At 36.6% G+C, this 279,182-nt stretch overlaps 3 protein-coding genes and 1 non-coding gene across 16 annotated transcripts; 1 reads left to right on the top strand and 3 right to left on the bottom strand.

Annotated features, from left to right (window-relative positions):
* Positions 1 to 8,293: 8,293 nt before the first annotated feature.
* Positions 8,294 to 59,592, top strand: Reep5 (receptor accessory protein 5). The gene is made up of 5 exons (XM_047556730.1): positions 8,294 to 8,506; positions 9,268 to 9,361; positions 29,878 to 30,016; positions 51,046 to 51,214; positions 58,867 to 59,592. The coding sequence occupies exons 1-5, from the start codon at positions 8,389 to 8,391 to the stop codon at positions 58,914 to 58,916; spliced, it is 570 nt and encodes a 189-aa protein (XP_047412686.1). The 5' UTR covers positions 8,294 to 8,388; the 3' UTR covers positions 58,917 to 59,592.
* Positions 59,593 to 90,827: 31,235 nt separating this feature from the next.
* Positions 90,828 to 97,321, bottom strand: Srp19 (signal recognition particle 19). Of its 2 annotated transcripts, none has more exons than XM_047555978.1 (5): positions 97,221 to 97,321; positions 96,580 to 96,655; positions 93,519 to 93,590; positions 93,320 to 93,431; positions 90,828 to 91,377 (listed from the first exon to the last, which is right to left on the bottom strand). In XM_047555978.1, the coding sequence occupies exons 1-5, from the start codon at positions 97,259 to 97,261 to the stop codon at positions 91,244 to 91,246; spliced, it is 435 nt and encodes a 144-aa protein (XP_047411934.1). In that variant the 5' UTR covers positions 97,262 to 97,321; the 3' UTR covers positions 90,828 to 91,243. The 2 variants fall into 2 exon arrangements, with proteins under 2 accessions (XP_047411934.1, XP_047411935.1); XM_047555979.1 differs by lacking the exon at positions 90,828 to 91,377 and adding an exon at positions 91,867 to 93,146.
* A 4,992-nt stretch (positions 97,322 to 102,313) lies between these two features.
* On the bottom strand, positions 102,314 to 240,092 carry Apc (APC regulator of WNT signaling pathway). Of its 12 annotated transcripts, none has more exons than XM_047555012.1 (17): positions 239,749 to 239,882; positions 180,271 to 180,423; positions 166,846 to 166,930; positions 165,717 to 165,918; positions 158,548 to 158,656; positions 155,987 to 156,100; positions 146,118 to 146,201; positions 141,345 to 141,449; positions 132,293 to 132,391; positions 129,218 to 129,596; positions 126,798 to 126,893; positions 125,465 to 125,518; positions 121,807 to 121,946; positions 121,155 to 121,232; positions 120,388 to 120,504; positions 114,499 to 114,713; positions 102,314 to 112,676 (listed from the first exon to the last, which is right to left on the bottom strand). In XM_047555012.1, exons 2-17 carry the CDS (start codon positions 180,403 to 180,405, stop codon positions 106,100 to 106,102), a joined length of 8,589 nt encoding a protein of 2,862 aa, XP_047410968.1. In that variant the 5' UTR covers positions 180,406 to 180,423; positions 239,749 to 239,882; the 3' UTR covers positions 102,314 to 106,099. The 12 variants fall into 12 exon arrangements, with proteins under 12 accessions (XP_047410968.1, XP_047410975.1, XP_047410969.1 ...); XM_047555019.1 differs by having other exon boundaries at positions 129,218 to 129,293; XM_047555013.1 differs by lacking the exon at positions 239,749 to 239,882 and adding an exon at positions 198,198 to 198,342.
* On the bottom strand, positions 222,830 to 222,962 carry LOC124987749 (small nucleolar RNA SNORA2/SNORA34 family). The gene has a single exon (XR_007109264.1). It is a non-coding gene; the product is annotated as a small nucleolar RNA SNORA2/SNORA34 family (small nucleolar RNA).
* Positions 240,093 to 279,182: the final 39,090 nt, after the last annotated feature.

Genomic DNA, 279,182 nt, shown 5'->3' with positions numbered 1-279,182 from the left:
AAAAATCTACCCATGTTCATTTGTATTCTGTTGAAAGGTCATGTCTGGACTGTCTACGCCAGCTAATTATTGGCTTTTTTTTTTTTTTTAACTAGTAAAATCCTTAAAGAATGGCTTAAACTTCCACTTTTCTCTGTCAGTGTAGATGTAATCTAAGGCAAATGCAGTCATACTATATAAACTGATGGTGGTCTTCAGCCTAAGGTGACTTTTAAAAAATATTTCTCTGAATTATTACACATTGAATAATGATTTTTCTTATAATTTATTTTAAAACTATTATTCTGAAATTGAGCCAATATTAGTTTCTGTTTTATCAGGATAACTGCTATTCACCACTTCAATTTACACCTAAGTCTTTAGTGGTTTATTTAGGATATTTGCATCTAACCCAATTGATGGCATTAATATTAAATAAAAGCTGTGAACTTGATATCAAATAATCTAAGTATAAAGATCTTCTTACACATCAAAGATACAAATTATATGTAATCACATCCTCAAAGAATTCAGAAACAGAGACCCACTCCCCCCACCATTGATCTATTATTCTGTATTCCAGTATATTGGGTTATAAACATACCAAATATTTATATGTGATATAGACTGGGTATATTGTATTAAATGTCAATTCAGTGACTACTGTATACAAATTAGAAGTTGCAATTATACTTATTGATGTTTCCAATTCCAAATTATTTGTATAAGAATGATCAATCAAAAGTATCAAATTGGCAGGGCAAAGTGGTGTATCTCAGCAACTTGGGAGGCTGAGACCGGAGGATCACAAGTTCCAGCCCAGTCTGGGCAATTTAGCAAGATCCTGTCTCAAAATGAAAAAAAATACAAAGGGGCAGGGGATGTAGTTTAGTGGTAGAGTGCCTTGGGTTCAGTCTTCAGGTACAGCACACACACTTGTGCAAACACACACACAAAAGGATCAAATTAGAGACCCACTTATGACTCAGTAAATTTTACAAAGTTTGTTAAGATAATACACACTATAGTTGGTGTTGTTTAGAGACAGTATACATCATTATTTTTTTGGATTAATGAATTCTCACTATAGCAAGGTATTTTTGTTATGGTGGCAAACAGATAAAAGTTGTTAGGAAAAAAGATGTGGGAAAAAAAAAAAAAAAAAAAAAAAAAAACAAGCCTGTCTCTTCAAATCTATTCCAAAACCCCAATACTAACTACAAATCTCCGTCAGTACTTATTTTAGAGAGACCAATCTTAGTAAAAAGCAAAAAAACTTACGTGGTCAGGTCATTCTTACCTAACTGCATGGCAGAGCTCATCCTAGGTCAAAAGTTATTTAAGTAATCAAAAGAAAAATCATGACCTTGAGTCAACCAGTGTGGTCATAGGATGATCAATGTCCAAGAGCTGAAGAGTGTGAGCCACAATGTCTCCAAAAAAGGATGAAAGTCAGAGACCAAGGAGAGACTGCTTTGGAGACTGCTGATAGTGATAGAGCTGCATCAGTCAACTTGCTGCATGGCAGAGAACAGCTTGACTTTGCTCTGACATGTTTTTAGGTCAGTTCCTTGATCACATCTGTGATAAGCCTGGATGGTCCATTTCTCTTGCCCACAGGCTAGTCCAAGAAACTAAACAACTTTGTTTCTCTTCTTTGTATCTTGGGAAAGCCTACTGCTTTAGTCCTCAGGCACCTGCCACTCCCTGTCCCATCAAAATATGCTCTTCAAGTTCTTCATACATATAAACTGAACAAGATAGCTGATTAGTATTTTCATTTTCCTCTTTCATTACTGTGGTCACAATAATGATGAAAATGTACTCTTACTTCTCCTAGAAAGAGTATTGTGATTTTCACAGATACCAAATAATGAATCAAAGTAACCAAACAGGATGTTGAAATTTTAGGCATCAACTCTTGTGATTGTCTACTTTATGTATTTATAAGTCCTTCAGATTAGCTAATGCTTTTTCAGTACTCCATGAAGCGAGGCCCACTGTAAAGTACCTTATATTGAGTATCTTATTTATTCCAACAACCTGTGAGGTAGACACTAACATTATCCTCATTTTATAGGCTGAGAAAAGTGGTGCTCTTGGAAGTTGAGATTTTCCTATGAGCACAAGCCAGTAAGTAATGGAGCTAAGGGATCTGCCCTAGGGCCTGGGCCTTAGTCTTGTGCCATGTTCTGGGTTGGCCCTTGATGTGAATGAACGGACTTCACTAGCTGTCTGATGTCAACGTATTTATTCTTTCTAGGAACCTGAGGCTAAATATGGGTCTTCCACATAAGGCCATTGTGGTAAGTAAAATAACACATCTCTCCCCAAAGTGTCCATATCCTAATATCCAGAATCTATGAATATGCTATTTTACATGTTAGTAACATGTTAGTACATGTTAGTAATATGCTATTTTACATGTTAGTTTTACATGTTTTTTTACATGTTAGTCAGCTTTCCATTACTATAGAAAACACTGGAGATAAATCATCTTAAAAAGAAGGAAGGTTTATTTTGGTTTAGTTTTGGAGGCTTCAGCCTATGATCAATTAGTCCCTTTGATTTGGGGCCTGTGGTGAGGCAGCACATGGTGATAGGGAACTGCTCACTTTATGGTGACCAGAAAGAGAGAATATGAGACTGAGGTCCCACCATCCCCTTCAAAGACCTGCTCCACAGTGACTTAAAACATCCTATGAGGCTCCACCTCTTAAAGTTTCCATCACCTCCCAATAGAACTCAGCTGGGGACCACATTTTTAACATGGGCCTTTGGGGGACATTTCAGATCCAAGGTAGCACATGGCAAAAATACTTGGCATGTGTGGTTAAGGTTACAGACCTTAAAAAGGGAGAGGGGTGTTATCCTGGATTATCTACGTGGGTCCAATCTAATCACAAGTCCTTAAAAAGTAGAAGTGGAAAGTAGATGTGTCAGAGAGATGAGAGAAGAAAAAGGAAGAGAGATTTGAAGTATGAGAGGGATTCAACCCACTGCTGCTGACTTTGAAAGTGAGGAAGGAAATGGGGATCTCAGTCTTATAACCACAAGGAACTGAATTTTGCCAGCCACCGCAATGAGCAAAGAAACAGATCTTTTCCTAAGCCTCCAGAAAAGAACAATATCACCTTGACTACAACCCAATGAGATTCGTGTCTGCCTTTCAACATAGAGAAATCTAGAAGATAAACTTATGTTATTTTAAACCACCAAGTTTGTGCTAATTTAGTACAGTAGCAATAGAAACTGATACAAGTTAACTATTCAAGTTAACTAAATTTTCCTGATGTCTTGTTATGAAGGGCCATGCACAAATTTTTCTAATTTCTTTTGGTTTTCTTACAAGGAAGGAAAAGCAAAATTGTAAGCTGCCTTGTAGGCTGTGAGGCAAATTCAGATCATTCTCTGTGGTTGGAGCCTTAACCCAGGGCCAGTGAACACAGTACCACCCTGGTATGAAATCAAAACTACAGGGTTTGTCTAGAACTGGACTAACTAGTTGTGGACATAGAGAAACAACCTGCCAATGACTTATTTTCTACTGTTTGTCCCTGTGCAGTGCCATTAGAGAAATGAAAGGATGAAATAGAGGACATTTTTATGTCTGCAGAAAATCTCTAGATTTATGTGCAGTAGTAATTACAGATGGTATTTCATTTCAGGATAAAAATACTTTTGCTAAACTAAAGAATATTCCTAGGTTGGTTTATTCTCAATTGTGAGCAGTAATTTTCTAAAATTCAACTTCATATTTGATAAATGAATAAAATAAACTACTTTGTCCATATTTTCAGTATGAAACGTTTAAAAATAAAGCAATGAAGCAAACAAGATGTAATTAAATGTATTCAATGAAACATGATAATTTTCACATTTTACTACTTTTAATTTTGTTTCTGAAATTATATTCAGCCTCTAAATTTTCCTTCCACAGTCTGGCAAGTCTGTGTCTCAGGTTTTATTTATTATGCCTTTTTCCCTTTATATAAATGACATGGCATCTTAAGCCTTCTCTGGCAGATGGAGGGGGCATGTGCCTACTCAGTTGTGTTTGTGGGGCTGTGGGTCTTCTGATGGAGAAGGTTGGCTGCCTCATTGATGCCATGCACCAATAAAAGCTATGTCACCCTACAGATGTGCCAGTCGGGGAGAGTGATGAAGATATTATCCACCCAACAAATAACACTCTACTTCTTCCTAACAAAGAGAAAACAAAAGTCTGTTAAAGGAGGGTGCAGGGGCACACCTGTAATCCTAGTGACTTGGGAGGTTAAGGCAGAAGGACCACAAGCTCGAGACCAGTCTCAGTAATTTAATGAGATCCTCAGCAATTTAGCAAGACCCTGTCTCAAAATAAAAAGGTCTGGGGATGTAGCTCAGTGGTAAAGTGCCCCTGGTTCAATACCCAGTACCTGTCCCCACCCCCCAAAAAATTGTTATGACTAATTTTATCCTAAACAAATAGCTTATACAGAACCAAAGTGACCTGATCACAGTTCTTCACCACAATCTTCTTCTCTAGCTCATGGAATATATAGTAATAGCATTTTGCATCATCCCAAAATGGTCTGACTTCCCTCTTAGGAACTGCCAAAGTCAACTTGCCCCAGCTCCAGGTCAGCCTGCTCCATGGCTTCCCAGAAAGAAATCTGGTCTGTCTGGTTCCCAGGTCTAACAGTATCTGGCACATAGGATATACTTATAAAGACGAGTGCATGAGTTGTCTGAAACCTAAAGCAGGATTCTTATCTTCTGTGTCTCTTTTCTCATCTATGAAAAAGTCTAAGATTATAGTAATGACTGCATTGATTCAATTGACATTCCTCCAATCTGATTGCAATTTCCTAAAGGCAAGAATTATGTAATATTTCTCTATCTCGATGTTAGTGCCCAGCTGTGATTTTTCTTTCTGAAATTATTTAACACATACTTTGCATCACACCCTTTTCTAAAAACTTTATAATCAGTCAGGCGAGGTGGTGCACACTTGTAATCCCAGCTATTTGGCAGGCCGAGGCAGGAGGGTCACACTCTCAAGGCCAGCCTGGGAAATTTAGTAAGAGGCTGTCTCAAAATAAAAAGGGCAGGAGATGTACAGCACCCCTGGTTTCACACCCCAGTAACTCAAAAACAAAACAAAACAAAACAAATCAAAACAAAACAAACAAACAAAAAAATGACAGTACTTTACACACTGTGCCTTACTGTAGTGCCTCACCTAACCAATGTTTGGTTGAACAATGGAGGTAAGAGGAAATTTGGCATCTAAGGAGAAAATTGGGAAGAGAGAGTATTTATATAAAAGAAATCCAAATGACTATTATTTTCCCAGATATCCCATGCATAGTTGATATAGGACAAGTGTTGTCACTATATAAAATGTAGTGATAAAACCTAGGCTAATTTGAATTTTTGAAGAGGATTTTACTTCTTGGCTAAAAATAATAAATAAAACTATCAAATTGGTGACTCACTTTAAGTACTCAAATAAAATCTCAATTTCCATATGTGACTTAAGTCCTCAGCAGGAAATTATACAAACTCACAACTTGTTAGAAGCTCAAAATTAGCTAGGTGGGGTGGTACTCACCGGTAATGCCACCTACTTATGAATCTGAGGCAGGAGGATTGCAAGTTTGAGACCAGTCTTAGCAACTTAGCAAAGACCCTGTCTCAAAAAAAAAAAAAATAAATAAATAAAAAAATAAAAAGCACTGGGGGGCTGGGATTGTAGCTCAGTGGTAGAATGCTTGCCTCACATGCATGGGGCACTGGGTTCCATCCTCAGCACCACATAAAGAAATAAAATAAAGACATTGTGTCCATCTACAATTAAACGAATTAAAAAAAAAAGTGCTGGGGATATAACTCAGTGATACAGCATTCCTGGATTCAGTCCCTTCCCAGAACCAAAAAAAAAGTTTAAAAATCAGTTATTTGTTGAGACAGTTAAGCTTGGGGGAAGGTAAGATTCTGGGTCTGAATTCTAGCTCTTTTTTTATTAACTGTGAGACCTTGCTATTCTTATTTCCTTCCTTTAAATGAGGATAAGATAGGTAGAATCTTCCTCATGCTGTTATGAGAATTAAAGAAATTAGTCCAGGTAACACTTAGAATTCTGGATGATAAAATACATGTGAAATGTTCATTCATTTAAAAAATAGTTATCAAATATCTACTCCATGTTCCAGACATTGTTTGAGCTGTTTGAAATACAGAAGCAAAGAAAATGGATAAAAATATCTACCTTCATGGAGCTTATAAACTGGTGGGGAAAGAAAGACAATTAAAAAGTGAGAACACATAGAATATCAGCCAATGGAAGTGCTGTGGAGAAAAATTCAGCAAGATAGGGCCTAGAGACCATTGAGGGATGCAGTCTGGGATTAGGGGTACATTTGAGCAAAAACCTCATAATGGGAGGAGACAAGTAGTTTTCTGTGGAAGGTTTTTTTTTGTTTTGTTTTGTTTTTGTTTTCGTTTTTGTTTTTGTTTTTGATAGGGGAGGGTTTCTGTACCTCAGCACTCTTGACGTTTGGGCCTGGATAATTCTGTTGTGGGGCTGTCCTGTGCATTGTAGACTATTTAACAGTATCCTTAGTCTCTACACACTAGAGCTAGCAGCCCTCCTCTCTGCATCTTCCTGCTCTGACAGTCTGATCATCGAAATGTCTCTGGATATCACCACATATCCTCTAGGGGGCAAATTATTCCTGGTTGAGAACCAGTAAGAGAAGAAAAGTGAAAGCCCAGATATTGGAGCTTGTTGGAGGCAAAGCAAGGAGGCAGGCAGTGGGGGATGAGGGTGGATCAGAAAGGTGAGGGATGAAGAACATCACCTATGACCTGGAGACCACTATTTAGACAGATTGGAAACCACTTGGGGATTACAAGCAAAAAGCACAACAGTGACAGGTATTTAAAAAAAAACCCTCTGACTGCCTGATTGAGAATTTACTATAGGCGAAAAGACAGAAACGGACAGCAGGATTGGAAAATTATAATAATGCCATTGATTTTTCTCCATAGTTTAATTTGTTCATTGATTTGCCTGGTTGTTGATGGGAGCAGCTAAGAAAGCTGAGCTAAGATGCTCTGGGGAAGAAAAGGCAGTATGGTAATTAAGTCAATTTGAAAGCAAAGGGTTGTGTAAGACAAAGAGGGAATAAGTTGCAGGGTTCTGTGGTGCACACCTTAATCCCAGGGGCTCCGGAGGCTGAGGCAGGAGGATTGCAAGTTCAAAGCCAGCTTCAGGAAGAGCAGGCGCTAAACAACTCAGTGAGATCCTGTCTCTAAATAAAATACAGAAAATAGGGCTGGGGATGTGTCTTGGTAGTTGAGTGCCCCTGAATTCAATCCTCTGCACACACCCCCCCCCCATACACACACCGAAGAAACAAAAAGGGACTATGTTGGGGGGCCAGTTTGTGCCACAGAGCCAGGAATACTGAGAAATTAGAATTCTAGTCTGTCAGTAACAGGGAGTCATGTGCAACAGGAAAACTCGGCATCAGTATGCAGAATAGGAGTCAGAGTAATTTCAAAAGGTATGTCCCGAAATAGCATAGGTGAGAGACCACAAGAATTGAGCTGTGAGGTGTAGGTAGAGGAAGAGTATGGGTACCATATTATGAAGGAAGCAAAGGGAGGTCCTGCCCTAAGGTTTGGACCTTACAATCTTCTTCTTCTGCAGGGTAATTTTGTTCGTAGGGAAGTACAGACTTTTGTTTCCACTGGGAGGACTTGGAAACATTTCCAGGATATCCTATATCAAGCCAAGCAAACCCACCAAGAGGTTTCAGAAATGCAGTACTTGGGAAAGGGGTGCCTTAGAGGAGAGCCTGTTAGCTTTCTCCGACGGTCTTTTCAAGCTGTATGTGAGAAAAACTGTGCCGAATCCTGGCACAGGAAGGAAAGCAGGCCTACATCCAGAGTTCTTTCAGGATGGTCATACGTTTCCATTTTTAAACTAAAAACGCCTTAGCAGGTTTAGCAGGACGATGTAGGTACACCAAAGCAGTCCCACTAAATCACAGCGGGGACGCCTGCCTTCTTTTTGTGTTTTTGTACTAACTGGATTTAAGAAATGAGCCCACAAAATACGCCTCCTCTCCCTCACTCTTTTTATGGCCCATTGGTTTGAGGCTGTTAACAGCTGGGTTCCTCCCGGCACCGGGGAGAGATGCTGGCCCGGCTGCGTCCAGGGCGTGGCGCTTGCAGCCGAGCGCGGGGCGGGGGAGGGTAAGGGGGCCGCGCCGGCCGGGCGGGGCGAGCAGGGCGCGCGCCCGGAGACGCGTAAACGCGCAGCGGTCCCCGCCCGCCGCCGCCCCCGCCCCAGCCTGCCTCGTTCTGCGTCCACCTGGCACTCGGAGCAACCCCGGCGGCTGCTAGACAGTCCCCGCCATGTCTGCAGCCATGAGGGAGAGGTTCGACCGGTTCTTGCACGAGAAGAATTGCATGACTGACCTCCTGGCCAAGCTGGAGGCTAAGACCGGCGTGAACCGGAGCTTCATAGCGCTCGGTGGGTGGTCTCGGTCTGCCGAGGGTCGCGGCCTCTGGCCTGGCCTCGGAAATCGCCCTGCACCAGCTGCTGGTTTAGGACGCGGGGCGAGACTCCGCAAAGGCAGTGTCGGTGACAGACGGGCGAGCAGCATTCCTGGGGAACGAGCTGGTCTTGAAAGCCCAGGGCAGCCCGGCCTGCGGGGTCGTGGGCCTTTGCCCGCGGGCCAGGTAGCGGGGCAGGGAGGGCGGCGTTCGCCTCCGGGGAGCGGGAAAGGGCCAGCACTGACGTGTCTGACCCATGGCTGGGCGAGTGTCTCCGCGCGGGGTTCGCGCCCAGCGCCCGGGCCCCTGCGAGCAGGCTTGGTATAGGAAGTATCTGGTGGTGTGCAGACCTTAACCAGAGCTCCGCGGTCGAGGCAGTCTCCGCTTTGGAGGGCGGGACCGCGAGCAGGTGAGGGAATCCCAGTCTCTCCAGACCCTCCGCAGAGCGGGGGGCTCTTGCGGGACGACTTGCGGGGGTGCCGGGGTGCGTACGCGGAGCGGCGGGAGCACCCTGAGGGAGGAAGAAAAGCACAGGGGTCGGGGTTGCCCGGTGTCCCTAGAACCGAGGCAGCGCCCCGCGGAGGCGCAGGCCCAACCTTCGTGTGGTTTGTTTTTCTCCTTTAATCGAGTCTGGAGCCAAACGTCTAGAATAGGCCAAGTCTTGTTTGGGCGGGAGCTGCACCGCTTGAGCTCCTCTATTGCCACCCGACCCACTTTTCTCATCGTGTCTCTCTCAAGGTGTCATCGGGCTAGTGGCCTTGTACCTGGTGTTCGGTTATGGAGCCTCTCTCCTCTGCAATCTGATAGGATTTGGCTACCCAGCTTACATCTCGTAAGTGGTTCACCCTGCTACCATCCCTTCCTGTCCGCTCCCTTCTCCCCATTTAAGACTGCTGTATAGAATACATACCTAAATATCTGTATGTCTTTCTGTCTGTCCATACCCATTTTCCGAGGGAGCAGTAAAAAAGTGACACAGGTAGTACTGACTGCTTAAGGTTACACATTTTTGAGCCTTAACTTGGTTCCTGATCTGGCCACTCCTAGGAAAGATATTTTTCATCAGATTATACTGTTGGGGTGTATGCCCTCTTAAAGATGCACAAGTGGGTGTTAGATAGAGCTCAGTCATCCTTCTTTTTCTAATGGGGAGATCTCTGCAGGTATAGGGAGCTGATTGCTTTTCCCCAGCAATTATTATCATGGATATTTCACCACATGTCTAAATACATAGACTGCAAAACCCATCCAGTGGGACTTCCTTAATTGAGAATTGTTAATTTAGACAAGAGGGAGAATTTTAACTTTTTGATTTTATGAAAGGCCAATTATTACCAGCAAACTTAGGAAATGTTCATTCTTACAAACCTTATAAAATGCATCTATAATGTACCTCGATTGTATAATGACTCATTTTTATGATTGAACTATATTAAAAAGAAATCTTATAAGATTGAGAACTAATGAGATTTTTATTTTATAATGTGTTATTTTGAAAATATTCTACGCTCTATTTCCATTTTTTCAAGTAGGAATTATTCCTCTCCACAAATGTATTTTGTTTTATTCTTTAAGAAAACTGGTGGGTTTTATCTTCATTCAGTTGATTTCTGGAATTTTCCCTATCTGTAGGGATAAAAATAAAGAAAAAATTTTCAGCTGAGAAACTAAGACATAGATAAGACATTATTACACATTGTGTCTATAATTAGTCAGGCTAGAGTTTAATACATGACTAGAAGGGAGGAAACATTTTAGAAATAGGTCTGATTTGAACAATTAAACTGCAGTTGCATAAGTAGTTGTTAGTGTATTAGACTGGTATAGCCAATTGTTTACTTCCAGGACACTACCTGCTGGTAAAACTAGAGATCCTTAATTTTCAAGTTGAGAGTAGCTTTTATCCTCCTCAGCATTACCTCCTAATGCACAAACCAGGTTATCTATACCAAGAGTTCCTGAAGTCAGATCAGGAAAACTGGTTTGGCTTTTAATCAGGTAAAAGATACAATAATATCAATTTTCCTTAAAGTTGAATCTACTGTTAGATGGTATACTGGAAGTGTGTGGGCAACCCTGATTCAAAATGACTTGCACATTGCTATGTCAGTGTAACAGACAAAATAATCCTGTAATATACTCCTTTGATTTCCTCTTTTAGTTTGTGTTTTCACTTGCAGTTCTTCTTCTGATTCTTTTTTTTTTTTCTTACTAGAATTGAACCCAGTGGTACTCTAGCACAGAGCTACTACATCCGTAGTCCTTTTTATTTTGAGACAGGGTCTCACTAAGTTGCTTAGGGCCTCGCTAATTTGCTGAGGCTGTCCTCAAATTTTATCCTCCTGCTTCAGCCTCCTGAGTTTCTGGAATTACAGGCATGTGCCATCAAGTCCGATTTCTACTTCAAAATCTTTTTTAAAAGATTTTGTCAGGTATGTGCTTTAGATGTTATGGATCACATGTGGAACAAATCTTGAATGGCAGTTTAGTAACTGCCTTGTTGTTTACTATTAAACGAGCAAACAGGGGCTGGGGAGATAGCTCAGTCGGTAGAGTGCTTGCCTTGCAAGCACAAGGCCCTGGGTTCGATCCCCAGCACCGCGAAAAAAAAAAAAAAAAAAAATACAAAGGGGACTCAGTCCCCAAAATAGTAAAATAGTAAATAGTAAAATAGTAAACGAGCAAACAATGTGAACTTTTAAAAATACCAAATAACATAAACTTTTTCCCCCTACATCAGTGGCATTTGGTACCTAATCATGTAAGAAAAATAACATTCTCTTTAGGTGTGATTACTTTATCTGTGTGAACTGTAGAAAGTTAAAAATCTCTTTCTAGATGGGACATATGAATCTGTGAATGCGTGAAAGTGGGTGTGACTGAAGATGTGGACAGAACTAGAACATGTTTTTCCTTGACTGGAAGTGAATTAATTCTAGCAGGGGCCATTTTCAATCATATTTCAAAGTGTTTTCAAGTTAGCCAATTTCTGCTTCATCATTTGTAGTCATTTCTTCATTAATTTTCTACAGAATTAATTGCATATTGTTGGCTCTTTTTGCTTACAAGAAGCTAAATATTTTGTCTTTTGCTAGAAATTTGTGAAACAGTAGAGCTAATCTTATTTCTGAGTAATGCAGAAAGGTGAATTTTGCATATTTTAGAATTCTACTCACCTAGTATATACACTTTATTTTCTTTTAAATTGGAGTATTCTGAGACAAAATGGTGTTTCTAATACACCTTAATAGGAATTGGAAAAATACTAAAAATCTAGCTGAGTGCAGTATCACAGACCCATAATCCCAAGAATTTGGGAGGCTGAGGCAGGATGATTGCAAGTTTTAGGCCAGCCTCAGCAACTTAGTGAGACCTTGTCTCAAAATTTAAAGAAAGTGTTGTAGGGCTGGGGAGATAGCTCAGTTGGTAGAGTGCTCGCCTCACAAGCACTAAGGCCCTGAGTTCAATCCCCAGCACTGCAAAAAAAAAAAAGAAAGTGTTGTGGTTGTCATTCAGTGAAAAAGTGCTCCTGGGTTCAGTCCTCAGTATTGGGGGAAAAAAAAAGTGATAAAGGGAATGTAGTGATTTAAGCAAATTCAGGAAATTATATTTAATGAGTATTTCTAGATTGTTATTTATTCATGAATGCCTGAATCATAATCCCTATTGTATCATTGGTCTGGGCTATGTCCTAAGTTTGGGGGATTTTAAAGGTTCCTCAAGCTTTTATAATTTTTAAAGGATTCTAATATGCAGTCAGTGTGGTGTACAGTGGTAGTAATAATCTGTGCTTTTGGCATTTGAAGACTGGGTGAGAGGGAGCTTACCGAATGAGAAGAATGACTTACTGACCCTGGGAATAGTCCAGAAGCCTACCTGGGGTTCTTTTGTGCAGCAGAGTCAAGGAAAACTTGGATTGTATGCCCAAAAAAGCATATAGAGTCCTAATTAGTAAAATTTCAGGCAGTTAGAATCATTAGTCTAGGCAACTCTATTCATTGCTTAACCAGTGTGATTGTATAATTGTCCAGAAGAAAGTCCTTGAAAATGACGGTTTCTAGTCCTTGAAAATGGTGTTTTTTAAATTTTAATTTTAATTTTTTTTTTGGTGCTAGGAATTGATCCCAGGAGTGCTTTACCACTGAGCTACATCCCCAGTCCTTTTTATTTTATTATTTTTAGACAGGGTCTTTCTAAATTGCTGAGGCTGTCCTTGAACTTGTGATCTTCCTGTGTTGCTTGGATTACAGGTGTGTGCCACTGCACCCAGTTATTTTTAAAAATACAGGTTTATTTATTTAACAAATATCAACACCTGTATGGTAGTAGTAGCACTTTAGATTGTTTTTTTTGTTGTTGTTGGGTTGGGGATTGAACTTGGATTTTCGCATATGCTATGCAAGTGTTTTACCACTGAACTACTTGTTCCCAGCCTCTGTCTTGAATAATCTGCCTGGGTAAATAGGCAAGAAATAGGTAAATAGTGACAATGTGGTAAGCCCTTCAAAGAAAATGAATCGGAAGTTCTGTGGTAGAGGATGATAGGAAGACTCTGAATATTTATCTGAAGTACTCTTTGAGTTGTGAAGAGGCCAGCCAAGGGGAGAGCCAGGCAGAGGAAATGAAGTGGACCAGGCCCTGAAGCAGCAGGTCTGTGACTGGTAAGAGTGGAGAGGGAGGTATCTCGAGGTACAGGTGTGCCAGTTGGCCGGGCTGGGACAGAGAACCAAGTGTAGCACATTTCATTCCAGATGGTTGTAGGGAGTGTGCATTTTTCTTGATTGCCTCAAATGGGTATTAAATAGGAGGTAATGTGACCTGATTTACATTTTAGGTTAGGTAAAATGTAAATGACTGTTTTAATATCTGGAAGGAGTTGGCAATCCTGTCAAACATTCTCTTTTTCTTTTATTTGCAGTGCAAGGGATTGAACTAGGGCTTCATGCACACTAGGCATGTTAGGGGTGTATTGCTGAGCTACACCCCCAGCCCCATCCTTTTAAACTTTTGCCAGAAGTATATTTCCTTCTTTACTCACTTTTCATCTTTCGTTCTTGCTGTTTCCTCTCTTTGGATTATCGTAGGTAGCGGCACCACAGATTGTATGTAATGGTTGGTACTGGGCTCAGAGCCTGCTGGGTACAGAAATGAAATTCAGAAAAGCTGATTTGACTTTCTAGCTTCTCATCACTCACCCTCATGGGAAATGCAGGTGAGGCTCAAGTGTGCCCAGCTCCAGGATAGGCTTTAATGAATATTGGAGCAGATAGACAGCTAAAGTCTTGACCAGTGATCATTGGGGACAACTAGTGCCTTATTTATTTATTTGTTTATTTACTTACTTATTTATTGGTTCTGGGGATTGAATCCAGGAACACTTTACCACTGGGCTACATTCTCAGTCCTTTTTATTTTTTATTTTGAGATAGGGTCTCCCTAAGTTGCTGAGGGTCTCTCTAAATTGCTGTGGCTGGCTTGAACTTGAACTGAGTTGCCAGAATTATAGGCATGTGCTACTGTACCTGGCCAACCAGGGCCTTATTGTGCAATGTCCTTCCTACATGTTATTCTTATTTTCCATGTACATAATTTCTCTTTGAGCTCCTTGAAAATAGGGCCTTGAATCCCCAACCTGTGTTTCCACACTTTTTGTCCATCCTGTATAAGCAATTTGAAATCTAATTCCATCCTTCTTGTTATCAAGAACTGTTGACAGAAATTATTTCTACTTACTTACTGATAAGAGAAGGCAGACTACTGGAATAACAATAGGAACCTTTATTATAAAGATAGACCTGCCCCTTCCCCTATTGCTGAGATATAATTTACATACTACCCTTTTAATTTATTTTTTTAATAATATAAGGCCTTATTTATTTATTTATTTATTTATTTATTTTTTATGGTGCTAAGGGCCTCACACATACCAGGCAAGCATTCTACCACTGAGCCACAACCCCAACCCCTGTACAACCCTTTTAAAGTATACAGTTCATTGGCCAGTATGTTTACAAAGTTGTACAAACATCACCACTATTTAATTCTAAAACATTTTCATCGCCCCAAAAGAAAGCCATCAGCAGTCATTCCCATTCCTCCTATCCCAGATCCTGGAAACCACTAATTCCTGCCTCTATGGATCTGCCTATTTTGGACATGTCACATAAAAGGAATGATACACTTTGTGTATAGCCTTTTGTATCTGATGCAGCCCTATTTTTAATGGCATTGCTTAAGTAAGTGTCTTCCTCTGAGATCTCTAGGGAATATACTGAACCTACATATACAAAGTCTATTGCCTAAGACAAAGATAACACTGTGTTAGTCATCTTTCTGTTGCCGTGACAAAATACCTGAGAAAACTAGTTTGAAAGTGGAAGGATTTATTTTTCTCAGGGTTTCAGAGGTTTCAGTCTGTGGTCACTTGACACTGTTGTTTCTGGGGCTATGGTGAGCAGAACATCATGGCAGGGAGGGTATGGCAGAATGCAGCTACTCACTTCATGGTGACCAGGAAGCAGAGAGAGAGAGAGAGAGAGAGAGAGAGAAAAGAAAAAGGGTCCAGGACAAGATGTAGCCTTCAAGGACATACCCCCAGGGACCTGCTTCCTCCAGGTAGGCCCTGTCTCCTAAAGTTTCTATCTCACATTTTTCTTGTGAATCAGGTTGCTGCCTTCCTGGGCCTTACAGTTCAGATGTGTAGTTTGGTTCCTTTGGTTTTGATTTTTTATGCTGTGCTGGAGATTAAACCCAGGTTCTTGGACATGCCAGGCAAGTGCTCTACCATTGAGCTACACCCCTAGCCCCCTTTAGTTTTGGTATGACAGTCCTGGGACAGAGAGGTGAAGTGTGTTTCCCAAGGTCACTCAAAGGCCAGACTTGGTCTGGAGGCCTCAGTAACTACACAGGAATGTAAAAGTACATTTCAGCATGTTTTATTGCCCATCTTGGAAAGATCAAATTTGTTTAGAGTTCAATACTGTAGAATCTATATTAATTTAATGTTTGGAAACACTTGAAATTTCATACCCACTTCAGTGATGTGTTATTTTCTGTGTGCCGTCATCAGCCCATTTTGAACCTAGCCACCAGTACAAAGGATTTTATTGCTTTTAACCTTTTACATGACTGCTGGACACGTATGCAGCATTTTATTTAATAAACACATGTGTTCTGTCTAAGGGCTTTACAAATGTAGCTCATTTAGTGTTTGTATCAACCCTATTATGTAAGTGCTATGATTATTCCCGTTTTTACAGACAGGGAAACAAGTAATTTGATCAAGATCTCTCAGTTGATGTTGAAACTTGTTTTTGGACCCAAGGAGCCTGGCTCCAAAGTCTTTTTTATTTTTATTTTTTTGGTACTGGAGATTGAATCCAGGGGCATCATATACATGAGCTATGTCCCCAGCCTCCTCCATTTTATTTTGAGATAGGGTGTCACTAAATTGCTGAGTGTGGCCTCAAACCTGTATCCTCCTGCCTAATTTCCCAAGTCACTGGGATTACAGGGATATGCCAGCATGCGGATTCCAGAGTCAATATTTTTGATTTTTTTTACACTATTTCCCATGTGGCTCTTTGAGTGTTCTCCAGATATATGCTGTGACCTTTCATAGAGGAGAAAATTAAACTGTTGGTGTTAACTTTTTCTTTTGTCAAGTTGACTGTCAACACATTACCTTCCTGCAGCGTATTTTTCTCTCTCAAATGAGGTGCAGCTCTTCCAAATTTCATACCTGCCTACAAAAACATATGCAGTGTTTTGTGAACATTAGCAGTGTTAGTAATTCACTTCTCTTGTTATATGTTATGTAGCTCTGATTTATGATGGCAGCAATATGTATAGTTGTTTGCAGAGACTTGCTCTGATTTACTAGTTCACTCCTATCTGGAATGAAAATGGCACATAGAGTTGGATTTCTTAAAAGGATGCAACCTTGCCTTTAGTTTTTTGTCAAGAGGCCACAGATGTCAATGGGAGATCCTTGGTCAGATCAGAAGGGGGATTTGAGGGGTAATTTAAAAAAAAAACAAGACACTGTCAGAATATTTACAAGAGTTTTAATACAGGAACCTTAAGTAAAAGGTGCATCACCTTTTTAACTAGTGATGCATAGCAGTTAAAGTGAGAATGCAAAAAAAAAAAAAATGCAAAAAAAAAAAAGTGAGAATGCATTTTAGGGAACATAGGTTAAAGAGAGTGGCAGTCTTCTTGTTTAAGGTTTGCAATGACAGTCCTCTAGAGGTTCATTACCCAGAGGAGTGTTTGAGATGGCAGCACAGTGGTATGACTGACAGTTGTGAACCAGATACTTTCTGTTTGCAGCTGGTCTTCTGAAGCAGAACTAAGCCTTCTTCCTGGTATTGGAGGGTGTGCATTTGTAGCTTTTTTCTTGGAGTCATTAGTAAGGGGTGTGTTTGTTTTCTTGTGTTTTCTGAGAACCTGTAATTATCTTACGTTTTCTTCATTTTCTCTCTTGAGAACTTGGGATCAAATATATTTTCTACTAAGTTGCTTATGTTCCTTTTACACTCTCCTTTTCTCTCCGTAGTCTTTTGTTAAAGTGCTTAAGAGCGGAGCAAAGCATGTCCATACTTTGTCTTCTCTGCCCATTACGAAGCACAAGCAAATGTGGCCTTCTGCTGACTGTTCACTTTGATCAAAAATTGATTTTTGGCATTCTGCAAATTGTACCCTTAATACTGAAATTCTAAACATTTCACTTTTGCCATTTTGCTACTGGCTGTGTTTTCACTTGGTATTACTGCTAATATTGCTGAACTATTTTAGGATAAAGGTGGTATGGAGAAAACTTAAAATATAATAAAATGTTCCTATAATAATTTGTGACTTTTTTTTGATTAATTGTAGTCAGTAATTATGGGCTTTTTTTCTTCCTGTGTCATAAAGAAAAGGAAGTTTGAGAAGCAAGTAAAATGAATGACTTCAATTATTTATTCATGATCTGAGTTTCTGGGTTCCAAAGAAGGTGTGGAAGGGATCCCATTTTTTGTATATGTTCTAGAATGTTCCCTATGAACATTTAAAAAAAATTTTTTTTTTTTAGTTGTTGATGGATCTTTATTTTATTTACTTTTATGTGGTGCTGAGAATCAAACCCAGTGTCTCACACATGCTAGGCAAGTGCTCTACCACTGAGCTACAACCCCAGCCCCCCTATGAACTTCTATGAACTCTTCCTGCCTCTTGATGAAGGACCTGGGAATTTGGTTTATTTTGTCCGCCTTTCCATCTTCTCATTTCTCCTCTGCCCTGAAGATGTCTTTCTCAGGACTGACTTTGTTTGAGAATTCAGTTTTCAGCTTAGTCTCATCATATAGTATTTAAAACAAGTATAAGTACAAATATGATCTTAAGGTATTTAGAGATTATAACAGAAATTTAAAAACAATTTCAAAATTGCTAATGAAATCAATTTTTGTAGCAGTTAAAAAATAGAAACCTGCCCTGAGTTCATTCTATCACTAGGTCATTCTTCTGATTCCTGGATGTAGAGCTTATCATCATCCTTCTCAGTCACATGGCTGCTATATATATATCCTGCAGCTTCTGATAGTTAGGCTGGGTGATCTGGTTAAGGGATCACTTACATATTAGAGGTAACTCTAGGCTGCCTCTTGATGTGGCCCTCTCATCTAGGAAAGGGTGGAGTGGGTTGTTTCCTATCTAAGTTGTAAGATACTTAAATAAGTTAAACTTTATGATACCATACTTAACATAGATAATATATTTATAGAGTAATTAACTTTATTGACACAGGGTTGTTCTAGTGGAATTCTACTAACTAGGTTGTCTTAGTAGAATTTGCCTGTGAATTTAACTTATTGTGTAGTATGCTCGTTATTACATTGGTCATTTGATACTATAGGAAAATACTATATTAAAAAGCAAAGGAGAGGGTGGTAGAGTGCTTGCCTAGCATGTGTGAGGCACTGGGTTCAATTCTCAGCACCACAAATAAATAAATAAATAAGCAAATAAATAAATAAATATCCATTGACAACTAAAAAAAAATTAAAAAATTAAAAAGTGAAGGAGGGGCTGGGGCTGTAACTCTGTGGCAGAGCACTTGCCTAGCATGTGTGAGGCACTGGGTTCAATCCTTCACACTCCGTAAAAATAAACAAATAAAATAAAGGCATGCTGTCCATCTATAACTACAAAAAAAAAGCAAAGGAACATGGTATATGCTCCTTGTGTTTGTATAGTCATCTTAGAAGATATTTTCTATTTATTGTTTTTTGTTTTTTTTTTACTAGGAATTAAACCCAGGGATGCTTAACCACTGAGCTATATCCCCAGTCCATTTTTAAATTTTTAAATTTTGAGACAGGATCTTGCTAAATTTGTGGAGACTGGTCCTGAACTTGTGATCTTGCTTCAGCCTCCCAAGTTGCTGGGGTTACAAGTGTTCATCACTGTCTGGCTATTATTTTCTAGATAGTGAAAAATCATTTTGACCTCTAGATATCTCATGGGTTTAGTTTTGTTTGGTGTGGGAGCCCATAGTGTAAACAGTAAATAAGCATTGTTTAAGTATTATACGATTCCTATTCTTTCCCTTTTTTTTTTTTTTTTTTTTCTTGTGGTACTGGGGATTGAACCCAGGTCCTTGTGCAAGCAAAGCAAGCACTCTACCGACTGAGCTATATCCCCAACCATCCTGTTCTTTCCTTAGTCTCTCTTGCTCTTTTGGTCTTCTCTGTTGCTTTGAAAGCACACATACTTTACAGTGAAAAAAATACATGTAACTTTCTGATTACCCATAATTTTCTGCCTTTGTTTTCTATGAAGAAGAAATTTATTGGCACAGAAACGAACTAGCATTTATGTCTTAAAATGTGTGATTCCCCCTCTTGTTATGTAAAGCACTGATAATAGGAAAACCATTTTTAATTATCAAGCATTCCTACATCATTCTCTGAAATTAAGGCAAAAACAGTCCTGTACATGGTGGGCGGCATGAGTGGTTGTGTTACATATCTGCTATAACAAAAGGATAATAAACATGATCCACATACTTCAAAGACTCTACCTTGAACTCTGGAGTATTTGTAATTTAAACATTACTTATCACATTAAAATAAAACAAAGCAGATGGACGGGAAGTAGATTTCTTTCTGTTCTCTACCAACAGCACATACTTATCTTTTTCTTCTTCTTTTTTTTTTTTTTTTTTAATGAACTGCTCTTTTGGAAATACTGTCATTCTCTGGTAATATAATTGACTTGTTAAAATTAAAATCTGAGGTTGGGGTTGTGACTCAGTGCTAGAATGCTTGCCTAGTATGTGTGAGGCACTGGGTTCAATGCTCAATACCATATATAAATAAATAAAATAAAGGTATGTGTCCACCTACAAACAAATATATTTTAAAAAATTAAAGTCCTTATTGATGGATACTTTTGGTTTTAATAATAAAGTCAGTGCTTTGAAGACAAATTACTTAGTTTTATGTGAATTACAGGAACTGAGTTGTTGATGAACCACATACAGTACATGTAGTATGTATCTAACTATCTTGGGTTTGAGTGTTCAGAAGCATATTTATATGGAGCTGATAATTACTAGTTTTTCACCCCTTGAGCAAATAGCTTTTATAAAACTTCATTTCTCATATATTATAGCAGGGAGGATAGCATGCTTAACCACACAAAATCAGGTGTTCTCTAAGCTTAATTAAGTGTAGTTATTTTCATTAATGGATGAAGGAAAATGAACATAATCATAGTTATGATTGTTTAACTTTATGTAATTGAGCTTTTAAAGGACATAAAGAAAAATTTCCCCAAACAGTATTTTTTTAAATTTATTTTTAGTTTGTAGGTGGACAAGCTGCCTTTATTTTGTTTATTTAATTTTTAATTTTTTTTTTTTGTAGTTGTAGGTGGACAGTGTGCCTTTATTTTATTTGTTAATTTTATGTGGTGCTAGGATGGAACCCAGGGCCTCACACATGCTAGGCAAGTGCTCTGCCACTGAGCTCCAGCTCCAGCCCTGTTTATTTTCATGTGGTGCAGAGGATTGAACTCAGGGCCTCACACATGCCAGGAAAATGCTCCACTACTGAGCCACAACCCCAGCCCCAAAGGAGATTTTATTTATTTATTTATTTTTGTGGTGCTGGGGATTGAACCCAGGGTCTAGTGCGTTTGAGGCAAGCACTCTACAAACTGAGCTATATCCCTAACCCTCAGTATTTTCTTTAATTTATTTTCCTCTCACTCTTTTTTGTTGTTGTTGTTCCTTGTCCGATTGGTTTTTTCTGTATTAAAATCAGTAGCTTAAAGCATTATTATTCAAAGAACAATAAAACAACAAAGTTTTATTCTTCAAAGTTGCAAGATTGTCGTTCGGTTAGTGGATTTCTTGTTTTTGTACAACAGAGTACATGTTCCTAAGCAATGGGTATAATTTAGACTAATGATTTTTTAATATTGAATCCTTTTTTAAAATTTTTTACTTAGTTTTGTTTTCTTGAAGGTTTGTAGTTTTCTTAACTCTGTTAACTCTTCTTTGTAGGGCTCCATCCCCAAGCACTCAGGTGCTGGTGAGTTAGGAGTGAAACTTTTTTTTTTTTTAAACTAGATTTTAGGTCCTTGAGTGCCATTTAGGTCCTTGGACCCATGGGTTAAGTATAGTGTCAGGGGTGCTGTAAATGCTGGATACGTACCAGTACTGATGTTTTGTGGTGAATCACCCAGACAGAGCTCCTGTTTCTTTCTGGAAAAGAATCTTGAGGAACTACCTTTCAAGTGTATCATTTGGAATACAGAATGTAGGAATGAATATTTATAAAACTTCTAAAATGAATTTTTTGGAAGGATCTTCAATGTGATCACCTTTCATTGTGTATAACATGTGTGTATATATATATATATATATATATATATATATACATATATAAAATGTAGGAAATTGACATTTTCAAATTTAATGACATAAAGGAAGTTGTTGAAATGTCTACTAAGCAGGAGTGACCTTTTGAGTCTGAGTTAATACAGTGTTGGAAATGCTTAATTTATAGCTATGTATAAGTAAGACAATGTCATGTCTGTCCCCAAAATGCAATTTAATTGAATCATCATTGTTGGAAGAAGAAAATCTCAGTTGAAACTAGACAGAAATAGCTTAAAGACAATTCAGTTTTTCTGGGCACAGCGGCGCACACCTGTAATTCCGGGGTCTGGGAAGCTGAGGCAGGAGGATTGAGAGTTCAAAGCCAGCCTCAGCAAAAGTAAGGCCCTAAGCAACTCTGAGACCCTGTCTCTAACTAATAAACAAAATAGGGCTGGGGATGTGGCTCAGTGGTCGAGTGTCCCTGAGTTCAATTCCCTGTACCAAAAAAAAAAAAAAAAAAAAAAGATGAGATTTTTTTCTCCCACATCTGCTTTTCCTATTTGCTAGTTTTCATTTTTCAATGCTGTAATAATAGAATACTTAGAGTAATCAATATAAAAGTTGAGTAGTATATTATTTATCATACTTTCTAAATTACTTAAACAACTTCGTTTTTTCTTTTTGCTGTGCTGGAGATGGAACCCAGGGCTTTGTGCATGCTAGGGAATTGCTGTACTCTACATCTTCAGCCCCTGCTTAAACTATTGAATGCTGTTGTTACACTTTAGAAAGAGAGACTCTGTCCTAAAAAAAGATAAGAACTCAGCACAGAAATTCAAATAGGTTGTACAGTACATGTATGGAAAGCATTTTTATCTATATTTCTTACCAAGAACAAAGTAGATCTGCATTAAGAGCATGTAGAAATGCATAGTTTCTCAGATGGATCTGTTGTGTCTGAAATAATCTTTGAAATATGAAGGGTTGTTGTCTTTCTGGTTCCCCACGTGAGCAATAGTTGTAAACACCCAGATATTTTTAACTGGTAGGTGAAGCCTTAGCAATAGAAGAGCTGTTCTGAGAAGAAGCTATAGCAAGAAGCAACAGCTTGGTTTAGAAAGCCTTTGGGGACACTGCACACCATTCATAACAGGAGTCATTAAGAGTGGCCTAAGTAGTAATGACCTTGAATTGTCTAGTGTAGGAAGTCTGGAGGTTGGTGTTATAGGACTGGTGCAGCAGAGATCCAGGCTCTTTTCCAGCAGCTGTGGAGTGCTTGCTTTTCTCATTCTGTTGCCTCAGTGCTCAGCATGGTCTGTGACTGTGTAGCTCTGTCTTTGTACTTTTTTTTTTTTTCCTGGTACTAAGGATTGAGCCCAACAATACTTAACCACTGAGCCACATACCCAGCCCTTTTTATTTATTTATTTGTTTATTTATTTTTTTGTGTGTGTGTGTTGCTGGGGATCGAACCCAGGGCCTTATGCTTGCAAGGCAAGCACTCTACCAACTGAGCTATCTCCCCAGCCCCCTTTTTATTTTTTATTTTGAGACAGAGTTTCTTTAAGTTGCTTAGGGCCTTGCTAAGTTGCTGAGGCTGACTTTGAACTTGCAGTCCTCCTGCCTCAGCCTCCTGAACAGCTAGGATTACAGGTGTGCACCACCATGCCTGGTGCTCCAAGGCTTTGGGGAGCTGGAAGCTGGAAGATCAAGAACAAAACAAACAAAACAAGAAAAACATTTACAAAATATTTTACTTGTAAGGTTCTTTAATTTTATCACAGAAGAAAAATATATACCAAAGTGTTCCTGCCTATTTCCATCTGTGTTTCATTGGAGAACTTTATTGCATGGACATCCTTAATAGCAGAGGTCTATAAAAGTTAGTATTAGGCAAAGACATTAGGATTACCATGACAGGTTTAGATGAACCTTAGTTCATTGCCTGAGGCAGGAGCCTAGCTTCTCTGAGTCAAGGCATCACCACTAGGTACATACACACATAATCAGAGCCCTGAGAGTAAGAAGAGGAAGGAATGACTGATAGTGAACAGTGTCCACTACATGTATGAAGTGAGCCTTCATTGGGCAATGATAGTGACTCACTGCTTTATTAGTATTCCCGAAGCAGCAATGTTACTGCAAAAATCAGATGAGGAAGGGGATTGTCATTTATCAGTGAATACTTAACTGAGCACCTGTGTGCTAAGGAGAGTTTGAGCTGCAGAAACAAATTTGGAAGTTGTTAGTATATAAATAGTGTCTAGGTTAATGGGAAGAGTTATACTCTGTTCCTATCAAAACAACCGGGCACAATGATAATATAAGAATTTAAAAAATCTGGTCTTATAGGATGCCTAATTGGTAAGTAAAGTTTTTTTTTTGTTTGTTTGTTTGTTTGTTTTTTTTTTTTTTGGTGGTGCTGGGGATTGAACCCAGGGCCTTATGCATGCAAGGCAAGCACTCTACCAACTGAGCTATATCCCCAGCAGTAAAGTGTTTTTTAAAGTAGATTATTATTTAAAGCAATTTTAGATTCACAGCAAAATTGAGTAGAAGGTACAAAGATTTTTTTGTATGCCCCTTGCCCACCCTTGCATGGCCTGTCCTATTACCATCCCTACCAGAGTGGTATTTGTTCAGTTGATGAACTTGCATATCACCTAAAGTCCTTAGGTGAATATTGGTAGCCCAGGGCATCTCTGCTCAACCTGTTTTCTTCATGTATGTTCAGTGCTATCCTTTGGCCATCGTTGGTTCTTGCCTCTGTTGGAAAATAGCAGCCAAGATGTGAACAAGCAGATGAGTCAACAAAAGCAGAGTCAGCTGGTACCAATTACTGGGGTCCAGTGACTGGAAGAGGGTTGGCTAGTGAGTCATGGGTATATCAGTAACAATTCAGTACCAAAGAAAAGACTTCTTGCCAGTACATCTTTTAGGGTGGGCCCCAAAAATGTTTTCACCAGTATCCAGATTTTTTTCCTATTAACCTGCATGGAGGACTTTTTTGGATTTTGGCTCTTACTATTGTAGCATTTGGGATTTGAAACATCTGAGATTTAGGGTATAGTTAAAATTCATGGCTACTGCTCTAATCCCTTTTTAGTCGTATTAACTGATAATGAAGCCTATACCAGCTCTGCTTAGCAGACAAACTAGAGTCTTTTTCCTCTTTTCTTTTTAATCTCTTACCTTCCTTTAATAATAAATTGTTACCATACTATAATTATGACCTATTAATAAAATATTTACCAAGTGCTTACTCTATGCCATTCAGTGTTTCTAAGTGCTTTACATGTATTAACTACTTTAATCTTCATATAAGCACAATGAGTTTTATAATCCTACTTGACAGATGAGCAAGCTAAGGCCTAGAGAGATTGAATAACTTACCCAATATTATTTATTTATTTTTCTTTTTTTAAATTTAAAAAAGAATTTTAATTATTTACTTATTTTTGTGTGGTTCTGGGGATTGAACCCAGGGGTACTCTACCACTGAGCTACATCCCAGCCCTTTTTATTTTTTATTTTGTTGTAGGGTCTGGCTAAATGCCCAGACTGGTCTCAAACTTGCAATTCTCATGCCTCAGGTTCCTGAACATGTGGAGTTTATAGGTACATGCCACTGCATCTGGCTCTTGAAAGCTCCCTGCTCCCTGCAGTACTTGGGATTGAACCCAGGGCCTCGCATATGCTAGGCAGGTGTTCTACCATTGAGCCATATGCCCAACCCTTAATAATTTTTTTTTCCTTTTCTTTTCTTTTTTTAACTGGTAATTAAACCTAGGGGTGCTTGCTTTACCACCAAGTTACATCTCCAGCCCCTTTTTATTTTTTAATTTTTATTTAAAAAAAATTTTTTTAGTTGTAGATAGACACGATACCTTTATTTTATTTATTTATTTTATGTGGTGCTGAAGATTGAACCCAATGCCTCCCATGTGCTGGGCAAGTGCTCTACCACTGAACTACAACCCCAGCACCCCCTTTTTATTTTTCAAGACAGGTCTTTCTAAGTTGCTGAGGCTGACCTTGAACCTGGATCTTCTTGCCTCAGCCTTTTACTGGGATTACAGGTATCTGTCACAGTGCCCAGCCTTTGAAAACCTTTGAAACTCTGAAACACAACCGATTCTTTCTGACTATTGTTAGAGAAGTTTGTTTGTAAGAAAATCACTAGTTTCCTCAAGAGAGAAATTAAATGCAATTGTCTGATGTTCATTTAGTGTTTAACAAAGCCCTAAAGAGAGCTAGTCTCATAGGAGGAAGTAGTTATAGAAAGTTTAGTGCCCTTTTTTTCTTTCTAAATATAAATCTCCCCTGTTCTTTCATTATTGAAAAATAGTACATGCTCAATGCCAAGACCTTAAAAAACTTCCATCATCCTAGTATCCAGGATTAACTTTGAAATATATCTTCTGAATACAATTCTTGATCTTTCTACACAAACACATCTGCCTCTTTTTTCTCTTTAACACAAAATTAGAATCTACCTTTCTTTTAAAAAATTTAATTCATTTTAGTTATACATAATAGTGGGATTCATTTTGACATATTCATAAATGCATATAATGTAGTTTTCTCCATTTCATTGCCCAGTACTACCCACTTCCCTCTCCTCTTTCTTCCCCCTCCCCTGATCCTCTTCCTCTACTGTCTTGGTCTTCCTTCTATTTATTTACTTTTTTTTTTTTTTTTTTTTTTTTTGCGGTACTGGGGATCGAACTCAGGGCCTTGTGCTTGCGAGGCAAGCACTCTACCAGCTGAGCTATCTCCCCAGCCCTATTTATTTACTTTTTAATTGATGCATTATGGTTATATATAAAATTGGAATGCATTATGGCAGAGTCATACATGCTCCTGGTATAACTTGGTCAACTTTATTTCTTAGTATTTTTCCCTTTCCCTCCCCCACTCCTTTCCTCTTGGTCCCCTGCTTCTGCTTATCTGATCTTCCTTCTATTTTCACAAGATTCCCCCTTTTTCCCTTTTTTTCTCTCTAGTTTCTGCATATGAAAAACATTTGACTCTGACTTTCTCAGTCTGGCTTTTTTCACTCAGTGTGATGTTCCCCAGTTCCATCCATTTATCAGCAAATGCCATAATTTCATTCTTCTTTATGACTGAATAGAACTTCATTGTGTATAAGAATCTGTTACACTCAACACTATATTTTGGTTATCTTTCCCTGTTATCACTTTGAAAAGCTTCAGAATATTTAAATAGTATATTGCCTTTGAAATGTATAAATATATGACCTCTATAATCTTGTAGTTTGATGAATTAGAATTTGACACCACTTTCTTTGAACTGGTTCATCTCTGCAATATCTCCAACTCAGCTTTCTGTGATTCCTGATTCTGCTCCATGAAATTTTAGAACTGACCATCTCTATAGAGAAGTGAAGCCCTGGTAGGTGGCTCAGGAAAGAGAGCAAGGAAACATTGCCTAGGTGGTCAGGCTTTGGGTCAGTGGTGAATATATAGCAGTAAGGGTCTGTGGAGAAAAATGGACTTGTAAACCATGGTGTTTGTCCAGAGAAGCAGTATGTGGATGTGTACCCCTGGAGTTCAGAGCTAAGGATCAGTGCCTGCCACTTGAGGAGGAGATGGTACTAGAGGGAGAGGAGCCCATATCATAGTAGTCCATGCCTGAGGACTGGAGAGGTCGATGTTCAGCAACACAACTCTAGGTCTTTTAGGTGCAGTTCTTGACAAAAACAACAAATTTGTTTAAATGTTTTATCTTGGGCTGGGGTTGTAGCTCAGTGGTAGTGTACTTGCAAGGCGTGAGGCACTGGGTTCAATCCTCAGCACCACATAAATAATAAAATAAAGGTATTGTGTCCATCTACAATTTAAAAAGACCCCAGAATTTTAAAAAAGTGTTTTTATTCTGAATGTTCACGTGAATGTTCTAGGTCATATTGACTTATTCTAATTGTAGTAGAGAGTTGACTTATTCTATTTGTAGTAGAGACATCATTCAGTTTGCTCTGTACACATAACTTTTCTCTCCCCACCTCTCACTCATTATTGGAAAGGGTTAGCCGGTCTCCTGACTGCAGCCCATTGAACCCATATGGGTCATTTAGATTTTTTTTCCTAGTAATGAGTAGGGTTGGTGCTGCTAAGACTGAAATTTGAGCTGATGGTTCTCAAGTTTGGTTCTGCATTAGGATCACCTGTACAACTTTCTAAGAGCACATGCCTGTTGGAGAACTTGGATCATTTGCATCCACCTAGGAAAGTTAGTAAAAAATATATGATTCTGTATATGTACCAGGCAGTAGAATGTATTGTTGGAGAATCACTTCTGTCCATTCATGTGGACAGGGAAATCTGTTCAGAATCCAGTTAAGTAAATAGCATTTGGGTAACTCCATTTTTAAGCTCTCTAGTTCTTTCACCTGACTGTGTTGGAGCACCTTATCGTCTTGTGTGTGTGTGGTGAGGTGAGATGAGGTGATGTGATGTGATTATTGAATCCAGGGATTCAAACATGCTAGGCAAGGCCCCCCTAGCCCAGCACCTCCCCTTTCTGCATCTCAGGTTTCCAAATGGCTAGACTATCTCTTAGTGTCTTTCTTGTTTTAAGTGGCTTATGATGTTAGGAGACCGGAGATATATTTTAAAAACATTTTGTACTGTCTTGTTTAAAACAATAATTAAATGCTTCAATAGTATGAAGTTCTGTGAAAATTTTTTAGCTTAGTAAGACTCTTTTTTTCTTTTCCTCAGTTTTTTCATGTTTCGACAAAGTTATGATCAATGTGTGTTCAATTTTGAGGTATTTTATTTCCATTCTGTGGTATTCCTATATAATCTTTCAATGTACTCACACAGAAACTTTTGAATTCATTTTGTTGATAGTTTAATCATGGAATAGCTTAAAATCTTAAGTGAAATATAATTATCCCCTCTGCCCAGGATGAATATGTAAGAAACAAATTTTTATTATAGTAATGACTTTAAAATCCACCTAAATATAAATAGATAAGCCAAACAAAACCAAATAAAACACAAAGGAAAAAAAATCTTACGTATATTCATTCTTTGGTTAACCTGCTTGCCTACACTTTTCCTTTCTGTTATATTAGCTAGGTTCTGTCTGTGGACTAAAACAGACTTAGTTCACATGTTAGAAGTCATTCTATAAGCAGCTTTCTTAAATTCATTTTATATGATTCTTCTGCTTAAAGTGGATAAAGTGAAAATCTCTTTTGGTACCAGGGATTGAACTCAGGGGTTCTTAACCACTGATCTACATCCCCAGTCCTTTTTTATTTTTTATTTTTGAGACAGGTCTCGCTAATTTGTTGAGGCTGGTCTTGTTGAAGCTCCCTTAGCCTCCTGAAGTGCTGGGATTATAGGCATGCACCAGTAGGTCGGGCTTTTGCACAGTCTTGAAGTTCAAAGCAGCACTTACTTCATTGCTTCTGCCTCTTCATCTTTTCCATATCATTAGCAATCATCTTGCTTAGCTATAACCTTTCCCCTTTTTTAAAACACAACCATGTGCACACACACAACTGCTCCTGATTAACTTCACCAGGGCTTTCTTAGTGGATGACTCAGCATGATTCAGCAGCCTGTCTTTGGGGAGCTGAATTTTGCAGCATAACCAGTATACTTTTAGTAATTAATCTCTCTTAAAGGCTAAACGGAATTCAGATTTCTTTCAATTTATGGTTTTAGTCCAGCTCAGTTATGATAAATGTACAGGTATATGTTAGGATAGGATAAGATGTTCTGGAACTTCAGGTTTAGAGTACAGAGACTCCTAAACTGAAGGGAATTCCTGTGATACAGAAGTAAAAGAAGATTATTATTTTTTAAATTTTCCCATCCATTTGCTGAATTTTGTCTAAGTAGTAGTTAGGACTGGAAATGTTATTAACTGACAAGGGGAGGAGCCACAGCCTGGGGATCACCCAAGGACAGTCTGAACTAAATGGACACTGCAATGGTGGTTTTCACCTATTTGTTATGGTCTGTGCTGTGGACGTGGAACAGTACCTAACACGTGTTCCATGAGTTTCTTTATGAGAAACTCCTACTACCTGTGATGTACTTCAGCAATTTAAAGTGCTTAAGAACTTAGTTTCCATGAGAGAATTCTTCCTGATTTATCTCTGGTGGCAGAAACCAACCTGGGAGTGGGTGTTGCTTTAGTAGCCAATCACTGGCAGTACCTCCCAGGGCCTGGGTGGTAGCTCTAGCAGACTGGATATGTGTGGGCAGTAACAGCTCATGCTGATTTCTCCAGTGACCAGAAGACTGGGAACAAGTGGTGATAACAGTTTGTTCTCATGTCTTCACATTGTCTTTATAGTGTACTCTTGCAGTTGGTGCCACAGTGCATATACATACATTTGCCTGAGTTTCTCAGTGTTGGAGAGCAGGCTCTAAAAAGTGTAATATTTGTGTTTCTTTGAGATCTTACTAAATGTTGCTTTCTCTTGTATTGTCTTGCAGAATGAAAGCCATAGAGAGTCCTAACAAGGATGATGATACCCAGTGGCTGACCTACTGGGTAGTGTATGGTGTGTTCAGCATTGCTGAATTCTTCTCCGACCTCTTCCTGTCATGGTTCCCCTTCTACTACATGCTTAAGGTATGCTGGCTTCTAGACCTCTCTGTTTTCCTTCCACTAAAGCTTTAGCCCAGTACCTGTAAATGAAATATAGGAACAAATGCTTTAATGTTGGATATCTGTGGCTGTGTCTCAGATTATAAATAAGAAGACAAGATTGAACTTGTGACTTCCTTTGTCTTGGAAACAGCCAGAGCAGTAATGACAAAGGATAGAAATACTATAACTTAGCACAAGTATTGCTGTTGATTTGCTAAGATCCTGTCTTCATGCAGTATTGTTGACATTCAATGTGGAAGTGTTGCAAATTTTAGCAGGTCATCAATTATTTACGTTGGCAAGCAGGAGTCATTTTTTTCTTGAAGGAAAAAATGCTTATTTTAGGTTTGGAGAAGAAGATGTGCAGTTGGCTTTCTGAGAAAGTCACTTTAATGATGTGGGCAAGTGCAGTACTCAGGAGTCAGCTCTGCCAAACCTTGTATGGGGCATAGGTTTGGGGAAAAGAGGTTGGATGTTGTAACTTATTCCTGTAAGACTTCTATGAACTCCTGACTTGCACTAGAGGTAGGTGAAAATTAAAAACTTCACACTTTTAATAAGTAGAGTGGTTCTTTTTCACTGAAAGGGACAGTTTGTCTTCAGATGATTCTTCAGGTGTCTTCCACAAGAAGAGGCCCTGTTTCCAGCTTGTGGATGTGATATAAGCACTGCCTCCAATCCTCAGAGCCAGACTCACAAACTGAACAAGCAGGAGAGGTAGTGTGTTGAACCCATAAGATTTCTGGGTTGTCTTCTTTTTATTAGTATTCATTTTAATAAAAGCTACACATGACATACTTAAAGGTTCAAATAGTTCTGTAAGATTTTGAAGAAAAACACCAGTTCTCCACCTTCCATAAAAGCAGTCACTGTTACTTCACTTGTGGCAATTTGTCATTTACCTCTGTGTTTTTAAAGAATATGCTTGGTTTAGTTACCTTTTACTGTTTTATATATTAGCTTTTTAGTGCTAATGCTTTAGCTCTGAGCTATAACCCCATACCTTTTTATTTTTTTATTTTGAGACAGGGTCTTGTCAAGTTAGAGACTGGCCTGAAACTTGTGACTCCTGCCTCAGTTTCCCGAGTGGCTGAGTTTATAGGCATGTGCCACCACACCCAATTTTTAGTCTCATTCTATAATCTCCCTCCCTATTGCATTGACATTATCTTGATTTTTAATTCTTGGTAGGGGCGTGTGCGCGCGCGCATGTGTGTGTGTGTGTGTGTGTGTGTGTCTGTGTGTGTTTTAAATCTGTTTGTGCTTTCCTTCTTCCTGGGAGATTTCTCAATCTGTCCTTGCAATTTTCACATTTATTCCATGGTTATACTAAAACCATTCTCCAATTGATACCACATATTGTGATTTTTGTTTCAACTACTATATTTTTCAAACCTATTTTTTTTTTATGGACACAATTACCTTTATTTTATTCATTTATTTTATGTGGTACTGAGGATCGAGCCCAGAACATCAAACATGTGAAGCAAGTGCCCTACCACTGAGCCACAACCCCAGCCCCAAACCTAATATTTTCACTTGGCTCTTTTCAGTGTTTTTTTGTTCTTACTTTATGTTGTTAATATTTTCTTTTGTTTCATTTACTATAGTTAGAAATCTATTTTAAAATTCTTGGTTCATTGTTGTATTTTGCTCCTGACAGAATCTGTAGTTGATTATGTTGTTTTTCTTTTGAAATGGTTGTATTCATCAAAATACCATATTATCTTGGATTGCAAACTCATTTTCCTCCTGGGCTTTCAGATACTCTGTCAGGCATTGGAGGAAGGCCATACCCAGTCATTGCTGGTCTTAGTCAGCTCTGGGTAAGGGGTGGATGAGTCCTGGGATTGGGACCCCAGGCAACAGAAGAACCAGTTAATGACTCTTTACTCACAGGGCAGCTCCTCAGCCTAGGCTTCACCCTCCCCCTGCCATCCTGCAGTAGCATTAGAGATAGTCCTGAGTGGTAATTCACAGGTCCAGGCACTGGAGCAGGAGGGGTGGTGCAGCTGCTGCCCTTGGTTAGTCTCTACCTGTTTTCCTTAGCACCTCACAGGTCATCTATTCTAAAACCTTGGAGTTATAAAAAAGTAAAGGATATTATTATTATTTTTTTAAAGGTATGGAATCTAGATAAAATGCAAAGATCACAAAGAAAAAGATTGACAAATTTGACTAAAATTTTTAAAAATTAAATTTCTTTATGAAATGGCCAGCATAAACAAAGTTAAAATAATGATAGGTTAGGAGGATGTATTCACAACATTTACACCAAGTAAGAAACTCTTATACCCAGAGTATATAAAAATTTCTACAAGTAAAAAGAAGAATGGACAAAGTTTCTATATAGATATTTTTATAAAGAAAAAATAAGATTTGCCAAGGGAATGTGTAACTAGTGATGTAGGAAGTGTGACTTACATTAGGGAAATCCCATATTTTGTTATTAAATTGGCAGATATTTTAAAGATTGAAAATACCTGGTATTGACGAGTGTATAGGGAAATGGACATGGTTGTGCTATTCTGAACAGTCCAATTTTCTTTTGCTGCCTGAGAGAGCCAATAACATGAGAGACAATGGAGGGAGAAGAGGTTTTAGCAACAAGCTGGCATGCTGGAAGATGACCAGCTAGCTGCTGGGTTCTTATCTAGCACCAAGACAAAGTTTATGTAGCTCTTTTTGTGGGAATGTTACCTCAGTTTCAGACAGGTGGGTGCCAGGGTAGTTCACTAGTCTTGAGAAATGAGGCAGCTCTGGAATGTGTGTTGTGAGTGATTCATATGGTTTTGAGGTCACCGAGTCGTCTTGGACCTGTGACTCTAAGGCGTAAGGTTGTTTTGAGGTTTGCTACTTGAAGGTCTGTATACCTGCTCTCTGTCACAGCCAGTCTGCTCTGCCTTGTACAACTACCTTTTAATTGGAACCATTACTGTAACCTGGGAAGGGGGAGCGCGCGTGAGAGGGTTACTCTTTTTACTAACTCTACAGTTAGTCTTTAAGATGTGGAGCAGGATGCAGGGTGAAAGCTGTCATGCTTGAAAAGAAGGAAGAGAGGAAAAACACTTTTAATCAGGGTGCAGCTTCAGTAATAGTGGTTCTGGTTAATGGGTAGTGGTATAAATTAGAATAGGTTTTTTTGTGGTTTTGTTTGTACTGGGGACTGAACCCTGGGGCACTTTATCATAGAGGTACATCTCCAACATTCTTTAGCCTTTTTTTCAATTTTTTTCAATTTTTTTTTTTGTGGTGCTGGGGATTGAACTTGTGACCTTGTACATGTGAGGCAAACACTCTACCAACTGAGCTATATTCACAGCCCCCCTTTTTTTAAAAATTTTGAGACAGGGTCTCACTCAGTTGCTGAGGGTCTTGCTAAATTGTTTGCGATCCTCCTTTCTCAGTCTCCCAAGTAGCTGGCATCATAGGTGTTGGTACCACAGCTGACTTAGAATGACCGTTTTATGGAACCACTTGACAGTTTTTTGTTGAATTAAAAAATGATACTCTAACCATTCAATCCTAAGGAAATATTCATAGTGCATAAGGACTGCACATAGATATTAATTGTAGCAACTTTTGTTATAATTAAAAATTGTGAACTGTCAAGTTCATCAATAGGTAAATGATTAATAGAATATCTATACAGTTAAGTGATTAATGTAGACTGAAATAGATCCATATGTGTAAATATAGAAAGTTCTACATAATTCATTCTTAATGAAAAATTATAATATATAGTACAACACTGGTTAAAAAAGACAAGGTGGTAAATAAAGTTTAAAAGATTAAATGAAAATGTATCTATATAGATTGTTTTCATTTAAATGATGTCACCATAAAATACCTTATAAGACAAAGAATTTCCTCTCAAAAGAAACAAGAAAATTAGGACTGGGGAGATAGCTCAGTTGGTAGAGTGCTTGCCTTGCAAGCACAAGGCCCTGGGTTCAATCCCCAGCACCGGAAAAAAAAAAAAAAATTGCTTGGAAACAAGAAAATTGGTCTGTGGAAAGATTGAAGATTTCAAAGATTGCTGGATTTTTGTGTGTTTTTTTGTTATTCGAAGATACTTAGCATTTATAAAAATATTTTCATAAACCTGATGTGGTGGCACACATTTGTAATCCCAGCAGCTTTGGAGGCTGAGGCAGGAGGATTGCAAATTCAAAGCCAGTCTCAGCAACTTAGGGACTTAGAGAAACCCTGTTTCAAACAATAAAGAAAAAAGACTGGGGATGTGGCTCATGGTTAAGTGCCTCTGAGTTTAATCCCTGGTACCAAAAAAAAAAAAATGTGAGTATATATTTATAATCTTTAATTTACACATGGCATATTTTAAACTTTGGATAATTTTGAAGCCTTTAATAAGATCCATCTCATGGCATTGGAAAGAAACTTTTTCTGACGGCCTACCTACTTGCTGCAACAAATAGGATCCTGTCTGCAGAACCACCTCCAGCAGCATCTGACCTCAAGCTTCCAAAACACAAACAAGTCTTACTTCTAACCTGCTCCTCATCACCTCTGCTAATGGAAACCACAGAGATAGGGACAGAGTCCAGAATAAGATAGTCACTAGAGCACTGTAGCTCAGTAGCTCAGTAGCAGAGTGCTTGCCTAGCATGCACAAGGCCCTGGGTTCAATCCTTAGCACTTCCATCCAACCCCCCTAAAAAAGAGACAATCATTGAGTTATTTATATTTGGTTTTGAAGTACATTTAAAAAGTTGCTCTGTAGCAAATTTTCTTCCCTAATAGTAAAATGAATGTGCATCCATTAGTCTCCAGCTGCCTAGCATTATGGTGTCAATGAGAGTGAATTTACTGCATGTTCCAAATAGATAATATAGTTGAGATGATTAAAAATTGATGCAGGCAATAAAAATGCTTTCTTCCTGTATTAATGGCATATTCTGAGTAGCTTCAGTGAACAGATTGAGAAAAAAATGGGCCTGAATTGCAAAGTCTATAGAAGTTTTTGGACAATTTCACATTTTAAGGACTAGCATATATCTTACTATGCCATGCAACAATTACCACATGAGAAAGAGACCTTCAAATGAGGATGTTTAATATTTTATCTTTTGCAGAATTAATATTGTTGGCTTTTTTCATTTTTATAAAGCAGCCTTTTATAAGATTGGATGAAAATAGGAGGAATCAAATACTAGGCATAAAAGCTTGTTTGTTTGAAGAAATAATATATAATGTATATAGTTAGAAACTAGATCATGCATGTCCCAAGCTTTGCTGTGAGATTTGTCCTTGAGCAGGAGTGTTGAAAATACACACACACGTGCGCGCGCACACTTTGATGGTGCTGGAGATTGAACCCAGGGGTGTTCTACTACTGAGCTACATCTTCAGCCCTTTTTATTTTTTATTTTGAGACAAGGCCTTGAACTTGCAATCTTCCTGCCTCGGCCTCCTGAGTTGCTGGGATTACAGGGGTGTGCCACCATGCCCAGTGAAAAATAAATTTAAAGTTCTCTTTTCTCTGATTAGGAAATTTGTGTGTGCTTATTCTTTTATTCAGCAGATATTTATTTAGAACCTCTATGTGCCAGAGTCTGTGCTAAGTCTAGGGGACACTTGGTGACTAAAACAAAGTCCTTGCTGCCATATTATTTCATTGAGCAGGGGCATGTTTTAGGGAAGAAAATAACGTAATCTTATCACTATTAATGTCTTAGGATAGTCTTCCTATTTTTTTTAGTGTACATGTATATTGATCTGGATATGTAAGTTTATACTCAGAAACATATTTGTCTTAACCATGCACATATGATTGAGACCACATATGATATATGATTCTGCATCTCTCATTTTTCAATTGATGCAATATTGAGTTTTTTCATGTTATTCAATATTCTTTGACATAGCTGTGTAATTTATTATAGATAATTTACACATTTCCTTAATGAGAAACATTTAGGACATTTATCTTGCCATTATAAATAATGTTGCAATGAATATCCTTGTGCCTCATGTTTACCCATTTAAATCATTTCTAGATTTATTTCTAGAAACAAGATTGAGTAATATGTTAGTCAGCTTTATGTGCTGTGACCAAAATACCCAACAAGAACAACTTAGAGGAGGAAAACTTTATTTGGGGCTCACAGTTTCAGATGTCTGGGTCCATAAATGACTGACTCCATTGCTGTGGGCCCAAGGTAAGGCAGCACATCATGGTGGAAATGTCCAACAGCGGGGAAACTCCTCAGCTCATCGCAGGGTCAGGAAGCCAAGAGAGGGAGGGTGGAGCCAGGGGGAAGAACAGCACTTCTAAGGCATACCACCAGTGACCCATCTCCTCCAGCCATACCCACCTGCCCACAGTCACCACTTACTCAGTCTGTTCAAATTAGGGTGGACCAATTAGGTCACAGCTCTCACAATCCAATCACTTTACCTCTGAACATTGCTGCATTAACACAGGAGCTTTGGGGGAATACCTCATATCCAAGTAAACTCAGGCAGGTTTAGTCCTAATTAAGTCCTAATCCAGATAGTCGCCTTTGCTGTTCCTCCCACTGACTCTCTTTTTAGTCTTTGTGAGAGACCATAAAGGGAAAACTTCCCCTTCCCTTTAACATTTTCTTGTTTTGCTTTTATTTATGCAGCTGAGCAATTATTCTCCTCTCGAGATGGGGTTTTGCTATGTTGCCCAGGCTACCTGGAACTCTTATTATCTATATCTATATCTATAACATCAAGAACTAAAAATATATATGTATTTTTATGTTTTTATATTTATATATTATATATGTAATATATATATATATTATATTTATATATTTTAATCCAGTGCCTCAAACATGCTAGGCAAGCACTCTACCATTGAGCTACAAACCCTGGACTAGAACTCTTGAGCTCAATTGGTTTTCCTACCTTAGCATCCTGATTAGCTGGGATTATAGAAATGCAGCTCCTCTCTCACCTTGAGCAATTGCTTTTAAATTTAGCCTGTTACTATTCTGGTTGACAACATTGCAGAGGCTTTCTAAGATTCAGGTTTCTGATCTAGTCATTGCAAAATATTAGGAAATAAATGTTGTGATATATTTTTTCTGACATGAACTCTCAGTTCTAACCAGGATATTCCCAGTGTGTGATAAGTATATCTCTACCTTGGAAATATTTCTTCTGGAGGAAAACTGGATGGTGATAGCATTGGAATCACAGACATAATTGTCTGGCTTGTACTTTATGAGTGCATTGTGTCAGTGTTGATAATCAGAAGGGTCCAGTTAAAATCACATGTGCTTTTTGTCTGAGCTGCAAGCAAGAGTGGGCTGGTGCTCTGGGGAAGCTTGGTGAAAAGAACAGCCAGATCTGCAATCTGTGTGAGCGATTTTAATAAACTCAGGGTGTTCCTGGGCTGTAGAAGAGTCATATAGATTAAGAAAAAGGAGTCATAAAAACTGGCCTCTGAGTATCACTTTGAGAGTTTTCTGGTAATTAACTTTATTTTTAATATGATTTCATTTGAGAACTGGATAATGTTAAGGATGTAGGTAGAGAGCAGTAATTATTTTACTATCTCTAGAGGATAGCTAGAGGGAACCAGAAAGTACTAAATTAAATCTGGACTGTAACCTACAAAGTAATTACATTGAAGAGGTACAACAATGCAGAAACTTAACGCTGGTAGTCTTGCTTTATTTTACCCAGGAAAGATAGTCAGCCTGGCTGGATTGCTGAAGCATTGGCCTCTGCTGCGTAGGATAGTGTTTCAGAGATATTCAACCATAGTAAGAGCTTTACGACTTGGAAATACTACTCCTATCTAATATGCTTTCTTCAAGTGCATCAGTTTGTGACTTTCCTAAAACCCTACAGAAGAGAAATTTGACCAAAAAATAAAAACGAAAAACAAAAAAAAACCTTGCTCCTCCTGATTCTTAAACCAGGAAGTCATTTTCACTTCACCCTGAAGCCGTGGTTCTGATGTGGGCATGATTCATTCCTGAAAATCAGACATTCTGTGTAGGAATGCCAGCCAGAAGCCTATTTTCTTTTCTTTTTTGACGTGTGGTCTTGCCGTGTTGCCCATGCTGGCATCACACTCCTGGGCTCAAGCAATCCTCTTGCCTCAGCCTCTGGAGTAGCTGGGACCACAGGCTAACATCACTCAACTTGATTTCATTATTTTAATTGAGAAATATTTAAACGTATTACATGTCATCTAAAACTCTCAACCAATTTCCAGCCTATTAAAGTAGCAAAATATCTACCTACAAGTAGCAGGTATCATATTACAATATTAGATGCCAAAAATACTTTCTGTTTTTCAAATAGTTAATATAGTTGGTAAGAAACAATTGCTTGGTGTACTAATACTGTGTAGCACATCCCCTTTGGTACCTGTATGCTCTTTAAAATGTTCACAAGAAATTCTAACATTCTGTCAAACACGCAGCTCAGGACTTACATTGTACACCATTTTGTTTAGAATATTGTATTGAGTTTTGCTTATGTATGTACTAGGGTTTTCTATATAAGCACACAATAATGTCATATGAAGCTTGGACATTGAAAATCTAAAGGCCTCTACAGGGAAATGTTATCTGGAGAGATGGTCTTCAAGGTGTGCTGTGATTAACCTAGCACTAAGCCGAGGAAATGAAACCTATAGCCAGGGAAAAATGCAGTTACTTGCCTGGTGCAACAGTGCCTGCCCCTGATTCCAGCTGTTCGGGAGACTGAGACAGAAGGATTGCAAGTTCAAGGCCAGTAAGACTCTGTCTTTTAAAAAAAAAAAAAAAAAAGCTGGGGGCGTAGGCCAGTGGTGGAGTGCTCGCCTGGCATGTGTGAGGCCCTGAGGGGCGGAGTGGTGGGGAAGTAGTCACTTAGTTCTCCATTTTGGCTTAATGCAAATGTGTATTTCATAAAAACAGGGGTTTTTTTTCCTGGCAGAATTCTTATAATTCTCTGAGATCTGCTGCTGGCCAAGCCCAGGGCTGCTGGAGCAGAGTTGCTAGAAAAAGCAGTGAATGTGGAACTACCCATGGCGTCATGGGAGTGCTGAACCTTTAACAACAGGTCATTGAGTATGAGGGCAAATTGGCATTTTTTTCCATATTTTTTATTGGTGCTTCATAATTATGCTTAATGGGATTTGTTGTCACATATTTGTACATGTCCTAGATATAATATCATTTGGTCAGTAGCATTCCCAAATTATCCCCTTTCCCTTTGCTCCTCCCACTCCCTGGTTCCTGTCCTCTCCTCTACTGATCTCCCTTCTGTTTTCATGGGATTCCCCCTTTCACACTATTTTCTCCCCCTTTTGCTCTCTAGCTTCCACATATGAGAAAAAACATACAACCTTGACTTTCTGAGTTTGGCTTATTTTTCTTAGGATGTTCTCCAGTTCCATCCGTTTACCAGAAAATGACATTTTATTCTTCTTTATGGCTGAATAAAGCTCCAATGTTTATTAAAAAGGACATTTTCTTTTTTTAAATTTTATTTGTTCTCTTTAGATATACATGACAGTAGAGTATATTTTGACATATTTATACAAACATGGAGTATATCTTATTCTAATTAGGATCCCAGTCTTGTGGTTGTATATGATGTGGAAATTCCCTGTAGTGTATTTGTATATGTACATAGGAAAGTTGTGTCATATTCATTCCACTGTCTTTCCTATTCCTATCCCCCCTCTCTTCCCTTCATTCCCCTTCATCTAATCCACTGAGCTTCTATCCCTGCCCACACACACTTGTGTGTTAGCATCCACATATCAGAGAAAACATTCACCCACTGGTTTTTTGGGTTTCTCTTATTTCACTTAGCACAATAGTCTCTAGATCCATCCATTTACTGGCAAATGTCAGTATACAACCGCAAGACTTAGGATAATTACCAAGGAGTAATATAACTGGGTTGTGTGGCAGTTCCATTCCTAGTCTTTTGAGGAACCTTCATATTGAGTTCCATAGTGGTTGTACTAATTTACAATCCCACCAATGATGTGAAAGTGTTCCTGTTTCCCCCACATCCTTGCCATTACTTATTGTTATTTGTATTGCTGATGGTTGCCATTCTTACTGGAATGAGATAAAAGCTGTGTAGTTTTGATTTGCATTTCCCTAATTGCTAAAGGTATAGAACAGTTTTTCATATATTTGTTGGCTATTTCTATTTCTTCTTTTGTGGTAACAAGGACTGAACTCAGGGGCACTTAACCACTGGGCCATATCTCCAGCCCTTCTTTTTATTTTTTGTTTTGAGATAGGGCCTCTCTAAGTTGCTGAGGCCGGCCTTGAACCTGTGATCCTCCTGCCTGGACCTCCTGAGTCTCTGGGATTATAGGCATGTGCCACCATGCCTGGTTCTATTTCTTCTTTTGAGAACTCTTGGTTTAGTTCATTTGCCCATTTACTGATTGTGTTATTTGGTTTTTGTGGTAAGTTCTTTGAGAGTTCTTTTTGTGTTTTGGATATTAATCCTCTGTCAGAAGAGTAGCTAGCAAGGATTTTCTCCTATTCTGTAGGTTCTCTCTTCACACTCTTGTTTCCTTTGCTGTGCAGAAGCTTTCTAATTTGATCACATCTCATTTATTAATTCTTGGTATTATTTCCTGAGGATTAGGGAATTGAGGAAGTCATTGCCTGTGCTTATATGTTGAAGTGTTGGCCCTATGTTTTCTTAGGTCTTTGATCCATTTTGAGTTAACGTTTGTGCAGAGTGATCAATAGGGATCTAGTTTCATTCTTCTACATATGGATAACCAGTTTTCCTAGAACCATTTGTTAAAAAGGCTGTCTTCTCCAATGTGTATTTTTGACACCTTTGTTAAGGATCAAATGACTGAATCTGTGTGGGTTTGTCTGAGTCTCCTATTTTGTACTATTGGTCTATATATGTTTTTATGACAGTACCATGCAGTTTGTGTTATATAGCTCTGTAATATAATTTGAAGTGAGGTATTATGATAACTCTAACATTATTTTTTTGGCTTAGAAGTGCCTTGAGTATTCTGGGTCTTTTATTTTTCCAAATGGATTTTAGAACTGTTTTCTAGTTCTATGAAGAATGTCATTGGTATTTTGATGGGAAGTACATTGAATCTGTAATTTGCTTTTGATAATTTGGTCATTTTAACATTAATTTTACCTATGCATGAACATGGGAGGCCTTTCCATCTTCTAATATCTTCTTCAATTTCTTTCTTCAGTGTTCTGTAATTTTCATTGTAGAGGTCTTTCACCTCCTTAGTAAGATTTATTCCTAGGCATTTTATTTTGGGGGGCTATTGTGAATAAAATTATTTTCCTGATTTCTTTTTCAGCAAATTTGTTATTGGTGTATAGGAAACGATTGATTTTTGTATGTTAATTTTATATCCTGACATCACCAGGTTTTTTTTTTTTTTCAGTACCAGGGATTGAACCAGGGTGCTTACAACTAAGTTACATCCCCAGCCCTTTATTTTTTTCTTTTGAGACAGCGTCATGCTAAGTAATTTAGGATCTTGCTAAGTTGCTGAGCCTGGCCTCAAACTTACAATCCTCCTGCCTCTCCCTTCCAAGTTCTAGGATTACAGGCATGCACCAGCACACCTAATCTGACACCACTGGTTTTTTTTTTATCAATCCCTTGTGACTCAGTTGCCCTGTCAGTCAGCTCTATGTCCTTCTTTTCCCCTCCTTTCCCTTTGCTTTCTTCCTTTCCTTTTATGCATTTATTGTTTCTTTCTTCCATGCCCTTCCTTTCAAATGGAATTATTTTCCTGAGTTCTTTCCTTAGCAGATTTGTTATTGGTGTATAGGAAAGCTATTAATTTTTATATGTCAATTTTTTATCCTGCTACTTTGTTGAATTTATTAACTCTAGCAGTCTTCTAGTGGAGCTTTTTTGGTCTTCTAATATAGGATTATATCATCTGTAAAAAGTGATGATTTGACTTCTTCCTTTTCTATTTTTATCCCTCTTACTTCTTTCTCTTGCCTAATTGCTTTGGCTAGAATTTCTAGTACTATATTGAATAAAAGTGGTAAGAATGGACATCCTTGTCTTGTTCCAGATTTTAAGGGAAATGTTTTCAGTCTTTCCTCATTTACTATAATGTTGGCTTTAGGTCATACATAACCTTTATGATGTTGTGCTAAGTCCCATTTGTCCCTAGTTTCTTCAGTATTTTCATCATGAATGGGTACTGAATTTTGCTTAAGACTTCCTCTGCATCTATTGAAATGACTTGTGATTTTTGTCTTTAATTCTATATATGTGGTGAATTACATTAATTGATTTGCATACGTTAAACCATCCTTGCATCCCTGGGATGAAGCCAACTTAGTCATGATGTAAAATCTTAATATGTTGTAGAATAAGATTTATAATATTTTATTGAAGAGTTTCCATCAATGTTCATGAAGGATATTGGTCTGTAGTTTTCTTTCCTTGATTTATCCTTGTCTGGTTTTGGTATGAGAGTGATAATGACTTCATAGAATGAATTATGAAGTGTTCCACCCCTTTCTATTTCATGGAATAATATGAGGAGCATTGGCATTAGTTCTAGTTTAAGGGTCTTAGAATTCAGCTGAGAATCCATCTGGTCCCACAATTTTCTTTTTTGGAAGAATTTTTCTTACTGCTTCAGTCTCATTGCCTGTTCTTTGTTTAGGTTTTTCTGTATCCTCTTGGTTCAATTTTGGCAGGTCATATGTGTCTAGAAATATGTATCCATTTCTTCTAGATTTTCCAATTTAGTGGAGTATAAGTTTTCAAAATACTCCATAATTATCCTCTGGAATTTCTGTAATGTCTGTGGTGATATCTCCTTTTTCATCTCTAATTGTATTGAGTTGGATCTTCTTTTTCTTTTGGTTAAGTTGACTGTAGGTTTATTAATTTTGTTTATCTTTTCAAAAGAATCAGCTCTTCATTTCATTGATCCTTTGTATTTTTTAATTATCTTATTAATTTTGGCTCTAATGTCATTTATTTCCTTCCTTCTACTGGTTTTGGAATTGGTTTGTTCTTGTTTTTCTATGATGCACCTCCAGATGCATCTTTAGGTTATTGGGGGGGGAACGTGTCTTTCTGATTTTCTTATATAGGCGCTCATAGCTATAAACTTTCTTCTTAGAACTATTTTCATAGTGTCCAGAGGTTCTGGTATGTTGTATCACTATTCTTTTTTGATTTGAAGAATTAAAAAAATTTTTTCCCTAATTTTTTTCTATCACTCATTCATCATTCAAAATTATATTGTTCAATCTCCATATGTTTATATAGTTCCTGTAGTATTTCTTGGTGTTGATTTTTAATTTTATTCCATTGGGATCTGATAATATACAAGAAATTTTTTTTTTTTTTTTTAATTTGCTGAGAGTTGCTTTGTGGCCTAAGATGTGTGTTTTGGAGAAGGTTTTATGAACACCTGAGAAGAAAGTAAACCTGGCTGTTGTTGGATGAAATACTCTATAGGTGTTTGTTTAGTCCTTTTGATTTGTATTATTTTTTAGGTCTGAAGAGACATTACTACATCTAGATAACCTATCTGTTGGTGAGAAAGATGTGTCACAATTACCCAGGATTATTGTACCGGGATCTGTCTGAGTCTTTGAGTAGTGTCTGTTTTATTAACTAGGTGTAACAATGTTTGGGGCATAAATACTATCATTGTGTCTTCTTGTTGAACTCTTCCTTTTATCAGTAGGATGTGACCTTCTTTGTCTCTTATTAATTTTGGCTTGAAATTTTCTTTGTTGGATATGAGAGTAACTAATCCTGCTTGTTTTGGGGACTCCATTTACATAGACTATCATTTTGGAAAAATTTGCTTTTGGTCTATGGCTCTTTGTGAGTCTCTTGCAAATAAAGTAGTTGAATCTTTTTCAATCCATTCTGCCAGCCTATGCCTTTTAATTGAAGAGTTAAGACTACTTACATTCAGCATTTTTATAGAGGTTTATTAATATCTGCCATTTTGACTTATTTCTAATGTTTAATTTGGTCCTTTTTCTCATTTGATTAGCTAATCTGTAAATGAGATTTAAGCTCTGGCATTTGTTTTTTATTTCTTCTGTATGTAGTATTACCTTAAGTATTTTCTGTAGGCTAGCTTAATAGTCATGTGGTCTTTCAGTTTCTGCCTATCTCGGAAGGTTTTTATTTCCTTGATTCTGAGGGATAGCTTTGCTTAACATAACAATCTTGGTTAATAGTTATTTTCCTTCAGGGTTTGGAACAAATCATTCTAAGCCCTCCTTAGTTTGTGCTGAGAAATCAAAAGTAATTCTGATTGTCTTGCCTCTAAATGTGACCCAGTGTTTTTCTCTTGAGACTTTTTAAATACTGTCCTTGTTCTGTATGTTAGATATTTTCATTATATTGTGTCACAGAGAGATTCTTTTTGATCTTGTCTATTTGGGGTTCTGAATGCCTCTTGTATCTGGATTTCCACCTTATTCTCAAGGCTTAGAAATTTTTCTCTTATTATTTCCCTGAAGAGTTTATGCATGCCATTAACCTGTATTTATCTCACAACCTTCTTCAATTCCAATGATTCTTAAATTTGGTCTCTTAATGTTGTCTTGGAGTTCTTGCATATTCTGATTGTGGTTGCTTCTTTTTCTTTAATACTGAATTTTTAAGGCCAGCCACTTTTTCTTCTAGTTCTGAGATTCCTTCTGAATGGTCTACTCTCTATCAGACTTTTATTTGAACTTTTTGATTTATTGTGTCTTTCATTTCCAAGATTTGTTTGGTTCTTTTTCAATATCTCTATCTCCTTATTGAATTTCTCCTTCATATCCTATACTCACTGATTTAATTCATTCCATTGTTTTTCTGTGTTCTCTTGGAATTCATTGATCATTTACATAATCATTATTTTTGAATTCTTTATTTGGTATTTCATTCACTTCAGTATCTATGTAGTCAGTTGTTAGTGAATTATGAACTTCAGGAGGTATCATATTACCTTATTTTCTTCATATTTTCTGTATTCCTGTGTTGAATTTCTTTTCCACTCCTATGTGTGGACCATTTTAGAGTATAGCCTTCTCTTATAATAGGTAGATTTTTAAAATTTCAATACTTGCTTTATACAGGAAAAAGCAGACTTGAGCAATTAAGTAACTTGCACAAGGTTTGTCAGGCACGTAAGTGGTACAACCAGGATTAGAACTCACTTTCTCTGAGCCTATCCTCTTATCCACTGGATACTACACAACTTGTAGAATCCCTATTGACACAGTACCTTGACACAGTGCTATCTGTGTGTGCCTGTAGACCTAGCTCCTTGGGAAACCGAGGCAGGAAGATTGCTTGAGCCAGGTTTGCTTGACCTGCCTGGGTAACATAGCAAGACCCCACCTCTTAAACAAAAATCTGTTAGTTGAAGGGATCTGGATGTATCTTTAGATAAGATTTAAATTTTGTGTTCTTCTGTATTCTTACCAATTTCTAGTCTGTTTGATATACCAATTGTTTTGTTGTTGGTGTTACTGAATATTAAACCCAAGGGCACTTTACCACTGAGCTTCATCCTCAATCTTTATTTTTTGTGACAAGTTCTCACTAAGTTGCCAAGGCTGACCTGAAATTTGTAGTCCTCCTGCCTCAGCCTCCTGAGTTGCTGGATTAGAGGTGTGTGCAACCACACCTGGCTGACATCTCAATTTCTTTTCTTTTTTTAATAGGGAAATTTTTTAAAAATGTTTTTATACATGTAATAATGTCCATCTCATTTTACCGTCCTTTCCATCCCCACAGCCATGCCGTACCCCTCACTCCCCTCTGCAAATCCAAAGTTTCTTCATTCTTCCCTACCCATCCCCCACTACAGATCAGCATCTGCTTATCAGAGAAAACATTTGGCCTTTGGTTTTTTTACGATTGGCTTAATTTACTTAGCATGATATTCCCTAGTTCCATCCATTTATCTGCAAATGCCATAGTTTCATTCTTATTTAAGGCTGAGTAATATTCCATTGTGTATATGTTCCACATTTTCTTTATCCATTCATCTATTGAAGGGCATCTAGGTTGATTCCATAGTTCAGCTATTGTGACTTGAGCTGCTATAAACATTGATGTGGCTATGTCACTGTAATATGCTGATTTTAAGTCCTTAGGTTCTAAATTGAGGACTGAGATAACTGAGTCAAATGGTGGTTCCATTCCATGTTTTCTAAGAAATCTCCATTCTGCTTTCCATAGTGGTTGTACCAGTCTGCAGTCCCACCAACAATATGTGAGTGTACCTTTCCCCCACATCCTCAACAACACTTATTATTGCTTGTATTCTAGATAATTGCCATTCTGACTGGAGTGAGATGAAATCTTAGAATAGTTTTGATTTGCATTTCTCTAATTGCTAGAGATGATGAACATTTTTTCATATGTTTATTGATCGATTATATTTCTTCTGCAAAGTGTCCATTCAGTTCCTTAGCCCATTTATTGATTGGATTATTTGGGTGTTTTTGTGTTAAATTTTTTGAGTTCTTTATATATCCTGGAAATTAGTGCTCTATCTGAGATGCGCGTGGTAAATATTCTCTCCCATTCTGCAAGCTCTCTCTTCACATTATTCTTTCCTTTGCTGAGGAGAAGCTTTTTAGTTTGAAAACACCCCATTTATTGATTCTTAATTTTATATCGTGTGCTTTAGGAGTCTTGTTAAGGAAATCAGGTCCTAAATGAATATGATGAAGATTTGGGCCTACTTTTTCTTCTGTTAGGTGTAGGGTCTCTGTTTTAGTGCCTAAGCCTTTGATCCACTCTGAGTTGATTTTTGTGTAGGGGGAGAGATAGAGGTTTAATTTCATTTCATTACATATGGATTTTTTGAACAGGCTATCTTTGCTCCAAGGTATATTCTTGGCATCTTTGTCTAGTATGAGATAACTGTATTTTTGTGGGTTTGTCTCTGTGTCTTCTACTTTATACCATTGGTCTACATGTCTGTTTTGGTGCCAATACCGTGCTGTTTTTGTTACTATGGCTCTGTAGTGTAGTTTAAGGTCTGGTAGTGTGATGCCTCCTGCTTCACTCTTCTTGCTAAGGATTGTCTTGGCTATTCTGGGTCTCATTTTTCCAAATGAATTTCATGATTGGTTTTTCAGTTTCTATGAAGAATGTCATTGGGATTTTAATAGGTATTGCATTGAATCTGTGTAACACTTTTGTAGTATGGCCATTTTGACAGTATTAATTCTGCCCATCCAAGAGCATGGGAGATCTTTCCATTTTCTAACGTCTTCAACTTCTCTTTAGTGTCCTGTAGTTTCCATTGTAGAGGTCTTTCACCTCTTTTGTTAGATTGATTCCCAAGTTTTTTTTTTTTTTTTATTGTTGTTGTTGTTGAGTCTACTGTGAATGGGGTAGTTTTCCTAATTTCTTTTGCAGTGGATTCATCACTTATGTATAGAGATGCATTTGATTTATGGGTATTGATTTCATAACCTGCTACTTTGCTGAATTCATTTATGAGTTCTAGAAGTTTTTGGTGGAATTTTTTGGATTTTCTAAATATAGAATCATGTTGCCAGCCAATAGTGATCATTTGAGTTCCTTTCCTATTGGTATCCCTTCAATTTCTTTCATCTGTCTGGCAAGAGTTTCAAAGACTGTGTTGAATAGAAGTGGTGAAAGAGGGCATCTCTGTCTTGTTCCAGTTCTTAGAGGGAATGCTTTCAATTTTTCTCTATTTAGAATGATGTTAACTTTGGGCTTAGCTTTTACAATGTTGAGGTATGTTCCTACTATCCCTAGTTTCTCTAGTGTTTTGAACATGAAGAGGTGCTGTATTTTCTCAATGCATCTATTGAGAAAATCATATGATCTTGCCTTTAAGTCTGTTAATGTGATGTACTATGTTTATTGATTTCCATATGTTGAACCAACCTTGCATCCCAGAGATGAACCCCACTTGGTTGTGGTGAACTATCTTTTTAATGTTTTTATATACAGTTTGCCAGAGTTTTATTGAGAATTTTTGCATCTATGTTCATGAGGAATATTGGTCTGAAGTTTTCTTTCCTTGATGTGTCTTTGTCTGGTTTTGGTATCAGGATGATACTAGCCTCATAGAATGAATTTGGAAGGGTCCCAGCCTTTTCTGTTCCATGGAATAATTTGAGGAGTCTTGGTGTTCATTCTTGTTTGAAGGTCTTGTAGAACTCGACTGAGAATCCATGTGGTCCTTGGCTTTTCTTGGTTGGTAGGCTTTTGATGGCATCTTCTACCTCATTGCTTGAAATTGATTGGTTTAAATTGTGTATGTCCTCCTGAATCAGTTTGGGTAGATCATATGCCTCTGGAAATTTGTCAGTGTCTTCAAGTTGTTCTATTTCAAAGAACCAACTTTTTGTTTTGTCAATTTTTTCAGTTGTTTCTTTTGTTTCAGTTTTATTGATTTCAGCTCTGATTTTAATCATTTCCTGTCTTCTGCTGCTTTGGGTATTGATTTGTTCTTCTTTTTGACATCTCAATTTCTGATGGAGGTATTAATATCTATGCTGACTTAGTCTATTTATATATAATTCTAACTTTAATTTGTTTTAAGAATAATTTGAAAGATACATAATCATAAAATATGAATTATAAAGATAATTATAAAATTATAAGTATATATAAAATTATAACATATTTCAGATAAATTTATAAATTCAGGAATTCTAATCTTCTTGAATTGTTTTCCTTATTCTATTTACTTATTTTGCCCTAAGTTCATGTTTATTAATATTAGTATCGAACAATTTTGGGCATTATTTGATTTTGCGTGTGTGTGTGTGTGTGTGTGTGTGTGTGTGTGTGTGTAGCACTAGGGATCAAACTCAGAGCCTTTCACATGCTAGGCAAGTGCTCTGCCACTCAGCTACGTCCCCAGCCCTTTTTATTTTGAGACAAGGGTACCCAGGCTGGCTTCATACTTGCAGTCTTCCTGCCCCAGCCTCTTGAGTAGCTGGCATTACAGCACCCCACTCTTGGATACATGTTTTCTCTTACCTTTATTTTCATTGTTTCTGATTGTTTTTGTTTATTACAAGAAGTGTATAGTTATTTTGTATATATATGTTTTTAAAATTCAACCTCTTTTTTTTTTTTTTCATATAAGGGAGTTTATTAAGCAAACAAAGTGTCTCCCTGCAGGGTAAGAGAGAAAATGAGAGGAAAAAAAAGGGAATGAAAAAGGGCACATGCTAGAGAGAGTGGAAAAGTGAAGAGGATAGAGAAAGTAAGTAGGAGAGAGAGAAGCATGAGAAGAGATGGCGGGGTACCTATTGTGAAGCAGTTGAATTCTGCCGGGCTAACAGGGGACCAATAACTGAGAAGGATACATGCAAGCTGACTGATGAACCAATAGCTAGTTAGGATGTTCACAGACTGACAAGTGTCAACCTCTATCTTCTAAAAGCTCTTGTGTATCTATAACAAATATTAATTAATGAGTATTAGTTTTCCAGAGTCTTACAGTTGAGAAAATCCAGAGATTAATCTGTTGAAAACCTGAAGATATATATATATATATATATATATTTTTTTTTTTTAGACCAAGTCTCACTACGTTACCTAGGCTGGTCTCTAACTCCTGAGCTATCCTCCACCACTTCAGCCTCCAAATAGCTGGCAGTCCAGGTGCCCCCATTGTGCCCAGGTTTTGTTTCATATTTTGAGTGTGATACAACTTAAAGATGTAATAGAAATTTTTCAGAGCCAACCTGTTGCTAATGGAGTGAGCTGTTTGTACATCTGAGCTCAAGCTCTCTGTTCTCATTGTGAGCTGCCAGTTCTTCATTTCTAGAGCAAATTTAAAACACTATTTTAGAAAGGCATTGCAACTTCTTGATTGTTTGAATGCATTCACTGGTTTGGAATAATGATGATTAAGCCCATAGATTCTGATTTAAAGCGTATGAAGTTGAGAGGTTTTTACTTTAAGAAAACTGATAAAAATACAGATTTTGGAACCCCTGGAAGTGATTTCTGTTTTATGATGAGTCACCTGGACTATGTGGAATATAATATGGCCAGAATCTTTTAACTAAAATAACCAGTATGTTGTTTGTTAAACTTTCTAGGAAAATTAGCAAATCTGAATATTTCTGAATATTTCCTTTTTTTTGCTCACTCTTATAGAGGGATGATAAATAGCTTGAATGTCTTGAAGTGCCCAGCTGGTATTTACTTAAATAAATGGTAAACATTTTTTTTTAAGTTCTTAGGGTAAATTCTTGTCTACTTTTATCTCAGTAGAGCCTAAAGAAACAGGAATAATGATGAACAACTGACTACAGAGATCCTTGAAGCCTAAAGTTCTACCAAAAACAGAGGTTTTGGGCTAGGTGTGACTCAGTGGTAGCGCGCTTGCCTAGCATGTGTGAGGCACTGGGCTCAATTCTCAGCATCCCATAAAAATAAATAAAATAAAGGTCCATTGACAGCTAAAACTAAGATTATCCAGAGTATGCATTCTGTGGGTAGAATAGATTAATGTAACAAACTTAGCAAGACAAGCCTAGGGAGAACAAACTTCATGGATATTAAGTTTATCTATACAGGGCTTGACACATGCAGATAAATGCTACATTTTCTTACATTGATTTTTAAGAGTTACATAATAGGACTGGGGTTGTAGCTCAGTGGTAGAGCGTTTGCCTTGCACGTGTGAGGCACTGGGTTCGATTCTCAGCACCACATAGAAATAAGTAAATAAAATAAAGGTATGTGTCCATCTACAACTAAAAAATATTAAAAAAAAAAGAGTTACATAATAAATTATCTTATAGCTATAAACTAAAAAGCTCCCAAATCTGGTGTGTTTTACCCTTCTTTTTCAGTCTCAGCTTTCCTTACTAGCTCATTACTCGTCATGTTTTTCCATCTAAAAAGAGCCTACCATTAGCTTGCAGAAAATACTGGGAATACCACTGGCAAAAATGTCAGGCAGCACACACCTCGGGGGTGGTGGGGGGAGTGTGTTCTCAGAATGCCCACCCTCCTCTTACCGTGCTGCTTCTCATTCTGCGCAGTGTGGCTTCCTTTTGTGGTGCATGGCCCCGAGTCCTTCTAATGGGGCTGAACTGCTCTACAAGCGCATCATTCGTCCATTCTTCCTGAAGCACCAGTCTCAGGTAGACAGTGTGGTGAAGGACCTGAAGGACAAAGCCAAAGAGACTGCAGATGCCATCACTAAAGAAGGTAAGAGTCAGGGACAACTTGGTTCCACACAGGGAGGAGATGTGATACACTGGGTCAAATAATGGGCTTAATGGCCTTGTCCTCCCAGCTTTCCTTAGCCAAATGCAAAGACCACTAAATGGATTTCCTTATGAAGAGTTTGCCTATTTTATTTTTGGACCAGGGGTTGAACCCAGGGATGCTTAACCATTGAGCCACATCCCCAGCCTGTTTTTTTTTTTTTTTTAATTGTAAACAAATGGGATACATTTCTCTGTTTGTACATGGCATAAAGACATACCATTTGTGTAATCATAAATTTACATAGGGTAATGTTTGATTCATTCTGTTATTTTTTCCCTTCCCCCCACCCCTCCCACCCCTCTTTTCCCTCTATACAGTCCTTCCTCCATTCTTGCCCCCCTCCCTAACCCTAACTCTAACCCTAACACTTACCCCTCCCACCCCCCATTATGTGTCATCATCCACTTATTACCAATATCATTCGTCCTTTGGTTTTTTGAGATTGGCTTGTCTCACTTAGCATGATATTCTCCAATTTCATCCATTTGCCTGCAAATGCCATAATTTTTTCATTCTTTATGGCGGAGTAATATTCCATTGTATGTATATATATACCACAGTTTCTTTATCCATTCATCAATTGAAGGACATCTAGGTTGGTTCCACAATCTGGCTATTGTGAACTGAGCAGCTATGAACATTGATGTGGCTGTATCTCTGTAATATGCTGATTTTAAGTCCTTTGGGTATAGGCCAAGGAGTGGGATAGCTGGGTCAAATGGTGGTTCCATTCCAAGTTTTCTAAGGAGTCTCCACACTGCTTTCCAAAGTGGCTGCACTAATTTGCAGCCCCACCAGCAATGTATGAGTGTACCTTTCTCCCCACATCCTCTCCAACACCTGTTGTTGCTTGTATTCTTGATAATCGCCATTCTAATTGGGGTGAGATGGAATCTTAGGGTGGTTTTGATTTGCATTTCTCTTATTACTAGAGATGTTGAACATTTTTCCATGTGTTTGTTGATTGCTTGTAGATCTTCTTCTGTGAAGTGTCTATTCATTTCCTTAGCCCATTTGTCGATTGGATTATTTGCATTCTTGGTGTAGAGTTTTTTGAGTTCTTTATAGATTCTGGAGATTAGTGCTCTATCTGAAGTATGATTGGCAAAGATTTTCTCCCACTCTGTAGGCTCTTTCTTCGCATTGCTGATAGTTTCCTTTGCTGAGAGAAAGCTTTTTAGTTTGAATCTATCCCAGTTATTAATTCTTGCTTTTATTTGTTGTGCTATTGGAGTCCTGTTGAGGAAGTCTGGTCCTAAGCTGACATGTTGAAGCTCTGGACCTACTTTTTCTTCTATAAGATGCAAGGTCTCTGGTCTGATTCCGAGGTCCTTAATCCATTTTGAGTTTAGTTTCGTGCATGGTGAGAGATATGGGTTTAGTTTCATTCTGTTGCATATGGATTTCCAATTCTCCCAGCACCATTTGTTGAAGAGGCTATCTTTTCTCCATTGCATATTTTTGGCCCCTTTGTCTAGTATGAGAACATTGTATTTATTTGGGTTTGTGTCCGTGTCCTCTATTCTGTACCATTGATCTACCTTTCTATTTTGGTACCAGTACCATGCTGTTTTTGTTACTATTGCTTTGTAGTAGAGTTGAAGATCTGGTATTGCGATACCCCCTGCTTCACTCTTTCTGCTAAGGATTGCTTTAGCTATTCTGGGTTTATTCTTCCAGATGAATTTCATAATTGCTTGCTCTATTTCTGTAAGGTACATCATTGGGATTTTAATTGGAATTGCATTGAATCTGTATAGCACTTTTGGTAGTATGGCCATTTTGACAATATTAATTCTTCCTATCCAAGAATATGGGAGATCTTTCCATCTTCTAAGGTTTTCTTTAATTTCTTTCTTTAGTGTTCTGTAGTTCTCATTGTAGAGGTCTTTCACCTCTTTTGTGAGATTGATTCCCAAGTATTTTATTTTTTTCGATGCTTTTGTGAATGGGGTAGTTTTCCTAATTTCTCTTTCTGAAGATTCATCACTTATGAATAAAAATGCATTAGATTTATGTGCATTGATCTTATATCCTGCTACTTTACTGAATTCACTTATGAGATCTAAAAGTTTTCTGGTGGAATTTCCTGATTCCTCTAAGTATTTAATCATATCATCAGCAAATAGGGATAGTTTGAGTTCTTCTTTTCCTACTCGTATCCCTTTAATTTCTTTGGTCTGTCTAATTGCTCTGGCTAGAGTTTCAAGGACGATATTGAATAGAAGTGGTGAAGGAGGGCATCCCTGCCTTGTTCCAGTTTTTAGGGGGAATGCTTTCAGTTTTTCACCATTTAGAATGATATTAGCCATGGACTTAGCATAGATCACCTTTACAATGTTAAGGAATGTTCCCACTATCCCAATTTTTTCTAGTGTTTTGAGCATGAAGGGGTCCCAGCCTGTTTTGAGACAGGTTTTCCCTGTCCCACCCTGTTGAGGGTGGCCTCCAATTTGCAGTCTTCCTGCCTCAACCTCCTGAGTTGCTGGTATTACAGACATGTACCACTATTCCTGGGCTTCCCTTTACTTTTCCCAGGATTCCTCTTGACACATTCAATGCAGCATTCAGTCAGCCTACAATAGGCAGAGATTTTAGATTCATTTATATATAGTCTCTTTAATTCAGTTCTTGTTGACCTGTTAAGTGTGCTGTTCAAATCGTTTTTGTTCTAGGTCCCAGAGAATGCCTTTTCTCAGCTCCCCTGATTGATTTATTCAAATGCTTATTTATTGAGATGTTTAGTAGTGCCAAGCATGTCCATAGCACTAGCAATGAACCAGTGAACCAGAGACCATACTCCTTGAATCTTACAGTCTGGTTGAAAGAGACAATGAAATTAAAAGGTTAGCCAGGCACAGTGGTGCACGCCTATAATCCCAGCGGCTCAGGAGGCTGAGGCAAGAGGATCACAGGTTCAAAGTGGTGAGTTCAACAATGACGAGGTGCTAAGTAACTCAGGGAGACCCTGTCTCTAAATAAAATACAACATAGAGCTGGGAATGTGGCTCAGTGGTCGAGTGCCCCCCAAGTTCAATCCCTGTTACTCACCTCCGCCCCCCAATTTAAAAGGTTATATGATAATGTAGAAAAAAATTAAGCAGCTAGAAAGATAGGGAGTGCCAGGGACTGGAGGGATGGTTACAATTTTAAGTAGGAAAGTCCGGAAACCTTTACCAAGAGGGCCACATGGGTCAGACTTGAAGATAGTAAAGGAGGGAACCATGGGAACAAGTGCTCCAGAAGGAGCTGTAGGAAAGGAAGTGACCTCGAGGGTAGCAGGAGGAGATAAGGTCAGCACGATCATCGTGGAGACAGATCACATAATGGCTCATAGGTCAGTGGGAAGGCTTTGGTTTTTACTCCATGTAAGATAAGGTACTGTCGGAAAATTTTGAGCAGAGGAGCAACGTGATCTGGCCTGTGCATTAACAAGATGACTGGCGACTGCATTAAGAATGGACTGGAGGGAGACAAGGAAGGAAAGTGGGAGACTAGTTAAAAGGTCACTGCAGTGACCTGTTTAGAGATGAGGGTAGCACCTTGGTTTGTACAAGGAGCAGTAGCAGGTAAGAAGTAACTCACTTCTAAGCTAGAGCCAGCAGGATTTGCTTAAAGATCAGGCATGGAGTCAGAAGTGAAGGACAAACATTTCAGCCTGCTCAGGTGGAAGGAGAGGATTGCCACTGAGCTGGGAAAGACTGGCTAGTACAGATTTAGGTGGGGGAAGTAAGGATTCTGTTCTGGAGCTGTGTTTGTTAGATACCTATATGGAGTAGTCAGTCAGCCAGTTGGATGTAGATGTTGAGAGTTCAGAAGACAAGTGAGGATTGTGGGTAGAAGGGAGCTGAGAAGCAATCAGCTAAATAGACTCACAGGGAAAGGGAAGATGAGGTGGGGTCCTTGGGGCAAAGTAAAAACAATGTTTCAGAGGAGGAAGTGATCCATTGTCATGTGCTGTAGACAAGTTAAATAAGATGAGAGGAACCATTGTACTTAGCAATGAGGAAGACACTAGTGATCTTGAGAAAACAGATTTTGCAGCATGCTGATTGAAAGAGAAGGGGAAAAGGCATGAAGAATGTGGACAATTCCTCAGACAGTTCCTGCACCCAGGAGGAGCATGGGGCTGTAACTGGAATAAGGAACGAGGGTCCTGAGAATGTTAGAACTTGGTAAGGTAGGAGAAATTAAGCATGTTTGAAAATTAATGGGAATGATGCAGTAGAGAGCAATTGCTGTCCTTGACTGGACCAGAAATAGGATTGAGTGTACAAATGGAGGCACTGGGCAGAGAGCTGGAACATTGTATAATAACAGAAATCAAGGTTTTGGTAGAGGTGCTAGTAGGGGTGGGTATGTGTGACTGAGAGCTTCGAGAAGTGGTTTTCTGATTACTTCAACTTCCGCAGTAAAGAGGAAGAAAGAAGGCCAACTGAGAGATGTTGGGGAAGATGATGGAAAGAGGAGAGGTGTGAATGGTTATGTAGGATAGGGTCAACAGACTTTCTGTAAAGGGCTAGATAATAAACATTTCAGGTTTTATGGGCCATCAGGTCTGTGTTGCAGTACTCAGCTCTGCCATTGTAATGTGACAGCAGCCCAAGACAGTACTTTGGAGTGTGGCTGCAGTTTGATGGCCCCTCTAGGACAGTGGTAGAGTAAATGGACACTGTCATGTGGTTCCAGGCAGTGTCAAAGGCTCACCCGAGATTTGTGTTTATGAATTGAAAGTGAGAGCAGTTCATGTTTGCTTTTCTATAGCCATGCTCATCTGCAGAGTTGGTGGAGAGGTGTGATTTTAGAAAAAAATTTAGAGCTGGACACAATACTTTTATTTATTTTTATGCAGTGCTAAGGATCAAACCCAGTGCCTTCCACATAGGCAAGTGCTCTTATCACAGAGCTACAATCCAGCCCAAGAGGCATGATTTTAAGCAAGAGTTGTGAGTCAGAGTGGGACTGTGGCTAAGTTGGTTGCTGACAGTTAAACTGAGTAAAGAGGGAAATGGTGGGAGAGGGACTCTGAGTGAGGACAGTAGAGGGAGTGAGCTGCAGAGGTGAGAGGTGATGGAGTGGGCTGGGGTTGTAGCTCAGTGGTAGAGCATGTGTGAGGCACTGGGTTTGATTCTTAGCACCACAAATAAGTAAATAAAGGTCCATCAACAACTAAAAAATATATACATATATGTATAAAACTTTTTTTAAAAAGGCGATGGAGAGTGGGATCTTGGCATAAGATCATGGAGGGAGGGCTGGGGCTGTGGCTCACTGGTAGAGTGCTTGCCTAGCATGTATAAGGCACTGGGTTCGAGCCTCAGCACCACATAAAAAACAAATAAGTTTAAATTCTTAAAAGGATCATGAAAGACCTGCAGTTATTGGTAGTGACAAGGATCATGGGTGTGAGTGCCGTAGGATGGAACATAAAAGTTACTGGAGGGGAGAAATTTAAGATATTAGGATATTAGAAGGATTTCTGCATGAATTACATTAAAATCACTAAAATGGGAGAGTGCCATGAGGTTAGGAGCTAAAATCTTCAAGAACTGAGGCAGGGTGGCCCAAGAGTCAGAGACAACTGGGAAAAGAAAGTTAGTGGGCGATGTAATCTGAAGGCACAAGATTCTGAAAGTGGCAATGAAGAACAAAGACAAAAGCTACCAGGTCTCCAGACGCAGTGGTACCAGGGTCATGGAAGAAAAATCAGCCACCACTTAAAAAAACAGGTCTAAGACAGGAAGGTAGAGGAAGCACTTGGAGAAAAGGAGGGGAAGAGAGATTTTATTGATGAGTCTTAAGTGCCAAAGCAAGAGTTTTAGAAATGGAGGAAGCGGGGCTGGGGGATTGTTCGGTGGTAGAGCTCTTGCCTAGCACGTTCAAGGCCCTGGGTTCCATCCCAGCATCCCCTCCAGAGAAACTGGAGAAAGGTGGACAGTGGGTGTTGTCTAAGGGAGTCGTTCCAGAGCTCTCTGGCAGACTGGGAGATGAGGTGGCCTGACCACTGGGGAGTCGGATATCACCCAGACAGCGCTCATGCCCCAGAGATGGTGTACCCCATTTCTCCCTCCCAGACCTCTCTCTTTGGTTTCCTATTTCTGAGCATACAACTACACCCTACTTCAATACATTTTTCTGTGATTTTAAGTATGTTCTAACTTGCAGCCTTGATGTCCCCTTACTTGCAGATTGCCAATTTTTACTTTTTTTCAGTACTGGGGGTTGAAAAATCCCTGGGGTGCTCTACCACTGAACTATCCCCTCAGCCCTATTTTTTTAATTTTTTTATTTTTGGCAGTTGTAAATGGACAGAATGCCTTTATTTTTATGTGGTGCTAAGGATCGAACCCAGTGCCTTATACATGCTAGGCAAGTGCTCTACCAGTGAGCCCCAGCCCCAGCCCAGCCCTTTTTATTTCTATTTTTTTAAATTTTGAGAGGTCTTGCTCAGTTGCTAAGACTGGCCTCAAACTTGTGATCCACCCACTTCAGCCTCCTGAGTAGCTGGGATTACAGGAGTGCCTCATGGAGTCTGGCATCAGTTTTTTAAGAGCTTTCTTTTCTGTTCTTCCTTGCCCATAGCTAGTTGGCAACCTGTGGTAATATCATTTCTGCCTAGTTCACCCGATTTTATTGCCTCTTGGCTCATACAGTATATCAGTACTCCAAAATTCAATTTAATTTGATATGACACATTGCAAATCAGGGGCATAAGAATTATTAATTATATGTTTGATACCTTTTAGGTGTTTCAGATTTTGAATTCACTACTACTTTTTACACAGGGCTACTGAGAAAGAGGCTGTAGTTTCTTAACTTTGTTTAGCAATTTGAGTAAATGGAGAGCAGCAGTCAGGCAGTTAAGAGGAACTCTGGGCTCCATCTAAAACAGCTGCAGTTTAGAATCTCACTGGAGGCTTCAGACAAGCCTCCCCCACCTCCATCTCACATACCACACTGGTTCCTATAGGCCACTTCCCATTATGGGGGGGGGGAGTGGCACAGTTAGTATAATTATTTGTAGTACTGGAATGAAGATGTTCTAGTTTTTGTCATCATGAGATAACACAACTTATTTTTTTTTTAATGTGTATTTTTTAGTTGTATGTGGACACAATACTTTTAGTTCATTTATCTTTATGTGGTGCTGAGGGTCGAACCCAGGGCCTCACACGTGCTAGGCAGGTGCTCTACCATTGAGCCCCAGCCCCAGCCCACAACTTCGTTCTTATCAGATTGATGACTAGTGAAATCTTACAGGCAAGAACCAAATGCAAATGAGAATTTGAATATACAAAGAACACTACTAAGGAATCTCTGCTTCTTTAGATGCAGAAAGGAGGACAGAGGACAGTGTGGGTGACACTGTCACACAAAAAGAGGCAAGGCTAGATGGACTTCAAGTATTTTGCTTACATCTTCAGGATTTGTGCTCAGAAGAGGGCCTTGTCTGTTTCATGGAAACCCCCAGTCCTGACCACAAACCTCAGTGTGCATAGGAGTCATCTGAGTTTGGTTATCTAGTAGCTCCTGAGGCACAGAGCTTTATTACAAAAAGTTTTAATAAAATTTTCTTACCATTTTAACAGCCAAGAAAGCTACGGTGAATTTACTGGGTGAAGAAAAGAAGAGTACCTAAACCCTGGAATGAATGGAACTTTTCTGCCCCGCCTCCTGTACCTTCCTCTTAGAGCTTGACTTTATTTTAGGGACTGTGGTATAATCATTTTAATAATGTTGCCTTGGAAACATTTTTGATATATTAAAAAAATGGAATGTGTTATAAGATTTTTTTTGCTTACTTTTATTGTCTGTATACATTACATAGGGAGCATTTTAATTTAAATTTAATGTAGTGGCAGTATCTAAATTTTTAAAAATATATTTTGCCTCTAGGTAGGAAAAGACTTGTATGTTACTATCCTGCAGGAAATGTAAACTAAAAATAAAATTTATATATCCCACAGGCTCTGTACTTTACTGGGCTCACTCTGCATGCATTTTCTCTAAACATTTAGGAAATCATCGTGGTTCTACTTCATGTAACTGTTTTTAGTGTATTTACATGTATATATAGACAGAAGCATTACTGACTATGACATGCATAGTGCTTATGGGGAAGGGGTCAAGAGAAGGTTGTACATGCTGTTTATAATTTCTGTACAGTAAGACCACCTGCCACAAGCTGGATCTGTTAAACATACTTTAGAAAATGAGGGACTGGGGAGATAGCTCAGCTGGTAGAGTGCTTGCCTCACAAGCACAAGGCCCTGAGTTTGATCCCCAGTACCAAAAAAAAAAAAAAAAAAAGAAAATGAATACACATCAGTTATATTTTTTAAAAACAGTGAGAAATGAGGTTGAATGGAGGTCAGCCTGGTTATTTTCCTAATATTGTAGCCCTGAATACCACCAGGAGTTTTGCAGAGCAGTCAGTCACTGGTGATAGTACATTAGTAAACCGTAACGCCCAGTTTTCTGTAGAAATAGTAATACTGTCTTATCTGCCTAATAACTTTAGATTTGTCTGTTTTTAAGATGCTTAAGTGAAAACTATTCCTGGTTTTACCTTCAGAGGTGAGTAACAGTTGGTCTAGTCTTTTCTTTCCCCCAGTTACTATGTTCTTGTTTATATCATGAGCAGCAATGTACCAGCGATGACACTTAGCTCTAAGAGCAGTTCTGTGGAAGGAAGTATGCAACCTGTAATCTGGTTGGCAGTGCTTAAATTTAACTGCCTTTAACTTTTTCTCTGGCCTTGGAGGTCCAACTTAAGAGTCCTCTTTAGTTGACAAGTCAGAATTATTTGTTGTCCATTTAAATTCCTTCATGATAAATGACTTATGACTACATAGTTTAAGTATAGAATAAAAAAGTTTAAATGAATGCTTCCAACTTGAATGGCCAAACAGCTTATAGAGCTCTGGAGCAGAAAATCTGAACTTCACATCATTCTGTTAGGATGCTTCTGAATTAAGACTAAGCTAGACTTAAACACATGTATAACAAAATAAGATTAAATTTGCAGCCAGTAAACTTTTTTTTTTTTTTTTTTTTGAACTGGAGCACTTCACAGCTGAGCTACATCCTCAGCCCTTTTTATTTTGAGACAGTCTTATTAAGTTGCTGAGGCTGACCTTGAATATGCAGTCCTCCTGCTTCAGCCTCCCTAGTCACCAGATTACAGGTGTGCATCAGTGTGCCTGGCCCACTAACTATTTTTTAAAGCAAATAAATATGAATAACTCTCATCATGATATATTATGATATAAAAATTATCACCCTAATCATATAGATCAGAGCATTTATTTTTCCTGGGAAAAATATTGATTATTAGGCATCTTATTACTTAAATTTAAAGAAAAAAATGAACTTTCTAGAAAACAAGCAAAATTGTTATTATGAGAAAAATCAAGCCTCCATTAATAAGAAATTTCAGAGTATTTAAACCATTTCCCATAAATAAAGGAACACTTTCCCTGGTGACAGAGGAATGAAAACTAGCAACTTCTACCACATAGAATATATAATCGGATTGTTAGTGTACAAAATATATTATCAGACAAGATGGGGAAATATTGCTCATAATTACAGATTATGTAAGAATATCAATGTAAAAACTATTAAAGTATATTCTAAATGCAATTTTTTTGTTGTCTTGATACTATACCTTTCTCTACAATGTACTCTGCAAGAAATTTGTTTTGGGCAGTTGAAATGTGTATTAATGGCAGAAGTTATAAGTCAAACAATTCTGTCTTCCCAAATAAAATATTGCCATGACTAGAGTGTTTGAAAAACTAATTAAGCCTATCTCTGGCTAGAAGACAAAGCATTTATTTGTACATGAATGGCGTTTCAGGAGCATATAAAGTAACAGAATTCCTAATAAACATTTGAAATTCTTCAAGATGAAGAAAATAATTCATTCTGTAATTCTTCCCTTACTGGAAAGCTTCAAGCATTCAGATCAACAAAATAACTGCTATTCTGGGAAGAATCTTCTACCCACAGCCTACAGAAAATGAACATAGCTTGCTGGATGTTGTGGCACACATCTGTAATCCCAGCAACTCAGGAGGCTGCAGTAGGAAAATCATAAGTTCAAGGTCAGCCTGGGAAACTTAGCAAGACCCTGTCTCAAAATAAAAAATAAGGGCTGGGAATTTAACTCAGTGGCAAAGTACCCCTGGATTCAATCCTTGGTACCAAAAAATAAATAAAAATAAACAACAACAAAACCACCCTTTTTGTAAGTTATCATCTATCCTGAAGATGCACACAGAATAGAAAGGGATGTACAATACTCCCCCACTTTTTTGTGTGTGGGGTGCTGGGAATTGAACCCAGGGTTTTGTGCTTGCAAGGCAGGCACTCTACCAACTGAGCTATCTCTCCAGCCCTAATATTCCCCACTCTTATCTAAGAGGGATATGTTTCCAAGACCCCAAGTGGATATCTGAAAACTCAAATAGTACTGAACCCTTTATATACATACCTATGACAAAAGGTATGTATTTACCTATAAGGTAAAGTAATAAAATAGGACAATTATACTGTAATAAAAGTTATGTGAATGTGGTATCAAAATATTTTGCTGTACTGTGTTTTTAGACTGGTTGATCTTGAGTAATAAACTGAGGGAACCATGGATAAGGGGGGGAACTGCTGTATATAATGTTCATTTATCGGTGTTAAATTTTTGCTCAAGTTGGGTTAGAGGTGAAAAGCCACACAAAATAAAATGAAATACAATAGTTAAATGAGAACTGAATTTTATTAACCTCATTCCTCACTTACCTTTCAATTGTCCACTGGTGGTTACTGACCATCAAGGAAGACTTTCTCCAAAGACATGATACCAGCCAAAAAAGTTTACACCTATAATTAGCACTAGATCTAAAGGAAACCCAAGCCACTGCTTTCTCCCTGCATATAGCACTTCTAATATGTACCTCCAAATCATTCCGTATCTTTTAAGATAAAGAGACCAAGTTGGGAAGGGACTTAAAATGTTATTTAAAAGACCTGCTGGGCTGGGGGTGTAGCTCTGTAGTAGAGCATGTGCTTAGCATGTGTGAGGCCCTGGGTTTAATCCCTAGCACCTCAAACACAGCCTACTTCTGGAGGCTATGCTTTGGTCAGTGGTCTTCTACATCTGTTGTCGTAGTTCATGATTTTATACTGTAATCATGGCATTTAGGATAACAGGTGCAATTCAAATCTTTAGCCATCAAATTTTATAGCTCTATATAGTATCACAGGAAAATAAATACATTTGAAAATTAAAGTTTTTCTGGTTCCTGACTATAATATTAACTCAAAATCTTGTAGCACTCCACTAACAGCAGAGAACCAGATGACTGAATAGGTTTAGCACTCACCTCTTCCCCAAAGAAAAACCAAATTAACAGATACATAGTTGCATTTTGAAATGAGTGACCATGGGAGAACCCTGAAAATCAGCAAGAGAGAGACCGGGCCAACAGCACAGAAAAAAAATTCCACAGCATCTGCTACCTCGGTTCCACTGCTGAGGGAGAGTAAATACAGGCAAGAACTGATCCAGCAATCCTGCATACTGGAAAGTTTCACAATCCTCACAGACTTGAAACCCACTTAGATAAGTAACTTGCAATCTGCATGGTAGCCTGGCTTTGGGAAAGGACTGTGCATCTAGCAAACCCCAAAGGTGCTGTAGCCAGGAACCATCTTGAAAAGGGAGATAGTATCTAAATTTAAACTGCCCTAGGGGCCAGGAAGAAGCTGCCTCATGATGCCAATTTGGTGCATCAGAGTGACTGTGACCCAAGGCCACTGGGTGATCTGCAGTGTTGGAGAAAGGTTGTTGTAGAAGAACAGAGGACACAGCCCTAAAGAATCAGGAGACCAGGGAACTTGCCCTCTGAGACAAAGGGTGTGACCAGTCCTATGTGAACTCAGCCCAGTGCCAGGACTAAGGGCAGGGACCCACGGATTCCTCCTTCCTTTCTGCTCCCAGCTTAGGACCCTATAAAAGGGAAGAAAGGGAACACTGGTTCCCATTACTGCCTAAGGGCAAGGAGAGGACCCTGAGCAACTAACTCGGTGCCTTCACAGGCGCAGTTAGGGGGCGCCAAGAGAACTTTACTTGGTTCTGGCTGAGGTCCTGTTCCAGGTCAAGCACTGCCATCCAAGCAGCAGAGATAAATGCTGCTGCCACTCCACCTACGTGGCTCCCACCACAGGCCCACCTATACACCTTGTCCTGAGGTGTCAGGATGGGTGTCAGTGTCACTGAAGGGGTGCCGAAGTAACCAATACTGCCTCTCCCTTTGCAGCATTTGGGCCCATACTGTGGTAACGGCCCTCCCAGAATACAGGGCTCTCTTAAGATAAAGGACAAGGCAAGGTGGCACATGTGCATATTTGTAACTTGCAACTTTGTTGCAACTCTGTAGCCTAATTAAACTATGTTACTATAAGGGAGACAAAGGGGCTAACATGTAGAAGTAACTAACAAAGGGTATATAAGGCAATGCCCCAGCTGTGCTCCGGCTCAGCCTTTGGATGCAAATCTGCTGAGCCAGTGCGCGCACTAATAAATGCTGCTTCCTGCTAAGAGCTTTGGTGGTGGTGTTGTTTGTGCGAGAATCCTGCAACATTTCTTGAGGGCTCAGTCTGGGATTCCGAGATGGTGATTTCACCTCCCTTGTTGCCAGGGTTTGGGCACTAGGATGCTAGAAGTGACCTCATTTGGCATCAGTAGATCCATAGGGGACTAGCTCTCCTGGCATGCTGGGGCAAGGACCCCAGGACACAAAAGAACCTGATGGGGTTCAGGGACCAGTGCAGGGAGTACCGACTGCCCTTTGGACAGGTAGAAACCTGGGTTCAAGAGGTAGACCTGCCCCTAAGTGGCAGAAGGGGAGCCTGATGGCTTCCCAGAGTTGCCCCAAGTAGTCTTGACTGCATAAGATGAAACCGAGACTCTAAAGGTACTAGGTGGGCTGGAGATGCAGTTTAAATGTGAGTGAATGGTGACTGAAAGAGACTGACTGAGCCTGAAGTGAATGCAGAGTCCACGGGTCCATGGTGATCCTCCTATGGCTTAGGGCAGCCCCAGGCTTTCCTCCAGGTCTATGAACCTGGTCCAGGTCTGGGGTTTATACCCACCTGCAATGCTGAGGCGTCTGAATATCATCAGGAGAGCGGCTGCAGACAAAGGAATTGCTTACTCTTCCCTTTTCCCTTCTCCTTCCTGTGATTGTTGTCTTTTAGGGGGAGGAATTGGGTGGCAAACAGAATAAACTTACCCCCTCCCGTAAGAGTGTATGTTAATTTTTTTTTTTTCAAAAGGAATATTCTGGAGATTATGGAGTTAAGTTGACTCCCAGAAAACCTGGACCTCCTGTGAAATAGATTGGTTTTCATTCAGAGTAGCTTGGCCCTCCATGAGGTCATTAGATAAAGAGCTACATAAATGAGTGCCCAAATTAGTTTGAGACCAGAGAAGAAAAGTGTCATTTTTAAATCCAAACTGCTATGGGACAAAAACGATTTTTTTATCTGCTCTTGTACTCTGGGATTCTGCTAAGTGCCTCCCTAACGCTAGAAAACAGGAAAGACAGATAGAGGGGATCTGGAAAGGCCAGCCCGACCAGGTCCTGGACCTTTTAAGGATGCTTAAGAGGTCTGCATGGTACCTTGGGACAATACAGGCTATGCCCCAAGCTGTAGGCGTCAGCTCGGCAATTTTCTGCAAATGCCTAATAAGAAAGTGATGGACCTGGGAATACCAGGGGACACCCTACTTTCTGCGATTTTCCTCTTTTCTCCATAAGGGGGGAGGGAGGGAAAATGGAAAGATTCCATAAGTACAAGTTTTCTTTTTCTTAAAAACCTTTTTCTGAGGACTTCACAGGCTCCCACATTCTTTAAATATCTGGGATGACTCTAATATGATCCAAAAGTACACTCTGGTCCACTAAAGTGTTTCTATGCACTCCTTTTGTAGAATAATTAAGACCATGTCATTTTTTTTTCAGTTTTTGTCTTTTTGAGCTCAAGTTTTTTTTTTTTTAATGATAAATTCACCTTTGCTTCTGTACCAATTAGTCTTGCTTTATCTAACCGAAGTTTATTGCCCTCTTTTTCTTTCTGCTGTCTTTATTCAGAGTCCATTTGTTTAGGGTTAACTCTAAAATATACTAGAAAAAGAAAGTTCTTCTCCTTTGAGGAGTCCTAAGCAGGGAAAAATAAACAGTGATGGTGGGAGTAAATTTGCTCCATGAAGGATGACTGGAACCCTTGATTTCAGGGTCCACCATGGCTGGCAGACTCTATTTCTAATGTTCCCAACTGCACAGGCCTCTTTTATATCTGGGTCATACTTTAAAAATCTGTGATAGGCTTTATTTTAATTTCTAAAGTGTTAAATCTAATAGAGACTTTAATAAACACTTATAGCTCTTTTCTCCTACCTATGGAGATCTGGTACCTACTAAAAAGCTACAGTATCTTTGTTTCCTGTTTTATGTATGTATGCACACCTGTGTATTGTATGTCATACATCTATATACATGCTTGTGTTTATATCATGTGCATGGTATCAAAACTGGCTTATAGCGGATAATGACACATAATGGGGGGTGAGAGGGGTTAGTGTTAGGGTTAGGGTTAGGTTTAGGGTTAGGGTTAAGGAGGGTGGCAAGAATAGAGGAAGGAAGGACTGTATAGAGGGAAAAGAGGGGTGGGAGGGGTGGGGAAGAAGGAAAAAATAACAGAATGAATCAAACAACATTACCCTATGTAAATTTATGATTACACAAATGGTATGCCTTTACTCCATGTACAAACAGAGAAACAACATGTATCCCATTTGTTTACAATTAAAAAAAACTGGCTTATAGATAAAGGGGTACTCATAAATTTAATAAATGGATCCAACTACCTTTTCATTCATGTGACTTAAACAGGTAAGAAAAAGTTTAAATTGGTTGAACAGATAAAATTAAAGATGTCTTTAAAATTTGTAACCCACGTTTTTCTAGGCAATCAGGCAATCAATTGAGTGTTAGTTTCTATAAAATGTTTAAAGTGTAACATCCATTGTTTCTCGAATTTTTCTTTAGCAGGAATGAATGGCTTATACTTTCACTACACTTGTCTAATACCTTGTTTTTTTATGGGTAACCTAAAGTTAATGGTTAAAAATGAGTAAATTAGATTGAACATAAATGGGATTAGTCTTTATAAATGTGTTTGTTAGAGCAGATATTTGATTAATTTACAAAGTTAAAATACAAAAACACCAACTGCTAAATACAAATTCAAGTACTCCTGACTTCTTGAATTCTTAAGGTAAATATATATTTGAGTATTAAATGTGTTTTTATAAATTATTAAATGGAAAGAGGAGTTTAAGATTGCTTTGTTTCTGGGTCTTCACTAAAACAAGGTTACTAAAAGTTAAGATTCTAACAGGTATAAAATTTATATGCAAAGAATACAAAGGTTTTAGCTGTGTTAAATTAAAATGGAGTAATTTGTCTAATTTCAGATTTCCAAGGATTGTTTAAAAAATATAAATTTAAGGGCTAGAGTTGTAGATCAGTGGCAGAGTGCTTGCCTAGCATGTGTGAGGCACTGGGTTCAAATCTCAGCACCACATATAAATAAATAAAGGTCCATTGACAACTAAAAAGAATAAAAAAAAAGAATAATAAGGATTTCTTCAAACATTGATCTTATCTATTGTTATGGTTTAGATATGGTGTCCCCCAAAAGCTCATGTGTGAGACAATGTGAGAGGGTTCAGGGGAAAATGATTAGGTTATGACAGCCTTAAACTAATGAGTGAATTAATCCCTGGTGGGATTAACTGAGTGGTAACTAAAGTGGTAGGGTGTGACTGGAAGAGGTAGAAATTGGAGCATGGCTTTGGGGTATCTATTTGTATCTGGCAAGTAGAGACCTCTTTCTGCTTCCTGATCACCATGATGTGAGTTGCTTCCCTCTGTCACACTCTCCTACCATGCTGTTCAGCCTCAACTCAAGCCCTGAGGAATGCGGCCAGCCTTCTATAGACTAAGACCTCTGAAACCATGAGCCCCCAAGTAAACTTTTCTCCTTAACTATTGTGCGGGTTGGATCCTTTAGTCACAGCAGCAAAAAAACTGACTAAAACATCTCTCAAGATAATTTCTTGCCTGTTAGTTTTTGTTATTTACCAGAGTAATCTTAAAGGAATTAGGGTTTGTACAACTCTGGTTAAACAAATAAATTTTAGGCTATTCCACTACACTATGGATTCTAAATTTTTCTTTAAAAGTCAAACTTGGTTAATATAAGGACATAAGTGTAATTGTGATTCTGTTACTGGCTTCTTTGTGTATTAGATGTATTCATGTCTTCCAAATATACAAGTGTTTTTAGAGCACTTTACTAAGCTGGTGGTTCTCCAAACTAAAGTCATCTGTAGCAGTAGTCTCTTTCAGACTTATATATAATTTTGTGTTACTCTTTACACTGGAATAGGAATTTAAATGCAGTTTTGGAAGGAAATAAGGAGAGCCTGGTTTGCTTAAAAGTCGACAATGTGGAACATAAAAGCATTTTACCATTTTGCCACAAAAGCAAAAGCTCTCTTAGCTTTTGTTTGATTCATGTTTCCAATGAAATGGTGTAGTGTGTTGATATTCATATAGACTCAGAAAACAACATATGAGAACTTTGTAAAATAATATTCAAGAGGCAAAGATCGGGGCTGGGGTTGTGGCTCAGCAGTGGTGTGCTTGCTTTGCACCTGGGAGGCACTGGGTTTGAACCTCAGCACCACATAAAATAAATAAAAGTATTGTGTTCATTAAAAATAAAGGTATGCTGGGGGTGTGGCTCAGTAGTAGAGCACTTGCCTAGCATGTGTGAGGCACTGAGTTCAATTCTCAGTACTGCAAGTACATAAGTGAATAAAATAAGGTCCATCAACATCTAAAAAAAAAAATTAAAAAATAAAAAAAAAGAGGCAAAGGTCCGTTTCAGAAATAAAATACTTTACCTAAGAGTTGTCAAGAGGCAACCTCACCCAAGTCAAAACTCTGCCTCTCACCTTATTCCGTGATGGATGACTCCAAAGTAGGTTAGACTGAAGTTCACTTAAAGTTCAAAATATAGATTTTTGTTGTGAAGATTACTGTGATCTCAAAATAAATAGGGGATATAATATCTAACTAAATAAAGGTTTAGAATTATAGAAATTATGTTTCTTGGTTCATATATTATACAAACTGAATATGGTTTTTCTCTTATTAATTCCATTTTGAATTTTCCTTTTAAACTTTATAACTGCTGTCTATTAGTGGTTTGAAGAACTACAACTTCCAATATAACAACCTGAATTAATTTGAGATGATAAGCCTTCATCTATAAGATAGATGAAGCCAACCTCAGCAACTTAGCGAGGCCCTAAGCAACTCAGCAAGACCTGTCTCTAAATAAAATATATGAAAGGCCTGGGGATGTGGCTCAGTGGTTAAGTGCACCTGGGTTCAAAAACAAAAGATAGGATATAATGCTGACTTTCAGAACTACTCTAACCCCAATTAAATGAAAGTGTTAAGTAACTGAAAAATTACAGACAATAAAGTTCAAACCCCATATTCCTGCTCCAAGACTGGTGAAATTGGCCTGCTGGATATTTAAACCCAAAACTTGGAGACTAAAACTGAGGAAGTAAAAGTATTAAGGAAAAAACAGCCAATATTTTGGCACTTTTCCTTTAAGGTCAGTCAGAACCCAGGGAATTTGGGCACCTTTCTATGGGCCTTGCACCTCTGATGAGTCACTCTGAACTCCTACTCATGGGAATCAAGAAGACTCTAGAGAACAGAAAGCCAACCAATGAACATGCTGCAGAGAGGAAGGTCACTGGAGAGGGAAGCCACAAATGATCAGGAGACTGACCCATCCAGACAGATGGCACAACTGGTAGAAGAAGCTAGAGGAGCTAAGAGGCTTCTCACTAATCCCTTAGAGTAACCCCCTGAGGAATCTCAGCTGACACTTCACAGTAGATAGGAACAAGGTCAAATCTGACCAACTTGGTCTTAAACACCTAGCAGGAGAGTTGTAACAAAAGCACAGTCATACATGGGCCAGCGTTCATGGCTGAGGTTGTGCAATTGGTGACCAAAGGGGTTGAAGATCACCTGGAAGTTATACTAAGTAAACTGTCAGGAAATCCACAGACACTGGGACCAAGTACCGCCAACTGCTTTGTTAAGGACTGGGTCTAACTCTACCAAACAGACAGGGTTCTCCCCTTAAGAGATTCTTTATGGATGCTCTACTCCCATTATAAGGGATATACGAAGAGATCTAAATGAATTGGGAAACATTATTCTGGGACGACAGATGCAGGCTCTTGGCGTGACCCTGACCACTATACACTACAGGGTTAGGGAACAACTGGCTACCTATGAGCCTGACTACAGATGCTCACCCTTTAAACCAGGAGATGCTATTTTGGTAAAGGACTGGAATGTCCAACCCTTAAGACCTCTTTGGAGGAGTCTATTCACTGTCATTTTATCAACTCCTACTGTAGTGAAGGTGGCCGAGGTAGTCCCCCAAATTCACAACAGCAGAGTGAAACTAGCTTCTCATGACTGGGAGTGTGTTCCTGAAACAGGTGCACCATGCAGGCTGACTATCTGAAACCAGTGAATTATACCCCAAGAGACTGAGGACAACAGCCTTGCTTTCGTCATTCTGAGAGCTGATTAAGCTACACATGGCAGAAGCTTGAGGAATTGACCACCTGCCAAGATAAATGGACTTACTGTTTCCTATACTGGCCTCCTTACTGTAATGCCTTGGCACTGTTGCCCCTTACCCCTCTCTATTGTTGAAATCAGCCTTAATTTTTGCCATAAGAATTTGCTTCAACTGACTGGCACTAGGTTAAAAACTTCTATTGGCAGTCTTTACCTCCTTTTGACAGGATGCTTCATAATTATTGGTTGTGCTTGATCTGGCTCCCGTTTGTGGACTTGAGCTCCTCACCTTGTAGCCCGTGTCTTCATATGACTCAATCGGGACAAGGTATCACCACAACCCTACTTGATTATACCCATTTCTCCTACCAGGGAATAGTCTCAGGAAACTATAGCTTGGATAAAAAGGTCACCCATTTCTGACCTGGAAAGATTGAACCCTGAGGAATTAGAGGATGGTTTTCAACTTTTTGGGAATTCAAAACTCTTATAGGTGTTGTGGGCTTTCTTTCTTTCTTTCTTTCTTTTTTTGACTCTATTCATTTATATTTTTATGTGGTGCTGAGGATTGAACTCAGTGCCTTATGGGCTAGGCAAGAGCTTTACCACCGAGTCACAGCTTAGCCCAGGTGTTGTGGTTTTAATGCTAAGGCCTTGCTTACTCCTACCTTGCCTGTTACCCTTGGTTGTAAGACAGTCTCATGAAGGCTATAGTTTAAAAAAAAAAAGATGGCCACACATGTCATGATGTTATGGAAATATAAGCCATTAAATCAGGATGATGCTCTTTGATCCTGAGAAGATCTGACCATCAAAGGGGGAATGTGGCAACAGCCCCCAGAATAAAGGGTGCACCGAAAACAAAGGACAAGGCAACCATATTCAGTATCTATGTGTGCATGTGTAACTCTGTCACAACTTGTTGCAAATCTGTAGCCTAGGATACCTAATCAAACTGTATACTACATAAATGGGAGACAAAGGGGCTAACATGTAAAAGAAACTAACAAGGGTAGATAAGGCAGTGCCCCAGCTGTGCTCAGGACTTGGCCTTTGAATGCAAATTCCCTGAGTCAGTGTGGGCACTAATAAATGCTGCTTCCTGCTAAAAGCCTTGGTATCCCCTCTCTGCAGCAGTACCACTGATCAAAGGATGAGAGCTTTAGCACTTGTGGGCTTGTCAGTGCTGGAAGAACTTGCTAGCAGCTGAACTAACATTAACAGTGTCTGAGGAAAACTGTGTCTTCTAACAGGGGCTCTGCCATTCCCGTGGTAGAAGGAGTCACGCTGCAAGTGTATCACGGTTACTGTTATCTACCACACCTGCCTGAGTTTCTAGTTTCCTCACCCTTGTGTGGCCCAAAGATAGAGCAGGTCTGAGTGCCACAGTTTGCACTGTGCCCAACATCATTAAAGCCAAAGAGGCTATAGGCAGACTACACTACCGTGCCCAGCTAGAATCAAAGCCAACACTGTATAACAAAACAATATTCTAAGCTCATCTTCAGGAGAAAGCTGCCTTCTAAGAAAGCCACCCCATAAAAGTGGTAGAGATATCTGACACAATAAATATGTAACTCAACATAGTAGCCCAAGGAATATGAAATAAATAAGGTCACATGACACTTGAAAAGGACATAATAACTCTATAGCAACATGATCAAAGAAAGGGAAATGGATGAAATGTTTGATACAAAATTTAAAAGAATGAAGCTGGGTACAGTGGCACAGTCCTATAATCCCAGCTTACTCTGGAGGCTGAGGCAGGAAGATAGTGAGTTCAAAGTCAGTCTGGGCAACATAGTGAGACCCTGTCTTTTTTTAAAAAAAGGAATTTAAAGAGTGATTATTTACAAATAAATGAAATTCAAGATAATACAGATAAACAGTTAAATGAAATTAGGAAGATAATATAGGATGTGAATGAGAAATTCAGCAAGGACATAGGGACTTGGAAAACAATAAAACAAATCTTGGAAATGAAAAGTTCAAGTCAAATAAAATATAATGCAAATATAATATAATTCAAGGACCAGGGTGATAGCTCAGTGGTAGAGCTCTTGTCTATTATGTGTAAGGTCTAGGGTTTGATCCCAAGTACTTTAAACAACAACAAAATACAGATGACAGCCTAAACAACAAGAATAGATCAAGCAAAGAAAGAATATCTGAACTTGAAGACCAGTCTTCTGAAATATCCCAGGAAAGAAACAAAGAAGTGGGGAGAAAGGAAGGGAAGAAAAAGACAGAAAGAGAAGAGAGCATTCAAGTCCTTTGGGATGCCATTTAATTAACAAACATCCACATTTTCAGAATACCTGAAGGTGAGGAGAAAATTACTAAGGGCACAGAAAACCTATTCAATGAAACAATAGCAGAAAACTTCCCTAATCTTGGGAAAGATATGGCAACACATGCATAAAAGGCTTGTATATGTCCCAAATAAACCTGACCAGAAAAGATCTTCACCACAGCTGTCGAAAGTATAAAACAGTTTGGGTATGGTACCACATGCCTGTTATCCTCTGAGGTAGGAGGATCACAAGTTCAAGGCCAGCTTCAGCAACTTAGCAAGACCTGTCTCAAAATAAAAATAAATAAATAAATAAATAAATAAATAAATAAATAAATAAATAAATAAATAAAAAGGGCTGGGGATGTAGCTCAGTGGTAGAGCATGTGACCAGCATACATGAAGCCCTGGGCCCAACCCCTAGCACAGAAACAAAAGATACAGACTGGCTAGGCATGCTGGCACGACGTTAATCCCAGCACTCGGGAGGTTGAGTCAGGAGGATTGCAAGTACAAGGTCAGCCTGGGCAACTTGGTGAGACCTTGGATCAACAAAGAAACAAACCCCCAAACAAACAAAAAAGGTTCGTGGATATAAGATCAATGGTAGAGCACCCCTGGGTTCAATCCACAGTACCGAAAAGAAAAAAAAATTAAATAAACTAAAAATATACCTTAAGGACTTAGAAAAGCAAGAACAAACCAAACCCAAGATTATTAAAAGAAAATAACAAAAATCAGAGCAAAAACAAATGAAATTGAGACTAGAAAAAGAAAAACACAAAAGATCAATGAAACTAAGTTGCTTTTTTGTGAAGATGAATAAAATTGACAGATCTTTAGACCGACAAAGAAAGGAGAGAGAGAGAGAGAGAGAGAGAAAGAGAGAGACAGAGACAGAGGCAGAGAACCAAATAAATAAAATTAGAGATAAAAGGGCTGGAAGTGTAGATCAGTGTTGAGTGCTTGTCTAGCATGTGCGAGGCCTTGGGTTCAATCTAAAAAAAAAAAAGGGTGGGGGGAGAGAGAGAGAGAGAGATATGAAATAATACCACCAGAAACTGATGCCACCAAAAATACAGAGGATCATTAAAGATTATGATGAAAAAATATATGCTAACAAATTGGAAAATCTAGAAGAAAGGGACAAATTTCTGAACACATATGACCAATCAAAATTGAAGTATGAGGACATACTAAACCTAAATACCAATAACAAGTAATGAAGCTAAATTAGTAATAAAATACTCCCAGTGAAGACAAGCCCAGGTCTAGATGGCTTCACTGGTGAATTTTACCAAAATTTTAAAGAAAGAACTAATGCCAATTCTTCTCAAACTATTCCCAAATAATGAAAAAGGAAGGATACCTTCCAAATTCTTCCTGGGAGGCCAGCATTACCCTGTTAACAAAACCAATGACTCAACCAAAAAAGAAAGCATATATTAATGTCCCCAATGAACATAAAAGCAAAAACTCTCAACAAAATATGAGCAAATTGAATTCAAAAGCACATTCAAAAGACCATTCATTATGATCAAGTTGGTTTCATCCCAGGGACTCAAGGAGGGTTCAACTTGTGCAAATCAATAAACGCAACAATGGATTGAAGGGTATTGAGATTTTCTTAGGATTTTTATGTGTAGAAAGAACATTTAATAAAATTTAACATCCCTTCAAGATAAGACTCCCTACACAAATTAGGTATAGAAAGATCATACTTCAAATTAATAAGGCCTATATAAGGCAAGCCCACAGTCAACACATGGAATGGGGAAAAGCTGAAAGATTTCTTCTAACATCAGGAATAAGACAAGCGGGTCCACTTTCACTGCTTTTAATCAATGTAGTATCAGAAAATTTATCCAGAATAATTAGGCAAGAGAAGGAAAATAAAAGGCATACAAATAGGAAGGAAGGAAATCAAATGGTATCTGTTTGCAGATAGTACAACTCTCTCTATAGGAAAACATGAAGACTCCACCAAGCAACTATTAGAACTGATAAACAAATTTAGAAAAGTCGCAGCATACAAAATCAACATATAAAAATCACCAGTGTTGACAGGGCACAGTGGCATAGTCCTGTAATCCCAACGATTTGGGAGGTTGAAGCAGGAGGATTGCGAATTCAAAGCCTGCCTCAGCAGTTTAATGAGATCCTAGGTAACTTAGTGAGATCCTATCTCAGAATTAAAAGGCCTGGGGATGTGACTCAATGGTAAAGCACCCCTGGGTTCAATCCCCAGTAATACCCGCCCCCAAACCCCACCAACTTTACCAAGTTCAGTTGCAAAAAGAAAAACAAAAAAACAAAACCATAACACCCTAGCAACTTTTCTATACACCAATAATGAATTTGCTGAGGAAGAAATCATGAAAGCAAGGAGATCATTCTCAATAGCTACAATAAAAAATGAATACAAAACAACCCTAGAAATAAACTTAAACAAGGAAGTAAAAGACCCCTATGATGAAAATGATGAAACAGATAAAAGAAACTAAAGACAGAAAATGTAAAGACCTCCCATGTTCATGGATTTAAATGATTAATGTTGTTAAATACCCATACTATCCAAAGTGATCTACAGATTCAATGCAGTTCCCATCAAAATACCAAGGACATTCTTCACAGAACTAGAAAAAACAACCCTAAAGTTCATATGGAAACACAAAAAGCCCCAAATAGCTAAATCAGTCTTGAACAAAAAAAAGCTGCAGGCATCACAATATCTAATTTCTAAACATTGTACAGAGCTATAGTAACTCAGACAACATTGTATCACATAAAAACAGACACAGACCAGTGGAACAGAAGAGAGGTTCTAGAAATAAACCCCATACATCTATAACTGATTATCAAAAAAGGCACCAAAAACAAACTAGAGAAAGGACAGCCTCTTCAATAAGTGAGAAATTTGGATATCCATATAGAGAAGCCTGAAACTTGACCATTATCTGTCACCCTGTATAAAACATCAACTCAGAGTGGACCAAAAACCTACAGGTAAGAACTGAAACTCTAAGCTGGATGTGGTGATGCATGCCTGTAATTCCAGTGATTTAGGAGGCTGAGGCAAAAAAAATAGGAAGTTCAAAGCCAACCTCAACAAGAACCTGTCTCAAAATAAAAAATAAAAAGGGCTAGGGATGTGGCTCAGTGGTTAGATGTTCCTGGATTCAATCCCTGGTACAAAACAAAAACAAAAACAAAAACTGAAACTACTAAAAGAAAATGAGGGAAACTTCAAAACTTCAAGACATTGGTCCAGGCAATGATTTTCTGGGTACAATCTCCAAAGCACAGGAAACGAGCAAAAATTGACAAATGAGATTACATCAAACTGAAGAGCTTCTGCATAGCAATGCAGAAAATCAAGAGTGAAGAGAAAATATTTACCAACTGTTTGACAGAGGGTTAATATCCAGATTATATTAGAATCCAAAACACTTAACAAGGAAACCAATCCAATTAAAATATGTTCAGGGACTGGTGTTGTAGCTCAGTGGTAAAGTGCTTGCCGAATGTGTGAGGGACTGGGTTTGATCCTCAGCACCACACACACAAAAAATAAAGATGTTGTGTCCACCTACAATTAAAAAAAATTTTTTTTAAATATGTGCAAATGATCTCAATAGATACATCTCAAGGACCGTAGACATAAATCAGTGGCAAAGTGCTTGCCTAGAATGTAAGAGGCCCCAGTACTGGGGTGGGGTTGGGGTTGAGGGGCAGATATGGAAAAAGAAGAAATACAGATGGCCAACAAGTGTATGAAGAAATGTGCAACCATAAGAAAAATGCAAATCAAAACTACAAAGAGGACTGGGGCTATAACTCAGTGGTAGAGCACTTGCCTAGCAGGTGTGAGGCACTGGGTTCAATTCTCAGCACTACATATAAAATAAATAAATAAATAAATAAAGGTTCATTAACGACTAAAAAAAATTTTAAAAAAACTACAAAGAGATACCATCTCTCCCAGTTAGAATTGTTGTTATAAAAAAGTGAAAAAACAAAAATCACATATGCTGCCAAGGATATGGAGAAAAAGGAACTCATAAACTGTTGGTGGGAATGTAAATTAGTACAGCCATTATAGAGAAAAGTATGGAGTTTTCTCAAAAAACAAAAAAATAGACCTACTATATGATCTAGCTATCTGGTCATATATCCAAAGGACATGAGTCAGCATACCAAAGCAATACCTGCATGCCCATATTATTGCTACGCTATTCACAATAGTTAAGATACGAAATGAACCTAGGTGCCCATCAATAGATGAATGGATAAAGAAAATGCAGCCATAAAGAAGAATTGTTATTTACAGTAAAATCGTTGGAAATGGAGGATTCTGTGTCAAATGAAATAAACCTTACATGGAAAGATTCCTTACATATGTGGAAGATTAAAAAAAAAAAAAAACAACCTGAAAGTAGAATAGTGATTAATAGGGATTAGTAAGGAAGAGTGGTGAGTGTGGGTGGAAAAAGGGTGGGTTGGATTTGATCAGTGCATGCTGTATGTATGTATGCAAATATCACACTGAACCCATTACTATGTACAATTTATATGTGCTAATAAAACAAATTAAGAGCAATAAGAAGTTTATTTGATTGGATCAGTAGTTCTCAAACTTAGTGTGCAACACATTTCAAGGCAGGGGATTGTTGTTAAAACAGATGGCTGGACCCTATGGCCAGTTTCTGATTCAGTAGTCTGGTGTGGGGCCCAAAATGTTTTTTAATTCCAATGTCTGAGGCAATGTGCATAGCCCAGGAACTGTGCTGACATAAAAACACTAGGTTAGGTAAATGCTATCTTTACACTTTGTACAGAGGTTTTCAGACCTGGATGAATATTAGAATCAACTGAGGTGCTAGGTGAGGCAGTGGTGCATGCCTGTAATCCCAGTGGCTCAGGAGGCCAAGGCAGGAGGATCACAAGTTGAAAGCCAGCCTCAGCAAGAACAAGGTGCTAAGCAACTCAGTGAGACCCTGTCTCTAAATAAAAATACAAAACAGGGCTGGGGATGTGGCTCAGTGACCGAGTCCCCCAGGGTTCAATCCCCAGTATAAAAAAAAAAAAAAATCACCTGCGACCTGAGGAGCCAGGGGTTAGGCATGCTTGTAGTCCCAACTACTTGGGAAGCTAAAGTGGGAGGCTTGCCTTAGCCTAGGAGTTAAGAGATCAGCCTGGGTAACAAAACAAGACCCACCATCATCATCACCTAATCTTTCAAAAAATACTAGTATTTGCCTTCACTAACAGTAATTCACATTTAATTAATCTACAATGGTACTCAAGTACTAGTATGCTTTAAAAACTACCTGTGTTGGCTGGGTGTGGGCAGTGCACACCTGTAACCCTAGAGAATTGGGAGGCTGAGGCAGGAGGATTTCAAGTTTAAAGCCAGTGTCAACAACTTAGCAAGACACTTCTCAAAAATAAAATAAAGATAAAAATAAAAAAGGTCGGGGCTGGGGAGATAGCTCAGTCGGTAGAGTGCTTGCCTTGTAAGCACAAGGCCCTGAGTTCGATTCCCCAGCACCCAAAAAAATAAATAAAAATAAAAAAAATAATAAATAAAAAAGGTCTGGATATGTGGATCAGTGATTAAACGCCCCTGGATTCAATCCAGGATAAAATATATAAATATATCCATAAAAATAAAAACTAACTGTGTTGAGAATCACTAACAGAAATCACTGAAAAAGGGGGATATAGCTCAGTTGGTAGAGTGTTTGCTTCACAAGCACAAGGCCCTGGGTTCAATCCCCAACACCTGAAATTGCCAAGAATTCCAAGTTAGAGTTCGTCCCAGTTAGTTAGTTCACCTGGTTTATCAGTTGCTTATTGCTGCTGTAACAAAACACCACACATTAGTGGCTTAAAATCACACATATTTATAACCTTACAGTTCTGGAGGTCCAAAGTAGGTTGACTAGGCTGTATTCCTCCTGGAGACTGCAGAGGAGTTTTTTTTTGTTTTTTAAATTTTTTTTTTTTTTTTTTTTTTTTTTTAATATTTGTAGGTGGACACAATACCTTTATTTTACTTTTACGTGGTGCTGAGGATCGAACCCAGGGTCCCACACATGCTAGGTGAGCTCTCTATCATGAGTACAACCCCAGCCCCTGCATTTCCTTTTTCCAGGTTCTAGGTGTTGCCTGAATTCCTTGGCTTGTGGATCTCTCTTATTGTGACCTCTGCTTCTAACATCGCTGCTGCTTTTCGGTGGGTGCGTGGGGTGGTGCACTGGAGAGTTAACCCACGAGAGCTTTACCATTGAGCTACATCTCCAGTCCCCCTTCCTCCTCTTTAAAAAATATTTATTTGAAACAGCATTTGAGTTGCTGAAGCTGGCTTTGAAATTGTGATCCTCCTACCTGCCTCAGCCTCGTGTCGCTAGAATTACAGGCATGCACTGGGTTTCACTGCTACTTCTAAACTGACATTCCTGCCTCCCTCTATAAGAACCCTTATTACATTGGGTCCACCTGGATACTCCAGGATAATCTCTTCAGGATTCTTAATTTAAATCACATTTGCAAAGCCTGTTTTGCCAGCCTATTTACAGGTTGTGGGGATTAGGGTGTTAATATTTTGGGGAGAGGCAGTAGTCTGCCTACCATACCTGGTCTCGGGACATAGAGTCACCCCAAATACCAGAAAATAACTGCCCAGGGATTACCAGGTAGGGGTGGCAGTTGTGCTGGCCGGAGGAGGGCGCAGGGAGGTCGGTTTGCTGACTGCACACCACAGCTGCAGCCTCATCTCAGCCATGCACTGGTCGCCATCCTCGTTGACCTATACTGACCTGCATAGGGCTGGCAAATCAGAGCTGGAGGGCCAAAGAGTTGCCCCGCACCTTCCACACAGCGCTGCAGGAATTCCTGGTGTGCCCACGCTGCAAGAAGCTGCTCAGATGTGAAGCCTCAACAGACGAATTGATTAAGGAAGAGTTGAATATTCTAGTACAATCTCTGATGAGATTCCTAATATGATACTACAGGCAGCTAGGACAACACATCAACATCAACTAATAATTTTAAAAAATAACAAATTTTAATACTACCTTTTTAAGCAGGCAGTTTGTAAACGGGGAAGAATGTTTCTGTCTCTGCCTACGTTAACTATTTGGATTCCACCTTTTTTGGGAGACGGGGAGGTACCAGGGATTTAACCCAGGGGTGCTTTACCACTGAGCCACAACCCCAACCCTTAATTTGTGATCCTCCTACCTCAGTCTCTGGAGTCGCTGCGGCTACACGTATGTGCCATTATGTCTGGCTGCACTACTGTTTTTAGCAGGACTGTTCTACTCCGGCTCTGTGGGAGAAACTTCCCTCAAGGCTGCACTAGTACAGCTAGCCTTTGCTTTTACAATATGCTCTTGCTGAAAACCACACTCATGCAAGTGTTCTTTTACCTTTCATTTGAAGTAGGTGTTAAACTCTTCAGACATAATGCAATGACAGCTAAGAAGGTAAACATATTCATAATGATAGGTCTTTAGGTATCTCTGAAAGCTCAACTAGATGAAAATACTTGAGACTCATTTAGCTTGCAGGCAAGTTGCTTTACCTTGCATCTCTTGGGTTTAGGACTATGGCAGGTTTAAGCTGCATAAGCTTCTTTATGTTTTTGTTCTGCCCTTCTTTCTTTGAAGATTCTGACTTGATGGAGATCAACATCCCTAATTATCTGAGGACCATTTCTTATTCCATTCATTTAGAAGTTTAGCCATTTGGAACTTTTTGTTATTGTTGTTTAGCTTCAAGGTCAATGGTAAAGCCACACTGTTAGGGATGACTCAAAAAATTCCAAAGCAGCTTAATTAGAATAGTTGTAGAGAAAGTCATTTGAACTAGTGTGAACTGTATAGTAAAGTGGAAATTTCATGTACTTGAAAAAAACATAACCGGGTAGATCCAAGATGGCAAACTAGAAGAAGCCTGCATTCCTTATCACTCTGTGACTCGGGATTGAAGCAGAGGAAATAGTTTCTCTGCAAGGCAACTGTCTCTGCCCACTAATCCCCTGCATTTACTCCCATCCATTCACAGTGATCCCCGGCCCTTTGAGCGCAATTACTCGCTGACCACAGCCTATCATCTGCCATTTGCCTGCCCGTCACCCACTGCCCAATGTCCACCAGCTGTTAAACTGCAGATTGCCTGCAGACTGCCAGTAGATCACCTACTGCCCACTGCCCGCTGTTGCCAGGAAGTCCATAGTCACAATATCAGCAGGTTTGGTTACGTGCAGCTGCCACCATCTTGGGACAACAGTCAGGGCCTGCAGGTTTGCTGCTGCCATCTCAGGGCATGGCCACCATGGTCTGGAGATATACTGGGGTACCTGCAGATCTAGCTGTACCTGAGGTTCTTCTGCTCCATGTGGTAGTGGTTGCCTTCTGGCTGTCTTTTTGCAGGGTTGCTCCTTTATGTGATGGTCTCTGCAAGTTGAAAGGGCATTGAGATCTTGGGACTGCAGCAAGGCAGAATTTGGGGAAACAGAAGACAGGTCCATCAGATTGCAGCTGGGTTTGCATGGGCCAGTGCAAACAACTGGCAAGACAGTGGAAAGCTGGAGAATAGGGGAAGTTCCCTGTAAGGAGCACAAGTTGAAGAAACTGGAGAAAACTGGGCTCCCTCCAGCTCAGTGAGTCCTGAAGTGTGCAGGGATGGAAGGGGCCAGCTACAACGAGTGGGAAGACTGTAAGGGAGTGTGAAGGCACCTTGCCATCCTCTCACCCACCCAACCTGTCCAGCACCCAATGGACTGGAGCTAACATCAAACTTCAGACAATCCCACCAATTGGTGGAGAAGGGAAGCTGAGAAAATTTTGAAAGCCAATGGAAACAATCATTCAATTTTCCATTGTGACTTTCCTTCTTTTTTTTTTTTTTTGCCCTGTCTTACACCTCTACCATCTTTGAATCCAAATTTTTTTATGCATCAATTTATTGAAATGGGATGTTTAAATAGTATATTAGTTTTGTTGTATATTCTTATATTTTTGTTTTAAAAAAAATCTGTACATATTTTTTCTCTTACCTACCTGTCTTCCTCGATTCTCTTTCTCACTTCTCTCATACTAACAAGCCAACCTCTATTAATTCCTCCCTCACTCTTACTATAAATTTTTACCTCTATCTTCTCTCCCTCTCCCTCACAAACATCACATCTTACACTACTTCTGTTCCTTCATTGTCCATCATTTGAAATGGTAAGCCCTTTTAGCAAACTTACTGTTTATATTTTAGTCAAAAATTGAGCACTTCATTTCTGTCTATTGTGACAAAACTGTAAATGCCTTACTAGGAGTCATTTGGTTTAAGGTGGTATATCATTTGCATTGGGTGCTGTTAATACTGGTCACCCTCTTAAAGGTGAGGTACTGGAAGCCTTCAGGGACACTATAAGACTACAGGGTAGAATCTGTACTGCCTAAGCTCCATACTGCTAGATGAGAAGACACACAAACAACATGAAAAAACAAGGGAACTGAGTGTCTCAAACAGACCAAGATGTTCCAACAATAGAATCCATAGCCAACACAGTAGAAGATATGTCAGAGATGGAGTTTAGAAAATACACAGATTGATCTTTGAAATAAAAGATGGTTTTGGAAAGAAAATACAGGAAGTGAAAATCACTTCAATAAAGAGGCAGAGATTATAAAGAATCAAGTAGAAATCATCAAAATGAAGGAAACAATAAACCAAATTAAAAATTCAATGGAAAGTATCATCAACAGACTAGACTACTTGGAGGACAGAATCTCAGACAATGAAGACAAAATATACAATCTTGAAAATAAAGGTGACCTCATAGAGAAGGTGGCAAGAAAACATGAATAGAACTTCCAAGAAATATGGGATAATATGAAAAGACCACATTTAAGATTTATCAGAATAGACAAAGGCATGGAGATACAAACCAAAGGAAAGCACAGTCTTTTCAATGATGTAATATCAGAAAACTTCCCAAATCTAAAGAATGAAATGGAAAATCAACTACAAGAGGCTTACAGGACCCCAAATGTACGAAATTACATCAAACCCACACCAAGGCACATTATATGAGAATGACTAACCTACAAAATAAGGATAGAATGTTAGAGACTGTGAGAGAAAAAAGTCAAATTACATATGGGGGAAACCAATTTGATCTTAGCTGATTTTTCAACCCAGACCCTCAATGCCAGGAGGAATAACTATAACAAGCTCTAAAAGAAAATGGATGCCAACCAATAATTTTATATCCAGAAAAATTAAGCTTCAGCTTTGAAGATGAAATAAAAACCTTCCATGATAAACAAAAGTTAAAAGAATTCACAACTAGAAAGACTGCACTACAGAACATTCTCAGCAAAATATTCCATGAGGAAATGAAAAAAACAAAACAAAACAAAACTGAAAACCAGTAAAGGAATGAACTACACTGAAGGAAAGGTTAATCAAAGAAGAAACTAAGTTAAAAGCCAGAAATAAAACAAAATGACCAGGAATACAAGTCCTATCTCCATTATAACCCTGAATGGTAATGGCCTAAACTCATCAATCAGAAGAAACAGACTGGCAGATTGGATTTAAAAAAAAAAAAAAAAACCCTAATAATATGCTGTCTTCAAGAGACTCACTAGGAAAAGACATCCATAGACTGAAGGTGAAAGGTTGGGAAAAAAAATGTCTCTCACATGGACTATGTAAACAAGAAGGGGTTTCCATCCTCACATCAGACAAAGTGGACTTCAAACCAAAGTTAGTCAGAAGGGATAAAGAAAGTCATTTCATACTGCTTAAGGGAATCATACATCAACAAGACATAACAATCATAAATATATATGCCCCAAACAATGGGACATCTATGTACATTAAACCAATCCTTCTCAATTTTAAGAATTAAATAGACCACAACACAATAATACTGTGTGACTTTAACACACCTCTGTCACTACTGGATAAATCTTTCAAACAAAAACTAAATAAAGAAACTATAGAACTAAATAATATAATCAGTGTTTTAGACTTAACAGACATATAGAGTATTTCATCCATCATGAGCATTTCATCCATCATCGAGCATATTAAACTTTCTTCTCAATAGTACATGAATCCTTCTCTAAAACAGACCATATGTTATGCCACAAAGCAAGTCTCAGCAAATAAAAAATAGAAATCTTACCCTACATTCTATCAGACCATAATGGAATGAAAGTAGAAACCAACAATAAAATAAAATAAATAGAAGATACTCCAGTACCTGGAGAATAAAAGCATGCTACTGAATGATGAATGGATAGCACAAGAAATCAGGGAGGAAATTAAAAAATACTTACAGGTAAATGAGAACACTGATACAACATATCAAAATCTCTGGAACACTGTGAAGTGTAGTGCTAAGAGGAATGTTCATTGCATTGATCTCATACATTAAAAGAATAAAAAGTCAACAAATAAATGACCTAACATTACATTTCAAAACCCCAGAAAAAGAACAAATCAACACCCAAAGAATTAGAAGACAGAAAATAATTAAAATCAGAGCTGAAATCAATAAAATTGAAACAAAAGAAACAACTGAAAAAATTGACAAAACAAAAAGCTGATTCTTTGAAAAAATAAACAAAATTGATAAGCCCTTAGTCACACTAACAAAGAGAAAGAAAGCTCAAATTACTAAAATTTGTGATGAAAAAGGAAATATCAAGACACACTACTGAAAGACGATAATTAGAAACTATTTTGAAAAGTTATACTCAAATAAAATGGAAACACTTGAAGACATTGACAAATTTCTAGAGACATATGATCTACCCAAACTGATTCAGGAGGACATACACAATTTAAACCGATCAATTTCAAGCAATGAAGTAGAAGAGCCATCAAAAGCCTACCAACCAAGAAAAGCCCAGGACCAGAAGAATTCTCAGTCGAGTTCTACAAGACCTTCAAACAAGAATGAACACCAAGACTCCTCAAATTATTCCATGGAACAGAAAAGGCTGGGACCCTTCCAAATTCATTCTATGAGGCTAGTATCATCCTGATACCAAAACCAGACAAAGACACATCAAGGAAAGAAAACTTCAGACCAATATTCCTCATGAACATAGATGCAAAAATTCTCAATAAAACTCTGGCAAACTGTATATAAAAACATATTAAAAAGATAGTTCACCACAACCAAGTGGGGTTCATCTCTGGGATGCAAGGTTGGTTCAACATATGGAAATCAATAAACATAGTACATCACATTAACAGACTTAAAGGCAAGATTCATGTGATTTTCTCAATAGATGCATTTGACAAAATACAGCACCTCTTCATGTTCAAAACACTAGAGAAACTAGGGATAGTAGGAAGATACCTCAACATTGTAAAAGCTATCTATGCTAAGCCCAAAGTTAACATCATTCTAAATAGAGAAAAATTGAAAGCATTCCCTCTAAGAACTGGAACAAGACAGAGATGCCCTCTTTCACCACTTCTATTCAACATAGTCTTTGAAACTCCTGCCAGACAGATGAAAGAAATTGAAGGGATACCAATAGGAAAGGAACTCAAATGATCACTATTGGCTGGCAACATGATTCTATATTTAGAAGATCCAAAAAATTCCATCAAAAAATTCTAGAACTCATAAATGAATTCAGCAAAGTAGCAGGTTATGAAATCAATACCCATAAATCAAATGCATCTCTATACATAAGTGATGAATCCACTGCAAAAGAAATTAGGAAAACTACCCCATTCACAGTAGACTCAACAACAACAATAAAAAAAAAAAAAAAAAAAAAAAATCTTGGGAATCGATCTAACAAAAGAGGTGAAAGACCTCTACAATGGAAACTACAGGACACTAAAGAGAAGTTGAAGACCTTAGAAGATGGAAAGATCTCCCATGCTCTTGGATGGGCAGAATTAATACTGTCAAAATGGCCATACTACAAAAGTGTTATACAGATTCAATGCAATACCTATTAAAATCCCAATGACATTCTTCATAGAAACTGAAAAATCAATCATGAAATTCATTTGGAAAAATGAGACCCAGAATAGCCAAGACAATCCTTAGCAAGAAGAGTGAAGCAGGAGGCATCACACTACCAGACCTTAAACTACACTACAGAGCCATAGTAACAAAAACAGCACGGTATTGGCACCAAAACAGACATGTAGACCAATGGTATAAAGTAGAAGACACAGAGACAAACCCACAAAAATACAGTTATCTCATACTAGACAAAGACGCCAAGAATATACCTTGGAGCAAAGATAGCCTGTTCAAAAAATCCATATGTAATGAAATGAAATTAAAACTCTATCTCTCCCCCTACACAAAAATCAACTCAGAGTGGATCAAAGGCTTAGGCACTAAAACAGAGACCCTACACCTAACAGAAGAAAAAGTAGGCCCAAATCTTCATCATATTCATTTAGGACCTGATTTCCTTAACAAGACTCCTAAAGCACACGATATAAAATTAAGAATCAATAAATGGGGTGTTTTCAAACTAAAAAGCTTCTTCTCAGCAAAAGAAAGAATAATGTGAAGAGAGAGCCTGCAGAGTGGGAGAGAATATTTACCATACGCATCTCAGATAGAGCACTAATTTCCAGGATATATAAAGAACTCAAAAAACTTAACACGAACCCAAATAATCCAATCAATAAATGGGCTAAGGAACTGAACGGACACTTTGCAGAAGAAATATAATCGATCAATAAACATATGAAAAAATGTTCATCATCTCTAGCAATTAGAGAAATGCAAATCAAAACTATTCTAAGATTTCATCTCACTCCAGTCAGAATGGCAATTATCTAGAATACAAGCAATAATAAGTGTTGGTGAGGATGTGGGGGAAAACTTGGAATGGAACCACCATTTGACTAAGCTATTCCACTCATTGGTCTATACCCAAAGGACTTAAAATCAGCATACTACAGTGACAGCCACATCAATGTTTATAGCAGCTTAAGTCACAATAGCTAAACTATGGAACCAACCTAGATGCCCTTCAATAGATGAATGGATAAAGAAAATGTGGTACATATACATAGTGGAATATTGCTCAGCCTTAAAGAAGAATGAAACTATGGCATTTGCAAGTAAATGGATGGAACTAGGGAATATCATGCTAAGTAAATTAAGCCAATCGTAAAAAAACCAAAGGCCAAATGTTTTCTCTGATAAGCAGTTGGTAATCCATAGTGGGGGGTGGGTAGGGAAGAATGAAGGAACTTTGGATTGTGCAGAGGGAAGTGAGGGGGTGGGGCGGTGGAATGGGAAAAATGAGATGGACATAATTACCCTATATATAGGTATGATTACACTGCTGGTGTGGCTCTGCATCTGTATAACCAGAGGAATGAGAAGTTATGCTCCATTTGTGCACAATGTGTCAAAAGTGCATTCTACTGTCATGTATAACTAATTAGAACAAATAAAAAACTAACTGCCCAAAGTAATCTTAAGAGGGAGCTAAAATAAGGAGGATTGGTGAAACTCTACCCTTTCCCCATCTAGGTAAAAGAATGGAGGTTTATCCTCTGGAGACCATAAGAATGGGAGAGACACAGGCAGAGCTGAGGGAGGGCTATTGTATTAAATGAATGGTTAAATGCTGAGACTGACTTTCCCTCCCCAGCTTTTTCTTTCACTAGGCTCCAAGAAGACCTTTATCTTAATGAAATACTTTAATACTCCTTTCTGAGAAAGTCAATTACGATCTCTGATACTGGAAATTCTTCCAATAGCAAAGGAGCAAGATATCGCCTTAGTGAAGCTCATAGGCTGCAAAACTGCATATGTGTTCAGAACTTCTTTTTTTTCTCCTCGTCATTTTTTTGCTGAACTGGGGATAGAACTCAGGGCCTCACACGTAAGTTTTCTACCACTGAGCTACATCCCTACCTTTTTGAGACATGGTCTCACTAAGTTGCCCAGGCTGGCCTCAAATCTGCAATCTTACTGCTTCAGTCTTCCAAATGGTCTTTCACTCTTAAAATAACCTCAGCAATCCAAGAAAAAAGTCACTTAATATGAAAGGGATCAAAATAAAAACAACAAAAAAAGGAATTTCATAAGGGTATAAATTATACCATGAGAAATAAGAATTACATATATAAGAATAGAATGTAGAAAAAGGAAACTTGCAGATGCCAAAAGAGCTTAGAGAAATTGAAAAGATAAATGAAAAATTCAATAAGAAAGGTTGAAAGATATAGCTGAGAAGATATAGGTAGTAGAACTTAAAAGCAAAGAAAGTGAAGAGGAAAAAAGGAAAATTTGAGGACTAGTCCAGCAGGCCTAATGTTTCAAATAAGTTCCAAAGAAAGAGTAAAAAATGAGAGAAAAATCATCAGCAAAATTTGCAAGAAAATTTCCCAGAACTGAAGAACCCAAGTTTCCAAATTCAAAGGGTTGGCTAGCTAACTCAGAACAACGGACAAAAAAACAACCCAAAGCACCCTGTCGTTTCAGAATACTGAGATCCAGATGAGTTTCGTGGGTCACAAAAGATCATGAACTAGAATGGCTTGAACTTCCCTTTACCTACAACAGAGGTCAGAAGACCATAAAGAAATTCTCTTGACTTTCTGAAATAAAATGACTAGCTTGGATGTTATTTCCATACATGCAAGGTCTAGGAACAGTTATCTCCCTTGCATTTTTCCCCCTCAGGAAGATCATGAAGATAAGCTACACACAAACACAATAATAGAAGAAAGAGGAATACAAGGAATATACTAACTTCCAAAACACAGTGACATGAGTCATATTCCAGAAGATGGCAGAGAGCGAACCCTGAGAGCAGCTGTGCACTAGGTCAGAAAGGTAAGAGATCAGAGCCAGGCAAAGGGCTCCTGAAGCTTTAAAAGGATGAAATTAATAAACTACCTGATGTGAACAAATTTTTTGAAAGGACATTTTTATAATTGACAATTTGTAATTAGTGACAAAATATTTTTAAAACTAAGCAAATGAAAGAACAAACCAATAACTAGTTCAAAAGAAAAAGTAAGTCCAGGAAACAAACCTAGCATACTTCTTCTGCTTAATGTGCCTAAGGATCACCTGGGGTCCCTCTACATATATCTGAATTGTGGGCTGGCCCAGAGATTGCATTTTTTACAAGTATCCAAGGGAGCCCAGTTCTGCTGGACCTGTGACCATCTCTTTTTTTCTTTTTTTTTGATGGTGTTGGGAATCAAACCTGAGTCTTTATGAATGCTAGGCAAGTGCTCTACCACTCACTGAGTTACATCCCCAGTCCTTAACATACTTTTGAGTAGCATAAATATGGCTATTAATGAAATGTATGATAAGAATGTAAACTATGACTAGTAACTAAAATTATGAAATATATAGGTAAGATGGGAAACATGTGTGATGGGAGAAAAAGAGAGAAAGGAAAACTAAACCCCCCCTTTTTGTACAGATGGAAGTTAGTGCCTAAAACTGAAAACTAGCTAGCTCTTCAAATTCTGTACAATTTTCATAATGAAATCCTTAAGAAGTGGGCAAAGGATAATAACAGTGAAATAAATACAAATAGCATCTCAACATATGAGCAAATGCTCAACCTTGCTCATTGGAAAAAAGATTCCAATTTTTAACTTACTATTGGCAAATGAGAAAAGTTCCTTTCTGTGCCAATTGCATAAGAAAACAGCAATATATTGCTACAGAAGTAGTTCTAAAACTTGGAAATATTATTACTCCACAAGTTTAGATTCCAGTCATCTTTCTGTGAGACAATTTTCAAGTTTGCTGCTTCAGTATCCATCAACTACTTTCTTCCTTAGATGCCTCTACTAATAGGGTTGAAAAAACTATATATTCACTTTCCCAGCCTTCCTTGAAGCTAGAGATAGACACGTGCCACAGCTCTTGAGACTTAAGACTTCTGGGAAGGACTTTAAATATTTTTTTGCTTTCTTTCCTTTTATTTGATACTGGGGGTTGAACCCAGGGGTGCTTCACCACTGAGCTATATCTGCAGCACCCCCACATTTTTTAAAAACATTTTGAGACGGTGTGAATAAGTCAATGAAACTGGCCTTGAAATTGCCATCCTCCTGACTCATCTTCCTGAGTTGCTGATGTGCCACTGCACCTGATTCTATTTATTATTTATTTATGGTACTGAGAATTGAACCCAGGAGAGTTTTACTACTGACCTACATCCCCAACCCTTTTTATTTCTTGAGCCAGGGTCTTGCTAACTTGCTGTTCTCCTGCCTCAGGCTCCCACATCACTGGGATTACAGGTGTACCATTGTTCCTGACTTGCCTTCTTTTTAAAGGGATCCAGAAGTTGCTAGCATAGCTTTTTCGTTCCTTACACTCTCATGTAAAAGTTTGGTGCCATGTCAGCCCTTTCATAAACTTAAAATGACAAGCATAAGAATGTCAGAAACATGCCATTGACAGTGAAGTAGAAAGACACAAAGGGCATCACCAAGAGCTGAACCAACAACTATAATAACCTCCTTTGGGTTTATGTTATCCAAAAAACAGTAAAATAGCAGCTGGGTGTGGTGGTGCAAGCCTGCAACCCCAGCAACCTAGGAGGTGGAGGCAGGATGGCAAACCTGAGGCCATCCTCAGAAACTTAGTGAGATTCTGTCTCAAAATCAGAAATAAAAAGGGCTGGGGATGTAGCTCAGTGGTTGCGCCTCCCTCCTCCGGCTGCCACCTCCTCCCAAAAAAGTGCTGCTTATATTCCTCATCGACTCATTGTTTTCTACTTCGCAGCCAATCATATTCCTAAGAGATCTACCTTTCCACAGAGGGAAGCCCCGAATCATGTTTTACATATACCCCCCAACTCCAGTACTTATATATTTATGTAATCTGCTACATTATCTTCACTATAACTTTTTAAGGAGCAAAATATTAAACAAATGAAAACACTCTTTTTTGTTGTTTTTTTTTTAGACAGAATCTTGCTATATAGCCCAGGTTCAGGATTCTGAGCAACTGGAATCTTGGGGTTTGCTTGTTTCAGAATCAGTTGGGATTGTTTGATCACAAGTAATAAAAATTACAGAAAATGGACGTGCTGGAAGTTGATGAAGTAGCTCATAGAATTCAAGGAAGAGCTCCTTCTCCCTCAGGAAGAACAGGAACTGGTATAGCTTAAAATCATCACTTTTAGAAAAGTACTCTGAAATTCTGAAGGACCTTTCCAATTCAGTTACTTCAAGATAATTTTTAGGACTCCAGTGTAAACATTTTTAAACCTAAAAAAATCAGCAAATTTAAAGCTTAGGGACTTTCCATATGACAAACTCCAGCAATTGAACAATTTGATTACTGTAACTTATTCAAAGAATACGATCTCCAAACTCTTATAAGAAGAGTTACCATTTTCTTCTCTTGTAGGTTCACACTGTTCAAGTTTACACTACCTATTTTACTCTCCTTTAATGCCTCATCTACTGGTATTAATTGTTTCATAAGCAAAAGTTACAAAAGTCATTTTGAAAATTTTATTTCATTGACTTAAAAGGTGAACAAAATGTGTATTTCAAATCTTATTAAACATTTATCCGACACAATACATTTACATAGAGGACAAACAGGATTTCAAGTAACTTAGGAGACAGTCCACTGTTCATTTAAAAATATTCTTTCTTCCATAAAACCTCTTCATTGAAAGATAAAACAAAACCTCTAAAGCAACAAAAAATCTTGTCTTTTATACTGCATAAATGCTAGATGCAAACTTCTGATTTATTTATTTCATTGTCAACTCTGATGATGAAGATGGAAGGCATAAATGTTCCCAGTTCAGTCAAATGATGCAAACAAAAAGCTGTTTCCCTCAGATACAAAGAAGTCTCCATTCACGTCTCGTACAGTAGGACCATATACTTGCTGCTCGTACCAGATCACTTCTTCTTCTTTCCTTTCCCTTTTTTACTTCCCTCTCCTTGTTGAAGACTTGGGTCACCACCTCCTGTTTTTTGTGTCCTTGTTTTTAGTTTAGGTATCATTTCTGCTGCATACAACATTACTGATTTACCTAGGAACCAGAAGTTAGGTTTAGTGTACAAACTAAGAAATAAGACATAAAAGATCATTAACTTGAGTATCATAAAGTCCAAGAAAATGGGAAGTAATTTTAAATAATCAAATGATTATAAAGTTAGTAAGTTGCTCAAATCAGTGCTTCTGCTAGAGAAAATGTACTGAGAACAAGAAAAATAATTAAGTGAACAAAATGAAAATATAAAACATTAAGTTTGAAACAAAAATTCTGTTTTGCTGGGTGCAGTAATACATACCTATAATCCCAGCAACCTGAGAGGCTGATGAGGCAGGAGGATCACTAGTTTGAGACCAGCCTCAGAAACTTAGTGAGACTCTTTCTCAAATAAGACCCTTTCTTATTTTACTTTATAAAAATATAAAATTAAAAGGACTGGGGATGTAACTCAGCGGTAAAGCACCCCTGGGTTCAACCCCACAACCAAAAAAAAAAAACAAAAAAACAAAAACAAAAACCCAACAAACAAAAAAATTATGGTCTTGGTTCTAGTAATTGGCTGAAAGATCAATGAAGAATATATGTAAATATAACAAACTGGAGACAAGAGTCAGACTACCATTGTAACCTAAGCTTCTAAAGACACAGGGTCTCTCAGCCTTTTAACAAAAAACCAAATGTTATTAAGCTGAACAGATCTTCCTCACATGCCCAGACGATGTATGCATAAATGCACCACTGCTATGCCCACTCCAACCAGGTACTTTCCCTACTCCAAAAAACCAAGCTCCTCAGTTTTGCTCTTTTTAGTGACTTACTATTTTCTAATTAGAAACCACAAGCAACCTTTTTCTCAATCACAACTTTTACCTCCATTTTCAAATCAAAAACTATTTTTGCTTTTGGTCTTTTGAGACAGTATAAGAAAATGTCACAGAGAAGAAAATAATACATCAGAATGTATTATCTGTCACATTTGAGTCAGAATCTTAAATATGTAGCAATACCTACCAATCTTGACAGAATTTGGTTTATGAGAACTAATCTATCTGAATTTGACTAAAAACAATCACACTGTCAATTTGCCTGCCAAAGTGTATTTAGTTGAATTAAACAGTTTAATTAAACTGAAGGAAAAAAAAATAAACAGCTGTTTCTTCAAATTAAAATGTATGTTTTAAAACTAAAAAAATTTCAAAAAAATAAATAACATATAAACACTTACCTTACCAATACCTAGAACTAATATTTTGTTATACTGGTGTCTAGTTTGTTTTGTTTTGTTTTTCAAAAAATAAAGTATTGGACATGATGCTAATAGTCCCTTGAGGTCTCCACTCCCGACTCCCACTGCTCACAGTTTTAAACGTGGGCTCTTTCCAGTACATTTTTTAATACATTTTTTTAGCTGTCAATGGACCTTTATTTGTTTATTTATTTTTATGTGGTGCTGAGAATTGAATCTAGTGCCTCACACATGCCAGGCAAGCACTCTACCTTTGAGCCACAACCCAGTCCCTCCAGTGTATTGTAAAAACATTTCTACAAGCAACATACATATTCATCTTCAATAAACTGCAATATTTTATCTTTAAATTTACCTGAGTGATGCCATACTATGAATATCTCTTTGTTCACTCAATCTTGCTCTTTAGATTTATTAATGAGAGAAATAAGATCTGGAATAACTACTAACATTATCCATTTATTAACTTTTATACTTTTAACCTGGGAGCAGTGATGGTCTTTCAGAAGTTTATAAAATGCTCAGAAAAAGTTTCATCACATTCTCAGAGGTTTTTAACCTAAAAGAAATTAAAACTACTGTTATACCTCTTTCCATCAGTGGCAGTCTTTCTCTAAATTAATTTGTAGAATATAAATTCATTTATACCTTTCAAAAGGTCAGTTTTAGAACCTCTGTTGTATCATAGACAAAAAACACATTCCTAAAGTTAATTCATTAAAAAAAGCTTACGTGATGGGAACTGTACAAGACAGAGGCTGCCGTCTTCCTGTCTGAGCTGGACCCGGACTCTGCCTCTGTATTGAGCATCACGATTCCATTCTCTAGAGTACATTTTATTTTTCTAATGTAAATAAAACAAAAACAGGCTTTTAAGAAAGTTATCATATAAATGAATACAGAAAATAGTGAAGGAAGAATCACATCATACCTCAACAAACACATTAAGTCCAACTGCTGAGCATACATCTTGAATCTCTGTAGCTGTAGGATTTTCAACAGCCTGAACAGATAAAAACAAAAACACGAAATAGTTTTAGCTTTAAGAGAATACTGCTATACAATTGTGTAAATCACTTTAAATACTATGATCAAAACATGTACCTAAACCCTATCTTTTCTTAGTAGGTACAACATTTTCAATTTTTTTTCTCAAATAATTTTTTAGTTGTTAATGGAACTTTATTTATATATTTATTTACATGTGATGCTGAGAATCAAGTCAAACCAGTGCTTCACACATGCTAGGCAAGTGGTCTACCACTGAGCTACAACCCCAGCCCTCAATTCTTTTCAATTTGTTTTAATTGGTTATTCATGACAGTAGAATCCATTTTGACACACTGTACACAAATGGAGCATAACTTCTCATTCCTCTGGCTATACAGGTGCTGAGTCACACCAGTAATCATACTTGTATACAGGGTAATAATGTCTGTCTCATTCTACCACCCTTCCCATCCCTACCACCCCAACCACTCCTCACTCTCCTCTGCACAATCCCAAGTTCCTTTATTCTTCCCTACCCCACACGTCCCCACTATGGATCAGCATCTGCTTATCAGAGCAAACATTTGGTCTTTGGTTTTTTGGGATTGGCTTATTCCACTTAGCATGATATTCTCTAGTTCCATCCTTTTACTTTCAAATGCCATAATTTCATTCTTTAAGGCTGAGCAATATTCCACTGTGTATATGTACCATATTTTCTTTATTCATTCATCTGTTGAAGGGCATCTAGGTTGATTCCACAGGTTAGCTACTATGCATTCAGCTGCTATAAACACTGATGTCTGGCCCTTCAATTTTAATTTTAAAAATTCCTGGGAATTACACTGATTCATACTTATGTGTCTTTCTTTCAAAAGACAGACTTTGGCAATGCTTGGAGATAACTGTGGGAGAGTCATCTAGTAGGTAGAAGCCAGGGATGCTGCTAAACATTAAAAAATGCACAGGACACACTGCTATAAAAAGAATTATCAGGCTCAAAGTGTCGATGATGCTGCTGTTGTGAAACTGCTATAGAGCAATGGGAATTAAACTACACACAAAGGTTTAGGAGTTAGCTCAATGAGAGAACACATGCTTAAGCATGCCCAAGGCCCTGGGTTCAATCACCAGCAATAAAACATCAAAAGGCAACACTCAAAAATGTGGACCAATCTTATAAGCTTAAAGTTCAGTGATAAAAAGACATAAAAGTACACAGTGAATAATCCTATTTACATAAAATTCAAGAACAAACAAGTATAATCTACGGTGCTAGAAATCAGGATAGTGGTTATCCTTATATAAGTGAACATATGTGGAGGGGACAGTGAGTGAGAAGGGATATAAAGAATCTTCCTATAAGCTGATAATGTTTTTAAAGTTTGTGGACTGGATACCCTCCCATTGTGAAAATTAATTGAACTATTATGTTTATATGTTATATATAAAGCTTAAAAGAATTCAGTCATTCTTCAGAGAGAATCTGTCACAGTGGCTTGACGTCTGGCATTATTCTGAACAAGTGCCAAAGTATCTTTCTTTTCACCTGAGGCAGCAAAGCAGACTTTACATATTGAAGCAACAGCAAAATGAGAGATATTAAATAATATAAAAATATTTAATTCATTGCTTCAGATCAAGTTGCCTTAAACTTGTCATTAGATTATAAAATGTAAATGACTCTTTAAATGTAGAATATGGCTGGGCGTAGCAGCACATGACTGTAATACGAGCGGCTAGGGGTGTGGGGGGGGGGGGCTGAGGCAGGAGGATCGTGAGTTCAAAGCCAGCCTCAGCAAGAGTAAAGTGCTAAGTAACTTGGTGAGACTCGATATCTCTAAATAAAATAAAAAATAGGGCTGGAGATGTGGCTCAGTGGTCGAGTGCCCCTTAGTTCAATCCAAGGTACCCCCCCACCAATAAATAAATAAATATAGAATATGACACACTGGGCATGGTGGTGCAGGCCTGTAATCTCAGCAACGGGGGAGGCTGAGGCAGGAAGATCCCACGTTTGAGACCAGCCTCAGAAACTTAGTGAGACCCTGTCTCAAAATTAAAAATAATTTTTTTAAAAATAATTTTTACCAGTGGTAAAGCACCCCTAGGTTCAATATCCGTTACAAACAACATAACAAAACAAAAAAAGAACATGTCTTTCATTTGGGATTAGGCACTTTCCAAACTTAAGCCAACAGACCACCTGAAAACTTGAGTTCCCTATTCAAAAAGTATGAAGACTTCATAACTCCCTCCTTTCCTTTATTCCCCCCTGTTGCAAGCACTCTACTACTAAGCTACAACCCCAGTACCTGCTTCTTACCTTTAAAAAGTATTAATTTTAAAGTGAATTTACCCCTTTAAATGAAAAAAGATAATGAAGACTACACTCAATAAGGCTGCATTTTCTGCAAGCCTTTATTCACATATTTAAAGAAACTCAACTGTAGAGCTGATTGTAGTGGCACAAGCCTGTAATCGCAGCCACTAGGGAGGCTGAGGCAGGAGGATCAAAGGTTCAAAGCCAGCCTCAGCAACTGAGGGAGGCCCTAAGCAACTTAGATCCTGTCTCAAAAAATAAAAATAGGGCTGGGATGTGGCTCAGTGGCTAAGAAACCCTGGGTTCAATCCCTGAGGCCAAAATAGAACAAAAAAACACCAACTCAACTGCAAAGGCATTTTATTGTACAATGAAGTAATTTTGATTTTCTTTATTAAGGAGAATGGAGAATGTTGTCATAATTATGGTTAAAAAAAAGTGTAAATGCTCCAGACACCCCCCACGCCACTTTCTTTACAAACATAGCTTCATTATGAACCATTTCAAAAACCCCTTCAACCTATGCAATAGCGTCTCTCTGGTTTCACCAGTATTAAGGAAAGCACTCAAATTTTGGCTGCTGTTCTCCTCAGGCCTTTAAGAAACGCAACGAAATAGAAGACGACTTTGTGGCCTGTTAGGACAACCTCCCCCATCCTAGGTACCAGCCACCGCTCACCTTACTTATGGGGATCCTCCTTCCCTCCGCGATGGTCTTCTTGTTATTTAAGTAAGCAGGATATATACAAATAAACCTGACACACAGAAAGCAAAGCTGTTATAACTAGAGCAGTGTTTCAAAACATGCATCCAGCCATCATCTTCGTGGCAGGTACATCTATACTATTACTTAATAATAACAGTATAAACTGCCTTTTACTTAATTCACCTAAAGAGAAAACTATTGGTTACCTTACGGAAAAACAAAATATAATTGGTTTGGGAAGGTTAAAAACAACAACGAAAACAAAAAGGATGCGGTAACTGTTACGTTAGGCACAGAGGCCTGTCAGAAGTTCCTGAGGGTGGAGCCCACTCATTGCACGAAAGCACGGCGTCGGAGGTACTAAAAACGTTGTTATCTCATGTTTTCGTAGCACCCTAAATCCTTTTTTTCAGATACAAAGATTGAGCTAAGCTCGGGATTTCAGCGAAAAGCTTGGGACTGCAGACTTCCCGGCCGGGGAGAGGCGCGGAGTCTGAGGCTCACGCCGAGCTCAAAGGGCGAAGCGGCTCTTTAGGTCTAACGGTGGGGAATGGCGGCACAGCATCTGCGGTATCGCAAGCACCCCCCACCTTTCTACCCGCCTCATAACTCACCTGTCTTGGTCTGCCGGAGACCGTGCAGCGGCGCAAGCCATTTCCACTCGAGTTCACACACAGCGCGAACCCCGCCCACAGAAAACCAGCCGGAAGTTACGAAACCAACCGCTCTTCCGGCGGAACTCCTGCCCCCCAAAGTGGCCCCGCGCCGGCAGTCTTTCAACGCCGGTTTGTTCCAGCACCTGTCGCTCGGAGCCGTGATGTTTAGACTCTGACGTGGCTTGTTAACCTTTATTCTCGCGAGAAGACTACGAACGGTTCTTTTCCACTTTTCTCACATTGGAGCGCTTTAGGAGCGTGCACCGTCTTTTAATTAATTAATTAATTAACGTTTCCTTGTTCCCCCTTTCACACCAAAGTTGGGTGGTACTGTTTACGCTCGCCCGCGGGTGAAGGTTGTATGCTGAGGGGCGTCAGTGTAGTTTGAAGCGGAAATACAGGTTAGAGCAGGCAAGGAAATGTCCTTATGTTTTAATTTTGTATCCATTCCTGGCTCCTGCAGCTTGTTCTCTTTTCTTTTTTTTTATGATTATAAAAAGGGGATTTATTAGGTTGGCTTACACAATCAGGATAGTCCACAATGGCCATCTGCAGGCTAGAGAGCTGGAGGAACCAGTAGCAGCACAATCAGAACAAGAGAGATCAGCGATGCCACCCTAGTCCGAAACCAAAGGCTTCTGGACAGCTTGTTTTCAATTTGGCAAGATTGAACTTTTTAAAGTGATGGAATTAGGAGAATTTTTGGCAGTTGTGTTTCAGTGTACTGCATGTTAGAAACTTGACTACCCACCTTTAAAAACGTCTGAAGGACACCTTATAATATAAAATTAATCATGATTTTACATGCTTCGTTGATGTTTAGGAAGAGGAAAACTTCCTCCTCCATTTTCTTAGGTTTCCAGCTGGGTCCTAGAATTAAAGTGACATAAAGATAGATTAACAGGAGAAATGGATAGTACAAATGTGGTACTGGAAACTAACAGGGAAATAAGGACCTAAAGAAGCAGGGCCATTTACTTATATACTGGATTAGACAAATAATACTTGTGAAGAAGTAACTAAATCATTTGGGTAGGCTTAAAAGATGAGTTATCAAGATTTGTATGGAATTCTCTTGGTTTCAACTTCTCATCCTTGAGGATAAGGACAGTGTCTTTCACATGAGAATTCTATCTTTTAAGAAATAGGTGAAAGTGATCGTTTTGAACATGCTATTTTTCAAGTATCTAGCTTAGTATGTCAGAATAGCATATTTTAACCTCTTCAGTTGCAAAGCATTACTTCCCAGCATTTCTGTTCAACTAAACATACCTTCATTCCTATATTAGCAGTGGCTGTTTAATCCATATCCATAATGGAGCTTTTCAAAGAAACAGGCAAAGTAAGACATTAACGTTTTTAAAAAATATTTTTTAGTTGTTGATGGACCTTTATTTATTTATATGTGGTACTGAGAATCGAACCCAGTGCTTCACACATGTTAGGCAAGTGCTCTGCCACTGAGCCACAACCCAGCCCCAAGACATTCACTTTTATAGATGAAAAAAAACCAAAAAAACAAAAACAAAAACAAAAACAAAAAACAAAAAAACCCTGAAAAACCAACTAAATAGAAATCTCCCCAAAAGCGGAGTCTCAGTGAGGTTGAATAATTTGCCCATTTGCACTAATAATGGCTGAAGGTATCATCAGTCTCTTTCCCTATCTGTATATCTTTATATCTATCTGTATACTGATATAGCTATATAGAGCTCTCTTGTTCTCTCTCTATATACATATATATGTGTGTGTATATATATATACACGTGTGTGTATGATTTATATATATATGGTCTGAGATTTGGTGCAGAGCCTTATTACCATGGAGTTGTTTTCTTAGAGCCATGTAAATAATTGGGGACAAAAGAGAAATATTGGTGGTTACATTGTCTGGTTTATACACATTAAGGGTATTAATCACAGAGGTGATGGAGCTAATATTATTTAGTGCCAATTCTATGCCAGATCCGCTCTCCTATTTAACCCTACACTATTGCTGAAATATTTTTTTTTCTTTTTTCTTTTTTTTTTTTTTGGGTGCTGGGGATGGAACTCGGGGCCTTGTGCTTACAAGGCAAGCACTCTACCGACTGAGCTATCTCCCCAGCCCCTATTGCTGAAATATTGTACAAGGAGAGAGGCTTGATTTGTGAGAGAAAGAAAGTGATGGAGGGGCAGCCATAATAAAAGAAATAACATAAAACTTTTGCTGAAGATTTAAAAGTATTTACTATTAAAAGACAGGATTGTGGGAAAAACAACCTCAAACAGCTAGACTTAGGAAAATTTATTTTTTATAAGGATTAAGAACAAAACCCTATAAACATACAAATAGGAAACAAGTTTATATATAATTTAAAAACCCAGACCAAGGTTGAAACTTTTCAGCAATAGTAAACATCAGAAGCCAAGAGTTCTGCAGAAAAGGAATTGTGACCAAAATTATACGTAGTGTGGAGGCAAAAGAAATTTTAAACCAAGAATAGAAAGTATATCCCCAATTTAGCTTTTCTGAAAAAATAACAGGAAACACTTCAGCCAAGCTAAATTAACAAACTAAAGAAAATCAAAGATATGAAATATAAACAGTGTATGTGATTAACTTGGTACCGTTCCTCAACTTTATGCTTTGATTAACTCTCCCTGAATTCCCCTTTGTTCTTTAGTATCTTATTTGAGTATCTTTAATGATTTACTAGCTAATAGATGGAGATATTGACTTCTTAATATACATATATATATTTTTTTTTTTTTTAGTCATAGGTGGACCTTTATTTTTATGCAGTGCTGAGGATGGAACCCAGGGCCTCCCGTGTGCTAGACAAGCATGCTACCACTGAGTCACAACCCCAGCCCAAGAAATCCATTTCTTTTTAACTTTGGGGTTACCACTAAATTAAAAAAAAATAAATTCGTATTTTTCCAAGTTAAAAATAACATAGTGTCTATTGACATTTCTTATTTAGTATGTTTTCACAACTTCCCTACCTTCTAACTTGTTTCCTTATTTGTGTTGGAATAATTTTGAAGTTAAGATTAAAATTATTAAGCATTTAATTTTGTTTTAGTTGGACATTTACAGTGCGATTCATTATCAGACTGACCACAATTGTTTACACTTTTTTTCAAGTTTAGAAATTTTATTGCTCAGTTTCCTTAATACCTTTACATTTATTTTTAATTGCTGGGGCAGCTGAGATAGTGGGACAGAAATATGTCTTGGTTTCTGGTTGCCCAGTGCCTTTGCCCCTTGAAGATTTGGGGAATTGATGTTTTATGAATCCAGTCTCCTTAACGGAGAAACCAAATCAAAACTCAAAAACCAATAATAGGCTTTCTCAGACTACAGAGGGATGTAATGTATCCTTTACCAATCATGCCAAACCAAGTAAGACTTCACTTTAGAAGCAAGCAGTATGAGGACAGAACTGCCTCATGTAACCTTTATTTATTTTTTTTGTGGTGCTGGTGATTGAACCCAGGGCCTTGTGCTTGCAAGGCAAGCACTCTACCAACTGAGCTATATCCCCAGCCCACCTCATGTAATCTTATTGAAATGATGTCAAGGGGGTACCAGAGTTTAGGAGCAGCAAGTGGGTTTTTACTGAAGCAGTCTCACAGTATGGATATTGTTTCCCATGTAGTTTTCAAGATTACCTAGCCCTCAGACAGATCCCGAGAGCTACCTAATATTTTTTTATAAAAATTTTTTTAGTTGTATATGAACATAATACCTTTATTTTTTATTTCTTTTTATGTGGTGCTGAGGATTGAACCCAGTACCTCACACGTGCTAGGCAAGCACTCTACCTCTGAGCTACAACTCCAGCCCCTACCTAATATTCTTTAAATAAGTGTCCTGTCATTTAGAGATCTTCCTCCCCATCCCCAACAACTTTAGGAATCCTAAATGAAAAAAGTACTTCATTTCAATGAAATGTTTGGCTTGCCTCAGAATTCTTAGGTAGACTTTGTTTGTTTCTGAATGCTGCATATGTTGTTTCACTGTTTTGTGGTGCTTCTTTGCCATTTGGTGTTGCAGAAATCTGATTTTTTTTTTTTGAAAGACAACCTATTTCTTTTCACTAATATTTTTACATTTTTCTCTAGCTGGGCATAGTGGTACATAACTGTAATCTCTGTGACTCGGGAAGCTGAGGCAGGAGGACTGCAAGTTTGAGGCCAGCCTCAGCAACTTTAATGAGGCAGTAAGTTATTTAGTAAGACCCTTTCTCATTCCCCCACCCCAGAAAAAATAAATTAAAAGGGCAAAAGGGCATGGGATGTAGTTCAGTGATCCCTGAGTTCAATCCTTGGTGCCAAAACAACCCCCCAAAGTAAACAAAACAAAAAAATAGTTTTCCTCTATCTTGAAACCTAAGACTCACTAAGATGCATCTAAATGAGGTTTTCTATTAAGTTTCAGGTTAGTCCAGGAACAAATTGGGCTTTTTTGTTTGTGTATGTGTTTGTTGTGTCTCGTGCTGGGGATTGAACCCAGGGTCTTTTGTGTACATGAGGCACACACACTACCAACTGAGCTATATCCTGAGCCTGACAAATGCCAACTGGGGAAAAGTAGAACTAGGTCTCAGAAATGGCAGGGACTGAGGTGGCTCAGTGCTCTTTCTCTCCTGAATGTGTTCCTATATCCTCTTTTTCTACTGGCTGCTTCCTGTTATATTAAGCTCCATGATGCCAATCGTAGTAATCATCCTTGAGTCTACATGAACTTCCAACTCCCCCAGCCAGAAATTTTCTTTGTGACAACTTATTTCAAAGTGACTAGCCAAGGGTTTTTTTGTTTTGTTTTGTTTTTGATTTTTAAAGCCAGGCCTTAAAAGTCTTTGGATTCTAATAGGTAGTGTAAGTAGGGTGGGAAATGTCTGGCATTTCTTTCAATAGTCATTCCTCACTAGTGTTGCTTTATATTCAGTGGTTACCTTTCTGTATTATACATCGAACATTTTTAATAAAATAAAGTAACAATCAGATAACTTCAAGAAAGTAAGTGAATAGTTGTAAATGTAGAGAAAAAATTACCCTGAATATCAGAGAAAAGAAAGTATATTTAGCACCAAGAACAGTATTATACATATAGAACATACAGGTTAAAAGAAGCATCAATGGCCTAACAAAAAGCAGAATATACTTATAGACCACAGAATTCATAACAGTAGGAAAATAACCTGGGGTTTACAGGAGCCACAGTTCATAAGCTTCAACATTACAAAGTAGTATTTTAAACTCAGCATAATTATTAGGGAAATATGCTTAGTAGAAAAGAAAAAAAATTATACTCTCTAGTTCAGCCACTGTGACTTAAAAAATCATTTTTGTTTGGTAAATTTTACCCATCTTACTACTCGAATCTTTCTTCAGCTCTGGGCAATTTACTTTTGCATTCTGGCACTCCATTCTTTTCCTTTCTTAGATGAAAAGAAACCCAGTGTGATTATATAAATTCAGATATAGTGCAACTGGCTCCCATCAGCAATGGACTCATCCTTTCATTTAATTAACTTTGCAGTAACATGATCCATATTTTACATAATCAAGAAAAAATTTGACTGTACTATTTGTTCCTTACAGAATTTATTTTTCATTATGTCCCTCATAAACTTCCAGTGCCCCAGTAATATGTAAAGTTTATCCTCAATTATCAGACTGATTTGACCACTGATTATACCACATTCATAGTATGTTGATATTTCAATCTGAAACCAATTTTCCCTCATCTCAAAGTTCCCATTTTCAATCTTTTCTAATATTACTGCCATTTCAAATCAGATATTTTGGCTTTTACAATAACTGTTTCAAAGGAAATATTATTAGCTGATCCTTCAGAAGTAGTAGTGTTCAAAATTACTTGTTCATTCATGTCTGGTATTCCTTATCAGATTGAACAGCTCAATATTCAATCAAGTCTTAGGTCTAGAGAAAGAATTTGTTGGTAGATTAAAGGTCCAGTTGTTGAATTTCTGGAGCCCAAGGCAATCATCAGAGAGCTTCAATGTGGTAACTGAGGACAGTAATTCTCTTAAGTATTGACCTCTGGACCAGCAGCACCAGCAGCAACTTTGAATTTAAGATGCAAATTCTTGGGGCCCACTCCAAACCTACTCATTCCAATTATGGGGGTGTGGCCCAACTGTATCATAATTAAGCACTGAGATTCAAATGCACCCTTGTTTGAAAAACCATTGTCTTAGGATTTGTTTCAGTCCACAGCTAAATAGGGCACTGACAATCCCCCACCCCTGCCTTTTAATAGCCATCACAATTACTGACAAATCTCCAACATTGGTCTTAGTAGGCCAATTTTAGTAAGTATAAACTGGGAGTATTTGGCTTGCTCTCAGTTTTGGTAGCATCCTAATGCCAGTGTCTCAAAGTAGAAGTGATTTGTCCCTTTACTGATTCAGAGCCATTATCTCTTAACTAGAGTTTCTCATCCGGTGACCTTTTTTTCAAGGGAAAATATAGACTGGTTCTCCTCCCAGTAGTGTTGCCCACAGGAATTCCAGAGTATTTTTGCATATAGAAGGGACTCTTGTTTCATTCCCAACATGATGATACTTTTTTTTTTAAACTTGAATTAAAAGGCAACTTTATTCTAATTAACTAATACTCCATCTCTTCCCACAAAAATATTTGAAGAGGTTTATAAAAACTGGCATGCAATAATAATTCAGACAAAAACAGATATGACCTAGACACATTGTATCCCTGTTGTTTATGGCAGTTTTGAGAACAATATAGAATATTATTCATAAACAATTTCAGATAAGTTTTGACAAAAATTTAAATAGATTCCAAAGATAAATAAATTGAGGTGTTTACAAAGTGGAGCAGTGGAAAGATTATGGGCTTTGGAGTAAAATGCTTTAGTTCAAATCATGGTACTTATCTGGCACTTTAGTTTTTTAAAAAAAGTCTCATTACCTGTAAGTTATAAATACAGGTAAGAGGTTGATAATTAAATGATATGATTTCAAGGGCACCAGGTAGGTATGCATACTCCCGACCCCATCACCTCCTCTTCCCAATGCCCCACCATGCCTAAAAATCCTTTATCTTCTCCAAATGTAGAGTGCATGAATTTTATCATTAAAATAAACCTTTCATTTATTCAATAAATATGAGAATTTATCATCATAGTCACCTTTGATCTTTTAGAACTCAGGGAAGATATATTAAGGACTATCTTTGCTATCAGTATAGAAACTTCATGAAATAGGGCTCCCCCTGAGGTCAGTATGAGGAAGTGGGTATTTCACCCCCCAGCCCCCGCCACCAACAACTGCACCCATCAAAAATAAAGTTTCCTTAACAAGTAGGGATATTTAAATACTCTTCTGAATTTTTTCTTTTTCCCAATACCAGGGCCTCTTTTGAGTATCTTGATGGCATTACATCTACTTTTGAAGTTTCATGTGATTTGTATTTTCTGAATATGGCAAAGTACTGATTATACTTGGAGGCAGAAAATATGCCTTAACATATAGGGTGAAATACAGTGTACATTTTAGACCCAGGAGCAACAGGGAAAAGATGAAGAGGAGACAGTTACATTGTAGAGCCTGGAAGAAACTACTTGTACCTAAAGACAATCAAGATTTCAAGTATAGAATTCTTTTAAGAAAAGTGAATACTTATGTTGGCCTATTATGTTCAATGCCTAGTCCTGTGCTAGGCAGACATTGTTATATATGCATTTGTTTTAACTGAGTTCCAGTGGAGTAAGGGGGGAAAAAAAGGTGGAAAAATACTGAATATTGAAGAAGTGCTAATCACATAAAGAAAAATTAAATTTTAGTAATGGTTAAGTGCTAACAGTCTTCTTCAATTGTTTTTATTACAGTAAGAAGAATTTTACTCTTAATGCATAGAATTTGAAGAAAAAATTTATATAAGGTTTTTAAAGAGGCCCTTTTAAGACAATTATTAATACAAATGTGAAATAAAACCCTTCAAACAAATACCAATTTCAGTAATAGTTTACATACAGCAATAATTTATTCTGCAACGTTCATTTAGTTTCTGTTGAGACACAATTCATGTCTCATTAATAAAAGAGCAGCCATCTCACCTCAAATACCAGAATGTACAACAGTTACAGCATAGCAAAAATTCTACCTACTTTCAGATAAAATCTAGTTCAGGTAAAATAATTTCATTCAATGTTTTACAGTTACACAGATTTTTTTTTTTTGAGCACAAAATAGTGTGAATTGTTACACTGTAGCTATCTCTATGCACATCATGTGACCACGAAACTGTTAATCATAACTTCTGAAACTGAACCATCATTTTCTTCATGCAGTAAAGCAAAGCAGGCTGGGTAAACTTATTCATTGGAACCATATTACTGTGAATTTCACAGCCACATGATTAATTATGAAGTCAGATGGACTCACAAGGACTAAAACAATTTTTTTGCATAAATACCAATTTCTCCCTGATGTAAGTTTAGTTTATAATCTAGAAATGATTGATAACAGCAATATATATTTTCTATCTGTAGTGTTCATTATTTTAAGACGAGCGATAACTAAAGGATAATGGGATGGATGCTATTTAAATACATGTAAAACATACTGTACAAATATACTTGGCTTTACCACGTTTTTCCTTATCAAGAGTGCCTCCCAAAGTATGACCAGTGAAGACAAAGTGTACTCTATCAAATATGGCTTCCTGAACATAAACCCTCTAACAAGAATCAAACCTATTTACAAAAATTTTCAATCCTTTAAAGTATCATTTAAAACAAAATTTCTATATAGCAGTTGTAATCAGCATCTAATTTTCTAAGGTTTGTTCTTCCAGCTCTTTTAAACAGATGTCACAAGGTAAGACCCAGAATGGCGCTTAGGACTTTGAGTTCCACTGGATTCGGTGCTGTCAGTTTTTGAATCTCGTTTCTTGGTGGTGTTATTCACTGGTGTTGGGATCTGAGATGGCCGAGCTGAAGTGCTATCTGCGCTGCTTTTCCTAGGACTTGGGTTGTAATTAAAAGGAGTCACTCTGGCAGCAACAGTTCCACTAGGTGAACTGTGTTTACTTGAGCTGCTTGAACTAAAAGGGGTACGCTCTGCTACAGAGCTTTCACTGGTCTCTGCTGCAGGAACAGGATTACTTTGTCCTTGTTTTGTCTCAGTTCCTTTTTGGTCTGGGGCATCTACCTGAATAAAGGAGTTCAGGCGGTTTTCCAAACCCATGGTGTGCATGGAGGCACTCCCATTACCCACATTTTGTTTTCCCTGATTATCTTTTAAATCTTTCACATTTGGATTTCCCTTTTCTGAAACACTATCAATCACTGGGGGAGTATTACCTGTGGGAGACCTTCCGGATCTAGGGTTGTTAATGGGACAGTCCTCAATTCTCACCCAAACATCCTCTGTTTTAGAAACAGCAGGTGCCATCTGATAAATTAGAGTTTTTGATTCAGCACCATTTGTAGCACCTAAGGAAGTGTTCTGAGAAGTAATATTTGTGGGAGAAATTTCACTTTCTTTTATTTTTCTCCATGTTCCTTTTGTGGATACTTGGTTTTCTTTAGTTTGTTTTGTCCCTGAAGTAGAGTTTACATGTTTTTCATCCTCACTTTTTGCTTTTTCACTGGACTCTGATGAAGCAGAAAGAATTGAAGACGAGCTTCCAGTTCTTCTCCAAGTGCTTACTCGAGGAAGGGATGATGAATGTTTGCTATGCTCACGTTTCCAGGTTCCTGATCTGTTGATTGGAAGTCTGGAAGGACTTTCAGAATGGGAGCGTGCTATGTCATGACGCTTTGTTGGTCTTCCATCATTATATTCTATAGTAGGACTGAGATTGGGTGGAAGTTTTCGCCATCCACCAGCCTGAACAGATGAGTGTGTAGAGAGAGACATATCAGGAAGGGAAGGGCTTAAAACTGGTGTTTGTGCCTGAGACCTAGTGGGAGAATCTGGTCTAGAAGATGGAGAAAGAGATTCAAACGAAGCTGATTCCTCCAATTTTCTCCTTAAGGTTGGGCTTGGAGCTTCTTTGATAAAAGTAGACTGACGTACTAATACAGGTCTCTCTGATCGATCAGATTCACTTCCACTTGATTTAGTTGAAGACATTCTAGAAAGTTCTACCTTTTTACTGGATCCATTGCTATTATTCATCTGATTTAGTCCTTTGGAGGCAGACTCACTTCTTGGGATACTACTGGTATTCTTGGATAAGCCTGTTTGTTTGGTAAGGTTTTGTTGGCTCATCTGTCTGCCTGGCGATGTATATGACATTTTCCCAGAACCTGAAGACTTAGTTGAAGCAGTACTAGGGGATGATGTTCTAGGGAGTTGAGATAATTTGTTAGGAGGGCTTATTCCATTTCTACCAGGCGAAATTGAGTTTCTCCCTGGAGACTGCATAGGTCTAGTTAATGGTTGCTGGGCAGGTCTTGAAGGAGTAGAATCTCTCGATCCTGATCTAGAAGACCCTTTATTTGTCCCACCTATTTGAGAAGTCTGCCTGGTAACAGGGCTTAACTCTGATTTCACTGATGGCTTGGCTCCTCTAGGGGAAGTGGTGGCTGCTTGACCTTCACTAGGGCTTTTGGAGGCTGGAGTCTTAAGGGGTGGGCCTTTTTTAGAAACGGGGCTTGTACTTGAGGAGCTATTTCGAACTCCTGGAATATGAATCATTGTCCTACCTCGAGAGATTGAAGGCATGTTTGTTTGAAGGGGCTGTTTCATTTGGCTGGAAATTTCTGAATTAGATCGAACTTTTCCAGTAATCAAGCTTTTATAAACTTTTTTTCCTCCTTTGATTCCTTTATTTTCAGATTCTATTTTTTTTGTTTCCAATGTACTTTTCTCCCCAGGCTTAAGAATTCGTGGGCCTTTATTTCCTGTGAAGGGTTTTTCCTCTTGATCAGGTGTAAGATGAAAAGGTGATCCCAGAGAGATTCCTGATTTCAGTGAAAGAATGGAATCTGAATCAGATGAAGCTTGTCTAGATAAACATGCAGCAGCAGCAGCTTGATGCAAACTACTCACTATGGAATTTGCACCTTCCTGAATAGCTTTCCAATCAAAATTTTCTGAATCAGGGGATAAACCATGCTCTGAATCTGGTTTCTGTATATCTTTCAAATCAAGTGTCAAATCTTCAGCTAATATGCCACCCATATTTCTGGGACTGTGCTTTTCATTATCACCCTTGAGTCTTGAAGGCCTTTTCTTTTTTGGCATTGCAGAACTTATACATTCCTGCAACAGGTCATCTTCAGAATCAATACTAAGAGAACTGAGAGAACTGTTTCTTGAGAAACAAACAGGAGTATCCTCAACGTGAAATGATTTAGGAGCATAACCTGATGCCTGGGGTTTATTTGGTTCTCCTTGTGAGGCAGGAGGCACAGTCTCTTTGATAGGTTCACTTTCTTTGTTGTTGTTGTTTTCTTGGTCAATGTCACTGAGAGAACTTAGAGAGGAATTACGAGAAAAGCAAACTGGTGTGTTTTCAATAGCAAAATTCTGTAATTTTTCATCAGTTGCTGCCCCTCTATCTGGTATATCTTTGGATGACTGAGGAAAAGTGGGTTGCTTTTGCAGTATGGGTTTAGACTGGCCTCGACTTATTGGATGTTTTGTAACAGCTTGTGACTTATTAGATGATTGTTGACTTGATGTTGGTTCTGCGTGGCTGGTAACTTTAGCTTCTGATTCCTTATTATCTTTCCCCTTTCTTAATTCTGCCTTTTCCCTGGAAAGGTCAACATCATCATCATCAAAGTCTAGAGAACTCAAAGAATCATTTCGTGAAAAACAATAAGGAGTTCCTTCAATAGGGGTGTAATGATGAGGTGAATCAAAAGTAAAACTTCCTCTAACTCGATCTTCATTATTTGGTAGCTTATCATTGAAGTCCTTAGAATTAGTTTTCAAGTTCTGTTTCTTTGAATCTTTGTTGTCTGAAAAGGTTTGTTCAGCATTTAGGTTATTTTTTGAGTCTGTATTCTTTTTCACACGTGTCCTATATTCAGTGTTTTGTGGTATAGGTTTTACTGGTGAAGTAGGCTTCTTTTTCTTACTATCTATCTGATTTTTGTTAGTTCCAGAAGAAGACACAGATGCTTGTTGGACCTGGTCCATTATCTTTTTCACACGGAAAGGCTTGTGACTTTTCCCTTTGGGCATAGCAGAATTAATGCATTCTGCAAGAATATCGCCTTCCTCTGTTTTACTGTCATCCAATTCAGGCATAGTTACAGATGAGGTTTTTCCTCTTTGATCCTCATCTGTACTTCTGCCTTCTGTAGGAATGGTATCTCGTTTTTCAAATTCGCCTGACTGCATCCCTGCTCTAACCGCTTCTCCAGTGGCTAACTCATTTGGAGGGGATTCTATTGTTAGATCACTTAGAGATGTAGCTGTGGAAAAGTTTATAGGTGTCCCTTCTACACAATATACCCGTGGCATATCATCTCCTGGTGTAAAACTAACATGCTTTTGTGCCTGTAACCTGTTTTGTGATGGCAGAAGTTTGTACACAGGCAGCTGACTTGGTTTCCTTGCCACAGGTGGAGGTAATTTTGAAGCAGTCTGGGCTAGCTTTTTGGCTTTGCGTGATGACTTTGTTGGCATAGCAGAAATAATACATTCTTCTAATATTTCAATGTCATCATCATCTGAATCATCTAGCAGATCTTTTTCAGAATCAACAGTTTTTTCTGCCTCTTTGTCCTGGTTTTCATTTGATTCTTCAGGCTGCTCTGGTTCTGTTTCATTCCCATTGTCATTTTCCTGAACTGGAGGCATTATTCTTAGCTCCACATCTTTCTGTATAAATGGTTCATCGAGGCTCAGGGCACTCAGGCTAGATGAACAAGAAAATCCATCTGGAGTACTCTCTGTGGCAAAATGTAATAAAGTATCAGCATCTGGAAGAACCTGGACCCTCTGAACTGCAGCATTTACAGCAGCTTGCTTAGGTCCACTCTCTCTCTTTTCAGTAGTAGGTACTTTATTTTTAGGTACCTCTCGCTTGGTTTGAACTGTCTGAGGAGGTGGGGGAGGGGTTTTACTTCTGCTTGGTGGCATGGTTTGTCCAGGGCTATCTGGAAGGTCACTGGGGCTTATAATACCACTTACCATTCCACTGCATGGTTCACTCTGAACAGAGCTGGCAATGGAACGACTCTCGAAACTATCAAGTGAACTGACAGAAGTACATCTGCTAAACATGAGTGGAGTCTCCTGAACATAGTGTTCTGGTGGACTTTTCGGTGTCTGAGCACCACTTTTAGAGGGAGACTTGGCCCCTGAAGAAAATTCAACAGCTTTGTGCCTGGTTGATTCTGAAGATAAACTGGAAGCTTGGAGTCGACTGGGTTTGGTTCTAACATGCTGTGACACTGTTGCAACTTCACTTACAGGATCTTCAGTTGATCTAGTTACACTGTTCTCTTTTATTTCTGCTATTTGCAGAGTATTAGCAGAATCTGTTTCCTGTGTTGTCTGATCACATCCTATTTCATCTTCTGCTGATGACAAAGATGATAATGAACTACACCTTGAAAAACATATTGGGGTGTCTTCTACACAGTAAGTCTGAATTGTTTCTTGGTTGATAGAGGGAACTTTACAAGTGGTAGCTTTTTGAGTCTGACCATTTCTACTCTGTGCTGAACTTGGATGTAGCTGATTTTGCCTCTTGCCATTGGATGAAGGTGTGGATGCCTTCTCACTGTTTGAAGAGATGTGTTCAGTTTTAGTGTTTTGTGCAGATGAACTCTTTGAGAATGGAAATGAGGGTTTCTGTGAGGAAGAAATGTCAGTGGCATATTTTAAACTATAATCAATAGGCTGATCCACATGATGCTTTTCTTCATTATATTTTATGCTATAATTTGTTGGTCTCTCCTCTTCCTCATGCTGTTCTTCTTCAGAGTAACGTTCACTATAGTTGGTTGGCTTATCATCTTCATAGTCATCTTCTTGACATAAAGGCTGGTTTACATTTTGATTAATTCCATGACCAGAACCCACTCGATTTGTTTCTGAACCACTGGTTCCCCTGGACCTATAGGGGGAAACACATTCTTGCTGCCCAAAATGTGGCTGGAACTTAAGGTGTTTATCATCAGTGTTCTCAGTATATACAGGGTAAGTGGTATTTTGACTCCTTGATTGTCTCTGCTCATTCTGTTTTATTTCATCTTCTATTATGTGTTTTGGTCTTGCCCATCTTTCATTCTGTGAAGGACTTTGCCTTCCAGAGTTCAACTGCTCATCTGAATATTTAAGACTATAATTTATTGGTGTATCCAGTTCTCCATCATTATCATCCATATGATTTGCACTATGTATTTTATGGGCTAGGTCAGCTGGATACTGACCATAACTGCAAAATTTACTTTCATCATCTTCAGAATAGGACTCAATTGAAGGTTTCATTTGACCTCTTTTACCATAACCATCACTACTACTGACACTATTTAAACTATCATTTGAAGATCTCTTATATTCCAATTTGGCGTAAGGCATAGAGCATGTCCTATTTGAATTTTCTGACTTAGTAAAATTGTATGTATTTGAGTGTGTGTGGGCAGTGGAGCTTCTTCTTACTGCATTCCTTTCATCTGTCACACAATGTAATTCGGTGGTAGAACCAGAACTTCTGTCTTCCTGGGAGGTATGAATGGCTGATACTTCTTCCATGACTTTGGCAATCTGAGCTGCGGTGGTTGAGATTGGCAAACCTCGCTTTGAAGAGGTTCCTGGATTTTCTGTTGTTGGGTGGTAACTACTTAGGCCAATTCCTCGCTCTCTTTCCAAACTTCTATCTTTTTCAGAACGGGAACTATCTAAACTCCCCCTTGATGAAGAGGAGCTGGGCAATACTGTTGTATTTAAATATGGTGAAAGAACAGTCATATTTCCAGTATTAAAATTGTCTGACCTATTATCATCATGTCGATTGGTGTCAAAAACATAGTCACCATAAAGATTTTGCTTGTGTCTTTGCTTATTACGATGAGATGCCTTAGGACTTAAATTGTCAATATTGTCAAAAGTTTCTGATAAATGCTGAGCATCTAATTCTGCTTCTAGGGCTTTTTGTTTCCTAACATGAAGAGATGGCAAGCTTGAACCAGGAGACATAATATTGGCATCCTTATATTTTGCAGGTCTATTTGCCATGAGATTCCTTAAAGCTGCAGCACTTCCCATAGCAATCATTTTGTGCTTTGAATGAATGAGGTTCTTGAGCATGCTAACAGCCCCCATGTCCCATAATGCTTCCTGGTCTTTAGGATTTCTTGCCGAGAGATTCCACAAAGTTCCACATGCATTACTGACTATTGTCAAACTGTGAGATTTCAAGTGCTGTAACAAGGTTTGTAGGCAGTTGTTCTCTCTTAGGATTTGCCTGGAATAAAAACAAAAAAGTCTGTAAGAGAAAACAAGTAAATCTAAAGATAACTACTAAAAGTTAATAATAGGCATGTTATGATTGTACCAATTATTCTATAAATTCCAAGCATCCCACATCTTTTGTTCTTAGTTCAGTGTTTATTGACCAAAAGAAGTGAAAGTGTTTTTTTCTATCCATTCTACATTTTCTAATCTGATCTAATAGCTTAAAATACTTTCAGTGGTGGGATGGGGGTGTGAAGGAGATACATTTATTCTTTTATGTGGTGACACTTTTCCAATTTAAGGATCATAAATATATCATGAAATCTTAAACTGAACAGGAACTTTGTGGTAATTTAATCTATAGATGCAAGCCACAATGTTGACTACTGATATCTTGGAAGAGGTAAACAGAACTGATAGAATTTTTATGTAGTTAGGGAGCGTACTTTATGTACATTTCAGCAAACCTACTTTCTAGAGTAATCTCTATGTCTCCAGTTTGATTTTCTGATATGTTATCTCCCTTACAAGTGCTCTCTGGCAGATTGTGTATGTTGTCATTACTTTGAAAAATAATGTGAAGTAAAGGTTTTCAAAACATTTAAAGCATATAAATACAAGGGCTAAGAATCAACATAATGAACTCTGGGACTTAAGAGCTATAGCTAGTTTAATGCATGGCAAACTGAAGTTCAATGACAGCATATTCTGCTTTAAGGAGCCTTAAAATAGACTGGAAAGGATACACAATAAGCTTTAATGTGGTGGTCTTCTCTCAATAGTCCAGTAGTCAACTGAGTATTTACTGAGTTTACAAAGTATTTTTTGTATAGCAGAAAGGGATATAAAGCTTGCAGTTTTACACCAAAGACTTAAAAGGATGCTTATATTCTTTTTTTAAAAAAATATATTTTAGTTGTCAATGGACCTTTATTTTATTTATTTATATGTGGTGCTGAGGTTTGAACCCAGAGTCTCACACAAGTGTTCTACCACTGAGCCACAACCCCAGCCCAAGATGTTTATATTCTTCGAGGCTCTTCTACTAAAAGAACCTGATGCTCTTTTTGAAAATACAGAGGAACAACACTGGATAAATTTTAAAAATGGATAAGCTGTGAATGTACTCATATTTTTGTTGCCATATTATAGAACCCAAGTTTTAAAAATTGTGTGCCCTGAATCTGAAGTGATCTTTCAGATTTTAGAGACCTAGTAGATTAGCTGGTGGTTAAAATAATATGATTAGTGATGTTAACACACCAGTGGAAAAATGCAAGCTCATCGTTTTTGCTGTTTTTTTTTTTTTTTTTTTTAAATAAGCTTCATATTCCTTTATGCCATACTAATAAACAGGAAAGGATTTTGTTCTAATATTTGTGACTTTAATTTTTTTCCTCCATGCATGGGCTATGTCTCTTTTTTTTTTTTTTTTTTTTAAATTATAAAATTGTAAACAAATGGGATACATGTTGTTTCTCTGTCTGTACATGGCGTAAAGGCATACCATTTGTGTAATCATAAATCTACATAGGGTAATGTTGTTTCATTCATTCTGCCATTTTTTCCCTTTTCATTCTGCCATTTTTTCCCTTTGGGCTATGTCTCTTAACATTTGTGTATTTCTATTCTCTTTTATGATACTATGAACTTTATTAGAATAAACAGACTGAGTAAGACTGGGGGTTAACATTTATCTTTTTACTATAGTAAGTCTATTTTGGTTTAGAACTTTTTAAGAATTATACAAAACACTGCTTACAATTAGGACTTTTCAAAGAAATGAATTCTACATGAATTCATTTAAAAGTAATATAGAACTCTGTATATACCTGTGGTCCTCATTTGTAGCTATCAAGCTGGATACATTCCGCAAAATCCCACCTCCACTTTCAATAATGGCTAAAGTATTTGTCTGGCTCCGATAAGTGAGAGTGCCAACCAAAAACGCAAGCGCACCATCTACAGCACATATATCAGCTTTATTCTCAGTGCAATGTGCTGACAAATTCCATAAGGCACTCAGTACGCTTTTGAGGGTTGATTCCTATTAAAAAACAGAATATGTATCATCTAATTAGAACTAGAATTTGTTTTTCATAATTTCTATACTTATTTCTTTTTTTAAAATTTATTTTTATTGTAAACAAATGGAATACATGTTGTTTCTGTTTGTACATGGAGTAACAGCATATCATTTGCGTAATCATACATTCACATAGGGTAATGAGGTTTGATTCATTCTGTTATTTTTTCCTTCCCTCCCACCCCTCCCACCCCTCTTTTCCCTCTGTACAGTCACTCCTTCCTCCATTCTTGCCCCCCTTCCACCCCCCTTATGTGTCATAATCTGCTTATCAGTGAGAGCATTTGTCTTTTGGATTTTTGAGATTGGCTTATCTCACTTAGCATGATATTCTTCGATTTCATCTATTTGCCTGCAAATGCCATAATTTTATTATTCTTTATAGCTGAGTAATATTCCACTGTATATATATACCACAGTTTCTTTATCCATTCATCAACTGAAGGACATCTAGGTTGGTTCCACAGTCTGGCTATTGTGAATTGAGCAGCTATGAACATTGATGTGGCTGTATCTCTGCAGTATGCTGATTTTAAGTTCTTTGGGTATAGGCCGAGGAGTGGGATAGCTGGGTCAAATGGTGGGTCCATTCCAAGTTTTCTAAGGAATCTCCATACTGCTTTCCAGAGTGGCTGCACTAATTTGCAGCCCCACCAGCAATGTATGAGTGCACCTTTTTCCCCACCTCCTCTCCAACACCTATTGTTGCTTGTATTCTTGATAATTGCCATTCTAATTGGGGTGAGATGGATCTATACTTATTTCTACTGAAGAAAGTTTGTTTTTTGATCTCCCCAGTTGTCCAATCTCCACTGGTAAAATTGTTTTTAAAAATTTTTTGGTATCAGGGATTGAACCCAGGGGTGTTCTACCACTAAGCCACATCCCACCCCTTTTTATTTTTTATTTTGCTAAGCTGCTGAGGGTCTCGCTAAGTTGATGAGGCTGGTTTTAAACTTGTGATCTTCCTGCCTCAGTCTCCCGAGTTACTCGCTGGTAAATTATTAGGAACTTTTCATTTAGAAAAACTTTCATAAAATATCAAGTAAAAATTTAAGTAACATCCCAAATTAAGCACAACACAATATGAAATTAATGACCTTCCCTCTGTTTAAATGATATATACATCTTACAAGAACTTACATATAATAAAACATAATTGATACACATTATGAAAAGATAACATTTTCAGAATAATGGAAACTAAATTTAAAAAACCTCTATTACTATATATGGATAAGGAAAATGTTTTTCCCTGCCTGTGGTACTGGGGATTGAACCCAGGGCATTCTACCACTGAGTTACATCCCCTTTTAATTTATAGACAGGGTCTCACTAAGTTTCCCAGTTTGACCTAGAACTTGCCACCCTCCTGCTTCAGCTTCCCCAGCTGTTGGGGAGATAGGGAAAGATATCTTAGAAGTACTGTTAAATGACAAGAGCAATTTGCAGAGCAGTATATACATAATTCCATTTGTATTAAAAACATACATAAATGTCTATATGTGGTTGATCCAAAAGTAACAATGTAACTTATGAAAAGAAGAAAGGATACTGGAAAAATGTCTCAAAGATGCAAACTAATTACAAAAAGTCAAAACTCCCTAATATACAATATCATAGTAAACTGTCAAACTGCAATTGTCATAGAAACACTTTGATATGCAATTAAAGATTATTTTGGTCACAATTTCCCATGATTCTGATGTCAGTCTTTCTTCTTATCTCACAAAGAACATTCATTAAAAATCTACTATGGGCCTATCATAGAGGCACTTCAAATCATAAAAAAATAACAAGGTGCTCTAAAAGATTACTGCGGCCTGAATTTAATAAATAAAATATTCTATGGAGAAGACAGTTCTTTTTTAAAAAAATACTTTTAGTTGTAAATGTACATAATACCTTTATTTTATTTTTATGTGGTGCTAAGGATAGAACCCAATGCCTCACACATGCTAGGCAACCTCTGCCACTGAGCTATAGTCCCAGTCCAAGAAGACAGTTCTGTAGAAGGATAAGACCTGTACATTCATAGAAAAGAGAAAACAGTGTCTCCTGGCAGGGGAAGTAGAATGATAAAAGATATGGCAAAAGGTAATGGAAGTAGAGGCCGGGTGTGGTGGTGCACACCTGTAATCCCACTGGAGGCAGGAGGATCTCGAGTTCAAAGCCAGTCTCAACAACTTAAGAAGACCCTGCCTTAAATAAAATATAAAAAGGGTTGGGGATGTGGCTCAGTGGTTGAGCACTCCTGGGTTCAATCCCCAGTACCAAAAAAAGAAAAAAGTATGGAAGTAGAAATCAGGGAGGAAGGCTGGGTGCGGTGGCATACACCTATAACCCTGAGTTCAATACATAGTACCAAAACCAAAAAGAATCAGGAAGGAGGGATTGAAGAGCAGAAAGACACAAAGGAGATCAAAGCCCATGCTGGGAACAATGGAAAGTAAGTTGAGAGAGTTAAAATATAGGCTTTGAATGCCACAGCAAACATTATGGGACTAAACCAAAAAGTTGCTAAGTACCTTATTCTCTTTATCAAGAAATTAAGTGAATGAAACAATATTGGAGCAGGTGTAGATACTGCTTATCAGAGAGACAGAAAGAGGCAGGAAAGAAATGCTTCAACAATTCAGATATGAGAAGAACTTAATTTCAACTGCAATGTGATTAAAGTAAAGGTGGGACATTTTAAGCTTCTGAGAACAGGAAAAATGTCAAGAATTTACAGCAGTGAGTCAAACTGCAATTTACCCAGATGAGGGAACAAGTTGTACTCTGTGAGACTACATGTCAAAGGCTAAGAGTTTTGTTTCAAAGAAGTTTTACAGTTCAAAATGGAGGAGAAAATAAGAAATGATTAGGAGTTAGGGATGTGGTGCAGTGGTAGAATGCATGCTTAGCATATACTAGACCCTAGGCTCAATCCCCAGTGTGCATATGTGCATGCATACATGCCCACACCCACATGCCCACACACACACAAAATGACAAAGACAAAATGATTATAAGTTGGAAATACAGGTAGTAAAAACAAAGGGAGGAGTTTCAGCAAGTTGAATGATCATAAAGTATAAAATACAGGTAAAGGTAGAAAAGAAAAAATGAATAAAATCTATAAATCCAGAATTTGTAACCTGGAAAAGGGATGTAGCAAAAGTAAAATCAGGACACATTGAAGATGGTATGACCAATTAAATGAAAAAAGCGACTTGTTCAGGGCTTTGATTGTTACAGGAAAAGAAGCACTGTAGTAGTTAGAAGTCGTAGAGAATTTTTATTTTCATTTTCAAAAGACTGGGCTTCTTATATAGTTGAAACAGAAAAGGAGGATTCAGGACAGATGATATAGAAAGCAAGAGTAAAGTACTCGTATTTTTAAATAACCAATAAAATTTGGGGCACAGAGTACAATAAAGGAAAGGTTCAATGTGTTCAGCTAGCTGAACAGAGTTAAAAGTGCTGTACATGCAGGGGAATTAGGAGAAAGTCCTGATTCTTGGTCATGGGTAGTAGTAAATGAAGCTGAAAGGGAATCAATGACCAATTATAAAAAGCACATTCACAATGACAACTGCATTAAATGTTGAGAAAGAGGAAACTAATGAACTCTAATATTGTTAACCAGGAAGTCCAAATCAAAATTGTATAATAGCAACTTCTAGTTTTTCCAAAACTGACCTTACTTTAAAAAAATTACAGATAAAAAGGTGGGCATGGTTGTGCACAACTGTAAGCCAGCTACTTGGGAAGCTGAGGCAAAAGGATTACTTAAGCCCAGAAGTTTGAGATCAGCCTGAGTAACACAGAAAAACTTAAAAAAAAAAAAAAAAAAAAAATTTACAGATGATTTTAGGGTGTAATGGTCTTTATTTAAAATACTGTTCTTTTTCAGGAAAAGGACAAATCTTTCCATTTATCATGGTCTTCTGTGTTTTTCAGTAGGATGTTATCTTTTAATCTAGCCTTTTAAGTCTGTATCAATTAAAGTTGTATGTAGATCTTTAGGTCATGGTTGTCCAAGTCGGTCTTGAACAACTGGCTCAAAAGATCCTCCCACTTTAGCCTCCTCAACAGCTTGGCTACTAAATTCTTTTTTATAACTGAGTCGAATTTCATTGTATGGATATTCCACAACTTGTTTACCATTAATCTGCTGATAGCCATTAGAGTGATTTCTAATTTTTGCTATCACAAACAAAATTACTATGAACATTCATTTGTAGGTCTGTGTGTGAACATCAGTTTTTGTTCCTCTTGGGTAAAACATTTAGAGGAGTGCAAAGGCTGGGTCATATGGCAGGTGTATGTTTAACTTAAAAACACTGCCAAATATTTTTTAAAGTGGTAATACCATTTCTCATTCCTACCAGCAGTGTTTAAGATCTCTACTGTTCAACATCCTTATAACACTTGATCCAATTTTAAACTTTAACCAATATGATATGTGTAATGGTATCTCATCATAGTTTTAGTTTGCATTTACCTTAGAACTAAGGATTTCATGTATCTTTTCTAGTGCTTGGTGGTCATTAATATAACTTCTTTTCTGAAGTGTTAGTCTTCTCAATTTTATTTTATTTTTCTGCACTACAGGGAATTGAACACAGGGGGCACTCTACCACTAAGCTACATCCCTGGCCCTTTTTGTTTTGAGACAGGGTCTTTTGAAGTTGCCCAGGCTGGCCTTGAACTTTTGATTGTCCTGCCTCAGCCTCCCAAGTAGCTGTAATTAGAGGCATGCACCACTATGTCCAGTTCCTTTCAGTAGCTTTAAAGGTATCTTTATGCAGACCCCAAGCATATCTGATATTATCTTTATCACTAGTAATTTAGTTGAATATTTTTCTCGTAAGAAGTTTTCAGTGTCTTCCAGGTAAAAAATAGACTTCACTAAAAATACATAACTAAATATACAGTGAAAAACAAAAACTCTTCACCCTCTCTGAAAAGGAAAGTTTTGAAGAAGAAAATGTAGGCTATGTATGGGTCTCAGATCAGTTGGGTCAAGGAAGCCCAGTTTGGCTAAGAGGACTTGCTTGGTTGCTCTCAGATTTCAAGTTTATTTATTTTTTTTTATAATTAGTTTAGTTTCTGAAATAGATACCCTATCTGGAGATATCTCCTTCTAGAAAGAAATTATTATTTGGAGTTTCCTATTGATCATTAAACTTTGAGGACTTTGGGGAATTTTTAAATTTGGAGAGCTCGAAAGTAATACAACAGAGATTCTCAAGAGTGATTCTGTCCCTTCTTCTTAAGGGACATTTAGCAATGTCTGGAAATCTTTCTGATTGTCACACCTGTGGGGAACAGAGGGATGGTGTGCTGGTAGCTAGTGGGCAAAGGCTATAGATGCTGCAAAATATCCTACAATGCGTAGGTTGGCCCCCTAAAACAAAGAATTATCTGGGTCAAAAAAGTTTACAATGCTGGAGCTGAGAAACCCTGACTAAGCTACCATATACAAGCTTTCCCCTTTAATACTTTAGGAGTCTGAACTAAAACAATGGCAATAAACAGGTCAGAAATTAGGAAATCTGGCAAGGGGTGGGGAAGAAGTATGGAGAAGGTGGCAAAAAAAAAGTTAAACACGAATCCATATTACAGTACTAAGTATTTTCAAGGGTACCTTTTTAACATCCAAAGCACATTCCATCAACGCTTTTACACTTCCAACTTCCCGTAATGTCTTTTTACTATTTACATCTGCTCGCCAAGACAAATTCCTCAAAACACTTGCAATAACCTGCAAATGAATCAATTTTAGAATAATCTGTATAAATGCTTCATATTGGCTCCATTTTTATTTCTAATGCTAGAGGTTAAGAATAAAATCTATTCAGGTTGAGAAAACCTTATCTGAAATGCTTGGGACCAGAAGTGTTTTGGGTTTCAGATTTTGTTGGCTTTTGGATTATGTATATACATTACACATTATGCAATAACCTGGGCATGGCACCCAAGTCTAAATATAAAATTCATTGATGTTTCATATACATCTTATACATATAACTTGAAGCTAACTTTATATAGCATTTCTTTTTCTTTTGGTGCTGGGGATTAAACCCAGGGCCTTGTGCTTGTAAGGCAAGCACTCTACCAACTGAACTATACCCCCAGCCCCTAGATAAGCATTTTAATAATTTTATGCATGAAGTTTCATGGTGTGAAATTTCCTACTTGTGCTGTTATGTTTGACACTCAGAAAGTTTCAGATTTTGGATTAGGAATGCTCCACTTGTAGCAAATAAATTCCTACAATGTAAATATTTTCTTTTATTCTAATGTTACTGAAACCTTACTCTAAACATGAGATAATAAATACAGAGCTATGGCTTAAATCAGAATATTAAACTGCTAATATCCAAGAAAAACATTTGAGATTCTAAGTGGTACCTGCTGTAAGTCTTCACTTTCAGATTTTAGTTGGGCCACAAGTGCTCTCATGCAGCCTTTCATAGAGCATAGTGTAGCCTGTAAAATTAGATATTAAACAGTGTCATCAACAAGGTAACCTGAAGCTGTGCTTACTAAATGTCAAACCTAGTTTTCACTGTTCAATTTTAATCATAACTGATACTTCACCAGTTAAAGATGCAGAACAAGATTACCTAAATGATAGATGCCCTCCCAATTCTCTGCTATTTGTCGTTCCTTTGTAAAACTGAAAAAATAAAGTGAATAGATGATAAGAAATATAAGCAAAGGGTTTTAAAGTAAGGTCTTTTATCTGGATGGAATCAATTTGTGTCCAACACTTGCCTTGGTTATCAGGATTTTCATATTCATAGGAACAATTTTGTAATATAATTGTACAAATTCACTACGGTGTTCTACCTGTAGATATACTTTTGCCTTTGTTTAGGCAAAGCACAACCAAATGAGTAAGGATATGCAGTGAATCTGAAGTACAGGTTTTTATTAGTCATTGTCTAATTAGAAGGGAGATAGAGAAAATAAGTGAAAAGTAGTTTGTGTGAAAGTAAATTAACCTGACCTAACTTATGAACCTGAGCTATCTTAAGAGACAGATCTTAAGAAAACATACCTTGTTGGCTACATCTCCAAAAGTCAAGTTTGTCAAAGCCATTCCAGCATATCGTCTTAAAGTAATACTGTAGTGGTCATTAGTAAGCCCATACATTTCACAGTCCACTTGCAATAATTCTGCAATGGCCTGTAGTCCCCCTAATTTAAAAAGGGCAAGAGGAAAAAGACAATAATCTAAAATAAAACAAATTAGCATCAAGTTGATAACTTAAATATTAGGAAAAAGAAACCTCAAAGAATGAGGGTATATGGTTTAAATTTGCCTTTAGGTTTAAAAGCCACAAAAACTGTTATAAAGGACTTTTGTGTAACATATTTATTAAGTACAACCAACAAATATTCCATTTTCCACCAGTTTCTCCACCCTCCGGTCCCTTGCTTTACTGAATGAAATGAGTATATCTTCTACTTATTGCACATATACTATACATTGTCAACCATGAAGATGGCTGTTTTCTATCACTAGGTCTTTCTGAACATCAACAGAAAAAGGCAACTTATTTTACTATTAGGGCTTTATAAAAACACTTTTCATTGTCACACACTGTGGGCTTAATTAATATTCTTTATTTGTCAAATAATTACCCTTAGGAATAATGAAACTTTTAAAAGAAACTGTGCATGAAGCAAAGATTATTTTTTCATCAAAAAGAATGTCTAATCAACTTCTAAGTTCTAGAAAACTATTTGTACTTAAAAAAATTTTTCTTTATTCTTCTTTGATAGTATCAAATACCACCTATACTAGGATTTGGTATTTTCTTTCCCCTTGATTCTTACCACTGGGTATGCTCGACAGTGCCCACAGTGGCCAACACTAAGAGGGTAAGGAGGAAAACAAAAGGAAAGGAAAGGAAAAGACAACAAAGGAAGGGTTTAAAAAAAAAAAGTGAAGCAAAATGGTGAGGGAATGAACAAAAGAAAGATAAAAATGCATATGGAGCTGTTAAAAATATTATTCATCATCAAACAATCATCATGGGACTTGGAATATTGTTTTTTTTTACAGAGAAGTGGCTAACAGAAAAAAGGAAGATGAATATAGACAGGCAATTCTGGGACACTAAGTCTGAACAGATCATTAATCTGAAAGAAGTCTAGTACATTATGGTTTTATAAATGATCTGGGAATTTTTTGCAAATTTGCAAACAAAGTTCTATCTTGGGGCAAGAATTCCAGGCCAAGGGATTAAACTATAGGAAGAGTCATGCAAATATTTATGACTAACAGAAATGACAGATGACTTTGACGATAGGTAAGTGAAAATTAATTTGTTAAAAGAAAATCTAAACCATATTCAGAAAGATTTTTCTTCCATTTACCTGAGATGGTGGAAACTATAAAATCAGTGAACCAAAACTAGTCACTGTCTTCATGAAGCTTACAGACTAGAGCAAAGACAGACATTTCAAGTACAGGGTTAGTAAGTGGATTTAACCTAGACCTAGGGTTGGAGGAGGTCCTTAGAAAAAGGCTAAGAATCTTTAAGGAAGAATGAGGATGTAACAATGGTGGAGAAAGTATGAGAAAGATGTATCCTGGAAGAGGAAATAGCATGTGCAAAGGCTCTTGGGCTTGAAATATAAAGCAACAAGGAAAGGAACACAAGATGAGGCTACAAAAATGGGTAGATACCAAATCATGTAAGACTTTCTATGCCACATTAAGGATTTTAGGCAGAGGAAAGAATAATGAGATGTGCTTTCTAAATAGACTACTACTTTACCTGCAATGTGTAGAATGGATTATGATTGGAAGCAGAGTGGCATAAGACAAAGTACTACAGAAGAGAGACAGTGGTGGCTTGGACTGTGGATGAAAAGAAAAACATCGATTTGAGATATAGTTAAGAAGTGGAATTAAAGTACTCAGTTACTAGATGAAGGGGATAGGAATGAAGTCATGTATGACTTTTGAAAATTTTGGCTTAAGCAAGTGGATTGATTAGGATGCCAAGAATAATTCTGGAAAGACTGGAGATTTGGGGATGGGGGAGGTAAGAAATTCAGTTTGTGACAGCTGAATTAAAATCTTTGAAATATCACCTAAAGGAAGATGTCAGTCAGGAAGTATGATAATGTGTTTAAAACTCAGGAGAGAGAACTAGAATTAAGATGTAAATCTGAAAAACACTGGACACTAACCCTAACATGGTAACTGAAGTCTTGGGAGTGGATGATACTGTACTTGGATAAAGGAGAAGTACAATAACAGAATTCTAACCCAGGACATTATCAGAGTCACTATAGACCTGAAGACTGTGGCTCAGAATAATAATGAGATCCCCAAAATGTCAAGTATCATGAAGCAGGATACCAACAGTGAAGTTATCCTATGCTTGTTTCTTCATAAAATCCTGCGTGGTATAGCAATATTTGGAATGGTTTCTTAAGAAAAAAGTGCATCTAAAGAAGGTTCCAAGAAGGCATTAAATTGTCAAAGACTTGAATACTCTTGTATAGAAAAACTAAACATTTTAGGACTTGATTCTGAGAACAAGATTAAAGAAAGATATGATGGATGTCAACAAAACCACGAAGAACATGACTAATGAAAAACAGGCACTTTAATTAAATCTGGCATATCAGATATAAGAGATATCCATTTACAATGACAGGCAAATGAGAAGAAAAGAGGCAAATAAGAAGAAAAGATTTCAGTGAATTTTGAGGTAGAGAATATAATTCATAGGCTAAAACTATAAATGAATTCAGTAAAATATGCAAATTTATGATTGACAGAATAATAACTGGTTGCCCTAAGAAAAATTAGGATGTTTCAAGGTAATAAGCACATCCTTATACATTTTATTTGGTGTCTATATTAGGCAATAGTTGTTTAAATGGACATAATTATTGTCCAATATGGTATCTTGTAACCTTACAAATAATGGGGGACCAACTGTCTCAAGTGACATTAAACAGAATCCTTAATTCAGATTCTTAAAAAAAAAAGAGAGAATACAGAGATGATGTTTAATTTTTAAGTATACTATTTTTGTTTTACTTGATTTAGACAGCCACCATTAGCACAAAATGCCCCATTCTAAATTAAGTATCAGGAGTTCAATATCAATATTCTATAGAGATCAATGTTCCACAAAGTTTCCTGATCATAAGCATCATCTTGGCTGCTTGTTAAATATGATTCCTAGTCTCCTTTCCATGGAGATTGTTTGCTATAGGGCCAGAGAATCTAAATGTTTTGACAAGTGTCTCTGGTGATGTTATGATCTAGAAACTTTGTAAAACACTAATGCAAATAAATCATAAGTTCTTTGGAAGCCAGGGCCATGTCTTATTCAAAATTTCTAGTGCCTAGCACAGTTTCTGGGACAGATTAATATCATATATATAGTCTAAAACTTCTAATACTAATAGGTAAAAAGTTAAATGACCACGATCTTTGTATATGTACATATGACAGTCCCAATGGACTGAGCTTAAGGATTTCCTTTCATCTAATTGGAATTTATTTCTTCCCTATTCCTTACTGCCAGATACCTGTGCTATCTTATACTATCTTCCGTCAGTTTACAAACCTTAATTCTCCTTTTGCCCCAGTGCAAATTTGGAGACTAGGAGTGAGAGGAGGGTAATCCCTGTGGCTATGTCCCCAGCAGTCACACCCCCAGAGGCCCCATCCTGCTCCTCACCTGAAAGCCCCTGCCCTAGCTCCTGTGATGAAATGCCCCGGGTAGCCTTCCTACCTGAAGAAGGAAGAGGAACAAATACTGAGTCTATGTTTTAGTTTGAAATTCAGATGATTAATGTGTCAGTCCTAGTCTACAGTCCATTGGAACATAGGAACATTTATAATAGAAAAATATCTTAAAACTGGATTTACTGTTTCTTTATTATTTGTATCCCTTTCCCATTATTATTAGCATTAAAAAAACTTAAAATTTTACAAATGCTGAGACTACTGAGGGGAGAACTCAAGATTAACTGAGATTCCACAGAATACTGGGGGAGGAAAGAGAATCAGGTGGGCCTGTGGGGAAGAAAGCATGGCTGGAGGGTAGGTCTGAAATTTCAAAGTACAGAGCCTCCCAAAGTGATGACTCTGAAGGAGACAACACTCATTTTTGGCTGTGCAAGTTCTCTGCATTTAAGTCTCATGACTTTAATCCCTTATAAGATAAATGATGAATGACAATGATGAGGGTGACAGGAATAAAAAGTGGAGGCTGGAATGTAATGTAACACAAACAGCATAATAAGCAAGGGCACAGCTACACTAAGATGGAAACTCAGTGTATGCTTCTTGCTTGTGGCATGAAAAAATCCAGCTCACATGAGGTGGCTCAGCATGATGAAATTTATAAATATCACATATGCAAAATGAACCTAGAAATCAAAGAAAAATCGTTACATGAAAAATGGGGTGCACAAATGCAGGTTACATAAGTTTTAGAGTGTATGATAACACATACCCAAAGGACTTATTGTTCCAAAATTAATGAAATGTTTCTAGCATAATGTGTTTCTATATTAATCAGTTCCAAAGACACCATGCCACTTATGATGAAAATCAAGTAAAATACCAAAAACTATGAAGATAAATGAAATGCTTAATAATTCTTCCTGGTGTTCATCAGAAATGACTGACAGATTTCAAGGAAAATGAAATTTCTATATTTTAAAATAATTCAGATTACTCTCGTCAACTGTCATATGGGTCAACCCTGGTAACAGGGACAAGGAAGGGTCCTGTTTGATAATTTTTTTCAATCATTGGCTAAGATTTTGAAAATCCAAGGTAGTTTTTAACAGGGTAGCAGTTTATAGATTCAGGACCCTTTCTCCCAGGGAAACCAGGTAATGGTATTTTACTACAAGGAGGAAGCAGCTGGTAATAGAAGTATACTTCCTTATATCTCAACTCATCAGTGACTGAATATCTTCATTTAGTGTATTGAGTTTCTACCATGATTTAAAAAACCCATCAGTATTTGTCTATGGCGTTAAGAAACATTTCTGTCTTACCAAGTTCATTCATTGCATGTCTATGCTCTTCATCAAAAGAAAGTTTCATTAGAACACAAACAGCAGGACAGATCTGATGTTCAACAGGAGCTGGCACTGAAAAATAAAATAGATGTAAACCGTAATGTTTTGTTACTTGAAAAACAATGATTATACTTTAAAAATATGCAGGGATCATTAATATATCCCTAGTGCATATAAATTTAATAGATTGACAAATATTTGCTGAGTGGATAAATAAATACTACAAACGAGGAACAGAAAATGAATAAAAGCTTTTCTTGGTTCCATAAAAATGTTTACTGCTCATCTGTCCTTGACCAAGTCTATTAGATTAAGGTTCTGTGAATGTTTATGGTATAATTTACATATCTAATAATATAAAATTATGTTTACTAGTTGGGCATGGTGGGATATATCTGTAATCCCAGTGACTCGGGAGGCTGAAGCAGGAGGATTCGAGGGCAGCCTCAGCAATTTAGTGAGGCCCCAAGCAACTTAAGAGTTTGTCTTAAAATAAGAATATAAAGGGCTGGGGATACAGAGCTCACTAGCTACTGGTTAAGCAACCCTGGGTTAAATTCCCAGTATATTCTGCCCTCCAAATTTATGTATGTTCACTATATGAAAGAATAAAAACATTTTGGAATAAAATGTTTAATTCTGTTTATAACTTCAATTTAAACTATTGTCATAAATGTGGGATAAAAGCTCATGGGGGAGGTTCAATATGGTGGCTTATGTCTGTAATCCCAGCAACTTGGGAGGCTAAGGCAGTAGACTTGCAAGTTTAAGGTCAGCGTAGGCGTGTCAGTGAGACCGTTTCAATAAAACTAAATAAACCTGGGGAAGTTAGTTCAGGGGTAGAGCACCCCTGGGTTCAATTCTCACTATAACAAAAAAGAAAAAAAGAAAAGAAAGAAAAAGAATGCATGAAAATGCCAATGTAATACTTAGTAGAGAAAGTTTATTAGACTGATATAAGATAGTAAAAAAAAATCTTTTTTTTTTTTTTTTTTTTTTTTTTTAATTTTGAAGTGGTCTCACTGGGACTAAGAGTGGCCTTGCACTTGAGATTCTCCCATTTCAGTCTCCTGGATCACTGGGATTACAGGTGTGTGCCACCACACCTGGCTTATGTACAAGGTTTCAAAACTTACTATTTGATGTTTTTGAAAAGTTTAAAAAAAGTATTTGTTCAGAAGTAATAATGTGGTGCTGGTGATGTGGCTCAGTGGTAGAGCACTTGGCCTTGGCCTGGCATGCCTTAGGCCCTGGTTTCAATCTCCAGTACCACAAGCAAAAAAAAAAAAAAAGTAAGTAATAATGTGGACCATTTCTATTAATTGTGGATAGCCAAGAATTAATCCAGAAAGGCAATGTTCTCTCAATAATATATCTTATTTGCTCTCCTTATTCCTAGGACAGTAGATATAAAGAATCAGCTCGGCTTTAAAAAATTTTTAGATTTAAAATCATTTTTATACTTAAGTTTGGAAAAAACTCTGCTGTAGCTTCCTAAGTCATGTTTTCACCATAATTCCTTTTACTGCTCTCCAAATCAATAGGCTGATATGAAACAATCATCTACTTATCCTGTGTGCGTGTGTGTGCATGTATGTACACGTGCATTAATTCTTACTGGGTGAAGGAAGGCCTTACCTTATATACTTACTGATGTTGGTTCTTGGCTACAGGAATGAAGTTATGTCCCCAAGGGACTCAACTTCTATGTTCCCTGCTCCTGAGGGAGAAGGGCTAGTGAACAAGGGTCTCTTACTGAGCAAGGAAATGTGGGGTTTATTACCACCAGCAACTGGGGTCCATTGCCTGGAGCAAGTAGGAAGAGTACTGAGCTGACAGCACATTTGGCCTGTTTATGTTCCTGTCTCTGTCACTTACTAGATGTGAGGCCACAGTAAGTCTTTTAGCCTCTCTGAGTCTCAGTTTCTGCATCTGTAAAATGGAGATGATGATACTTTCCCTTTTTTTTGGAGGATCATACAGCATCCACTGAACAGACTGGTATGCATATGTGAAAGATTATGGCTTGGTCACTAATAGCTGGAGGAACTTATGTAAAATTGCTTTTCTGAGCTTCCCCTATGGAATGAAAGAGAAGGGCAACCAACAATTGTTCAAGTTCTTTCTAGCTCTGCTAAGCTTTGACTATATAAATTTCTTTTGATTTGCTGTTCTTTTTTGGTTGCTGAGTAGTGTATATAACATTTTCCTTTGTTAAATTTTTCTAGGAAAATACAGACTTAAGCTATATATATATGTTAGTAGCACAGATAGCTAATATGAATTAATGCCTTCACTCATAAAGACAACATATTAACTAAAAAGTTTTCTAATCTAAAACTTTTATATTTGCTTTCAAACATGCACTATGATGTACGCTACAAAGAACAACATACTTGGATTTTTGTCCTGGTCCATGCCTTGTTCATGGGCTTCCTGCCACTCCCAACAGGTTTCACAGTAAGCTCGTATCTGTTCCAAAAGATGAAGGACTCGGATTTCACGCCTGCCTCTCTTGTCATCAGGCTGTGAGTGAATGATGTTGTGGAGTGCTGCACTGGCCCTGGCCCGAGCCTCTTTACTGCCCCGGGAATTTCCCAACAATACAGAGTCTTTGTCATTGCCATGTAAAAGCTGGATGAGGAGAGGAAGACATCCAGACTGTCGCATGGATATACAGCTGTCTTGGGAGCTAGACATAGCTAGCAAAGTTCGTGACATATCATCCTTATCATGAGTACCAAGCATTGACAACAATGAATACACCATTTCCACCTGTGGGCCAAATGAGTTTAGAAACAAAATTATGACTTTAATATATCTAAAAGCCAAGACTAATGAGGTGATGAATGGGATAGCTATTGTAACTTATTAAAAAACAAAACAAAAAACAATACCTGTCAGGATGAAGAAATGGTATTATATCAAAATCTAGACAACAACCAATAATTGGTGTTTATATGAATAAATAGTAGCAGTGATATTATACAGTGTGAAAAAAGAAAGTAGGTCATTTCATACTTAAATGCTATTTGTCTGGATCAGGGGGTGGTAACTGACTAACGAGGAGGCAAAATCAACTGATGTCTCTTTCATGTATACACACAACAAGGAATGTGGTTTATCTAAATCCATTTTGTAATATTTCTTTTAATCTACAATTATAATCAAGAGAAAACATTTTGCAACAATTGTTATTTACTAAGTACTAATTCAAAACAATCATTAATTTTGATCAGATTATATTATTAAAATTAATGATTTCTCTCTTATACATGCAAAAATATTTTGTCATAAAAATGAAAATGCCATGGTCACATAAGGAGTGATAAAGCCAGGACTTGGAGTCATTTTTTCTTTTTTTTAAAGTCAACTGGGGTAAGCATTAGTTACTCTGACAGGATATTCTAAGAATTTATTTAGAAATAGATTAGAAACAGGAAGATAGTACCTAGTTATCCAGGACTGTCATCAGCTTCATTTCAAAGCTAGAGGCTATTATATAAAAAAGTAGAGAGTATTATCTCTTTAACTCAGTTGTTCTCAATAAGGACCAATTTTGCCCCTATCAGGACACATTTAGTTAGCTATATCTTGGAGACATTCTGGGTTGTAACAAGGTGAGGCAGGAGTTTTAAGGGAATCTAGTGGATAGAGACCAAGGATGCTGTTAAACATCCCACAATGCAACAAAGAATTATCTAGCTAATAGTGCCAAGGTTGAGAAATGCTGCTCTGAATGTGTAAACACATATACTTTTAGATATGAAAATTTTAGGAAGAAAATACAGGACTATGAATAAATAGGTTGTCATCAGATTTAGGTTCAAATTTTGCTCCATCACTTACAAACAAGCTGGGTGGTGCTAGTTATTTTATTTTATTTCTCTGAGGTTTAGTTTTCTGAGCTACAAAACAGAGAAATTTGTGAAGGCTAAATGAAATAATACATGTATGGGACAGTGGCCGGGCATTCAAAACACACAGTAAAGTCTTAACTTTATCAGGCACAAACCACTTCAAAAGGAAATGGTATTCTAACTGCCAGTTTTTACACACAGTACTGTTATTATAAATTTTCTTCATAGTAAAAACTATGTGTTGATGTAAAAGAGATCTAGAGTTAAATTTCAATTTAATTACCTAAGAGCACTGTGAACTTATTTTTTTGCTTCTGTTTTCTCATTAGAGAGATAAGAATATCTCACGGGGTATTCGAAAGGATTAGAGACAACGTACATACAACACCTTCCACAGTTATTGGCACATAAGAGATCTCAAGTAGTAACTATTGTGAATTATAAAAAGGATTAAGCTTCATATTGACCATATCATTGATTACTTTCAAATGCATTTCTTAAATCAAAATTAGTTATTTCAGTGTTTCCTAAGAACTATTATATTATTTAGAGTCAAGTATGTAGAGAATACTATGAAAAGAATGGAATATTTAGTTTTAACTGAAAATGTATTATTTAGAAACATTAAAATCTCATCTCAGTTAATATACTATTAAAGCCTCTGGCTTTATTTTGTGATACTGGGGATTGAACCCTGGGGTGCTCTACCACAGCTACATCCTCAGTTCTTTTTTTATTTTGAGACAGGATCTCTATAAATTCCCCAAGTTGACAATGAACTTGCAATCCTCCTGCCTTAGCCTACTGAGTTGCTGGGATTATAGGTACACGCCCATCAAAGCCTCTGGCTTTAAAACAAATATTTTCTTTCTAACATTTTCCTATGATCCTAAAGATTTACTAACATCTGAGCTACCTTAAGAAAGCTCACTTATCAGCACTGAGTAACATTCAACCTCAATAAGTTTTTCCATCCATTTCAATAAATATTAAACACTCATTATGTATAGACACTGCGCTAGATGCTGAAAAAGATACATAAAAAAACAGTCTCTGTTTTCCACAAGAGAGCTTCATTCAAATTATTAGGGATTCAAACCAGGTAAGTGGATCACTTGGAAAGCTTAAGGGGACCCTGAGAATTAGAAAAACAAAGCCCAAGAAGAATTTTGGAGGCTGGCTAGGACTGTTACAACCATTTGTGGTGGGGTAGTGATGTATGCCACAGCAGACAAGGTATGGAGGCAGAAAATTACAGGCAATTCAGGAAGCAAGCTAGTCTGGCTGGAGCAGACAAGTGGAAGATGAGGCTGAAAAAGAATGAACAATTACCTAATTTGCCAGGTTTTTAATAATTTTTTTCTCCTTTGTTTATGCTTTTTTGTATGAAAAGATGGCATAAAGCGGGGGATGTAGCTCAGTGGTAGAGTGCTTGCCTAGCATGCATAGGGCTCTAGGTTCAATTCCCAGTACCACAAGAAAGGAAGAAAAAAAAAAAAAAAAAGACATCATGGAAACTGAATAAGAATTCTTTTCTAGAAAATATACATGAAGAATGTCTTAGCAAAATATTAATAGCATTAGGAACCAGGGTTTATAATCTTCTGTTACCTTAGTTCCCAAATGACTTGTCAGTCTTCGAGGAGCAGAGTGTGTACTACCAGAACTCAAAACACTGGCTGTTTCATGGTCCATGCGTGTAGTTAAACCCTAGAAATTAAGCATATTATAGAATAGTAAAATTTAGATTATATAGACAACTTTATATGAAGGAACTCCAAATGAACCATCTATAGGGTAAATAACTAAATATGTCATTCAAAGTATGACCACTCAAAATGAATATATATTTGACATTTGTTAAAATTCATTCAACTAAACACTAAAATGGGTGCATTTTATGTTAATCTTTCTTCAATAAAGTTAATTTTAAAAAATTCCAATGAGAGGTCTTTAAAATATCCCCCCATATAAAAATCTACTTATGCCCACACAGGGACACCTCAGGTTGGATTAAGAACACTAGAATCCAGAGTGGCTCTCCTTTCCAAACTTAACTCCCTTCATGGGTCTTGATTCTTTATGCTGGTTAGGATCTGCAGAGATACTTCCCAAATTGGAATAGTTCTTATCACTCTCCAGAGTATGAAGACAGCAAAGAAGATTGATCTTGCTCTTCTTACTTTCTGGCATTTAATTTTCCCTAAGATATTGCTTCTTTGAAATGACCAGAATATTCAGTGCATGGATCTTTCTACATACTCCAGCTTACATTTCTTGTGGTTCATCAATAGTTTTACCCTATAGTTATTCCATTTCACCTACCTGGAAATGGTGGACATTATTAACTGTTTCCTCTCTTTTGGAACATTATTCTATTGATTTGGGATTTCAGTCTAGGTTTTCATATTCCCACATACACTGATTGGGGATGCAAAAATCTTCCACACCTTCAGTGATCACACTCTTCGCCTTTCTTAATTCCAAACCCAAATATTCAATATCTACCTCATACTCTACTTTAATGGCTCAGGCTTAAGATATTTAAACAATATTTTCAAAATTAAACATTATTTTTCCTCTCTAATCTTCTCTTTATCCAGTGTTATCACTAAATTGCACCACTATCCTTCTAGCTGCCTACAACAGAAACATGGGAGTCATTCTTGACTTCTCCTCCTCTCTCAGTTCTCACATCCAACCTCTAATAAAAGCTTGATGAATTCCATTTCTTAAATATTCTGAGATATTCAGATATTTGTTGATAAAATGACTCTCAAATTTAAGGGTCATAGAAGAAACTCTCAGACCACCATCATCTTTCACCAAGATTATGTCTACTTTGCTCAAAGATTTGTCAGGTGTCATATAAGTTCATTTGCATCTTCCTCCAGGAACAACTTTACCCTAAAACCAGGTATAATTTTAGTTTTCTAATGTGTATTCCTGTAGCTCTATGTACTTGCTTTCTTTTAGCATTTAACACACTTTTGTAAACTGCTCGATTGTCTTCTAGCTTATAAGTTTCCTAAAGAAAAGGGAGCATGTATATTTTGCTCATTACCATATGGTAGGATGGAGAACAGTCCTGACACAATGTAGATGCTTAGTAAACATATGTGGAACATCGATGACTGAGTTTTATATTATCTCCTAAGTGGAAGAGGTTGGGAAAAGATTAATAGTAAAGTGAAAAATAAGCTGAGAAGTAATAGGTAGGGATAAGAAAAATGGCTGGAGGGAATCTCTCCAAGTACATATCAGATTTAATCTCTTGTCTATTTTCTGGTTTCCTTTTATCCATCTTTATTATATTTTCAATTTTTTAGTTGTCAGTGGATCTTTTATTTTGATTTATTTGCATGTGCTGCTGAGTATCAAACCCAAGGCCTCACACAAGCCAGGCAAGTGCTCTACCACTGAGCCATAACTCCAGCCCCATCCTTCTATTCATCTTTAAAATACACACTGCCATGATAGGCACTCAAAATATTTATTGAGGAGGAATAGAGTGACTATGCCTGATAGTTACACTGAGCAAGTTGGGATACAGTCTATTTTAATTACATCTGCTAGGTTAGAACTCTTATCTTCCTGTGTGTTGACTTTATTTAAAAATTTTTCTTTTTTGGTATTGGGGATTGAACCCAGAGTCACTTTACCACTGAGCTTCATCCCCAGCCCTTTTAATTTTTTTACTTTGAGAAGGGGTCTCACTAAGTTAATTAGACCTCACTAAATTGCTAAGCTTGGCCTTGAACTTGCAATCCTCCTGTGTCAGTCCCCTGAGTTGCTGGGATTACAGACATGTACCAATGTGCCCAGTTTAACATTTTTTTTTTTTTTTTTTTTGATGTTTGTTCTTTTTTGAGACAGTTTTGCTATCTTGCCTAGGCTGGCCTCAAATTCCTGAGCTTAAGTTATCCTCCTGCATCAGCCTCCCAAGTAGCTGGGACTACAAGTGTGAGGCATCATACCTGGATTCTGTTTGCTCACTTTAGAAAGTAACTCAAAAACGTTCTACTTCAAAGATAATTTTGGCCTCTAACCGTGAAAGCTGGCAGATGAGCATAAAGATGCAAACATTTTCTTTGATTTTTTTGGGTACAAACTGCATCAAAGAGTAATCAAGTGGGAGATGCAGTTTCTCTTTACATAAGTATTTCAATTAATTCTGTAATCCCTAATGAACTAATGGAGCTAGGCATTATTAATGACTGTTAATATGATAATATGGTCTTCCATCAGAATATTTGTGCTTCCTGACAGAAGACCATCACATCACCTCTAAGAATGTAGTATCCAAAAAAAGATTGAACCCAAATCTGATCAGATTTTTGGATCCAACTACAAGTTAATACAGAAGATAAAGGAATATGTCAAACTATATCATGGGAATGTTATCAGTAAAGTTCATAGTATCGAAAACTGTAAGAAAAACAACTTTAGTTCTTCAAAAAGAGACAAAGAGGTCACCTATACATTAGATTAGATTTCAGAGATCTACTAACAAATCCAAATTCATGGACCTTACCTGGGCCCCAAGTCAAAAAATCTAGGAAAAAGATATTTATGAAACAATTACAAATTCAAATACTGACTGAATGATGCTACTAAGAAATTACTGGGGCTGGGGATATAGCTCAGTTGGTAGAGTGTTTGCCTTGCAAACACAAGGCCCTGGGTTCAATCCCCAGCACCACACACACACACACACACACACACACACACACAAAAGGGGGGGGGAGAAATTACTGTTAGATTTTTGGGGGATATAATAATGATACTAGGTATGCATTCTGAAAAGCATTCTTAATCTTTTGGAAATAAATGATTTTAATATATAGTTATATAGTAAGTAAGCGGGGATCTGGCCTGTATAATTTATTTCTAGCTTTTCCTTCCATTTAATTTCTCAAGGAGATTAATAATTGATCAAGAAATTCTATTACTAGCAAGGGTATCAGTCCTTCCTTCCAACCACCAATTTTTTTTACTGTTGTCTTCTATTTATCAGGGACTGTGGAACATGAAAAGGAACAAAATGAGACAGATTTTTGTCCACTTCTGGATTTTATGGTCTCGTGGGGGAACACAAATAAATATAAATTATACAAATTAATATAAAGTTGCAAATGTGGTAGTCTTCCATGGAGAGGAAGATGCTATGAAAACCTATCACAGTAAGATTTGATCTATTCAAGCCTGTCTGAGAAACTGATGCTTAAGACTAGATACTCATGAATTGGAGTTAACTGAGCAAAAGAGGATGAGAAAAGCACTATATGGAACAGGAACAGAGATGCATTTGCTGCAGAAGGAGGGTGCCCAGTAAATATGAAGTACTCAAAGAAGGCAATTGTAGGTAGTGATGAGATTAAAAAAAAAAAAAAAAAAAGCTGACAAGATAGAAATTATACTGGTCATTATAAAAGGGTATCTTTATTCTAAGAACCAAGTGAAGCCAACAAAAGGTTATCTAATATTCTAAGAATCAAGTCTTTGTAAAAACCAAAGGATTTTACAAAGAGTAGTTTAGACTTTGTTAAGGATCACTCTTGCAGAGCAGATGTGGCCTGGTAAAAGGGGGCAGAATGAACTCTCACATGTTGGACGACATAAGTGCACGAGGACAGGTGCTTCGGTGGAGCATCCTACCTTGATCCAGAGAAATTCAAAGAGACTGATTTTCATTTTCAGTGAGTGTCAATGGTTTTTGCCTCTGAGGCAAACAACAGAACAAAAGAAATGAATAAACTTCAAATGTATGGTGTATAGATTATATTAAAACAGGTTAAAGGAATTTTTCTCTCTCTTTTTTTAAGATGGAATTTCACTGTGTTGTCCTGGCTAGTCTTGAACTTGTAGACTCAAGTGATCCTCCTGCCTCAGCCTCCAGCTGGGACTAGGGCTAAAGGACTCTCAACATAAAAAAATCACAGATCCAAACCATAGGCTGCTCATTTACATTAGGATTTGAGAATAGCTATTGTGCTGTTTTAAAACAGTGATAGAAAGTAATCCAATAGGTAGTATTAGTAGAACTAGTGGCATACAAACCACTGATTTGGTAGGCAAGTCTATGATGGCTATTGCCAAACAAACATGCTTGTGATTTCCAATGAAATCAAAGGCACTATCAGAAATCATCCTTTTTGGGGGAATCAGATTTCTGGATCCAATTGCCAGTTCATAGGAAATACAGAAGATAAAGGAATATGTTAAACTATATCATGGGAGTGTTATCAGTAAGGTTCACAGTATGGAAAACTATATGGTAACTAGGGATTGAACTCAGGGGCACTCAACCACTGAGCGATACGCCCAACCCTTTTTTGTATTTTACTTAGAGACAGGGTCTCACTGAGTTGCTTAGCACCTTGTTGTTGCTGAGGCTGGCTTTGAACTCACAATTCTCTTTGCCTCAGCCTCCTGAGTCACTAGGATTACAGGTGTGTGCCACCATGCCTGGCAGAATTCATCCTTTGAAAAAGGATGAATACTGGGCCCTAATTTATTATTTTCAACAGACCCTCTCCTCTGCCATTCTTATCCTAAAATAAAATATATGATGTTTCATAAAAGGAACCTAGTGATCAAGCAGTGGAAATGAAGGCAGTATTTCCTTCCATTTTTCCAAAATAAAAATGGTTTTACAGTTGTTATGAATTATAAAAACTTTGCATGTTTAATAAAAAACAATTTAAATACATAAAAATATAAACAAAAAAGTAAAACTCACACAAATCCCAACACTTAGTAATAACTATTTGTAACATTTCCCCAGACATTTTGCATATATGTGCATATGTATGTAAAATGAGAGATCACACAGAATTTTTAAGTTAACAGTTATCATTATTTTTCTAAGTTGATGTTTATTAATATCTGATAGGCATGTACTAAATGCTTACTCTCTGTCAAAGTATCAGGTTGGCTGACTGGAGTACAATGGTGAGCAAGAGAAATATAGTGTGACTTAAAGAACTTTAAAAAGGAAGGCAGGGTTGGGGTTGTGGCTCAGTGGTAGAGCACTTGCTTAGCATGCCTGAGGCCCTGGGTTTGATCCTCAGCACCACATAAAAAATAAAATAAAGGTATTGTGTACACCTACAACTAAAAACCAAAATATTAAAAAAAAATAAAACAGGAAGGCAATCAATGAAACTAACAATAAATAGCACCAAGTGCTATGAGATCAGAAATAGAATAGCTAAGAGCACTCTATCTGTTTTAGGGAGATGGGGACAAGGAAAACATTCAGGAAGAAGTCACATTTAAACTAAAGGGAAGGATGAATAAAGCATGTGCAAGAGAATCAAAGCAGAGATTTTCAACTTGGAATGCCTGGTGTGTGTCACTGTGATCAAAATACTCGATGAGAACAACTTAGAGGAGGGAAAGTTGATGTGGCGCTCAGTGTCCAGAGGTTCAGTTCAAGGTGGGTCAAATCCATTGCTTTGGGTCTGAGATGGGGCAGAACATCAAGGAGGAAAAATGTGGTAGAGGAAAGCTTCTCAGTTCATGGCAACCAGGAAGCAGAGATAAAGAGTGAGGAACCAGGAACAAAACAAAGTACAAAGTCACACACTCAGTGACCTACTTACTCCAGTCATAGCCGACCTGTCTACAGGTATCAGGCAGTAAGTAGTCCATTCGAATTATTAATCCATAGATGGATTAATGCACTGAGGTTTTAACTATCATAATCCAATCTTTTCACCTCTGAACACTGCTCCATTGCCTAACACATGAACTCTTTGGGGGACATTTTTAGATCCCAAACCATAACACCTGCATGTACTCAAGGAGCTGAAGAAGTTGTACTTAAGGCAAATAAGAAATGGGGGCAAACAATGGAAGATACTGCTGGAAGAGTAACAAGATAAAGAATCTGGATTCTATTCTATGGGCAGTGAGTAGTCACTGAAAGGTTTTAACAAGTGATGGAATCAGATTTGTATTTAGAAGGATCACTTTGAATATAATGTGGAGGATATACAATAAAAGGAAAGGCTGAAGACTGAAATAAAAGTTAGATATCTACATAAACACATAATTTATTATTTTTAACATTTGCACGGAGTATCACATAGGTTCCATTAGGCTACTGTCTGTCCTTTTCAATTCTATTTGGTCATAAAAAATATTTGTTAATTTAAAAATAATTATTAAGCTGGGCGCACCTGTAATCCCAGCAACTTGGGAGGCTGAGGCAGGAGGAAAGGAGAATTGAAAATTCAAACACAATCTCAGCAACTTAGTGAGACCTTGTCTCAAAACAAAAAAGGGCTGGGGATATATAGTTCAGTGGTTAAGCATCCTTGGGTTCAATCCTGGGTACCTCTCCCCAAAACTAAAAAACAAAACAAAACAAAAAATAACAATAAAAAATAATTATCAATAGCTGTTAATAAGTACAATAATTGTTATCTTCCACTGACACTTATATGTCAAGAACTGTGTTAAGCATACACTGCATTTAATTCTCACAATTATTTTAGAGAAGAAAAACAAGCTCAGAGAGTTAGTTACAAGATCTATGCTAGTTAGTGAAGGAGTGAAATTTCCCATGTTTGTCAACTCCAGAACCACTTAACCACAGCTGGCTGACAGATAAATTAGCCAATTATTAATTGATTCGTGTACACTTAGGTTATTTCTTAATTTTTTTGCTACTATACATAGGATTAAGATGAATCTCTCCAAACATGTTGGACTAATCCTGATTATCCCATCAGCACTTGGATATTGCTGTGATAAGTTATATAGCGGGGCATTATAAACTTCAATACATTTTACAAAATTGCTCCCCAGAAAGGTTATTTCATAAAGTTAATAGCAATATATAAGAATGCCTGTTTACTTACTAGCATCAATACTGTGTAACTAATCTTTGATAACTTGCCAACAAAAACTCATTTTAGTTGTAATTTATATTTATGTATAATTATTAGTTGATAGTCTTTCCACATGTTTACCATTTAAATTTTCTCTTTATTTACTATTCATGTTCTTTGCCCATTTTTAAAGAATCTTTAAATAGTTGACTGATAAATATATAATTTTGAATTTTAACTTTTTGCTCATCATAAATGTTTCCAAATGTGATCTTGATTTGTGTTTGTCTTACAATCTTGTTATGATTTTCTGCATCCTGAAATGTCATATTTCAATGTGAAACCTATTGTTCCTTCCCGTATGGTTTTTCTAACCATCCCATGATTATGAAAATTCTACCCACATTTTCATCTAAACTTTAAAAAAATTTAACAGCTTTCATTCATGACATTAATTCTAATCTTAGAATGATGCTGATGTAGTAAGTGTCACACAGAACTCATTATTATAGATACATTACTGGATATATAAGGTTTTTGAAGTATACAAAAATTGGACAATGATCTAAGACTAAAGAATAGATCTAATTCTAAGCAAATGATTTTTTTTCCCTCTGCTGGGAGGACTGAACTTTTCTTCCTTCTATCTATGTGCAGGAACATATAAACTTTCCAAATAGTTACCCAAATAATAAAGAAATAACTCAAATGTGCTATTTAAAAATAATTGCTTTTAACTGGGTACCACGGTACATGCCTGTAATCCCAGTGGCTCAGAAGGCTGAGGTAGGAGGATTGTGAGTTCAAAGCCAGCCTCAGCAACTTAGTGAGGTCTTAAGCAATTTAGCAAGACCCTGTCTTTATATTAAAAAAAAAAAAAAAAAAAAAAAATTGCTTTTTGTTGTAATTTACCACTTATGAATTTTCCTGTATAATGCTAACTAGTAATGATGAATGGATATCTGTTATAACTCAGTAAATTTAAATACTTAAATACTTTAGTATGAGGAATTTTAGGCTTTAAATTTTAATAAACGAAAAGAAACATTCTTTTTTTTCATATCAAAAGTAAACTAGAAAGATTAATTTTTTTGCATTGACAGGAAAATTATCTTAAGTTCAACTTAGTGAAATTCTATTTTTTTTTTTAAATAATTTGTTTACATTGTAGAATTATTCAGTGAAGAAAATTTGGGAAATACAGAACACCCCAATGAAACATTCTGTCATATTAGGCTACAGTTCAATAAAACTTAAATAGAAAATTTATGGCAATTTCTATTGATGTTAAAAAATACTATGACGATAGTTAAACATGATTAGGTTATCTCTACTTTCCTGAGCATCAGAATCATCTTTTTCAGTAAGATTTGAATTTCTACATTTATGTAATCCTGAAGTATAACAGAAAATAAGAACTCTAACAAAGTTCTTAGCATGATTTAAAGAAAAAAAAATTAAAATGTCTTTGTACAGAATGCCCTAGAGAAGGAATGAACCTGTTCAATGTTATCAACGATGAGGTCGAATCGCATATCTAAACAAAGTGTTTCAAAAAAACTCTACTCATACTAATCATTCTAATCATTTTAGATTAACAATGAAACACAATCTAGCTCTACAAAAATACACTTAGATTCTGACAGCATTATTGTTAACTGTATAAGGCAAATGATAGCATTTTGATACTGACTGCTTCTGGAGATATCCATTCTAAGGAAATAGTTAAGATTTATAGATCATTTTGAGAACCATCTCAGTTCATATTCCTTTTTGAATATTCAAATATTTCATTTAAAAATATGATAGAATAATGTATTTACCTGACCACTACCAGAAGCTGCCATGTTGATTTCTGCCACTCCTTGACCTTCATTCTGCCGCTCAGCTTCATGTGAGCCAGCTTCATGCTTGTTCTGAGATGATCTCTGTCAATGTGGAGTTAACAGCATTACATACAAAAATGGTGTATGTTTTCTTAGCCCACAGCTTCTTTTTTGTTTTAAAGCTCTGAATGCATCAAGTATATAGCGTGACAAAGGCATGGAACTATACATTACACTTCATAACCTTCAGTACGGCTAACAGTCAACTACATCGGGAAGAGGAAAGTGAAATGTGTCCCTTGAGCATTAGAGCTGCACAAGACAAAGGATTTTCTGAGACTCACAGAAACACCATCCTCCACCAGCTGTGCTCACATCACTATCAGGAATATAACCCAACTAGAAAATAACTGTCTTTTCTGCAAGGTCACATGATTCTGGCATTTAATAGGGCTATAAATACAATAAACTATCACCCTAAGCTTACTAATACCTTTTGTGTAGGCATATTTATACATATTTTCTGGTAAAGTCACGTGAAACCAACTGACAAGTTCTTAGATTTTGATGATGAATGAATAAAACCAAAAACCTTGCTAATGCAACCACCATCTGTTACATGAAATAAAAATGACAGATTATATCCAGTAAGAGCAGTCATTTCAAAAAAGATTATATCTAGAATAAAGCAGTCACTTTGTAAAAACACCACTGCAGAGTCAAAGAAATAAAATAATTTCTCACTATCTTCTATAGAAGTACCTAGTGCTTGCTCTAGGGAAATGATACTCTAAAATAAAAATTATACTTTAAAAATCTGACACAATAGTGGATATTACAAAATGGTTTCCACTGGAGTGTTTTTTAACATTAAGCTTTCCTAAACCATTGAAAATGTGACTTAAACTAATTTACAAGCAACATTTCCATTAATAAACTAGTATTAGACCACAAAAATGTGATACTAACAAGTGAAGATGTCAATATATTTAAAGAAAAAATAATTACTCATCATCATCTATGGCCAGGTACTTGTACTATGTGCTGGGGAATACAGTGTTAGCAAAATTAGACATTACTCTGTTTTCCTGAAGCTTATAGTCTATTCAGACGCACTCAAATGATGAATTAAAACAATGAAGTAAAATACTGACAAGTACTAGGAAAGAAAGGTGATATGAGAATATACCTAACACAGGGATGTGACATGGGCTAGGGGTTTGGGGAAGAGTTGTTTCAGGGATTGCTGTTTGGATGGAGAATTGAAGAATAGTTAATAGGAAAAGGTGAAGGAATAGAAAATGAGCACTCTAATCAAATATGATTATACACAAAGGACTGGGAATAGGAGGAAATGTGGCTTGTTCTACTACATTAAAGAATCAGTGTGGCTGAAACACCAAAAATAAGAAGCAAAGTAGAACCAAAAAAAAAAAAAAAAAGGCAAAAAATAAAAACACTGATTTTGTTGAATTTGAGTATGGTAAAAAGGGGTTCTTGAATTTTCTAAGTTATACTGAGGCTACCTCATTATATCCTACATAATTAATACTAATACACTAATGGACATGTAAATTGATTTTTTAAAGTCAAATTTTAAATGGTATAAGTAGGCAGGAAACAAAGTAGTTAGGAGGCGAATGCATTAATTTAAATAAATGAGAGACGATGGTACTTTTCAAAAGGAAAGCAGCAAAAGAAATATAAGAAGTGCAGTAACAGGTAAATCTGATGGTAAATGAAGCTCTACGCACATAAATAAGATTGCCTTAGGGAGGATACAGAAAAAAAGGAATAAGCCTTAAAGAATGCCTATGACTAAATAATGAGCTATAAAGGCCAGAGAGGTAGGAAAAAATTTGTGATTATGGTGTGATGATAAATACAAACATTAAAAAAAATCTAATGTTTACTATGTACTTGTCAACTATTGAATTATTTAATTTTCATGCCAATCCTATGTACTACTATTATAACCACCATTTTACAAAGAAACCGAGGCATAGAGAACACAAACAACAAGTTTTCAGTTAGATACTCAGTAAATGGGAGAGTCAGAGCTGGAATTACCAAACCCGGGCAGCCTCACTTCAGAGCCCAATATACTATTTAAAACAGCCTTCATTTTCTTTCCTCCTTTCTCTTTCCTTAATTATTTCCCTTTATTTTTCCTTTGACTCTGGGCTCTAGGTACCCTACACTTTTGGATCAGTGTCCAAAATTACCACTGACATTGGAGACAAGAGACTGGTGCTGATTCCTATGAAAGAATAATCTTAACTCCTCATTTCCATAGTTGTAAAACTTTCCTAAAGTTTTCTGCTGTAGGTGAAACGGGTAGAAAACAATCTTTTAAACAATTTTGTTGAGTTATTACGAAGCATAAAATACACACACACACAATTAAATGATTTTCAGTAAAATTTACCAAGCATCACCATAACCTTGTTTTAGAACATTTCTATTCTATTATTCCAATAAGATCTCTCTGCTACTTTTACTAATACTAACCCCAGGTAAATTATCATCAGAATTCAATTGTAGGACACAATTATATTAAAGAACTGATATTGGGCTGGGGAGATAGCTCAGTTGGTAGAGTGCTTGCCTTGCATGCACAAGGCCCTGGGTTCGATCCCCAGCACAGCAAAAAAAAAAAAAAAAAAAAAAAAAGAACTCATACCAAATCACTGAAAATAATTTTTTTCAAAAGTTTTAAGAAATTGCTATCTTCTTTCCCAACTTCTAGTGTTAGCTGATTATAAATCAAATGCATTTATAGTCTCATTCCTTTATGTGAAATTGTTTTCCATTTCTTCTCTAGGTTTTATGAAAAAGTTTTTCTTTTACCCTATTATCTGAAATTTCATCATAATGTGTCTTAGTGTGAGACTATTTTCATCTGTGGTGTCAGATTTTGGAGAGACTATATCATTTGGAAAACTATGGCCCTTGATTTTGGGAAATCTTATTTTCTCAGATGGTCTTAGCTTCTCTAATTCTTTGTGGAACTCCTTTTATTTAGATATTGAATCCTCCTAGAATGATCCTGATTTTATTTTTTCTGTTTTCTACCTCATTGTCTTTTTGTTCTACTTTCTGAAAAAAATTTTCAATTTTCTTATTTTAAAGACAGGAACTGGCTAAGCTGTTGAGGGTCTTGCTAGGCAGCTGAGACTGGCCTCAAACTTTCTATTCTCCTGCCTCAGCTTCCCAAGTCACTGGAATTATAGGCATGCACCACCATGCCCAGAGAGGTTATCTTTTAAACTTGCTATTCAATTTTTTGTTTTTGCTGTCATATTTTTTTTTTTTTGTACTGGCGATTGAACCCAGTGGTGCTTTACCAATGAGCTACATCCTTACTCAGTCCTTTTTATTTTTTATTTTGAGACAGGGTCTCACTAAGTTGCTAAGGATCTCATTAAATTGCTAAGGCTGGTCTGAACTTGTGATTCTCCTGCCTCAGTGTTCTGAGTGGCACAGGGGTGTGCCACTGTGCCCAGCTCTGCTATCATACTTCTAACTCCCACAAATTCCTTTTTTATTCTCTAAATGTTCAGTTTGTACACTATCCTTTTCTTGCTTTATCTTTTATTTTTGAGAATATTAATGTTAGTTTTATTTTTGAAGTTTTCTTCTTCCCATAAGAACAAATTATCTATTTTCATAATCTTTGTTATTAGAAACTTAAAATGTCTTGTGGTCATTAGTGTCCACCCATGTTTAAGAGTGGTTACTGTGAAAAATTTAAATGAAGCTCTGTGCCTAAAGGATGGAGTCTGTAAAGTATAGTGACCCTGTAATGTAGTCAAGCTGAGCTATTTTGTTTGGTGAATCTTCCAACATTAAGTATCTTTAGCACTCTTTTCTTGAGTTAGTGATGTTTTTTAAAGAAGTTTTTTCCAGAAACTTGCCTAAAGATGACAAACCTGGATATAAGTGGGAGTTTCAGCATTCAGTAAGTAAATTTTCACTAATTCAATTTTTTATTTGGTATCCCCAACTTCAATTACTCTAAGTTTATCCCCACCCAAAGACTGTCATCCTTTCCAGAGTGGAAAAAAAGAAATTACTCATCTTTTGTTAGAACTGGAAAAGAGCAGTCACCCAGCTGTGCACAGTTGTGAAGTGCTGGAGGCTACAATAACTTCCTAACAGATTTTAAATCAATCCTCCTGCTTTTAGCCCCTTTTAAAATTCTTACATTCAGAGATAACTAGTGTAGCTAGTTTTAAAGCCTATTAGGACTTCAGAGTATACACTGGATTGCTTCATAGCTTTTCTTATCCCTTACTCAGGGGTCAGTTCTCTTCAACATGGTAGAGTGGTTACAATTTGTTTACTTGCTTTCTGGCTCCCCAGAGTTTATTGTCATCACCTCCCCTGGTCTTTGTGCCTTTCATTTTATCCTTTTATTATCATTTTAATGGGTTTTGTGGAGTAAACACAGGCAAATGTATAAAATCAGTTTATACTATGGATTCTAAAAAAGGAAAAAATTTACTTATAGTATGATAATAGTTAAATTAATTATCTGATTATATGTAAATTGACAGCTGATTGATGTTTCTATGAACTTTAAGTACCTAACAGTTATAAAGAAATCAAGTCAACTGAATTTTGATAATTCAATTTCATGAAAAAAATTATCATCAATTCTCTAGAAGAAGTTCATATTTCAATGATGCCACATTAATTATACATATTTTCTTTTCTTAGAATAACTGCCTATTTTTTATATGCAAACAAAAAAGACAATTTACTAACCTCTGCTTCTGTCGCTTGGGACTGTAAAAGTTGTCGAATACGCAGTATGTCCTTTTCTATCTGTTGAATTCTAGCTATTCTTCGCTGAAATAAAAAAAGACCAAATTAAACATGATTTTATTAAAAACACTAGTGCAAACAGTAATACTATGGCTATCAATGAACAGATCAGGATTATGCCAAACCATTTTTATGTAAGAGCACTTAGATATGTACATATATTCAATTTATGTAATAAATCTGCAGATTTATTTAGTAAAACTGTATAAATACAAATCACATATCAAATCGTATGGTGCGTGCACTGTGAAACTTGGTGTTTAGAAGTTATTCTCAGGTATGGGAGTGGAGCTCAGTGGTAGAAAAAAAGTTATTTTCAAAAAATTTTCAAGAAAGAAAATTACACCTGAATTTAATAGTTTTAGAAAGTATTTTTAGTTGTACATGGACACAACACTTTTATTTTGTTTAGTTTTTTAATGTGGTGCTAGGGATTGAACCCAGTGCCTCACTCATGCTGAGTCACAACCCCAGTCCTGAATTAAATTTTTTATATTAATCTAGGCACTAAGATTATGTAATGGATTAAAAAAACTTTTTTTAGTTGCCAATGTATTTTTATTTTTATTATTTATTTATTTATATGTGGTGCTGAAAATTGAACCCAGTTCCTCCCACATGGAAGGAAAGCACTCTGTCACTGAGCTACAACCCCAGTCCATGTAATGGATTTATATAAAGCACAGTATGTCTATAAAGGGAAGTATCTGATTTATTTTCATAAACATTTGGGTAAAACAGTAGAACTAACCCTTCCAAAGTTATCCCTGTTACATGTCAGTAGTATTTTTCAGACTTCCCAAATACCCCTCACAGCTAAACATTATTTTTATTTCCAATACAAGGACCACAAAGATGGCATAGCTTTGCTACCTACGATGAGACCACCCAGTGAACACAAAGCAGTAACTACGTACTGAATTACATGGAAATGAAACAATGTGGGAAAAGTGTTTTTGTTGTTTTTAAAGCTATATTAAAATTTTTGTTTTATTATTATTTTCTTCAGCGCTGGGGATCAAACCTAGGGCCTCAAGCTATATTAAAATTTTTGTTTTATTATTATTTTCTTCAGTGCTGGGGATCAAACCTAGGGCCTCAAGCACGATAGGAAAGTGCTCTACTATTGAGCTATACCCTCTCCCCCTAGATTTTGTTTCATTCATTAATTCATTTATATATTTGAGATACTGGGGATTGAACCCAGTGGTGCTCTACTACTGAGCTTCACACCTTTTTCATTTTTTATTTTGAGACAGGGAACACTAAGGTGCCTATGTTGGCCTCAAACTTGTGATAGTCTAACCTGGCCACCTGAGTAACTGGGTTTACTGGTGTGTGCTACTGTATGCAGCTTCATTTAATTTTTATGAGTACTAGAAGTGAGAAAAACCAAATTACTTAAATATAAAGGCACTGCAAATTCAAGTTATTTTTAAAAATCAGCATTACAACAGATAAAATATATCAGTTTTAAAAATAATGATAATTTTGTACCATTTTCTGCCATAATACGATAGATAATATCTTAATACTGAGGTATCAAAAATTGTATTACAAAAGTAATCTAGGGTTTTGCACATACCAGGCAAGCGATGAGCAACACCCCCAGCCCCTTTATTTTGAGACAGGATCATGATAAGTTATCAGGCTGGGCCTTGAACTTGAAATCCTCCTGACTCAGCCTCCTGAGGAGCTGGGATTACAGACATGTACCACCTTGCCTGGCTAAAAGTTTCAATGAGGAAAAACAGTACTAGAAGCTAAATGGTTTCCATAGTTTCTTGTTACTTGTCCCATCAATGAAACATTTCTGGGCAAAAATCCCTAATAAATTTAAAAATAAATTTAAATTTAATTTGTTGTAATTATCCAATGTTATGATATGCAAGAACAAAAAAACTCAAAGTAGCTGTGCTAATTATCCAATCCCCTGCTCCAAACACCCGTCTATTTTCCTTTCTTCCTTTCCTCCCCATTCCTTTCTTTTTAACATAATTGCTGTTTCTCCGTCATGATTTTGAATGCAGTAAACTTATGGTAAATAATATTCTCTAATTAACAAATCTTACCAATTCCTACCATGAAAGTAGACTAAAGAAGAAATGCCTGTACTTTTGGCAAGCATTCTAAAGATACTGTACAGATGAGTGATTACTTCTAAAACCAGATAGGGAATATTTTCTGGTTTTAGAAACTACCAAACTATACATAATAATTGGCTTTCTAAATTTGATTGTTTGCCCCTTTTCTATATGTAATCAGCTCTTCTCTGTCAAGAAAGTTCTAAATCAAAAATTTTAACAGAGGATGGAAACAAGAAATTATATCTAATATTTCTCTACGATACTGTTTTTTAGTGCATTTTAATTATATAGAATAATGTATGTTATTGTGGCATAACTATACATGTACAAACATACTTAGTCACACCTACTCCCTTAATAATATTCTCCCACCCTCCATTACTTTTTTCCTCCCTCCCCTTTCCCACTTTCCTTTCTCCAAAATCTTTTTTTTTTTTTGTGGTGCTGGAAATTGAACTCAGGACCTTGTACTTGCTAGGCAAGCACTCTACCGCTGAACAACATCCCCAGCCCTCTATAATCTTTCTACTTTCATGTTTTGTTTTTCCTCTAGATTCCACAAGAGAAAACATGTGATACTTGACTTTTTCAGTCTGTCTTATTTCCTTTAACATAAGGATCTCCAGCAAATGACATGATTGTATTTTTCTTTATGGCTGAATAATACTCCACTGGGTACATAAATGATATTTTCTTTGTCCATCCATGTGCTGGCAGACAGGCATCTAGGCTGATTCCATATCCTGGCTATTGTGAATTGTGCTGTGATAAAAATGGGTATGCAGGTATGATGACACATTTCTATATTGCCAATATATCACTAAGTCCTGAAGTTTGTGTCTTGATGTCCATTAAAGTAGAGAATTTCTGATATGACTCCCCTGTGCTTCTGCTTCTGGATGTGAAAAATGGAAGAAGCCAGTAGACTATCCCCCTCTTTTTATATGACAATCTTGAATATTATGAAATTATGTTTAATAATAAAAATAAACTGAATTGCTCAGGACCATGAAGTTGGTAAGACTTTAGAAAAAGTGATTTAAAAAATTGTACGAGTAATACAGACTAAGGATAACTCTCAATAAGTTATAAAAGAAGAATTCCTTAACTTGATAAAGAGTAGCTATCAATACCAATGGGTAAACAATGTATTTAATTGTGAAATTTTAGAAGAATTTCCTTTTAAGTCAAAACAAGACAACTATTAATTATTTCTATTCAAAGATGTCCTTACATAACAAATGGAAAAAATAAAAAGCTACAAGGACTAGAAAGGACAAAGAAAATTTATTATTTGCAGACAGTTTAACAGTATATATATATATACTGGGTATTTATTACTTAAACCTAACAGTAATGCAATGAAATAAAATTCCACTTACAAAAGCAACAAAAACTAACATCTAGGAATAAATCTAAAAAAAAAAAAAAAAGACATGTAAGATTTTTATGGCAATAATATAAATATTTATTGAAGGACTTAAAATAAGGCCTAAATGGCTAGAGACATATAAAATTAATAACAATATTTAATATTTATGGAGTGCTTTCTATGTGCCAGATTCTAAGTGCTTTTATAATGTACTGACTCATTTAATCCTCACATTTTACAGTTTATCATTATCTGCATTACTGATGGGAGAGTTTGCCCAGATTACAGGGCTGGTAAGTGGCAGGTCTGGAATTTGAATGGAGGTTTGGCTCCAGAGTTCATTCTTTCAGCCAAGAAGGCTCTATTTTAAAGATGACTTCTTAATCTATAAATTCATTGTAATTCTAGTCAAAAGCCCATAAGACTTCTCTTTGAATTAAACAAAATGATACTAAATTTGAAGTGAAAGAGTAATGAAGCAGAATATATTTAAAAAAAAAAAAAGTAAAAAAAAAAAAACAAAACCACTCATCCAGGTATCAAGATTTATAAAACTACAACAAATAAAATGAATGTGGAATAGAGTCTAGAAATATCCAGCATATATAAACTTAGCATACGACAGTTATGGTATTACTAATTAATGAGGAAATAGTACAGCATCCAATAAATGAAAAATTTTAAAGTCAACAAAAAGAAATATATTTGTGAGTATGTATGCATATACACAGACACAAATATATAAAAATTCGTATGTATGTATGTATGTATGTATGCATACATATAGGTACACGTGTGTGTTTATAGTTAGATCCCTATCTCTGGAACATATAGCAAATTAAAGATGAACTGAGTATCTAATTGTAAAAATAAAACTTAAAAATTATTAGAAATAACAGATTGGCCGGTGTGGTGGTGCATGCCTGTTTGGGAGGTGAAGGCAGGAGGACTGTGAGTTCAAAGCAAACTCAGCAACTTAGTGAGACTCTGTCTCAAAATAAAAAATATATAAAAAGGTCTGGGGATATGGTTCAGTGGTTAAGCACCCCTGGGTTCAATCCCCAGTGCAAAAAACCAAAACCAAAACCAAAATCAAAACAAAAACAAAAAAGGTTACTTTATAATTTCAGAATAGAAAGAGAGGTATAAATAGATCACAGAAAACACAACTCTGACAATATAGTGAACTTAGTTGTATTAACAAAAACTAAATTTTGTTACTAGGAAGCTAAGACAACATTTGGTGAGGAGTTGTGTTGTGTATTATGTATGATGTACTGGTATCAACAAAGTATTAAAACATCTCTTAAATACATAAGATATTTAACACATAAGACAATAGTTAAAGGACTTGAACAAGTAACTTAACAGAAAGAAGCCTGAAAGTCTAATAAATATATTGGATATTCAATTCAGTAGTATTAATAAAAATGTAAATTAAAATGACAAACTACTTCTCTGCCCACTAGTTCTTAATTATAAAGTCTGATTCAAGGGCTGGAGAAGACATGCAAAAACAGGAGTTCTCACATACTACTAGTAGAAATATAAACTGGAAAGATCACCTTGAGAACAATCTGGCAAACAATAGTTCAAAACACTCACACCTTTTGGCCAGCAATTATGCTTTTAGGTACATACCCTAGAGCAGAGGTTGGCAAACTTGGCTGGGTAGTCATCTGTTTTTATAAATGAAGTTTTTACTGAAACACCACTATGCTTATTTATTCATATAGTGTCTATGGTTCCTTTCTTGTTAGAAAAACAGAGTCATGTAGTTGTAAAAGAGACCATAATGTCCCAGTCTAAAATATTTACTATGTGACTCTTTGGAAAAAGCTTACTGACTCTTGACCTAGAAAAACCCTTGCAACTGGTTTGCTTACAAGACACGAATAATAAATGTTTATACTGTATGAAGCTAGGTATTTATTCCTTATTTGGCAGTACTGGGGACTGAATTCAGGGGTACTTTACCAGTCCTTTGTTTGGAGTCTTTTACCCTTTATTCATTGCAAATACTTCCCTTTTGTTTATCTTTTGTGGGATGAATTCTTGTAAAGTTTTATGGAATAAAACTCACCCCTCTTTATTGAATTTGAGTCCATCTTTTTTATTTTTAATTTATTTATTTTTTGGTACCAGGTATTGAACCCAGGGGCACTTAGCACTGAGCCACATCCCCAGTCTTTTTTTGTATTTTACTTATAGACAGAGTCTCACTGAGTTGCTTGGGGCCTCACTAAATTGCTGAGGTTAGCTTTGAACTTGAGATACTCTTGCTTCAGCCTCCTGGGCCACTGGGATTACAGGCATGCACCACCACACCTGGCTGAGTTTCCATCCTTTTTAATGAAGGCCTCAAATATTTTATATTTTCTTCTATTAATTTTAGCTTTATTTTTCATGTTTGATATTTAATTCTTCTGTAATTATTCTTATTTAAGTTTTTTTAGCTTAGAGAACACTTTTTAATATTATTCTTTAAATTAAAAAAATTGAGAAATAGGCAATGCAAATCCAAATTTACTCAAAACTTCCTAAGCATTAATACAACTGTTAACATTTTTTTTCTATTCTTTCAGTGTTATACATACATATATAAAAGTTAAAATACAGCTTCAGATTGAGTACTATGGGGCCATTAAAACAACAAGGATTATAAAGACTCAGCTTATTTAAGATTTGAGGTAGGGGTCGAATTTCTCATCTTCCAAATAGGTCTCCAGTTGTATCTGTAGTATTTACTGAATAATTACACATTTCCCCCCAAATTTATAATGTAACATTATATAAAAATTTCAATATTCTTGCTCTTCTCCTAGTCTCTATTTTGCACCATTTACCTATTTTTACTCCTGTGTTCCTCTTATACTGTGATTATTCCAACTTCTTTAAAATAAATTTTAACTACTGTTATGGTAAATCCCCATTCATTATGCTTTTCTTCCCAAACATTTTTGGATATTCCTACATTATGAACTTTAAAATCATCTTTCCAGATTCCAAAAATTTATTAAGACTATGTTTGGAACTATATTATATTTGTATATTAATTTAAGAAGGAGAGACATTTTTAGGAAATTAGTCTTCTCATTCAGGCTTCTCCATTTTTATGATAGCATTTTGTGTCTTTTCTAGGTATTTTAAAATTTCCTATTATTGTAATGTCATTTCCATTTTTAACTGGAAGTTATTGCTAATAGAAAACACTGATTTTTCTGTGTAACTCAACTCTAGCTACCTTACTAAATTCTTTATTTTTCATTCATTTTTTAAAGCTTTTCTAGACAAATAATCTTGTCATGGTAAGTAAAAATTATTTGGTCTCTTCCATTCTAGCTGGAAAATAGTGGGTATTCATACCACATACTTTACTTTTTTTACTTGCATCTATAGTAGCGACTCCATTCAAAATAAAGAAACTAATCACATATTAATGATTGAAACAATGATATAACTTAGCTATTTCTCTATTTTCTTAAATTAAGTTTCCTTTTGATTTTTGGTAAATACTTGTGTTTAAAAAGTTTGATTATATTTGGAATTCTAATCTAGTCCTTTTCTTTGTTAATGGGATCCTACATTTTTCTCTTATGGCCTAAGGCCCTCTTGAGATTTCTTTCCAGGACCACTACTATTTTATCTCTTGAGTCATCCAAGCAGGGAGTTAGGAGGAAAAGGAATGCTCTGGCTATTATATTTCTACTATCTTTTCATTTTCAATGACTGCACACTACTGACTTAATATTTTAATAAATGAGTTTCCAAATAATAGACACTTGAGTTGTTTTCTTTTAAATCTTTTATATATAGTGCTGCATTGAAAATTGTAAAATATGTAGTACCTGTATTCTTGTGTTCTAAAGTAAATATTTCTATAGGACATGTTTCTAGAAATCCTATAGAATTACAGGGTCAGAGGGCATATACATTTTAATGTTGGTAGTTTGTGTCAAACATTTTAATGTTGGGTATTTGTGTGCCTTCACAAATATCCCATTTGTTCTTGCAATGATAATGTAGACAATGTTTCTTTACTCCTACACCTTTACCAATACTGCATGTTATCAAATTATATTGTTTTTCCAGCCTAATAAGAAAAAAAAAAAGAATACTTTATGGTATTTGAACATCTTTTCACAAATATTAATCACTTGAATTTATTTTCCAATGGGACTACTAATATCTGACCCTCATTATCTGGTTGTGTTATTTTCAATTGATTTGTAGGTACTCTTTGTATCGTAGGGATATTGATTCTCATACGTCTCCTATGCGTTACCAACATGTACATAATTTGCCTTTCACCTTATTTATGTGCCACTCCCCCACCTTCTGCTACTGGTGTTTGAACCCATGGCCTTAAACATGGGAGGCAAGTGCTCTACTTCTGAACTATATCTTCAGTCCTGTTTACATGATTTCTTTAGCCCTAAACTTTATATTTCCAGAAAAAATTAATGCTTGTTGTTTTCTCAAAATACGAAATAAAATTTCCTTAGAATATTACCTGTCAAAATGAAGAACACTATCTCCTAGTATGAAATAAAAACAATGACAACAAAATGCACCTGCACAAAATGTCCAAGAAAGAAATCCCTCTTCTGGGATATAGAACAAAATTTCTGAAATATACCTACTTATATTTGTGTAACACGAGAATTTTCATATTAGCTGGGCGCAGTGGCTCACATCTATAATCCCAGTGACTCAGGAAGCTGAGGCAAGAGGATTGCAAGTTAGAGACCAGCTTCAGCAACTTAGCTAGACCCTGTCTCAAGATAAAATATAAAAAGGGCTGGGAATATAGCTCAGTGATAGAAAGCCCCTGGGTTCAATCCCAGTACCAAAAAAGAAAAAGAATTTTTAACATCTCTCATCTCATCTTGATTTTTAAGGATCACTAAAAACAAACACATTAACAGATATAAAAAAAAAACTTAACTTCTGTATACAGTATTCCATGTAGTTACACTCTAAAAGGCAAATTCATATTAAGCAAATTAACATTTCTTATAGTTTTTTCTGGAAGCAAACCTGCGTGACATTTTAAAAATAACTATGAAAATTTTGTAAAATTGTAAAAATGGAATATATTTTTGGAAGTTTTTTTATATATTCTTGATTTTAATTCTTTAGATGTTGGTAAATTCTTCCAATTTGTGAGCTAATTTTTTTACTCTCTTTTAGGTATATGGATAAAGATAAATTCTTAATTTTAATATAGTAAAATTTATCAGTCTTTTACTTTTATAAGTTTCAAGTTTAAGAAGTTCATTTCTACTTAGTTTCAGAAACATAATGATGTATATTTTCAACTAAAAAGTTTAAAATTTTACTTTTGATACTTAAGTCAATCTATCTGAATGAGAAGCAAAACAGGGGTAAGAAAAAATAATATAACACATATACATGCATGTGCACACACACATGCACACTCACACACAGTTATGAAACTAACAGGTAAGGACTACAAAATGCATCATGGTACTGGTGTTAAGTATAATCTTAGTCTATAACCACATCTAACAAAAACAGAATACACTTTATGTTTTGGAAGCTACCACATAAGATAAACCTTGTGCTTTGGGAAATACAAAATGTCCTAATAAAAATATTCCCCAAGCTTATTTTGGTACAGAAAAGGCAAAAGCAATCACAAAAACCTCACTAGGGCTTTAAAAACATTATTCAGTCACACTTGTATGAGTAGTATAAAAGGCTACACTGAATAGTATGTGAAAATGCTTAATATGCTTTCTTGATATCAAGAGTAGAAATATGAGAATGTTCTCCATCCAACTCATTTCATCTCTCCTAATGTTTTCTTTATGTTTCCTTCTTACTATCCTTGAATGAGGAATTCCCTTTTTTTTTTTTTTTAAAGTGCAAAACTTGAAGAGCAGTGACATTCTGGATGTCATACATACTTAGATAAGAAGAAAAAATCTCAAAAGAGAGTGGAAACTAGCTATCAGCTACTAGATGGTCAGAATCTTTCTCTCTCCCTTGTAAAGCAGAACAGGATAGTATTGGAGAAAATGAAATATAGTAGACCGAATTATGTGAATACTAGTTATATTAACCAGCAGCCATGAGAAATTGTTATCTTAAAATAGTGCCAAAGCTAAGACTTATAAATTTATTTCCCTTCCTCTTCCTCCTCCTCCTCCTTTCTTCTTCTTCTTCTTCTTCTTTTTTTTTTATGATGCTGGGGATCAGATCCAGGGTTTTGCATATGCTAGGTGAGGGAACTACCACTGAACTATATATGCTTGGTCCCATAGATATCTTTTAAAAAAATTAATCAATATTAACAGGACTGTAATAGTTTAAAAACAAGTTACCTGTGCTCGTTTTTCCATATCTTGGCAAGTACCCAGTTGTTCTTCCATTGCAACCCTGATTTGCCTTGCTTCATATTCCAATTGCCTTCTGGTCATATCTGTTTGTAAGGAAAACTAAAACCACAAATAATATAAAAATCTTAATATACAGCATCTTCTATTTATAAACCAAAAGCATATAAGTACCAATAAATAAAATAAATAAGCAAATATGTAAATCACAGTACATGAGAAAATCATTTTTTATTCCAAGGAGTCCTAAAACTTGATTATAGGTGCTAGACTCAATCTGGGTCCCTGATGTGATGTGTAGTTAAAAGCACTGCCTCAAAGTCACAAATGGCTTTGAATACAGTACAATTAAATTGTATTGTTTCATTTAAAATATGTAACTGGTTCAGCTGGGTAAGCCTAACTTTTATTTCCCTTATGACTGTCTCCACTGAAAAGGCACTATTTTCAAACAGGTCCATTACTCTTAAGTTTATATCTCAATTTAAGGTTAAGGATTACTACTATATATATAGACAAAGTAGAACTTTTTCTTTTGTAAAATGAAGAAAATGAGTTAAGAAAAGTCCTATGTGTAATATAACATAGATGATCATAAATAAATGAGACAAAATCAACACCAACTTTGGTAAATATCTAAAAGTGAAGCGAAGTTGAAAAACTATCAAAGAGTGGGTGTTAACTCATTAAAAAATCATCTAATCCTCTAATAAAAATTTCAGACACTATGAGAATTGCCAGGCATACAAAAGGATGCAAAAGAAAAGGCAGAATATAATTAGATAAAATGATAGGTAACAGAGTTATGATGGGCCACCAAAGGGAATGAGAAAGTGCTATGGATTTTCATGTTCTGTGTGCTTACAGAAAACTGCACATGCCACATGTCTGATTTAGAATAGCATTCCTAAGAACCCCAAATTGCATTTTAAGTTAGAGTAATTCTCACCCTTTTCCCTTGCAACACATACAACATTCACATGCAGAATGTCGTTCTATAGGCAGGCACAAATTATGACAATATAGATGAAATAGCCTGCATGTTATTTCTTATTGCCACTCAGTTATGATTTCACTTATTTGTCTTCCACTTTCCAACCACCCCATGCAAAATATATACATACATACATATATTGAACATGACACAGTATGTTGCAATAATGTGTTTGGAGCTGATGTTTTAAGTAATGTCTAATACTCTGAAAAGTATGTAAGTATTTCCACATGAAAATGTTCATCAGTTTGGTATCCCAATATGAAAGAAAAACTGTAATTAAAAAAATAGCTATAAAATACAAGCAGTTTAAATGTGTTATCTTGTGAATGGTTCATAATAATGTCTTACATATCCTATTAAAGATGATTATTTAATAAATAGGGACTAATTCATTTGACAGTTGATCTTTATTTCAGATAGTAATCAATTGCTCTTGAGTTGTCATACAAACCTAAGCCCTTTCCTGAATCTGACTGCATGGACTCATATAGACTCTGGATTTTGTATATTTTCTGATTACCAAAGATAAGAGCAAAACTATGCTATTTTTGTTCATTAAAAAAAAAAATCCCATGAAACTTCTGAATTCCTAATCCTAATCTGCTAACAACTCTCCAGTAACCGTCTTTCACTACTTGTATCCTAAATTTCCAGAAGATTTTAAGGACATTTGTTGTAAAGAGGGATCCCTGAATGATTGTTCTAGGAAAGTGATCATTTAGCTCCTGTCTAATCTCTACTCAGGAAGTCCTGCACATGTCCTAGAAAAGTTTTTCCTTCTTTCTTCTTTTACATTTTTGCCTATCACAATCTCTCAAAAATGCTAATGTAACATGAAAAATCTAAGCTATAAAAGCAAGTTATATTTTAGTCTATGTTCTTTTAAAAATTATATAAAATATTTATGAACAACAGTTAAAATACAGTCTTTTGAGATTATTAATGTATTTCAGAAGATTTCTTAAAATATGTGTCATTCCATGAATAAAACAGTTTACATAGAGAGGTTAGATGGACAGGGAGAGGCTGACAGGATTAATTTTTTTTCCCCCACATAGATATATTTGCAAAATAAGTGATAGAACTTGCAAAAATACTAAGATCTATGCCTACAGCTATTGTCACTTATACCTGGAATAGGATTTGAATAATCTTCAAAGCTATTTTTGTTCTAAAAACTCTCTGGCATGAATTCTATAATATGGTACAAAAAATTGCAGGTGTTAACAAACACTTCTACAGAGTATGTTTGGAAATTCAATAAGCAGGATTTTAAAAAGTTGCTTAATGGAATCGAGAGACCTTTAGGATTCAAACTTAAAGATTTTCCCAATTCAGGGCTTGAAATAAATATTTATTGGAACATGATTAAGTTTTATTATCTTTATAAATAAAAATTAACTATAATATATTCAGGTTTAAAATTGATAAAACATATTATACTCTACAAATTATTATAATTTCACTTATCCTGAATTTATAATAGATAGCCTAGGTATTTTTAAAGATTGTTATTAAAGTCTAAAATAAGTCATACTGCCAAGTTACTTACATTTTCAGTTAAAGGAAGGCTATCTATTCTTTTAGTGAGATTCTGAAGTTGAGCATAATACCAGTCTTTTTCCTTTTCTTCTTTGTCAAGATCAGCAAGGAGTAATGATCTATTTTTTAAAGAAAGGTAAGTTTACATAATGCTAAAACAGACTGCAAAAGAGCAATCTTTACCAGTCATTACTGTAAAGTTCTCTATTTAAATTAAAATATTACCAATGAAAAAATTACTTATTTGAATTCTTGAAGGTAGGACTTGTAATCATTAAAATTTGAATACTAAAAAGTTGGCTACTTTCCCCCTAAGTAAGTTGGTACTCATCCTTACTAGCATACTTACATTCCAAAGGCTTTCTTCAGATTTGTTTACAGTTTAAGGATATGATGAGAATAAAAAGTACACATAACAAAATTCAAAATTAGTACAAGAATTAAAAACACACTAAAAAAGTTCAGAAAAGTAGCAATTATGCTAGAAAACAAAGCTAGAGTATAGGAAGCTACTACTACCTTGGACACAATGTAGCTTTCAGTTTCTTAGCCGCCAAAACAGTAAGAAATATATTGTCTCTGTGTAATAGAAGAATTTACTCTGAGGTAGAGAAACTTCCTTGTTTGGATTTTTTTTTTTTTTTTTTTTTTTTGGGTGCTGGGGATCGAACCCAGGGCCTTGTGCTTACAAGGCAAGCACTCTACCAACTGAGCTATCTCCCCAGCCCCCCTTGTTTGGAATTTAAAGATGAATTTAAGCAATTCCTGAATAACCCAATCAATGGTACCCTCGATAGTAATCTATATTGAGATACTGCATACCTGATCATTACAAACATAAATGCAAAATAAGAGTGTTACTGGTATAAAACTCAATAGGTACAAAAAGTACATGGTCTCTCTCTTTTTATGTGGCTCTTTCTCAGAGCAATGACTATTATAATTTTCTATAAATGCAAAGGTATGTATGCATAACGACATGTACATTTTAAATAACAGAATATTATAATATATGTTGTTCTAAAAATATTTTTCACTTAAAAATCTTATTCTTTGCTAGTGGGAATATAAATTGGTACAACCATTATGGAAAGTTATATAGAGACTCCTCAGAAAACTTGGAATGGAACCACCATTTGACCCAGCTATCCCACTCCTTGGTTTATATCCAAAGGACTTAAAATCAGCATACTACAGTGATGCAGCCATATAAATGTTGATAGCAGCTAATTCATAAGAGCTAAACTATGGAACCAACCTAGGTGCCCTTTGACAGATAAATGGATGAAGAGAATGTAACACCCCCCCCCACACACACACATGATGGAACATTACTCAGTCTTAAAAAAGAATAAAATTATGGCATTTGCCAGTAAGTGGATGGAGCTGGAGAATATCATGCTAAGCGAAATAAGCCAATCCCCCCAAAAAACAAAGGCCCAATGTTTCCTCTGATACATACATGCTAATTTACAATAAGGAGGGAGTGCTAGGAAAGAACAGAGTTACTTTAGATTAGATAGAGGGGAGTCAAGGAAGGAGAGGGGGTAGGAACAAGAGTAGAGTGAATCGGACATTATTACCCTATGTATATACATAACTACATGGCCAGTGGGATTCCACATCATGTACAACTAGAAGAATGAGAAATTATACTCCATCTATGTATGAAGTATCAAAGTACATTTTATCATGTATAACTAATTAGGACAAATAACAAAAAGCACCATGTAAAATAAAAAATTTAAAAAATCGTATTTTGGAGATAATTTCTAACGGAACATAAAGTATTACATATTTTTTGCTAGCTGCATAATATCCAATGTATCCCACAGTATTCATGATATACTATAATCACTTTGTTGGTGACACTCAGGGCCTTTCTAAAATCTTTTGTTATTACAAATACTGTTACATTGAATGACTTCATATATACATCATTTCATACAAGATAAATTCCTAGCATAAGTTATGTTTTAACTTATTGTCTTTGTTAGATATATACCAACTTAAGCTCCTACCATTTTCACCAATGTGTTTAATCCAAATTTTTAATTTTTGCATATCTAATTTCTTTTTTTAAAACACTGTATCATTATTGTTTTAATTAGATATCTCTTTCTCTCTTTTTTTTAAGGGGAGCATAATCTTTAATTGTGGTACTCAACTAAGCAGGGCACCAAACAGCAGAAAGATTATCTCAATGCTGTAAATGTAACTAAGACACCTAAAATGCTGGGGTGTTTTTACAATCCCTTTAGTTAAGTATGAAAACTGGTAACATGAGTCCTCAGTGAAGTTATTGTAGGAAAGTCCTCTTATTCATTATTGCTTTTCTCCTCAAGGGGTGCATTATTTCCATCTCTGCTTTGTCTGATTTTTTTCATGCTCACTGACTGTCCATCTAATGTGAATGTGGCTAAGCTTTTTTTCAAGTTTAAAAACCATTTGGGTCCTTTTCTATGACTTTTTCTTAATCATTTTATAGAACTTCTATATTAAGAATGACAGCACTCTGTCAGCTAATAGACTGTATATTTTCTCAGTATATCACTTGTCTTTGAATTTTGTTTATAATCTTTAAATTTTTTGTCATTTGGAAAATTTTGATTTGCATGTGGTCATATTTGTGGGTACTTTTTACTATGGTTTCTGGAATCTGGTCATACAGAGATGTTCCCCACTCCAATATTATTGTTACTTTAAACATTTTGTTTGATATTTTCTCAGGAAATATGGAAATGAATGAATCTTGGTAGTGAGTACATGGAAAGTTCTGTTCTTACTAAAATTTACTTTCCTTTATTGAGAAACAATTTTTAAAATGAGCAATTTCAATAGTGACAAAATACATGGGAAGAAAGGAAGCTCTGTTAATAATGTAGCAAACTTGGGGGAGCACAGGTCAATGAGAAGCTGCCCCTCCCTCACATTTCGGACAACAGAAACAGGGGCCGTGTAGGAAGTCTAAACTCCTTCCATTTCTGGGTACCACAACTGGCAAAAGATGAGATCTGATTCTGTTCCTTTTTCTCTGATTATTCTTTAGTAAATGTGCTTATGAAACAGGAGCTGGGTGTTAAACAAGTCAGAGAGGCCAACAAGGAAGATTAGGCATACTAGAGACAAGTTGTTTTTATCAAATTTAAGATTTAACTGTGGTAAAATGTTCAGGGGAAGCCAAGGTGTCTCAAGTCACAATATCAAGTGGTTAAATGTTAGAGGAGTTGACCTTGTGACTCTCACAACAGTTTTTATGGTTCAAAACTAAAACCAGGGATAGATCCAAAGTAGGTCGTGTGTCTTTATGGTTTCATATACTAAAGATCTATTCTGTGATTGCCAATGGTCTTCTTTAAAAATGCTTCTTAATGTAAATCTCACGTTTTCTTAGTTCTCTAGTTAACCATCTGGGGTTTTCTAAAAACATGGCACATGCTAGGCATTTAATAAGTATTTGTTAAATCAATTAAGAGTTCACACGACAATAGCTAACATTTACTGGCTGCCCTATGTACCAGGCATACTGCTAAGGACTTCAAAAAAAATCTAATTTAATCTTTACAACATTTTTTGAGAATGTTGGGCTGGGGAGATAGCTCAGTTGGTAGAGTGCTTGCCTTGCAAGCACGAGGCCCTGGGTTCGATCTCCAGCACCACAAAAAAAAAAAAAAAAAAAAAAAAAAAGAGAATGTTGCTCATCCTGTAGACTGTAAACTGAGGTTCACAAAAGGTTATAAAGCTATGACATAAGTTTAATTCCTGGCTCTGTCACCTTTTAGCACTCATTGTGGCAAATACAGAAGATGAGAAAAAAGAAAAAGAGCAAGCGTGTGTGTGGGAGAGTGAGTTAGAGTTTATGACTTAAGGAAGGCTTGGAGGAAGGAAGGAAGGGAGGGAGGGAGGAAAACGGGAGAAAATCATCAAAGAAATAACAATTTTAAGCCTGAGGAAAAACAAATTGTCAGATTAAAAGGGTATAGTGAATATCCAGCATGATGAAGAAGACATGCATACCAACGCATTTGAAAACTTCAAGAGGAAAAATAGTCACTGTAAAGGAATGAGAATCAGATTGGTATTAGGCATCTAATAAGCTACCTTGATAATGAAGAAGAAAAGTGAGTATGAGCCTACCCCTCCAAACTATAAGACAAGTATGAAAGCAAGATAAAGATCTTGTTCCACATGCAAGAACTCAATCTATTTCCTTCCAATGTATCAAGATACAAGTTATATCAGAATTACATGAGAAGTGTAATGACAAGAAATTCTACCATAAGAGTCTTGTGGCACACTTAGAAAGCAAATAGTCTAAATCAGAACAGAAGTTAATGGACCCCAGTAAAAATTTCTTTAAGAAGAAAACAAAATTAGAAGATTCTAGTACTATGGTAAAGCACAAATTTCTGCTTCCGACAACATAAGACAATCTGAAATTCTACGAAAAACAATGATAGAGAAAGACATACTCCAGCCAGGGGTGGTGGCACATGCCTGTAATCCCAGAAAGTGGGGAGGCTGGGGTAGGAGGATGGCAAGTTCAAGGCCAGCAGTAGCAACTTAGCAAGACTCTGTCTGAAAATAAAAAATAAAAAAGACTAGCGATGTAACTCAGTGGAAAAGCATTCCATGGGTTCAATTCCTAGTGCCAAAAAAAAAAAAAAAAAAGTAATGAATAAAACAAATGATATATATGTATGTGCATTTGCTTATATGTACATGTATACAAATTCAATCAAAAAATTGGTAGAGAATTGAAAACTGGATGACTGACTGAATTCAACAAATCTTCATCTTTAAAAGTAGTAAGTCAATAAATCACATCCAAAATTAGTAAGTCAAGAACTAGGAATCATGAAAGCAATTCTTTCATGGAAAGCAAGACTGGGGATAGGACAGGGTGGGATGAAATATGATTTCTTTTTTATGATGATGCTTTTCAAAGTAAACCTAGTGATGCTAACGGTCAGTTGGTCTGAGTTGAGAGCCTTTGAACAAAGCATGCTAGTTAACTTTTTCTTCTCAGATAAGGCAACTTTTTACAATGTGTAACAATGCCTGAATCAGTAGCTGGTGTGGGGGGTGTCTTTTCTATAGTAACATTAGAAACAGCTAATATTTTAACAAGAAATACACTCTTCACTTGAAGTAACAGTCAGAATGCTACCTTGAAGTTATTTAGAATTGTATTATATAATAAATAAAACATCAAAATCATTGCATTTAAGATTCATAGAAATAAACTTTTCGTTGATTTAAATTCAAAGAACTCTGGAAGACTGGCAAGAAATAAAGTCAAAGGAGAAAATGAGAACTTTTAAAAAACATATCAGAGAGGTTGAGAGAAAGGAACATTTTTATTACCAGTGTTCCTCACTACTTACAGCTCCATTTGTTAGGTACTAGTATTTGTGGTGTACATCTATTTTAAAAATTAATCTTTTCCCAAAATTCTCTCTGCTAATGAAACTGGGACTGCACCTACATGAAGCAAAATAAATTCTTAGGAAAGTACATCTATTCATACATCCTTTGCCTCTTAACAGACTAAAAGGGGACAAAGAGAAGGAAGACCATGGACCCGCCTTCCCTTCTTATATATATACATTTTTAAATGAATAATCTTCAGTATATGTAATTATTTTTTGACCTTTATTTTATTCATTTATTTATATGTGGTGCTGAGAATCGAACCCAGTGCCTCACGCATGCTAGGCAAGCGCTCTACCACTAAGCCACAACCCCAGCCCCCCTCCTCTTATATTTTAGAGTGTTTTGATAGTCCAAGTTTAAGGTATGAACAAAAGACCCATGTGTTATGGTTTGGATGTGAGGTGTCCCCGAAAAGCTCACATGTGAGACAATGTAAGAAGGTTCAGAGGAGAAATGATTGGGTTGTGAGTCTTAACCCAATCAGTGAATTAATCTGATAGGTAACTGAAGTGGTAAGGTATGGCTGGAAGAGGTGGGAATTGGGGGTGTGGCTTTGGGGTATATATTTGTATCTGGCAACTGGAGACTTCTTTCTCTGCTTCCTGATCATCGTGTGAGCTGGTTCCCTCTGCCATAATCTTCCGTCATGATGTTCTGCCTCATCTCGAGCCCTGAGGAATGGAGCTAGTCTTCTATAGACTCAGACCTCTGAAATCGTAAGCCCACTGATAAACCTTTCCTCCCCTATAGTTGTTCTAGTTGGGTCCTTTTAGTCACAACAGCGAAAAAGCCGACTAAAACACCATGTAAAATTAAAAGCTGAAACAAAGCTTAACACCACTTCTGGTTCAGATGATTATCCTTAATTATATAGATGGCCATACCTAAAACCAGAGAGAAAGTAATGAAAGATTTTTTTGCCTCAGTGAGACATGCTGGGCGTTTTCTATATATGGTATGAATACTCAATTCACAACATCAAAATATTGAACTATTCCCTGTTTTATGTAAGAATTTGACCAGAAAATTTAGTGACCTGACTAAGGTCACAAAGCTAACATGTAATATATTATGTTACAATTTTGAATGTCTAATAGAACTTTTAGGAATACAAAGATAATAAGGTACCATTTGTGCATTAAAGAATATTTTAGGTCACAAAACACTTGAAAAAAAATTCTTGGTAATGATCTATATTCTGATATCTATAGTAAGATAATTTTAACTGAAGGAAGAGAAAATCAATATGATAGCAGTGAGAAAACAGTACTCATTCCATATGACAAACAATGTATTTTAGATGGGGAAACTGATAAATTAAGAAAAGTTTTATTTGTGGTCAGTTGTAATAGGCCTTCTATAATGGAAAGAGTGATCATTCCTTGGATCTATCAGTCACTGAATTTAGTTCAAAAGATAACCAAAAATTCAATTAAAAATAAATTATATATTTTAACCAGCTGTAAATATTGTGATCATGAGTATTACTCAATGTAGAGAACACTGAAAGTATTTAACAGATAAAACAGAAGTCTTTAGAATCTCAAGAAACTGCCGCCTTTACATTTTCAGACTTAATGTAAGTGCAACTCAGAAACATTATTTGTGAACAAAATATAAATGCTCTATAAATGTGAGTTATCACCTATCATAAATCCATAATGTGTATTTTGTATTACAAAATAACAATAATAAACTTGGAGTGTATAAGTCAATATTTACTATATAATGAATGAAAGTTACCTCTCTTTTTCAAGTTCTTCTAAATATCCAGTACTTTCTCTGCTTCCATTTACAAACCCTCTTCTTGGAAATGACCCCATAGGAACTGGACTGCACTCTCCCGAACGACTTGATACAGATCCTTCCCGGCTTCCATAAGAACGGAGGGACATTTTTGACCGTAATTTTACTCCAGGAAAATTGCTGCTATCTAAGGTAAGTTCTAAATAAAATAGGGACAAGTTTTTATGTAACAATTGCTTTATGTCATGTAAAATATTCCTAATGCTCTTACATTACGTTAAGAGCAAAATCTTACATTCATGTTTTAGCTACAAAAATACATGGCTGAATAAACAAAGAATCAGAATGGTTCAACTTTCCCTGCAAAGTCAGCTTGCGTCAGGGAGAAATACAGGGAGAACTGAAAAGAAAATTAGACAAAATGTCCTTCCTTAGATTCTTTTTTTTAAAGAATTTAACCTTTATTTTATCTATTTATTTATTTTTTCATGTGGTGCTGAGGATCAAATCCAGGGCCTCACCTGTGCTAGGCAAGCACTTTACCTCAGGAGCTACAACCCCAGCCCCTCCTTCGATCCTCTTTAGATAGTATTTCAAAACCCACAAGTAATTTCTCTGACTAGTTTCAATGATTATGCCCTCTCCCTATTTCGTCACTGGAATTTTCAGGCAACAAAATGAGAAAAGCATTTTTTAAAAAAAAAAAAAGTTGTTAAAAATGGCATATAATCAGCTTATGTATGTGAGAAGACAAAGCACTATCCTGGATGGAACAGGGAAAGACAATACTTTTTCAGATATATTTACCATATTAGTCTGTGGCACATAGTATACTAAAGTCCTATTTTGTGATTGGCATAATAACAATGAGCTTTAAAAAGGGTTGAAAATTATCAAGGAAGAGATATTAAACAGTTTATTTAAAAGTTAAATATTTAAAGAAAAAACAAGAAGAAGCAGACTTTTTAAATATTTGTACTTTAAATAGTACTTATAAGGGATAAGGCTAATAAACCAAGAAAACTGATACCACTACCCAAGTCAAGAAAGTGTACTTGGATTTATATACCAAGTGTTATCAACTTGGACTTAAAAAGTTACTTTAAAACACCTTTTAAAAATCTACCTTTAAGACGCTCTAATAAATCAATCTGTCCAGAAGAAGCCATAGCTTCATCTTCAATACTTCCTTGTAGTTGTTTAAGTACTTCCTGTAAAAAAGAACACAGAATATTAACATGATAAATTGTTCTGGCTTATGGTGTTGGGGTTTGAACCCAGGGCCTTGTGCATACTAGGCGAACACTCTACCACATCTCCAGTCCTAACATGATGAAATTCTAAAAACTTCTCAAAGACACGATGTGTTTCATGGCATTTAGGTATGCCAAGGGGAAAATGTCACCTTTGATCACTTTATGTATATTACCTATTCACTATCAGTAACATATTATATCCCAGGAACAATAATAAGCGAAAATTTGTGATAATGGTGATTATGAGGAGTCCCATGGAAGATACTGTATGGTACAATTAAAAGGCATTATCTCTTAACTTTCAAACAATAAAAAAGGCGAATCATCATTTTTCAGATAAACCAAATAAGACCTATTTGAAGTTGGTAAAAAAAAAAAAAAAAAAAAAAAAAAGTTTAGAATCTGACTCTTAAAACTGGTATCAACATGACCACAAAAAACACCACACAAATTAACACTATAATCTGTTGTTTAACAATTTAAGCTTTTATATGCCACATTTAAGTACATTCTGCTAAAATACTGATTTATATTTAGGAGATATTCAAATGACTAATGCTCTGCCTCCTGACTTTTGATGCCATTACTTTCTTTCTTAGGTAAACTATTCTTAATTTTTCTCAAAGAATGAAACTTTCATTTTCTATCAGTTTTTCTGCCCTTATTATTTGTGAACTTCGGTTTTCACTGCACGTTCCTTAACAGTAACTTATATTTATACTTTCCCTTTACTGAGGAATTTTATTCTAGCTCCCAGAGCATTCCTTTATTTGGCCTATTTGAATATTTATAACTGTAACTAAGGGCAGTGTGCCCCTATATGAAAAGTGACCCATAAATGCACGGAAAAGGAAACATGTCAAAAAATGAGTGAAACCAGGAAAGACAACTTCACTGGTTTACCTTGACTGTGCCAATGTAACCATTAAATACAAACTTTTTATGATAACAACAATAATTAGACCTTAGGATATGACTTTCAAATAATAGATTATGCTGTAGTTTGAAAGGCTTGGGGAGGTAGATGTGGGAACATGAAAGTGATTGGTATTCATATTAAAAATATCATATCCAGAGAGCATCACTTCTGAAACAAAACAAATATACACAGTGATATCTCCCCTCAATGAATGTGGACTATCCCTAAAATGTCTGATATAAACTTCAGGTCACATCATCTCTTCCACAAAGTTTGAGAACTACCTCTATAGGCTACATGTGATTTTTGAGCAATCCAGTTCTTCCATCCACAGCTACTGCTTGTAGTTCTTCAAAATTCTTTAATCTTATCCCTTTTTTTTTTTTTTTAAACTTTTTTTTTCTTTATTTAGTTTTATGTGGTGCTGGGGATTGAACCCATTGCCTCACACGTGCTAGGCAAGTACTCTACCACTGAGCCACAACCCCAGCCCTACACTTCCCAGGTTCACAATTCAACTACCTTCGTGTGGGTAGTTTCCAGTTATGTATCTCTAATTCTAACCTCAATTGCAAACTTCAGACTCACATTCCCTACTGACTGATGGATGCTTTATATCTGAACCATGTAAACCTCACATGCAGTTGTCCAGAACTGAATTGTCATTTTGTGCCAATAAAACCTGTTCTTTGCCTTGTATGGTTAAATGGCATTAGTTTTTTCTTTCAGCTCAAATCCTTAGTGTCTTATCTTGCACATCCCCAATTATCAAATTCTGTTGATGTCTCTATTATCTCTCTTACAGCAAATTCTTACTGTTATTATCCTGGTTCAAATTGATTCTTACTGTCCTTATTCTGGCATTGATCCTTATCTAAACAACTCAAATAATCTCCTAAATGACCCAACCTTACGCAGAGCTGACAGAATAAATCCTTAAAGCACAATTCTGATCAGATCTCTCTTTACAAGATTCTTCTCTAAAGCCTAGTGGTTCTCAACTAACAACATGGATCAGAATCACCTGAAGATCTTATTAAAACATAGACTGCTGATACAATAATCTGGGATGGAGGCTGAGAATATACATTTTGAACAAGTTCTCTGGTAATGGCGATGATAAAAAAAGAACATCAAGACGCTGACAGTGTTATTCTACGAAGGTTGAGACAGAAGTGAATTTTTTTTGCTTGTTTTTTCCCAATTAAAAAAAAGTCTTTTTAGTTGTAGATGGACACAATACCTTTATTTTATTTTATTTATATGTGGTGCTAAGGATCAAACCCAGTGCCTCACATGTACTAGGTTAGTGTGCTAATGCTGAGCCACAACCCTAGCCCTGTTTTTCCAATTCTTGAACATTATATATTAGAAAAAGTATGAAGATCTAAAAAATTCAAAAATACAATAATAAGAATCAAATAAACCATGGCATTAGCCACATGATGGAAAATTATGCAATTGTGAAAAACACAAACTCTTTTTTTTTATTGTAAACAAATGGGATACATGTTGTTTCTGTTTGTACATGGCGTAAAGGCATACCATTTGTGTAATCATAAATTTACATAGGGTAATGTTTGATTCATTCTGTTATTTTTTCCCTTCCCCCCACCCCTCCCACCCCTCTTTTCCCTCTATACAGTCCTTCCCTCCTCCATTCTTGCTCCCCTCCCTAACCCTAACTCTAACCCTAACACTAACCCCTCCCACCCCCCATTATGTGTCATCATCCACTTATTAGCGATATCATTCGTCCTTTGTTTTTTTGAGATTGGCTTATCTCACTTGGCATGATATTCTCCAATTTCATCCATTTGCCTGCAAATGCCATAATTTTATCGTTCTTTATGGCTGAGTAATATTCCATTATATATATATATATACCACAGTTTCTTTATCCATTCATCAATTGAAGGACATCTAGGTTGGTTCCACAATCTGGCTATTGTGAACTGAGCAGCTATGAACATTGATGTGGCTGTATCTCTGCAGTATGCTGATTTTAAGTCCTTTGGGTATAGGCCAAGGAGTGGGATAGCTGGGTCAAATGGTGGTTCCATTCCAAGTTTTCTAAGGAGTCTCCACACTGCTTTCCAGAGTGGCTGCACTAATTTGCAGCCCCACCAGCAATGTATGAGTGTACCTTTCTCACCACATCCTCTCCAACATCTGTTGTTGCTTGTATTCTTGATAATCGCCATTCTAATTGGGGTGAGATGGAATCTTAGGGTGGTTTTGATTTGCATTTCTCTTATTACTAGAGATGTTGAACATTTTTCCATGTGTTTGTTGATTGCTTGTAGATCTTCTTCTGTGAAGTGTCTATTCATTTCCTTAGCCCATTTGTCGATTGGATTATTTGCATTCTTGGTGTAGAGTTTTTTGAGTTCTTTATAGATTCTGGAGATTAGTGCTCTATCTGAAGTATGATTGGCAAAGATTTTCTCCCACTCTGTAGGCTCTTTCTTCGCATTGCTGATAGTTTCCTTTGCTGAGAGAAAGCTTTTTAGTTTGAATCTATCCCAGTTATTGATTCTTGCTTTTATTTCTTGTGCTATGGGAGTCCTGTTGAGGAAGTCTGGTCCTAAGCTGACATGTTGAAGTTCTGGACCTACTTTTTCTTCTATAAGATGCAAGGTCTCTGGTCTGATTCCGAGGTCCTTAATCCATTTTGAGTTTAGTTTCGTGCACGGTGAGAGGTATGGGTTTAGTTTCATTCTGTTGCATATGGATTTCCAATTCTCCCAGCACCATTTGTTGAAGAGGCTATCTTTTCTCCATTGCATATTTTTGGCCCCTTTGTCTAGTATGAGAAAATTGTATTTATTTGGGTGTCCGTGTCCTCTATTCTGTACCATTGATCCACCTTTCTATTTTGGTACCAATACCATGCCGTTTTTGTTACTATTGCTTTGTAGTAGAGTTGAAGATCTGGTATTGCGATACCCCCTGCTTCACTCTTTCTGCCAAGGATTGCTTTAGCTATTCTGGGTTTTTTATTCTTCCAGATGAATTTCATAATTGCTTGCTCTATTTCTGTAAGGTACATCATTGGGATTTTAATTGGAATTGCATTGAATCTGTATAGCACTTTTGGTAATATGGTCATTTTGACAATATTAATTCTTCCTATCCAAGAACATGGGAGATCTTTCCATCTTCTGAGGTTTTCTTTAACTTCTTTCATTGTAGAGGTCTTTTACCTCTTTTGTGAGATTGATTTCCAAGTATTTTATTTTTTTCGATGCTATTGTGAATGGGGTAGTTTTCCTAAATTCTCTTTCTGAAGATTCATCACTTATGTATAAAAATGCCTTAGATTTATGTGCATTGATCTTATATCCTGCTACTTTACTGAATTCACTAAAAGTTTTCTGGTGGAATTTCCTGGTTCCTCTAAGTATATAATCATATCATCAGCAAATAGGGATAGTTTGAGTTCTTCTTTTCCTATTCGTATCCCTTTAATTTCTTTGGTCTGTCTAATTGCTCTGGCTAGAGTTTCAAGGACGATATTGAAAAGAAGTGGTGAAAGAGGGCATCCCTGCCTCGTTCCAGTGAAAAACACAAACTCTTTAATGACAAGATTACGATAATGTATCATGTAGGAAAAAAAGTATCATGCAAAATAAAGGAATCATCAAGTATGTTTGTAAAGAATGTATAAAAATAGGGCTGGGGACATAGCTCAGTTGGTGGAGTGCTTGCCTCATGTGCACAAGGCCCTGAGTTCAATCCCCAGCACCACCACCACCACCAAAAAAAAAAAAAAAAAAAAAAGAAAAGAAAAAGAAAAAGGTCATGTCTGCTTCAGGTGATAGGATTATGAATTAAGGTGGGGGGGCGGGGGGAAAGGAAAGAGGCAAGTTGATACCGTGCATGTGAAATTCAGTGGTAGAGTGCTTGCCTAGCATGTGCAAGGCCCTGGGTTTGATCCCAAGTACTGCAAAAGAAAAAAAAAGTCCATAAAAAAAAAGGATGATGTGATACTTCTGTTTGAACATATTTCCTAATTTTTAAAAACAGTGAATATGCACAACTTGTAAATAAAGTTATTTTTAAAAAGTTTCTGTATGTATCATTAAAAATCTATTAAGATAAGATATTAAAAGCAAATAAGATTACTGAAATTTAAAGTAAAAACTCTTTTTTAAAGAGTTTCAAAGTAGCCACCTTGGAAAAGTTACTTACTCCAATGATGTGTACCTCAAATTATTTTTGTTAAGTGCTTTGAGTTTCATATGAACCTTACCAATAAAAGCTGGACTCATAAACTTACATTCAGTACTTTGCCTTTACGGTGATACCCTCCAGTATGACATTACTTAATAGTTTGCTGTGAACAGTTTATGGCTATTCCATAAAGAAAATAAACCTCAAAATCTTTTTCTTTTTTTTTTTTTTGTGAAGTACTTCATATGTAGATAGAGTAGACTCATTTTAAGTACCCCCAAAATTTTCACATCTGTAATCACCACCCACATGAAGACAGAACATTTTCAGCACTCCAGTGGGTTCCCTCAGTGCCTTACCAGTCAGTCTTCATTTCCCAGAAATAACTAGTATTTTGACTTCAGAATATTATTTCAAGAGTTTGGCATGCTCTTGAACTTCATATAAATGGAACCATACAGTGTATGGTCTTTTGTGCCTCTTGTTTTTTTTTGCTTAACATAGTTACCTGTGAGATACATCCATACTATTGCATATATCAATTCTTTTTTTTTTTTTTTTTTTTTTTTTTTTGCTACCAGGGATTTACCACTGAGCCACATCCCCAGCCCTTTTATTATATTTTATTTACAGACAGGGTCTCATCGAGTTGCTTAGGGCCTCATTAAGTTTCTGAGGCTGGCTTTGAACTTTCCATCCTCCTGCCTCAGCTTCCCAAGGCCCTGGGATCACAAGCATATACCACTGCATTGGCTCATTATTTTTTTTCTTTTAATTTTTAAAAAATTTGTTCTAATTAGTTATACATGATAGTAGAATGCATTTTGACATAGTGTACACAAATGGAGCACAACTTCTCATTCCTCTGGCTGTACATGGTGCAGTGTCACACTGGTTGTATAATCACATGTGTACATAGGGTAATAATGTCCATCCCATTTCACCATGCTTCCCACCCCCACATCCCCTCCCCTGCCCTCACTCCCCTCCGTCCAAACCAAGGTTCCTCCATTCTTCTCTAACCCCGTCGTCCCCCATTATGGATCAGCATCCACTTATCAGAGAAAACATTCACTGACTCATTTTTTAATGCTGCTATATGAATACCCTTCAATTTATTCATTCTTTTTTCCTCTTAATGTGACATACCATTTTGGAGGATATTATAAATGTTATTGCATGTATCATTTAGTGGACATTTCTGGGAGTTCAAATGTTGAGTCATAGGGTTTAACTATAAAAGAATCTGTTGAAGTGGTGTTTTGCATCACTGCTGGCAATGTCTCAGCATTCAAGTGCTCCACATTTGGAGTTATTGGTCTTTCAAGTCTTAAGTCATCTGAGTACAAGTGAAACGATCTTTTTATTTCCCTGATGACAGATGATGTTGAACCAATTTTCATGTGCTTATTGGTTATTTATCATCCTTTCTGAATTGTCTTTTCAAGTTTGGGGCTATATTTTAAAAATTGGGTTTCTTTTTTTCTTTGGTTACTATGTATCAGAATTCTTAATATATTCTGAACCAACTTCTTCTATCATGTATAGCAAATATTTGATAAATGTGTAGCAAGTATTTTCTCCTACAGTTTTCCTTTTCATTTTCTTCCTTTCTTTCCTTTTGATAATGCTGGGAATAGAACCCAGGGCCTTCTACTCACTAGGCAAGTAGTCTACTATTAAGCTACATCCATAGCCCTGCCTCTTTGTTTTCTTTTCTAATTTTTTTTTACACCATCTGCTATTATTTTTTATTTATTTTTATGTAGTACTGAGGATTGGACACAGTGCCTCACACGTGCTCAGAGAGTGGTCTACTTGTGAGCCACAACCCTAGCCCCCACTCTGTTTTTTTTTTTTTTTTTTTAATATTTTTTAGTTGTCAATGGACCTTTATTTTATTTATTTATATGTGGTGCTGCGTATTGAACCCAGTGACTCACACATGCTAGGCAAGCGCTCTTCCACCGAGCCACAACCCCAGCCCTCTTTGTTTTCTTATAAAGTCTTTTGGAAAACAGATTTCTAATTTTGATGGAGTCCAATTTTAAACCTTTTCTTTTACGTTTAGTCTGCTGCATATTCTAAGAAATTCTGTTTATTCCAAGGTTATAAAGATATTCTGTGTTTTCTTTTAGAAGCATAACAAGAGTCTACAGATGAACAGAAGTTTTTAGTTTTAATGAAATCTAAGTTATCATTTTTCCCATTTATGGTCGGTCAGTTCTTTGATATCCCATTTAAGAAATCTTTGCCTTCTTCACAGACATGAACCTAATCTCTATATTCTCTTCTAGAAGTCACTGTTTTAACTTTAACACATAGGTCTATAATCCATCTTGACTGATTTTGGTGCAGGATAAGATAGGGTTGTATGCTGTTTTTTTCTTTTCCCCATACAGATATTCAATTGCTTCTGCACCACTTAATAAAAACAAAACCAAACAAAACCAAACCACCTTCCTCACTGATTTAAAGAGATGCCTTGGTTATAAATCATGTTACCATCTGTATAGGTATTTTTCTGAACTCTATTACTGTTAGTCTTTTAGTCCAGTATAATTACCATATTGTCTTTTTTTTTTTTTTTTTTTTTTTGCAGTACTGGGGATCGAACTCAGGGCCTTGTGCTTGCAAGGCAAGCACTCTACCAGCTGAGCTATCTCCCCAGCCCTACCATATTGTCTTAATAACCTTATATCGATTTAAATTAATTCTCTGTAGCTTAAAATGAGTGGCTCTGCACTTAAAAAAAGTCTGTATTCTTATTTGTTCAAATTAGGATTTTTAGTACTTCTTGCTTCTCAAAATTAAAACTAGAAGAGAAATGATTCTGATAATATATAATATTTTATCAACTGGTAATAACTGAAAAAGTATGTCACCTCATTAAGAAATGTGTTGCTAATATTTTTCTTATATTCAATATGAAAAAACTAAATCTCAGCAACCACCTCTTCAAATTTTGCTTTTGTTCCATTTTTTTCTTCCATGAAACTTCAATTACCTTTGGTTTTAAATTCTGAGACTTATATATATTTGAAGCCTCAAACTGTAATTTGTCCATTTGCTTGTGTCTCATAATTCTCACATTACCATTTTTAAAAAATGTTTAACTTTTTTTTTTAGTTGTTAATGGACCTTTATTTAATTAATTTATTTATATGTGGTGCTGAGAATTGAACCCTCTGCCTCACACATGCTACGCAAGTGCTTCATCACTGAGCTCCAACTCCAGTCCCACCATTTTTGTTTCTATTTTTTTTCTCTGTGCTTCAGTTTGGGTATTTTCTATTGATCTTTCTTCAAGTTCACTAATTCTGTCTTCTCCTTAGTTCACTAATTCTGTGTTCAATCTGCAGTCAAGCCCACTTAATAAGCTAATAGAAATCTACTTGATTATTACAGTTCTCTATCAAAGTTCCATCTGGCTGGGTGGGGTGGGACATGCTTGAAATTCCAGCAGCTTGGGAGGCTAAGGCAGGAAGATCCTGAGTTCAAAGTCAGCCTCAGCAATTCAGTGAGGCCCTAAGCAACTCAGTGAGACCCTGTCTCTAAATCTTAAAAAAGAAAAAAAAAAAGAAAGAAAGGATGGAGATGTAGTTCAACGGAAAGTACTCCTAGGTTCAATCCCTGGTTATCCCTCCCAAAACAACAACAACAACAACAACAACAACAACAACAACAACAAGTTTTCCATCTTTCAACCATTTTGTCCATTACCCCCCCAAGACAATACTTATGTTACAAATCCTTGAATAATTTCAATAATAAAGTCCAAAATCTGTCGAACATCTTGTGGAGACCTGTTGTGTGAAAGTAATGTCTTTTCTTTTAGCTAAACTTTGCCTCCTAGCATTCTGCCTTCCTAGTACATCCCCAGCCTCCTTCATTACAAGCAGACTCAGCCACTGTCCCTCAGTAAGAATCAGCCACGTGTTTGCAGCTCCTCTAAGTGCCAATACTGCATATCTACCCTCATGTTTGTCAAGATCTCCAACAGTTTTTATTTTTTTTCTCCTAGTGGAGTCTGTCTGCTTATGCCAATGATGAACATCACTCTATAGCCAGAACCAACATGTTCAGAGAAGAAAATCACCAATAATCTCAGTTCATCTTGAAGGGGTTCACGCATGGTTTTTATATTTCATCCACTCTTTTCTAGTAAGATTGACTGTCTGACGCTGCATACTGCATACAATCTCAAAGAGGTCCTCAGTTGCCAAGAATTTTTAAAAGAAAACATGAAGCATGGTTTGGCAATGCAAGAACTCCATAACATTAACAAATTCAATAAAAAGTAAATATATGGATTAGAAAAAAAAAAAAAAAGAAAATGTGGCAACTGTACAGCAATTCTGAATATAATGTTTGAAAAAGATTTGAGAGATGGTAGTTTTTAAAATGCTATGTATGTAAAGAGACCCAGAAAAATTAAAATAGAGTAACATCATATAATGTTGGGGTAACTAAATTGATACATTTTTTATCAAAGTGATCCACTGTGAAAAAATCAGAAATGAGTAAAATAAACACTTTAAAAAAAAATACATGTAACTTTGAAGAAGGGTATAGTTATTTGTATTTATACATTCTGAAAGCTTGGTTTAAAAATTGTTAATAAGGGGCTGAGATTATGGCTCAGTGGTAGAGTGCTTGCCTAGCATATGTGAGGCACTGGGTTTGATCCTCAGCCCCACATAAAAATAAATAAAATAAAGGTATTGTCCATCTACAACTAAAAAAATTTAAAAAAATTAGTTAATAAGATTATATAATCATATTTTAAAAATATTTTAAGCTTTTAGAAACAGAAAACAAAATATGCTGTGGTCTCATTAGTAATACCACTTATCAATGAGCAACTGTATTATTTCAGGGAAGTTGTTACTTGATCCATTTCTGTTTTCCAGTATATCATGGTTACAGGTACTTTTCTATAAGATACTTGGTAACTAAATCTTCAAAATAAATTATGAAATGCAATCTGAACTTTTATTTTTAATCTCTGAAAAGACACTTCATATGTATATTGCTTTACACTTTCAGAGCAATTTCTAAATATTTTGTTTTGTCAAAACACAGCAAAGATGTAAATACTTCATCAATAAATGTTTACAGAAGCCGGGTGCAATGGCACACATCTGTAATCCCAGCATCTTGGGAGGCTGAGAGAGGAGGATTAGGAGTTCAAAGTCAAGTCTCAGCAAAATTGAGGTGCTAAGTAATTCAGTGAGACCCTGTCTCGAAATAAAATACAAAATAGGGCTGGGAATGTGGCTCAGTAGTTGAGTGCTCCTGAACCTCCCCTAAAATAATAATAATAATTTGCTTATAGACAATTAGACAATTCTTCCAATACTATGCCATCTCTCAGTTTAAAATGCATCACATCTCTACATGACCATAATTACCTTGTTGCTATGCTTAAACATTTTAAAATCAATCAAGTTGAGTTCTAGCCCTGATGTACACAGGATGCAGTGGTTCATGCCTATAACCTCAGTTTTTAGGGAAGCTGAGGCAGGAGGATCACTAAAACCCAATCTGGGCAACATAACAAGATCTCAACTCAAAAGAAGAACATAGTGCAAAATTTTTTGTTTTAAAACATTTAATTAAAATTTTGCATGTATCTGATTCCAGGTCATTGAAATCCCATGCAATATGTGTAGATTTATTATATTTCTATTACAGAAAATTTCAAGTACATTCATAAATATGTAGAATATTACAACAAACCCCAATGTAACTTCACATCCCATTTCAATAATCATTAATTCATGGTCAATCTTGTTTCATCTATACCTATACCAAACTTCTTCCATTTTTCTCTCTCCACCCCAGACTTACATCATATTTGAGTTATCTCTAAGTATTTCCATGTATATTTAAACGGGGACCTTTCCTAGCACAATCATGATGCCAACATTATGCCTAAAAAATAAACATTTCCTTAATATCTTCACATATATAGTCAGTGCTCTCATTTCCCTAATAATTGTACACATATTCCCCTGGATGCCACACACACACACACACACACACACAATGAAAATATTTATAGTTTGTATAAATGTGTAATCAACAGCAAGGCAATAACCCCTTTTGCCACTAGATGGCACTACCGCATAAATTTTAGACAGTTTAAGTCATCTGCTTAGAAGAGACATACTCTGTCTTGCTTTGAGGTAAATAGGTTAATGATCAGGAAACATGATTAAATGTTATATAATGTATTACAAGGGGGAATAACCATTGTGTTTTACTAACTTTAACCCAACTAGGAAGTACCAGTTACAAAAGTTTTTTTTTATAGGCTGGGATGTGGCTCAGTGGTAAAGCACTTGCCTAGCACAGTCCTGGGTTTAATCCCCAGTACATGTCAATATTCAAAGACAAACAAGTAGGTCATATTTATCGCATAAATCATTTCATTGTAAGGTGGTAACTGTTATGATACCAGATGCTCAATCCTAATGAAACACGGACAGATTTGCAAGAAATGTCTGCAGAGGCACGAGATGAGGCATGTGAATCAATTCACGGTTGCATTTAGATATTGTTGAAATGCCAATATTCCACATGGATAATTGGTCAACATAATATTCAACTCTAGAAATTTAAGAGTGTGACTTGTTACTCTCTGAGACTTTCCACTTTAGCACAGAGATAGATCTAGAGGTAGGCTAAAATGTTTCCCTCCACCCCTCCTTTTTCTTTTTGGTGGTACTGGATATTTAATCTGGGGCCAAAAGTGAATTCTGAATTTGCTCAAGTAGTTAAAAACATAAACGGATTATTTACCATCCATCTAGGTCTGTTAGGAGTTATCTACACAATATACCACACTGAGGTAGATGAAAGAAGGTTTTAATTCTGTGTCTTTAAACTTTGCATTGTGTTGATCACGGTTAAGATACCAAATAATTCTTTTAACCTATTACGTAACTGACAGGTGTTTTAAAAGTGACTGACACATAGTTTGTGGTAAGAAAAAAATGTTTGTTTATAGTCTATCCATTTATAAAAGGATATGAAGTAGATATTTTAGAGATCTGTCATTATTGGGGAGTTTTACCAGAAAAATAGGCAATTAGAAGAAAAATCAACAGAAAGATAAGTAGACAGGAAGAACAGTATGTAAGAGCAAAAGGTTGAAGTGTTATGATACTGAATATAAAAGGTAAAAGAGGAGCAAGAATAGTTAGTTCAGTGATACACAAAAGCCTATATAACAGGAGACTTTGAAATTCACAGGAAAAGTACTGGACAGACTAAGAAATGACTAAGGAGTAAAAGTAGCGAGCACACAGAAAGAATAGTCAGGAATTCAGATGTTAAAATAGTCAAGCAGCAGAAACAATACAAAGCAGGAAGACTTTTTTTTAATTAAAAATTTGAAATTTTAAATAAAAAATGCTTTTTAAAGAATTAAAAAAATGTTTTAAAGATTGTTGATAATCTCCAATTCTATAAAGTTACTAAATTCAGTAACAAGAGAATCTACCAGACCAACTGGAAATTAAAACAAGTTTTAACCTTGATTATTTTAAAATTAAAATGTTTTCCTCACTACAGACTGCATACTTTATATTAACATTTTGTGGAGGTTCTCACAGTTTTTCAAGGCTTGAAGGTGCCATGGAAATCACCTAGGCTTGTATGATGCCTGAACTTTTCAAATAAGACAATTTAAGTCCTCAAGGGCAACCAGAGGCCATATCTATTGCTCAGTTTGTGGCAAAGTCAGGAATAGGAACAGGTACTGACTTTCAGTTGATAGCTCTTTCACTATGGCATCCTGATCATCTATCACTGCAGCACGTAAGAGTTGACAAGATCTAAGGACGTAGAGAAGGTATATTCCATATTTGAGATAAATTCTAAAATTGTAAGGCTAGTTTTTTATGAACTACACAGAAAACCTTGCTTCACTGTAATGATGATAAAGTTGGTCTCTTATTTTTAAGTTTAAAAATAACTAAGAAACAACTAGTCTCTTTTCTTTATATGATTCATTGGAAGAATTCTATATATCTTATTTAAAAGCATAAGTGTTAGCTTTTATAAGAGTTTACATATTATTGCTTACCTTAAAATACATTCTTAAGTAAGTATTTTACCTACCACCAAGTTTATAAGAGGGAATACTGAATAAAAATGGATAAACTAAAATTAAAAGTCACAGTCTTGATACCTTCATATTAGATGCCTCAGTTTCCAGTTTTGTAAGATGATTGGAATTATCTTCTAGCTCTTGTCGAAGATTTGAGTTCTCCATCTTCAGTGCCTCAACTTGCTTTAACAACTGATCATATGAAGCTGCAGCCATCCTTGGCTACCCTTGGACCTATAAGGTTAAAAAGGATTTTGAAATTCACTACTAAAAAATATAGTGGCTGCTTGTTTTTAAAGAAAGGGATAAAAGAAATAAAACTCTTGAGACATGTTATAAGAAGAATTGTGTTAATGTGCTAGTTTGATCTCAAAACAATGTAGTTCAAGCAGCATCTTCCTGAGAGGATGAAACAAACACTGGGTCTTAATTGAAGAAAAATGGGATTAAAATAGAAGAAAGAACTTTAGTAATGTTTGAATGTAATCACTGATATGAGATTTATTTATATTAGTGGTGCTAATTTTTGGATTCTGTTATAGATTTTTAGAGTCAGAATGAATTAATGAGATCATATATTCCATTTTATCACTTTCATTTAATAAAAGACATGAACATCACTCATGATGAAGTAGTTCTGAAGTTCTAAGCTCTCATTAAACAGTTACTTACAAAATGGTCATAAAAGAGTATTAGATTGAAACTTTAAAAGTTTTTGATAGGAAGATGATACATAAGAATTTCTAATATAAATTTCTATTAAATTTACTCAAAAGAATGGACATAATAGGCTATCCTATGGCATATGTACTCAAATTGAGGCTAAAAGACAAAGAGAAAATGGATGACTTTAGGAATAAAGACTGCCAAAGAGAAGTGAAGCAGAGTCTGACTGTTAATTACATGACTGTAAAAGAAGAGGGAGACTAGGAAGCTAGAAAAGACAGCCAGGTAATAGAGGTCCTTGATGTGAAGAATTACAGAATGCTAAGAGTTATGTTAGGATTAACCAAGTAAGATTTAGGAGACCCAGCTTCTTTTGAAAAAGTTTAATATCACCCAGCTTGGTGCATGTGCATGTGCATGTAATTCCAGCTACTAAGGAGGCTAAGGCAGGAGGATTCCAAGATTGAGGATCGCCTGGGCAATTAGTGAGACCCTGTCTTAAAAAACCGAGGAAGGGACTGAGGCTGTAGTCCATGGATTTAATCCACAGTACCACCCTGCCCCTCCCAAAGAGTTTAATGTCAAACTCATTTTAGAATAAACTTCTGCCTATCTTAATTATCTGATAAACAGTTCCACATGGTTTGTACTTAAGCAATATTTAAAGATCTTGATATAAAAATGATTCTGAAAAAAAATTTTATTATTTGGAATAAGGCAGGCAGGTGATGGCACTGGTTAGTCACAACAATATTGGAGTTCTACAACTGGGAAACCCTAACAAGTCAAAAGACCTGGATCTAGTCAGTTCTACAATGATCAGAGTCACTGATAAGCCTGGTACAGCCTATTGGTACATGAGGAAGAAGGGGAGAACTGGAGGGTGGGAATCACCTGCAAAAAGTCTTTATGGTTAAAAAAAAAAATGAGCACCGGACTTGTATCTGAAGACTTGGGTCTCAATTTCAGGCTTGGTCAGTTTAACCTTTGCCCTTTAATTTAAATTCACTTTGCAATTTGTAAATAGATATTTACCACCTGCTTTAACATAATTTATAGGGACACTTAGGATCAAGCAATAAATGGTAGGATGAAAAATAAAAATGCTAAGTTAATATGTTATATTATGAAAATACACTTAATAAGACCTAATATTGATCTATAGTAAAAAATGAAAACAAAAACAAAAACAAAACAAAACTCCCTTGCTCTACTGAGCAACAAGAGATAAAGAAGTAATTCAGCTTCTTGAAGACAGAGGAGATGTCTCAGAATGAAGAAGAAATTCACAGGTGTGTTCATTTTTCTGTTTTTACATTATACTATTAATAAGTAGATCTGGAAACACACAGCACATTAAAAACTGTATGACAGAGGAGACGATCCCACACAACTTTAATAACGTTAAGTCTTAACATTCTTCATTTCAAACAACATTACAATTTTACACAGAAATAATAAAATGAAATACAAGAAAAAGTAGCAATAGGAGGAAAAAAGCAAGTACACAGGTAGACTGAGAGAGGTCATAACTTTATGCAATCACAATAAGAGCAAAAAGGCAAGCTAAGCAGAAACTACTAAAAGCACTCTTTATTAGAGAAAAAAAAAATTCAGCCCTTGAGATGGACAATTAAATCTTTGATCATTTCCAGAATCCCAGTCATTAAAGTCCTTTCTGTTCCAGAAGGCAGGATGTTTCATCTAATTTTACAGAAAAAATAAGATACTTCATGGGGGAATATCTTACGTTATAATCCCTTCAAGGATGCAGCAGCTATCTCACCCTAACCCAAAATTGCTTCATACAAAAATTTGTGAAATTATAAGTTTACTTTAAAATGCCTTTTATGCAGTTATAAGAATTCATGACAAATATATCTTAGTTACTTATCACTTGACAACATTTTGATCCAAATGGTGGCACATGCCTATAAACCCAACAACTCAGGAGGCTGAGGCTGAAGGATAACAAGTTGAAGGACAGCCTCCACAATTTACCAACACGCTGTTTCAAAAAAAAAAAAAAAATTAAAAGGGCTGGGGATGTAGTTCAGTAGTGGTAGGGTGCTCCTGGGTTCAATCTAGTACCACAATATATAAAAAGATGGGCATGGTGGCACACACCTGTACATGTCAGCAGCTTGGAGTCTGAGGCAGGAGGATGGTAAGTTCAAAGCCAGGCTCAGTAGTGCTTCCTCATGACCCTGTCTCTAAATAAAATATAAAAATGGGCTGGGGATGTGGCTCAGTGGTTAAGAACCCATGGGTTCAATTCCTGGCACCAAAAACAAACAAACAAACAGAAAATATTTATTGAATGGTACTAAATTAAAAGCAAGCAAGCGGGGCTGGGGAGATAGCTTAGTCGGTAGAGTGCTTGCCTTGTAAGCACAAGGCCCTGGGTTCGAACCCCAGCACCCCCCCCCCCAAAAAAAAAATAAATAAAAGCAAGCAAGCAAGGAGGCAGAAAAGTGTCAGGCAAAAGACACCCAATTAGAATTAAATGTGGAGGGACCCAATTATTACTAGTTTAAGAAGTTTGGGAAAACTTTTTTTAATATATATAAACTAGAACTGCTTTTATTATTTTATTTTAGTAAAAAACAAAAACAAAAACAAAAATATACTTGTCAGCACTTAGGTGGTAATGAAATAGGAATACCAACACAACACAAAGATAGAAAACCTGAAGTTGTAAAAGCCCATTTAGTTTAACACTAAGCAAAATAAAATTGAAAACCTGAATGAAAATACTAGAATACTAGAAAAATATAATTTGTCAAAACTGACTCCAAAAGTTATAGAAAATCTAATAAGATTTATAAGGAAAAAGTTGTCAGTATTGTAAAATCAATATCATTGACATATTAATAGATGTATGCAAAAAATTATATGATTATGTCAAAGATGATGAAAAGGCATTTTACAAATTCAATACTCCATTCTTGTTGAAAATGCTGAATAAAAGAGAACACTACTGGGCTATGAATATGGCTCAGCGGTCTAGGACATGCCTAGTACATGCAAGGCTCTGGAGTCAATCCCCAGATCAAACAAATAGCAACAACAAACCCCCCAAAACTTTCTTTTTAAAAAAAATTTTTTTTAGTTGTAGACAGACACAATACCTTTATTTTATTTATTCATTTTATGTGGTGCTGAGGATCAAACCCAGTGCCTCACACGTGCTAGGCAAGCGCTCTACCACTGAGCCACAACCCCAGCCCCCCAAAACTTTCTTAATGTGATATTTACCAGTCCCCAAACCAGCAAAAGCAGACTACATGAAAACCCTAGATAAAGTCCTAAAGTCAGGGAAAGTTCATTTTTATCATTCTATGACTTACAATATTAGTTAGCACAATTAAATTAACAAATGAAATTAGAAGACAAACATTAGGAATATTACTGATAGATGATATAACCATAAGCCTGGAATATCCAAAAGAATCAACTAAATATTAATAATTTACTAATATACAGTACTATAAAATATGCAGAAATGATTCTTTTACACATGTGCAAAGAGAAGCCCAATAGAAGATGAAATGGAAGAAAAAAAATCCTGTGTGTGTGTGTGTGTATATATCCACAAAATGAACAAAAAGTGTCTAAAACACAGAAAACTATAAAACACTTCTGAAAGACAGAAACGTAGACCTCAACAAATGGAAAGATCTGTATAGAAAAATTCAGCATATAAAGATGTTTTTTCTCCCTAATTTAACTTATAAATTTTACAGTTACAATAAAAATATATAAGGTTTTACTGCTGCAGTTAGACATCTGAAAACAAAACTAGCAAAAATAGGAAAATATGAAAGAAGAACAGACTAAACCTACCATATACTAAAATATTTCACAAACCCTTTATAATTAAAGTAGTATGTAGTAAACTTTATTGTACAATGGGTTAATTTCTCAGTTTTGATAACTGTAGTAAGAATATGTAGGATGTTAATATCAGGAGAAGCTAAATGAAGGATATATAGGAAAAAACTCTGCTATTTTCCTACCTCTTCTGTTAAGTCCAAAATTATTTAAAAATAAAGTTTTGGGATTTTTTTTTTTTTTTTAAATGGTGGTGGGGATTGAACCTGGGGCCTTGTACATGCTAGGAAAGTGCTCTACTACTGAACCACATCCACAGCCCTAAAAATAAAGTTTTAAAACAAGTTATATTATGTGAAATGAATAGATTAACCACTGGAACAACAATTTAAAAATCCAGAAGTAAACACATGTAAATTTGGTACACAATAAAGATGATGTCTCAAATACTTGTGAAAAGACTGACTTTTAAAATAAGAGATACCAGAAAACAGGACAGTCATGAAAAAAATGCAAAAATGCAACTATTCCTCATACCACACACTGGGATAATAAACTACAAATGGAACAGTTTTTTGTCTGTGTCTTTGGTGCTAATGATTTGTCTTAGCTTTTCTGCTGCTGTGAACAAAAGACTTGACAAGAACAACTGGAGGAGGAAAAGTTCATTTGGGGGATCATGACTTCACAGGTCTTAGTCCACAGGCGGCCAACTCCATTCTTTGGGACTGAGATAAAACAGAACATCAAGGCAGAAGTGTGTAGTGAAGAAAGCAGCTCAGAACATGAGGATCAGGAAGCAGAGAGAGAGCTCTGCTCTACAAGGACAAAATAGAAACTCCAATGACATGCACCCAATCACCTACCTCCTCTAGCCACACCCTATCTGCCTATAGTTACTTTATGGTTAATCCCTACCAATAGATTAACACACTGATCAAGTCAAGGCTCTTATAACCCAATCATTTCACTTCTAAACCCTTTTGCATTGACTCCCACATGAGTTTTTTTTTTTTTGGGGGGGCACCTCATATCCAAACCATTGGATTGAATTTATGCTCTACCACTGAGCTACAGCCCTAGCCCCAGGAACAGATTTAAATATTTCAAAAATATTTCACTGTACTTAAATTATGAAAAAAAAATTTTTAACTAAAGATATTTAAATGGCATATACACTCTTCCAAGGACAAAGTTATGGTGGTGTGGGACATTATTTTAATTAACTTGTTAATTGGATGTAAAGTCCTTAGCGACCCAAATGGAGATTTCTGAAGTGAAGATGTCTGTTAGCACATTAGAAGTAGTAGCCTGGGCTTTTAAGGTACTTCAAATGAGAAAATTTATATTTTGTATAAAAGCACAACTATTTTTAAATAGAATATCCATCAATGCAGTAGAATACATATTAGCATTAAAAATATGAGGTGAGGGCTGGAGATGTAGCTCAGTGATAGAATACTTGTCTAGTATGCACAAAGGTCTTGGGTTTAATCCCCAGTATGGCTGGAAAAAAAAGGGGCAGGGTGGTTTGCAACCACTTATGTCTTACATGGCATCCATCCTGCTCTAATAAAAAGAAAAGAACTGCATAAGAAAAAAAAAATCACTGAATGAATACACTAAAATACAGTGCTACCTCTAGAAAGAATGTCTAAGGTACTGTGAGAAGAAACCTTCCTTTTCATTGTGTATACCCTTTTAAAGAGTATAAAGACCAAAAAAGGTGGCTCTTTAAAAAGACTAAATATGATTAGAGAAAGGAGCCCCCCCCCCCACAAAAACAAAATTCTAGGGAGGGGAAACTGATTCAAGAAGAAACAGAAAATCTTAACAGTTCAGGGGTTAAATATTTTCCCCTCTTCCTTCCAAACTCAAAAACGTAAGATTCAAATGTGTTTACAGAAAATTTCACCAAACTTTAAAGAAACAAGTCATTCCAATCTTAAATTCTTTCAAGAGTAGAAAAATAGCAAATATTCTTCGATGCATTCCATAAGCCTATAAAAGTCAAAGATTATGTGAAAAGAATATTGTAGGCTTAAATAATTTATGAACACCGATTCAAAGTATTTTGATTCTAAGCAAAATCATCAGAAAACACAACAGTGCACAGTAAAGAATCTACAACAGAATCAAGTTCAGTTTATTTCAAGAATATAATTATAGTTTAGCATTAGTATCACTGTCTGCATTAAAATATTAAAGAAAAGCCAGGTGTGGTAGTATAGGTCTATAACCCCAGTGAATCAGGAGGTTGAGGTAGGAGAAATATAAGCAAATTCAAGGTCAGCTTGGGCAATTTAGGGAGATACTGTTTTGAAAATAAAGCTGGGTATGGTGGCATACACCTGTAATCCCAGCAACTCAGTAGGCTAAGAAGGATCACAATTAAGCATAGCCTGGGCAATTTAGTAAAACCCTGTCTCAAAATAAAAAGACAAATGGGGTTGGATATAGTACAGTGGTAGAGTAATTCTGGGCTCAACCCCAGTTACCACCCCCCCCCCCAAGAAAGAAAGAAAAAAATTTAAAAAGGTGGGGATTAAGTTAAATGGTAGAATGCTTGTCTAGCATTTGTGAGGCAATATGGGTTCAATATGAAGAACTGATAAATACATTAATTAATTTAAAAAACCCATGGAATCATCACACCAGATAAGGAAAAAACATGTGACAAAATTCAGTATCTACTCATTGTAAATACTCCTAATAAACTAGAAACAGGAGGGAAGCTGCCAAACCTGCAATTAACACCTTTCTTAGTGCTGAAATTAAGTTAGAGGTATTCTTATTAAAAATAGGAAAAAGATGTCTACTACCAGTTTTATTCATCATAATCCTAGAAGTCCCATAAAACACTGTAAATTTTGAAAAAAGGAAAAATATTGATTAGAAAAGGAAAAAAAGGAAACAATCTTGAGAAATATGAAAATCTAACAATATTGTCAGATTTAAAATCAATATATTGATACATTTTTTAAAAATTCTAAGAATACACTACATTCACTTTTAATTCTTTTCACTTGACAATCAATGCAAGTTTTTATCCTCTATTCTTTTTCTACTGAGATCCCATATTCAGTCTCCTGTCTGCTATATTCTTTTTCTACTTGTCCTTAAATTCTGTAAATGACTACGTACAGTGGTTGGACCCACTGAAGACAATAGCAAGTATGGGCAAGGCTCCAAGATAGCCATCACAATTACCAGGAGCAGGGGCTGGCAAACATTTTCTGTAGAGTGGAGAATAAACGTTGTTGTAAGGTTTTGTGGGACACATGATTTCTGTTGCAACTACTTGACTTTGTAGCTAACACACAAAAGCAGCCCCAGAAAATACATAAATGGATGGGCATGTCTATGTGCCAATAAATCTTAAAAATAGGTAGCAGTTGCCAACCCTTGGCCTAGTGTATAAATTCCTAATTCTGGTCTTTAAACATCCAAAGTCAGCCCAAATAATTTCAAATAATAAGAGGTAGTCTACTATGTTGGAAAGAAAAGGAACCAGAAAGTCTTAAAGTCTTAAGGTCTTTTTTTCAATAATAATTTTTTATTTTTACTATTTCCTCATCTTCTAGAGGTCTGTTATCATTTCAATCTGGCTGCTTCTTATTCTTTTGGCACTGTAAGCTCACAGATCAAAAATTTTTTTTTTTACTATTACTTTAATAGGGTGCTGGGAAAAAGAGGTAAGAAATGCGGGTCACTGATTTACTAGCTTGAATCAGGCTTTATATTAAAACCTTTACCTCACTAAATTTTTCATTTTATGTATGATATGAGTACAGTGATCTAATTGTTCTATCTTCTATATGAATAACCAATGATGCTTGTATTACTAAGACATTTCCACTAAACAGAAATGTATTATCATATGCTTAATTCTCATATATGTTTAGAACCATAACAATTTGTTTATATTAATTTGAGAGAGATTCCCATTTCTACGAAACTCTTACTCTGTATCAGGAATTAATAAATCAGATTCTTCAATAAAATTTTCTAGTCCCTTTTTTGCCAGCAAGAAAAAGTTCTATGCCTTTCAGATCAAATTTATCCCTGGACGTTTGGATTTTATTTTTTTGTTTGAATGTCCATGAATAAACACCACACAACACTGAATCCTGCTAGTACAGACAAAAGCTACTGATTTTATTTAATACATATCCCTTATGTGGCCACTCTAAGTATTCTATGAACTCTAACAATCTTATAATCTATAAGTACAGATACTTTTTGCCTCTACTTTCCCAGTATTTACACCTCATTTCTTTTTCTTATTAGCTTGAAATTACAATATGATGCTGAAAAAACTATCTTATGCTTGATTTTAATAGAAATGATCTAATATCTCACCAGTTAATATTCTTGCTCTTAGATTTCAGTAAACATTTTTAACAAGTTTAGGCATTTTTTTCTTTCCTTTTAAAGTTTTTATAGAGTGGCTGCTGAATATTTTTGGAGCCCTTTTTGTTTTAATCAGTTTGTTTATTTTGTTGATGCATTCCATCATAAGTTTTTCTAATGTTGGCCCACCCTCTATTCCTGAAATAAACCCACATGTTCAAATTTTACTTTTTAACCTAATCTACCAAATTTCTGTATTTCACAGAGAATTTTTATTAAAAAAACAAACCAGTACATAGTTTTAAAATTTTGTTTCATTTTAAAATAAAGTTTTAAAATACACTTATGCTAAGTTCATAAAATGAGCTGGCTGGTATGTCTCATCTTTTTATATGGTCTGGAATATTCTAAATATCTATTCTTTGAAAGCTAAATAAGAAGAACTTTTTAGAAAAAAAATTCTTTAATATATTTTAAAATTTCTTCTGTGGATAAATCTTTCATGTTTTCTTCATCTTGTAACAATCTTATTAATAGTTCACCAGTAAAGTATCCATTTCCTTTAGCTTTATAAGTGTATCTAAGTGTTATGTATATTTTTTCATTTTAAAATTCTTCATAGGATGGTATCTCTTTCTTCCTTCATGTTCTTTTTATCTTGAGTTCCTTTAAACTTTGTAGGATTTTATCTACTTTATTAATTGTGTGGGAAAAAAACCAACTTTTGGTGCTACATATCCTTTCCACTACATTGTTTTCTATTTTATTCACACTTCTTTACTAATTTCATCCTCTTATTTTGTTAATTTGTTTTTTTTTTTGTTAAAGTGGATTTAATTCACTTATTTCCTTACTTTACTAACACTTATTAATTTCTTCCTTAATAATAAATATTAAGAATATCAATTTTTCTTTTGAATCTAATCTTAACAATGTTTGAAAGGTTTTAGTGTGTAGTTTTCTCCTCTAATTTTCAGATAACTCATAATTTATCTTTTAAAAAAATACATATGTATATTTTAGTTGTAGGCACAATACCTTTATTTTATTTATTTACTTTTATGGGGTGCTGAGAATTTAACCCAGTGCCTCACACATGCTAGGCAAGTGCTCTACCATGAGGTACAATCACGGCCCATAATTTATCTTTTGATTTCCTCCTTTATCATGGTGATACTTGAAATTAACCTTTCTCAACTGTTAAGTGTATAAGGCTTTTTGAGTCTTTTTATTGTTATTGATATATGTTTAATAGACTGGAGATTGTTATTTATAAAATTGCAACTATTTGGATTTTTTAAAAAATTTAAGCTTTGCCTTGTAGTCAAGAACATGACAAATTTTCACAAATATCCAACTGAACTTTCTAAAAAAGGAAAGTATAAAAAGTCCACAAACTTCAATTCCTGTTTGATTGTAGCATAATATTATTTAAATCCTCTTATATATGCTCTTATTTTTATATTTTTGATTGGACTGGACCCTTAATTCCATGACTGATACCCATATAAAATGGCTCCATGGGAATAAACAGAGAGAGAGAGAGTGGGAATGCCATGTGATATCTAAAGTGGAGACTAGAAAGATGCAGCTGCAATCTATCAAAAACCAGGAAAAGAGGCAAGGAATGGATTTTTCCTCAGAGTCTCCAGAAGGACTTTTAGCCTTCAGGATTGTAAGAGAATAAATTTCTAATGTTTTAATCCATCAGTTTGTGGTACTTTGTTACAACAGCCCCAGGAAAATAATAAAGGGGTAAAAGATAAGATGATATACTCCTTATTCTCAAGTAGCTTATGATCTAGCAAAGGAGGACTATTCTAATTGAAAGGGTTAACAGGATCATTATAAATCAGACTTTTGTGTTCCATCTTACATTCTTGGCTCACTTTAACTCTAGTCATTGCTGCATCAATCAGCCCACTACAGATGTAAGCTGATAGTACATCAGCTGCACCAGATCTTTGCTTTCTGTCCTAGGGTATCGTTGATAACACACCTAGTGTGGGTTCCCAACACTCATGAATGTACAACCTCAAAAGATTGAATGCTTAATGGAACAATCACTGGGCAAAGGGGAAAGGGATCTAGGATGCAGTTCTTTCCCTACTGTAGATAATTCTGAGGTATATTCCATGTGGTTCTTCAGAAAGTCCTGGGAGATCAAGCCACAGTTGTCTAAAGTGATGACTGATGATGACCGACTTAAGAATACATGCTTACATTAGCTGTCCTTTCCCTGTTTCACTCTTTGAAGACCTATATTTCTATTCCTTGGATCACTTTCTGATGTGAAGTATCCACACAATGGTCTGTCTCACGGTTCTGGTTGACCAGAAATTCAGGCTAAGATAGAAATTACTTAGAATCTGAAGACGAACTTCAATTTAAAAGCATCAATGTATAGTGCTATAGGAGTCATAACTTGTCAAAAAAAATGAAGCAAGTACTCAAGATATAAAAGCAATTTTACAGAAGAATGAGAGATGGCACAATTTTAACAATATAAATATGAGAATATAGTATTCCAGGAAAAGGGACGGCATGATCAAAGCTCAGAGATTAGAAAAATGACATATATATAAGGGAACAGTTAGTTGTCCATCTAATTTAGCGGAAGTACATTGTGGTAGAATTAGGGAGGTGAAGGCATAAATGTGAACGGGAACATACTGAGGCTAGGCTGGGGTTTGTACAGAGTACCCAGAGAAACTGTTGTAACAAGTCTAAAAGACAACAAAAGGAAACTTAGCAGGGACATATTGCTTTAACACGTCTCAATTTCTATTACATACTATATCAGAAGTAGTTACTTCAATGACATAAATGATGATAAAACCAAGAATCTAAAAAATTATACTAGAAAATATATTTTAACATTGTTCATTGACATTATCTGCTTACCATATTAGTTGTTATATACTTGAAACAAATCTGGTAAATGAAAACCTGAACATTTCTCCCACCCCCAAGCAACATTAATTCACTGAAATGTAATTTTAAAAAAATAGCTTTAAAAATGCTTAATCTTAAAAAAATAAAGAACTATGTACATATACCTGTGGTAGGCAGAATAATGGTTCCACAAATGTGTCCATGTCCTAACCTCTCAAAACTATGAACGTATTACCTTACATGGCTAAAGGGGCTTTGCAGATGTGATTAAATCTTGAGGGCTGGGACTGTAGCTCACTGGTAGAGTGCTTGTCTAGCATGTGTGAGGGACTGGGTTGGATTCTTAGCACCAGATGAAATTAAATAAATAAAGATATTGTGTCCATATACAACTAAAAAATTTTTTTAAAAATCTTGAGACAAATTTCCCTGGATTATATGGGTGGACCAAGGTCATCACAAGGTTCTTATAAGGAGGAGGCAGAAGGGTCAGAGAAGATTATGAGACCAACAAAAACAAAAAACAGAGGGTCAGATTCAGAAAGAGATTTAGTACTCTGCTGGCACTAATGATGGAGAAAGCAATCATGAAAAGCAAGCAGCTTCTAGATGCTGGGGAAGGGGGGGCAAAAAAGGGGCACAGAAATGCATTCCTCTCTAGATCCTCTGGAGGAAGCAGTGTTACTGATAACCTTGATTTTAGTCCAGTGAAAACCATTTGGACTTCTGACTTCCAGGACTGTAAGATAATAAATCTGTATTATTTTAAACCACTACATTTACAGTAATGTCTTACAACAGCAATAGGAAATAATGTCCTAAACTACAGTGATCCCTCTCTTAAGGCTAAATTCCAGTGAAATCTTTTCACTGGTGCATACAATGATTTTCAAATATATCAACAAATTCTTTGACTACTCTTTGAAGGGGAAGAGTCTAATTTATCTCTTGTGTGGGTTAGACTTACTACTAGTAAAAACAAAACTGCAGAAATGATGGTTATGCAGCTACTGAGAACGTGTGGTCATGGATGTCTTTCTTCTTGCTCTTTCTTGCTGTGCTCATTGGGGGATGCCAGCTGCCATGTCATAAACACAAGACAGCCCCCTGAGAGGCCTCCTGCTAATATCCTAAGAGAAACAGACTATGTGAGTGAGCCATCTTGGAACTACATTCTCCAGTCTAGTCAAGCTCTCAAGTGACTAGAGCCCTGGCTGATATCTTGACTGTGACTTAAAGAGATCATGAGTCAGACCACCTGACTAAGACATTCCAAAATTCCTGCCTTACAGAAACTCTGAAATAATAAATGTTTCTTATTTAAGATACTATTTGTTTAAGTCACTAAGTTTCTGTGATATGTTATGTAATGATATGTAACTCATATAGTCCATAAAGACTCATTCATAAGGACATATAGTAGTGTTTGTGATAAAGAATTTGGAAAGTCTAATAGAATAGAGGAAGGGAAGGTGGGAGAAAGGACAGGGAGGGAAAGGCAGGGGATCATGAATTAAAATGGATTTCCATGCATGTGTGAGTTTGTTGGAATAAATCTACTATGTATAATTATATAGTTCTAATATAAAAAAGGAATTTGAAAAAAACCTAGAGCTTTCAACAGAGGTGAAAATAAATACTATGGGATACTATGCAGCAGAGTTAGCATCACACACGATTGACATAAAATAAAATGAATAGATATTAAAAATGGTATTGAGTTAGAAACTTTCAAAAATCATATAAATTAAAAATTTAATCAGCATACATACACAAGAGAATTGAAAGCAGGAACTCAAACAATAATTCGTACACTCATGTTCACAGCAGCATTATTCATAATAGACAAAAGGTGAAAGCAATCCAAATGTACACTGACAGATGAATGAACAAAATGTGATATACATATATAGAGAATATTACCCAGTTTTAAAAATGAAGAAATTCTGGCTAGGCACAATAGTACATGCCTGTAAAACCAGTAACTTGGGAGGCTGAGGCAGGAGAATTGAGAGTGAGTTCGAAGTCAGCCTCAGCAACTTCGTGAGACCCTGTCTCAAAATAGAAAAGGCTGGGGAGGTGGTTCAGTGTTTAAACACCCCTGGGTTCAATCCCTGGTACCAAAAAAAAAAAAGAAAGAAGAAGAAGACATAGAAGAAGGAAGAAGGAAGATGGAAGAAGGAAGAAGAAGGAGGAGGAATTCTAGTTCTTGCTACAACATAAATGAACTTTGAAGACTTTATGCTAAGTGAAGTAAGCTAGTCACAAAAGTACAAATATTATGATTCTTCTTATATGAGACTCCTATAATAGTCAAATTCAGAGGTATAAAGTGGATTGGGGATTGCCAGGGTTTGAAAGGAGGGGAAATTGGGAGTTGGGTGTTCTCAGAGTTTCAACTAGTGTAGATAAAAAAAAGTTCTGGACATGAATGTTGGTTATGGTTGCAAAACAATGTAAATGTACTTAATGTCACAGAACTGTACATTTAAAAACCGTTAAGATGGTCAAGTGCCATGGTGCATGCCTGCAACCACAGTTACTCAGAAGGCTGAAGCAGAAAGACTGCAAATTTGAGGCCAGACGGAGCAACTAAGGCACTGTCTCAAAAAATAAAAAAAGAAAAATTAGGGTGGTAAATTTTGTGTTGTTTTGCCAACAACAAAAACATTTTAAGCTCCATTAGCTGGGGGAAAAAAAAAGACACAAAATGATGCTAAATAATTCACAAAAATTCATGCATATTTAAGAACAAATATGGAGGTTGGTGGGTATAGTTCAGTGCTAGTGCACTTGCCTAGCCTGCCCAAAGTCCTGTGTTCATCCCCAACACTAGAACAAAACAAAACAAACAAGAACAGATTTGAACGAGTGCCTATAAGGGGAGTGGGATATGGGTGTCAATAAGAAGACTGACCTAATTTTTAAGAACTGATAGTGCCATGGTCTGATTTACAAAAACAATTTCAGCTATATTTCTGTTATATAACATTGAAATGTCATCTGTACCAAAATGAACATTAGTATTCCTTTCCTTATTAACACTATAGAGATCTAAAATCACATATATTATTGACTGTTAGCACTAAAAGATCTAGAAGTCCCATCATTTAACCTTCTCATTGTACATCCAAGATACTTAGTACTTAAAAAAATAATTTAATTTCCAAAATTATCTATGATTCCAAGCAGATTTTACAAAAAGTGTTTCATGAATGATCCTCCACATTCCTTTAAATTAGAAGATGTTTCAGATTATATATACCTTTAAAGATCCTAGAAACAGCAATAAAATTTCACATAGTTCTGTTACAAGTTCCTTACAGGTTAGTTCTCATGTCTTGTATCATTCTTCAACACCTTTCTTAGGTTTGGCATTTAGCAGGTACACTTAAAAAATAAGTAGTGAATATAGTTACTCAAATGTTAACTCATCTTTTTACATGCTCTACCCCATCCTATGTGCTTGGATTCTAATTCAAAAAGGAAGGTGAGATCAAAATTGAAGAAAACATTTAAACGTAAAAAACTATAAAAGATTGGTTAAATTGCCGGGTGTGGTGGCACATGCCTATAATCCCAGCAGCTTGGGAGGCAGAGACAGGAGGACCTTGAGTTCAAAGCCAGTCTCAGTAACGGCGAGGCACTAAGTAACTCAGTGAGATCCTGTCTCTAAACAAAAAATACAAAAAAGGGCTGGGGATGTGGCTCACAGGTTGGGTGCACCTGAGTTCAATCCCTGATTACGCCCTCCCCAATTAATTATGTGAAATTAGTAACAGTATAAAACAAAAATGGTAAAATAAAAATTTATAGCATAATTAATATAATAAAAATGATAGCTTTCAGTTCATAAATCATATTTCTAATTCCTTAATAGCACAATTCTGATATTAACAATGAATAATTTCAAAGACCACTAAAACCAACAGCTGAGTTTTATACTAGATATTTTATAAGAGGAATGAAATAAGCATTCCTTAATTTAGCCCTTTATTTCTTATTTAATTGAGAAAAATATTTCAATCTAACACTGTTGTAGAATTTATCATATAATTAATAAGATGATCTTTAAAAGTATGTTTATAAATGTCATTATGAAAACTGCTATCTCTTGATTTGCTTAGCTATTAACTATTTTATAAGGTATTTTTATATTGTAGTTAAAACCCCTAATCATGTGGGATTTCTTTTTCACTGATGAATGATTTGCCAGTGACATATACTTTTCAAATAATGTTATGTATTATTTTGTGCTATATACTAACAGGCACTATTAAATAGTTTTATAGAATTATGATAAAACAGAGGGCTTACGTTCTTTAACTCCTCATACAATTCATGACCTTGGTTAAAGTCACAATGTACCTGATTAAGAGTACTCTAACATTTTAAGTGAAAATAAACTGAGCAAATTAAACAATAAAATGAGGATATTTATGTAAAACTAAGAATGCATAAACTTTCAAGGAATACACAAATTGAGATTCAGAGAATTGAATAATATTAGCTACTACATTTTATTTGCAATTTCAATGTGATATTTTAAATTCTAGTCACTTTCCATCAAATTTAAAGAGACCCTACATACAACTAAGCCTGATATCCATGATCAAGTACTTTTTAAAGCAAAAATGATTTTTAAAGAATAGTTTTCATTTATTGATGAAAAATAATTTATTCAAATCTAATTTCTTATTACCTTGAAAAATATTATAAATAAAATTATAAGTTCTCTTAAGACTTTCTATTACAGAAATACCATTTAAGAGCCACTGTTACTGACTCTGGAGGGTGTTACAAAGCCACTGCCATTCTTGTTCAGGGAGTGAGGAGGTGTGGCAGGCAGGTTACCTTAAATATGCATAAAGATAAGGCATTTCAATCTACATTAAAAAATTCTAAAAAACGATTTAATCTGAAAAAAATATATTTTTAGACACTGAAGTAATGGAAAAAATACATGCAACTAAAAACACTTCGTACCAAGAGTCTACCTTGATAGGAATATTCACTAAATAAATATTCACTAATTATATCTTTAAAAAAGCCATGGTGCTTTAACTTAAAATATTTACCTGTAGACTTCATCAATGATATCTAAAAGTGACCAAAGAGCAATACTTAATAAATACAGATCTTAAATATTAGGCTTATGAAAAAATTATCACAATTTTCATGATTTACATTAAAAAGTGACTTGCTCTTGAATGACCTAATTAATGACATAAAAGCTACACTAACAAAAGAAGAGAGCCACTGTTTCATACATAATTTATTAAGATTTCCTGCAGGATTTGTGTTAAATCAAAGAATTTGAGCATCTCTTTTGTGATGTAGGATCAAAGCATCTGATACATGTCAAAACATTCATAACCTAGTATTTTTCCTACTTTAAAGAACAGTAATTTTTTTCTCCTATTCAGACTGCATTTGTAAACTATGGTTTCTTATAAATGGACTTCTACCCCTGGCATTTGCTGTAAGGTTTCTTATTCCTCTGCAGTTGTCCTTTCAGCCTAACACAGGGAGAAAAGCAATGCTGCAGTCATCTACAAAAAGCCACTACCACTGCATTTTGTACCTAACAAAGACACTGGTATCTTTTTCTTACTCTATTCACAGAGAGTTAACTTAGAAGCTGTACAAAAGCAGGCACTTTACTATTGATCAATATTTCACCAGTCAACCAAAAACATTACTAAACCTCTGCATTACCTGCCTCCTCTTCTTCCTCCCATTCCCATTACCCCTTTTTACTAGATTCCACATCGGCCATCAGCGGCTGCTCTGTATCCCCTCTTTTGGCTACCACTGCATGTGTCCTTGTGGCCAAGGAGGAAAAAGCCTTTCAATAGGCTAGAGCTTTTGCTCCTCGCCATGAATATGCTCCATTCTTTGTTGTCCTCTACCCGTTTCCTTAGATACTGTTATTCCACTCCACTCTGTCAACAGGCATTATAAAAACAAAACCCTCTTCTAGTTTCAAAAACAGCTCTTTCTCACCAGACTCCCCTTAACACTTCTACCCCTCCCCCTTCTTCTGTCAAAAACCCTAGATCAGAAGCACAGGAAATTCATCTCCTGTGCTGCAGTGGGGGGTGGGGGAGAGATGGGGGCCGACGCCCCTGCCTCCTCACTTGGCATATGGCAGTGGACCCTGTGCCAAGGAAAGGCCACCGGTTTAAGACAGTCAAAGGGGAAATCGCCTCCTCCCTTCCCCCCGCAGGCAGCTTGGCCATCGTGGCTCCAGTACCTACCCCATTTCCGAGCCCGGCAGCACCTCCATTCCGTCTCCAGTGACACCCCAGCGGGCTGCGCCAATACAGCCACATGTCGGTCACGTGTCCCCAGGCCCAGCCAATCCGCAGATTCTGGACTGGGCAGGGGAGCGCCCTGGTCCGCATCCAGGGGATTACACAGCTGCTTCACGCTTGGCTTCCCATCCCGCACTCCGCAGCAGCACACAGGGACCCGCCCCGCAGCACAGTCAGCCTGGGCCCTAGCCCGTACTGTGCCTCCTGAGCCTCGGGTATGCCCTTACTGCTCCTTACCCATGCAACCCAGGGAAGCTGATGGTGGCTGACATGCAGAACTGGGTGAGGTGCGGGGAGGTCCACAGGGCAGAAAGATTAGCATGAGATGCTAAAAGTGGGTGGAGGAATAATAAATTACATTTCATTGGCTATGATTCACATGCTTGCAGCAAAGACAAAACTAAATCTATTATATGTATTTCCACAAATAATTTTACGTTACAAATCAATGACTTGTTAGGTAAATCCCTCAAACTACATTTGAATTTAAAATAATTAACAGAAAAGCTATGATGCAGCACGGCACAGTGGCTGAGACCACGACCCAAGAGTCAGAGTGCCCGGGTTTCATCTTTGTGCTCTTCTCATTCTAGCTCTGTCATTTTAGTCACTTGATCTCAGTGCTTCAATTTCTTTCTCTATAAAGTGAAAATAGAAATATAGAGAAGTTAATACAAAGTAGTATTTATTGCAGTCCCTAATACAGGTTAAGTACGATAGCTATTACTAATCTGAGGCTCAAATGTGATACTTTAATGCAGATTCTACATTTCATTTAAATCTAACCACGTGGAGTTTAAATTACCAATTTTATGAGTTAGAAAGACCAGCTCAAAACTGTTAAGAATTTAAAGTTCGATTTAAGTTTTGATTTGAAGGGGGAAGGGATGTTCCCATTATCTGTTTAAATTTAACAGGATTCTATACTTACAGTTTCTAAGTTAAGTATATTTACAATAGTATTTTTTTAGTTTTAAAATTAATAATGTGAAGAGTATACCATTTTATTAACATAGTTATATATATTAGAAGGAGGCACACACATGTAATCCCAGAGATCTGGGAAGTTGAGGCAGGAGGATTCAAACTTTGAGACCAGCCTCCACCAATTTAGAGACTGTCACACAAACACACAACAAATAAATGAACAAACAATAAATATTAGACATAGAGGTTATCCTTCGGAAGAAAGAATTATGAGGTAATTTTTGTTTCCTTTGTGCTGCTGAATTTCTTCTTTCTGTTATAATGCCTGATATATATCTAACATGCCCTAAGTATTTGTTGAACAAATCAATCAGTGACTTCTATGCTGACCACCTTATTACTTTAATTAGAATTACATATTAAAAGTTTAAATATATTCAGAAAAAATTTGTTCATATGTGAAATAAAGGAAACATGTAAAATCAATTTGATTTTAACCTAAATATATCTTTTATAAAAATGACTTCATTTTATAAAAGGTTTTCAAGATTCTGTTACTGAAAGTGCATGATTCATTGCACAGGACTCGCATAGTCATCGATTTGTCACAAATTCAGAGTTTTTCATAAGATCTACTAGAACTTCCATAAAGAAAAAGTGTCTTTCGAAATAAAGACTATATTTCAAAAGCTCCCCAAAATAACTTCTTAGTACCTTAAGAAACAAATTTTAAGTCTCTTACTTTTGACTCAGACTATGAGTCAAAATTAATTCACGCTTTTACTTAGTAAACCAATCTGTAGCCAAAATTTGACTAATTTTTTACAAGTATTGTAGAAATTAGTGATTCAAATGACAAAGTTTTATTATTTTTATTTTTAATTGTTTTTGTAGAGACTGAACCCAGGGATGTGCACATTCTAAGCAAGTGCTCTACCACTAAGTTATACTTCAAACCCTATCAAAAGATGAAGTTTTTTTTTAAGAATAAATTTTTAAATTTGTATGGGCTAAGGAACCGAACAGACATTTCACACAAGAAAACATACAATCAGTCAACAAATATACAAAAAATGTTCAACACCTCTAGCAATTAGAGAAATGCAAATCAAAACTAAAGATTTCATCTTACTCCAATCAGAATGGCAATTATCAAGAATACAAGCAACAATAAATGTTGGTGAGGATGCGGGGAAAAAGGTACACTCAGACATTGCTGGTGGGAATGCAAATTGGTGCAACCATATGGAAAGTAGTATGGAGATTCCTCAGGAAACTTGGAATGGAACCACCATTTGACCCAGCTATCCCGCTCCTCAATTTATACCCACAGGACTTCAAATCAGCATACTACAGTGATGTGGCCATATCAATACTTATAGGAGTTCAACTCACAACAGCTAAACTATGGAACCAATCTAGGTGTCCTTCAGCAGATAAATGATAAACTTTTAAAGAAAGTTATGACCTTTACCTGTTCACTGTATACTGTGATTCAAATTTCAAAAACAAGCCCATTCGAAAACTTCACATTTTGCAATGTTGCCAACTAATTATTCAGTAAAAGACTTTTCAAAACAGATTCCCCAGGGATTCTAAAACTGAATTGAATTTTATTTTAAAGATACATTCTATTTTTGAAACTATAATCTAAAAAGTTATCCAATGAAAATATATTAAGCCAAGTTTGAACACAATGGAGATCAATGAAGTACTAATTTGTTATCAGGTTGTATATAAGAATAAAGCTCCTGCTATCATTACTTAATTGAATCAGTTATATTACCCACATGTATATGTGCTAAATAACTTCTAAGTTATAAGAAATAAATTTTATATTAAGGCTGTTTTCTATATTTTCAGACATTTTTTTATTTGTTCTTTTTAGTTATACATGACAGTAGAATGTACTTTGACATATACATACATGGAGTATAACTTCCCATTCTTGTGGTTGTACGTGATTGAGTTACACTGGTTGTGTATTCATACATGAACATAGGAAAGTTATGACCAATTCATTCTGTATTTTCTCTTCTTATCTCCACTCCCTTCCCCTTCTTTCCCATTTTTCAAATTGGGTGAACTTCTATTCCACCCCCTCCACCACCACCACCTTCTTGTGTGTTAGCACCCACATATCAGAGAGAACATTTGGCCTTTGGTCAAACATATTCTTAATTTCAAAAAAACCAATCATGGCCTGGGGTTGTAGCTCAGTGGCAGAGTGCTTGCTCAGTGCATGTTGAGACACTGGGTTTTGATACTTAGCACCACATAAAAATAAATAAAATAATAAAGGCATTCTGTCCATCTACAACTACAAAAAGTTACAAAAAAAAATTTAAATAAAAAAAATTTTTAAAATGACCATTGTTTTTAGTAGTTTCATAAGTAAAGGTTATAAATATGAACACAAAATTCATCTTTTTTTTTTTTTTAAAGTACTGGTGATTGAATACAGAAGTGCTCTACCACTGAGCTACAGCCCAAGCCCTTTTGTTCATTTTAAAATTTGGGGACAGGGTCTCACTAAATTGCCCAGTCTGGCTCAAGTTTGTGTTTCTCCTGCCTCAGAAGCTGGGATTATAGGTCTGTGATATTGTGCCCTGTGAAACAACATTAACAGGAAATTCTTAATATCTTAAATTTTGTGTTCTATTTTTACATACACATTTGGCTTGGTGGTTTAAAAAACTGACAAGAATATATTGGTAACAATATTAACTAGTGTAAAATGAGTTAAAATTAGTGCTCCTTTCAGTTGCCTTAGTTCACTCTTATGCTTTTATCAATAAACTCAAGTCTTTTTCTTTATTGGAGGCCTCAGACAGAATAGATTTCTGCCTAAAAACAGATCAAAAAAATTTTTTTTCTTTAAAAAATTGTTGCTAGTTTAAGTATAACTTCTACAACTAAAGCTTAGGTTCATTTAGAAACCCTACCCACCAGAAGCAAAGAATCTAGTTTCTTCTCAAACTGTGATTTCAGTTGTACATAATGGTGGGATTTGTTGTTACATACTACTACATGAATATAATATAACAATATAATTTGGTCAATATCTCTCCCAAGAAATTCTCCCCTCACTTCCCTTCTTCCACCTCTTTGTGAGGAGATTTTAAAATACCATTAAGTCACTATCTCTGAACTTAAGATTCAGACAGTGGTATGTGCTGCCAGGGGTGAGAAGCATGAGCACTACTGGATAGATTCTGCTGTCAGAGCTCCCCACTCCACTACAGAGGGAGACCATCTGGAAATACATTTTAATTTAGAGCACTACACAGGCCTTGCTTAGGAAAAAAACCTTACTTCTTCCTGTAACAAAGCTTTCTAGGCACCTTGTGAATGTACTGGCAATTAACATGACAAAAACATGTAGAGAAATACACAAAAAAAAGTTTTTATTACATTAAGGAATCAAAGAAATAGCAATAAAAAGAGTGCCATTTTCAACTATTGAATGGGCAATGATATTTTTAAATAACATTACATGACCGGGCACGATGGCATCCCTCTGTAATCCCAGGGTTCCAGAGGCTAAGGCAGAAGGAGTGTGAGTTCAAAGTTAGCCTCAGCAAAAAAGGAGGCGCTAAGCAACTCAGTGAGACCCTGTCTTTAAATAAAAAATAGAAAATAGGGCTGAGGATGTGGCTCAGTGGTCAAGGGCCCCTGAGTTCAATCCCTGGTATCTGCCTACCCCGCAAAAAAATTACATGGTCAGTGAAGATACATGAAAACAAGCAGTATCTATCTTTCAAAAGTCTTCTTAAAATGCTTATACTCAAGCAAGACCAGTTAAAAGAAATTATCCTATGTTCAATTAGATACATGCACAAAGATAGTCAGCATTATTTATACTATGAAATGTCTGAAAGAACCTCAAAGATGGAACATGCCTCCAATCCCAGTTATCTGGGAGGCTGAGGCAGAAGAATCAAGAGTTTCAGGGCAGCTTAGGCAATACAGTGAGATCACAACTCCAAAAAAAAAAAAAAAAAAAAAACCCAAAGAACCTCAACAACTGCTAACAACTGCTTGATTAACTATACTTCTGGTACACTCACAAGATTAAAAATCATAATTATGTGACATAATTATATAATTCATATGATATTAGGTAAAAATGCAGAATATTTTATGTTTTATATATGATACCAACTAACTTTGGGGGAAGAGGTCCTGGGAATTGAAACTACACCCCAATCTTCTGCTTTTGTTGTTTATTTTTAAACAAATTATACATGTACAAAGAGACAAACACAAAGAGATAAACAAAATATCAACTGTTCTTCCGTGGTGTGTAATTACAAGAATTTTAGTTTTATTCTGAATTTTATAAAATTCCTACAACCTAACACATATAATTCTCTCCCTAAATTTTTTCAAATTCTAAGTATTTCTAGGTTGGATACAAATTCAAGTCACAACTTTTAAAGGAGAGAGAGATTAACATTTATTTCTCAACCTATGGCCAAAGGCAGAGTCAGATTTAGTGGAGAAAAGGAGTGTATATAAATTGGGTGAAGGGGTGTCTTTGCTTCTATTTGTCTTACCTCCTTTTCTGACTTGTGCCTCTTATGTCTCAGTACCTTCCTTCAACTCATACTCTGCTCCCAAATCATGACTACTACTTCATATCCTTCAGGTCTTGGCATAAATGTTACATTTTCAAAGAGACCTTTCATGATCACTTTATCAAGACTGGTATCATTCCCAGGTGTTTTGTATGCAAAACATTTGAAATCTGACAAGTTCTGACTATCTATGTGTTCATTTTCTTTCTCTATCATCATTGTTTCCAAACTAGAGTATGAATTCCACAAGGACAGGAACCTAGATGGCGTTTACTTAGTGCATTTTGTTTAAAGTATAAATATAGATGATATAATGATAAATACAACTCAACTTATAAATAGGGAGCTAAAACACATACAACAAAATTTTAATACAAGATAAATAATGCTTAAGGATAAGAGAGTTGATCATTTCTAGCTATATAATCAAGAAAAGAGAGCTAGCTTTGAATGACATTTACAGATTTTTCAGGGAAGAAATTTGAGTCTTGTCTGTTAAGTTAAAAATTTAAACTTCATTCTATAGGCAACAGAAAAATGTTTCAAATAAGGAGAGATACATTTTTGGAGCAAGATTCATAAGAATTAACAGTACTAGTATCTAGTTCCTCAAAGAAGAAATAATTAGAAATTAAATGCCTATTATTAGTAATTTACAGATGAATATAGTGGTCAAAAGTGTTTTTAACTGGAAAATATGTTTGCAAGGAAAAAACCCCACTAAATCATATGCTTTACAAGGAATTTTATTTTATGTCACTTTGGAAATTTTGAGTTATTTAGTAATTCTATATTGTTAATAAAAAAATGAAGTCATCTTTAGAAACCATTTTACCCGATTAATAAAATACTCAAATATTTGTGAATAAGCAAGGAAAAATTTTCTCTAAATTCTTATCATATCCTAATCTGATAAAGTTCTAGTTTCATGGCATGCAATATTTTAAATATTCTTCCTTGAAGGGAAAAAAAATCCTGATTAACTTTAAAATTAAAAGTTTAAAAAAGATTTTATGAGCTGGGTGTGGTGGCCCATGCCTGTAATCCCAGTGACTTGGGAGGCTGAGGCAGGAAGACTGCAGGTGCAAAGCCAGACTCAGCAAAAGCAAGGCAGCGCTAAGCAACTCAGTGAGACTGTGTCTCTAAATAAAGTACAAAATAGGGCTGGGGATGTGGCTGAGTGATTGAGTGCCCCTGAGTTCAATCCCCAGTATCCCTCCCTGGGGCAAAAAGACTATGTTTGCTGTGGTTTCTATAAAAAAGTATATCTTGTATAATATTTTCAGACTTTGTGATCTTTAAACTTAGAACAGTTACATGATTATTCCCAAAACTTCAATTTTACAATAGAAACCTATAAAATATATTCATAAAGATATCAGTGACTTAAGGTCACCAAAGCAACTTCAAATGGGGAGTTACAGTATACTATGAATTTAAGAGAGAGGAGTACACAGAATAAGTGCTTTTTTTTTTTTTTAGGAAAACTTTTCTTCTGGAAAACAGTATTAAAATTTATTATTACCTTAACATTTAAAATATAAAATGCCTAGATTATTTGATGAACCACTTATCAGTTTATGACACATGAATTAGCTCCTTACTATCAGTTCAATAAATCAGTCAGAACTGATGAGGGAAAACCCAATTTTAACTGATGTTAAAACATAGGACCTAATAATAGTGTTTATTTATTAAAACCAAACAAATAGTATTTATTTATTACACAAATCCTTGGGTTGAAAGACTTATTTTCATACCAATATCCCCAAATTCTTGCCTTGAATAAGAAAATACAAATATTTGTTCAACACCCTAAATATCAATTGTAGATGGCATTGCTTAACACTATAGCATCTTCTTTTCTTTCTTTTTTTTTTTTGCATCTTCCCTTCCTCTTGCTTTATGCTGAATTTTACACACATATCACTTAAGGATGTCTGAACACAAATGTTTGCTACTTAATACCCAATCTCAAGATTATACTTGAGAGCTACAATAACAAAAAAGGTATGGTATTGGCATAAAAAACAGACGAGAAGACCAATGAAATATAGAAGACATGGAGACTAAGCCATTCAGATACAGTCATATGATCCTTGACAAAGATGCCAAAAATATGTTAGAGGAAAAAAAACAACATTTTTAACAAATGGTGCTGGGAAAACTGTATATCTACATGTGGAAGAATGAAGCTAGAATCCCTGTCTCTCACTCTGAGCAAACATCAACTCAGAGAAGATCAAAGACCTAGAATTTAGACCAAAAACTCTGCCAACTGAAACAAGAAAACATAGGGTCAACCCCCAGGGCTGGTGCAGGCATCAACTTCCTTAATAAGACTCCTAAAGTTTAAGAAATAAAACCAAGAAATAAGTGGGATGACATCAAATTTAAGTCTCTGCATAGCAAAGGAAATAAGAGCATGAATAGAGTTGCCTACAGAATGAGAGAAAATCTTTGTCAGTTCCTCTTCCAAGAGGGGATTAATATCCTGAATACATGAAGAACTCAAAAACTTAACAACAGAAAAATGGATATCAAATCAATAAGTGGGCAAATGAACTAAACAGACATTTTTCCAAAGAAGAAATACCAATGACCAACAAATACATGAAAAATGGTTCAAGGGCTGGAGTTGTGGGCTCAGTGGTAGAGCACTTGCCTGGCATGTGTGAAGCCCTGGATTTGATACTCAGTACTACATATAAAAAAATAAAAGATTCGTTGACAACTAAAAACATATAGATATATTAAGAAACAAAAAAATGGTTCAAAATTCTTAGTAACTAGGGAAATGCAAATCAAAACAAAATTGAGATTTTTCATCTCACTCCAGTTAGAATGGCAATCATCAAGAATAAAAATAACAATAAATGCTTACAAGGATGTGGTAAAAAAAGGTACACTTATACATTGTTGGTAGGACTGCAAATTAGTACAACCACTTTGGAAAGCACTGTGATCAAAACGAGAAAAACTTAAGGGAGGAAAAGTTTATTTTGACTCATGGTTTTAGAGTTCAGTTCATGACTGGCCAACTCCATAACTCTGGACCCAAGGTGAGGCAGAACATCATGACAGAAGGATGTGGTGGAAGAAAGCAGCTCAGAATATGGCAACAGGAAGCAGAGAGAGCACTCTACTCACCAGGGACAAAATGTAAACCCAAAGGTATATCCTTAGTGACCTATTTCTTCCAGCCACACCATATCTGCCTCCAGTTACCATCTAGTTAATCCATATCAGTGGATTAATCTATTGATCAGGTCACATTTCTAATAATCTCATCATTTCACCTCTGAAAATTCTTGCATTGTCTCACACATGAGCTTTTGGGGAATACCTCATATCTAAATCATAATAACTAGGAATGGAACCACCAAATGACTAAGCTGCCCCATTCCTTGGTATTTATCCAAAAGAACTAAAATCAACATACTACAGTGATATATGAATTATAGCAACACAATTCATAATGACCAAGTTATGGAACCAACCTAGGTGACTGTCAACAAATGAATGGATAAATAAAATGTGGTATATATACATGTGTTAAGTCAGCTTTTCATTGCTGTGATTAAAATACCTGACACGAACAATTTAGAGAAGGAAAAGTTTATTTTGGGCTGACAGTTTCAGGGGGTCAGACCATGGGTGGCTGATTCCATTGCTCTGGGCCCAAGGTGAGGTTGAACATCATATCATGATGCAAGGACAGAGCAGTAGAAAGCTCCTCAGTTCATGGCATCCCAGAAGCTGAGAGAAAGGGAAAGAGGTTGCAGGGAAGATGAACTCTTCCAGGGCACACCCCCAGTGACCACACCTTCTAGCCATTACCTACCTGCCTACAGTTACTGCCCAGTAGTCCTTTCAAAATATTAATCCACCAAATAGGCTACAGCTCTCAGAATCTAATCATTTCACATAGTTACACCACCTTTTGAGCTTTTGGGAGAAACCACATATTTAAATCATAAGACATAGTGGAGTTTTAGTCATAGAGAATGAAATTATATAATTTGCTGGTAAATGGATGGAACTGGAGAACATCATGCTAAGTGAAATAAGTCAGACTCAGAAAGTCAAGGGTCAAATGTTTTTTCTCATATGTGAAGCTGGCGGTGGCAGGGGCGGGTGGTGGTGGGGTGGATAGATAAAACAAAGAGACCTCCAGAAAACAGAAAGGAAACCAATTGAAGAGGAAGGTGATACAAAGGGAGGAAGGAGGCAAGGGCATGGTAAGTACTGGGGAATGAAATTTAACAAATTATACTATGTTTATATACAAATATACCACAATGAATCCTGTTTATATAATTATAATGTGCTAGTTAACATAATAATAACAGAAGAGAAATCAATAAAATACAGCAAGCAGATCAGGGAAGGGAAGAGGGGAAGGAAAGGGAAAGTAATGAGGAATGAGACTGATCAAATTGTTATGTGTGTATACATACATGGCACAATAAATCCTATTATGTATAATTATAATTTACCACTTTAAAAAATGTTTGTATGCTATTATAGGTTAAATAATCCAAACTTACTATTAAATAAAGTGAAAAAAAAATCTACCTAGCATTACTGGATTTTGTCAATCAAATCAGAAACCTCTGGGTCACTTGGACTACCAGTAGTTGTACTATTTAATACACAATTCATTTTAGGGATTAGGTTAATGAATCCTCTAATAAATGAGTTCATAATGAATATTTAATATTATGTTCAGGAGAGAAGAAAGGAAAATCAAGGTAACCTAATAAATAATTTCCTCTTTCAAGTTAGATTATCTTTTCTTTTTTCCTTCTTTTTTGGGGCTGATGATTTGATCCAGGGCCCCTCAAATGCTAACTATATGTTGTATCACTGAGTTACACCCTCAGCCCAGATTAATATTTTTAAAACCAAAACTTCATATTTACTTTTATAAGTCTTTTTAAACTTTCTTTGCCAGGTACTCCCAGGTAGAGTAGAATTAACTGATGTGTCACATAGCTTTTATAGAAGGAAAAAGATTAAAGAATTGGGCTAAATTTCATTTCACAAATATCTTTCTCAATTGACACCAACCATGAATAAACATCTTGATCTTATAGTATTCTATAGCTTATAAAATAGGATAAGAGCTTTTTCTCCTTTTCTCAAAGATCTGTTATTAATTTAAACCAACATCTCAATAAAACACTTGGGACTTTGACAGAAAAGCTTTTTGTTGTTGTTGCTTTTTTGGATACATATTCTTTTATACTTTAGATCACAAAGTTCTTTTCTTTCTTTCTTTTTTGTTTTTACAAGGTCTCCTATACATTAATAAGACAATTTGGTGGGATTTATTAACTATTTTTCAGAAACAGTCTATACAAAATCTTACTTGCCTAAAAGGTAGAAGGGGTCTTCCTCCTTTTGAAATGTTTTTTTCCTAACACTTTTCTGGCATTAAGAACAAATATGTTGCTTTAAAAAAATTTTTTTTTAAAAAACTCAGGAGACTTGGGTTCTACTGAGAAACAGAATTGTCTTTTTTTTTTAATGTTTAAGTCTTTTCAAAAAATTTTAAACTTGTTCTAATTAGTTATACATCATAGAATACACTTATGCATTCTGAAAAATCATACATAAATGGAGTATAATTTCTCATTTTTCTGATTGTACATACTGTAGGATCACATCAGTTATGCAGTCATATATGTACATGAGATAATAATGTCTGTTTTACTCTACTATCCTTCCTACCTCCATACCCCTTCCCCTCCCTTCACTCCCCTCTACCTAACCTAAAATAACTCTATTCTTCCCTAGCTCCCCCACCACCCCTTATATCGTGAATTATCATTCACATATCAGAGGAAACAATGGCCTTTGGTTTTGGGGATTTGGTTTATTTCAGTTAGCCTGATATTTTCCAACTTCATCCATTTACCAGCAAATGCCATGATTTCATTCTTCTTTAAAGGTGAGTAATATTCTATTGTGTGTGTAAGTGTGTGTGTGTGTGTGTATACACATACATACCACATTTTCTTTATCCGTTCATCTGTTGAAGAACACCTACGTTGGTTCCATCTTTAATAGTTGCACAGACAGTACTATTTTAATATTATCATCATCAACAACAAAAACTGTAAGCCACTCTTACCAAAAAATAATACATAATTATCCACTACTAGAAAGACCCCTCAAAAATTAGGATTTTCTACTTTTTGAAATACTCAAATGCTGACAAAATAGAAATCCAAACTCATTAGCACTGCATGTAAGGTTCCTTTATGGCCCCTCACACCTCTCCTTCCTTACCCAAGATCACCCAATGACACCAGCTATATTTCAACCATCTGAACTCCTGTGCACTTATCAGCAACTTACTATAGTCACTATTTCATCTATTGGAAGATTCTTACTCTGCTTTGCACCAGGCTAATGCTGACCCAGTTTTTAAGATCTAGTTTAGATGACATCTCCCCAAAGCCTTCCCTAACACCTCCTGCCAGAGTTTAGATTTTCCCTTACAAGCCCCAAAATGCTTCCAGAACAGTTTACCAGTTATCTCACACTTGGGATTATCTACTTATTGGTCTTCTCACTAAACTGCTTGAGGTCAAGACTGTTTATAAGTAATCGTTTCTTTTAAGTAATTATAAGTTCTTATATTCTCAGCAGTATTTTAGTATCCTGCCTGGTTCAGGGTAGGTAATCAAATTCTTACAAATTATCAATGAACTACCTCTCATACTTCAAGACCCAGATCTGTGAAGCTGTCTCTATCCCAAGCAGTCTGGTACTTCTCCCTCTATTCCCTGATATCAACTATGGACCAAACTTATATCTATTTCCTCCCATTAGACTGTGAAATTCTGAACAAGGAGCTTTGTGTTCATCTTCACAACTTTAATAGCACTGTCCCAGGTACCTAGTTGAAATTAAATATTTGTTGAGTGAATGAAGAGCACGCCTTAGAAAATACGAGTAGAAAAAGAACAAGCATAGGACAAACTGCTCATTTCTTTTTTATTTTTCCATCTTTACTAATAAAGAAACCATAAAATTCTAGAAACATTTTGTGCATGCTTTAGGATTGGGGATAGGGAGCCATTAAAAGATCAAATACTGCAGCTCAGAAGGCTGACGCAGGAAGGATCACAAGTTTAAGGCCAGTATCAGCAATTTAGTGAGACCCTAAGCAATTTAGGTGACTCTGTTCAAAATAAAATACAAAAAGGGCTGAGCATGTGGCTCAGCAGTAAAGCACCTCTGGGTTCAATTCCCATTATCCACCCCCATAAATGAATGAATGAATGAATGAATGAATGAATGAATAAATAAAATACCCCTAGACAGGTCCTTATTCCTTGACTTCCTGAAATGCTGTTCTTTCTCATCTGAATTTGATTCTTGTTTCTAACAATTAAACTCTTGATTCCCACAAAACTCCCAGTACCTTAAAAGCAGGGAGGTACTACTTTAATTGCCTGGCAGAGTAAAGAAGGGTCTGTAATGTAAGAAGGGAAACCTATTCTAGGACAATAAGGAGAGATGAAATGTTTCTGATATACCAAATTCAAAAGGTGAAACATTTTCCTCTAGAAATAGGATTATCCAATCTTATATGGGGCACTTATGGCAGTTAATACTGCACATGAATTAAATGGTCTTTTATGGGAAGATCTGGGAACATAATCATCACGGTCAATGTTACTTCTACGGGCCCATGCCAGATGTTTGGAGTTTTGAACTCCAACTCCATGTTTTCTCCCCTCCCACAAAAGAATACCAAATTTCACAACAGGTTTGACATGGTGCTTAATATATTTGCTAAAATAACACAAATTTATGTAACTCACAAAATCAAACTGTATACTGTAGTACTACTACACTAAAAATGCAAGACTAATATACCAATAAAATAATCAACTAATTTTTCTGTAACTTCAAGCTCTTCAATTTGATTTATCTTAATTAAAACCTAATAGCACCACTTTCTTTTTAGCTTTCTCAAGGGGAGATTTTTTTTTCTCTTATATCTCCTATACTTTAGGTCAGAAGACAGGAAGAGTAGGACATTGAAGAGGTCCAAGAAGGCAAAAGATGTGCTCCCTGAATCCAGTTACCACCTCCAAACCATTTTTCTTCTTTAAACACCCAAGCTCTTTTATCATGTTACTCAACTAGTATCCTCTATTGCTCCTGATATTCTCCTTTTTCCTACCTTGGTACCAGGGATTGAATCCAGGGGCACTTAACCACCGAGTCACATCCCCACACCTTTTTATATTTTATTTTGAGAAAGGGTCTTGCTAAGTTGCTTAGGGCCTCACTAAATTGCTGAGGCTGACTTTGAACTTGCAAACCTCCTATCTCAGCCTCCTGAGCGCTAGGATTACAGGCATGTGCCACCAGCTGAATTTGCAATCAATCTCAATAACTTCAAAGTCTATCTCTAATACTCCGGCTTCACTGTTCATTAATTTCTTTAACTCCCAATACTTACTTCCTTGATCCACTCAGGACTTTGTCATCAATAATTGCATCAATTCCAAAATCTTAACCAAAATCTCACTAACTAAATTTCCCATCTTTGAAACATACTTCCTAGCCCTCTAGTTCATTCTACTATTTATGAATTCAACATTCTTTTACCTTGTTGAGTTCTCCAATCCAATAAAACATGTTCTTATCATTTTCCACTATTGATTATCTCCATCTTTACTTTCCTCTTTAAAGTCAACAATAACCACGCCCTTCCAAACTTACAAACCTCTTACTCCTCTCTCCATTATATTTACCTGGTAAAATCTCAACTTTAGACTCCTATCCATCACCCAATGCAAGAGGTTCACCTCCTGATCATCCGACAACAGTCAGCAAACTAATCACCAACCGTCAGTGGAGCACCAGCTGCCTGCTGTTGCCTGGAATTCACTGTTACAGTACCTGCAGGTTTGATTACACAAGGCTGCCGCCATTTTGAGACAACAGCCAGGCCCCTTAGGACCCCTGGCCGGACTGACTGAACCCCATCTCCAGGATCCCTCAGCCCGACAGATCACTCCCTGCCTCTGGGGCCCTCACATTGACTGACTGTTCCCTGCCGCCAAGACCCCCAGACCAACTGACTGCGCCCTATTACCGGGACCCCAGACCGACTGATTGCAACCAGCCTCCAGGATCCCGCAACCACACCAAACACACCCAACCTCCAGGACCCCTGCCTGAACAACCACATCCCACCTCCAGGACCTCCTGCTGACCACGACCACACCCTGAGCTGCAGCTCCCCATTTGCCAACACATTTCGAAGCCAGAGCAGCCATCTTGGATAATCCTGGAAGCTGTAGCTCCGATCTTTGGGTGGGGCAAAACCCATCCTGAGACGCCTGCTGGAGGCTTGAAGCTCATTGTCAGGTACCTCCCATGCATCATGCTACTGAACTCTGGGAGGTTTCATTACTATATGACTGTTATACTGTAGATTTTCTTTTTTCTCCTTATTAAAGAAATTTAAGTTTTTATTTCTTTACTTTTCTTGCTCTCTTTTCCTTTTGTTTACCTGTTCCCTCAGAGTCTCTTTCTCCCTTTTTTGCATACTAACATCCAATTTCTTTTGATTACACTCTCACCCTTTCTATTATCTAGAACTTCTGTATATTCTTTTCTTATCCCATGAACAGTCACATTCTAGATCCCTCTGCATCCTCTTTGTCCTCCATTTGAAACTGCAGACCTTATTGCAAATCTGTTTGTTTTACTGAAGATAATATTTGAACTCATTCTGTCTATTATGACAATTTTGTTATTGTCCTCATAGGGGCTATTTGGTCTAGGATTGCATAGTATCTGAATTGGGCACTGCTAATATTGATCTCCCCTTAAATAAAGAATTCTGGAAACCTATAGGGCCACTATAAGCTTATAGGGGGAAACCTGCAATACCCCAGATCTGCACTGCTAGAGGGGAAGATACATGAACAACATGAAAAAACAAGGGAAGAAAATGATCCAAACCAATCTAGATTCTATTATTAATAGAATCCAATGACAGTATGTTAGAAGAAATGTCAAAAAGAACTTCAGATTATATGATTAAGAGGGTTCGCAAAGCAAAGGATGAGATAAGAGAGCAAATGCAGGCAATGAATGATCATACCAATAAGCAGTTGAAAGAGCAACAGCAGGAAGGAAAAGATCATTTCAACAAAGAGATAGAGATTCTCCAAAAAAAAAAAAAAAAAAAAAAACAAACCAAACAGAAATCCTTGAAATGAAGGAAACAATAAACCAAATACAAAACTCAATGGAAAGCATCACCAAAAGACTAGACCACTTGGAAGACAGAACCTCAGACAATAAAGACAAAATATTTAATCTTGAAAATAAAGTTGCCCAAATAGAGAAGAGGGTAAGAAATCAGGAACAGAATCTCCAAGAACTATGGGACATCATGAAAAGACCAAATTTAAGAATTATTGGGACTGAGGAAGGCACAGAGATACAAACCAAAGGAATGAACAACCTATTCAATGAAATAATAGCAGAAAATTTCCCAAGCCTGAAGAATGAAATGGAAAATCAAATACAAGAGGCTTACAGAACACCAAATGCACAAAATCACAACAGATCCACACCAAGGCACATTATAATGAAAATGCCTAACATTCAAAATAAAGATAGGATTTTGAAGGCCGTGAGACAAAAGCATCAGATTACATATAGGGGGAGACCAATATGGATAGCAGCCGACTTCTCAACCCAGACTCTAAAAGTTAGAAGGACCTGGAACGACGTATTTCAAGCTCTGAAAGAACATGGTTGCCAACCAAGAATCCTATACCCAGCAAAACTAACCTTCAGATTTGAAGATGAAATAAAATCCTTCCATGATAAACAAAAGTTAAAAGAATTTACAAGTAGAAAGCCTGCACTACAGAATGTTCTCAACAAAATATTCCATGAGGAGGAAATGAAAAACGACAATGGAGGTCAGCAAAGGGAGGAACTACCTTAGAGAAAACCCACTCACAGGAGAAACCAAGCCAAGTTAAAAACCAAAAATAAGCCAAATGACTGGGAATACAAATCATATCTCAATCATAACCCTAAACGTTAATGGCCTAAACTCATCAATCAAAAAACACAGACTGGCAGAGGATTAAAAAGAAAGACCCAACGATATGCTGCCTGCAAGAGACTCATCTCAAAGAAAAAGACATCCACAGACTAAAGGTGAAAGGATAGGAAAAAAAAACCTACCACGCACATGGACTCAGTAAAAAAGCGGGGGTTTCCATCCTTATATCAGATAAAGTGGACTTCAAGTCAAAGTTAGTCAGAAGGGATAAAAAAGGACATTTCATACTGCCTAAGGGAATCATAAATCAGGAAGACATAACGATAGTAAATATTTATGCTCCAAACAATGGTGCATCCCTGTACATCAAACAAATCCTTCTCAATTTCAGGAATCACATAGACCACAACACAATAATTCTGGGTGACTTTAATGCACCGCTGTCACCACTAGATAGATCTTCCAAACAAAAACCAACCAAAGAAACCATAGAACTCAATAACACAATCAATAACCTAGATTTGATAGACATATATAGAATATTCCATCCATCAACAAGCGGATTCACTTTCTTCTCAACAGCACATGGAACCTTCTTGAAAACAGACCATATGTTATGCCACAAAGTAGCCCTTAGGAAATTCATAAAATAGAGATACTGCCTTGTGTTCTATCAGATCATAATGGACTAAGAATAGAAATCAATGACAAAATAAAAAACAAAAATTACTCCAACACCTGGAGACTAAATAATATGCTATGGAATGAAAAATGGATAACAGAAAACATCAGGGAGGAGATAAAAAAATTCTTAGAGGTCAATGAGAACAATGATACAACATATCAAAATCTCTGGGACACTATGAAAGCGGTACTAAGAGGAAAATTCATCGCATGGAGCACATTACAGAAAAGGATGAAAAGTCAACAACTAAATGACCTAACATTACAGCTCAAAGCCCTAGAAAAAGAAGAACAGAATAACAGCAAAAGTAGTAGAAGACAGGGAATAATAAAAATCAGAGCTGAAATCAATGAAATTGAAACAAAAGAAACAATTCAAAAAATAGACAAAACAAAAAGTTGGTTCTTTGAAAAAGTAAACAAAATAGACAAACCCTTAGCCACACTAACAAAGAGGAGAGAGAAAACTCAAATTACTAAAATCCGTGATGAAAAAACATGACAGACACCACTGAGATACATAACATAATGAGAAGCTACTTTGAAAATCTGTATTCCAACAAAATAGAAACTACCAAAGACACAAATTTCTACAGACATATGCTCCTCCCAAACTAAACCAGGAGGACATACACGATTTAAACAGATCAATATCAAGCAATGAAATAGAAGAAGCCATTAAAAACCTACCATCCAAGAAAAGCCCAGGACCAGACGGATTCTCAGCCAAGTTCTACAAGACCTTCAAAGAAGTACTCATTCCAATACTTCTCAAAGTATTCCAGGAAATAGAAAAGGAGGGTACCCTACCAAACTCATTCTATGAAGCTAATATCACCCTCATACCCAAACCAGGCAAAGACACATCAAGGAAAGAAAATTTTAGACCAATATCCTTGATGAATATAGATGCAAAGATCCTTAGCAAAATATTGGCAAACTGTATCCAAAAACATAGCACCACGATCAAGTGGGGTTCATCCCTGGAATGCAAGGATGATTCAATATTCGTAAATCAATAAACGTAATCCATCATGTCAATAGACTTAAGGATAAGAATCATATGGTTATTTCAATTGACACAGAAAAAGCGTTTGAGAAAGTACAACACCCCTTCATGCTCAAAACCCTAGAAAAAATAGCGATAGTAGGAACATACCTGAACATCGTAAAGGCTATTTATGCTAAGCCCATGGCCAACATCATTCTTAATGGAGAAAAACTGAAACCATTCCCTTTAAAAATGGAAACAAGACAGGGATTTCATCTTTCACTACTTCTATTCAACATTGTCCTCGAAACTCTAGCCAAAGCAATTAGGCAGACCAAAGAAATTAAAGGGATACGAATAGGAAAAGAGGAACTTAAGCTGTCACTATTTGCTGATGACATGATTCTATATTTAGAGGATCCAAAAACCTCCTCCAGAAAACTTCTAGACCTCATCAATGAATTCAGCAAAATAGCAGGCTATAAAATCAACACGCATAAATCTAAATCATTTTTATACGCAAGCGACGAAACAGCTGAAAGGGAAATGAGGAAAACAACTCCATTTGCAATAGCCTCAAAAAAAAAAAAAAAAAAAACTTGGGAATCAATCTAACCAAAGAGGTAAAAGATCTCTACAATGAAAACTACAAAATATTGAAGAAAGAAATTGAGGAAGACCTTAGAAGATGGAAAGATCTCCCATGTTCTTGGACAGGCAGAATTAATATTGTCAAAATGGCCATACTACCAAAAGTGCTATACAGATTCAATGCAATTCCAATTAAAATCCCAATGATGTACCTTACAGAAATAGAGCAAGCAATCATGAAATTCATCTGGAAGAATAAGAAACCCAGAATAGCTAAAGCAATCCTTAGCAGGAAGAGTGAAGCAGGGGGTATCGCAAAACCAGAACTTCAACTCTACTACAAAGCAATGGTAACAAAAACAGCATGGTATTGGTACCAAAATAGACAGGTAGATCAATGGTACAGAATAGAGGACACGGACACAAATCCAAATAAATACAATTTTCTAATACTAGACAAAGGGGCCAAAAATATGCAATGGAGAAAAGATAGCCTCTTCAACAAATGGTGCTGGGAAAACTGGAAATCCATATGCAACAGAATGAAACTAAACCCCTATCTCTCACCCTGCACAAAAATCAACTCAAAATGGATCAAGGACCTTGAAATCAGACCAGAGACCCTGCATCTTATAGAAGAAAAAGTAGGTCCAAATCTTCAACATGTCTTCTTAGGATCAGATTTCCTTAACAGGACTCCCATAGCACAAGAAATAAAAGCAAGAATCAATAACTGGGATAGATTCAAACTAAATAGATTTCTCTCAGCAAAGGAAACTATCAGCAATGTGAAGAGAGAGCCTACAGAGTTGAGAAAATCTTTGCCACTCATACTTCAGATAGAGCACTAATTTTCAGAATCTAAAAAGAACTCAAAAAACTCTACTACAAAGCAATAGTAATAAAAACAGCATGGTATTGGTACCAAAATAGACAGGTAAATCAATGGTACAGAAGAGAGGACATGGACACAAATCCAAATAAATACAATTTTCTCATACTAGACAAAGGGTCCAAAAATATGCAATGGAGAAAAGATAGCCTCTTCAACAAATGGTGCTGGGAAAACTGGAAAATCATATGCAACAGAATGAAATTAAACCCCTATCTCTCACCCTACACAAAACTCAACTCAAAATGGATCAAGGACCTCGGAATCAGACCAGAGACCCTTCATCTTATAGAAGAAAAAGTAGTTCCAAATCTTCAACTTGTTGGCTTAGGATCAGACTTCCTTAACAGGACTCCCATAGCACAAGAAATAAAAGCAAGAATCAGTAACTGGGATAGATTCAAACTAAAAAGCTTTCTCTCAGCAAAGGAAACTATCAGCAATGCGAAGAAAGAGCCTACAGAGTGGGAGAAAATCTTTGCCACTCATACTTCAGATAGAGCACTAATTTTCAGAATCTAAAAAGAACTCAAAAAACTCTACACCAAGAATGCAAATAATCCAATCGACAAATGGGCTAAGGAAATGAACAGACACTTCACAGAAGAAGATGTACAAGCAATCAACAGATATATGAAAAAATGTTCAACATCCCTAGTAATAAGGGAAATGCAAATCAAAACTACCCTAAGATTTCATCTCACCCCAATTAGAATGGCGATTATCAAGAACACAAGCAACAATAGGTGTTGGAGAGGATGTGGTTAAAAAGGAACACTCATACATTGTTGGTGGGGTTGCAAATTAGTGCAGCCACTCTAGAAAGCAGTATGGAGATTCCTCAGAAAGCTTGGAATGGAAACACCATTTGACCCAGCTATCCCACTCCTCAGCCTATACCCAAAGGACTTAAAATCAGCATACTACAGAGATACAGCCACATCAATGTTCATTGCTGCTCAATTCACCATAGCCAGATTGTGGAGCCAACCTAGATGCCCATCAGTTGATGAATGGATAAAGAAACTGTGGCATATATATACAATGGAATATTACTCTGCAATGAAGAATGATAAAATTATGGCATTTGCAGGCAAATGGATGAAATTGGAGAATATCATGCTAAGTGAGATAAGCCAATCTCAAAAGACTAAAGGACGAATGATCCCGCTGATAAGTGGATGAGGACATATATTGGGGGGTGGGAGGGGTTAGCATTAGGTCTAGGGTTAGGTTTAGGGTTAGGGATAAGGAGTGTGGTAAGAATGAAGGAAAGAAGGACTGTATAGAGGGAAAAGAGGGGTGGGAGGGGTGGGGGGAAGGGAAAAAAATAATGAATCAAACATCATTGTCCTATGTAAATGTATGATTACACAAATGGTATGCCTTGACTCCATGTACAAACAGAGAAACAACATGTATCCCATTTGTATACAATAATAATAAAAAAAATTATGCCTAATTGAAAAAATAAAATAACTTTTCTGTCGCTGAAAAAAAAAAAAAACAAAACTCTACACCAGGAATACAAATAATCCAAACAAAAAATGGGCTAAGGATATGAACAGAAGCTTCACGGAAGATCTACAAGCAATCAACAAACATAGGAAAAAATGTTGACCATCTTTAGTAATAAGAGAAAAGCAAATCAAAACTGCACTAAGATTCCATCTCACCCCAAATAGAATGGCAATTATCAAGAATACAAGCAACAATAGGTGTTGGAGAGGATGTGGGGAAAAAGGTACACTCATACATTGCTGGTGGGGTTGCAAATTAGTGCAGCCACTCTGGAAAGCAGTGTGGAGATTCCTTAGAAAACTTGGAATGGACCCACCATTTGACCCAGCTATCCCACTCCTCAGCCTATACCCAAAGGACTTAAAATCAGCATACTGCAGAGATACAGCCACATCAATGTTCATAGCTGCTCAATTCACCATAGCCAGACTGTGGCACCAACCTAGATGCCCTTCAATTGATGAATGGATAAAGAAACTGTGATATATATATATATATCACATTGTATCATTGTATATATATATATACAATGGAATATTACTCAGCTATAAAAAATAATAAAATTATGGCATTTGCAGGCAAATGGATGAAACTGGAGAATATCATGCTAAGTAGATAAGCCAATCTCAAAAATCCAAAGGACGAATGATCTTGCTGATAAGCGGATGATGACACATAATGGGGGGTGGGAGGGGGACAAGAATGGAGGAAGGAGGGACTGTATAGAGGGAAAAGAGGGATGGGAGGGGTGGGGAGGAAGGAAAAAATAACAGAATGAATCAAACCTCATTACCCTATGTGAATGTATGATTACGCAAATGGTACGCTGTTACTCCATGTACAAACAGAAACAACATGTATCCCATTTGTTTACAATAAAAATAATTTTAAAATAATTTAAAAAAATTTAAAAAAATTAAAAAATTTCAACTTTAGTTGAACTGAACTAAATCACCTTTACAGACAGCACTTTTTTTGGGGGGGTGCACAGGGGGAGTTACTGATGATTTAATCCAGGAGCAATTTGCCACTGAACTTCATCCACAGCCTTGCTTAGGGCCTTGCTAAATTGATGAGGCAGGCCTTGGACTTGTGATCCTCCTATCTCAGTCTCCTGAGCCCCTGGGATTATAGGCATGAGCCACTGTGCCTGGCCAGACAGAACTTATGAGGGACTTCTGGGCCTACATAAACCCATAAACTCATTCCCACAATAATCTCTTCTCTGAATGCCTCTCATACATTTTCATTCTCTCTCTCTCAACACACACACCCTATGGGTTTCTGTTTCTCTGAAGAACAGTCTCACAGGGGTTAAAGGTAGAGAATGTGTCTTAAAGTATCTAAGAGAAGCTGGGTGTGATGATGCATGCAGTAATCCCAGTTACTCCAGAGGCTGAGGCAGGAGAATTATCAGTTTGAGAAAAGGAAGGCCCTGTCTCAAGAGAAAATAAAATAAGGGCTGGGGAAAGAAAAAAGAAAAGAAAAGAAAAGAAAAAATTAACAAGCATGGTCTCAACTATTCCATTTATTTTAGGCCACATCCATTTTAAACATAAAATTTAGCTTTATCAGGAAAACAGACTTTAAAAACACTAAATCTTGGAGTAGGTATTACATGAATGTGGTACACATTTTTAAAAGTATAAGAAAATATACCTGTACCTTAACCATCTATAGAGGCAGAGGCAGTCACCATTACCAGTTTCTTTTTTTTTTTTTTTTTTTTTTTTGGTGCCGGGGATCGAACCCAGGGCCTTGTGCTTGCAAGGCAAGTACTCTTCCAACTGAGCTATCTCCCCAGCCCTACCAGTTTCTTTTCTGTCTTTTCAAACTCTAGTTCCTAGAAACCCAAAATTTTACAAACAATGCTATAGATAGTCTTTTGGAGGACAGAAATGTATATTATTATGGTAGAATCTAATTTGTGCTTTCATTAAATGTTAGTATTATGGAACATGAAATACTTGGGAATTTTGAATGGTATTTAAGCTACAGAACAGTTTTAATTTTAAAACTATAAAGCAGATACTGGACAAGAATAAACAGTCTTCTATTTAAATCTGATTATATAATACTTCAGTGTGGAAATCCATCAGAACTAGGTCCATGATCAGAGGTAATTAGGAATAAGTTGGTTAGGGAACTTTATAGCCATATAAGCAGATAGGTTATAAGGAATTTCCATTATGGACTGCCAGAGTAAGGTGAGAGAATCTAGATATTTTGCTAATTTCCTGTCTACATAAGCAACTTTTATTGACTTTACTGGGGCTAGAGGATTCACTTTCAAGTTCACTTGCTTACTCACAAGGCTGGCAAGTTGGTACTGGTTTGGTCCCCAAGTTGGTCTCTCCATAGGGTTACTTAAGTATTCTCATGACAATGTAGTAGCTGGTTCCAGAGTGAGCAATATACAGAGACCAAGGCAGAAGCTACTGTGTCTTTTATGATCTGTCCTTATAAATCACACACTCCTTTAGTATCTTACTGGTTGCACACACAGGCTCTATTCAATATAGGAGAGAACTAGAAAAGTCATGAAAAACCAGAATGCTGCACCATTCTGAAAATTATTTATGCCCTACTTAGGCAAATCTTCTTTGAATATCAGGCAAATATTTATTTTTTAATATGTTTACTGTCTGATAAGAAAACATTAAAGATACTAATACTAGTTTTCTCTTAGATTTGGGGGGGGCAGACTTGGGGATGGTACTGGGGATTTAACCCAGGGGTGCTCTATCACTGAGCAACATCCCCAAATCCTTTTTATTTTTATTTTGAGATGAGGTCTCACTAAGTGACCCAGGCTGGTCTCAAACTTGAGGTCAATCTCCAGTGCTGGAAATTGAACCCAAGGCCTCATGCTGTTAGTAAGTGCTCTACCACTGAGTTGTATCTTTAGCCCCTTATTACATTTTTAGTTTACCAAATAAGACACTATCCTGATATTTTATTAACACCTATTCTTAAATTTAAGGCCAAGAAGCAAGTTACAACTCTAGTAAATAACCAAGATGACATGACAAAAAACAAACTGGCTTTGGTAACATAAAAGTGGAATATGATTTTCTAAATTTTGTATACAGATGAGTTTTAGAAAAAAGATATCTGATAGAAGCTCCCTGTATCACTTCAGAAAATATATTTTAAAAATACATTGTTAAAACATAGTATGTTCTCATTCTGTAGACATAACAACTAAATCACAAGAAGCTTAAGTGATTTGTCCTAATCTAGTTAAATACAGAGTCAAATACTTGAATCCAGGTTTCTTTTTCTACTGAACTATGGTCAACAATTCTTTTTCTCTCCTCCTTCAGAGGTTTCTTTCTATTGAATTGACCATTACACTTCTAAAGTTCTGAAATAGCCAACAGACCATAGACATTTCTTTAGGCTTCTGCTTGAAATCAACAGCTTCAACAAACTGCTGGCCTTGATTCAGGGCCAATCAACATATTCTTACACAGAAATCTGAATATATTTATCATTAACAGAAAGATATCTTCCTATAGCAGCGATTGGTCCTTAATTTCAGTAAAAATGGCTTATTCTGGATAAATATAATGAGTATATATGTACTAGGTATGAAGAAATTCACATGTCCTAATTAAAGAAAATGATAACTACGGATAATATAATGAACCAGAAGCCTACACTACGAGATTTATACAGGACCTTCAACAATTTCATTAAAAACTAATTAAAAAGCCAAGAAAGAGATTTTAATCTGCAAGTCAGTAAAACTGAAATAAATTAAATTTTTAAAAAACCAATTATAGCCAGGCATGATGGCACATACCTGTAATCCCAGTGACTCAGAAGGCTGAAACAAAAGGGTCACAAGTTCAAGGCCAGCCTCAGCAATTCAGTGAGGTCTTAAGAAACTTAGTGAGACCCTGTTCCAAAATAAAAAATAAAGAAGAACTAGGGAATGTAGCTCAGTGGTAAAGTATTCCTGGGTTAAATCTCTGGTACAAACACACACACACACACACACACACACACACACACACATGCACACACATATACAGATAAACATACACACAATAATTTACTGTTTCAGGCATATATAAGCAATATATACCAAACACAGATGAAAGGGACTCCTTTTCCCATCCAGCTATTCTTATCAATTCCTTACATTTAATATTTTATCAAGAGAATTTTCATGGTTTAAGTTTAGTTCTTAAGGTCCTAATAACTAGGACATCTGAATCAGGCTGACATCTGACTTGAGATGTAAACTTTCTGTCAAAGATCTAATCTGACACTAAATCAAGAATCTCATAAGTTCAATACAAACTAACAGGAAATCATAACACAAAGCAACTCATCATCAAATACTATTAAGTTGGGGGAAATTTTTTTAACAATATGTAATTCCAGAAAGTATGTAAATTCCTCTATGACAGTGAAGGAATAATTGAATTTTGAAGCTGCCATGATACATTATATTGACACAACAAACCTGATTTTTCTACCATATCACTTGGCTTTTGAGCAAGCATTAAATTTCTGTGAAAATTCCTACCAGTTTCAACTGAGATCCAACTTAATAGTTGGTTATAAGATATGTGTTCTTGGTGAATATTTAACCAAACTAGTATAATAATTAAAATAAATTTATAGATTTTGTCCATGGTTACAATTTTCCAACCTGTAAGTTTACTTAACTGATTGCTTACATGTCTTCAAGGTCTGTTGATATGTAAACTCATGTACATTAGAGAAGGCAAAGGAAAAACTCTTGTGTTAAAACTAAGAAACGCCACTGAAATACTAGAAATGATATTGGTCTTTGAAATGAAACTATGGCAAAGACAAAGAAGACAAAAGAAATGAATGACATGGAAGAAATGGGTAGAATGCCATAGGCCTAATTAAGATAACAAAATCAAGTTCTAATGAACATCAAAGAATACAACAGGGAAAATGTGTTACAGTTGTAAGGCAACAATGACAAAATTTTGGAAAAAACTAATAAGAACACTGGTTAAATATATAAAATGCTATTTATAGCAGTAGCATAGTATCATTTATACATTGTCTGAGATACTTAGCAGCATTAATTATGAGTAGCATAATCACTGCTTTACGGAGGCTATTACTGAAGTAAAAATCTTCAGAAAATGCATACAGGTTGTGTAGATCTACTCTGAAAATCCCAAATACTCCAAAATTCAAAACTTTTGACCCTATGTAAATTTATGATTACACAAATGGTATGCCTTTACGCCATGTACAGACAGAGAAACAACATGTATCCCATTTGTTTACAATAAAAAAAAAAAAAACTTTTGGAGTGCTGACATGGTGTTATAAATGGCAAATTCCACACTTGACCTTATATGACAGATTACAGTCAAAATGCAGACGCACTAAAAATACTGTATAGGAGCAGAGAGTGTAGCTCGGTGGTAAAGTGTGTGCTTATGCAAAGCCCAGAGTTTGATCCCTAGCATCACAAAAAAAAGAAGAAAAAAAACTATATAAGATCACCTAAGATATGCATGCATACATATTCCAAATTAAAAAAAAAATCAAACTCCCAAGCACTTCTGGTCTCAAGTATTTTTGATAAGGGATACTCAATGATAAGGGATACCCATATGACAGTCCACTCAGGAATAGCACAGACATTAACAAAAGCTAAAGCACAGACATTAATAAAAGCTAAGATTGAAGGCCAAAACAGATTTACATCTGAATTTATTCACAGATGGCAAACTTAAAGAAATTAGAATACTAGACTCATGAATTTAACTTAGGAAGTCTAAAATTAACTATTTACAAGGAATATATGTATAATCAAGATGCATTAATAAATCTTCAGATCGTAATATACTGTTATTAGTAAATCATCACCTATACCTGGTAGACTCATACAGCTGAAAAAAACCTTAAGGAACTATGGAGGGAAAGTCTGAATTTTAGTCTACTATAATTTAGGCACCCATCTCCCCTAGGTTTCTGATTTCACTTTCCTAAGACAGAAGATGGGTGGGAGGAAGGGCACAAGAGAGATTTTACCACATCTACAGTTACTTATAATTCTAAAATTCTCTTTCCTCCTCATTTCATCCTTCAGTTTTTCTGAAGGCAAGTAAGCAAATCTAAAACAAAGAGTTATTTAAATCTAACAAAGGGGGGAAGTAAAGAAACTATAATTATCATGAATCTTCAACTTAGTGTCTTCTTTTAGCAGAGACAAAAGTAGTAAGTAAATTAAGAAGTTCTAGGCTTCCTTTTAAGAGAGGTGTTTTGCGTTTTGTTGGTGTACCAATTTATACGCGGAGAAATGGCATTTCATGCTAACAGCTATGACTGATAACAAGTCAAATAGTTACAAAACTACATTGATATGCTATATTAAATTTTCATCACCACCCCACCACTAAACAACTCCCCCCAAAGAATGACCATTAATGTAAAGACCACTGTAGCTTAGTTTGCCTAGAATTTCTAATCTTATGTTTGACTTCCATATTTAATGGATTTGATTCTGAATTCAAATTTAAATTGCACATGTAACACCTTAATAATTCTTTATTTAAGTCTATGTCATTTTACCCATCTCTTTCTTGTCATTCTTTTCATTTCTTCTGTCTTCCTTGTCTTTGTTGCAGTTTCATTTCACAGACTGATATCATTTTTAGTGTTTCAATAACATTCAATTTACATTAATGTAAAAACTACTATAGCTTAGTTTGCCTAGAATTTCCAATCTATATTCCAACTTCCATATTTAATGAATTTAATTCTGAATTTAAGTTTCAATTGCACAGGTAATATTTTAAAGATATGAGTACAATTAAAAAATTGTACTTTGTCCTTGAAATGTAAAAAAAATACAAAATTAAAATCACAACATCCAGATAGCATATAGAATGCTCACATTAATTATGGAAAATAAACTCCAAATTCCAACAAAAATGCTAACGGACAAACCTGTTTATAGTCCTTTCTCAACTCAATGCATTCTCCCTCTAACCTCACATCATCCTACTTCCAAAATGTTTCCATTACATTCTATTTGCCTACAAAAAGGACAATTCCTGTCCCAATATGCTGTTCATAGTATCAAATGTTTTGACTTCTCTAATCAAATAATATCTTCTGCCTCCTTCCCTTGGGAGCTTTGCAAATAACACGAAGTAGTCTGATTACAAAAAAAAAAAAAAAAAAAAAAGTTAAACCACAGTTTAATTGTTCACCTTTCCCAGGTATTCCCATTTATACTACAAAAGGGCATTACCAAAAGAAATAGTTCATTTAGATGCTAACTCTTCCTTGAACAAGTCAGTCAAAGAAATTTTTGAACTTCCACTTGTAGAAACAGCAGATGAGGCAATTTGGATCAATCATCCCTCCAAAAACAATTTAAAAAGCTAGATTAAGATATTAATCTTCTTTTCTTTTGTTTAATTATCAGTTTATTTCTTTAAAAATTTTATTTATTTATTTTTACATATTGTGTTTTGATACAGTGTACACAAATGGGGTACAACTTTTCATTTCTATGGTTGTACACAATGCAGATTCATACCATTCGTGTAATCATACATGTACATAGGGTAATGATATCTGTCTCATTCCACCATCTTTCATACCCCTGCCCCCTCCTCCCTCTCATCTCCCTCTAAATAATCTAAAGTTCCTCCATTCTTCTCTTACCCCTCACTCCCCCATCCCCATTATGTATCATCATCCACTTATCAGAGAAAAACATTTGGCCTTTGATTCTTGGGGTTTGGCTTATTTCACTTAGCATGATATTCTCCAGTTCCATTCATTTATCTGCAAATGCCATATTATTATTCTTCATGGCTGAATAATATTCCATTGTGTATATATACACCAGAGTTTCTTTAACCATTCATCTGTTGAAGGGCATCTAGGTTGGTTCCACAATCTAGCTATTGTGAACTGAGCTGCTATAAACATTGATGTGACTGTGTTACTGTAGTATGCTAATTTCAAGTCCTTTGGGTATAAACCGGGGAGTGGGATAACTGGGTCAAAAGGTGAGTCCATTCCAAGTTTTTTGAGGAATCTCCATACTGCTTTCCAGAGTAGCTGCGCCAATTTGCAACTCCAACAGCAATGTAAAAGTGTGCCTTTTTCCCTACATCCATGCCAACATCTATTATTGTCTGTGTTCTTGATAATAATCATTCTAATTGGAGTAAGATGAAATCTTAGAGTTTATGTTTTAATTTGCATTTCTCTAATTACAACAGATGTTGAACACTTTTTCATATATTTATTAATTGCCTGTATATCTTCTGTAAAGTGTCTGCCCAGTTCCTTGGTTCATTTATTGATTGGGTTCTTTGTATTTTTGGTGTAAAGTTTTATACGTTCTTTATAAATTTTGGAGATTAGTGCTCTGTCTGAAGCAACAAATAACTACTAATGTAGTGAGAAATGACTAACCAGCTCAAATCCATTAGAAGTCAGGAACCCAGAAAGGTGATCTCAGCTTTTGCCTTTTGCCTTTGCACACAAACATTTAAGCTTTGATGTCTGCTGCCTGCACTGAAGGACTGGGGGACCAAAGTAAGAGTCTGGAAACTACTAAGGGTAAGGACTACAGTGAAAACACCGTTGGCTTTGGGTTGAGATTCTCAAGGGCTACACTTTACAAATAAAAAGGAACCAAGAGACTATACAATGTTTTCCACTAGTATAATAAAATATGAGATAATTAATTTACAAAGAGAAAAGTTTTGTTTTGGCTTGCAGTTCTAAAGTTTCCAATTTGTAATCTAGTGGCTTCATTGCTTTGGATCTCTAGCAAGGTAGCACATCACAGCTGCAGTGCATGGCAGAGCAAATCTTCACCTCATAAGCCAGGAAGCAAAGCAAAAAAGGAGGAAACTAGGCCCCCACAATCCTCTTCTATAGGACACTAGCAATGCTAAGGACCTCCTACTAGGCCACACCTTCTAAAAGGTTCTACTACCTCTAGCACAATCCTGGGACCAAGTGCTTAACACATGGATATCTGAGGGACACTACCCATATTCAAACCATAACAAAAACTTATTATGCACTTAGGTCAGATTTAAGTTTCTAGGTGGCCCAGGAAAGTTAAAGATGTGAAATTTGATTGAGATGGTCTTATACCCCCAGGCACTTAGCAATAACAAATATCTTCTTTAGAGAAACATCAGCTTTATCAGATTACTTCTACTACAGACAAGTGAATCAGATTCACAGAGACTTGGAAACACTGGCATTAAGAAACAGCAAAATAACTATGCTTATTATACTCCAGAGGATAAAAGTCAAGCTTAAATATTTTTGCTTGGACTGAAAACTATAGAACATATATATAGGACTGAAAACTATAAACATATATATATATATATCTATAACACAGATTTGAAAAAATAAAAATTCTAGTACTGTGAAATAAAATAGCCTAAAATCAAGTACTTACTGGATGAGTTAGCAACAGGTTAAACATAGGTGAAAAAACATGAACTCTGAAGATAAAACTATCCAGAATAAAGTCTCTAGGACAAAAAAAAGGGGGGGAAATCATAAAAGAGGGTAAAAGACAGATAAGAGGGTCTTAACATACTAACCTGGAATCCCAAAAGTACGATAGAATATGAGGCAAAAGTAATATCTTTTTTGCTTTTTATTTATTTTGCAGTACTGGAGAGTGAACCCAGGGGCACTTTACCACTGAGCTACAATGCCAGACCTTTTTATTTTTTATTTTGAGAGTGTTCAGTCTTGCAAAGTTGCCAAGGCTGGTCTCAAACTTGAGATACTCCTGCCTCAGCCTCTGCAGCAGCTGGAATTATAGGCATGCACCACTGCACCCAGGAGATAAAGGTACTATCTGAAGAAACTACTGCTAAAGAATTTTCAGGACTGATAAGACACCAGTTTACACATTCCTGAAGCCCAAAGATTAAATGCATATTCACAGCATGGTGAAACAACAGAAAAAAAAGACAAAGTTAAAAATCTTAAAACCAAAATGATAGCTACTTTAAAAGGGGAAATATAATTTAAAAAGAGAAACACAAAGAGCTAATAATAAGGGAATGGGACAGAATGAAGTAAGCACCAACCTAGAATGTGCTCAAAGAATAAACTGTTATGCTAGAGATCTATATCTAGAAAAAAAATATCCTTCAAGAATGAGATAAAATAGCTAGGCTCAGTGGCACACACCTGTAATCCCAGCTACTTGGAAGTTGAGGCAGGAGGATCACAAGTTCAACCTGAGCATCTTAGGGAGACTTTGTCTTTAAAAAAAAAAAAAAAAAAAAAGTGTGGATAGCTCAATGGAGGAATGTTTGCCTAGCAAGCAGGAGGCAAAAACAAACAAGTGAACAAAGCCAAATGAGATAAAATAGGCATTTTCAGGCATACTAAATAAAATTCTGAAAGATGTGATTCAGATTCTTTAAGATCAATGAAAATGCTCCTAAATGTGCAGGAAATGTAAAATATGAGTAAATACATGAGTTGACTGACACAGAATACTGATAGTGTAAAATAAAAATGAGGGAGAAGGAAAATAGGAATGAACTAAAATGTACAACAACAATATTATATGAGTATTGCTGCAAGTAAATAGAATTTACTTGCATCATCTTAGAAGAGACTAAAGTTATGGCTTAATATTATACTTTATAAGATGTATACTGTAATTTCTAGAGTCACTAGTAAGAGAAGAGAAAAAGAGGTCATAACCTCCAAATAATGAGAGGAAAATCTAAATGATGAAACAGCCAATTAATCTAAATACTTATAAAGGTGAGAAAAGAAAAGAATTAGCCCATGACACAAATGTATATAATAAGATTTAAGTCCAAATATATCACATAAAAGACACCTAAAACAAAAGAATATAAGTCTGGAGGTAAAAGAATGGAAAAAGACCTGCTCATGCAAACAGTAATAAATAGAAAGCTGAAGTTATACACTAATCCCAAACTAGATTCTAAAGCAGAAAGTACTACCAGAATAAAAGAGGATCGCTTCATAATGTAAAGTCACTGAGAAGACATCATCAATATGCATCTCTATGCCACCACTAGCATAACCTCAACTGCTTAAGTTGACAAAAACTACAAGGGGAAATCAGATCTGAATGAAGTATTTTCACATACTCTTCAGTAATTGATAGGAGTAAACAAAAGATCACTAGTGATACTTAAAGACACTACACACAAAACTACAGAGAAGAAAAGACAACAAATAATTGGCCTTCTGTATCCATGGATTCTGCATCCCATCAATCAAAAATATGTTTAAAAAATTGTACTGAACCTGTATAGAATTATTTCCTTTGTCATTATTCCCTAAACAATTCAGTATAACTATTTATATAAAATTCACATAATATTACGTATTGTAACTAATCTAGAGATGATTTAAAATACACAGAGGCTGTGCATATGTTATACATAAATTTTACATGATTTTATATAAGGGACTTGAGCATTTGTGGATTTTGGTTATCTGTGGGGAGGTCTGAAACCAGTTCCCTATGGAAACCTAGGGATGACTGTATTGTGTTGGGGTCATCTCAAAATCTAAAATTAACAGGATTCTTGAAACAGAGTGTGTTCTTAGATTACACCTAAAAAATGTTAGAACTTAAAAACAAATGAAAAGGTAACTAGAAAATCTCCATATGTTTAGAAATTGCAAATTATTCCAAATAATTCAAAAGTCAAAGTAGAAATCATAATGAAAATTAGAAAACTTAAAATGAATTATAAAAGTACTAAATACTAAGCTGGGTGCTGTGGTGCACACCTATAATTCCAGTGGCTCAGGAGGCTGAGGCAGGAGGAATGAAAGTTCAAAGCCAGCCTCAGCAATGGTGAGGCACTAAGCAACTCAGCAGGATCCTGTCTCTAAATAAATAAAATATAAAAAAGGGTTGGGGATGTGGCTAACTGGGTAAGTGCCCCTGGGTTCATTCCCTGGTACCAAAAAAAACAAAAAAACCCAAAACAAACCCCCCCCCGCCACACACAAAACCCCTACGTACCCAAACTAGTTATACAGTTAGCTAAATAGTGCTTCAAAAGGGAAATGCTTAGCCTTAAATGAGTATATTTTAAAAGAAGTACTGAAAGTAAAGGACTACAAAGTTAACAAAAGAAAAACCAAGTAAACTCCCAGATAGTAGAAGCAAGGAAATAAAGAAATTAATGCAATAAAAGAAGAATATACAATGGAAAGAAATGACAAATTAATAATTTGATTCTACAGAAAGACAATCTCTTGTGAAACTGACAAAGGAAAAAGAGAAGGTACAAATAATCTATGTGGTACATGAAAACTGAATTCTTTCCTATAGTCATTAAAAGGTCAACAGAATACTTAACATAACCGACTTTATGCCAGTAAATTTAAATTTTTAGATGAAAAAGATAAATTCTTAGGGGGAAAATTACTAAAATTTTCACAAGACAAAATCTATATGAGCTTAAAAATGAGAAATTGTCGAACTGAAGAGACAGTTCACAAAAGTACAGTCAATCAACAAATATATGATCATCTTACTGCAATTAGAATGGCTATTATCAAGAACACAAACAATAGTAGATGTTGGCGTGGATGTGGGGAAAAAGGCACACTTTTACGTTGCTGGTGAAGTTGCAAATTGGTGCAGTCACTGTGGAAAAAAGTGTGGAGAATCCTCAAAAAACTTGGAATGGACTCACCTTTTGACCCAGTTATCCCACTCCCCAGTTTATACTCAAAGGACTTGAAATTAGCATACTACAGTAACACAGTCACATCAATGTTTATAGTAGCTCAGTTCACTATAGCTAGATTGTGGAACCAACCTAGATGCCCTTCAACAGATGAATGGTTAAAGAAACTCTGGTATATATACACAATGGAATATTATTCAGCCATGAAGAATAATAATATGGCATTTGCAGATAAATGAATGGAACTGGAGAATATCATGCTAAGTGAAATAAGCCAAACCCCAAAAATCAAAGGCCAAATGTTTTTCTCTGATAAGTGGATGATGATACATAATGGGGATGGGGGGCTAGGGGGTAAGAGAAGAATGGAGGAACTTTAGATTATTTAGAGGGAGATAAGAGGGAGGAGGGGGCAGGGGTATGAAAGATGGTGGAATGAGACAGACATCATTACCCTATGTACGATTACACGAATGGTATGAATCTACATCGTGTACAACCATAGAAACAAAATGATGTATCCCATTTATGTACAATAAACCAAAATGCAGCCTGTAAAAAATAAAAAAAATAATTAAAAAAAGACTATAAAGACAAAAATGCAAAATTCCCCAAAGATCAATATTTTCTTAAAAGAATATGAAAAATGTCCAACATCTCTAGCAATTAGAGAAATGCAAATCAAAACTACACTGAGGGACTGGGGTTGTGGCTCAGTGGTAAGAGTACTTGCCTGGCACATGTGAGGAACTGCATTCGATCCTCAGCATCACATAATAATAAATAAATAAAATAAAGTTATTGTGTCCATCTACAACTAAAAAAAAAAAAATCTACACTGGATTCCATCTCACTCCAGTCAAAATGGCAACCATCAAGAATACAAGCAACAATAACTGTTGGCAAGATGTGGGGAAAAAGGAAGACTCGTACATTGCTGGGGGGACTGCAAATTGGTGCAAACACTATGGAAAGCAGTATGGAAATTCCTAAGAAAATGTGGAACCGAGCCACCATGACCCAGTGATCCCACTCCTAGGTTTATACTCAAAAGACTTAAATTAGCATACTAGCCACATCAATGTTTATAGCAGTTCAATTCATAATAGCTAAACTATGGAATTAACCTAGGTGCCCTTCAACAGATGAATGGATATAAAGAAACTATTGTATATACACACAATGGAATATTTTTCAGCCTTAAAGAATGAAATTATGGCATTTGCCAGAAAATGGATGGAACTGGAGAATATTATGCTAAGCGAAATAAGCCAATCCCAAAGAACCAAAGGCCAAATGTTTTCACTGATATGCGGATGCTAATTCACAATAAGGGGCGGGTGGGCAGAGAATAGAGGTATTTTGGACTAGTCAGAGGGGAGAGAAGGAAGGAGAGGGGGCATTGGGGTTGGAATGATAGTAGAATGAACTGGACATTATTACCCTATGTGCATATATGATTACATGACCTGTGTAACTCTACATCTTGTACAACCAGATGAATGAGAAGTTGACTCCATGTACATATGATGTGTCAAAATGCATTCTACTGTCATGTATAACTAATTAGAACAAATTAAACAATTTTTTTTAAAAATGAGAAATTGTGGGCTGGGGTTATAGCTCAGTGGTAGAGAGCTCGCCTAGCTATGTGTGAAGCACTAGGTTCAATCTCTAGCATTGCAAAAAATAAAATAAAAGAAGGGGGATATCAAATTATAAAAAGTTTTCCATGAAGAAAATTCCCATTCCAGATTCTCTGCTGAATTATTAACATTTATAAAGAAACAATTCCAGCCATACACAAATTCTTACAGAAAATGAGCGTCAGTTCATTTTTTAAGGCTAGCACAATGTTGATTTCAAATCCTGACAAGGACAGTATAAGCCCTCTAACATGTACATCGTTCTGTGACTTAGCCCATTACTTCATTCATTCAGATCTCTCAGCTCAAAGGCTTCTCAAAAAGCCCTCTGTTTACCAGCGTATCTAAACTAGCATCCCATTAGGCTTTATCCACTGAACCTACTGATTTCGAAGCTTGTATACTACCTGATATTATTTGTATGTGCATGTGTGAAGGGGGTGGGGTACAAAGAGAGTACAGGCTTTGTTCACTATTCTGGTCACACTACCTGCACAGAGCAGACTCAAAAAATCTGGGTTGGTTTTACACTACTGGGGATCAAACCCAAAGTCTTGCACATGCTAGCACTCTACTACTGAACTATAACCCCAGCCTCTAAAAATCTTTGTTAAATAAATGACACGCGTTCAGCTTTATTGATTGAGAAAACACAGCCAGTTCTCCATATTCATGGGCTCTGCACCCTTGGATTTCACCAACAGTATATTAAAAATATTTGGAAAAAAAATGTGTCTGAACTTAACTTGTACAGCTTCCCCCCTTTTCATTATTCCCTAAACAATATAGTTTAATCGTTTAATAACATTTACATTTTTATTTGGTATATGCTGAGTATCCCTTATTAAAAATGCTTGGGATCAGAAATGTTTGGGATTTTGAATTTCTGAATATTTACATATGCACTTTGCACTTTTACTTTGCAGGACCCTATCTCAAAATCAAACAAAAAGAGTGAGGGATATAGCTCAGGGGTAGCACACCTGCCTAGAATGTATGAGAACATGGGTTTAATTCCCAGAACTGGGGGGAAAAAAGCTATTTTTCTTTTATTTTGTATGTGAAATGAGGGTATTAAGTCTGAAAATTTGCTATCACAAGACAGGATGGCCTGAGTATGAAACCAAAACAAGGGAAATGATAGAGAAGACCCAATTAGAGAAACTGGGCCAAGTCCTTGATTTTATATGAGCCACTGGATTATACCTTAGCTAAAGTTTAACTACAAGGAAGTAACACTTCCTTTTATGTTTAAGCCAGTTTGAATTTGGTTTTCTGCAACTTAGAATATAATACAGATGAATCCTAGTGAAATCTTTCAAAAGGCAAAGCATTTGCCTATTTCAGTGTGTAGTGGCATTTTTGAAGGGACAATTCTTTGTTTTGTGGACCACTCCAAATATCACAGGACACTTAGTGTATTTGGCCTGCACTCACTAATAATCACTGGCCCTGAAGTTACTGTGACAACCAAAAATGTTCCCCATGTCTCTCACTCCCAAGGGGAACCACAAATCTATTTCATAAAAGCTGTTATATATCACTGTTTCTTATAGTGGTTCTACTGAGTATGCTTAATGTACTTAATATCGATCTTTAAAGAACCCAAATATCCTAATATACCAAATTTATTAAAATTTTACATATTAATCAATTTTTAGACAATCACTTACGATTATCCGAATATCTGGCCAAAATCCTTTGTACAGCTTACATTAACTCTTGGGGTAAATAATACTCTTTGAGAATTCTTATTTAAACTTCTTCTTTATACAATACTATAAGGTATGTCACTGACACTGTTACCTTCTCTTCAGTCATCTGCCTACCTTCTTCCTAGACTGAAATACCACATATTGGTTTTCCTAGCCTTCCTGCAACTGGGGGATGGGCATGTCAGGATGGACATTTGATATAGACGTTCTGTGACACGTTTTCTTGCCTAATCAAGAGATAAGAGGGCAAACTTCTACTTTTCTTTGTTAGCTGTCTGAGAACTATGATGCCTGAGTAGAAAGATTCATCTGCAACCATGATGGGACAAGTACAAAGGTCAGCACACTAAGGATAGTCACGTTTAAAGATGGAAAACACCTGGATCCTTGATAATATCACTGTTCAGTTAAATTGACTAACCATGGACTCCTCCAACTCTAAACTTTTTTATGTGAGATACTGTTTAAATCATTTTTAGTTGAGTATTCTATAACTTGGGGCACAATATAAGATGTAATCAAGCTCTGACCACTGATTGGCAATCAAAGAACCACTAAGATGACTGTAAGGTTTTTAGACTGGGTGGCTGAGAGAGAGGTGGTTACAAAAGAGAAGTCAGGAAGAAGAGGAGTACAAACACACATATAAACACATGAAGTGAGGGTAGGTGTAGGGTACGGATCAAACTGATTCAGTTTAGCATGAGTTAGACTTATGATAATACATTTAAGAGACATATGGCAAACAGTAGAAGTGGGAAGTAGAGTTACAGAAGTGAAAAACACCCATACAGACATGATTTATAATCATAAAGGCAAAAAGGATATGACCACCAAGAAAAATACAGTGAAAACCATGCAGATTCTTGAGGACACTTATTACCTTCCCAGGATCCATTCTATCTCTCCTGCATTGTGCTGCACTCCTTATTTTTAGATAGGATTTATTCCATTGGCAAGGCCAGTTAGAATAATTCCATCCCTCTGAACAAAGATATTGTTTCAGGCTTGGCAGCATGATCTGTTTGTTCATAGTAAAGCTGAGGATTTTAGGGAAAGGATAGAAGAGAAGCAGTCCCTCTCCCTTTGAAAATAAATAAAGAAAGCTATAACATGAACATTGCTGGTGGCCATCTTTTTGAAACCAGTGGAAGTATAAAACCCAAATGGGAGGACAATATTGAGAGAATTGAGGAGACGTGGAACTTCAGCTCCAATGACATGATCTCTGAACAAACAACACTTCATTTCTACCTATGCACTTTCAATTACAAGAGCCAATATATTACTTCTGTTCTTAAATCCTGTTTGCAGCCTAACAGCTATGTTTAGGAATATGAACAAAGTCAAGAGAGGGTAGGAAATGTGAAGAAACTTTCAGAGAAATAAGGAATCAAGAAGTACAACGTAGAACCAAGAAATAAATCATTTTATTACCATAGAATATATTTCACAAATGGGCTAAGGAAATCAAAGATAACAAAAGAAAGGTTGTTGGATTTGGTAATTAGGAGGCCACAGGTGACTTTTAAAATACCAACTTCAGTGGTGAAATAGTAATGGAAGTCGTGATGAAAAGGAAGAATGAATTTAAGAATTCCACAACGTAAGGGCTGGGGATATAGCTCAGTTGGTAGAGTGCTTGTCTTGCAAGCACAAGGCCATGGGTTCAATCACCAGCACCACCAAAAAAAAAAAAAAAAGAATTCCACAATGTGCCAAACAATTGGATGGACATTTAACATGTATTAACTCCTTCCATATTCACTGGGTGAGGTTAAGTACTTTATAAACACAGAACACTTTGAGTAGTAATATGACCACAGTTACATAACCACTAAGTGGTCTTAAAAGACTTCAAACACAAGATTAAAAGATCTATATGGCTCAAAGTCAATGTTATTCCCACTATACCAGGTTCCTGGGATGAAAAAAATGAGCCTTTGGGGAAAAAAATAAAAACATAATAGCATAGCAAAGTCAAAATTCAGAATTGTATCCCAGAATTGAAGAACATACAGCACTTGCATTTGGCAGCCCTGGAAAAGGCATAAGTATGTATGTAGTCTAGAGAGGGAGAGAGTGAAGATGGATAAGAAATAATAAAGGACAGTTCTAGAGAGATGGGAAGGGATGATCATGAATACATCTGGAGGGGGCTGCTGTTGAAAAGAAGAAAAGATATTTCCTCCTTTAAGATATAAACAAACAAGGCGATAATATTAAGAAGAAAATTGGGTAATAGAAGATGTTCTTTTTCATAACAGGAAGAGATCAATAAATGAGACAAACAACACTTCACTTCTACCTATGCACTTTCAATTACAAGAGCCAATATATTACTTCTATAAATGAGACAAAATGAACACAACACTAAAGACCCAGGACAGTACACAAGTTGGTATGAAAACTAACCAATATTCTTTATGTAACTGCTTTTTGGCAACCCTCAGCATTTCAGGGATCAAACTGATAAAGAAGATGAGACCTATTCAGGGCTGGGGACTATAAAGGTTACATCTAAAGAAAGTGAAGAATTCTGTGCCATCAATAAAAGCTTGGTAAAAATTGATGATCCTGGTTACATAGTCAAATGGTACCAGCAGTAGGCGGGTTGCATGAATAGACAAAGAGGTTTCATAAAGACAGTGAAAGAGAAAACAAGTTCGTTAAGAGTGGAATAGTGAGAAGTTTTAATGAGAGTTTGTGGTCAGAGAAGTTTTGACATGGAGCTTCAAATCATTTTGCCAGAAGCAGTTAGCCATTGATTGCAGCTCAGCAGCCCCAACTTTCCTACTGCCCCTTCAAATGAAAGCACAAAACTGAGAGACAAGGTCTAAACACATGCAGTATTTGAATTCGGAAAAGTAAAGGCTGCCAACAAACAAATGAACTACAAGAATCAAACAGAAATATTTTGTCTTAGAAACTGAACAATTCTATCTCTAAAATTTAATTATAAAGGCCTACCCATGTCAACTTTAAAGGGCATACAATACATCGTTTATATTTTTAATCACACACCTACATTTTGGGGGCTCAATACATAATCCAATTATAGGAAAAGATGAAATAATCAGCCACTTTGATTCTATACTACTACTACCACTTTTATTCTACAGTTTGTACTTATAAACTTTGGCAAGGGATCACATCATTTATTTAGGACAGTTTCTTATATCAATAAATTGTGATAACCACTGCCACAGTGCCAAAGGAGGGAGAGGGAAGACTGGCACAAATCTAAATTTTACAGAAAATATTAAGGTTTATAGGACTTGTCAAGCAGTAGCAACAATTGGGAATACAAGCAATTTGAGAAGTTTGGAGCTTAAAAAGTTTTTTTTTTCCATTTTAGTCTTTCTAAATATAACGAAGGGCTTGTACAAAACAGGATCCTAAAGCTTCAGTGTGCAACCTAAGCCACAGGGAATAAAAGAATAATTTGCTTTTCTTTTCTTGGGTCGTTACGTGATATCTTACATTTATACGGTCTTCCTTTTTAAAAGGAACGTAACAAGTCCAATTCTTTCACTGGATTTACAAAAACCTAGCCTCAAAAGTTCAGAAACCAGAGATTTTTACTACACCGAAAGACATTAATTATTTAGATGAACAATCACTTGCCATCACCAGCACCATTCCCCTACTCTGCGTGAGTTCTAGTAGATCCTCCTAAACCATCCCAGACTAGATTCCCTCAAGGTGGACAGAATTCACCGCCCTCTGGAATACAAGTCTTTTCTTTGTAACTCCACATGCCGGGCTTTCGGGTAATCTTCCTAGATAAAGAGCTAAAAACTTTGAAAAGAAGCAATAAGATCGAAACAAGGAAGACTGGGAAGCCACTAAAACAGGAGGGGAGGGCGACCCGCCTACCTAACGCGAACCGGGCACCGTTCTCCGGGTGAAGCTTGCTCAGTAGCCAAGAAAGGTGAAGAGGACAGAGAGCGTCACGACCCTCGCCCACTGTATGAGAATGAAGGACCTGTGAAGCCAGAGGCCAAGTGGAGGCCTAAAAGGGGGCGCAGGGCGGGAAGCCGGTGGGACATGGAGACGAGAGCCGCAGAGCCGGCCGAGCCCACCGAGCCCACAGGTTTCGGAGTGCGGCGGGGAAAAGCCCAAGGAGCTTTACCAGGGCGGGAGACGCCAAGGCTCGCAGCCTCACTCACCTGCCAGACGCTCGCCCGGCGGCCAGAAGCACGGGCGATGCCTGGGCTCTTCGGCCGGACACAGCCCCTGCCGCCGCTGGAGCTCCAGGACCCGAGAGTTGCGGATGGTACAGAAGCAGGCAAAGCGGCTACAGGACCCGAGCCCAGGGAGACGTACATAGGGGGCGCCGGGCGCCCGGGAAGGCTTCACCTTCCTCACCAGCAGCCAACAGCGCTTCCCGGGAACAGCATCGCGCCAGCCTCAGTCCGCTGCCCCCCGGGCCTTCGCCCGAAGCTTCCCCCAAGCAGCGGCCGGGTTTCCGGCGGCTACACCCCGCCCCCTCACTACTTGGCCTCCGCCATCTTGTTGGAGGCGGGAAGAATACAATGCGCACGCGCAAATGCAGGCGGGCGTCCCGCTGCCTCGGGTCCCGAAGCCGCAGTGCGCAGGCGCACGGGCTGCTGCGCTCTTTCGGCAACGTCCGGTTTCACGGCGTTCTTCTGTGACCGTGGCTGCTGGGAAAGCGGACTGCGGAGTCGTCAGACCTGTTCACCTTTCCTGAAGTGTACTGCAGCCAAGTTAATAGAATCTTCTGCGCACACTGCAGCCAGTTATTCTGCAGCTATCTACCGGGCTCCCACCATAAGAAGCCCCGGCTAGCCCCTGATGATAGATTGACTGAAACCCGGCTCTAGCATGCCAAAGGAGCTCCTATTCTAGTGGAGAAGACTTGAGATGAACAAGTTCTTGTTTTGTAACTGCGCCCCTAACCTCCTCCCCCGTTCTGTTTCAAAACGTTCCTCTTCAGGAAGTCCTCCCGGCTTGTCTCAATTTGATCAGTACTTTACCTTGCATTACCTTTCCAGCTCAATTTCATTCAGTGTTAACAATGTCACTAGGGGTTCTGTTACATACTAGATACTGCTCCAGGCTCTAGGTTTACAGTAATAAGGAATATGAATGCATGGAACACATAAGTATTGGGAAGGTCCTAGGGCAGAGTCTTTCAGACAGGGAACAGGAAAACAGGCCTAAGTTGGGAATGAGTCTGGTGTGTAAGAGGGGCTAAGAAGTAGACCATGTGCACATTGTCAGGAAGTATGGTCAGGAGGAAGCAGGGACCAAATCAAGTAGGTCCTTGAGGCCCTGGTAAGAAGTTGGCATTTTATTCCAAGTGTGCCCTCTAACTTGTTGACACCTCACTGCTCCCTACTACTTTTCAGTCATTTCTAGTTCCTAACTTTCTCTGCTTTGTACACGTTGATTTGATTTCTTAGAACTCTCTTTGTTTTTTACGTGTTAAATGTGCTGTCTTTCAGATTTCAGTTTCAATGTCACTTCAGAAACACCAGCATTCCTAAGTAAATATTCCTCCAACCGTCTCCATTATTCTTCATCATTGTTCCTTATTTCTTCAATGGCACTCTGTTTTTAAATTATATACTTACTATTTCTTTACTGTCCACCCAGTAAACGGGGAACTCATTAGGAGGTGAAGATGCTTTGTTCACCAGTGAATACCCACTGCCTAGCACCATGCCTGACATTGGTGGTTAGTTAATAAATGTCTGTTGAATTAATGAATGTAAAAGTTCATCAGTGTCTAAGTAGTGGTATGCTATATTGATTTGCACTTGGATTTTAAAATAAAATTTAAGTTACTTCCTATTCATATGTCTTCTTGAGTACATTTTAAATAGAAACATGAAAGAGGAAAAGAATGGAATGGATAAGGGTAGGTGAGGCAGTGGGCAAAGATTATATTGCATATGTCTGTAGATGTGGGAGAAAAAAAGATTTAAGTTAATGGTACATATATCACATGTGCTGTACACTGTGCTAGATTCTTAATCCTCACCACAACCCTGCTAGATAGTTTTAATTTGTTTCTAAAAGAGGAATGTAATTTTTATATTAATTCAATAAATAAGAGTAAAGTAATACTGCCTTATTTTCATAAAAATAAATTTGATTTGTTTTTAACAGAAATATGATAGGACTATTGATAAAAGACTTTCAGACAGTTCCATTTCCTGACAACATGGAGTGATAAATACCAGATACACCCTAATTCTTTAAACAATTAAAAAATTTAAAAAACTTGACAAAATAAGTCAAACAATGTTTTTTGAAGAAATGGACAACTGGCAATGAAGAATAGTGACAGATAAAAGAACAAATATCTTAGATTTCTCTCACTTTTACTCTGAGGGAAGCCAGCTATCATGTTGCAAACTTCCCTACCAAGAGGCCCACAGGGTATTGAACTGAGTAAGGCCTCTGCGCAAAAGGCTGTGAGGAGCTGAGTGTTCTTAGCGTAACAGCTTATCAGAATCTGGATCCTGCCGATAATCTCATGTGGGAGCTGAGACGTGGATTTCCTCAGTCAAGCCTTCAGATGATATCACAGCCTTAGCCAGCAGTTTCATGTCAGAATTTTAGACTGCTAAATTTTGGCATAATTTTACAGAAATAGATTGATATTGGAAAGAAATCATGAGGAGGTATGAATTCCATTTCCAATCAAAGTGGTCATAGAAAATGTTTGAAGATCTGTCATGAAATCAATTACATATTTTTATTCCTTCTCTCTCTTAAGCCTGTATCAATTTGTGTGTGTGTGTGTGTGTGTGTGTGCGTGTGCGTGTGTGCGCACGCGTGTGGCGGGGGGGTGGCGGGGGATCGAACCCAGGGCTTCACACATGCTAAGCATATGCTGTATCACTGAGTCACACACACCCCCAGCCCATATCAACTTTTCATTCATGATACAATAAATTGCCTTTATTTGTTTGTTTGTTTGTTTTTGGTACTGGGGATTGAACACAGGAGTGCTTAAAATCACTGCACCATGTCTCCAGCACTTTTTATTTTTCATTTTGAGTCAGGGTCTCAGTTACCTTAGAGCCTCACTAAGTTGTTGAGACTGCTTTGAATTTACAATCCTGCCTTAGCCTCCCTAGTCACTGGGATTATAGACGTGTGCTGCACATGGCAAATTGCCCTTTTTAAAAGCTTTACCTATTTCTTAAAGTTTTCCAAATAAAGCAACTGAATATAATAAAGTAAACAGTCAGAGATGCTGTTTAATGATAGGAAAGAAGAAAGGGGAGGGTGGAGAGAGAGAGAGAGAGAGAGAGCGAGAAAGAAAGAAAGAGAAAGACAACACAAGACTCCATCTGTATAGAAATTGATAATTAGTCACATTCAATTCCTGGATATCTGGCTTTAAGTGAAATTGAGCATAGTGATATTATATCCCTTAACTTTGTTTTACTGAAAATGCTATTTATCCTTCTAGTATTTAAAGGAACAATCCCAATGCAGTTTGAATATCATGCTACTAAAGGTTTGTCTCAATTTTATTTTCTATTACCAAAATGTAATGTATATATATGTTGTAACAAATTTAGAAGTTCCAGAAAATCACCAAGAAGAAAAAAAACTCACCACTTAAGAGAATTGTTAACATTTTGATTAATGCCATCCCAGATTTACTTTAAAAAGTAATTTTACAATAATGATTTTTCCCTCAATAAATCGTCCTTAAAAAAACCAGAACCTTAATGAATGAAATTTAATGAAGAAAATCAAACTAGTTTTTTAAAAATTCACTTCTGTTTCCTTTTTCAGTTTATGGTTTGGTTGATGGCATCAACAATTCAGCCCTAACAACCAGTCTGAATAATTCAGGGGAACATCCCACAAGACTAAGCAGTCCCAGCAGCACATTGAGAGTGATGGGGTTCAAGGGAAACAACACGTTCTGCATCCCCTTTCCCTTCATGCTGCTACTGCTGCCCTAGAATTTGAGGTGAAGGACGGGTCCATAAACTCGTACCATAGATCTGTGGGCCAAAGCCATCTCAAAGAAATGAGTCTATTATGAAATTTCAGAATTTTTATGAGTTGACTATTAAACCATTATTAAAAATTAAATGATATAAAATTATAATCCAATAGGTTATATTAAGAAAAGTTAATAAGTACTCAACACCTATCATTTAAAAAATTTTTATTGTATTTTGCTATTTCCTGTGCTCCTGAGGTTTTTCCGTCTATTGTATCTGTATTGTGAAGTATACTGGGGCTCATCTTTTCATAACTGTGTTCAGTGACATCATATTGATAGCTTGAAACCCGCCAGGGTGAAAGTATTTGCACCAGGGAAATCAACAAATGCTCCAAATTTGGGCTTGACTTAATTGTTTTCTTAATTGTCTAGTGATGGAGAAAATGTTATTACTGTAGATTAAACTTAAAAGTGTGTCACATCTATAGCTGTTACATCATGAATAGAGTGAAAATTGAGGCAATATTCTTCTGGTATTTAAACATTATCAAATTCATTCAAATCACTCACAATTATTGACAAATGAGTGAAGTTCCACTATGTATCTTTGTTGTTTCATTTTTATTTTACTCACTAGTGTCAGTGAAAATATCAGCCAAGATTCTTGTTGAAACTATTCTTGTTATTTACAATAGGTTGGTCACAGTTACAAAAGTTCAGCAAAAATCAATAAAACAAGAATGGAGGAAGGAGGGACTGTATAGAAGGATAAGAGGGGTGGGAGGGGTGGGAGGAAGGAAAAAAATAACAGAATGAATCAAATACCATTACCCTATGTAGATGTATGATTACACAAATGGTATGCCTTTATTTCATGTACAAACAGAAACAACATGTATCCCATTTGTTTACAATAAAAATAAAAAATAAAAAAATCAATAAAACATTCTATGAGAATCAATTGACTATATGAAATTCACATGAAAGAATATTATATATTTTACTATTTATAAACTATGTACTATAGTTTTTTTTTTTTTTCCAGTGCCAGAGATTGAACTCAAGGGCTAACACATGCTAATCTCATGCTTTTCCACTGAGCTATGTCCCCAGCCTTTGTAGCTGTTAAATTTGAAAGAAACCGAGTGTGTGTGTGTGTGTGTGTGTGTGTGTGTGTGTGTGTATGTGTGTGTTTAAGATTGCTGGTTGTTAATCATTTGTTACTATGCTACTGATCAGGAGCAAATGCTTTCTTTTGCCACACTTGCCATAGCTTCTGGCTAATCCCTTTCAGCTAAGCATCTGTAGATTGATAAATAGAAAAAAGAACTGATAGAAAAGTAAGAAAATTGGGGGAAAGGCAAAAGAATACAGAAAGAAAGGAAAAAGAAAAGAAAGTTCCCCAGGCCTGTCTTGTGTATCCGGTCTTCCTTCTGTCTTTAACCATCAACTGGCAGCTACTGGTGAGGAGGGAAAAATCATTGTCCAACATTTTAGGACTTTAGGGATCACAAATGTGTCAGGCATTACCTGGTGTTCCTGCTTGCAGGGGAGCTAAGAAGCCAGCACTGTCCGCCAACAATGACCATACTGACTTCGGGTCAGAGTTTTTTGGTGGGGATATATTTTTTTGTTTTGAACATTAAAAACTTAAGATATAACTTATATACAGTAAAATCTGCCATTTTCGAGTACAGTTCTATGAGCTTTGACAGATGTATACAGTCCTGTAACTACACCACAATCAATCAAGATTAAAAAAAAAATCTGCATCATCCCCAAAGGTTCACATCTGCCTGGGATTTAATTCTTCTTCCCATCTCCAGCTGCTGACAGTCACTGGTTACTTTTGTGTCCCTCTCATTCTTTCTCCAGAATGTCATATTAAAGGAATTATGTAGTATATAGTATTTTGAATCTATCTTCTTTCACTTAGCATAAGGCATTAGAGCTTCTTCCCCCCCACACTTGCATGCATTGATAGCTTATTTCTTTTTACTGCATTATATGAATATACCACAGTTTGTTACCTCTTCATTGACTGAAAAACATTTGGATTATTTTAAGTGTGAGGTAATATTGAATAAATCCATTATAGATATTTGGCTTTTTTTTTAGTATTTTTTAGTTGTCAGTTGACCTTTATTTTTTATTTATATATGGTGCTGAGGAATAAATATTTGTATATAGGTTTTTGTTTCTTTTGAGTAAAAGCCTCTGAGAATGAGATTTTTGGGTTTAATGGCAAGTGTATGTTTGATTTTATAAGAAACTGCCATTGATGCAAATTAATCAAAATAATGCTGAGCATCTTTTCATGTGCTTCTTTGCCACCTATGTATTTTTTGTTGAAGTTTCTATTCAAATTATTTTGCCTGTTTTTAAGTGGAATTTTGAGTTTAGAGATCTCTTTATGTATTTTGGATATGTCTTTCAATGGGTATGCATTTTACAAATCTTTTCTCCCACTCTATACTTTGTATTTTTATTTTAACAATACCTTTTGAAGAATAGAAGTTTTAAATTTTTATGAAGTCCAAGTTTTTTCTTTTATGGATCATGTTTTTGGTGTCCCATATAAGAGTTCTTTGCCTAACTCAAGGTCACAAAATTTTCTTCTATGATTTCTTTGATAAGTTTTACAGTTACAAGGTATACATTTATGCCTATCATCTGCATTTACCATAATTTTTGTGTATAGTACAAGGTTTAAATTTCCTTTTCTTTGCAAATAGATATCCAGTGATCATTTTTGAAAAGACTATCTTTCTCCATTGAATTGTCTTTGCACCTTTGTTGAAAATCAATTGACCATATGTATGTATATGGGTTGTGTTTGAATTTTAAAATGAGACTTTCTATGCCAGGGGCTCCTAACTATTCTTTTCTGGGGAGGAAAAGGATATCTCAGGGGCCACAGATACTTTCCTCACTAGTTCAGAGGGATGAGTAAACTCTCGCACAAGAACTTTGGAGCAAGGCTCAAGATTAGGCTGATTCTTCCTTCCTTATCTGATCACTAGCTACCCTGCTCACTCTAGTCCTTGTATGCCTCAACACAAGAAAATCTTGAATATAAAGAGACCCTTCATTTTTTTCTTCAATAAACTGATTTTTTTAAAAAAGCTTTTAAGGCCAACTTGAATATAATATACACATCTAAGGATATAGATAAAACAGTCAAATGCCTTTTTAAAAATTTTTTGTTATGATTAATAATTATTTATCAAAACTTCATTATATAAAATGATACATATATTTAGGAATGTGGCAGAGTTGGGTTTTTTCCCTTACATATCCCAACCCAGTTTCACTTAAGTTCCTCAATCATATACCTTTGACATTAGAATCTTTGCCAGCACTAGGACCACTGCCTGTATCATCTAACCCAGTTTTTTCAGAGCACATCAGCTTTGCTGTGTTCAATGCATGTCATTTGAAATACAGCACTTTTTGAATTTCTGAATGAAGCTGTCTTCAGCAATTTTATCACAACCCACAAGTACCTATTTGCACATATTAGAGTAGTTGGTATTTTTATTCATTCTGAACCCATGCATTTATGATTTCTACTTCATAATTATTTACAATGTTGTTGTTATTGTTTTTAAAAAAAACATACTTTAGAATTATATTGTGCCTCTTTCAATCTCTCCATGAGGGAGATTGGGAGGAGAAAAGAGAGGAAAGTAAGGCTATAAAAACACTAAGACTCAAAGTACAGGGGATGTTGCAAAAAGGAATTGAAAGATAAGGATTGATAGAGGTAGTTTGGATTAGGCAGAAGGGAGTAAAGGGAGGGGAACAGGTATGAGGGTAGGAAGGACAGTAGAATGAGTCATTATTAGCTTATGTACATAAATGATTACACAACTGGTGTGATTCTACAACATGTACAACCAGGATAATGAGAAGTTATGCTCCTTTTATGTATATGTCAAAATGCATTCTACCATCATGTATAACTAATTAGAACAAATAAAAAAAATTAAGGAGAAAAAAAAAGAAAGATAAGGATTAATAAATGGGATAGAGCCCACTCCCAGGAGTGCCTTCTTGGGATGGGGGAGTGAGCCCTGGAGGTTGAGTAAAGCATGATTGGCTGCCTGGTGACCACAGTCTGAGATCCTAGTCCCCAAAGCCCCCAGAATTTTTTCTTGCTTAATAAGATAGAGTTGGATTAGATATTTTACCAATATCCCTGTATCTCTTTGAATTGGGTCTATACAATATTTTACTTGTTCATCTGTAAATCGTTGGCTTTATTCCTGATCTTTGACTTGGAGACCTTCTAATAATTTTTTGACATTCAAAGCAATGAGTGTTTACTCTTTACTTATGTCTGTATGGAAGGCAAGTTAGTGCCTTCCTTAATGTTCCTGGTCAGGAAGTCTTCTTTGAACCTAAATTCCTCTTTGCCTTCTGAGGTCCTTTTTATTTCCATTTAGAAGATATCCTTTTTGCAGAATAGCTGACCTGCTATGGGTTCCCCTCAGTCTCTTCCACCCTATTCCATCTTGCCTGTGTCTTGTTCAAGGTGTGCGTTCATATTGAGAGGATAAGGAGCTGATGTGAATGTTTGCATTTGACATGTATTAGAGTCCAATCAGGAGACAGATATCACATAGTTTTGCAGAGCAAAAGTTGAAATAAAGAATCTTCAACTATAATAAAAGGTTGCAATAACAGAAGATTGTCTACTCAAAGGTAAAAGTAACTCAAGGATAGAGCAATAGGTCATATGAAGAACAGCTGTGATTCGAAGGCTGAGACAGGGCACTCAAGGAAGAGACCCCTTCAACCTGGGCTAAAATCCAGATCTAGACCTTGTTGGAAAGCATGCAGCCATGGCTCACTGGGTGGGGAAGCAGTTTGCTGAGGTCCTGTGATGGTAGCACTCCTGGGAATCCACCCTCTGGGTTCCGAAGGGAAGGCTTCCATTTGTGTGCCTTAGATCTTACTGCAAAGCTCTCTGAGGGGATTTTGAGAGAGCCATTTGTGGAAAGTTGCAGAGCTTATGGTACCTCATTGCAAGTCAGCCTTAGAGGTGATGGGAAGTGTTGCCCATGGAGACATGTCCTTTACTTCTGGATGCTGAACACTGCTGTTTTCTTTGGTCTGCAGGAGCCAGATGTCAAGGGAGCCGCACTCCACAGGAGCCCAGTGTTGGAGAAACCATTGTGCACTATAGGACCCTGCTAAGAGGAGCACACCAGTACCAGGGTAAGAAGTCCCTTCTCCCTCCAGTATTCCTCTAGCATCCTTCTCTACTGACAAATTTAGCATCATGCTAGCTGGCAGAGGAGAAATACTAAGTCTAACTCCATTACCACAGAGCATACATTGAAAGGTGAATTCAGAGCTGAGAGGTGATGAATTGATAACTGATACAGGTTCTCATGACTGAAATGTTCAGTCTTCCTTCTCATTCTCATCTGAGGTCAACATGCCTGGAGATGGGATTTTTTTCAATACACGCTGGGGGAGATACCTACTCCAAGCCAAAAGGGAACTGTGGCATGGGACTGGGGACAACAGAAGTCCCCCTACTCAAAGGGAAAGCAGCAGTAGCTTTAGTAGATGCTGTGCAGGTCTGGGTGGAGGTTAGATACTGGTGTGAATTCCATTGCCATCTGAGACCAAAGATTCTTGTATCTGGGTAGAGGTAGGAGATCATCCTCCAGCTCTTCTTTGTGTGTAATGAACCCAGTCAGCTGCTCAGTGAGGGTTATTGAGGGTACATGTAACAGCCCCTGCCAGTCCTTGCAGTAATTATCTCTCTAAGGCTTGTTCTGTTTTGCCAAATGCCACAAATATGATAGTGAAGTCCTAGTAGCACATGAATGGTAAGTCAGACTATCAGTTCTATGACCAGTCATCTGCATAATATCATGCAGCACTGGGTAAGAGGGGTGGGCACTTGAGAGGAAGGGCACTTGCTGCGATTGGTGAGCAATGGAGAACAAAGATAAACTTCATTGGGTCCCCAAGGCGACTAAAGCTTGTGGTGCCCAAGCTTGTGGAGGACACCACTCCCAAGAAACACAGTTCCTGGTGACACCTGAGGGTCTTCCAGATCAAGGCCTGTATTCCTCCAGTATAATCAATTTATTCCCTGTTGAGGAAAGGGGATCTTCTTGGCCTCAATGTCCCCTGTTCCCAATCCTAGCCACTGCATGCTCAAAGCATCCTGGTCTAGTTTCCAATCTTGATTTTCTTCTTGAGGGACACCTCCCATTTGCTTCAGACTGATAGGTTAGAGTGGTGAAATTGTCAGTATCAGAGAGGTATATATTGCTTCTCTTTTATGCATAGAAAAGAAGTGAGGGCAGCAAGAATAAATAGCGTGAATCACCAAATGCTAGTAAAACAACAACAGAAAAAAAAAAACTGATAGAATTTGAAGGTTTAAAGTAATCCATAAGCTCAACCAAGAAAATACTATATTTTGCTAGGTTAAAGTTAAAAATTAGAATTTAGTTATTATTATGAGGAAGAATAACAGTATTTTAAAATAAAGCCCTGACCACACTTACATCTTTGTTTTCTTTGTAAGATTCCTCTAAAATCTATTCGTTGCCTATATTTGAAGGAATAGTTACAAAGTTACTTGTTTTTTTTTTTTGTTTGTTTGTTTCTGATGCTGGGGTTTGAATCCAGAACCTTAGGTATGCTAAGCAGGTGTCCTACCACAGAACTATGTCCCCAGGCCTATTGTTTTGTTTTGAAATGAAGAGTACTAAGATACTTTTTAAATGTCTCCAAATCCTACAGAAGAGGTAAAAGTCAGGGAAAAGGACTTGGCAAGAGAATGAGGAAAGCAAGCATTTAGCTGAGAATATTTGTATTGCTTCTGGGTCTACCTCCTGATGCAGTTTCAAACACCTCTCCCTTTTCTTTGTAGCAGATTGAGACTCCTAGAGGTAGGGGGACTTCTGACCCTCTTCTCTGGAGCTCTGGGAGGAAACCACCCATCAGAGTGCTCCTTGTCAACACTGAGTAGAAATGGAAAGTTAAGTAGAGAGAAGGCTGGAGACATGCTCACAATCTGGACATGAAGGAAGGATACTGTGCTTTCCAATAAGCCCAGCAGCTGGCAAGTCAGGAACCATCTCACCTTGGAGCATAGTGACCAAGGCTCTAAGGTGAGCAGCCCAAAGGATCAATAGGAGGTTGAATCTTCAAACTGAGCCAGGAGGGGATTAAAAGGGTTTGGAGGTCTTTATCACATTGAGACAAGAGACTATAAGTTATTCAGCTGAATAAACTTTAATTAAAGCAAGGACCCAAGGCACTTGGGGCACAGTAGACATGCCCCTTAAATGTTCTTCCCTTGCATCCAAATACATCTTGAGGTGGGAAGAGAGGAGGAGAATCCTTGAGAGTAGAGGACAGCTTTTGTACTGAACTTGAGCTCCAAATGGATTGAATTTAAATCCTTAATTTGACTGAATATTTAAGAGACCAGCTTTGAAACTGCAATGATATGATATGGTTACCTTGAGAGTGACAAGATTTGAGTTTCCTCCTGTCATTGAAAGTGGGGACTTTAGAGTTAAATTTGATTCCATTATAGAGAAATAAACTAAAAAACATTTCTTTCCACGTGAGTTGTAGATTGTGAATTTTAAATTTATTACTCTATCCTATTCTTCCTTTGAAGTCTTAAATCATTTCAGTGGTGTACACAACAGCGCAACTCAGGTGGGAGTGAGTTTAGTACTACAGTATGGGCAGTGCCTGTGGGTTCTGGAGCCCACACTTGGTGCTCCTGGGTGGAGTCCTTCACCTGAGCATCTGGCTCGGAGGCTGCAGCACTTTTCAACTTCACCAGGCTGACAACAGCCCAGTGATGACACAGCCTTTTCAGAGACGAGGACAAATTATTCATCCCATTAATTATCTTCATATGACACACACACACACACACACACACACACACACACACACACAAAACCATTTATTAAGTGCTGAGTGCTATCCTGTAAATAACATGTTGGATTGGAAAATAGGAGCTTGTTTTTAGGAGTTCACTGAGGGAAATGAGATTAGAAACTAGACTGACAAATGCATACTGATAAAAACATTTGCCAAATAATCTAGGTCAAATCTTTCAAATAATAGATTCTTTCCCCCTCTCATTTGATGACTGAGAGGACCAAATGACAAAGGGTAGCAAAGAGGTGATATGCAAGGTCAGGGGCAAGAGCAAGGAAAAGAGTTGATGGTATCGAAGCAGGAATGAGATCATCATGATGATAGAACAGAAGTTGTGCAAACGTTAGCTTACTCTCTGAGGGAAGCTTGTTGTCTGAGGTGCCCCTTCTCCATCCAGTTTCTTCTTTTAAACTCAGTCAAAGTTCACATTATTACCAATGAGAAGTCTTCTCTGATCTGAGACCTTCTCATTTGACCTCTGGGGAAGTGCAATGGGGCAAAAGCCCTGGAATTATTGTGGGACAGAGTGGTTTGCTGGTGTAAGAGGGTGGTGGTGTTAGTATGGTCCACTATCTGAAAGAAGAGGGAGCTGGGAGCTGGTAGTTCAGGGATCTGGAAACCAGGGAGATGATAAGACTTTATTTCCTTTCACTCTACAAGTAGGAATACAGGTTTTAATAAAATTATTATTTTAAGTAGAAGAGTGTTCTATTACAGGGAACTTTCTTTCCTTCTATATGAATTCCCCACTCCCAAAACACACACATGTGCTGCGTGCATACACACACACACGCACACACACACACATGCACACACACACTGTGTTACCCATCTAACCAATCTAGTATTCCAAGGAGGGAAAAAGGTCATTTATCTTCATAAGATAAATACAGTGGAGGTTACTTTTAAAATAGGATAGTATGTTCTCTTCATTTGTATATTATTTCATTTTGTAAGTAATAGGTGTTTTCAAATAGAATTTGGCCTCATCTTTTAAAATGCACCTGCAGCTGAGTAATAGGTGGGTACAAAGGAAGTATGTACTAATTCTGAAATTGATTCTATTTCTTAGGTGTTTTGCTTTTAAAAATCTTCATTGTGGACTGGAGATGCAGCTCAGTGGTAGAGTGCTTACCTAGCATATGGGGAAGCCATGAGTTCAATCCCTGGTACTGTTTTAAAAAATGCTTATTGTAACTCAATACTAGTGTTTCAAATCCCTTTACTGACCCATGCTATCTCAGTAAAGCATTCCTACCATAGCATTAAATTAATTTCCACAGTAACTAATATTATAAACATCAGACTATGGATTTGTTACAAAATGTAGCAGATAGGAGAAGGAGATGAGAAAAACAAAACTTTCTTTAAACATGGTATTTTAAGAAGTTATTAAAATAGTGAAAGAATTGCAGAGTGGTAGTTTCAAAGTAACTCGTATAATATTTATCTAATTTAAAAAATATTTATCTAATTTATTACTTTTAAGAAATGTGCTTAGGGACAAATTCTTATTTCACAATATTAGTTCATAGGAGTTACATAGAATAAAATAGGAGGTTTTGGCAAGATCTCACCATAAGGATCTGTCTGATACATTGTTTTTAGGTGCATTACTCAAGAACCCCAGCATATACCTGCTTTTTAGGTACTAAACAAAGATGACCCTGCATTTGACTGTGAGAGGACAAAATGACCCCTTTGGAACCAGAATTTAATCTGTTTGTGGTTGTGGTTAGAGAATTGTGATGCCCAGCATTTTTCCTGCTGGCAGGAAGCAAAAAAGACCAGGGAAGGAGAAGAATAAACAGCAAATCTTGATAATGGGACTTTAGGAGATGCAGCCACATTGAGTATGAAGTTTCTCACTCTCTGGGCTTTCTTAAAACGAACATAAGCAGCTAGATCTTGGTAGGATACTTGTTCTGGAGTGAAAAGCTTGTAGAGGGGGAGGGTAGCCCAAGATACTGAGTGTTTAGTATCTTAGTTCTGCCTCTAGCTCCTCAGCTGAAAACTTTTCTTTTGGACTTACAGGACTGAAAAACTCTGGGGACCTTCAGCATTTAGGTGGGGATGCACAGAGCTCACCACACAGAGCAGTGTTTGGCTACAACTAACAGCTTTAACTAGATCAAACTGATTCTGAATATTGAAGCAAAAGGTCTAAGTAATTCTACCAAAATGTGCCTTTGTTCAAATATATTTATGGCTGATGCAAAAAGGATCTTTTGGCTTTTTAGTCTTTTTGGATAACAATAAAATTTATTTCCATCATTTTTTAAGTATAGATGATAGTTTATATGTATGCATTTATATACATGTGTGTACATATATGTAAAAGTATATTAATGTAGATGAAACTGTTGGAATACATTTTCCCACGGCATTTATTAGGGACAAATGACAATGTTTAAAAACTTTTTTTTGTTTTGTTTTGTTTGTGGTACTGGGGATTAAACTCAGGGGCACTTAACCCTGAGCCATATCCCCAGCTCTATTTATATTTATTTAGAGACAGGCTCTCACTAAGTTGCTTAGGGTCTGGCTAAATTGCTGAGGCTGGATTTGAACTCATGATCCTCCTGCCTCAGCTTCCTGAGTTGCTGGGATTATAGGCGTGTGTGTCACCATGCCTGACTAGAAAATTCTTATGACAAACTTGTAGAATCAAGTGTGAAAACTGCATACACTTTAACTTCAGGGGTAACAGTCATATTAGGAACCTACTGCTTGGGGTTGTTAGGAGAAACACAACATTCTGGACATAGTACCAATCAGATATCTAACTTTCCAAGAATCTCACAATATCTTTCTCTAATTTTATTTCTTGGTTTATTTGGCTAAAATTAATGTCGAAATAAAATACACTCCTTCCTCTGCACTCATGATTCAACCAACTGCAGATTGAAAATATCATGAAAAAAGAGATTGTGTCTGTACTGAATATACAGACTCTTTTCTTACTATCATTCCCTTGACAATGCAGTGTAACAACTATTTATAAAGATATAAGAAATGTAGAGATGGTTTAAAGTATACAAGAGGATGTATGTAGACTTTATGCAAATACCATTTTATATAAGGGACTTGAACATCTGCAAATTTTGGTATCTGCAGGAGCTCCTGGAACCAATCTCTCACCATTACTGAGGGGCAACTTCAATGTTAGATATGAGATTTAGGTTGTAATCCAACCTATTTCTAAAGAGTATAAGCCGAGGAGTTAAGAGCTCATGCTAATGAAAATTACCCACATTCCTCTCTTATTCCATGAAGTACTAGAGAGATAGAAGCTTTGCACTGGGCAGTCAAAGCTTCAAATAACTGGCAAGACAATGAAGGTCCTGACCAAAGGATGCTCTGCTTCAGGCCCTGCCAAGGACAAAATCTTCAGTGGAATCTATCAGATACTGCCATAGGAAAGTAGAAGCAAAGAGTCTATGTGAGTGAACCTACAACCCATACTGCTCCTACAGACTAGTATTCGTCGAAAACCTCATTGTAGAACTGGCTATGATTAAGTTTTCACAGTTAAAAATTTTTTTGTGTGTCAGAAAAAAAGTGTTCACAATAAATATGTGGAAGTAGATTTTTAAAAGTGTAGTATTATGTTAAATTAATTTATATATCTATAAAATGAGCCTCTTCATTAGTACATTCAATGACTATAGCTGATTTTCCCAAAATATATCACATAGTCAAACATTCCCGCAAAGCTAAGAATAGGAACAAACTGTTAGTAAAAGGAGAAATGGGTGAGAAGTAGACCTGCCAAGACTGTATGATTAAAAATGATCCCAAGTTGAAAAAAGCAGAGATTTTTCCCCCACCCCATATGCTACAACGTTTTACAACAGTAGCACAAATGCTTCTGTAATTTACAATGAAAATGGCAGATTCCTTACATGTGGGGAAATAAAGTATAAATTCTCCCCCCCACATCCTATACTAGAGCCATAGTGAGGCTGATGCAGCTCTCTTGCCCTGTAGCTTTTTCAAAAGCAGACAATTGATTTTTTAAATTGTCATGTTCTTATTTCTAATAATGCAAAATAAAAGTTATTGTAAAAAGAATGTTGCTTAGTCTTTCCCATGTCCTGTGAACTTGGAGAGCTAGGAATGGGATTCATTTTTGTCAGAAGTCAGGGTGGACACAGAAAGAATTTCCTGCATCCAGAAGTTATAGGGATGGATGGATGTGTATTTCCTGTCTCTGGATAACTTACATATGATGATATGGCATACATTTGAGGGTGGGGTGGTGTGGTGAGTATGTAATGGAATCAGGAATGCAAAATATTAGTTACAGAATAACAGGCTGCTCAGTTGCTAAGGAATCCTAAAAATAGGGTATGAATGAATGACTGAAAGGGGCGAGGGATGAGAGGAGTGGATGGTTCTGGAGTTTTTATTAGGTAGCCCAAACCTGACAAAGGCAGTGCAGAGCTGCTTTCACAGCTGCAGAGCTGAAACAAGGTTGGGCAGCCAAGTCTGAATCCCAACCATCTTGCAGAGTTATTCTTGACAACAGCTTAGCTCTCTTTCGGTTCAGACCAGCGCCAAGATAACAGCCTTCTAGATTTACAGCAAAGGTTCAAGCCTAGGTTCCTGATGGATAGGATATGGGTCCCCGGTATCTCTAGCAAATGTGCCCATGTGCACATTTCTGCTCCCACTCCCACCTACTTTTCAGACTAAGTTCCCAAGACTCCCTCTCATCATGGTGATTCCATTTTGGAGCAGAGTTGTTTTTGTTTTCTTTCCAGACAAGTTGACTTCTATGGAACTTTTAGTAGTTTATATTTTTCCCTGAAAATATTTTAAGAAGATTTCACCTCTTATCAAATAAATGGAGAAACTCCCAGAGGAATAATGTGTTGGAAAATTTGCCTGCACATTTGCCACATCCTCATTGATAGTCTATCAATGTCATGTTACTTGTTTCCTCTGAGAGAGATTCCATTAGGGATTGTGGCTTCCATCTGTCATTACCTGCGTGATGGAGTTAAATTTTTTTTTTTTTTGATGTTGCTACAACAAAGGACTTTGCTCACCAGTTTATTTTTCTTTTGGTCAATGGTAAAACATGATAGAAATGATAATTGATTGCTGTGTGGACACTAGGCAGATGACAGGAAAATGAGAGAGGGTACTGAGAAAATGACAGGAAAATGGAGAGAGGGAAGGAGATGTGGAGGGATATGTCAGCTAAGAGAGGAAACTTAGCTCTCCTCCCCTGAACAGGTGTGTTGCTATGGAACACACAAGGTTGGGTTCATGTTCTCTGGGTCCCTTTGATGCCTTTGTCCATTCTTTTAAAAAAGCTGCTCCGAGGAAGCTTGGGGCTGTGTTTCCTAAGATTTCTATTTTACCCTTGCTAGTAATATTATTAGTTTGCGGATTTAGAGGCTTAGTAAGTGATTTTCGATTTGTGGGATTACACAAAGGACATCTCAACTGAAGGGAAAAAAAATCTTTAAACTTTCGATGTGATTCACTGCTTTTTCATTAAGTCATTATCTTTTTCTGGAGGGTTCAGTTAAATTTAAAAAGCAAAAATTAAAAAGTAATACCCTTGGTAATGGGTATTTTTGTCAGATATTATTACCTTATAGTATGGTGACTATCTGATAAATAGCATAGGATACAGATTATTTTTAATTTTTAAAATTAAATATAATTTGGGTATATATTAAATTTCACCTCTCAGAGTGTATAGTTTTTCGAATGTTGATAAACACATTACAGTCATGTGAACATCATTATAACCAAGATATGCATTAAAATTTTTTTCTACATCATATTGGGATAATCCATATCTCTGTTGGTCAAACCCTTTCACAAGCCCCAGCAATCACTGATCTGTGTTTTATTCCCACAGGTTTGCCCTTTCTGGGCAATGTATTGTAAATAGGTTCATATAGTATGTACCCCTTTTAATTTGACTTTTTGTCACTTGACATAATATGAGATTCATTTCTGTTGTTTTGTGTATCAACAGCTTGTCCCTTTTTCCAGCTGAGTTGTGTGCCACAGCAGGGATGCATCAGAGTTGGTTTATCCATTCCCTAATTGAAGGACTGCTATGGACTGAATTGTGTCTCTCTCAGTTCAAATAATGAAATCCTAAACACAATATAACTGTTTTTGCAAAAAGCGTGAAGAAGGTAATGAATGTTAAATAAGGTCATAAGAGTGGGATCTTAATCTGATGGGGTTGAGTTCTCTTTCTCCAAGCACACATTGAAAAAAATTTATGTGAGAACATTGTGAGAAGGTGGTTGTCTGTACGTTAGGAAGAGAGCCTTCATCAGAGCCTGTATTGGTCAGCACCCTAATTTTGGATTTCTGGGTTCCAGACTGTGAGGAAATAAATTTCTGTTGTTTAAGTCACCTAGTCTGTGGTGTTTTGTTATAGCAGTCCAAGCAACCACTGGTCAGAAGGAAAATCTAGATAGAATTCTAGTCATTAACTATTAGATACTAATAAAGAAATAATGATATGATAAATGAATCATTCCTTAAATATAGTGACCATGGTGGATAGTCTCTGGTCACTAGTAAACTAGATTAAAAATAAATGAGAATAATTGAGAACTCATAGCTGGAGTACAAGGGTTCATTTCATTATGCAGAAAAATGGAAGGCAAACCAGAATGAGACGAGAAGATGACTAAGTTGACAGACAAAATAATGCTGTTAATTGCTTTTAATTATTTTTTGTGAGTAACTCTGCCTAAAGTAAATTAGCAGTACGAATGTTCATAGTCCTTCTGAGGAGGATTTTGAGTGTGTATTTCTTAGACAAAAGATGGCTAAGAAAGGGGCCACCTCCTGGAGTATTTGCTAAAAGGGAGGTTTCCAGGCCCTGCCTTCAGGGACCTCACTTTCAAAGACAGTTCCTAAGAGGTCATTTAATTCTTCACAGTGTCATTCAAACATATCAAGTAAAATGACTCATTTAAAATACATCATTACTTAGATTCAGGTCCTGCCTCCCCAAAAGATGTGCACTTACCAACTATGGTTATATGTATATGTGTGTGTGTGTGTGTGTGTGTGTGTGTGTGTATAAAACAAATAGCCTGTGATATTTTATTTCAGAGTATTTACGCAGGAGAGTCAGACAAGTTGATATTACTGAGAAAACTGCATCTAAAGGTAGATGATTGACTTTCCAGGATCCCTGGTTTTCTGTGCATAAAATCCTTCAGTCAAATACTGGATGTCAGGACTGCAATGATGCCTGTTCTTTCACACATTTTAGTGTGTTGAACCCTGAAGGGAGAAAGTTCCTGTGGGCGTCACCATGAAGCATCAGAGGAAGACAGCTGTCCCTGGCTTCTGGTCAACAATCTGCAATGAAAAAATGGATGTTTCAGTACTTCTGAATAGGCTGCTTAATAATTTGGAAAGCAGAATGCATCTCTCTGATGCTCACTAAGCATTTTTGGCAAGTAATTTGGGCACATTTATCTTCTCTGACACTGCCTAATGGAGCTATCTACTTTCCTGGAGCATGTAGAATGTGGCTGGCTAAACCGTGTGCATTCTGCACTTTACATTAAGGTGTGTGTGTGTCCCACAGATGAAAGCTGCCAGCATGGGCACCCAGCCTAAAAAGCTAAGCTAACAAGTTCTCCAGTAGCTGTTTAGCAGGGTGTTTGTTATTTTAACCTTTGAGATCTGAGTAAGGTCTCAGATCTTTTAGGGCTGGACTCAGGGAGTTAAGAAAAATTTTAATCAAGCCTGTCAAATATATTCCAGTTTAAAAGATATTCCAGTTTAAACAGAGTGGGAAACAAACAGAAGTTAATTAAAAGGAACATTGTGAGTACTTTATCCATATTTCAATTCCTGAATCCCAAGAAAGTGATGACAGTTGAAAAATATGACTTATTGAGAGTGTTGTAAAAATAACTTTAAAATTGGAATAAGATCATAGGATGATGATGTTGATGATGATAATGATAATGATGATGAAGACAACGATGATGACCACCACAAAGAAAAAGAAGGAGTGTTGTGGGGATTTTTTTTTTTTTTTTTTTTTTTTTTTTTGTCTGCAATACCTTAAGAATGTCTGATCAGAAAAACATGGTCTCTAAGTTAAGAAAAAGTGGGGAGGGCAGCCAGAGAAACAAGGAATTCAAGACTGATATTTACATTTCATCTGTCCTCAAAATCATATAAGAAATGACACAGATCTTAGAAAGGAAAGGTGAAGCTGTGGTTTTCACTGGTGTTGTCGAGTATATAGGTTCATTCTAACTACTGGAGGAAAGAGGATTTTAAGAGATAGACTGCTGTCACTGTATGGGGCGTGTTCACTGTTGTGGTTCTAAACCTTGGGGTGGTAAGGTTCCCCAAACTTGTCTATACCAATCCATCCTCCCAGTTCAACACCCAACATATCAGCTTAGCTTTTCATTTCAAGAAAGATGATATAAATAAAATATTTCTAAGATGGTTCTTCATATATAAACCTATTTGCATTTAATCAAGTTTCATAGAATTTCTGACCAGCAATTGAAAATGCTAACTGAAAGTCACAGATAGAAACATGCCAGTCATCCACTGTGAAAAGCAAAGCAGATAAATGTTCTTGATACCTTGGGATGCTTGTCTTTCAAGATGGATTTCAAATGTTAAATGATACATTTTAGAGTTAGGGTTACAGACTATTCCAAAGTGGTAGAAGTCAAACCAGTTAGTATATATAATATACTTGAGTTGTGTCTATTTTCATCCAAGCACCAAAACAGATTTCTCAATCTTTAAACCTCTTGTTTTAATTTTTTCTTAGAAAGTATTTATTTCTACTACTTAGAAAATAGAGGTAGAGAGAGAGAGAGAGAGTAAGAGAGAGAGAGAGAGAGAGAGAGAGAGATTGATTTCCATCTCTACTCCCCTGCTGTGTACCCACACACATAAGCCTAGACCAAGGCTGTCTTTTCCCCTCCCAGGGGGTCCACTATTGGACTCAAAATCTGTTAATATGACTATGTGACAACATGAATAAAAATCAGTAGGATGCAATAATAATAATAATAAGTAAAGAAGCCCAGGTTCAAAATTGGGTTCATGAAATTGTTACAATTATGTTAAAATTATATATACATTCAGATAAGACTCAAAGGAGAGAGAGAAATTAGGTCAAATGAGTTGTTGAAAAATGAGATTTGAGATGAATTATTTTTTATTTCCAAATTTCCAATACCATTGTTACTATATTGTTTGCAATAAATAAGATTTAAAGTAGGCTGAAGCAGAAGAATCATAAGTTTGAGGCCAGCTTGGGAAATTTAGCAAGACCCTGTATCAAAATAAGAAAAAAAAAAAAAAAAAAAAAGAGGTGGGGATCTAGGGATGTAGCTCAGTGGTAAAGTATCCCTGGCCCTCAATCCCTAGTAACAATTTTTGTTGTTACTAGGGATTGAGGACCAGGGATAATTTATTTTTGTGTGTGCATGGACTTGTACGGTGAAAACGTAAAATGCTGCTGAAAGAAATGAAAGAGGACACAATGAATAGGAAAATATCCAGTGTTCACAATTTGAAAGACTTAATTTTTAAGTTGTCAGTACTATCCAAGGTGTTCCACAGATGCAATCAAATCTCTATTTTATTAACTTTTAATTTTTTTTAGAAACAGAAATATTCATCTTAAAATTCATGTAGAATCTCAAAGGAGTCCAACCAGTCAAGCCGACCTTGAACAAAATGAAGTTGGAGATCTCTCACTTCCTGTTTTCAAAACTTACTACAAAAACACAGTAATGAAATCACTGTGGTACTAGCATAAATACCAACATATAGAGAAATGGAATAGAATAGAGTGCTCAGAAATAAACCCTTTCAACATTTATTATTTCAAATTATGAAAAGTCTGTATAGCAAGTAGTCAGGGTTGAACATGGAATTGCTTGTAGGTAAAAGAGGCAGCAACATTTAGATTTTCTTTAGTCTTCTCATGAAAAGGAAAAAGAATATAAGAAGGATAAAAGCATGCACAATTTGCCTTTCTTTTTTTTTGTTTTGCTCACTCAGTTATATCCATTTGAGATCTAAAAATGAATAATCTCTGCTTTGAGATTCTGAAATCTGCATTCGGAGTCCAGCAGTCCCTTTAAAAGCCCTAAGAGAATAAAAAACTTCCTTCTGTAAAAATTCTAAGCCATTTCCCCATTTTTCATGGAGGAAATGCAGACAAAGCAAGGGCAAAATTTCAGCATGAGGGCCTCCCCCTGGCTCACAGCCTTGGATGTTGCTAAGCTGGTGAGCATCCTATTGTCATTTGAGAAAGCCAGCTGCAAAGCTAGATAGAGTGAGCCTGTCTCTTCAACTCCAAGACTGTAATTATGCTAAAATGGGATCTTGCAGCAGTGAATATAAAGAGAAGCCTTGGAATATCTCTCCTAAACTAAACAACTTTATGGTTGAAAGGAAGCAATTACTGAGAACAAGATGAGGCTAAGTAAAAACAGCCTAACTTTCCAACTTTTCCAGCTTGGGTATTGACAGTGTTGCGCTGACCTTAGTCTACCCCTCCCCTGCAAGCTATAATAATTCCTGTTTTCTTCTTGATTTTTAGATCAAGCATAAATAATTTTTTAAAGTTAGCCTTCCTCTCACTCAATTCAAAGCAACATCCTAGGTTGGCTTAGGAATATCAGTAATTCTACCAAAGTCTCTGTGTTTAGCTATCCCTGCCACCAAGACCTGGCAAGATACTGGATATCCAACTAAGTTGATGAATCAGCTCTACTTTCTGAAGTTTGGCTGTCTAGGGATGTAAGAGGTGTGAAAATAGCAGAACCTGAGGGTACCTAATTATTTTTCTTCTCATGTGATAGAAAGTGCCAGAAACAGGAAATTGGAGACAGAACAGGATTATGCCTAAGATGGGAAACTGCAAATTAGTAGTACTTACAACAGTGCATCTACAACCTCCTCATTCTAACTTTATTGTCTGCAATAAAAATGTGCACCCTGAAACTCCTATCTGTGGAGTGTGTTGTAATGGTAAGTAAAGATGGGGTGGTGTTTGAAAACAAGCACTCAGGCTAGGTCTGCACAAGCTAATTAGATAACACTTCTCTCAATCATTCTGGAACTCCTCAAATCAACTTTTACCTAAATTATACAGATGGCCATGACCAAAGATGTTTATCACTCTCTTCCAGAGGTCTTAGCCAAGCCAGAAGTCAGCACAAAGAAACAGGATTAAAAATATAGTGAAGAAAGAGTAAAAAATATCATGATCTCTAAATGATGCAATTGTCCACTAGAAAATTTAAGACAAAGAAAAGTACAGTGAGGTCAAATGAGAGACGTCAGTAAGGAAGTCAGGAATAATTATAAACATGCCAAAATCTATAAGTATCTTACAAATCAGAAGTAATTAGTTATGGAATATGCTGTGTAAATGAGAGGAATCCTTTAAATAAATTGAGGTATTTCGATCTAATGTCATTACAAAGATGAGGTGAATCTTTGTAAGATGACATGGAAAGGTATCTAAGGTATTGGTAAGAGGAAATGAAGGTACAAAACAGTATGTAAAGTATTAAAATAGATAAAATTATATATGTGCATATATAAAAAGCATACATATAACACATGCATAATATAATATTTATTTATTTATTATTTGTAAAGAAAAATAATCTGGAAGACCATAACCAAACACTTTAAGGTAGTTTTCTTAGGTAGGGGGAAAAGCTAGAATTATGACTACTTTTCTCTTTCTATATTCTGTGTTTCTCTAATATTTTTTACATGACATTTATGTTTTATATTTGAAATCCACAAAAGAAATAAAAACTCTAAGGGAAAAATGCTAAGACCCTTCAGCTTTCCTTTCACAGAGAATTTGAAAACTTACCTACTTGAAACTGAAATTACAAGTGAATAGTTATCAAAATGGAATAGAATTCTAAGGTTTATTTCAGAAATAAAAGTAATCACATGCTAATATTAAATCAAAACATATTTTAAAAGATAGACATAATATTGGAAATTCTCATTTTCCCTGATGTTTAAATCAACCTTTTAAAACATTATGTTTTTTTTCTGATTGTTATCAGTAATTCATGTTTTCTAGGAATTTAGAAAATACCAAAAAGAACAAAGAAGAAAATAGAAATAATCTATAATTATGCTTTCCAGGGATAACCTAAATTAATATTTTTGTGAATGTGTTTCCCTTTAGTCTTTTTATTAAAGCATATGTATATTTTTAAAAGAGGAATAACAACTATTTTCATCTGACAATACATGGTGAGCAGCTTCCCATTTCATCCACTGAAAGATCATCGTACTTTTCTATTACTTTTTAATTTTATCATAAATAATACTGTAATGAACTTATTTATATAAAATGTTCAAGTTAAAAAAATGACTCCATGAGCACAAGGACTTTTTCTGTGTTATTTATGGGTGTATCCCCAGTGTAGGGAACAGAGCCTGATTCTTGGTAGGGAATAAACATTAATGAATGAATTTCTCATTTCCCCAGGTCAGTAGGGCTTAACCTTTAGTATATGTAAGAATTGCCAGGAGAACTTGTTAATGCACAGTTCCCAGATCTCCGCCCCAGAAATATTGATTCAGAGATGACTTTGGAGGGCTTAGGTGATCCTGATGCTGGGACCAAGCTCTGGGAAACATGCCTTAGGCTAAATATATAGAAGCAGAATTACTGGATCAAAAGTATATAGATTCCGAAGGCCTCTGATTTATATGGTTAATTTATCTTCCTGAAAGATTTTGCCGTTACTATTTTATAGTGTCTTCTTTTCTACCTTGAATAATGTAAAATGGCCTATTTTGCTGTCTTTCATCAACACTATATTAAAAAATTATTACTGATTTGATTGGAATGAGGAAGGAAAAATAATTTTTCATTAAAATGCAAAAAGTCTTAATAAATAATCATAATTACCTTTATTCATACCATCTAGAACTAAGTTCTCTTGTTCGCTTCTTGGCATAGTTGTTTCTAGTCTTTATTTTTAATTTTTTGTTTGTTTATTATTTACTTTTCCCTGCTTCATTAAGATATAATTGATTTATTTTAAATATTCAAGGTATAAAACGTGATGATTTGATATATACTTTACTACAGAGGTACATCCCCAGACATTTTTTTTTTTTTTTTTGAGACAGGGTCTTACTTAGTTGCTGAGGCTAGCCTCAAATTTTCTATCCTTCTGCCTCAGCCTCCCAAGTAGCTGAAATTACAGGCATTCACTTGGTTCACTATTGTTTTTTGTTTTTAATAGTACATGTTTGTTAAAAGGAATGTACAGTAGATAAGGACAAATATGAAGGGTAAAAATACCCCCCAGATTATAAGACGTGGACATACTTAGGCTTAATGTTGGAAGTGATTTTAGACATATTTCTATACCTGTCTATTGATGAATGACAGATAGATGGATAGACTAGTTGGAGAATAAGAGTGGAATACTTCAAGAAAAATGAAACTGTACCATAGATAATGATCGGTTTGCTATCTTGGACACTGCCTGGAATCTCTTTCTTTTGGGATTTTGTTAACCATTCTATCCCAGGGTTCATCATCTTTCTTTGGATGTGTATTACATTCTTTTCTTTGATTCTTAGATTGCTTTCCTTTGAGGCAGGACCTGAGACAAGGAAGGGAGTGGAAGTAGTTAACTTGGGAGATGAGGCCAGGAGGCCCAGGTAGGGGAGTAGAAAAGTGAGGAAGGGAAGGGACGTGAAGGGTGTGCTATGAACTAGGTTACTCTTTTTTATTTTTTTCCAAATTTTTTTATTGGTGCATTATAGTTGTATATATTGATGGGGTTTTTTGTTGCATATTTATATATGTGCACAATATATCAATATAATTTGGCTGATACCACTCCCAAGCACTTCCCCCCTCCCTCCCCATCCGAACCTCTTGGTCCTTGTCCTCTGCTGATCTCCCCTTGATTTTTAGGAGATCCACCTCCCTCTTTTTTTTCCTTTTTCCTCATAACTTCTACATATGAGAGAAAACATGACCCTTGACTTTCTGAATTTGACTTATTTCACTTAACATGATGATCTCAAGTTCCATTCATTTTCCTGCAAACGACATAATTTCATTTTTCTTTATGGCTAAATAAAATGCCATTGTGTATGTATACCACGTTATAAGTCATGTGCATAGGAATAACTAGGTTATTCTTGTGGACAATAGGAGCTCAATCCCATTAAGAAACTTGGGGTGGGGGGTAGGGGTAGGCAGTATAGAAGACATACCAGAGTTACCATGCTTGAGGGTAGAGGAATTGGATAGTCAACCCCGCTGTGTTTGGTCACTGGGCAAAACTTGCTAGAAGGAGGCATTAATTCTCCAGTTCTTCCTACCTGCCCTAGGAAAGATCAAGTGGGTTCTATTGGTCAAAAGAACCCTCAAACAATTGTGGATGGTGGTAACTGGAAGCTCAAAAAGCAGGCAAGGGAATTGTGGAAACTGAGGGTTGTGGGAGAGCCCCAGAAGTATTGATATTGCCCTTGGGATTTGGATTGTTTCTGCCGTCAGCCTGGAACACTGAAGCATACCACACTTTGAGAAGATCAGTGCCATGGCATGTTCCTCTAATCTATTCCTTTCTCACCAGCACCCATTTCCATCATTCCTCAGTCAGAAGGTGAAGGAGGTGTACATATGTATACATTATATTTCTCTCTAGACTTGGAGGTATTGATGAGAATCCTTAGGATTTTCTCTACTGTCTTGCAGTTTCTGGGGTTGCCGTGCTCTTAAGAGCTTAAAGTTCTTGTACATCACGATCCTCTGCTCTGTTCTGAAAGCTGGTGCCCCTCACCTTTTCCCTCTGTGCCACCCCAGTTACAGTTTTTAAAAGTTTATTGTATGGTGGTTTAAAAATGCATCTGCAAATTCTTTGGCATCTTCCTTCCAAAGGGCAGAGGCTGATGCCCTCCTTTTCCATGTGGACTGAATTTGGTAGTTGTCTTCTACTGGCTTTAAGATGGTGGAGGTGATGAGATGTGACCAGGTCATAAAAGGCATCCTGACTTCCCCCAGCTCTTTTGTTGTTGGGTCACTGACTCTGAGGGAAGCCATCTACCCTATTGTGAGGACACTCACTGGACTGTGGAGAGAGCCATGGGAGAGTCTGTAGGCAGTGGAAAGCAGTTACAACCTCGAGACAAGGCCCACATGGGTGAGTTTGGAAGCATACCCTGAAGCATCTGTCAGGTCTTTAAAAGAAAAACACTGAGCCGGAACAACCCAGTTAAGCAGTGCCCAGATTCTTGCCTCATAAAAGTTGTGAGAATAGATTTTTAAAAGTGGTGCTGGGTATCAAACCCAGGGCCTAAAGAATGCTAGGTAAATGCTGTACCACTGGGCTATATCCCCAGCCCATGCTTATTGTTTTAAGCCACAAATCCAGAGTAATTTGTTTAACTCCAGTAGGATTAAAAATTGAATAACTTTTTCCATTTTCTAGCTTTTCTTTTTTTTTTAGTAAACTTGAGGCAGAATTTTAAGCTATATTTGATTTCATTTTATAAAAATTTGTGGTTTAACTCACCAAATTAAACAAGAAATTTGATATTAACTCTGTCTTGAACATGGTATAATAGGTCAACCTTTGCTTGTCACTCCTTTCTATTGTTGTATACAGCCATTGGGGACTTATGGCATTTTTTGTCATTTTCTAGAACAACATCAGTATGTTCTTCCCCCTCATATTTTACCTGTAAAGAGAACACTATGGGGAGGTAAATACTTGTAATTAATAGAGATACTTTAACAAAGTCTAGGACGAAGAATGCTTTAGTACTCCCTTCAAGAACCTGCTTACCTTTCATGGTTTTATCCCACCTACTTCTAAAAATCTTCTTGAATTCTCTGAATTGTCAATGCCCTCAGTCACCATCACCACCACTGTTCTCCCCTGGTTGATATGGATCCGAAGTGGTTGTTCCTCTGTGTCATCAGGTGTTCATACTTTCATAGGTTCATAATTTCAATATTCTCATTTTGAAATCCCTTAAGTAAAACTTTTCTTCTATAAAGTTTGTTGGCATTTTATCTTTATAAATATTGTGTGAGGGGCTGGAGATATAGCTCAGTTGGGAGAGTGCTTGCCTTGCAAGCACAAGGCCCTGAGTTCAATCTCCAGCAACACACACACACACACACACACACACACACACACACACACACAATTGCATGAATAAAATAGAGCAAAGGGGAAGAATCAAATGATTGAGTAGATTATGACCTCATGAAGCTAGAGTCTATAACCTAGAAACTAGATAAAGCAGATATTCTACTTGCAGCAACTTTTTTTTTTAATTTGTTGTTGCTACAGATAGACACAATACCTTTATATTATTCATTTACTTTTTAATGTGGTACTGAGGATCAAATTCAGTGCCTCACACGTGGTAGGCAAGCACTCTACCACTGAGCCCCATCCTCAGTCCATACTTGCAGCAACTCTTACAACTCAGTTTTTATAGTAACTTAAACCACTTTAAAGTAAAAATCTTCTATTTTGAAATGTAAGCATTAGAGAACATGATTTCCAGCTATACTTGATGACTTGGGGAAAAAAAAAATCTCCAGTAGAAACACAGTTTAAAATGTAGAACACAGTTGAGCAGCGGTAATGCACACTTGTAATCTCAGCAATTTAGAAGGCTGAGGTAGGAGGCTCACAAGTTCAATGTCAGCCTGGGCAACTTAGCAATATCCTGTCACAAAGAAGGGTGTGTGTGTGCTGGGGGTGAGCTCATTGGTAATGTGCCTGAGAGCTTCATCCTTAATGCTGTAAAAATAAATAAATAAATAAATAAATAAATAAAAATTGATTAATTTTAAAACTGTTGAACAAAAATCTCACATACTGCATGTTAAGAATATATGAATGAAGATTAGGAGAACTAAAGAATGCAAATGTTTATTTCATTTGGGACTAGACATTACAAGTACACTTTTTGAAACCATAAATTCAAAACCTTTCTGGAAGAAAGAAACATAGCTACCTATGCCTGGGTGGATTTCTGTAAACATACCAAGTGGCAAAATTTTTAAAAGTAAACTGGGCTGGGGTTATTAGGGAGAGAAAGGAAGCATTCTTTCCTTCTGGCTGAAGTGAGGCTTATGAGCTAAGAGTTTGCTTGTATTGGTTGAGAACATTTCTTCAGCTTCTTTCCCTTTCCTACTGGTCCCTATTTGATTGTACTCTGCTTTTCTTCTCTTTTGGTAGAAAATCTCCAAATTAGTTTATGGTTGCTTATTCTGCCTGAGCAAAAGTAATGATAATAAATTTCTAAAAACTGAAGTGCCATAAGTTCAAATTTTGAAATCAGACCAACAAAGTGGTATGTCAAGATCTGAGCCCGCTGTCTCCTTGGGCTCTTAGGAAAAGACCACCTGCCTCAGTCTCCTTTGTTTGCAGTTATCTGAGTATGGGAGGGCAGCAAAGAAGGCTGTGGATCCATCCTACAACTTGAAAAATAAGTAGGCCTCTGATTTAGGTCTCTCCATAAAACTAATTATGATCTGTTACACCCTGTTCATTAAATAACATAATAAGCACCACAGGTTACAGTACAGATGTGCTGTGGTTAACTTTAAAAATGTGGCATCTCCAGAAGGAATTGCACTTGGAGAAGGGCCAGTTGCATTGCCAAGTTAAACTTTCTATCTGCTCTGTGGTTGGTTGAACAGTGATCGCTTCTGCCTGGTCTTAGCACTACGTCAGCAAGGTCTTCGTTTCCCCCTCTTGGCAAGCAGGAGAGGAGTGGAGGTATACACATCAGGTTGAGGCAGATCTTTATAAAAAGGACTCCAGCCCTGACCTTAATGGTTTGGTAGAGGTGACCTTGCAGGAGGCCAGTGGGTGTGTTCAGGAACATGTATTCATTATAATGAATAAGGAGACCAGAGTAAATACCTGTGTGGGAGATGTCCTGGGTATACAATGGCCAACTCAGAGATTTTTGTATAGTTTTTCTGTGACATTGTCAATCCCTGGCTTGGCTTAGGGAAATGTGAGGTCCTTTGTGTTTTTCATTCCTTTTTTTTTTTTTTTTTTCTTTTTAAAAACATTTTTACTTGTAGATGGACACAATACCTTTATTTTATTTATTTATTTATTTTTATGTGGTGCTGAGGATTGAACTCAGTGCCTAGCATGTATTAGGCAAGTGCTCTACCACTGAGCTACAATCCCAGTCCTCAAAATGTCCCATTTCATCCTATGACCTGACCTCATACAACATGGTTGTCTTCATCTGTTTTTTTTTTTTTTTTTTGCACCAATACAGAATATCAGAGACAGTAATTTGTAAAGCAAAGAGATGTATTTCTTAGCTGTGGAGGTTGTAAAGTTCAGAAGCATGTAGTGGTATATGGTGAGGTCCCTCTTACTGTATCATAACATGACCGATGGCACTGCGTGGCGAGGAAGTACAAATGAGAGGCAAAAACCATCAGAACTCATCCTTTTATCAGGAGTCCATTCCCTTGATAACTAACCTGTGCCTTAATCAGGGGTGGCACCCTCATAATCACCTCTAAAGGATTCCACAATGGAAATGGTAACAATTACATTTTAACATGGAGGGTCATTCAAACCACAGCAATGATTCAAAATATGTCTTCAAAATGCATGTGATTTCTTTAAGTGATTTTAGTGTTAAAACTTCTAGAACTTGCCTAAAACATAAATCCACATTTCTCTTTACCATTCACTCTTCGTTTTTTTCCATTTCTTTCTTACAAGTATCTGTGTTTTTTGTTTATGCCTTTCTCAGCTTTAAATTCTATGACCCTTACTCCATCCCCACTAGATACTCTACTTCTTACCTAAAATTCTTCCCACTCCAGTGTCTGTGAGCATACTCTCTACCCCTTCTCAAAAATTCTCTAGAGATTTTACACTCGTCAGACCTTTGCTATTGGTAGGACAAACTCCATCCCTGCAGTCACATTTGGTGGAAGAGACTGACAACTTCTCATATGTCAACCCCAAAAGATGAGGGATTGAGAGTAAGACCATAACAGGTGACTTTTATTCTTTTTGATCTATATTTTCCCTCAAATGTTAAATAATAAAAATGTATTACTTTTGTTTAGAATTTTAGAAGATGGGATATTTATAATAAATACACTTGGCATCCTTTCATAAACTTCTATGGATCTATTATTTTATGCACATACTTTTTGAAATTATATATCTTACCTTTTTAACTATAAGTTCAAAAAAGTTGTAAATGGACCACCTATGATAAATTAGAGACAAATGTCTAAGCTTGTCATTTTAGAGAATTGTATATGCTAGACTTTTATAGTCAAACATTGAATATTAGTTACAATCCTCATAAATCTTGCAAATGAACATAAAACATCTAAGTGTGATTACCTCAATTTTTGTGTCTCTTTGTCAAATGGTAAAATGAATTACGGCAAAACAGTTGATGTCCACTTAGCAGATGTCTGTTGGGTGTGTCTGTACGGTAGGCTGTCTGCTCAGTCAGGAGCATGGGCCTTGGAGTCAGCAATAGCTGGGTTTGTGTCCTCATTTACTACTTCCTATGTCACCTTAAGCAAAATTTTCATCATTCTGAGTCATGTTTTTCTGACTTGCAAAATGAGATCATGAGATTAAGCATCTGATTGCTATGAAGATTATACAGCCTGCAAAATCCTGAGTAGAAGAAACTACAAGATGAGTTTCCCATTTCTTCAGTGAATTAACTGAAGGTAAAAAAGATGTTTGGCCCTGGACGAGGAGGGAAAGAGTAAGAAAGAGATTGAGTATACAATACATTTAGTATAGGCCTGCCAGTGAAAATTGCATATCATTATTTTTCTGTTCCTTCCAAATTAAACTATCCAACAGTTTCCTTAAACCAAATAAATGTTTATGACATCCCACTAAGTGCACTTCTAGGTCTTACTGTAATTCATGAACACTATACTGTCCCTGTTTGGCCATTCTGGGTTACAGAGGGTTATGGCAGACCTCACTCTTATCCTGGCTTTGATGTTTATTAGATGTGACATCCTGACCAATGTCGTCTCCTCTTCTCCATTTCCTCACCTATAAAACGTGATGAACATAATGATATCTGCCCCTTAAGGCTCTTGTAAAAATTACGACACTGACAGGCATGAAGTACCTAGCACCCTACCTTACACTCAGTAAGTATTCAATACATAGTACTTCCTTTTATTGTGATCCCAGTAACAAACATGCTCTCAGCAAACTTATGATCCGATAGAAGAGATAGGAAACATCTGAAATGTCTACATAGAACTATGACTCAAGGACCAAGGTGACAAGTGATGTAAGACACATAAAGGTGCTGTGGGTGCCTGGGAGTGGTGGGGATGGTGCTTGGAGAGAGGAGATGTAAAAGCAGGAGGTCTGTGCCTAGACTATCAAGGGTGTTTTAAGATGCTCCCTCTGACACTAAGAGCTGCAATCTCATGGTGTTGAGCCTTGTTTTTGGAGAAAAACAGGGGATGTTGCTGTGAATGCAAACTCAAGATCCCCTCAGATGCCATCTTTTACATGTGCTGATGTGTTGGTTCTGACCCAATCAACACTCTCCCTTCCCCTACTTTCACATTCCTGCCATGTAGCAGCCACTTGATGAAAGTCTTGAAAGAGAGGAGGACCCTCTCTTATGTTTATAGGGAAAGGGAGTGGGTAAATAAAGCTCACATAGGCCCTGGGTGAGGGGGGGATCAAGGGCCCCCTATGCAGAGGGACTCAGAGGCCTCATTGGGAGGAAAGACTTGAAGCTGTATAGGATAGTTCTCTGAGGTCTCTGATCTATTTGCTCTCCTGTCTTATCTTTCTCAGTCAACCTTGGTGTCCCATTAACAGTGCTCAGGGCACTAGGGCTAAGAGAGGTGGCGAGGTGAGTGGAAGGAGCCCTGGCTTTGAGCCAAAAGATCAGTTCCAGTCTTGGCTCTACCACTTACAGAGTGGCCTCTGAGCAGTTGCATAACCACCCTGGGTTGCAATTTCCTCAACCATAAAACAGATTTAGTAATAACTGCCCTGAGTATCTCCTGGGAGAATGGGGAGCACTGAGCAAGTTAATGTTTATGAAACATGATTTTTTTATTGTTAGCAACTTTACTCTCTTTACTCTTGACTTTCAATGTGTCTTGAGCATCTTGAAATGAACCACTAACCTTGACCAGAACATATAAACAGACTTGTTTCTGTAAAGGTCATTCACATTTAGGTATGCTTCAAACATTTTCTTCATTTTTATTCCTCCCCTCAGTGAAATCCCTGCTCTCTGTGTGATAGAATACTTACTCATCTTTTTATAATTCAACATAAATGCTGTAATCACTTTAAAGTCATGGGTAGGCAAAGCAGGTTTCTTCAAGACTCCACCATTTGCTATAAAGAGTAAAAGATGACCTTGTCTGAAATACAGGATGTAATTATTTCAGGTTCTGAGAAAAACTGTTCTTTGAACAGACCATGACTTTCCTTTGCAAGTTTCTTTTAAAAAACTGCAAGCTCTAGCAAGAAATATGCCACAAAAATAGAAATGCCAATCTCTAAAGATCTTGAGGCACTTTCAAAATGATAAATAATTTATTTTCAAGCATCCCTAATATAATTATCTTATTTTAGAGATGAGGCAATGGAGGCTGACAGAAGTTAAGGGACCTGCTCAAGGTTATAAACAGCCAGGCCTGGAATAGAAGCCAGGCTGGAACTTGGAGCTTTGTCTAACAAAAGATTCTCAGTTTAGTGCATTTATTAAATATGAACTGCAATGTCATATGTGCTCTGGGAGCCTTATCATCTAGGAACTCACATTCTAGTGGGGACCTCTCTCTAACACCTATATACACTCATACACACCTACACACATGCACACATATACCTAATATAAAGCAAACAACAATGAAAATTATAATATCAAAATGTTATGAGGAACCAGCGGAGAGGCTCGATCTGCAGTCAGCCTCAGGGATAAGGTCAGGGCAGCCGGAGACCTCTTCAGGCGGCTCTGCCCACTCCGGCTGCGGGCTCTCTTCACGGGGCGATCCAAGATGGCGGCCTAGAGGGAGACTGCACCCCCGGTCGCTCCAGAACCCAGGAGTTAAGAAGGGGAGGCATTGAGAGACTCGGACTGAAGTGGAGCCACGGGTGAGTCTGCCCACTGGGTAAAGCTCGGCCCGGGGGGCAGGCCCAGATAGAGGTGGCTTATCGGAGCCGGGCAGGGCAGCTAGAGTCATCCACAGGCAGTCCTGCGCACTCCGGCGGTGGGCCCCGCCCACACAGCCAGCTTCTCCAGGTTCTCGGAACGGAACTGGCCCGCTAGTGAGAGCCTGTCTGAACAGAGCACGCTCCGAGTCCCGGAGCCCCTGCAGTGCAGTGTACTCCTGCAAAGAACCAGCGGAGAGCCTCGATCTGCAGTCAGCCTCAGGGATAAGTGCAGGGCAGCAGGAGACCTCTTCAGGCGGCACTGCCCACTCCGGCTGCGGGCTCTCTTCACGGGGCGATCCAAGATGGCGGCCTAGAGGGAGACTGCACCCCCGGTCGCTCCAGAACCCAGGAGTTAAGAAGGGGAGGCATTGAGAGACTCGGTCTGAAGTGGAGCCACGGGTGAGTCTGCCCACTGGGTAAAGCCCAGCCCGGGTGGCAGGCCCAGATAGAGGTGGCTTATTGGAGCCGGGCAGGGCAGCTTGAGTCTTCCCAAGGTAGTCTTCCACACTCCGGCAGTGGGCTCTTCCCACACGGCCAGCTGCACGGTGCAGGCCCACAGTGAGAGCATTTCCGCACAGAGCCAGTTCCAAAACGTGGAACCAGTAGGGGGCTAGGGGCAGTATTCTTCGAATGAGCTGCTTTATTAGATTCCTCCAAGACATCAGGCTACTGAAGGCTGGGAGGTGATACACTGGAAATCTACTGGGACACTATAAGCCAATAGTGGAAAACTGCAATATCTCAGGGTCCCACTGACAACTGACCATTATGAGAAAACAAGGGAAGAAAATGTCCCAAACAAACCTAGATACTACATCAATAAAACCCAATGACAGCACAGCAGAAGAAATGTCAGAAAGGGAGTTCAGAATGTACGTAATTAAAACGATCAGGGAAGCTAATGAGGAGATGAAAGAGCAAATGCAGGCATTGAAGGAGGAGATGAAAGAGCAAATGCAGGCATTAAATGATCGCACCAATCAACAGTTAAAAGACCAAATACGGGAAGCAAGAGATCATTTCAATAAAGAGTTAGAGATACTGAAAAAAAACCAAACTGAAATCCTTGAAATGAAGGAAACAATAAACCAAGTTAAAAACTCCATAGAAAGCATAACCAATAGGATAGAACACCTGGAAGACAGAACCTCAGACATTGAAGACAAAATATTTAACCTTGAAAACAAAGTGGAACAAACAGAGAAGATGGTAAGAAATCATGAACAGAATCTCCAAGAACTATGGGATATCATGAAAAGGCCAAATTTGAGAATTATTGGGATTGAGGAAGGCTTAGAGAAACAAACCAAAGGAATGAACAATCTATTCAATGAAATAATAACAGAAAATTTCCCAAATCTGAAGAACGAAATGGAAAACCAAGTACAAGAGGCTTATAGAACTCCAAACATACAAAATTACAACAGACCCACACCAAGGCACATTATTATGAAAATACCTAACATACAAAATAAAGACAGAATTTTAAAGGCCGCGAGAGAAAAGAATCAAATTACATTCAGAGGGAAACCAATAAGAATATCAGCAGATTTTTCAATCCAGACCCTAAAAGCTAGAAGGGCCTGGAACAACATATACCAAGCCCTGAAAGAAAATGGATGCCAACCAAGAATCTTATACCCAGCAAAACTTACCTTCAAATTTGACGATGAAATAAGATCCTTCCATGATAAACAAAAGCTAAAGGAATTTACAAAAAGAAAGCCAGCATTACAGAACATTCTCAGCAAAATATTCCATGAGGAAGAGATGAAAAACAACGATGCAAATCAGCAACAGGAGGCGCTAGCCTAAAGGAATAGCCAAATAAAGGAGAAACCAAATCATGTCAAAAACAAATATGAGTCAATTGACTGGGAATACAAATCATATCACAATAATAACCCTGAATGTTAATGGCCTGAATTCATCAATCAAAAGACACAGACTGGCAGATTGGATTAAAAAGAAAAATCCAACAATATGCTGCCTGCAAGAGACACATCTCATAGAAAGAGACACCCATAGACTAAAGGTGAAAGGATGGGGAAAAACATACCATGCACACGGACACAGCAAAAAAGCTGGAGTATCCATCCTCATCTCAGATAATGTGGACTTCAAACCAAAACTAGTCAGAAGGGATAAAGAAGGACATTACATGCTGCTTAAGGGAAGCATAAATCAGCAAGACATAACAATCATAAATATCTATGCCCCGAACATTGGCTCATCCACGTACGTCAAACAAATCCTTCTCAATTCCAGAAATCAAATAGACCACAACACAATAATACTAGGCGATTTTAACACACCTCTCTCACCACTGGATAGATCGTCCAAACAAAAATTGAATAAAGAAACTATAGATCTCAACAACACAATCAGCAATTTAGACTTAACGGACATATATAGAATATACCATCCAACAAAGAATGAATACACTTTCTTCTCAGCAGCACATGGATCCTTCTCTAAAATAGACCATATTTTATGCCACAAAGCTACTGTTAGTAAATACAAGAAGATAGAGATACTACCTTGTACTCTATCAGATCATAATGGATTGAAATTAGAAATAAATGACAGAATAAAAAACAGAAACTTCTCCAATACCTGGAGACTAAATAATACACTATTATATGATGAATGGATAACAGAAGACATCAGGAGGGAAATAAAAAAATTCTTAGAAGTAAACGAGAACAAAGACACATCATATCAAAATCTCTGGGACACTATGAAAGCAGTACTTAGAGGAAGATTTATTTCATGGGGTGCATTCAAAAAAAGAAGTAGAAATCAACAAATAAACGAGTTAACACTACAGCTCAAAGCACTAGAAAAAGAAGAGCAGACCAATACCAAAAGTAGTAGAAGACAGGAAATAGTTAAAATCAGAGCCGAAATCAACGAAATCGAAACAAAAGAAACAATCGGAAAAATTAATAAAATAAATAGTTGGTTCTTTGAAAAAATAAATAAAATTGATAAACCCTTAGCCACACTAACAAAGAGAAAGAGGGAGAAAACTCAAATCACTAAAATTCGGAATGAACAAGGAAACATCACAACAGACACGAGTGAAATACAAAACATAATTAGAAGCTATTTCGAAAATCTATACTCCAACAAAACAGAAAACCTTGAAGACATCAACAAATTTCTAGAGACATATGAATTACCTAAACTGAACGAGGAGGACATACACAACTTAAATAAACCAATTTCAAGCAATGAAATAGAAGAGGTCATCAAAAGCCTACCAACAAAGAAAAGTCCAGGACCAGATGGGTTCTCAGCCGAGTTCTATAAAACCTTTAAAGAAGAGCTCATTCCAATACTCCTCAAACTATTCCATGAAATAGAAGAGGAGGGAACCCTACCAAACTTGTTCTATGAAGCCAATATCACCCTGATACCTAAACCAGACAGAGACACATCAAGGAAAGAAAATTTCAGACCAATATCCTTAATGAACATCGATGCAAAAATTCTCAACAAAATTTTAGCAAATCGCATACAAATATATATTAAAAAGATAGTGCACCACGATCAAGTGGGTTTTATCCCAGGGATGCAAGGTTGGTTCAACATTCGGAAATCAATAAATGTCATTCACCATATCAACAGACTTAAATTCAAGAATCACATGATTATTTCAATAGATGCAGAAAAAGCATTTGATAAAATACAGCATCCCTTCATGCTCAAAACACTAGAAAAAATTGGGGTAATGGGAACATTCCTAAACATTATAAAGGCCATCTACGCTAAGCCCATGGCTAATATCATTCTAAATGGTGAAAAACTGAAAGCGTTCCCCCTAAAAACTGGAACAAGGCAGGGATGCCCTCTTTCACCGCTTCTATTCAACATCGTCCTTGAGACTCTAGCCAGAGCAATCAGACAAACCAAAGAAATTAAAGGGATACGAATAGGAAAAGAAGAACTCAAACTATCCCTGTTCGCTGATGACATGATTATATATTTAGAGGAACCTGGAAATTCCACCAGAAAACTTTTAGAACTCATAAGTGAATTCAGTAAAGTAGCAGGTTACAAGATCAATGCTCATAAATCCAATGCATTTTTATACATAAGTGATGAATCTTCAGAAAGAGAAATTAGGAAAACTACTCCATTCACAATAGCATCGAAAAAAATAAAATACTTGGGAATCAATCTCACAAAAGAGGTGAAAGACCTCTACAATGAGAACTACAGAACACTAAAGAAAGAAATTCAAGAAAACCTTAGAAGATGGAAAGATCTCCCATGTTCCTGGATAGGCAGAATTAATATCGTCAAAATGGCTATACTACCTAAAGTTCTATACAGATTCAATGCAATTCCAATTAAAATCCCAATGATGTACCTCGCAGAAATAGAGCAAGCAATTATGAAATTCATCTGGAAGAATAAAAAACCTAGAATAGCTAAAGCAATCCTCAGTAGCAAGAGTGAAGCAGGGGGTATTGCAATACCAGATCTTCAACTCTACTACAAAGCAATAGTAACAAAAACGGCATGGTATTGGTACCAAAATAGACAGGTAGATCAATGGTACAGAATAGAGGACATGGACACAAACCCAAATAAATACAATTTTCTCATACTACACAAAGGGGCCAAAAATATGCAATGGAGAAAAGATAGCCTCTTCAACAAATGGTGCTGGGAAAACTGGAAAACTATTTGCAATAGAATGAAACTAAACCCCTATCTCTCACCCTACACAAAACTCAACTCAAAATGGATCAAGGACCTCGGAATCAGACCAGAGACCCTGCATCTTATAGAAGAAAAAGTAGGTCCAAATCTTCAACTTGTTGGCTCAGGATCAGATTTCCTTAACAGGACTCCCATAGCACAAGAAATAAAAGCAAGAATCAGTAACTGGGATAGATTCAAACTAAAAAGCTTTCTCTCAGCAAAGGAAACTATCAGAAATGTGAAGAGAGAGCCTACAGAGTGGGAGAATATCTTTGCCAACCATACCTCAGATAGAGCGCTAATTTCCAGAATCTATAAAGAACTCAAAAAACTCTACACGAAGAATACAAATAATCCAATCAACAAATGGGCTAAGGAAATGAACAGACACTTCACAGAAGAAGATGTACAAGTAATCACCAGATATATGAAAAAATGTTCAACATCCCTAGTAATAAGGGAAATGCAAATCAAAACCACCCTAAGATTTCATCTCACCCCAATTAGAATGGCGATTATCAAGAATACAAGCAACAATAGGTGTTGGCGAGGATGTGGTGAAAAAGGAACACTCATACATTGCTGGTGGGGTTGCAAATTAGTGCAACCACTCTGGAAAGCAGTGTGGAGATTCCTCAGAAAGCTTGGAATGGAAACACCATTTGACCCAGCTATCCCACTCCTTGGCCTATACCCAAAGGACTTAAAATCAGCATACTACAGAGATACAGCCACATCAATGTTCATTGCTGCTCAATTC

The sequence above is a fragment of the Sciurus carolinensis genome, chromosome 6 (genome assembly GCF_902686445.1).
Source record: "Sciurus carolinensis chromosome 6, mSciCar1.2, whole genome shotgun sequence".
Taxonomy (NCBI): Eukaryota; Metazoa; Chordata; class Mammalia; order Rodentia; family Sciuridae; genus Sciurus; species Sciurus carolinensis.
Note: the sequence above shows the minus strand (reverse complement) of the source record. Positions and strands in the feature narration are given on the sequence as shown.

Coding starts and splice junctions, on each gene's coding strand:
- Reep5 (XM_047556730.1), top strand. CDS start 8,389: ATGTCTGCAGCCATGAGGGAGAGGTTCGACCGGTTCTTGCACGAGAAG. Junction 9,362..29,877: donor GGCTACCCAGCTTACATCTC/GTAAGTGGTTCA, acceptor ATTGTCTTGCAG/AATGAAAGCCATAGAGAGTC. Junction 30,017..51,045: donor CCTTCTACTACATGCTTAAG/GTATGCTGGCTT, acceptor CATTCTGCGCAG/TGTGGCTTCCTTTTGTGGTG.
- Srp19 (XM_047555978.1), bottom strand. CDS start 97,261: ATGGCTTGCGCCGCTGCACGGTCTCCGGCAGACCAAGACAG. Junction 96,656..97,220: donor TCTCCGGCAGACCAAGACAG/GTGAGTTATGAG, acceptor TCTGTGTGTCAG/GTTTATTTGTATATATCCTG. Junction 93,591..96,579: donor GGAGGATCCCCATAAGTAAG/GTGAGCGGTGGC, acceptor TTATCTGTTCAG/GCTGTTGAAAATCCTACAGC.
- Apc (XM_047555011.1), bottom strand. CDS start 239,907: ATGTACGTCTCCCTGGGCTCGGGTCCTGTAGCCGCTTTGCCTGCTTCT. Junction 126,894..129,217: donor GGACCAGGACAAAAATCCAA/GTATGTTGTTCT, acceptor TTTATTTTTCAG/TGCCAGCTCCTGTTGAACAT. Junction 121,947..125,464: donor GCTAGGGCAGGGGCTTTCAG/GTGAGGAGCAGG, acceptor TTTTTAAATTAG/GGGGACTACAGGCCATTGCA.